The sequence below is a fragment of the Antechinus flavipes genome, chromosome 5 (genome assembly GCF_016432865.1).
Source record: "Antechinus flavipes isolate AdamAnt ecotype Samford, QLD, Australia chromosome 5, AdamAnt_v2, whole genome shotgun sequence".
Lineage (NCBI taxonomy): Eukaryota > Metazoa > Chordata > Mammalia > Dasyuromorphia > Dasyuridae > Antechinus > Antechinus flavipes.
This window is the reverse complement of record NC_067402.1, coordinates 103729878-103986260: the sequence shown is the minus strand read 5'-3', so window position 1 is coordinate 103986260 and position 256383 is coordinate 103729878. Positions and strand designations below refer to the sequence as shown.

Genomic DNA, 256383 nt, shown 5'->3' with positions numbered 1-256383 from the left:
AAACACAGTTCCTGTAGAGAAAAGCAAAATTTGTCCTTTTCCTTAAATTTGTAGTCTAATAGAAGAGATAACATGTCAATAAGTATTTACACAAGATATGTAGAATAGCAGGTAATTTTAGAGATGATTAGGAAAGACCTCTTATAGAAGGAAGCCTTTGAGCTGAGTCTTGAAGGAAGTCAGGGATTTTTATGGAGGATGAAGATTCCAAGCTCATTGTCATTAAGAACAAAGGCAATGAGATGAGAAATGAAGTGTCCAAGGAATAGCAATAACTTTTTAAATATTATGATATAAAATTATAGACAGCTGGACAATTTAGATAAATTAAGAGAGATTATGGGTCCCTGGAAACCACCATACATAGCCTTCAATTAATAACTGTTCCAAGAGTGTGATAATTTGCATTAAGTATCTGTTCTCAGCAAGATATTACTGGAGCAATCTACTTATTCATAACTATTCATAACCTTTCAAGCAATCACTCCCTCACACATGGCCCTAACATTTGGTCCTTACGTGGGAATAAAGAATCTTACCTGATCAAGCTTGCTCTTAGAGGGAGATAGTTTGGATACTATTTATGGCTACATCTTTCTCCCCATGAGTCATTTTTGAGTCATGTCTGACTTTCTGTGACCCTACTTGGAGTTTTCTTGACGGAGATTTTAGAGTAGTTTGCCATTTCCTTCTCTGGCTTATTTTACAAGTGAGAAAACTAAGGCAAACAGGGTAAAGTGATTTACCTAGGATCACACACAGTAAATGTCTGAGACCAGATTTGAATTCAGAAAAATGAGCCTTTCTGACTGTAGGCCTGGTATTCTACTCACTGTGCTGATCTACCTGCCCTCCTTATTAGTATGACCATGGAACTTTGGCTATTTCTGTTTTTGTCCTTTATTTCCAATAAGATATTTCACATCTATTTTTTTCATTGTTTTGATTTTTATTGTATCTTGACATATTTTGCCAAGAAAACCTCAAGTGAAGTCATAAAGAATTAGACACAACTAGAACAATTGAATAAGAAACTTTTTTTGTTTTTTAATTACTTTTTATTTTTTCAAATGCATACAAAGATAGTTTTCAACTTTCACCTTTGCAAAAGCTTGTGTTCAAATTTTTTCCCTCTTCCTCCTCCTTTCTTCCCTCCCTTAGACAGTAAGCAATACAAGTTAAACATGTACAATTCTTCTATATATATTTCCATATTTGTCATGCTGCACAAAAAATTCATATCAAAAAGGAAAAAAGAAAAAACAAGCAAACAACAAAAAAAGATAAAAATACTGTTTAGTCTCTATAGTTTTTTCTCTGGATACGAATGGCTCTTTCCATTACAAGTCTACAAGACGGCTGCCTTGAATGACCCATTATTGGAGTTAAATCCACCACAAGTGATCATCACAGAATCTTGTTGTTGTACCACAAACTTCTTTAAAAGTTCTTTTAATAATAAAATAAAATAAAAATAAATTTAAAAAAAAGTTCTTTGTGCCTTTTTTACCATTTGGTCAATTCTTTTTCTTAAGGTATTTTCTTTAGTACTTTTTTTTTGCTTCTTTTGCCAACCTATTGATTATCTTATAATTTTCTTGTATCACCCTCATTTCTTTCCCCAATTTTTCCTCTACCTTTCTTCTCTGATGTTTAGAATCTTTTTTGATTTTTACCATTCTTGTTGGGTGCATATTTTTTCTCTTTGGAGTTTTGCTTATACCTGCTTTGACATCATTTTCTTTTGGGTTTGTGTCTTGATTTTTCCCATCACCATATGGTCATGGTTCTTTTGTAATTGTTGTTTGCTCATTTTTCCAGGCTATTTCTTAACTATGAACATTATGTTAAAGTTGGACTTTGTTCTCAGACTAGAGGGGGTACATTCTAAGCTATGGGCCTTTCATGTTGTTTAGAACTCTGTATGAGTAATGCAACAGGATTCTGAACACCCCACCAGCAAAGGGTACCCTACAATCTCCTTCAAACAGTTGTTCAATCACCTTGCCTCCCTATCTCCCCATAGACTGAAAACCCCTGATGTTGTTGCTGTCCCTAATGCAGCCACTTCCAAGTCCTGCTGTTAGCTGCCCAGTTTGCACTGTGTTTACAATCCTGACCATCACTCTGGTGAGACAGACCTTTCCTGTCAACCTCCTAAGTTGTCTTGACCTGGAAAATTGTTTTACCCAAACTTTTACAATTTGATTTGAGGTGTTATTTTAGAGTTGTTTGGAGTGGGATTTGGAAGAACTTGGCTGAGTTCTCTACTCTGTCATCTTGGCTCAATTTCTTTTTTATTTCCCTGACCCAGACCTAAATCCCATAAATCCTCTATCTCTTCCCTAAACTCACCCTGTCAATAAGTCACTTGCTAACACATCAATTTAGCAACATCACTTCTCATCTTCCAGGATCCTCTAATCCCTCTGGACTACCTTTGGAACAATATCTATACTCAAAGAGTAGCTTAGCTATTAGTGTTTCAGTGTCAACATAGCAATAGTTCCCAATATAACAACCCCAGCGATCTGTGTTTCACCCTGCACTGTTGGGCATTTTTATCAATATTTGTATGAAAGGATAGACAGCATCTCATTAAATGTACAGATAACATAAACTGAAAATGATAACTCCCAAACTGGGAGTGAGAGAAAATAAGTATGACACATTGGTTGGGAACCTGTTGATGATAATGGTAGCCATCATCCACACTGAGCAGAAGTCATGATCTGCAAAGCCCTTGACAGGCTACAGCATTGAATTGATTCTAATAAGATGAAATTCCATATGGATAGATGTAAGATCTAAGATAATGGAAGCATAGTTAGATAGTTGTTCTAAAAAAGATCTGGGGGCTTTACTGAATGTAAGTGGAAGTTGTTTTATTCTTTGCAATGTGTCCCTAATAGCTAGTACAGTGCCTGATACATAGAAGGTGCTTAGTAATTATCTATTGATTGATAGGTTCCTGCAAAGGGGCAGCCAAGAAAGAGAGAAATAGGATAATCTTGCTGTACTCTGCACTACTAAAATTTATTCTAAATTTTTGTGTTCCATTTTGGGTAAGGTAATTTTAAAAATACAATAATAACTTATGCAGTCCAGATGGTGAATTGACTTGAGTCCATGGCATCTAGTTAACATTAATGTAACTTTAAGTTTGCAAAATGCTTTACAAATATTATCTTATTTGATCCTCATGACAATCCTAAGAGGAAGGCACTATTATTTTCCCTATTTTTTCAAATGAGGAAACCAAGGTAGAATGGCATTTAGTGAATTGCCTTTGGTCACACAGCTAGATTGATTCCAGCCAGGTCCAATGTTCTATTCACTATACCAACTTTTCCATCAAATGAAAATTAGCTGAAGGAATTGGGCATGTTTAGCCTGGAAGAGAGGGAAACATGCTATTTATTTCAAGGGCAATTTTCTGGAAGAGGAATCAAACTTGTTTTGTTTAGTCTCCAAGGGCAGAATTTGGAAACTGCAAAGATATGAATTTAGATATAAAACCAGGAAAAAACTTCCTAACAATTAGAGTTGTCCAAAAGTATAAGGTGATAGAATATTCAAACCACTGGAGATCTTAAAGCAGAGGGTCAATAACACTTGTCTGATAAATGATAGTAGCAATTTTCTCTGGGTAAGAACTGAACTAGATTAGCTACTGAGGTTCCTTCCAATTCTCAAATGTGATTCTATAAATCAAAAGTTGAAAATTTTAAAATGCAATTAATTTTTACAACAGCTATTAATCAATCATGATCTCAAACTAGTGGCTTCAATTTATGATTCTCCAATAGAAAAAAGAGCAAATTTGCTTTTTTAAAAAATATTTTAGCTTCAAAATATATACAGAGATAGTTTTCAACATTCACCTTTGCAAATAAACCTTATGTTCCAAATTTTTCTCTCTCTCTTCCCCCCAACCTTCTTCTAAATAGCAAGTAATCCAATGTTATACATATACAATTCTTCTGTTCATATTTTGACATTTATCATGCTGCACAAGAAAAATCATATTAAAAAGGATAAAAAATAATAAAACAAAAAGCAAGCCAACAAAAAAAAGCTGAAAATATTATATTGTGATCAAGATTCAGTCCCTAGAGTCCTCTTTCTGGATGAGGATGACTCTATCACAAGTCTATTGGAATTGGTTTGAATCACCTCATTATTGAAAAGAGCCACGTTCATCAGAATTGATCATCATATAATCTTGCTGTGTGCAATGTTCCTTTGGTTCTACTCACTTCACTTAGCATCAATTTATGTTAGTCTCTCCAGACATTTCTAAAATCATTCTGGTGTTTCTTTTAGAACACTAATATTCCAGAATATTCTTATACCATAACTTATTCAGCCATTCTCCTATTGATGGGCATCTGCTCAATTTCCAGTTCTTTGTCGTTCTAGACAAAAAATGCTGCTATAAATTATCATCTTGGGGATAACCAAATCTCTGGGTCAAAGTCACTTAATCTGCAAAATTTCAAATTATTTTCTATAATGTTTATATTGATTCCATAGCTCTACCAACAATGCAATCTCCTTTTATTTTTGCTTCTTCCCTTTGAAAGAAAAGTTTCTCACTTGTCAGACCACAAGTTTGGCTATCACACTCCTTGAATAATATGAGGTGATAATGTGTACATCCAGCTATTCTAGATAATTTATGTTTACCCAGAAACAGAAAAAAAGTTATAGAGATTTTATACCAATATTCCTATAAAAGATCAATTTCATAATTTTTAGATCCGGTGGACATAATGTGTTAATGTTGCTATAATCATTTTCCTTCTTTCCCCATTATAGTAAAATAGTCTCATTGAAGAATATATTCAAATACCTTATGAGAAGTTCATTGTCACTATGTAAATCTACAATGATGGGAACATTAACTTTCTTGTAAACATCTTTGGGGTGATCCAGGCCAACCCCACTATAACTTGCATCAGGAGATAAACGTCCTGATCTTTTCTAAGTCTTGGGAAACCTTTGTTTCTTGTACAGTTTTGGCTAGGGGCAGGGACTGGAGGCAAATTGGAGTTAAATAACTTGCCCCGGGTCACACAGCTAGGATGATTAAATGTCTAAGGCGCATTTGAACTCAGGTCCTTTTAACTCCAGGGCTGGTGCTTTAGGTACTATACTATGTAGCTGCTCTAAGTCTGGGGGGCAGCTTTTAAGATTGTCATTATTCTTTAAGATCAGGCTCTGAAAACCATGGAAAGTGCTCAGAGATTGTCAAACTTATCTTTTATACTCCAAAAATCTATGGGTCTCTAAAAATTTTATTCCCTTATCTTGCCTTTGTGAGCCAGTGGAGAATAGAAACAAAAAGTATCAGTTTGCTCCACATTGGTCCCTCGTGGCTGCTGTAACATAGTATACAGATTGATACAAAAGCCAAAATATCATCTTTTGAATGTATACCAGTTGTGTGGAAGCCCATCATGATAAAACAGATTCTGTTACAGTTAGTAAAACTTTTAAAAGAATCTATTCCTAGATTTACTAAGCATCAAGGTGACAGGAATAGAGTAGAGAGAGTGAAAGACATGGAGTTAGGAATATCTGAGTTTAAATCACTTCCTGGCTGTGTGACTCTGGGCAAGTCTCTATTTGCCTCAGTTTCTTCATAAGTAAAATGGGGGTGATATTGCTATATTACTTCCAGGATTGTTGTGAGAATTAATGAGAAAATTATTGTAAAATATTTGGCACATCATCTGGCACACTGGAGGCTCCATATAAATATTAACCATTGTTAATATTATTTTTGATTTTCCTTTGTCAATTGTGACAGGGGCACTCAACTATTTTACCAGAAAAAATTAAAAGGAAAAGAATCTGCGAAGCATGACATATCTAACAATTCACTGTCCACAGAATACTGAACTCAAAGAGAAAATAAAAGTACAAAATGGAACTAAAATTTTTAAAAGTTAAAAATGTGCACTAAAATTGTATTTAAATAACCAGATATTTTGCCCTTGATTTGCAAAAATAAAAAGTCTTTTACGAATAAGAAAACAGATTTGTTCACCATAAACATTAATGGGATGTCAATTCTCTAAACACTATCTGATTGGTGGTACTCTGTAGAATTACTGTAGACATTAATGAAATGTATCAAAACCTTCCAAGAATAAATATTTTCCACTTATCATTCTGGGAGGCTTCCCTATTGCTGCAAGGACTTGTCTGGGCAGCCCTTCTTGGCCCAGATGATTTCCTGAGTTATTCTGGATTTATAACACCTCTTTGGGATCTTGTATTGATAAGGCTCTAGTAATTGCCAGAGATCTAACTGATCAGCTGTTTGGTGTAAAGTCATGGCTTCCTATATAAAGATGGGAAAACACTACTCTACTCTATATCTCTGAATTTTACACAGATAAGACAATATAGATCCTGCTTGGTAAAGGGAGATTCTTATCTTACTAATATAGCAATGCTGAACCAATATATTCCAATTTCAACCAAAAGTTAATATGAACTACAGTTCAATTATAACTGCATAACAACATCCCACAAAAGAGAAGGATCTGTTCAGCTGATTGGGAAACTAGCAAAAATCTCCAAAAGTTTTTTTTTTAATTTTTTGTTTTTCTGAGCTCAATAAACATCAACAGTTATAATTTTATATAAAAAGAACAAAAAAACCCCAGAATATATGATAAAATTACAAATCACCATTACATATACCTTTAAAAAGTATGTCTAATAAACTCAGCATGTTAGTTCCAAAGCAGTCCCTATTGTTCATGCTTTTCTTCCAAACCACTTTGTTCTCTTCTGCATTTTAAAACAAGTGATGCCTAGTACTCCAAATCACCAGTAATAAGAGAAATGAACATCAAAACAACCTTGTAATTTCACATCATGCCCTATAAATGGGCAAAGAAGACAAAAAATTGGAAATGGAGTTAGATTAGGAAAAGATAAGCACACGAGTACATTATCAATGTAGCTGCAAATCAGTGCAACCAATGGGAAAGCAATTGTAATTAAATGAAATTTTTAGTTGTTTTATCAGTATGTCACTGAATAAATTAAATTTGGGTAATATTGTCATCTAATGACATTCGTATGTCATTTATTTTCTCTTAGTCCAACCATGAACAATAAATTTCTACTGTTATACCCTGAATAAAAAAGTTATGTTTCCCCCACCCCACCCCTTCATCATCAGGCCTGAAAAACCTTGGAGCTCTGGCCACCCTTACATACCATTGAGTCATAAACTCCAGGTGCTTAATTTCAATCCTTGCTAGGATAATTCCCCCTCCTTTTGGGTATTGCCCCTCATCTCACTGTCTCCTGTCCATGACCTTCTTATCTTGACCCCCTATCTATGCTTCTTTCCTGAAATTATGGCTTGTCCATTCTCCCAGCATCCTTGTCCCCCATCTGCCTTTGTTAAACCCTAGTTAGCTAAAACCATATATAGGATCCCTGCCTCAGTTTATCTGTGCCAAATGCTTTGGACAAGAGTCCCATCCTGCTGGCTAGATTGGAACTCTCCATATTAGATTAAATACTGATCTCGGTCTTGTCTCAGTTACTCTGATATTACACTACAACAAATGTCTTGAAGTTATTATCATATAATTTTTATGTATGAATTAGTAGGTAGACTAAAATATTTTGTACATTCTGTGATTTTGAATGTAATTTCTTTTTCTGTCTCTACTTTCTCAGTTTTGGCTAGCTATTGAAAAGCAAATAAAGAGATTAAAATGTCTATTCCCTTTGACCCAAAGACTTTACTACTAGGTTTATGCCCCAAGATCACTGATAAGAACAAAGTCTCTATATACACCAAAATATTCATAGCAATATTTTTTTGTGATAACAAAGAATTGGAAACAAAGTAGATACACATTAATTGGGGAATAGCTAAATAAATTTTGGTACATGAATGTAATGGAATATTACCAAGCTACATGAGATGACAAATATGACAAATATAGAAAAACACAAAAAGTTTTATGTGATCTGATGCAAAATGAAGTCAGCAAATTCAAATAATTTACATAATGACTACATCAGTGTAAACAGAAAGATTAATCACAAAACAATCAAAAATAAAACTTGCAAAATTATAAGAACAAGTATGCCTTGAAAAAATGTGATATGTGATTAAACCCCATCCCCACCCCATTCCCTTGCAGAGATTGAAGTCCAAGGGTGTGGTACACTGCACATATTTTCAAACTTTTTTTGATGTATTTATCAGGTGTGCTGATTTTTTTTCCTTTAAAAAATATCATTGTTCTATGGAATGATTCTCTGAGAGGGAGGAGAGTAAGGGATGCTAGGGAAAATCTTGTTGATTAAGAAAAAAGATATCAATAAAATATTTTTAAAACAAAAAGAAAAAATTCATTTTGTTTTTTCTGTTCTTCTCTTTTTTGTATTAGCATCACTATCACTTTCAATGTCTATTTTACCTTCTGTTTCTATGACTTCTGGGCAGTTCTCTTTGATAATTTCCTGGAAGATAGTGTCCAGGCTCTTTTTTTCATCATACTTTTCTGGGAGTCCGATGATTCTCAGATTGTCTCTCCTGGATCTGTTTTCCAGGTCTATTGTCTTCCCCAGAAGGTATTTCACATCCTTTTCCATTGTTTGATTTTTTTGGATTTGCTTGACTGATTCTTCTTGTCTCCTCGAGTCATTCAATTCCAATTGTTCGACCCTGATTTTCAGTGAGGTATTTTCTTCACTTACTTTTTTAAGATCTTTTTCTAATTGTCCAATTGAGTTCTTTTGTTCTGTGGAATTTTTTTCCATTTCGCCAATTTTGTTTTCCAGTTCACCAATCCTATTTTTCAAGGATTTGGTTTCTTTATCCACTCTCTCTTTAATTGACTTCTCCAGGCTCTTTTGCCAAGCCTCCCTCTCCTTTTGCAGAGCCTCCCTCTCCTTTTGCCAAGTCTCCCTCTCCTTTTGCAGAGCCTCCCTCTCCTTTTCCCATTTTTCTTCTAGCTCCCTTGTGAGAGCCTTTTTAATTTCCTCCATGAGATTCATCTGTGCTGAGGGACATATGGTCTCCTCCTTTGGGGATTCACCTGGGGACTGTTTGTTTTTAGTCTCCTCAGGGTTTGGAGTCTGCTCTTTATCTGTATAAAAGCTGTCCAGGGTTAAATTCTTTTTCAGTTTCTTGCTCATTCTGTCTATTTATCAAAGACAAACTATCAAAGAAACAGAAGGAAAAAAAACCCTTGAATGGAGGCTGCTTTCTTTGGGGGAGGGGCAGGGTATTCGTGAGGCACGGGTCCTACTGTGCTATGGCGCCTGCGCGCTGAGATCCGAGCGCTCTGAGATCCGAGCGGGCTAAGACACTGTGGGGGAGGGGTGGCCAGGTCCCGAGAGACTCCAGCTGTTTGGGGTTGTATTCTTCACCCCTGGTGTTTTTAGCTTCTCTGCTGGGCTGCTGACTTGCTCCTGTAGCAAAGCTCTCCCCGCAGAGATGGCTGCGATCGTGCCCCACCCCCTCTCCGCTCTACCCGGTTCTGAGCTGCTATCTGTGCTCTGGGTGCAGCTGCTGCCCGCAGACTGCTTCCAAATACCGTCCCCGCCCTCGCGCAAAAACAGACCTTTCTTGACGAGTCTCAAGGATGGTTTCTCTTGGTAAGTAACTATGTTTTTTTTTTTCAGTCGAGCATTAATTCAGAGGCATGAAATGAAATGAATAGTGAGAGAAAAACACAGAGGTTACACAGAAGTGTATTTCCTCTCCGCCATCTTGGCCGGAAGTCCCCTAGCATCACTATCACTAACCTTCCTTTGATGCAAACAATATCTTAAAACTTAATACCATGAAGATTAGGCTAATTTTTTCCTTAATAAGTTTTAAAATTATTCTCAAGTATTAAATGGATCTGAGATTAAGATTTGAGCTACTGATGATGCTTCCTTAACTTGTGAATTTCAGGCTTTTGAGACAGACCACCAAACAAGAGAGCTTCCTTCAGTTGAATCAAAGTTACATCATCAGCGAATATCCTTTTCTTTCTACTAACTCCTAGTTTTGGAGTGAACTGGACAGCAGCATCACAGGACTGTCATTCAGGAAACATCCTAATTACTTTGAGCAGGGGAATTTAGATTGAAAAGCTTTGAGTCTATTTATAAAGAGTGAAAAAAGCAGGTCCAACATAACAATTTATGAATCCTCAAAACTAATGATGAATTATTGTGCCACAGTTCTCTTTTATTGTCTGCCCTCAGTTTCCCTAAATTGTCCTCTTCAGTTTCCCTAAATTGTTCTGCCTCATTCCCCTTAGTTACAACCCCCTTCTCCCCCTCCCCCTCCCCCCCTCCCCCCCCCTGCCTCAGTTCATTAAGACTGGTATAACTCAGAGGTTATAAATTGTCAATGTGTAAACTCAGAAAGGGGGAATCCAGACATTCTGTCTCTAGCCAGACACTTTCTTACCTCCCAGTTATTAAGAATTTATGGTCCTACCCCCCAACCTGTCAGAACTGAATTCATGGTTGCTGCCTGGAGATTCCCAATCACCAGAGTTTGGACTTCACCCCCCTTGCCTTTGTTTTGCTATTGTGTATAAATATGTCATTGAGAATTCACATTGGCTGCTGGATGCTAGATGCTGGATTCTTGGAGATGATAATCTCATTTAGCCCTGGGACTAAACCATGCATCCATTTGGTCCCAGTAAATCTCTCCTTTTCGATAAAATATTAAAAACTCTTTAATCTCTATCTTGTCTCAGTTTCTCTGGCATTATATTATCATACTTCTCTCCTCTTAACGGAGAGAATTAGAGATACAGGATGAGGCATGCATTTTTGGACAAGACCAGTAGGTAGAATTGTTTTGTTTGAACATGCTCATTTATTACAAGGAGGCATTTTGTTCATAATGGATGGAAATTGGGAGGGAATAGTAGGCTAGAACAGGCTCAAGCCAAGCCAATATATCATATTTGATAGTGGAATAAAACAAGACACTTATAATTCATTTAATAGATAACAAGAGGAAGCTTATTTAGCCAGAGTAAGGAAAGAACATTTAAAGGAGGAATATAATAATATTCCATTACATTCATATGCCTTAATTTATTTAACCATTTCCTTCTTGACAAAATATGACTATGAATATACATGTATATGTACATAGACACATATTTATGTTTGTATGAGTTCTTTCCCTTTTTGATTTGTATACCTTATATTGGATCACCATATCAAAAAGTGTCCACAACTTAGTGACTTTCTGGGCTTGGTTCCAATTTGCTTTCCAGAATGGCTGAAATAATTATAGTTCACAAAACTACCAACAGTGTATCAGTGTCACTGTGTTCTACTATACATACCCTCCAACAATTGTCCTTTTCCTTTTTTTGTTATCTTTTTAATCTGATGAATATAAAGTAGAACCAGAGAGTTGTTTTAGTTTTTATTTCTCTCATTAGTGATTTGAAATGTTTTTCCCTATAAGATTGTTGATAGCTTGGATTTCATTTTTGAAAATAACCTGTTTATATATTTTGACCAGTTATCCTTATTTTTATATAGCTTAATCAATTTCCTATATATCTTGGTTATCCGACCTTTATCAGAAAAACATGTTACAAAGATTTTCTCCCTATTAAATTACTTCCTTTCTTAATTTAGCCACATGAATTTTTTGTTGAAAAATTTTAAACTTTTATGCAACCAAAATTGTTCATTTTTATTTCCTGTGATCCTCATTATCCTAAGTTTGGTCAAGTACTTGCCCTCTATCCCTAGATGTATCTCCTTTCTTATTTGTTTATGCTATGACCTTCTATATATAATATTGAGAAGTGAATTGCAGGTGGCATCTTTACCAGCTTATCTATTTCATTGTCCTAGCACTTGGAGTAATGCTTAGTTGCTATTGTTTCATATATATATTAACTAAGCCACCACCACCTCTAATCTGTTAGAAGAGATCTGATTTGTGGAGTTTTTAATCTCATACTCACTATGAAAAAAGGTCCAAATTTCCAAAATAGCAATGCTTTTATTCTAGAAACATTAAAAAGTCAGGGAGAATGTGTAATTAGGTTCTTGGATTGACTTATTTTTTTTTTTTTAACTCTTTGAGCTTATTGTAGAACTATGAGCAATCTAAATTCCATTTTTCCTGAGGGACTATGGGAACTCTTGCTGTCTCTAGATGGAACAATGAAAGAGAACTTGCTCAATTCACTGTAATTAATTTCCCTGTTAATATGTTACTTTCTCCCCAGAATATTCTAATCTACAATTCTATTGTTAAATCCTGCTATTCAACTTTTTATACTATCTTTTTATTCTAACAGTGTATACCTTCATCAATTTCCTAATTCTATGTACTCCCATTTATCTCCCAAGTTTGTATATCCTTATTTAGCTGTGAACCTTGTCCTATTCTTATTGATCTTTTTGTCTTCTCAAAAGAGCTGTTTCATAATACTACAGGGGGTTTGTGTGTGTGTGTGTGTGTGTGTGTGTGTGTGTGTGTGTGTGTTTGAATGAATATCTCTTCCCTTGCGGGTGTAAATAATAAAGACAGACTGTGATTAAGCAAGAAATCAAAGAATACTGAATTACTTCTTCAAGACCTGGATTTGGAATCATAGGTCACAAGATCATTGATTTACCTTAGCAAACTGTTATGAATCTCTTTAAGCCACAGTTTCGTTATTTAGAAAAGTGGAAAATGACTATAATACCTAACTCAGAGAATTGTTGCTAGGGTCAGATTAGATGATGTATATAAAATGCTAAATAAATGTATACTCATTTATTTTACTTTTTAAACCCTCTGGCTTTATTTCAAAGCAAGAATGTCAACATTGGAGTATTTAATTTCTTTCTATTATGTGTTGATTTGGTCATTGTTGAGTAAACATTTCATGTTAATATCATCAGTTAAATTGACATGAGTAGAGAGTTTAAATACTATATGAAAATCAAAGAAGCAGCAGATCACATTCCTTTTACATTATGGTAGGAAAAAAATATATATATATAAATATATATTTTTAAATTTTTTTTTTTTTTTTTTTTTTGCTGAGGCAATTGGGGTTAAGTGACTTGCCCAGGGTGACACAGCTAGGAAGTGTTGTTAAGTGTCCGAGACCAGATTTGAACTCAGGTCATCCTGACTTCAGGGCTGGTGCTCTATCCACTGTACCATCTAGCTGTCCCAGGAAATATATTCTTAACCAAAAAGAAATAGAAGCAAAAGATAAAATGGATAACTTTGATCACATGAAACTGAAAAGCTTCTGCACAAATAAAATTAATGTAATAAATAAAATTAAGGTAATAAGAGAAGTGACCAATGGGAAAAAATCTTTATAGCAAATTTCTTATAAAAAGATTTGATATGTAAGATATGTAAAGAGTTAACAGATACATACTTGTGCATATAACCAAAAGACAATAGATAAATAGTTTAAAAAACAATTGCAAACTTTAAAAAAAAATCATATAAAATAATACTCTAAATCACAAATAATATGAGAAATGTACATCAAAACAATTCTGAGATTTTACCTTATATCTTTATAAATTGGTGATGATAACAAAAGATGGGAAGAAAATGTTGAAGGGATTGTGGAAAATATGCATTCTGGCACATTATTTGAGGAGTTGTCAATACCACCAAAGATGAGAAGCAATATAGAATGATAAAATAAAGGAATCACCTTACTCCCCCAAGTAAGGCTTAATATAGTGGGGCAAGGTCAAGGCTTATATATGTGAAAAACCAGTGGGCTGGATATAATCATTTTTAGTTCTTGAATAGCACTTCTCAGGTAGGCTCATTGATTGACAATGCAGATATTCCTGAGTCTTGTGGGAAGAGTCTCACAGTAGGGTACAATGTTGTAATGAGAGAAGCAGGAGAACAATATAATTACGTTGTAATGCAAATAACTTCAAAAGATTTAAGAACTCTGATTAATGAAATGACTGACAATGACTTTAGGGGATTAATGAAGAAGCATTCTTTTCACTTCCTCATATAGAAGTGATGAACTCAAGTGATGAACTTTAAAATGAAACAAAAAATTGGACAATATGGTGATTTTGCTTGACTATACTTAGTTGTTATAAGGATTTTTTTCTTTTCAATTGGGTGGAGAAGAATTTGGAAGGAAGGATGAAGCTAGAAGATAGTGATACCCTCAAAAAATAAAGGGTCATTGAAGCATTTAAGAAATGCTTAGAAGAAAATAGAAGGAAATTCAGTAGCAATGGGATAAGCAAGATAAAGTTATGGGTTAAATTTATTATGTGCTTTAAAAAAGGAAGCTATACATAGCAGAGATTCATTACTTCATATGTATCCTCCTTTTCTGTTTAGTAAATATCTCTGAATATATTAATGGAGTTCTTCTTGACGGATTTGTTAAGTGAGAAGCAAGCTTGTAGAGACTGAGGAACTATAGTTTCAATCCACCCAAAAGGATAACTCCCTAGAACCATGAGAATGTTGTGTCAGTCCTGTCCACTTTAGGAACCCCAGATTTTTAATGTCAATAAAGGTCATTTGAGCAAGCCAAACTAGCAAAAGAGAAAAAGAAGTACCAAGTCCATGTTCTCACTACATTTTGTTGTTCAGCTGTTTCAGTCATGTTCAATGTTCTGTGATCTGGGGTTTTCTTGAAAGCTGTATCAGCAGCATGACTACATTCTATGCCACTGAGTCAGAGAAATGAGGAAACAGAGGAATACGTTTGTAGGGAGCTATGTAACACTCAATTAAGCCTGAGAAAGAGAAAGCTCATCATCTAGTGGGGGTCTGTTCTGTTCCCACAGAAGTCACTGAGGCAGAGAAAAAGCAAGAGAAGAGGCTAAGATACTTTGATATCTGGCCTCTAGGGAAACCACCATCAAAGGGGAGGAAGTCAGAAAGTGAGCAACAGGACAACTAAGGAAGAAAACTGAAATTTTCAAAGATCTGAGGAAGAAACCTCAAAGACCTTGAAATAGGAAGACAAAAAAAGAAGCTATTAATAGCAAAGAGGAAATATGGCCTCCAGTTCTAATAAAAAGAGTCCAATTACATATAAATAAATACCTTAAGAAAAAATAAGAAAAATACCTTAAGGAAAATTAATAAATAACTATTGAGACAGAGGACCCTGCAAATTCCCAAGAAAGTATGAAATTACAGTAGAGATGTTCCAATTTAAAATGATTTAAATTTATAATTTAAAAGAGAAATAATAATTCAAAAGCAGAATTTATGACTTGCATAGCAGAAATAATTGGCATAATAAAAATACCTGAATCCACAGTGGCAAGTCTTATCAAAGAAACAAAAGAGAGGATAATCAGGAATGTAAATATATAAAAATGAAGGATAATCTGGAAGAAGAGAAGTAAAGAGCAATGATATTAAAAGAAAATATAATCTCCATATGCAAAACATAATGATGTAGAAGAAAAGATGCACATAGACAACTTAATGATTGTAGATCTCCCAAAAGAACATGATAAGTCAAAAAATCTGAACACATAATGCTCGAAGTAGCACAAAAAAATGCCTAGAACTTTGGAACACATAAAACTATGTCAATAAAAGAATCCACAGATTGCCTCCAAGAAAACAAAGCAAAACAAAATGCATGCTACAACTTCAAGCCACCTAGTGGCTAAATTTAACAATATCCCTGACAAATAAATTTACAAAAAGCCAGAAGAAAGATTTAATATGTAAAGGAAAGGTGATTTAAGTAACACAAGACTATTCTGCACCCACAAAAACCACAAAAGTAAGGCATGTAGAAAAGCAAATGTGTTCAACACGTAGCCAAAATTCATGAACCAGTAAATCTAAGCCTAAAAATAAATAAAAAAGGATGAAAAAAGAAAAATGTTCAATTTTAAAAAGGCATTTGAAACATTCCTAGCAAGAAAACAGAAGAAATTATTTGTTCCTCAAATACTCCAAACAACAGAAATACAAAGAAATAATAAGGATAATGAGGATAACAATAATAAAATAGCAACAGAGACACCATTAAGTTATTTCTTCCTAAATATAAGGAGACAAGGATGAAAGTAGAACTCAAATAGAACAAATTGTGGAGGAACAAACCATAGACTAACCTTCACAACACCCCACCTAAAAGTGAATCAATTTTTTCGTATTCATTACCTGCTCACAATCCTCATCATATCAAGGAAACAAACAAGTGCTTTGAAAGTTAGAGGTAGAATTTGTTACATAACAAATACAATATTTATTATTGTTATATCAAGGAAAATGAAGGTGTAGAATAATAGGGATCTATAGGTTAATAAATAATTCTCTTTTCCCTTTAGTATGAAAATTTTATTTGGTATTTAAGTTAAGAATAATTTTTAAATTAACTGAATAACTACTTTCAGCGAGGATTGAGAGCAGGCAATGGTTATGGGAGATACTGTGGAAGCAAGATGAGCAGGATTTAACAATTCATTGAGTAATAGGGGAAGGAGTCAAGAACTTTGTCCAAAGGTGGGAGCGGAGTGGGGGAACATGCTGACTATGCAGCTGGAGTTAACTCAGAAGTGGTTAGAAAAAAGGGACTAAAGCTAGCAAAGAAATTTGGATATAGAGATATAGATCTAGGAATTACTTGCTCTGAGGAAATAATTGAAGATATTGTGTTTTCCATAAAAGCCATATTATGATGCTTTGTTGTGATATGGCAGAAACCCTGGATTTTCTAAAGCTCTACTCAAAGAGCCTGTTGGAGCTTTAGCATATCCCATTAAGCTGAAAAGTCTTTGAGTAAAAGGTGTAGCATATTTTGATTTTAAGGGCATCTAACAACTTAGCTAAGTGGGGAGAGTCTACTGCCAGATTGGCCAGTAGGTAATCTTTTTTGGTCATAGAGATGGAACACATCAAAAAAAAAAAAAATCCTTGAATTCTCATCTGCTTCTGCAATGACAGTAACAAAATTACAAAACAGAATGCAGAGAATCACCATCAAAACCAACAACTTTTGCACAAGATCTAGTTTCATTGTTGATGTTGGAAATGTGAGTTGTCCAAAAACCAACAGGTTGATACACTTTTGAATATAAGGAGATATATTGATATGAAATTACAGATCATTGATTTGCTCATGATTTGCACATTTGGCAGATATGACAGGAAAAGAAAACGAGTCGACCATGTAGCCAAAACAAAGACTAACACAGGGGCAACCCTTCATCTGCTACAAGATGTGAAAGTTCACAGAAGAAGGTGTTCAATTCTTTGGGCAAAAAATCTCTAAGGAGGATTTACAAAAAGCATTGAACATGAAGATTAAGTCCGGTTGTGATTCATACTGGAGAGAAAGGAGAACTCAATGAGCTCACAAATCCATCTCATGTGAGGGAGCTAAATGCAGGAGGAGAAAGGCCAGAAGTGGGATAACAGGACTTAAATTCAAATACTAGCTCTGCTTCTGTCTCTATTATTATTGATCTCTCTGGGTCTCAGTTTCCTTATCTGTAAAATAGAAGGGAATAGCTTCTGAGATCCTGCCCAGCCCTACATTTATCTGTATATACATTTACTTAATGCAACCTCAGAAGTCGAGATACAACAAAGTATAGATAGATTTTCTATTCCTTGTGCTAACTTTGGACTAACACCTCCAAGAAAATAAAGGAACTCCATCAATTGGCACCACATCATCCATATGTGGAAGCATCAATGATAGCAAATGGAAAACTTTTGAATGCTGTGGATAAGTTCATTTACATTGGCAGTATACTTTCCAGGGCTGTAAAAAGTTTGACATATGAATTGCCAGAACTACCTCAATGTTTGGGAGGATTCTAAGGAAAGTGTGGAAGAAGAGAGGTATTAGATTATCAAACTAAAGGTCTATAGAGGCATAGTGCTGCCTTCATTGTTGTATGCCCGTGAAATCTGGATAATGTACCAGTGCCATGCCAGGAAACTGAATCCCTTCCATTTGAAGGAAGATTCTGAAGATCGCCTGTCAGGGTAATTTAGGTCCTTTTTCAAACAAAACTGCCAAGCATTCCAACTCTGCTATAAAGAGCTAAACTTTGTTGGGTGGACTATGTTGGTCAAATGTCAAATGTACACTTTGCCAAAAAGCGCATGGAGAACTCACACAGGGCAAACGTTCACAAGATGGCCAGAAAAAGTGATACAAGGACAATGTCAAGGTCTCTCTTAAGAACTTTAGAATCTATTGTATGACATAGGAGTAAGAGAACTTTAGAATCTATTTTATGACATAGAACCAAATAGTATAGTGCTCTCTCATCAGAGATGCTGTGGTCTATGAGCAAAGCAGAATTGGATTAGCTCAGAAAAAAACACCAGAACCCCAAAGTGAGAGAATTCACCTCAAATGGACTATTTCTACCTAACCTAAGGCAAAACATTCTGAGTTCATATCGGTCTGATCAGCTACAGTCAGACACACTAATTTAATTCAAACGTAGTAATGCCATTTTGGTCCTTTTTGAGAATGAAGGACAACAACAATAAGTCCGTTAACAAAGTGTCTGCTGCTTTTCTCAACACTTCTATTGGTACCCAGCCCTTGGTCTAAAGTGGCCAACTATCTCCTTGGAGCGGAGTTCCGCGGTTTATTTCATTTTGCCCGGCAAGAGATCACGTGTCAACGCCTGGCAAGTTACTATGGAAACTAAAGAACTGCTATCCCACCGGAAGTAGTTCTCTGAAAATTACAATCCTCCGAAAGGAGGTTATACAGAACTAGAGCTCAAAGACCTTCGTCATTCTCTAGTTAGGACCTCTCGTTTTTCAGGTGAGGAAACTGAGGCTCAGAGAGGGAGACATCGTTTTGTCCAACATCATACACGTCAAGTCAACAGCCTCCTTCCTAAAGTGATACAGAACTGGAATTGAAGTCGCCTCCATAATACGGCGGTCAAGTCCTCCTCTGAGATGCTGCCACATTGGGTGCTGGTGACGTGAACTCCCGAAGGTTAAACCGGCTTGATGTGGAGTTCGTGCAGGATAGCTCAGTAGTTCTACGGTGGCACTTGGTCGTTCGAAGATTCTCGGTTTAAATCCTGCGTCAGACATTTGGTAGCGCATGATCCTGGGCGCCATCACCTAATCTCTCTCAGCCTCAGTTTCCTCATTCTATAAATAACGCTTTTCTGTCTCGGCTTCCTAATTTGTAAAATGGAAAAGATAGTAATAGCACCTAGCAGCGACCAGACCGGCTGGCTTTGTCCAGGACATTCCATCTCGACTCGGCGCATTTTCCCCATTGCTGGTGCCTGACATACTGCCTCTCTTGCCTCCTGGGCTTCCTTCATCTCAGCTAAAGCTTCGTTAGTCGGAGAACAAGGATTGTTGTTTGAACTTTGTATTCTTCAAGCTTGGCATGGTGCAAATGCTAGCTGACTGCCTATCTTACAGAGTTCTTGTAAAGATTAAATAAGAATGACTCCTTGCAGCGCTTGGCAAACCTTAAAGTGCTCTTTTCAAGCCAAGAAGCCTTCAGTAGGGTCCTGAGGATGGGAACCTGTCTGCTTTCTAGCCCGGCCAGGGAGCTGTGAAGAGGCACCTTTCTACGGAGATGGCCTGTAGGTGGTGAATTCTCTCCTCAGGACAACCTAGGATGCAAAGGAAAAAAAATAAAAAAGAACCAAAGCCAGCGAGCCGGCCTCGGGTGTGCTTCTTTCCTTTGGGATTGCCACAAGCAGCATGGAACCAAGAGTCTAGCGGACCGAGTTCTCGGGAGGGCGCTTCTGCCTGGCGCAACGTTCGCTTTCCCTCACGCCCTCTTCCCTCTCCCCCTCCCTCGCGGTTGCCGTGGAAACGGAGGAGGGAGCTCGGATGCAGCGAGTGACCGGAGCCCGGCCCTTGCTTCTTTTCTACAGAGTGGGCTCGATTCAGCCGCCAAGATGGTGAGTGTCCCTGCAGAAAGCTTGGCTGTTGGCTGGACGCAGGAGCCGGGCTGGGACTTGGGGTGGGCTAGGAGGGTGCGACCTATTCTGGGACTCCGGCTTCTGGCCGAGCCAGCAGCTACAATGCCGGGCTGTTTGGGAACCTTCCCTGGCAGGAGGGAATGCAGTGTCGGAACAACCAGCCCCACACATGAACCCATGGACTCTGACTCCTTTCTGTTCTTTTCCAGTTCCCCTCCTTCCCTTCCTCCCTCTTCTCCTCCTTCTCAATTTCTTCACCCCTCCTCCTCTTCCTTCTTTTCTCCCTCTCTTTCCCCCTGAATCTCCTCCTCCTTTTCCTTTTTCCTCTCTCCCCTTTCTTTCCCCCTTTACCTCTTCTCATCATTCCTCCTTCCTCCTTGATCTCCTTCTTCCTCTGTTCCTCCTCCTCTCCCCTCCTTTTCTCTTTATCTCCTCCTCTCTCTTCTTTCTGTTTTCATCTCCATCTGCCGCCTTCTCTTCCCGCTCCACCCTGCTTTGATCTCCTCTTCCCCTTTTCCTTCTCTCCCCCTCTTGCTCCTCATTCTCCCTCTTTATTTTCCCCTTCCTCATTGTTCATCTTCCCTCTTCTTTTCTACCTCTTCTTCCTCCCTCCTTTATCTCCTCCTCCTTTCCCAGATCTCCTCCTTCTTCCCCTCCTCTTCCTCTTCTCTCCTTCCTCTCCCCTTCTTCTTCCTCCTCTTTTTCTCTCCTCTTCCTTCCTCTCCTGATCTTTTCCTCCTCATCCTTCTCCTCCACTTCCTCCTCTTCTTCTTCCTCCTCCTTCTTTTCCTTCTCCTCCTCCTCCGTCACCACGGATACTACCTGCCCTGTAATCACCTCTGCTCGTAGCTAGATTATTAGCCAGGGAACCCAGAGACTTGTGATGAGGAGCCTAGAAAAAGGAGGGTGAGGAAGCAGGGCTGGAGCAGCTGATCCCCTTCTCAGAGGGGAAATTGAGAGCGTGGGAAGAGACAGCTGAGAAGCCGCTGGATTCCCGTGGGCCAGCAGAAAAGAGCAGAAAGCCAGAGCTGCTGTGCCCGCTCCCTGTTCGAGCATTACACGGGGTTTTGCTCCCTCACTGGTGCATTGGAAAGAAGGCAGGATTTGGAACTGGAGGAAGTGGGTTTGACTCCAAGCTGATTCTTATTACCTGTGTGGCTTTGGGCAAATAAATTAATACTTGGTCTCATTTTTCTTCTCTGTGAAATGAAGGGGTTGGACTAGGGATCTTCTAAATCTTATCCTTTGATCCTTTACATAAATATTTCCAGGTATGAGAAAATATTTCTCCACCTTATTTATTTTTTTAATATTTGTCTTGAACCCAAGGAAGGAATTTCAGCTTGCAGTTCTTTTGTAACAGGCTCTGTTGGTGCTAGAATTGTTTGCTTCTGTTTTGTTAAAGTCCAGTTTAGACTACAGCACTATTTTCCTTGCCCTTTTCAGATGCTTTCAAGAGCTAAACCTGCTGTAGGTGGAGACCTACAGCAAATTGACAAGCGGAAGAAGAAAGGGAGAAAGATTCCAAAACTAGAAGAGCTGCTATCACAAAGAGATTTCACTGGAGCCATTACCCTACTGGAGGTAACCTCTAACCTTTTAACTTCTTTGGGGGACCCTCAGTTTCTCAGATGTAAAATTAGGGAGTTAAAGTATATGATGTTTGAGGTCTCTTCTAGCTCCAGCTTTCTGATTCCAGTCCTAGCAGATGAATGTCCTTTCCCCAACAGAGTCTAAAATCCAATTGATTCTGTAAGTAGCTGTCAGTTAACAAGCATTTATTAAGCTCCTACTATATGATCTAAGCCTATTATATACCTTTTGAAGAGGTAAAACCTTTTTTATATCTAGATTCTGTCTGATCTACTATGTGATGGATGAAAAACCTAACTGGTCTCTATGCTGTGGTAAAAAAACGAAACAAAACATTTATTATAATAATTATTCACAAATTAACTGTCTTGTTCAACTCAAATCTTGGCCACTTAATTCTTGGAGTAGTTGTTGCAGCATTTTGTGTAAGTTTAAAGAATCCTGGATTTTGATACATTTATTGTAATAAAAAATAACTGTCTTTTAAAAATGTTTCTGAGTAATCAAAACGGAGCTTATATGAGTTAAAGCAGCATAGACAGAGGAAGGGACACTAAAATAAAAGAAAAAAAGCCTAATCAAGGTTTTCTTGCGGCAGGATGCCAAAATCGTTTCTAAAGCACCATTTCCGAGTCAGTCAACCACATAAGTTGTAAGTATAGCTAAGTATACGTCTAATTGTTATTATGTATTTCTTTTTTTCAGCTTTTATCTCTTTAAGAACATTGATTTTGTTTTATCCTTCCTTTATAATGAAACATCTGACATGCCTAGTCATCCCCTTGTGGTGATAATGATAATGTGGAGTGTATTTGATACTTCCATAGGTTTTTATCTAAGTCAAGAAAATGATTCTCTTTCAAAAATCAGCAAAAATGATTAATGCTATGTATATTTATTTGTATGTATGATTCTTTCCTGTTACTGTAAATATCTCAGTTTCTCCAAAGCAATAAGGTATTTTTACCCCCAAAGTGCTGTAACCTGTAGGAGGTAGGGGCAGGACCTAGAGCTGCTTAAAGATGTCTTTTTTTCCCCCTGAGGCAACTGGGGTTAATGTGTGCCCAGGGTCACACATTTAGGAAGTGTTAAATATCTGAGATCAAATTTGAACTCACACCCTCCTGAATTCAGGGATGATGCTCCATCTATTACACCATCTAGCTGCCCCCAAAAGATATCTTTTTTTAAAAAAAGATATTTGGAAATGTTTAAAATGGAAAATGTTTGTAACTTAAATTGAAAATGAAATGACAGTAGAAAATTTTGCTTGAAGATATCTTAACTAAATTCAGTGACCGCTAAAAGAAGAGTATACATAATTTAAGAGTTCTTAAATTAACTCCTAAGGGTTTCTTAATAGTTTTTCTTGGATTGACTGGGCTAATATTTTTCTTCTTAACATTAATCCTGCAAATCACAAGAGATCCTTTTCTAGAGGATTTTGTGTTTACAGAAAGATTGGTCTGTATTTCAGTTTTTTAAGTAACTTAGGAATTTAAATTTAGGGAAAAAGGACCTTTGGATAAGGTATATATGCCTGCTAAATGGGTAAGCTAGCCTGAAAGATGTGGGTTAGAAGTTCTTTAATGTTTTCTGAGATTTAGATTTTGTGAATCTGTTTCCATTATGTTTCTTATAAACTTGCTATTGAATTCTACTTTCTAATCTATTTTGCTACCCTGTCCTATTTTTACACTCAAAATTATCATTGTTTTGTATATATATTTTTTCTATCTATCCTTTTCTTTTATGCTTTTTCCTCTCCTTGACATCCTTTCTCCACTTTATAAAGAAAAAGGAGGTGTTCAGAGAGGTGTGCATAACATTAGCAAGTTATATTCAATGAAGTCAACTTCCTTTCCACTACTATTCTTCTTTATTCCTTGTCCAATTCCTGAAAATAGGTTATCTTTTCTTTATGAGCTAGGAAAGTGGAATTGGTGTTATGACTAATACCTCCCTGAATCTATAATCCTTAATTCTCCTCTCCATTCCCTTCTAGTATCTGCTTGATTATCTATTGAGTTTAACATAGTTCTACACCATACTCTTACATTTGTGTTCAATTCTTCTTTGTTGAGTTCAGATAGAAGTGTTCTCCCCATTTTTTCTTTCTTGTTTGTATCATCTTCTACAGAAGTTTGTTCTCCCCACTCTTTCTTTGTATCATTTTCTACAGAAGCACCCTGCTTATGAGAGAAAATAAGTTCCATCTTATTATCATAAGATAATAAAAAAATAACAAAATTGGATCCAGATCTTTTTAAAGCTCCTTTTAATTACCATTGGAGACATTAGTGTTTTAAAGGAATCTTTGTTTCTTTGCCCACTTTAGCGTATAAATATTTTATTATTATAAAGATCCTCCTGATTGTTTAAATATGTCTACCTTTCTTTGTTTCAACTGGTTTGCTTGCTTTTCAAAGTATTTATTCCATTCTGGTCTTTTGATTAGAAATACTTGGAAATCCTGTTTTATTATATTAAGCCTTTATTTTTTATCCTCTGGAATATCATTTCCCAAGCTTTCCTTTCTTTTACAGTTGGAACTATTAGGTCTTATATCATTCAGACTGTGGTTTGTTTCTTGGGGACTAGAACGAACACACACACATTTTGAAGTCAACTAATCTAGTCAGTTAGATCCAAAAGAAGACAGGCTCATGATAATGTAACTAGCACTTACAGAAAAGTACCAGCCCCTACCCCTCCTCATCAGTGTGCTAAATGGGGACAAGCTTGTCACTCTAAGACTTTAACATCTCTGCAGCACATGTATGGGCACAGCTACAGACATGGCAGGGAGTCCTATGAAGTAAAGGAGTCAGAAATATAGACATAGACATACATGTACGTTTAGACAGGGAAGACTGAAAGTCTTAGTGCTGTTTTAAGCTTTACTAGTTCTCATGTATTCTTGATAACATTTCACATATATATATGTATATATACTTATACATATATATCTATACATGTCTCCTTTGATAGAGTATAAGCTCCTTAAAGAAAACAACTGTTTGATTTTTGTAATTGTTTCTAAAGCCTAGGATATTAATAATGTGTTTAATGAGTATTTGTAAATTGATGGATTTTAAATATATATATAGTATCTCAAGTTGTGTTAATATACACGGATATTCTGGCCCTATTTTCTCCAGGCTTCAGACTTTAGGATTCCCTAAGAAGGCTGAGAGTATTCTCTTTTGTAATGATGTTGGTTCAAGCCAACACTGACTGACTGTGCTTCCTGCTCCATTTTTAGAGGGCCTGTGACTAGTGCTTTAGTTCCATTTGACCCCTTAACATCAAGTGGCTATTACAAAGAGATATTTCTTTCAGACACAGAAAGGATAAAGCAGAAGTATTTTACCTCCTCTCCTCCCTTTTCCCCTCCTCCTGCCTCCCATACAGTATCTCAGGGATGTCTCTTCTCCCACATCACCTTAGGCTCACCAGCTCCCTTCCGACAAGTGTCATTCCTATCAAGTGTTCCTGTCCAGAGGCAGCATGGATACTGATGAGTTGTTGTCTCAGCTTCTTCTCAATGTTATTCTTTGTTCCTGCATGACTCTACTTGACCCTCTATCACAGCTCCTTCATTGGTCATTGAGCTTCCCCAAGAGAGCTGAGGTGAGATAGAAGAGTCTGAAGCTGTCAGCCATTTTTTAAATGTGTCTGCAGCTAGTCAAAGAGGTTCCTCTTTAATTACTGTAATTACTGACTGGAACCATCTCTTCAGGGTATTTCCTTACATGTCACCACAAAGGAGCGCCTTCTCAGGCACTCTGTGTAGACCATCATTACTGTAATTTTACTTAATGATTTCCTCTGATTGGACATTTTGATTGTTTTCTATATATATATATGCATATATATATATGCATGCTACTACAAAAGTGTAGGTATATTTTTTGTTGTTTTCTTGAATACCTTTTGACATATTCCCTAAGTGAAATTACTAGGTAAAATTGAGCTTATTACATATTTTGTCAGATTGCTATTCAGAATTGTTGAAGTGATAAATACTACTAGCTAGCATCAACATATTTCTGTGCCCTGGTTTCACCACATTCTTGTTAGTATAGGGTTAAAAAAAATTTTAACTTGTTTTTGCTAGTTGAAGTTATGTCCAAGTGCACAATGTTAAAATGCTATAGGAATGGGGGCTATTTAAAATTTTTTCTTTTTATTGCAGTGCCATAGTTTATAAAGCAATTTTTAGTAGACAAAACTCTTCACTTATAAGATCTCATTCACACTTCAAAATAATCCTGCAAGATTTTATTATATGTATTTTGAAGATAAGGAAGCTGAGGCTTAGAGGGATCATAACATTTTCAAGTGGCAGAATTATGACTGAAATTCAAGCCTGATGTCAAGGCACAAGTCCTTTTAATTACATGATACTAGTGCTTATGTAAACTATCTTCCTTGATTGTTTATTAGATAGATTCTGGATATTATATATAGGGTCTTTGTATAATTAGGTAGGAAACTTATTGCTAGTTAAGTTTTTCATTTTCCCTAGTTACTTTTATTTAATATTTATTATATTTAGAGTATGAATTTTCTATTTGATATTTATTTAGTATATAAACAGTTTATATATATTCAAACAAATCAATCTTAGTTCTGATTAATCCTCCATCCTCAAATAATCAGATTTCTCTTTCATGTCTCAGATAATTTTGTTATTTAAAGATTAAAAATGGTATTTAAAAGCTTAGGTTTTTTATTCATGTGAAATTTATTACAGTAGATTGTATTAGGTAGATAGATTAGGTAGATTAGATCCAAGGTAATTCTTTCTCATAATAAATCTGAAACTCTGGAATAAGTGAATATGTGAAAGGAATTTGTAAAAATTATTCAGAGCAAACAGACTTTGCATCCTTTTGTTGCATTCCTCAACATCTTCTCCTATCAGATTCAGACTGTCTAAACTTATTACGCAATACAGACATGCTCTTTCCTTCTTTCCTTTACTATGGAACATAGTGAATGCTTAATAAATTTACTTGTTTGCTGACTAGGTTATCTATCAAGAGTCAGAGTTTACCATACAGGAAAAAAGAATTTTTTAGAGAATAAAAAAGGGAAGGAAAAAAGAAGCAGATGGAGTGAAAACTGGAATTTCAATACCATGTCAATATGAGTACTCCCTTATATGGGTGAGTCAAAAAACATATTTGAAGAGGAACTTACAAGTAATTACAAAAATTACAAAAAATTTTAATAGTAAATCCTTACTTGAAGAATAGTTTACTGTGAGTTAGTGTACTGTTCCTACTCCTGGGACAATTTAATTTAGTTCATGAACAAGAAGAACTACATTTTCAATTAAAGTGATGTATATTATAAAGAAATGAATGAGGTTCAAAAGGGACTTAATAGCTAGAAGAGAAGGAAAATAGATTGACATTAATGCCTTCTGCCAAAGTCATCACAACCATTCATTTAAAGTAGCTACACATCAGATATTATTGCTTTTCATTTCTGTCTTAAATAATCTGTTGTAGAAATTCATATAAGCAATAAAAATAACACAATTGGATTTTGAATATATTTTCTATTTTCTTTTCATATCTTTAGGGGATTTCAAAATGCTAGAGAAATATTAAGAAATGAAACTTTATTTCATATCAAAATAGTGAAAGAGGAAAAAATTGAAATAATGGCACAAAAAAAATGTACAAATGAGAAAAGAAGGAAGTTCAGAAAGAGACATAGCCAAGTGGGCAACTTTGAAGTTGAAGATAATTGCATATTTTTTCTTTTTTTTTTTTTTTTTGGTGAGGAAATTAGGGCTTAGTGACTTGCCCTAGGTCACACAGCTAGTAAAGTTTGTGTTTGAGGCCGTATTTGAACTCAGTTCTTGCTGACTTCAAGGCCAGTACTCTATCCGTTGTGCCCTCTAGTTGTCCTAGATTAATTGGGTATTTTTTAAAACCACCAAGTTGGGTCTAATAGATTTATGCACATGTTTATGTTTATATTAGCATTTTTCAAGCTAAAAATAATAAAAAAGAAAATTATTTTTTAAAAAATGAAAAAACAGAAGGCCTTCATTGATAATTGTAATTGAAATGAAAACTTAGCTATTTAGGAATTAAGATTTGTACCACTCAGAAAAACAGAAGTAGATGCAAGATAAGTGCCTCTCATGTTTTGTCTCCAATTCAATTGTAAATATTCTCACTTTTTTTAGTTATGATATAAATAGTACTTTGGTAACTAGATGGCTGAATGGTCATACTGATGATATACACCATCTAATGTAATAATGAATATTACAGATTGAAACCCCTTCCAGTACTTTCTCATCCTTTGTGTCTCTTGTCCATGTCTTTATATAAATTGTTTATTCTCCATCCATTAAGCTAGTGACTTTCCTGAAGAATAATAAACAGACCTTAAACTTTAGTCTGTGCAGTGAGTGGAACATTACTCTCTGAAATCAGGAAATCTGGATTTGAATCCTGCCCTACACAATTTGCTGGCTGAGTGACCTTGCTTATGTCACCCTCTTCTTGAGCTTCAGGTCTCATCAGTAAAGGGAAATAAAAATAACCCCTACCTCACAAATGAGATAATGTTTTTAAAGTTCTTTGTAAACTTTAAAGTGCCATAAAAATGTAACGTACTAATTCTGAGAGAAAGAAAGGCTTAAGTGATTTGGCCAGTGTCATAGAACTTCAAAGGAAAATAAAAATAGAAAATCAAAATAAAATAGCTGTAATAAAAAGTTAAGTAAGACATAGACTAAATACATCCCTTATTTTCTGTCAATCTTATTTTTATTAAGAAAAATAAAAAAGGAAATTTTATCCCCAACATTTTTAAAATAGGCAGATTGGATACTGTTATTATGTATCAACACATGAGAAATTTTAGACATCCTCAACAATCCCAATATAACTAAATCACAACAGTCTCAAAATACTTGAATGATATTCAGAACAGTTGACCTAAAGGTTATTAGAAATGATTATTGATCTGAAACTATTTCAAAAGACTACAACTGGAGAAAGCTATGGAGTCTGAATGAAAATAGAAGTATACTATTTTTTTATTAAAGCTTTTTATTTTCAAAACATAAGCATGGACAATTCTTCAGCATTAACGCCTGCAAAACTTTGTGTTCCAATTTTCCCTCTTCCATCACTCCTTCCCCTAGGTGGCAAGTAATCCAATATATGTTACACATGGTAAAATATATGTGAAATCCAATATATATATTTATATAATTATCTTGCTGCACAAGCAAAGTCAAATAAAAAAGGAAAGTAAATGAGTAAGAAAACAAAATGCAAGTGAACAACAAAAAGAGTGAAAATGCTATATTATGATCCACACTTAGTCCCACAGTCTCTCTCTGGGTACAAGTGGCTCTCTTCCTCACAAGATCATTGGATCTGGCCTGAATCATCTCATTGTTGAAAAGAGCTACATCCATCAAAATTGATCATCATATAATCTTGTCTACAATGATCTGGTTCTGCTCATTTCACTTAGCATCAATTCATGTAAGTCTCTCCAGGCCTCTCTGAAATCACCCTGCTGATCGTTTTTTATAAAAGAAAAAATATTCCATAAGATTCATATACCATAAAGAAGTATACTATTTTAGTTTTTTTTTTCTTTCTTGTGCTTTTTTTCTTTTTGCTCCAATTCTTCTTTTCCAACAAGACTAATGTGGAAATGTTTTTAATATGATTGTATATGTATAACCTATATCAGATTGCTTGTCATTTTGGGGAGGAGGGAGGAAAGAAGAGGAAGGAGTCCTCTTAAAAAGTTTTCAACATTCATTTTTATAACAATCTTTATATGTAATAGGAAAAAAAAAATACTGTTAAGTAGGAAAAAAGGAAATGACTATTGAGCTGGAGGATTTTGGATTATTACTGAAATTTCTATCTAGATGAAGAGTTTCATACATGAACTCTTTGGTCACTATATGCCTGCTCTATAATAGATGCTTAGTAAATGCTTATTAAATTAAATTGGAATGAATTGAAGGAATATTTGATTTCTTGAACAAAAACTAGGTTAAATGCAGTACGGTGTTGGTACCAGAAAGAAAAAAGGCACGTTTTGCCTTTATTCTTTTGCTTCAGAGTAGGAAAGAATAGAGAATTTAAAGGTATTTTAAAAATTAACATTTATACTACTTCAGCTTTGAAGGAAGGGCAGGAAAGCAACATTTCTGATTCCTGCTTAGGTGGTAGAAGAGCTGATTTAGATCCTATCAGCATCAGATTATGCCCTATAACATTCTTTTCTTTCTCAAGGATAAATCTCCCTTATCCTCCTCTGGGCTTTCCCTTACCTCCCTCTTTTCCAAGGAGTTTATCCCTTTCTCCCTCCCCCAACTTATTTTAGGAGAGGAAAGGAAATCCTCATAGTACTGCTTTTCTTTAAGAGGCCTTTCCGAGGCCCTGAGGAGTTAGGAAGAGCCTGGCATACCAGAGTATTGGTTTGTGTCCAGTGACCTCCAAGATCCCTTCCAACTTGGGAGCCCCGAATACCCTGAGCTCCTGCAGGAACTTTTCTTCTATTCCTTCTACTCTTAAGAATTGAACTTAATTGTATGCATTCTTTCTACATAATGGATTCCAAAAGGGATTTGCATGCTCACGTCATCTTCTTGGTCCCATTTGGTGGCTGCTTTGCCCTTGACTACGGTTGCTCTTGCTCTGAAATTTGCCTTTGGTAATTATGTTTCTAAATTGTAGACTATAAAATCATATTCATTTTGTCAGGGTAGCTTAACCATTTTCAGAGAATATGTTTTGTTGGAGAGCTGTTGCTTGAATGTTGAGTAGTGCCCTATTGTTGGAATAAAATATTAATAAAATAAGTCTAGAGAGAGAGAGATTGAGAAGATAGAGATCAATGTCTTTGAATATGTGTAATCACCATCACTGAGTACCAAAACTAAGAAGAATGAGCTTGAAAATAGTAAACCAACCACAAATAAGATTTAAGTTATACTTTGTGGCATGTAGTAAACTTATGGAAATACAGATACAATCACTCTATCTCTGGCCTTTCTGAAAAATGAAGGAATAAATAACCTAATGATTTCTGAAGCCTCCTTGTAGTTCTGTATTCTAACATCCTGAAATGAAATATGAATAAGCTTAATGTTTTCATAATCCATGTGGGCTAAGATATAGTGGATTCTTGATGGAAAATATAAGATTTAGAATATATATATATTTTAATACTTTTCAATCAACCTTGCTGGGGAAAAAAAAAACCCATTTCTTTGAAATACTGTTTAAAATTGATTACTGGACCAGAGGATATAGGTCTAGTGGGAAAAAGCCATGGGCCTACAGCCAGGAGAACTGGATTTTAATCCCAGTATTAAGCCAACTATATAATCTAAGGCAAGTCATATGATTTCTGTATGGCCTACTTTCTTCGTATCACAGAATTGTAAGGATAGTAGATGCATTTTCTAAGTAAAAATCACTATGTAAATATATTAATAACTTTACCAGAACATAAATTTAACTAAAACCAGACGTTTTACCTTCAGTGTCTATAATCTGTTATTATCTAGTGAAAGTTTAACTTGATATTTTAAAAAAGGATTTAATTTTCATTGTTTATTTCACCATATCATTAAACCTTGAAGTTCAAACGGCATGTGGGAGAGCAAGAAGAGGATGCTGATCTATGGATTGGATATTGTGCTTTTCATCTGGGTGACTACAAGAGAGCTTTAGAGGTTAGTAAAGAAATAATTTCAAGTTGTGGTTTCTTCTTAGAAATTCTTTAGGGTAAAAGAGTAGAGCTTTTTTGGGAAAGTTTCATCTGAAGAAAATCTTTTTTTTTTAATTTTTAATTTGTAAATTTTTAAAAATTTTTAAAATTTTAAATTTGTAAACTGAGCATATATCCTCGGTCTTAAGGTACAGCCTGGGAATATTTGAGAACCCTAATAAGTGATTTAGAGGTTTTTAGGATTAAGTGGTGATTTAATTAGTGGAGACTGAGCTAAAGCACAGAAGGAGCCAGTACAAGCAAGATGATTGTAGATATCAGGAAGACATCTGTTGAACTGAATTGACTGGAACAGGAATATTATTTGTGGAGGTTGGAGAAAAAAGGGAAGCTATGCTTAGAAACATTGGAAAGAAAACAAAAGGAACATTGACATTGGGAAAGAGGTTTAAGAAACTGAAAGGTTAGCTGAATAATGGGCAACATGAATTTCAAAATGTGGCCTTGGTGGAAAATAAAATCCCTTTATGCAAATAAATAAAGCTAATAACTGAAACAAGAGTATGACATAACAGGTAGAGAGCCAACCCAAACCAGGGTAACATGAGTTCAGGCTTCTGCCACATGGTGGCAGTGTAAGCCCAGGTAACTCACTTAATCTCTCAAGTCTCCAGGCAGCTCACCTAAACTATAAATTACAGAGAAGGTACTAACCAGCCTTTGTAGGGACCTTCTCCAAACCAACAAAATCCGTCAGAGATCCAGGCCCTTTCCCTAACTCTAAGAACTTGTGCAAGCAGCATTGTTTGTACTCTCTACCTCTGTTTCTCTTCCTCTCTCTTTTCTTCCCTCTGTCCCTCCCTCTCTTCTTCTTCCTCCCTGTCTCTTCTCTCTCTCTCTCTCTCTCTCTCTCTCTCTCTTTTTCTCTCTCTCTTTCTCTCTTTCTTTAAATAATAGCCTTTTATTTTCAAAATACATGCAAATTTCTTGTCCAGATTTTTCTCCCTTCCTTCCTCTACTCCCCTCCAAACAGCAAGTGATATGTTAAAAATGTACAATTCTTCTATACATATTTTCACATTTATGGTGCTGCACAAGAAAAATCAGATCAAAAAGAAAAAAAAGAGAAAAAAAGCAAGCAAACAACAAAAACAAAAAATGAAAGAACTATGATCCCACATTCAGGCTCCACAATCCTCTCTGGATATAGATGGTCCTCTTCATCACAAGTCTATTGGAACTGGCTTGCCTTATAGTTGAAAAGAGCCATGTCCTGCAGTTGATCATCACATAATCTTCTTGTTGACGTGTATAATGATCTCCTGGTTCTACTCATTTCACTCAGCATCAGTTCATGTAGGTCTCTCCAGGCCTCTTTGAAATCATCTTGCTGATCATTTCTAACAAACAACAATATTCCATAACATTCATAAACCATAAGTTATTCAGCTATTCCCCAATTAATGGGCATCCACTCACATTCCAGTTTCTTGCCACTATAAAAAGGGCTGCCACAAACATTTTTGCATATGTGGGTCCCTTTCCCTTTTTAATGATTTTGATGATTTTTTTGGAATACAGACTCAGTAGAGACACTGCTGGATCAAAGAGTATGCACAGTTTGATAGCCCTTTGGGCACAGTTTCAAAATGCTCTCCAGAATGTTTGGATCAGTTCACGACTCCACCAACAATGTATCAGTGTCCCAGTTTTTCCACATCCTCTCCAACTTTCGTCATTATCTTTTCCTGCCATCTTAGCCAATCTGAGAGGTGTGCAGTGGTATTTAATCCAGTCTTAAAGGATCTGAACTGAGAATAGAGAGGAACTCTGTGTACTAGAAGAGTACTTGATGAAGTTTAATTGTCACCAGGCTGATGCTTGGAATAAGGAAGACCTGTGTACAAATCCTGCTTACATACTAGCTGGGTGATCATCTGCAAGTCTTATCTATCTGAGCCTCAGTTTTCTTGTCTATAAAATGGGAATAATGATGCAAGTAACATCCTCCTCATAGGAGTGTTGTGAGACTCCAAGTAACACTGGATGTGAAGTGATTTGCAAATTTTGAAGTATTATGAAAAAATTAGCCATCATTATTATGCCTACTTCTAGAAAATGAAGATAGTTGAGCAGCCTTCCATTTGTATAGCTTGCTAACCCAGACCAAAAATTTTAGCAACCTGACATCTCTGTAGTTTTTGACCCTAGATTATCTAGGTTAGAAGAGGAAAAAGACTGGGAGGAGTGAGGCAACATTCCTCTTAGAATTATGTAGATTGTCCTCTGGCATACTGCTTAACCTTTCAGGGAAAGAAAAACACAAGGGAATCCATGATTTGCAAGTTGTTTTCTTGCTTAATTACTTAAATATAACATCCTGCATTTCAGGAATATGAATCTGTAACAAAGGAAGAAGGTTGTAATCCTGAAGTTTGGGTGAACTTGGCCTGTACTTACTTCTTCCTTGGCATGTATAAACAAGCAGAAACAGCAGGATTTAAAGGTGAGATGACCCATTCAATTATATCACTCTCTGTAGCAGCCATAGTTATATAGTTTTGAGATTTTAAAAACAGAAGCAGAAAATAAATTGCTTAATAAATTAGTAAGATTATGTATATTTTATATGATACTTAATAAGTATTTATGTTGCTTTATGTTTAAGAAAACTGATTTCCCACACACACACACACACTTTTAAGCATATTGCAGCTACTATTTCAAGTAGCTACCAGAAAACCAACTAACAAAACTTTTCCTATCCTAAAAAACTGTTAAAGAAAGAGAATTTAAGGAAATAGGAATTAGATGCATTAAAACAGAAAAGGGAGAAGGTGACTATGGGGAACAAGAAAGGACAATGCTCTTCTATTCCCAAGTTTGATTTATATTATTGTTAATGCCTTTTATACGACTGCTTTATCCTTTTCTAAAAGGCAAGGTCAGAACAAAAATTGAAAAAAATCTGACTTTTTTCCTTACCTCCCACTTTCCATCCTCATAGTCACAAGAGAAAAATTATATTCAAGACTAGTTAGAGGTGATGTGGGATACATATTTAAGAATGGAAGAAGAGGGAAAGAGTAGGAAAAGAGGTTGTGAAGGGTAATTAGAGAAGAGTCAATATTCCTGGCATTAAGTATTTAACTTAGGGAAGAATGTATTAAAGAAATGAGACGATTTTTTTAGAACTGGAGTTACTATAACTATAATAATTCCAGTTTATGCTAACCTTTCTCTTTCATTTTTTCCATGCATATAATTTAGTATTTCTACATTTGCCTTATATTGTTCTCTAATTGTTTAATGTCAGTCAGTAAACATTAGCTCTATATGCTTAGTACTCTGCTGAGTATTGGAGATACAGAGAAAGGTAAAAACAGTCCCTGCCATCAAAGAGCTCCCATCTATGGAAAGACAACTTATAAGCAATTAATTTACAGTGAAACCACAGAGAGGATAAATTGGAAATAATCAAGAGACACTGGGATTAAGGGAAATGGAAAAAGCTTCCTGTAGAAGATGGCATTTTAGTTGAGCTTTAAGAATGTGAGGAAAATCAGGAGTCAGAGGTGAGGAGGGGAGGGCATTCTAGGCATGGAGTCAGTCTTTAAAAATATCCAGAGATGGAACATCATGTTTGAGGAAACAGCAAGGAGGCCAATATCACAGGACTAAAAAGTATATGGTGGGGTGTATGCTATAAGAAGACTGGAAAGGTAAGGGAGACCAGGTTATGAAGAGTTTTGAAAACTAAATTGATTTTATTTGTTACCAAAGGTAACAGGAAGACCTTCACTGTAAAATCATTTTGAAGTTGAGTGGAAGGTGGATTGGAGACTTGTAGCAAGAAGGCAAATCAGGAGTCTATTACAATGAATTTTTGCTTTTCAAGTAGATTGTAAGCCCCTTTGGAACAGGAATTCTGTTTCATCTTTCTCTGATTTCCTTCCAGTGACTTAGAGATTCCCAGTAAATAATTGATTTTCTTTGGGAGTTTATCTTCAAGCATAAGAAACAGGTTTGCTCCACATAAAGATTGTGAGTCTCCATTGTATCCATCTCAAGGGACTAGGATATTGGAATGAATGAATAAGAGAAAACATTAAATAATGGTGGGATTATACAAGATAAATAAATGGAGGATAGAAAGGACTTCTTTTATGGGATAGTGATGGAAAATTCACTGGCAAAGAAAAGGGAAGCCAGAACACAGAATACAAATGCATGTACTGAGGTGACTGTGGTTGGTTTGGTATGGGCTGAACAACATAAAGCAGAGTGTTGCTGCTTACTGTACTGGACCTGGAGAGTTGTGCTTTGGGCCACAGTAGTGAGATCTGATTAAGTGAGGCTGAGTCCAAGGGCTATCTTGTCTTTGGCTCCCTCTGCTAATGCTACTATAATGACTGGGGAGCATGGACTGAAGGAGAGGATTTTTATTATTGCAGAGATCTTTAAGGTTCAGAGTTAAGAACTGAAGAAGTACAAACGCAGGGGTTTTTCTGTTCCATTGAAGATATGAGTCTGATATGGACCCCTCGCTTTTCTAACAGCCAGCCTATATTTTCTTTCAGCTCCCAAAAGCCGACTCCAAAATCGTCTCCTCTTCCACTTGGCTCACAAGGTATTTTATGTCTACTGACTTTGTGCACTTTGCTGTATTCTTAACTTTTTCCTTTTTTTTTCCTTCCATTATAAACATTTATAGAAAGCCTGATAACTCTTAATAATGGAAGTTCTCACTGCTTTTTCAGAACAAGTAGAATATGAACTACAGCTGTGCAGGATTTTTTCTTCCATTGATTTCCTTACACTTTTAACATACTCATAGATGTTGGAATTTAATTTCTTTGTGATAGTAGTCATTAAGAAGATCAATATGAATCAGCTATACTCTAAATTGCGATCACTTGGAAACCATACAAAGAACACCAGCTCATTTTATAAAACTCTTATGATGATCATTTTGATCCTATTATTATGTAAGAACAATTTCAATTGTCCTTTTTTTCATTTTATGTGCTTTCTGACTACCATAATTTATACATGTAGTAACTAGAGTTATCAGATCTCTTTTCTAAGCTGCAGTTTGAAAAATGGTAGTTGAATTTATCCACTTATCCCATTAAGATAGAATCGAAATAATTCTTATTAAATGTTCAAATTTCACCTCTGAAACTTGCTGTTGATAATCAGTCAAAAAGCATATATTTTTTAAATATATAGAAATGTCTTCTATGGACCAAGCGTTGTGTTAGTGCTAGAGACATAAATAAATTATGTAACAATACCTATCTTCAAGTACCTTAAGTTCTACTGAGGGAGGCAGCAGGTGCATATATGAGTATATACAGAATAAGTAAAATGAAATAAAAGGTACAGAGGGAGAATCCTAGCAGTTGAAAAAAGCCAGGAAAGGCTTTGTTTAGAAGATGGTGCTTAAGTTGTATCTTGAAAGAAATGAAGGATTCACTGAAGGAGAGGAAAGGAGAAAGTGCATTCTAGACACAAGAGATGGCTTATGCAGAGAAGGGAGATATATGAAGGACAACTAGAAGGCCAGCGTAGCCCAATTGTGGAAAGCAGGATGTTGAGCAATGTAGATAAAGCTAGCATGAGAGATTAGAGTTATATTATGAAGGGCTCTCCAAGCCCGAGGAGTTCTTTTATTTGTAAGGAGCCAGCAGGAGTTTAGCGCAGGAGTGACATAGTCAGCAGTTTGGAGCATGGGTTTGCATGAGGAAGGGATTGAAACAGGAATCCCAACTGGACCTCCTCCCAATTAGGAGAAAGGTAATGAACATCTGAATTAGATTGTTTGCTCTGTGAGTAGAGAGAGAGGCTGGCAAGGAGAAATGATGTGGAAACAGAAATAGCAAGATTTGTCACTTTGAGGTTAAGAGTAAAAAGTCAAAGACAATACTGAGATTGTGAGCTAAAGAGAAAGAAAGAATAGGGATACTTTAAACAGAAAAAAAAGGAAAGTTTGCTTTGAATTGTCTCCTGGACATCCAGTTTGAGATGTTCAATAGGCAGTTCATAAGAGACTTTGTTGTGATATAGTGTATAAGGTGCTATATTCTTGGAAAATCTGGATTCAAATCATACCTCAGACATTTTTACTAGTTATATAATCCTGAGAAAAATCCCTCTCTCTAAAATGTGGGCTATGAGTGAAAGGCCTTTAAGGTTCTTCCAGCTCTGAACCCACTATTCTGTGGGACTAAAATTCAAGAGATAGAAAGGAGCTAAATTTAAAGATGGTGAGTTTTCTGAATAATCATGAGCAAGGATCTCTCCTTATCTGTGAAATAAAGCATTTAATGAGATGATGACCTTTAAACTCTGAATCTTATGAGCTTTCATAAGAACACCATATCAATCCCCATTGCCTATCTGGCTTCAGCCTACCTTTTTAAGCTTGCATCTTATTCCCTTTTACATGCTGCCAAATTGGCCTCCCAGCAGTTCTCCAAATAAACTGTTTAATCTACTACCCCCATGCTTTTTCTTACACTGCTCCTAATGGTTAGCAAACATTTCTCCCATACCTCCACTTCTTGAAATCACTTGATTCCTTCATGAACCCGCTCATGGGTCACCTCCTAGCCTGCGGAAATTATCTCCTGATTCCCCTCGTTGTTAGTGCCCTGTTCCTCCTCCTCCTCCAAAAAAAAAAAAAAAAAAGTACATGTGTATATATAGATGCATACATATGTAATATACATACATAATGCCATGTGGGATGTTTATGTGTGTATATATGCACACGTAGATGTATATGTGTATATAGAGCCACTTACATATCTGCTTGTGTGTATTATGGAGTAAATAGAATGGAAACTCCCTAGAACACAGACTGTTTCCCCTTTTCTTTTCGTGTTTAGTATCTCCTACAGTACCTCCACCTGGTAGACATTTAATAAATTCTTGTTGGATAGTAAGTGATAGAACAGGAGCTTCAACCTATAGCTTTTTAGCCAAGTCTACTCTGCTTTCATCTCTAAGGAACTTTCTCTCATTTGAGTCTTTCTAGTTCAATGATTATCGACTCATGTATCACCTTCTCTTTTTCCTCTCACTGTAATGTTCAAGTAAATCTCCTAATACGTGTTATATACTTAAAATATGAGGGAACAAGTTTTTTTTTTTAAAATCTGTCAAGTACCCTGGAGTGTAGAAAACATTTTCTGCTGTTTCTGTGTAAAAGACAAATCATTCTGTTGGCCAAGTAAAGCAGTAGATTTACACAGGACGCTGATTTAATCCTCGGGCAGTTTGAAGTTCTCACAAGCCTCAGGGAGAGGAGGAAGGAGAAGCTGAAGAGGAGGAAACCTGGAATTTTATTTAACAAGATAAACACAATAAGAAGTGTGCCTAATTTTTATATTATGACTAGTTACTTAAGAGAGAACTGTAGAGAGAATGTGAAAATGGAAACAAAGGGAACAAATTGAAAGGGTAACAGAAAAAGAAGAGTACAATGTTAGGGTAAGAATGGAAGGATTGATAAACATATTTTATTCTCATTTTGTAGACTTGTATTTGCAAAATTAACTCTCCAGAGGCTTTTCTTTTTTCTTTTTTTTCCCTGAAAGGAAAGACAAAGAAGGGAGAGACAGAAAAAAATGAGAAAGGGAGAGGGAGATGGAAATAAAAATAGAAGAATGAGAGGGAAAAATAAAACTCCACCCATACAGTAGTTAACTGTAATTGATTTCTAATTTGGTATTATTAACAGTTGAATCTACAAGTGTCCTTTATCACATTGTATCTTAGTTCAATGATGAGAAGAAATTGATGAATTTTCACCAGAATCTTCAGGATATTACTGAAGATCAGCTCAGTTTGGCATCGATTCACTATATGCGCTCTCACTACCAAGAAGCTATTGATATCTACAAGCGAATCCTGCTGGATAACCGGTTTGTGCCTTACCTTTTCATCTTGCTAATTTTGATAAAATACTATTTATAGACATAATTAGTTTTGTTGAAGCCAAAGTGCCCCATGAATATAGTTTCCCACCTTGTATGTCTGCCCAGTTAGGTTTGGTAGTTAGTGCACAATTATCTTGATATGATAAAACTCTGATGTTAACTTTAAGTCTTTGGACCTTATTGTTTGAAATGCAGGCTTGTCCCACCTTCATTTACCCCACCGTGGTAGATGTCATTTCTTGGCTTCTTAATATTGAAATACAAATATATTACATTGTAAAAAAACAATTCTTCATTACTCATTATTTTTCTTCCTCTTTTGAAAGATGCATAAAATACCTTCTGACTTAATTTGCTGCAAGGATCCTTTTACATTTTGTGGTCTGAATTTGTGATTTAATAATTATGTAGGATTCTCTGGTGTGGAATTCAGAGGTATGTTTGAAATTTATAGAGATTTTATAGTTGCTTTGGGCACAGTTAGCATTATGTTTCAGAGGCAGCACTTGAACCCAAATTTTCCTGATTTGAAGGCCAGCTCTCTTTCTGCTCTATTCTGCTATCTTGCTTTTATTCCATGGGACCATAAAAATTATCCTGGTGCTCTAATTATATTTCTCTGTAGTAGTAGAATGTTTTATCCCTGCTCTTACTTCTCTTATTTCTCAGGGAATACCTTGCTCTCAATGTGTATGTGGCCCTTTGTTACTATAAATTGGATTATTATGATGTATCTCAAGAAGTGCTGGCTGTTTACCTTCAGCAAATTCCTGATAGCACCATTGCTCTCAACCTCAAGGCCTGTAACCATTTCCGTCTTTACAACGGCAAAGCAGCTGAGGTATTTTTAGAAATTTGCTTTTAACTTCATTCTTATTGAAAGTACTCTGCAAACATTTCCCAGTTGTTTAAGAACCTCTTTATAAAGAATATGTTCATATTTTTAAGTGACTTGTAATTTTGTCATTATCACAGTTATACTAAACGAAAATGTAATGATGTTTCTGTGTGTCAAGAGTTCCTGAAAGGAATTTTCATTTATGTATTTTTATTACACAAGCTTAGCAACTGTGAGTGGTTAAAGTGTATTTGATTATTGGGTTTTTTTTTTTCAGGACAATAATAATATATTGCATTTGTATAACACTGTGTTTTCAGCTTATGTTTAACAAACATTTATTAAGCATCTATTATGCAAGGTCTTGCTAGGTCTTGAGGATAAAAAGATGAAAAAAAAAAAGATCTACCTCTGAAGGATTAGCAACAATAGCCATTCACATTTCATATCTTATTCTCCCCATTATATAAATGAGGAACCTGAGGCACAAAGAGGTTCAATGACCTGCAAGGTCACACAAGCAACTTACAAGCAAGGTCTAACATGCACATAAGTATGATATACTTTGGAGTGGAGAGGGGTAAAGCAGAGATTAAGACACGGTTCTCTCGAGAAATTTGAGGGATGAGAAAATACTTTTATTTGGGAGCATTAGAGGTTTCCTGGAAGAGCTGAATCTTAAAAGAGAAAAGGACATTTCAAGAGGCTAAGATGAAGAGAATAGGCATGGGAAAGACTTTCTTTGAAGGGCAGTCAGTTCAGTTCAACAAGCATTTGTTCAGCGGCTTACTTTGTGCCCAGCATGAGGGATACAAACACACTATGCATAATGGCCTCGGGCTCCAAGGAGCTTATATTCCATTGGGGTGGGAATTTGGGGTACTGTGTGCTAAAGATTCTCAGAGTTGGAGAGGAACTGGGAACATAGAAGACAGTTTTATAAAGACTTGGAAGCAGAGAATGAATTGCACGATGCAGAGTGAGATCAGGAAACAGTTTGTAATCAGCTTAAGATACGGTGTTTATGGAGATGACTGAGGCTGACAGCTAAGTTTATGTCTTTTTACTTTGGCCATGGAAATCCATTCTGCTCTTGCCAGCTTTGCACCACCATAGTCTTCTTCCCTATTCTTGGAATAGGTTATTGGCTTTTACCTTTTGGGATCTGAAGAGTACAGACTGAGTCACTGCTTTGAGGGGACAGGGTAGAGTGACCATCATACCAGGAGCCCAAGACACAAATCTGACAGTTTATTTATATAGATTGCTTGACTTATGGGAAAACTAGGGATAATAAGGACAAGTAGAAGCTTTAAGGAATTCAGCCATCTTCTGGCTTTTTTTCTTCTCTGAAGGCTTCTTTAACTTGTATATACTCACATAGACCTAGAGAAAACTCTACATAAATAGATAAGCAGAGCACTTGAGAAATCATGGGAAGCTGCCAGAGTAGAAGTACAGTTGCCAGAAGATCTAGCAGACAGATTGTGAAGTCAAAATGGCTTCCCCCCCCTTTCTCTCTCTCTCTCTCTCTTTTTTTTAATATTTTATTTCATTTTATAATAACTTTATATTGACAAAACCCATGCCAGGGTAATTTTTTTTTACAACATTATCCCTTGCACTTGCTTCTGTTCTGATTTTTCCCCTCTCTCCCTTCACCCCCTCCCTTAGATGGCAAGCAGTCCTATACATGTTAGATATATTGCAGTATATCCTAGATACAATATATGTTTGCAGAACCGAACAGTTCTCTTATTGCACAGGGAGAATTGGATTCAGAAGCTAAAAATAACCCGGGAAGAAAAACAAAAATGCAAATAGTTCACATTCATTTCCCAATGTTCTTTCTTTGGATGTAGCTGCTAGTCAAAATGTTTTTACCATAAAGATTGTTACGACTAAAGCCACGAACCATTTAAAACTATTCCCCTACCTTTTTCTCTTTTGTTGCCATAGTTTTATTGCCATCAACATGATGTATTTCTTCTTGATTTGAGATTAGACTAGAGATAAGAATTTCTGTTGAAAACCCTATAATCATATCTTGCTGATCATATACTATTGTAAGAGAATATAGAGAAAAGAGAATGCAGTTTTAGGGATATTCTCAATATGCTCAAATCTATCTAAACTTGCAGGTTTGACATTCATAAGATTTCCATAAAAGGAAAATTGCACGTTCTTTACATTTTGATAATTATTTTGCCATTATCAAATAAACTATTATCTAAAACTTTGTTTGCCAATTTCTTGTAATACAGTGTAGCAGGGGTGGGGTTCTGTGGCGAATAGCTCTGTTCAGCCTCACCTGTCTCATTCCCTTTCCTTCTTCTCCTGCCCACTGATTTATTGCCCAAATTGATCTCCTGGCATAAGAGTCCCTTCTCTGCGATGAAAAGTGCTTTTAAAAGGTCTGTAACTATTGCTCTACTTTTTATTTCAAAACCTCTGAAAGAGATTATGTTCTGCCAATACACTAGAGTGTTACAGTTATATAACTGTTATATAGTGTCTATTATATGCCAAGTATTGTGCTAAGTGCTTTATAATTACTATTTCATTTGATCCTAATAACAACCCTAGAAGGTAGATGCTATTATTATCCCCATTTTATAGATGAGAAAACTTAGGCAAACGGGTTAAGTGACTTGTCCAGAGTCACATAGCTAGTGAAATTGAAGCTGGATTTGAACTCACTCCTGACTCTAGGCCCAAAGCTCTATCTAGTGCCATCTAACTCAATAAGAAAAAGATACAGAAATACTAACTAGGGGTTCTGTAATGGAGAGAGGTTCGTGGCCTTGATCTGTTTTATGATAAAACATTTTGACTTCCAGACCTGATCTGCCAGTTCTGACAACTATACTTTCCCTCTGGCAGCTTCCAATGATTTCTCGAGTTCTCTGCTTATCTATTTCTGTAGAGTCTTCTCTAGGTCTATGTGAGTAACTGGTTTTTCATCCACTCTGACTCCTGCTTTGCTCTCAAATTGACCTCCTTGAGTGGCAGTAATCTCTACCAGCTCTCTCTTCAGATTCAGCTACAATCCTCAGCTGGAATGTTATGGTGCTGTTTTAGAAAGATCTTTTCCTTTAGTCCTAGCAGAAGCTCCTCCAGTCCAATTCCCTTGGGGATTCAGCTGTGGGACCTGATAGCTTGCAGGTAGGAAGTGGGAAAGTAGGTCATCCTTTAGGCTTTAGTGTCTCTTTATGACAACTCTTCCTGTTAAAGGGCTGGGTCCCCATTGTAAGAGCTCGTGTTCATCCTAATTTGTGGTCATTATCCAGTATATTTCCCAAATCTGCATCTCTGTATGTCAGGTGACAACTCCAAACAGCTCTGGGGTTCAGGGTTTTCAGTTAAAAAACAATACAAAACACAACAAAACAAAACTCTCTTAGTTTTCCTAATGTTCTATGTAAATTAACAGAGAAAATATACAGAGAAAAATCTATGCCATGGGTGCAAATTTATGGTTTCTGCTAGTTGCTTAATAGTTTTTCTTGAATTTTCATATACAAACAACTCTAGGTCTCACATCCTTTACCAGGTGCAAGTGAACCAGACAAAGTTGTATATATTCTATAAAGTCCAAACCGATCCACTAGATTGTGAAAAGGTCTGCATTCTTTACAAGGGCCAAATGCATTGTGAGTGTGAGGCCCCCTTAAAATAGTCAGATTTTTATTGTTTTCCTTTACATGCTTCATCTTAGAGAAGGTATCATAGAGACAAAAGAATATCACCCTAATGAGGCTGAGGGTGAAGAGTTTTAAGCAGTAAATGGTTTGTGAAATCGACAGAGATCAGGATAGAAAAAAAGGCCATTGGAGAGGGGAGCCAAGATAGTAGAGTTCAGGCAGCAACCCAGCTGAATGCTATCAAACATTCCCCTCTAAAGAACTTTAAAATAACTTTACATTCATAAATTTATCAAAATCAGATTTTATAGCTGAAAGCCAAAAAAAGGTCAGAGTGAGACATTTTTATGGCCCTAAGGCATCTTCAGAGGTTTCAGAAGAGGTCTGTAACCCTGGATTGAGAACCAAGCTGACACATAGCTGAAGCACTAGCAGTGGACCTGGGAGGTGGCTGTGAGAGCCACAGCAAGCAGTGGCAATTTCGAGAGCTCTCAGTTCAGAGACATCGAGGTTTTGGATAACTGGTTAGAAAGAGATTACACTTTACAACACTGGGTGTAGCTGGCACTGATTGGCATCTCTATTGCCCATACACAATTCTAGGTTGCCATTCCAGTGTGGAAAAGAGTGTCTGTGTGATCATTCTCAAGGGAGCAGGAGCTCTAGTTACAGTTTCAAGATAAAGAACACTAACACTTGTGGCTGCAGGAGAGCAAGGTACCTGATCACAGCTCCAGGGCCAAGAGGAGCCCTAGGTCTTGTAGCTGCAGAGAGGAAGGGGATTTACTAGGTAAAGACCAGGTGCAGTGACCACAGTTTTCCCCAGATCACACCCCCTTGGAGGCACCAAATATCTGTAGCTCTGAAAACTGCAGCATGAAAAAGTCTGAAGCTTGGGACATGCTATCCCAACCTTAAGTGAGCAAAATCCAACTTTTGTATTAAGTTCAAAGTCGAGCAATGAGCTGGAAAAATGAGGAAACAACAAAATTTGAGCACTATAGCAGCAGGGAAGACCAACATATAAAACTCAACGCAACCATGTAAAAACAACTATAAACAAAACCTTAAAGAAAAATGTTCATTGGATCCGACTCCAACAAGAATTCCTGGAAGCATTAAAGAAAGAGATAAGAATGGTAGAGGAAAAATTGGAAAAAGAAATGAGAGTGATACAAGAAAATTAAGAAGAGAGAATTAACAATCTTATAAAAGAGGCACCCTCAAAAAGAGAAAGGTACAAAAGCTCACTTAAAAATTGGATGACTACACACCTCTCAGATTGGCTAGGATGACAGGAAAAGATAATGCTGAATGTTGGAGGGGATGTGGGAAAACTGGGACACTGATGCATTATTGGTGGAATTGTGAATGCATCCAGCCATTCTGGAGAGCAATTTGGAACTATGCTCAAAAAGTGATCAAACTGTGCATACCCTTTGATCCAGCAGTGTTTCTACTGGGCTTATACCCCAAAGAGATATTAAAGAAGGGAAAGGGACCTGTATGTGCCAAACTGTTTGTGGCAGCCCTGTCTGTAGTGGCTAGAAGCTGGAAAATGAATAGATGCCCATCAATGGGAGATTGGCTGAATCAATTATGGTATATGAATGTTATGGAATATTATTGTTCTGTAAGAAATGACCAGCAGGATGAATACAGAGAGGTTTGGAGAGACTTATATGAACTGATGCTGAGTGAAATGAGCAGGGCCAGGAGATCATTATATACTTCAACAACAATACTATATGATGATCAATTCTGATGGACGTGACTTTCTTCAACAAGGAGATGAACCAAAACAGTTCCATTTGTTCAAATGAAAAGAACCAGCTACACCCTGCGAAAGAACTCTGGGGATTGAGTGTGAACCACTACATAGCATTTCCAATCCCTCTGTTTTTGTCCACTTGCATTTTTTATTTTCTTCCCAGGTTAATTTTACCTTATTTCTAAGTCTGATTTTTCTTGTGCAGCAAAACAACTGTATATATATATATATATATATATATATATATATATATATATATATATATATATATATATATATATATACACAATATACAATTTAATATGTATACATATATTGTATTTATCATATACTTTAACATATTTAACATGTATTGGTCTACCTGCCATCTAGGGGAGGGAGTGGGGAGAAGGAGGGGAAAAGTTGGAACAGAAAGTTTTGCAAGGATCAACACTGAAAAATTACCCATTATCTTGTAAATAAAAAGCTATAATAAAAAAATTAAATTGAATAGAAGCTAATGACTCTATGGAACTTCAAGAAACATGAAACAAAGACAAAAGAATGAAAATCAACTAACTTGGAAAACAGATCAAGGGAAGATAAATTAAGAATTATTAGACTAGCGATTGGAGAAAAATAAAGTACTATTTGTCAATTAAAAAATTATTGTATGAGATAACATATATACTCAATAGGGGTATAGAAATCTATCTTCCTCTGTAGAAAAATAGGAGGGGAATGGGATATAGGAAGGGGGAGGGTGATAAAAGAGAGGACATACTGGGGAAAGGAGTGATCAGTAGCAAAACACTTTTGAGGAAGTACAGGATGAAAAAAGAGAATCAATGGGGGGAAATACAAATAGCAATAATTGTAAAAAAAATTTTCAAAGAACATTTCTCTGATGGAATATTGTTCTCTGGGAAGTGATGAGCAGAATGCTCTCAGGAAAAACAAAACAAAACCTGGAAAGTCCTTCGTGAACAAAATAAAATATACTGTATACAAAATAATATCAATGTTCTGGGATGACCAGCTGTGAATGACTTTGTTGTTCTCAGTAGTACAATCATCCACAACTACTCTGAAGGACTTAATGATAAAAGATCTTATCCATAATCAGAGAAGGAACTGAGTATGATTGAATACAGATTGAAGTATTCTCTATTTCTCTCTCTCTCTCTCTCTTTTTAACTTAATTTTTATTGAGAGTTTTAAATTTTCCTTAGGGTGAGAGATCTATGTTTTCTTTCACAACTTGACTTTTATAGAAATGCTTTGCATAACTTTACATGTACTTTTTCAGTTGTGGGTATGGATAAGGGAGAGAACTTAAAACTCCTGTTTTAAAAATAAATGTGAAAAATTTGTTTTGAATATAAAAATATTTAATTAGTTAATTAAAAAAGAATTGTTGGAATTCTTGAAAGTTTTGATAAAAAAAAGTCTAGACATTATATTTTAAAAAATTATCAAGGAAAACTGTCCTGATATCCTAGAACCAAAGGGTAAAATAGAAATTCAAAGAATCTACTGATGCACTTCCTAAAAGAAATCCCAAAATGGAAACTCCCAGGAATATTATTGCCAAATTCCAGATCAAGAAGAAAATATTACAAGCTGCCAGAAATAATTCAGACATCATGGAGTCACAGACCAGATTCACAAAAGATTTAGTGACTTCCACATTAAAAGGAATGGAGGGCTTAGAGCAAAGCTGCTGCTTTTTTTTCCTTTTTAAAGTTCATTTTCAAAACATATGCATAGATATTTTTAAATATTCACCCTTGCAAAATCTTATGTTCCAAATTTTTTTCCTCTTCCCTTTCCCCACGCCCCTCCAGACAGTAAGTAATCCAGTGTATATTAAACATGTACATTTCCTCTATACAAGTTTCCACAATTATCACGCTGCACAAGAAAAATCAAATCAAAAAGGAAAAAAAAAATAAGAAAACAAAAAAGCAATCAAGCAACAACAAAAGAAGTGAAAATGCTATGTTGTTATCCATACTCAGTCTCCACAGTCCTCTCTCTGGGTGCAGATGGCTCTCTCCATCACAAGACCATTGGAATTGGCCTGAATCATCTCATTGTTGAAAAGAGCCACATCATTATATAATCTTGCTTTTTCTCTGTATAATGTTCTCCTGGTTCAACTCATTTCACCCAGCATCAGTTCATATAAGTCTCTTTAGCCCTTTCTGAAATAATCCTAGTGATCATTTCTTACAGAACAAAAATAAGTCCATTATATTCATATATCATAACTTATTCAGCCATTCTCCAACTGATGGGCATCTACTCAATTTCCAGGTCCTTGCCACTACAAAAAAGGCTGCTTTCAACATTTTTGCACATATAGGTCTTTTTCCCCTTTTTATGATCTTTTTTGGAATACAATCTTAGTAGAGACATTGTTGGATAAAAGGGTATGCATAGTTTGGTAGCCCCTTGGGCATAGTTCCAAATTGCTCTCCAGAATGGTTAGATAAGTTTACAACTCCCAGTTTTCCCAAATCCCCTCCAATATGCATCATTATCTTTTTCTGTCATCTTAGACAATCTGAGAAATGTGTAATAGTACCTCAAAGTTTTCTTGATTTGCATTTTTCTGGTCAATAGTGATTTAGAGCATTTTTTCATATGACTAAAAAGGGTCATAATTTTTCCATCTGAAAATTGTTCATATATTTTGACCATTTATCAATTAGAGAATGGCTTGTATTCTTAAAAATTTGAATGAATTCTCTACATATTTTAGAACTGAGGCCTTTATGAGAACTCCTGGATGTAAAAATTTTTTCCCAGTTTACTACTTCCCTTCTAATCTTGTCTGCATTGGTTTTGTTTGTACAGAAATGGTTTAATTTAATATAATCAAAATTATTCATTTTCACATTCCATAATGTACTCTAGTTCTTTGGCCACTAATTCCTCCTCCATAGATCTGAAAGATTGACTATCCTCTTAGAATAAAGCTTTTTAAATTGAGTTATGACCCCATATAGTATACCTTAATTTGGGAGTTGTGAAATATCAAAAAATCAATTTTGAAAAACATTGAAGATGCTCTGCATCCTGCAGTATCCAATATTCTGCCAAGATTTCAATTTTTTGTGTAAGATTAAACAAGCACATCCATCTCATTAGTATGCAGATTTGCTTTAGTCTTGAACAAATGGTAAAATTATATATATATATATGTATATATATATATACACACACATAAAGAATTATTTTAAAACAAATTTCTTTGTAATTTATTATCAATAAATACTTGATTTGTATGTTTCTTTTATATACCTATATACTTGGGGTTGCTTAAGAATTTCTCAGGTGAAAAGGGGTCATGAGTGAAAAAAATTTTAAGAAGCTCTGAATTAAGATACAATCTTCCAAAAGGCAAAAGAGTTAAAATAACAACCAAAAATAACCTATTCAGCAAAATGGAGTATAATCCTTCAGAGGAAAAATTTAATATTAAATGAAATGGAGGATATTCAAGCACTCCTAATGAAAAGATCAGAACTGACAAAAATTTGAATTTAAAATACAAGACTAATGAAAAGGATTAAAAAATAAACATTAAAGAGTATCATAAGGGATTCAATAAGATTGAACTGTTTACATTCCTATATGGGAAACTGATACATGTAATTCCTATGCACTTTATCATTATGATAGGGGATCTACATAGCCAAAAGGTATGAGTGTAAGTTAATTATCATTGAAATGATTTCAAAAAAATTTCCTCCAGAAATGAAGAAGTGAGCAAGATTCACTAGGAGAAGAGGGAAGGGATAAGTAGAATGGAGAAAATTTTCCAACTGAGGAATATAGAGGAAGAGAATTGGAGATATGAGGGGTGAGGTGATAAAAGAAATAGTAAATTAAGGGAGTTAGTGATCAGAAGCAAAACAGAGTTTTGGTAAGGGACAGGATAAAAAAAGACAAAAATAAATAAAAGGAATTAAGATGATGGGACATAGACAGTAATCATAACTATAAATGTGAATGGGATAACCTCATACATAAAATGGAAGCAGATAATGGAATGGATTAGCAATTGTATGTTCTCTACAACAAACACACTTGAAATAGAAAGACAGTTAAAAGGTTGGAGCTGAAGTATATTTATTTTTTATTATAGCTTTATATTTATAAAACCTATGCATGGGTAATTTCTCAACATTGACTCTTGCAAAACCTTTCCAACTTTTCCCCTCTTTCCTCCCACCCTCTCACCCAGATGGCAGGTTGACCAATACATGTTAAATATGTTAAAGTATATGTTAAATCCAGTATATGTATACATATTTATATAGTTATCTTGCTGCATAAGGAAAATCAGATCTAGAAAGAAAAAAAAAACCTGAGAAGGAAAACAAAAAATCAGTTCCTACTGATCTGTAAAAAACAGAACCAGCTACACCCAGTGAAAGAACACTGGGAAATGAGTGTGTATCACAACATAGCATTTATATTCTTTCTATTATTGTTTGCTTACATTTTTGTTTTTCTTCCCAGGTTATTTTTATCATCTTTCTAAATCTGATTTTTCTTGTGTAGAAAGACAATTGTATAAATATTTATACATATATTTCTTAGCCAGGACCAAATAGTTTTGATGATCATTGTTTTATAATATAGTTTTAGATGTGGTACAGCCAGGTCATCTTTATTTGATTTTTTTTCATAAGTTCCCTTGAAATTCTTGACCTTTTGTTCTTTTAGATGAATTTTGTTGTTATTTTTTCTGGTCAGTAAAATAGTTTATTGGGAGTTTGATTGGTATAGCACTGAATAAATAGATTAGTTTAGAGAGTATTATAATCTTTATTATATTTGCTCGACTTATCCAAGAGCACTTAATATTTTCCCAATTGTTTAGATCTGACTATTTGTGTGGAAAGTATTTTATAGTTTTGGAGCTGAAGTTTGTTAAAAAAAAAAAAAAAGAAGAAGAAGAAGAAGAAGAAGCAGAAATAGTAATAATGATCTCAAATGAAACAAAAATAAATCCAATTAAAAGAAATAATTAGGGAAACTACATTTTGCTAAAAAGGTACCATAGATAATGGAGTAATACCAAAAGTTTTTATTGCAAATTTCTCTGATAAAGGCCTCATTTCTCAAATATTTTTGGGACCTGAGTCGGTGAACCAGTCCCCAAATGATAATCAAAGGATTGCAGGCAGTATTCAAAATAATAAATCAAAGCTATTTATGTCATATGAACAAATGCTCTTAAGTCATTATTGATTAGAGAAAGGCAAATTTAAACAACTCTGAAGTAGCACCCCAAACCAATCAGAAATGACAAGTACTGGAAGGAATGAGGGGAAAATAGGCATACTAATAAACTATTGATGATTTGTGAAGTGGTCTAGCCATTCTATAGAATAACTTGAAATTATGTCTAAGGCGCTATAAAGCTGTTTATTCTTTATCTTTGACCAAGCAATACCACTACTAGAGGAGAAATCCATTAGTTGGAGAATAGCTGAACAAGTTGTGGCATATGATTGTGATGGAGTACTATTGTGCTACTGAGAAATGATGTTGGAGAAAGATCTATACGAATTGATGCAAAGTGGGAGATCATCAGATACAATAACAAGAATGTATTATGAAAAATTTGTCTACTCTGATCAGTAACAATGATCTTAAGTCAATTTCAAATGGCTCCTAATGAAAAAATGCTATCCACCTCCAGAGAAAGAACTGATAAATTCTTAGTGCAAACTGAAGTGTAATTTTTTCTTGCTTTCTTTTGAGCAATATAGCTAATATGGAAATGTGTTTTGTATGATTTCACATGTACAATTAATTAATATAATTTTGCTTGTTTTCTTAGTGGGAGGGGAAGAGTCATAAGGAGAGAATTTGGAACTCAAAATTTAGAAAGTAAAGAATGCTAAAGTTTATTAAATAATATTTTAAATGATTAAATAGAAACCTTCATAGGTGATTTTGTAACTTATTCTTTTATGGCAGCCATTGGATTTTATGATTAGGAGTTAGTTGGTTGTTAATTTTAAGCAGTTTCAGTAGAGTTGTAGAGGGAAAAAAAACAGATCATAAGATTTTAGGTAATAAGTGATGAGAAAATGAAACACAAGGATAGATTACTCTTTCAAGAAGTTTGATATTGACATGGAGAGCGAATGAAGATCAAGCTAGAAGCTAGTCTGGTAGATTGGAATCTCAGAAGGTATCAAGGTAATAGATGTAAAGGTTACAACTTCCTTGGTGAGAAGGAAGGATACTTCTCTGAAACAGGTGAGGAGAGAATGCTTGAATCAATAGAAATAATTAAGGTCTGCAGAGATAATAGAAACATTGAAGATGATTGGGGAGTAGCATTATAGGAAATACCTATATTTTGTGGGTAAAACTAAGAAGGCAATGGGTATTAGCAAGTATAACAGAATGGAAATCATTTTAGGCAAATTATTCTAGGAAACATTGTTGATATAGCTGATCACAGGGGTCTAGGTTGATTAATGAGATAGAGAGAGAAGGAAACTGATGGACAAAAGAATAATGAATGGTTGAAGAAATATTGAGATTTTGACTGCATTAATATACAGGTCCAGGTGTGCAATTAAATTAAAAAAGAAGAATTCTATCTAGTTCCAGCTCTGCTACTTACTAAACATATAACCTCAGTTTTCTTACCTATAAAATGGGGACATTTTATACTTCTCAAGGTTACTGTGTTTGTCTACACATAGATAAATATGTGTATATACATACATATACCCACACACATAAATAAGATAATATGCATGAAAGCACATTGTAAAGCATTATGAGGATATAATAAGGGAGTGAGGAAATAAAGTATTGGTTATACATTTTTATGATTTTCTTAATTATGTCTTTTTAAAAAATTTTAGGCAGAACTCAAGAGCCTGATGGATAATGCCTCCTCTTCCTTCGAATTTGCCAAGGAACTTATCAAGCACAATCTGGTAAATAATGGATTCAAATCTTGAATGAATTGGCTTCCATTCTATTGTAGTACATTTTACTCTATAAAAGAATGTGTGCAGAAAATTTCTTTTTTTTTTCAATAAATAAGAATTTATTAAGCTCTGTCATATGCCAAGCACAATGCTAAGTATTTTTGATACATAGACAACAATAAAACAGCACTTCAAATTAAGGAGCTTATATTTTGTCAGGGAAGAGAGAGAGATAGAATATATATATGTATATATAGAATATATATACACTCATGTATACATATATATTTATATACACACATAAATATGTGCAGGAAATTTCATCAGTGAATAGCATTCTACTATAAACCAAGAAACTAATAAATTTGCATTGAATGATTTACTGTGGGGAGGGGGAATATAAAAGAAGTATTAATACATAGTTTACTTACCTTAAGAACCTTTTAGTCTTGTGGTGATTATGTACACAGAAAATAATTAGACAATTTAAGGAAGAGAATAGTAGCAGATGCTAATTATAGAGAGATCAATGTAGGTTGGAGTAATTAAAGAAGGCTTCATCATAGGGATAGAATTTGAAAGGGGTAAGATTTGGAGAGGAATAAAGATGCATTTCAAGAAAAGAAATGGCATAATCAGAGGGACAGAGGAAAGATTAACAATAATATCCTTTATAAGATGATAGTAAGTATATTTGGTTTATATGTGGGAAATAAAACTGAATAATAAATTGGGATCAAATTATGGTATCTTTTTTAAACAATAAGCAATGGGGTTTACAGCAATCCTATAACAGAGGGCCATTATAGATTCTTGAATAGACAATGACAGGAGGTTTATTTAAGAAGGCTAATCCAATAAGGTGTCAGGTAAACTGACTTCATGTGAGCCTGAAACCAGGAACCCCAGTTAGAAAGTCCTAGTGGAAACTCTTGGAAGCAGTAGTGAAGTGAAGGGTCAAATTAGTGTTTTTGCAATATGAATAGAGAGGGATAGATACAAGAATCATTACAATATTATTTGGTAATTGGTTAGATCTGGGAGGTATGGAACTTAAAGAGTTTGGCTGCAGCTGAAACCATCATATTGAAAGTGTACTCTTAAAAGTGATTGGTACCTTTATCCTAAACACAAATGTAAACTTTTCTCAGTCCTCATATTCTTATATATTTGATACTTCAGTGACAATTTCTTTAGAATGGTGAAATTATGAAACTGACATGGAACCTAAAAATGAATTTGTTCAGCCACTTCTTTTTTAGATCAGGAAAGTGAAATGCAGAGAAATTAAGTAAAATTTGTATATCACTAAACTTGTTAGTGGCAGAGAAGATAGTCAAATCCAAGTTTTATGATTCCTACACTAGATTATTGCTCCATGACAAATTAAATAACAACCCCAAAAGGTAGCAAAAAAAGATATGTAGTTATAGATAATTAATTTCCAAATTATTTTCATAAACTGTTCTATAAATTCAGAGGAGAATATAAGAAAGTAACCTCGGGAGGAAGATTTCATTGGCAAGTTGGGACTTGAACAGGGCTTAGAAAGAGGGGTAAAATTTCAGTATGTAGAGAGGAATAGGAAGAACATTCTAGAATAAAGAAATGGTAATATGTAAGGGCACAGAGGTAAGAAAGCATAAACTCTAGATAATTGTAACTTAAGCAGTTTGGTTGATGATAAAAGTAAAAAAAGATGTTGAGGCTAATGATGAACCTAAAACATTGCATTGAGACTATATTGGTGAATAATATGAGATAAATTACCAGAGTCTGAGAGATAGAACATGGACAACTGCAGATTGGATAACAGATTAAGGAATTTATTCTTTAAACTATAGAATTTGGAGTTTCATTGCAAATTTTTGAGTGGTAAAGTGATATGAAATGAGGGCAATGTTTCAGGAAGATTACTCTAACCTAATTTTGTAGATTGGTTCAAAATGTAAAATAATAAGAACAGGAAGACTAGGTAGAAGGCTATTTGTTTCACTGGGCCAGACATGAAATAAGGATTTTTTTTTTAAGTTAAGGATAAAAATAGAAAAGGATAAGTGCAAAAGATATTGGGAAAAATTAATGTTGTATTGAGTATGGAGGAAATACAAGGACTTGTAACTTTGTACTTATGTAACTAAAAAAAATAATGGTATCATTAATATAAGTTGGGAGGGGTAGTAATTTTGAGATCATCATGAGATGGAAATGAGGAAGGTTAGAATTGGAAATACAGATTTGGGAGTCATCCTTCTATAGCTGGTAGTTTTTAAAAAGCAGGAATTTTCATACCAATACTATGGAGTATATTATCAGAAGTCTAGAAGACATATTTTTTATACATGTAATTTTTATTGACAACTTCTGTTTTAGTACAATTGAATAACTTCTCATAAAGTGACAAAAACTAAGAAATACTGGATTACTTAAAGTTTGGCAGCTCGTATCTCCATTTGCAATGAATATAAAACCTTTTAAAAGTAAACTCAATTAGTAAATTTATAATTTTTTCTGAACAAACTACATTTTAAATACAAATTTTATTTTGATTAATACTGATATGTACTTGGTACATTCATCTATTTAGATAGATGAATAGTAGCATAAGATAAAAATTTAAGTTTATTTAAACTGAAACCAACCAATTTATAGGATATTTTGAAAGTAAATTCCACTACTTATTGACAGTCCCACTCCAGAAGATATATATATTGATTTTAAAGAAGCACCCACATAATTTTTAATAAACTAAAATTTTAGAGTAGAGTAAAATTGCCATTCATTTCTTCCCTAACAATGTTAGAGTTCCAGCCTAGAAATCATCTAAAGCAAAAATCTTTAAAGTTTTCCATCTCAAGGTTAAGTGTGGTAGCAGAACTTGATACTAGAACCTACATTTTTTCTCATTTGTCTAAAAGGCTTTTCTTACCAAACATAATCATTCTATGATCAAATCAAGTTTATAGTATTTTTTTCTGTTCCTGAATTACCAAAGTAACTTTAGATATATAAGAGACTTTTTTGTTTAATTTTTTCCCCTTATCCTCACATTTTTATTTATGTTATGCCACAGTTCTCTTTAACTGTCCTGATTAAGTTTCCCTGCACTAGTTTTCCTTGTCTCAGTTTCCTTAACTATTCTGTCTCAATCCCCTAAATTGTAAATCCCTCTCTGGGCCACTAAGACTGAGGACCATTTGCTCTAAGGTTATAAAGTAGCAAGACAAACAAGAGAGTAGACCTCCTGACTCTTCTGTCCTCAAGAATTTACAATATCCCTCTAAAATATTCCAAAATACCTCACTGATATCTTTATTTCTGTGTATTCAGACATCCTGTCTCTGGGTTTTTAGGATTTATGGCCTCCCCTATCCTGACAGAAGTTTTCCCGTGCTTCTTACCCCTTCCTTTGCTTAGAGAAAAAGTATTTAAGAAGTTGGGGTTGCTCCATTCATTGCTGGAAGCTGGTGGCTATATGCTTGATGCTGTTTGCTGGATTCTTTGAGATGACAGTCTCCTCCAGCCCTGGGACCAACATAGATTCCTTGGTCCCAGTATATCTTTATCTCTGTCTGACTGGATAATTTGAGACGAGAGTCCTGTCCAGTCAATTATACTCTCCCATTAATAAAATATTAAAAACTCTCTAATCTCTCTCCTGCCTCAATTTCTCCATCATTACATTTATCTCTTCCAAAAGTCTATCCCTTTCTAGGGCTTTATAATTTCCATATATTTTATATTCCTAATTCTTAAACAGGAGTGAGTCTGGGCCACAGATAATTATTTTACCATCTACTTCAAACCATTTCCAACTGTGGATAGACAGAAAACAGATAATTTTTTTAACTTATTGGATAGTAGGGAGGAATAGATGGAGAAATAAGAAAGAAAATTGTCCTAGGAGTTTTGACTTTATTTTGTTTCTCATATACTTATTTAAATTTTTGTAAATAGTTTCTAAAAGTTTAGGGTGAACTTTAAAAAATGAAACATTTTGACAGGACAAAAAGTTTACAAAAAAAAAGCAACAAAAGCTAAATAATAATCAGTTTAAATAATTCATAAACAATTTCCCCACAAATTTAAGTATCTGAAGTTAATTTAGATACTATTTCTCCAGGAATATGCAGTAATTCTTTCTCCACTCTAGCTATCCCAGCATCCCCTCCTTCCAAGCCTATACTTGCTGCTGGCTTAACATGACTTCTTTCTTTGTAGGTTGTTTTCCGAGGTGGTGAAGGTGCTTTGCAGGTTTTGCCTCCCTTGGTTGATGTTATTCCTGAGGCTAGACTAAACTTAGTCATTTACTATCTTCGCCAGGGTAAGGAAATAATTCGTCTTAATCTTGTTTGAACTTGGGAGGACTTTCAAACTATTTAAAATCTGATCTTAAACAGATCTAATTCTTTAGTTTTTAAAGCCATCCCTAACATTAACCTTGCTTGTAAGGTTTTTTTTTTTTACATATGACTTTTATGATAAACTGTTCATTTCAAGTAATTAATCTATTCCTTTTCCCCCCAATTGACTCCTGAGAATAATATGTCTTTAGCACTTGATAACTTGATTTAAATGCAAATATGACTTGAATTTCTGTTTTGACTGGTATTTGACTGGCTCTTCTTTTTATTTTTTTTTTATTTTTTATTTTTATTTATTTATTTTTAAATAACTTTTTATTGACAGAACCCATGCCAAGGTAATTTTTTACAACATTATCCCTTGCACTCACTTCTGTTCCGATTTTTCCCCTCCCTCCCTCCCTCCACCCCTTCCCCCAGATGGCAGGCAGTCCTTTACATGTTAAATAGGTTACAGTATATCCTAGATACAATATATGTGTGCAGAACCGAACAGTTCTCTTGTTGCACAGGGAGAATTGGATTCAGAAGGTATAAATAACCTGGGAAGAAAAACAAAAATGCAAGCAGTTTATATTCATTTCCCAGTGTCCTTTCTTTGGGTGTAGCTGCTTCTGTCCATCCTTGATCAATTGAAACTGAATTAGATCTCTTTATCAAAGAGATCTGCTTCCATCAGAATACATCCTCAAACAGTATCGTTGTTGAGGCATATAATGATCTCCTGGTTCTGTTCATTTCACTTAGTATCAGTTCATGTAAGTCTCTCCAGTCCTCTCTGTATTCATCCTTCTGGTCATTTCTTACAGAAAAATAATATTCCATAATGTTCATATATCACAATTTACCCAACCATTCTCCAATTGATGGGCATCCATTCATTTTCCAGCTTCTAGCCACTACAAACAGGGCTGCCACAAATATTTTTGGCACATACAGGTCCCTTTCCCTTCTTTAGTATCTCTTTGGGATATAAGCCCAGTAGAAACACTGATGGATCAAAGGGTATGCACAGTTTGATAACTTTTTCTGGCTCTTACTTCTTTGAAGAGAGTTAAGAAAACTTAGATGGATATTGCTTGTCCTTTTCTTTCTGCCCACCTTTATTGTTCTTTTTTTCTTTGTCTTTACCACCCTCCCCCTCTTTTTATTTTTGCCATTTCCTCTCCCATCTCTCTTTTCTCTTCTAAATATAAATAAGAGAGTGTCCAAGGAACTTCTTCAGCCCTAATAGGTTCCTGGCCTTGTACCTATCTATTCATGGGAGGTGTGTGACTAGCAAATTTAACTATCATTATGATGGCAAAGTCACATTTCTGTATTCATCTTATATACCTCAACTTCTCAAATATATCAGAGGAAGAAAATGTCAGATAAAAAGAGGACAAAAAAGGCTTTTGTAAGATGTTAAGATGAAGAGAAGGTCACAGATCGGGTAAATAAAGAAGAGAGAACAAAGTAATAGAAAAACAGAAAGGAAAAAAACAAAGGAAAATTTTGTTCTCCTCTTACTTTATTCTCTCTCTTTCACCAGATTATACAATATCTTTTTTCCACTTATTTTAAGTTTTTTAAACTCTCTAATCCAGTTAGAATTTATTGTAGTGTTTAGTGATCGTTAACATGGCATGCTAGGATGGACTCACACTTAACACCGTACACCAAGATAAGATCAAAATGGGTCCATGGGTCCATGATTTAGGCATAAAGAACGAGATTATAAATAAATTAGAGGAACATAGGATAGTTTAGTTCTCAGACTTGTGGAGGAGGAAGGAATTTGTGACCAAAGATGAACTAGAGATCATTATTGACCACAAAATAGAAAATTTTGATTATATCAAATTAAAAAGCCTTTGTACAAATAAAACTAATGCAAATAAGATTAGAAGGGAAGAAACAAATGGGAAAACATTTTCACATTTAAAGATTCTGATAAAGGCTTCATTTCCAAAATATATAGAGAATTGACTCTAATTTATAAGAAATCAAGCCATTCTCAATTGATAAATGGTCAAAAGATATAAACAGACAATTTTTCAGATGATGAAATTGAAACTATTTCCACTCATATGAAAGAGTGCTCCAAATCAGTATTGATCAGAGAAATGCAAATTAAGACAACTCTGAGATACCACTACACACCTGTCAGATTGGCTAAGATGAAAGGAAAAAATAATGATGAATGTTGGAGGGGATGCGGGAAAACTGGGACACTAATGCATTGTTGGTGGAGTTGTGAATGAATCCAACCATTCTGGAGAGCAATCTGGAATTATGCCCAAAAAGTTAGCAAACTGTTCATACTCTTTGATCCAGCAGTGCTACTACTGGGCTTATACCCCAAAGAGATACTAAAGAAGGGAAAGGGACTTGTATGTGCCAAAAATGTTTGTGGCAGCCCTGTTTGTAGTGGCTAGAAACTGGAAAACAAATGGATGCCCATCAGTTTGAGAATGGTTGGGCAAATTGTGGTATATGAATGTTATGGAATATTATTGTTCTGTAATAAATGACCAGCAGGATGAATACAGAGAGGCCTGGAGAGACTTACATGAACTGATGCTAAGTGAAATGAGCAGAACCAAGAGATCATTATATATCTCAACAACGATACTGTGTGAGGATGTATTCTGATGGAAGTGGATTTCTTCGACAGAGAAGATCTAACTCAGTTTCAATTGATCAATGATGGACAGAAGCAGCTATATCCAAAGAAAGAACACTGGGAAATGAATGTAAACTGTTTGCATTTTTGTCTTTCTTTCCGGGTTATTTTTACCTTCTGAATCCAGTTCTTCCTGTGCAACAAGAGAATTGTTCAGTTCTGCAAACATATATTTTATCTAGGATATACTGTGACATATTTAACATGTATAGGACTGCTTACCATCTGAGGGAGAGGATAGAGGGAGGGAGGGGAAAAGTCAGAACAGAAGTGAGTACAAGGGATAATGTTGTAAAAAATTACCCTGGCATGGGTTCTGTCAATAAAAAGTTATAATTATTTAAAGAAAAATAAATTGTAGGCACAACATGCACATGTGCAGTTATTAGGGGGAAGTAAGTTCTTTTTTTTTCTAATAAAGATTCAATCACTGATTAATTCTTTTTATACCAAGGTAGTCTGTGATATGACTGAGCTTTTGGGTAATAAATGAAACACAGTCTGCTGCTGTCAAAATAGAGAATGTATGAAGTAATAAATAGGTTTTGTAGAGAAAAAAAAAAACCCATGGTATACTGGAGAGAGAATGATTTTAGTGCCACTCCAAATTGATAGCAAGTCTTATATCCAGCATGGATTAGCCACATAACTCTGATGTTATGAGCCAGAACTCTGAAACAAGGATTCTTATAAGGTGTTAAGTCAGTGGAACTGATAAAGACAATGGTTATAGTTTTGCATGGTGCTTAATAGTTTTCTAGTTCAGTACATGTAATTAGTACTTAATACAGTTCCACAAGATTCACACCTATGATAATGGAGTATATAACACCCAGTAAGGACTGGACAAGATTCATTTCCACTTCCAGTCAGGGTCCTGGTGGCTCTCCTGGGGGACTGAGAGGCTCGGATTCAGAGCCAGGGAAGAGAAGCAGACTGGAGGCTGAAGCACAAGCCCTGGAACTCAAGATTCATTCATCCCATCTCACACCCTGTGGTGGCAGACCTGTCATCCTGCATTTTCTCCACTGAGACCAAGACTCTGGAAGGCCTCTAAGAAAGCTAGCTGAAGCCCCAGGCAAGGAGACAAGACTTTGAAGGAGATAAAAAAAGAATTTGGACTTTGGACTTTAACACCTGCCAATTCTTGTGGTGATTACTTTGACTGAAAAAAAGGCTGCCCCAAAGACCTCCAGAAAACCAAAAGAACATTACACTCTGACATAGTAGAAACCCCATTTTTTTTCAAGAAATTCCCAGGTCACCTGGGTTTAGGAATGATGTAGTTGGATCCTCAGATTATCTCACTTTGGGAATGTAGCCATGAGAATGATGTGGCCCAATCTTGGAGAATAAGTTTGAAAGAAAGGGAATTGGGCCTGATATCTTTATTTCACCAAGCATCATGACTCCTTTGAAATCATCTTGGCTCATTGTATGGTTCAGAATGGCTAAGTGATTTACAGGTGATCCCCATACAATATTGTTACTATGTATAATGTTCTCCAAGTTCTGCTCACTTCATTTTGCAACAGTTTGTATTTTTCTAGGCTTTTCTAAAACTGCTCTGCTCATCATTTCTGATAGCACAATAGTATTCTATTACAATCATACACTATAACTTGTTCAGTTGTCCAAATGATGAGCATCCCCTCAATTTTCAATTCTTTGCCACCACAAAAAAGAATTTCTATACATTTTTGTACATGTGGACCTTTCTCCTTTTTTAAAAAAAATTTCTTTGGGATAGGGACTTAATAGTGATATTGCTGGATCAAAGGCTATACACAGTTTTGCAGTCTTTGGGCATAGTTCCAAATTGCTCTCCCAAATGATTGGATCAATTCATAACTTCATCAACAGTGCTTTGGTGTCTCAACTTTCTCACATCCCCTCCAACATTGGCTATTTTCCCTTTATGTCATGTTAGCTAGTAAGACAGGGTTTCTTAACCTAGGATCTATTAACTTGGATGGGAAAAAAATACAGCTTTATTTCTACTAACCTGTAACTAAAATTTAGCATTTCCTTCAGTTCTGAATGACACACTCCACCAGTGTTAGACTACAAGAAGTTATTATTGAGTGGATTCTGCTCTCTTCACTCTGGTGAAGTTTCTACAAGTTTTCCCAGCTGAAAGGGACAAAAGATATGTTTTACCATGTAACTATTATATAGCTATGTTTTATATATATATGTGTATATATATATATATATATGCATATATATATACACACACACATATATATGTAACTATATATATATAAAATATATAACTTTATTACTATATAACAAAAATATGTTTTTCTATATAACTATTTGAAACCAAAACATGAGTTAATGTACTAAATAATTTTTTACATTGGCACTTGCTGAGTTCTCAATAAGAAAGAAAAAAATGAGGAAGCTAAATTTTAAAATATAGAAGTATATTGTTAAATGTGAATGCATAATAGGATAATGTGGGATTTTTTTCACTTAGTGTTCAACAGATACTTGTTGAACTTCTATTGTCTAAGTCATGTGTATTATGGTAGGTCCTAAGAAGATAATCAAAGTTATATAATACTCACACTTAGGTGATACACTACTGTATAATAGATCCACTGGACTAAGTCCATGACAGAACATGTTGAATGCTTGGAAGCAATAAGGCTCAATTATTGTGTTATTAAAAGAAAATAAAAATTTTAATTATTGATTGGCTGATCATGAGGTATAGCTTATTCTTTTAGACATTGTGTCATTCTTAAAAAGTAATTAACAAGTCTTAATAGTAATTCATGAGAAGCCAGATGATATATGTCATATAACATTGCTAGAATTAATCATTTTATAATTATTAACCAAATCCTGGAACAATAAGAAGAAATATTATTGTAAATAAATGGCCAACTAATAACAGGTTTTTCTATAACCAATTAAAAAATGGTTAGCATGTACATAGTAACATGAAGTCTCTCTCCTTTTAATAAGCAATATAATATCAGTTTCTGATTTTGGTTTTCAGTGCTTACCCCATTCTGACTATGACCTTTAAACTTTAGATAGTTTAAACTTTAAGTTACACAGGCATAAATCTGCACTAAGACTTTGAGGACAGCTTGTATTTTAAACTTTTGTATATCCTTTTAGGCAAAGTGGATTATTCTATTCTTGTTCTTACCTCTTTTCTCAGTGCCTTAAATTATGTCTTCCTCTCCTCTTTGCCTGTAATGGAGTATTCATTATTCTCTCACCATCTCTCTGTCTTGGGAAGTCCTTCCCTTCTATGGATCCAATCAAATTGAACCTCCCTGAAGGCTTTTCCTCCATCCTATTCAATAGCTTAAAAGATTCACTCCAGACTTACATTTTAATAACATTTTGGGTTTTCCTTCTCCCACTTTGCCTTATAAGAGAGTTATTTAAATACATCTCTCCCCTTCCCATTAAATTGTAAGCTCCTTCTTTGTATTTCTACTACCTAGTACAACACCTTGCCCAGAGCGGGCACTTCATAAATATTTTTATTGAATTTATTTCTGTTGCTTTGAAATCAGCATATAATCTGAAAAATTTGATGAGATTTTTCAAAACCAGGATGCCAAGTAATCTCTATGAGGTGTTTGTTAGCTTATCTTTACAATAAAAGGACTATATGAGGTGATCTCTTTTTGAGCTTTAGAACCCTGGTTCTGAGTGATTTTACTGCAAATTGTTATGTGGGCTTTGAAGCAGAGCCATTTATTCAGGGTCATTATATTTAATTCTTAATCTCTCAAGAATGTTTTAGTATAAGAGGAACTATCTAGAATTCATTCTGACTAATTTTCTTGGTCTTTCAGATGATGTACAAGAGGCTTATAACTTAATTAAAGATCTAGAACCTACAACTCCTCAGGTAATTGATTGTATTTTCTTTTCTCACTACTTATAGCCTATTGAAAATCAGTGGAACTTAATCCTCGTGACTCAGAGATGTTATGGTCAGAATCAAAGAGATCAAAGACAGGGAGAAAAAAAACAAATGTACTAAAATATTTATAGCTACATCTTTTTGGAGCAAAGAATTGGAAAGAAAGTGAGTGCCCATCATGGTGAATGACAGCAAATTATGGCATATGAATATAGTAGAATATTATTGAGCTGAAAAGAATGACAAAAGGGAAAGAAGAAGAAAAAAGTAAGAGTGCCAATTAGCATTTTTAAATACCCAGAAGAGAGTAGAAGGATTTTTAGAAGAAGTCTTAGGAAGTTCATAAGGAATAAGGCATTTTTGGCACTGTTCTGTTTTATATATTTTTTAAAACAAGAAAGCATATATATGATAGAAGTTCACAGCTTTATATATGATACTGTATTTCTGTTCTTTGCAAGTGTTCATGCTTGCTGATAATTTGTCAGTATCTTATAGTTTTATGTTTTGTTTTATTATATATATATGTGTGTATATATATATTATGTTTTATAATAAAGACAATTTAAAAAAAATCAAGAGAGCTTGAAAAAGGTAAACTGAAAGGCTCATGAAAAGAGATTCTAGGTTGAGAATTGCCAGAAGAGATGTGTATACTAATTTAGAAAACAATTTTCCTGAAATGTAGAAATGTTAAGAGGTGAGTATCCTGGGCTTTTTATTGACCTACTTTGCACCTGCCTGGTTTTTCAAAAGGACAAGGGTATAAAGATTTGTATGTTTATAGCAGTGATGAGCCCAAAAATTATAGTACACAAAGAAATTCACAAATAGAAAATGTGGATTTTTAAACCACATAGAAGCCAGGCCAGTGATATACCAAGTTTGGTAAGTTTCAATATATCCAAATCTATTTTCCTATTTTGAGGCATTTTGAATCAAAATAGCCCATATATCAGCTGGTTAGGACTTTTTAGTGACAGTACTAAAAAGTGTAACCCAAGTGATATTGGAACAGATCCTATTATGTGCACTTTGAACAATAGTTATAAAAAATTAAGTATTAAATGTAATCTAGATACTCTTAAATATGTTCTACTAAAGCTTAGTGTCACTGTTACCTGTACAAATAGTGTATATTAGCATGTAGATACATTGTCTCTTGGGAACTGGACTAAAAACGCCTAAGTATCTCTTGGGTATTTATTGCTAGAACTAGGTAAAAAGAACATACTAGGTTAGAAGGATTATCGAAGATATTAAAATTGAATTTGAAAGATCCTATCTTAACCCAGGGACAGCTATATGGCGCAGTAGATAAAGTGCTTACCCTGCAGTCAGGAGTATGAGTTCAACTCTATCCTCAGATACTTATTAACTGCGTCTCTGGGCAAGTCAATTAACTCTGTTTGCCTCAGTTTCCTCATCTGTAAAATGAATTGGAAAAGGAAATGGCATATTACTCCATTATCTTTGCCAAGAAGACTCCAAATGGAATCACAGAAAGTTGGATGTAATTGAAATGCCTCAAACAATCCCATCATGCCTTTATTATCTTTACTAAAATAATATTCTGTATTTGTAGGAATACATCCTCAAGGGAGTAGTTAATGCAGCTCTTGGACAAGAAATGGGTTTGGTGAGTCTAAATACTCTGGTATTTATGACATTATAGATTTGTAGTAGATAGAAAGGATGACTATAAGGTTCTTTTGCAGTTGAAGGTGGTTTTCAAAATGAGCATATTCTGTAATACCATTCATTCTGTATATCTATCATCAGCCTACATTCAAGGTATTTTGGACTATTTAGCAAACAATTACTGCTTTCCCTTGATACTGAGAATTATCATTTTGCGTTCATGCTATATCCATAATCATTGCTCTTATCAAGCAAGATCATATGATAGTTTTATAGTTCCTCCCCACACCCCAGTTTGTTTTTAATCATGCAGCCACTAAAAATTTTAAAAATTGTTCAAATATCTTAGCAAAACTATGGCATATGTTAGATGATGAGGGTAATATTAACTCTATGTAAAAACCCTTTGCTTTTCTGGTACTTTTCTTATATGTATAAGACTTTATGTATAATAATATTTTAATATATGTAGCAATTAATACTTTTCAAAGCTCTTATGCACTGTAATTTTTTATGTTTTTGTTTATTCATAGAATAATGATGTTGATAATGATAATGTATAGATATAAACACATACTTAGCTTCATTTGGTTGAAAGTACAATCCTTTTTCAAAAACAGGTTACATTATAATTGTACTTCAGAAGTGAAATAAATTTTTATTTTTATTTTAAAGTGAAACTGAAAAAAAAAAAAGCTAAAACATACTTTATGCCAGTAGCTTTCAGTTCCCTATGTATATCAGACATCAAGTACTTAGTTGTTGATTGATTTTTCCCTCTTTGTCTATAAAATACTATGCAAATTTTCTTTGGTTCCAGTTTGCAAATTTCTCATTACTAATAAGATCAATATTTTTTTCAATGACCAAATGAAATTCTATATGTGAAGATACTTTAAACCTTTGAAGAACAGCCAATAATAAGATGATGATATTTTTGGCACGGTTCTGTTTTATATATTCTTTAAAACAAGAAAACATATTTATGATAGAAGTTTACAGCTTTATATATGATACTGTATTTCTGTTCTTTGCAAGTGTTCATGTTTGCTGATAATTTGTCAGTGTCTTATAGTTTTTATGTTTTGTTTTATATTATGTTTTATTATTTTTAATTATGTTTTATATATTGTTTATATATATTGTTTTATTATTATTAGTGTCATTAAAATATGGATACTCTGCTTATTTTTCTAATGAAAGCCTATGAATTTCTCTGAAATTTCTATGAAATGTCTTTCAGAGAGACCATCTGAAAATTGCCCAGCAGTTCTTCCAGTTGGTGGGTGGATCAGCTAGTGAATGTGGTATGTCTGAAATCTATATTATCTTTGATAACATAGATTAACCATAACCAAGGTCAGGGATCTTATAAGTCATTGATAAGTACCTCTCCTCCATCAAGAGCTCTAAGTAAAGGAATGAAATAATGAGTTCTTTTCCTGAGAGATTTGATAAAGATATTTTTCTCTTCTCCTGTATCTCCTTATTCCAGCTGCAATTATTTTGTACAAAAGCTTTAAAATTTCAAATTCTGAAAAGCATCTATTTTGTCTTCTGTGATCTCCTCTAAGACGTATTTGGCTGTTAGTAGTAAAAGGCACCTTCTTCCACTAGGAACCATAATTCATTCAGTACAATAAGATGAAAAGAATGTAAGAGGAAGAAATTTAGCATGAAAGGAAAGTCAATGACTATAGAAAGGATGTTCCAGAAGGCATAATGGAAGAGAGAAAGCAGAGGAGGAAAGGATGTAGAGCCCATCTGAAGTGAATGAGGATGAGGGAGTGAGGAATGGCATTCACCATTGGGCATTCACATCGGGCTCTTTACCTCTCTATTGTGTGTGTGGGGGGGGAACATACATCATCATAAGTTCTCTGGACTTATCATTGACAAAATATTGATCAGCATTTTTAAGTCCTTCAAGGTTGTTTGTCTATATAATGTTGTTATATCAATAATTATAATTCTGATCATTTTGCTCAGCATCATTTGATTTCCTTTGTCTTCAGTAAGATTAAATGAGATACCTTTTGCTCTCAATGCCTTGTCATAGTGGAAGGGGTTGTATAATTCAAGAAAACTATGAGCTATGCCTTACAAGGTTACCCAAGATGGACAGATCTTAGTGGAGAGAATGAAATGGCAAACCATTCCAGTATCTTTGTTAAGAAAACCCCATGGGGAAGTGTTAAGAAGCACACCTAAGTGTGAAAGGGCAGGTCAGTTCTCCAAAAGCCCCCACAGCTGTGACTCATAACACACTTGAAGGAATTGCAAAGCAGCCTTTACTGATGCAGAAGTTGCTTGTGGATTAGGAATGAAATTGGAAGCAAGAGGGAAGGAGAGAGATGTCAGAGAATGCAACCGCCTCTCAGTCTCCTTGTATGTTATCAGCCTCTCACATGAAGGGATCTATTCTGTTGATCAGAATTAGATCCCCAGCAGCCACTAGCAGGAGGCTTCCATAACAAATGGTGCCAGATTGTGGGGCATAAGAAACACAAGAAATAAAGAAGCAGCAGTGTTTGAGAGCTGTTTGTGACTAAGATCAGCTCAGGAGAGTTTCTTTGGTAGGCTGTGGGGAAGGAAAGGAAGAAGAGACCCAGTAAGGCTTTTTCAGTTGGGGTAATTAAAATGGTCCAACTAAAAAAAGCCTTTGTGTGGATTACAACAAAATATGGCAATTCCTCAAAGAGATGGGAATAAGAGATCACCTCAGTGTTTAGCAAAGTATTTGCACATTCTAGGTACCTAAAAATTCTTGTTGGGTTGGATTAAATTTTAGTTGCCTTGGGGAAGCTATTGTGTAAGTAGGTAAGGCTCTAGACCTAGAGTCAGAAAGACTCACATCTTCATGAGTTCAAATCTGGCTCAGACACTTCCTGTGTGACTTGGGGTATTTCCCTGTTTGCCTCTTCTGTAAAGTGAGCTGGAGAAGGAAATGGTACAGCACTCCAATATCTGCCAAGAAAATGCCAAATGGGATCATGAAGAATTGGACATGACTGAATTAGAACAAGCTCTATAGGAGAAAGAAAACTTATCCAAAAATGAGATCTGAGGATTCTATTCTAGTTTCTATTTTACCAATGCGTTGCTGGTCAAAGCTGAATATATAATGCTCCTAGTCCTCTTTCCTAATATACTAAATATAGTAGCAGAGGTATCTGCCAAAGACTTGTGGGTATAGATATCACAGGAAAAGAAGAGGGTCATAAATAGCCAGTTTTGAGACAATTTTAAGTTTGAACATATTTGGTTGGTTGAAAATTATAGGACAATATCTTGCTTGACCTAAACTGTCTTTAAATTTTATTACCACTTAAGTTTCAGCTCAAATGAAATGTTTGCTTCTAAATTTACATGCTGTTGTCTTGTACTACAGACACAATACCAGGGAGACAATGCATGGCTTCCTGCTTCTTCCTGCTTCGACAATTTGATGATGTCTTGATTTACCTCAATTCTGTCAAGGTTAGTATAGCATTTTCAGCATAGACATATGTAGAAAATTGCCTATAGGTAATTCTTGGAGAAGATAAGACATCCTTATGGATTTCTTTTCATTTAAGTAGAAGAAAGGGAATTTGAATTTAAAGAAAAACTGGTTTTATAGAGACTGTTCTTTCATTGAAAGAGCTATGCTTTACATTGATTGACTTCATAAATCCTCAAGGACCTAAAGAAGGTAAGCAGTCCTCACTTTTAATTTTTAGTTTTATAAATCTATTATTAAGTAGAATCCATAACTTCTATAAATTAAAATGAGTCTCTAAAACCATATTGTAAAAGAAGTCATATTTTCTGCATAAGAACTCATTATTATATGAATCCTAGAAATAACTATGTAACAAAAAAGTAAAATATCAACCATGATACAGGGATGGATTAGTAAAGTAAAATTGAACTGTTTCAGGAACATGAACCAAAGCGCTGTTAGTGTTTTGTTACAGAAACTACGAGTAATGTGGATTTAGACATAATGTATAAAGTAATGCACACATTGTAGATAAATATAAAAAATTAAAATTCACCTTAACTATTGGCTTATTTTCAGCCAAACATTAACTTAATAATTAATATAAATCCTTAACTTAATAAATATAATATACTTAATAAATAATATACTTACTATAAAATAATATATATAATACACAAATAATATACTTGATAAACGAAATAATACAATATGCCTTAATACAAAATACTTAATATAAAATTTAACTTAATAACTTAAACATTAAAAATTCAACCATATATGTGTTTGGGACAAAGACACCTACCCAAATTGACTACTCAGAGATCACTCATAAAAAGCAGAATTATTTATTAAAATCTCGAGAAGTGAACCATCCCGTTCTGTGAGCTGAAGTTCACAGCAGAAAGGCCACTCCCTTGAGAGTGGTCACAGTTTTTATACATTTCAGACAAAGAACCCCAAAAATCCCACCCTCTATATGTTGTGATTGGTTATATAAGTCTCTGTTCCCCTATTCGGTCAGTGGAATGCTGTAGATAAGGTGATGTATAGTTTCTTGGCCAGTATCCTCCTTTGGACAATGGAATGTAGTCCAGGCCTTATCTAAAATCATGTAACTCCAGAGAAGCCAAAACTGAGGTCTTTAAGGCTTCAATTAATTTAGCTAACAGTCTCTGATCAATATGTGCTGGATCTGTAAGTTCTTCACCTTTTACACACCTATGTAAGTATAAATATTTACTTTGAACCCTATAAAGTGGATAAGAATATATTATAAACATTACAATATACTTTACTGCCTACATAGAGAATAAAAAGTAAAACTCTGATAAATGTGACCTAGCTAAACTAATAAATTAATAAACATTTTATTAAAAGTAAATTTTCTTTTTCTCATAATTTAGAGGGTCTTTTTAAAAATAATTACAAAACTAGAATGGATACTCTGGGTAGTAAAGAGTTCCACTAGACTCTAGTATTCTCACAGAGCTCAAAATTTTGGAGATACTTTTTAAGGGATTCATATGTAATGGTTGAACTAGTTAGATAAAAGATTATCTTTTTCAGTTCTAAATCCTTTGGTCCTGGAGTTCAATTCTCTTCCAACAAAATTAGTCATTTTCTTATGAAGTTCTCTCTAAGAATTTTAATCACGTGATTAATTAATTTTAATTATTATGAGAGATTCTCAAGAACTTAAGAAGATAACTTCTATCTTTTTTTGGTTCTTCATCTCTTATAGTTTCCTTTTAATTTTTTAAAAATGTTTAAAAGGCAGACTCAAGTATGATTGTGCATTTATAGATATGAATGACGGCCTCAGGACTTTTTTTTTTTTAATATTAGAGAACTAGACTAACATTTCCTATACTATATTCTCCCTACTTTCCCAGTTAGCTACTGGAGCAGAAAATAAAATATAGGTGTTTGTTTATTAGGTAACAAAGAAGTGACTACATTTTGAATATTGTACCACTGGAAAATCTTTTCAATTTTTATATCCAATTATGTGTCTCTTTTATATCCAGTCAGTTACCAGGCCCTTAGTGATTTTATCTTTGCAATATCTTTTGCTTTTGTCTCCTTTTCCTTTCCATTTAAACTACCCCAGTTCAGGTCCTCATCACCATTTGTTGGAACTATTTTAATGAATGATGTTCATATGTGAAATTTATATTTTACAAGGTAAATTTATATAAGGGAAGTGCTAGCCACTTGAGGATAAGGAAAAGTTTCATATAGAAGGAGTCTCTTGAACAGTTTCACGAGACAAAAGCAGACATGCATTCTAGACACTAGGAAGTCTGCAAATGCAGAATTAAGTGTTGGAATGTCATGACTGAGAAACAGTAATATGAGCATTTTGGCAAGGCTGTGGAGAACAGGAAGGGAAAGTATAATATAGGATATGTATGATAAGTTTGGAAAGTGAGGTTGCAGCTACATTGTAAAGGGTTTTAAAAACTAGAAGAGCTAATATTTAATTCTTGAGGCAGTTGTGAACCATTGAAGTGTTATTTTGTGTCCAATTTAAAAAAACATTCACAGAATCTTGAGTTATAAAAAATCTCAGAGTTCATTGTACTCTAAAATATATCATAACAGGAATTTCTCCTACATGTTAGTCAGTCAGCACACATATGTTGTCTGTTCTGTGCTTGGCACTATGCTATGTGCAGATATCAAAGATAGGGAAATCCTTATGCTCATGGAATGGTTGCTGAGCAGTGGCAGCAGAAGCAGAGTGTAGAAGTAGCCTTGCATAGGACCAGTGTGTCACAGGATGGATATGAGACAATTTCTTGCTGGTTCTGGGGAAGATGGTCAGGGATATCAGGTTAACACTGAGGGAAGGAGATGGAAGATGTATGAGAAGGAAGTTCAGAAAGAAGGGAAATTTATCCTCAGGGAAGAAAGGAAGTCCATCCAGCAATTTACAAAAGGAATTTTGCTTTGCTTTGGGGAAGGTATTATGAGGGAATTAGTGAAATTAGGGAAAGGACGTTCATTGAGAATAGAGTATTAATTCATTTGAGCAAAGCTTCCTAATGATATTCTTGTTGCTGATCTCTGGTTGGAAGCTATGGGAGAAACTCTAGTCCTTTAGGCTTAGACGTTTGTATTCAGGAAATTATGCAGGAAATGTCAGTGGCCCCAGCATTAATCCTCTAAACAAACTATATCCTTTGAGTACTTACTTCTTAAGGAAAAAACTCTATAAGAACCAAGATGAGCAATAAGGGGAAACAGCAACAAGGAAACACAAGCCTAACCCAGGCCTAATGGACTTAGGATATGGTGTCCATGGCATCCAGCAAACATATTTCTTTTGATTGTTTTTTGAATCATCTCAAGTTTTCTTTCTTTAGAAATAATGATTTGTAACCATATATTATCACAAAAGATCATAATCATAATCATAAATAAGTTGATTACTAAGTATGATGAACAAGTGTCCAGCAGTAGTACAAAGAGTCTGCTAGATCAGTTCACGATTACCTTTGAACTTTGCTTCTGCAAATCTAATCCTGTCTTTAATTTTTTTGTTATCCTGTCTTGTATCCATGTCGTTTCATCAGTTCTGCTTAATTTATCTGTCCAACCCAAGGAGCCTTCCAAATTGATGATAAATCACTCTTGGAACTGAAAAGAAAAGTGAAAAGGATTAGATTATATTTGAGAAGTTGCACAACATTATAAACATTTCAGAACACAACATATTAACTCACTGGGCTGAGAAATAGAATTGAGTTTACAGGGTACCATCTTGTTAATAGATTTACTTGGGGCATAAAATATAATTTAGATGTATGTGCATAAAAATGTATATTGTAAATATATTTATGTGCCTGCAAATACACAGGATATGACCAAAGTCAAAGATTAATTTTTAGTAAGCTAGAATTTGGATATCTAAATGTATATAAATCTTAACCTAGTCAGTCATTTTGGGAGCTTGTATACTTATTCTAGCAATGCTACAATTGCTCAGAATAGCCTTGGAATGCTTTTTTTTTGAACTGCCCTTAAATTCAATTCATGTGCAAATCATCACCCATAGTCCATTATTTTGCCCCAACATTATGATGTCATTGGTCATTTTTCAAAACAAAGAATGAACATCAACGAAGAAGTAATCTTCAAAACCTATCTGGTATTGGTTTAAAAAAAATAGAAAGGTAGTCACTGGAATAGACTACAGTATAGGGCATACAGAAACAAATATCATAGTACAATGTTTAATAAATGCAAAGACCTCATTTATTGGGATAATAACTCATGATTCAACAAAAACGCCCGGAAAAAAACTGCAGAATCATGAATCATTTTTTATTAGTTGAATCATGAGCAGACTGGCAGAAATTAGGTTTAGGCAAAGATTTCACACCATATGCAATAAAAAGCTCAAATGGATATAGGAACTAAATATAAAAAAGTTATATCATAAATTAGAGGAGTAAAGAAAGAAATATGGTTACTATGGTTTTTGAAAAGGTAAATGTTGCAAACTATCTATGCATATGTTTTGAAAATAAGCTTTAAATAAAAAAAAAAACCATTAAAAAGAAAGCACTAAGAGATAGGAAAGAGCATTGAAAGCAAGAATGAATTAATGAATAGGTCATATTTGCTGGTTTAAAAGGATGATGTAATGGAATTGTAAAAGGATGAAGAATAATGGAGAACTAATTTTTTTCAAATTGTGAAGGACCTCAAATGGTTGAGGGAACTGAAAAGCATTCTAGAGACAATTGAGCCTCTGCATGGCAATGGAGAAATACTAAATATTTTTAGGTAAAGTAGGGCAGTATTAAAAATGATATTTAGGGAACCTAATGTGAAATAATATGTAGAAAGGCTAAATGGGGTGAGGAGAGAACTATAGAAGAGGTTAAGACAAGAAAACCAACTAGGAGCAATCAATCAACAAGCATTTATTAAGCATTTACTACATGCCCAGTCCCTGTGCTAAGTCCTGGGAATATGAAGAAAAACAAAAGCACTGACTGTTCTGCTCTCAAGGAGCTCACATTCTAACATGCATAAAAGTGTTTATGAAAGTTACATTCTTTTGAAATTGGAAGGTAATCTCAAAGAAAAGACACTACTGGTGGGATAGGGAGATGAGAAGTAAGAATCATGGGGTAGGAAAGTTTTCCTGCAGAAAGTGAGATTTGAGCTGAGTCTTAACAGAAACTAGGTAAGATTGTTAGAGTAATACAGGTACAAGGTGGTGAGTAATACAGGTATCTAGTGGTGGCAGTGAGAAAGGAAAAGGAGAGAAGAATAAGGAGGATGTGTAATGGATATTACAAATAAAAATGATAGGAATGAGTTTTGGGAAAAGGGGGCGGGGTTGGATATCAAAAGTAATTCATTTTCCAACCTGCATCATCAGAAAAATGTCCCGGAGGATGCTTCATGAAATCACAAATATGCTCTTTTTCTATTACTCTGTATAACTTGTTCTGAGACTTCATGTAGCATATTAATATTTTGAATTATCTATTTGGACTGTTTTTCAGAGTTATTTCTATAATGATGACACCTTTAATTTTAATTATGCACAAGCCAAAGCTGCCACAGGGAATACTGCTGAGGGTGAGGAGGTAGGTATCTGCTTTTCAAAAGCATTGTTTTAATGGCCAACCACAATTCCAGAGGGCTCATGATGAGACACACCGCCTATTACCCAACAGAGAGGTGATGGGCTTAGTGTAGCTTGAAGTGTATTATTTTCAGTATGACTGATGAAGGAATTTGTTTTGCTTGACTATACACATTTATAATGGATTTTGTTTTTCTTGCTTTCTTGATGAGGGTTTGAAAAGGGAGATAATTCAAAACTGATGATAAAATTGAATTTAAAAAAAGAAAATACATGTTTAAGAAAAAAGCACTGTTTCTATATAATTCTGCATTTCAGTTGGATTAGACTAGTTCTCTTAACTTGTTCTTCATTCTGCCCCCCCCCATTCATTCATTGAGGCATTTTCTAATACTTAGAACATATCTTTCTTGCTTCTAATTGTTAAAATCTCTTCCTTCAAGGCACTGATATCATCTTCTCCATGAAGTCTTTACCAATTCCCCAGCTATAAGTCATCCCTCCCTATTCATATTTTCCTCAAATATCTTGTCTAGATCTTTCTTTAGTTTCACTTCAATCTGAATAGTATATATTTGTGTACATGTGGTAGATTATAAGCCCTTCAGAGAGTAGTAGATCAAAAATGTTGAATTAAACTTAATTCTGAATAAAGCAACCCAAATACCTCTGAATAATTTATAAATGTATTACAAGAGCAGTTTTATCATTACAAGATTTCATAGTGTCAAACAACTTATCAATAGTCAGGTAAGAGTTGATCTTTTAATAATGTATTAAATGATCGTTTGGCATATTCTTTCATAACTTTCAAAATGTGGTTATTTTCATGTGGTTGCTTGGAGAAGCCTTTATATAAAATGAAGTACAATAGGAATGGTCCGGATATATTCTTTGAAGCTGGTAGAGCAATCTAGTTTTCTCTGTGAGAAATAAAATATATTGTTTTCTCAGAAGTAGGACAAAACCTATTCTTGGAGAACTTTAGCATACAAAACACATTCAAACAATCCAACAATACTCCAGGGAAGCAAACATTGAACAATTAACTTGAAAGTCCACTTTTAACATTGTTGGAATCCTTACTAACTGCTAACTAATTAGAGTTGATCTAATCTTACAAGAAGATGTTTTGGGCAGAACCTGAAACAAGGTACTAAGTAGAACTAATTAACACACAAGGCTTGTGTTCACACCTTTACTCATTGGAGTTCAATGAGTTCACACCTCCCTTGAAACTCGTTGGGCCAGAGAGCACTATGGGAGGTGTGAACTCATTGAACTCCAATGAGTAAAGGTGTGAACACAAGCCTTGTATTAATTAGTTCTACTTAGTACCTTGTTTCAATTAGTTCATGTGCCAGGAATCTAATAATTCTTGTAAGCTCTGAAGTACTGCAAAAGGTCTCATCAACAATTTTTCATCTTAAGGAATCCAATGATTCTCGCTGGTTTTTCAAGAACTAAAACAGTTTCATCTTGTGTTAGGAAATCCAATGATTCCTGAAGATTTTAAAAGTCTTTTTAACAGTCTCTTTGTCAGCTATGCTCTTTCAATGGTGAGCACAATCAGCAACAGAACCACCCGATATTTCTTGGGTCTTCTCCTTTGTTTCAAGGGTCTGCTCCATCTCTCTGCGATGGACAAGGCGAATGCGGCTCGTTGCACCCATCTGATTCCTTCTCCACATGTAGAGATGCAAGCAAATTGAAACAAGGTACTAAGTAGAACTAATTAATACAAGGCTTGTGTTCACACCTTTACTCATTGGAGTTCAATGAGTTCACACCTCCCATAGTGCTCTCTGGCCCAACGAGCTTCAAGGGTGGTGTGAACTCATTGAACTCCAATGAGTAAAGGTGTGAACACAAGCCTTGTATTAATTAATTCTACTTAGTACCTTGTTTCAGGTTCTGCCCAAAACATCTTCTTGTAAGATTAGATCAACTCTAATTAGTTAGCAGTTAGTAAGGATTCCAACAGAACATTGTATTCTCAAATTTTAGGAAAGGATTATTAAATAAGTACTAGTCACTTAGCCCTGGGATATTGAAAATATTACCACTTCCTGCTTCAGAAGAAGATGAAAATAGATATCACATCTAAGCCCTGTAGGAGGCTTAGAGCCTATAGACTCTCCTGAACTTATTCAATTATATCTATAATACAATTCTTAATAAGCTAGCTCTCAACATATCTAGAAGGGACAGGATTAAACAGATCAGAGACAAGGCAATAGCTATGAAAAGTGATAGCCTTTGGTGGCTGTTAGGAAAAACACAAAAAAGAATTAAATAACACAACAATATATATATTTTTAATGAAGGTTCATAATTATAATCCCAAGTTACCAAGCAGAAATAATTTTTTCACTTATATTTAAGAAGCTACAGAATGCAGAGAACATTTTAAAGAGATTGTCATAAAAATGGTGAAACTAAACTTTTTTAACTACAAGGATTAAACTTCATTTATCTGGGAAAAGTCACATATGTAAAACATTTTACACTTATTTTGTTGGAATACATGGGAGCCACCTAACAGTGGCTGCTGGAGGTCCAATCCAGAATGGATCTCCTCTTGTAAGAGGATGATACAAGGAGACTGAGAGGCAATTGCTTTTCTCTAACTTCTCTGACTGAGAGGCAGTTGCATTGTCCAACCTTTCTCCTCTTCCCTCTGCCGCCAATTTATCTCATTCCCAATTCACAACATCTGTGTCAACAAAGGCTGCTCCACAACTCCTTCAGATGCTATGATCCACAGTGGTGGAGGCTCTTGGAGAATTGACCTGTCTCTTAACATTATGTCATAGACATGAGTTGTTAGGTATTACTTTTGTCCTCTTAACTTTTGTCTTCCTGGGCAATTTGAAGATATTTCTGATCAATTTCAGTTTCACACTCTAAATCTGGATGATAGGGGTATGCTTTCCCCAGGGAACATGTAAAACTTCTCAAGGGGGATATGGGAAATATTCGGTAAAACTCTATACTATCCTATATTTTTTATTTCTTATGTGCATATGCATGGGAAACTATAGAATTTATTTCCTTTCCTATTGAAGAGGAAGTAGGAAGGTTTCTTGAAAGTCAGCAGGTCCAGGAACCAAAGAAGGTTGCGAATTTCTGCTCTAAACTGTTTAATTCCTCACTTCTCCATCATTTTCACTTAGCAGTAGCAGCTCTTGAATTTTACTGATAGAAAACAGTTGTTGTTTCTCAAACCAAAGCAGGCTGATAGGGATGTATCTGTCTTTATTGAAAATTCATGCTGATTTTCATTCTGGCTTTTCCCCTTCAGGTATTCCTTTTGATTCAGAGTGAGAAGATGAAAAATGACTACATTTACCTCAGTTGGTTAGCACGATGTTGTGAGTTATTTCTTTTTTTCAGTGTTGGAATTTCTCTTACTATAGCTTGCTCATATCATATAAAATCTTTCAGGTGACACTCCTTCTGGCCATCTACTAGTAGTGGGTTTTTTTTTTTTTTTTTGGTGGTTGTTGTTGTTATATAGTTTGAACTGCTTGAAGCAAACAATTGACAAGTGTTGCTTAGAGTTTGAGTTGATTTGAATAGGCAGTCATGTAAAGCAGTCCTCAGCAAAAAACACTGACTAATCTTATACACATTTACTTGTGGGAAGGAGACAAGTCATAGCTTGGGAGTAAGATACTTGCTAATTCCTTTGTTATCCTGGACAACTCACTAAGATTATTTAGATATAAAATAGGAGTAGATGACCTTTCCAGCACTAAAATTCTGCTACCCCAATAGAATGTAAATTCCTTAAGGAATGAAATTGTTTCTCTTTTGCCTCTGTAGCCCCAATCCCTAACATTACACCTAGCAATCTTAATAAATGTTTCTTTTAGTGAAATAAATCAAGTTTTACTGTTGGCTATTGAATCCTTCTGTCCTGCTAAAGGCATAGAATCTCAATTTGTAATATTCCCTTGCCATTTCAGCACTTATGAGATTAACTATTCCTAACCCTTAATTGCTCATTTTTAAATTAATGAATGGATTCCTGAAAATTCTATTGGAAAAGATGAAAGATGTCTCTCAAAAATAGCTGTTATATAGTCTACAGTTGCCTGTGTTTGCCATAAGATGGTGATCCTGCATTGGTAAAATGAAAGAAATGTTTATTAACTATCTCATCAATCTGCTCATTAACCATTCAAAGGCAGAAGTTGACAATTAAACAGGTCATTGCAATGAAAAAAGAAATAAGATACTCTGTTAAGACTACCTGAAGAGGAACTTAGTACAAGTTGGAACTTTAAATAGGGACATTACCTTTTATCAAAGGATCACAAATTCTCTTTATAGTTATCATCCATTTAAAAAACCAATGCTTTTCTCATCCACCTTTAATTAAGAGTTCTCAGGCTTAGCCAAGTGACAGTGGACAGAAGAAGAGACAAGGCATATTAATAGGACCTTGTAAAATTTTTAGAAAACACAATACTTAAAGAAATAAACTTTAGGAAAATTAGGAAACCAGACACTAATATATAGGGGAGGGAGAATTGTTCCTAGGACATGGCATGAGAAAACTACAAAGTCTGGAGAGCTTCATAGAACCACATAATAACTTGCAGAGCCAACACTAGAAATCTTGTGTTTCTTGGGGTCAAGAGTGTACCAAACCAAACCTTCTATCTGGACCATTCTGCTTTCAGTCAGCCTGAATCTTAGTCTTCAAGTAAGCTTTAATGTCAAGCACCTTCTTTGTTGTTTGCTTTAGTTAATCAAAATACAGTGCTTCAGATTTTTTTTTAACTTTTAATTGTGATTTTTTTAGTATGGGCAAGGAAACTGAAGTCAAATAATATGATTTTCTTCTTCATTGTCAAATCACAGAGGTGAGAAAATAAAAGAATTGCTCCAGATTAAGAAAGGGAATGAAAACTACAGCATTTCTTCTATAGGATATTTATTCTCTCTGAGCTGCTGCCCAGAATTATCCCAGGATTAATAGCACACAGAAATTCATATAATGATAGTTAAAATATATTAAAAACTCTGAATATGAACTATGTATTTAGAGAAATCTTAACTAAATGCATTTGTTAAAATTTCTTTTGCCTGATCAGAAATAGCTTCTCAAAGAAAGTGCATGCTGACCTAAGGAAGTGCTATAGTTTGTTTAGGACCAATGGTAATCAAACACACAAAAAAAGATGAGAGCCTATGAAGAATTGCAAATGTTAAGAGAGGAAGGTGTGTGTGTGTGTGTGTGTGTATGTGTGTAGATATATTACACAATAAGAGATAAGTGGCAAGCTGTGAATTCAAAGGAGATTATTTAAGATCTTAACTGAAATGAATTTCTGTTCTCTGAAAGAGAATAGGATACACATATTTAAAGAAAAAAGATTTTATATTCAAGACTGACTTATGAGTATTACAAATAGAGTAGAACAGTGATAAAGCCCTCTGTATTTTAGTGAAAGAGATAAAGTCCACATTACTTGGCCTGCCTGCCTTTCTGTCTGTCTGTCTCTCTTCCTCTGTCTCTCTTGTTCTCTTTGTGTATATACACACATATATACATATACTATATATACACACTTAGCTCAAAAGTATATACAACCTATATGGAAGCTTTAAATAGCTTAAAATCTATACTTAACTTGAACAGCTTTAAAATCCACTAAAACTTTTGGAACTATGTATTTTCATGTGAAGGATGACAAAATTATGAAAAATTGCTTCATGAAGGGATTTATGTACTTTTTAAAGCATAAATTGTGTTTATTTTTACAGATATTATGAATAAGAAACCAAGATTAGCCTGGGAGCTTTATCTGAAGATGGAAACATCCGGGGAATCCTTTAGTCTTTTACAACTCATTGCTAATGACTGCTATAAGGTGAATTCCTTTTCTCTAAAGGAAAAATTAGGGACAAATATTACTGCATTATTCCAAGTATGAGGTATTTTTTTAAGAGAACAACATTTTTAAAATTGGCTTTGTATTCACAAATGTGGAGAGGAAAAAGAATATGATAGCCTGATTTTTGCCTCCTTGGAAGATCACTCACTTCTTCACTGCTAACATTCTGGTTTTTGACCCTGCTAACATTCTGATTTTTGACCCTACTCCTTTACTGAACTGCCCCCCAAAGCTACCAAAAGTCTTTTAACTGCTAAATTGAGTGTTTACTGATTTTTAAAATAAGTTCTCATTTTCTTTGTCCTCTCTGCAGCTTTTGATAATTTTGACTGCTCTCTTTCTGGGTTTCCTCTTCCCTTGACTTCATAACAGGGCTTTCTCCTTCAACCTATATGATTGATTTCTTTTTTTTTTGAGTCTTCTTTGCTGCAGCATAATCTATCTTCAGTTTGTTAAGTATGAGTATCAACCAAGAGTCTGTTCTCTTCTATCCCTTATCAGTTACTAGATTCAATCATCATATCATTATCTTTGCACTGATGATTCCCAAATTTTATGTCCAGATCTTATATTTCTAGGATGCTTTATTGGCATCTTCAACCCTTAATATGTCCAAAATAGAACTTATCTCTCCCCTTCTATCGACTATTCCATATTTACTGGGGGGAAGGAGTTTGTAGGAACCTTAAACTCCCCAGTCAGTCAGGTTTGGAATTTTAGAGTCATCCTTAACTCTTCTCCCTCACAGCTCATGTTCAGTCAGTGGCCAAATTTTTTCATCTCTCTCCTTGAATTTTTATACTCTGTCATTATCCTGGCTTAGGCACTCATCACCTATCTTCAACTATTTTAATAGCCTCCTAATTCAGCTTGCTGCTCTCTCTCTTGTCCAATCCAACCCACAAAGAGCTAGCAGAATACTGTTCCACAGACACAGGTCTGATCTTGTGACTTTATTGTTGAGAAACCTTATAGGACTTTAGGATGAAGGGCTTTGGTCTCAGCAGGATAGACGCCATGAAAATGGATAAGAATAGAGTCCAAAGATTTTATTATTTCCTTCACAGTCTCTGTCTATCATAGTATGACCCAGTATCAGTCTGACCCAGTCTCCTCCAGCAGTCTGACAAACTGAATACCATATATGTGTGAACTAGAGAAGCATTACATCACCATACTAAGTACTAAGTATATATGTGAACTAGAGAACAATCATCTCATCAATTCCACTGAGTTAACACCTTGTTTCAAGTATACTTGTCCAGAGTTCTGGCCCTCTACAAAGAAGTACAGACTCTTTAACCCAGCATTTTAAAGCCCTCCCCAGTCTGACTTACTTTATATTCCTCTCCTTCATGTAGCCCATGTTCCAGCCAGGCTAGTCTATGAGTTGTTCCCTTACTCTTAACATTGTATCTCTGCTCCCGTGTAGTCTGTGCTCCTTGGCAGGAATATGTTTTCTCCTCCTTCTCACTCTCAGAATCCTTAAAGGTTCAGCTCAAATACTGTCTTCTACATAAAGCTTTCCTCAATTCCTCTAGGCAGGGACTATTTTGTTTTTGTCCTTGTATCTCCAGTATCACATGTGCATGCTTATTTATATAAGTGTTTTACTGAATCAATAACTTATCGGGGTATAAAGTTTGGGAGACAGGAGGGAGATTTGTAGGCAGAAGGGGAAAAGACAGTTAAAATACTGAAAGCACAGATATAAGAGAAAGCCAGAATGATTTATGATGCTAGATTTTAGGGGATCAGACAGGAAAGGAAAATGACCAGCCTTGGCAAGTGAGAAGGCTATCCCTTTAGAAGCAGGCGGAATAAAGAATAGGATGGCTAAAGATATAAAAAGAGGTTGAGCTACAGAAGAGAGAACTTAAGAAAGCTTGAAGTAAATGGTCTTAATATTCTTAAGCAAGAGGCAAAGTCATCATTTGGAAGTGAATTTAAATTTCTGTAACTGTGCACTAAGGAGTGGATCCAGAGCTTAAAAAAAAAAAAAGTACTAATTTACCAACCACTTGTGTGAACAGGAGACTTAACAGACTAAATGTCTGTTGGAAATCTGTGATTTCAAAATTGCAACTTCATGCATACAGGGTGGAAAGTGAAATTCTGTCTTAGAAAACTAGTACTTACTGTACCAAAATTATGATTTTTTCTTCTTTTGATAAAATGTATGTAGAAGTGAAGCAATTATCCTTCTAATAGGGATATTAAGTGTCATCACTTGCTTATCTAATTCGTAAAATTCCTCCTTTTCAAAAAAAATCATTCTTTGTATGCAACCTTTTGGCTTTCATGTTATTACTTTAACATTTTTTGTTTGTATTTTGTTCAGATGGGCCAGTTTTACTATTCAGCCAAAGCCTTTGATGTCCTAGAAAGATTGGATCCAAACCCTGAATATTGGGAAGGCAAACGGGGTGCCTGTGTGGGCATTTTTCAAATGATATTAGCTGGCAGAGAACCCAAGTACGTAATCTGTTCACTTTGTTTATAAAGTCATCATTACCCATCATACGAAAAATTGGGCTAAGTCACCAAATAGGCATATTGCTTTTACAGTTATGTTTTTAGAAAGAGAACTGTGTCCATTTGATTAAGAAGACAAATCAAATAGCTTCACATGAGTAGAAATAGCTTCAACATTTCTGTACATTTTACATAACTAGATCTTAGAGATCATAGTGTTTGCAATGCAGAGAGGTTGAGAAGCCCTGGTAAGTATTGCATTTTGCTGTCTGAACTATGACTATCCCAAAAAGGGCAGGACTGATAGCTACTGACTTACCTCTTCAAGCCAGAGCAAGAAGAAAAAAAAAAAGAACTTGTGAATCTAGAGCAGGGCTTCTTAAACTTTTCCCATTCTCAACCCTTTTTCACTGAAAATTTTTACTTGATTCCCAGGTATATAGATATATAAAATAAGTATATAAATCAAACATTTGCTGATAGTAAATCATAAAAGAAATTTATTTTAAAACAATTCTTTGGTATATATATATAATTTTACCATTTATTAAAGACAAAAGCAAATTTACATACTAATGAGATGGATGTGCTTGATTTTTACATAAAGAATTAAATCTTATTGGAATGTTTCATACTGCAGGACATAGAACATGTTCAATGATTTTCAGAATTGATAAATTATTTGATATTTTGAGACATTTAGTTACAGTTTCAGAAGCTTTGATCTAGAGAAAAAGGTTGCACATATGGGAACAGGATGTAGATATTTAAATTTTTTTCCGTTCATATCATTTTCTTAGAGAAACCCTTCGAGAGGTGTTGCATCTACTGAGAAGCACTGGTAATACTCAGGTAGAGTACATAATTCGCATCATGAAGAAGTGGGCCAAAGAAAACAGAGTTCCTGTCTGAGATGGTGCCATCACTATCATCATGGTCAAGTTCAAGAGAACCAAATATCTTGTTGGGAGGAAAAAAAGTTTAGTTTTGATGTGGAGGGCAGGATGGATACTATCTATATCGATATTTTCTTCCTGTGTTCCATTTGCCTTGAAGATCAATGAACCACATATTGAGACTGAGCTTTCTGATGGAGCAGAGTGCCATAGTATGCATTATGGCCCCTGTGAAGTCATAATAGCAATAAAATCTTAAACTTTATTGGTGCCTTTCAAAGAACTCAAATCAATCTGTGTAACAAACTTATTTTAAAGAGAAAGTATGGGCTACTTTCTATCTCTATACCACAATAGAGTTCCATGGTACTGTCTCCTTATTGCAATAACTTCTGGCTTCCAGGTCATTGACTATCACTTGATTATCTGATCTTATGGTCACTCACATTTTATGTCTGCTTGATTTCACATAGAAAGCTTTATAAATGAAACATCTCTGGCATCTTGAAGACCATTGCCTATGAGTGGCTGCATTAAGTTTTGAATGACAATGGCCTCTTTCATTGAGCCCAAACATTATTAAACTAAACTTAGTTCTGTATAAAGAGATTGAATTTAACAGAGGAAAAAGATCAATGTTTTATTTTTAGAGATGTATTTCTAGGAAGCGCTGAGTCTATCACCTCTAAAAATATTCACAATTCCTTACTACCCCCATATACACAACAAAGATATCAAATCATATGGGCATATCTCATAGCCCCTCTCATTGAACTAATATCACATCATAAAAATGCTTTATATAACTATGTCTTTAATATTATTGTAGGAATTTGATTCAAGTCATGGATTGCTGATCGTACAGATCTCTCTCTACTGAGGATATCCTCAGTGTTTTAGGACTTATCATGGCTCATATTTCTATGAGCCAACACCAAGCTGCAATCCTCGGGCTCCTACCCCAGAGCCAAAACCCAGAGGAAATGAGTAGGATGAAGCCAAGAAAATGAGACCTGAAAGGAACTTTTAGTTAGCTCTTTGTGATGACCAGGATAGCCCCCTCCATGAGTGGGGGAATAGGGAAGAAGGACCCATCCACTAAACCCCTATTTTCCTACCCTGGCTCCAACGGGGATGGGAACATGCTAGCAATGAGAACTCCCAGCTGGCAGGGAGATAGCAAGAACATTCCCTTCAGGCTTCTACCCCATGGAGGTATAGCCACAGCTCTTCATAGGGCTTGCATTCATTTTTTAATTTTAGTGTCATTAGGCTTTTGTTATATGAGTCAATTCTGATTACCCATGAAAATTAATAGGCTCTTCTAATTCAACTTAAATTTTAAAAAATCAAGCCACACATCATATATAGAAGCACCTTTTCTCTTCCATCATATTGTATCAGTATCCAGAGCCTGTCTGGACAAAACTTGAATCTTAATGTTTAGTTACTTTTCTAATCTTTACCTCACCTGAATGTAAGGAAATATTTTTTAAAGAGAGATTAAAATGGAATCCTTTTTCATAGCGGCTGGAAATAAGTTTAGCTAATTGCTTTAAGTTTCCAAAATGTAATTCTTGCTAGAATGACTTGTCCATTGAGGGCAACCCACATATTAGATCTACGGGATTAGTTCAGATTTTTTTTTTCAGGAACACGTGTCCCTCCCCCAAAAAGATTTTAAAGTAAAAAAATTTTTGAAAAAATATTAAGGCTTTAAAATCTTAAGAATATAATTCAAAGTGAGATTTGGAGATTTGCATAAGTGGAACCATTCATTGTTGTACCTACTAAGATAACTTGTAAAATGGTTTAAGAAATTCTAGAAAAAGGACTGTGGCAAATTGAGCAATCATTGCTCTTATCTGGGATAGAGGAAAGTAGAGTTGCCTAGGCCCAGGAATAAATTATATTTATATTGTATAGTATCAGAATATTATATATCAGTGTATAGGTATTATGGCATATTCAAATAGAAAAGGAAAATCTTTTAACAATTATTTTTGTACCTTGAGATTATTGCATCCCAGTGTGTATGTCTTAATTAAAGTTCATTATTTGATTTATATTTTAGTACTTTTATTGGGTTTTGTGAGAATGGGAGACTAAGTAAGTGACTAAGTATAAGATCATCAGATGCCTCTGCCTTTTCCCCATAGGCTGCACATTAAAGAATCTGAGCACAGGGCTCTAAAAGCCTTTTTCAGTTAAGAGAGAATCTCTTCTCTGCTAAGAAATACACAATGATTGTGAGGATAGAAGTAGTTTTGTGACTTGGTTAAGTCATAGTCTTAGTAATTATTCTACTTTAAAAGGGAAAAATTTTTTTGAAAAAGCAACTGAAAGGGATTTTATTCACTGGAATTAAAAAATGATGGGTACATGGGGGTGGGATAATAAATGTGTCAAGGAAGCTCCTGGACCTTCAGTAAATTGTAGTCTTGATTTCACTGGAAATTCTACCCCCTGTGGCTTAAATCTTACCCTTCATTCTTCATTTTTTATCCCATTTATCCCAAATCTGGAATTTGGATATTTTGGCTCAAGATCCACAAGTGGACAGAGCTATAGAAGACAATCAAGATGATGTGATTATCTGGAAGAAGTTTGTCAAAATCTTCCCCACCCAACTCTTGCAAACAGATTTGAAAAATATTCCATTCTGAATCCAAAATCACAATAAATCATTTTTCTAGTCCAGGTTAGCATCAGGAGAGAGGTCAGTCTGTGAACTCTAGGGATGATTTCTGGTTAGAAATGTACCTTACAGAGCATGCTAGTGCAAGATAGAAGCCATGTACCCACTTAAGACCAGGTCCCAAATCCATCTTCAACAGGAATAGATGCCAACTGGCAACTTTGTCGTTCAGTATCCAGTTTTGAGTCATAGATTCATGGCAGATTTAGTAACAGAGTAAAGAGTAGTCAGGCCTGTGTTACTTATGAGGAACAAGTTAAGAAATGAGCAGGAATGTTTCAAATCCTAGAAACAGAACAAATTCTCATTTCTAGCTTCTAGCCTAATCTGAAACTTAGAATACAGAAGAATAACTAGTGCAGAAATCCTGTAACAAAGGGGACTCTGCAATACTATCAGAACTAACTTCCCAAACAACTGAATCCAGCAAGTCTTTAATTGCTCAGACCTCTACCCAAGTCAGAAACTTGCAAAGCTCAGATTAGAACAGCGATCAGATTTTGCCTCAGAGCAGAGCACTGTGAGAGCACTGAAAGTTTGCAGTGCCCCAGCCTGTGATGTCTCGGATATTGGAATAACACACACAATGGTCAGTACTTGAAAACTTGGGCAACAGATCCAAACTTTCCCTCCTGAAATGTATAAAGTCTAGCCCTAAAATCAAGTTCAAAGCCAGGAAGCAGGTTAGTAGAACGAGTCAAAGAATGACACTTTCATGGAAATTCTTTCCACTCTTTGGGAGTTATCATTATTCTAGAGAAACATGTTCCTATGATACCCCACTCCTAGAATTAATTGTGGGTGAGGTACTAAAAACACACGCACCCTCAGGCCACAAGTTAGGCAGTTAATTATTTACATATATGACCAATCCATGGACTTAATATTGCTTGTGTTTGTTATAAGATAGGGTTTTATTTTTACTTGGCAAGGAAGGATGTGGAATTTGGAAAGGAGAAAAAGACAAATTATAGTGAAGCCAAAAATTATATTTTTTTAAACAATGCAGAGAGAACAGGACAAAGTTTGAAAGGAGATACAAGCAGGACAGCTTTAAAACTGTTGAACTTATATTTTAAAAATGCAAGATGTGCTTAGAACTTTGTTAGAGATTTGTGGTACAATTGTTTTTTTTTTTTAATATTTGGAAATGTTCATGTTACTTGTAAATTCAGAATTTAAAAAAAATAGTTCTCTGGAGGCATTGAAAGGTTAAGGGATCAGGCATCTTTAATCTCTTCTATAACCTCTCATTGAAACCTTGAATTTTATCCCAGAAACTCAGGGATCTGCTAGATAGGTGGTCATCTTGCCAGGAACCAAGCTTCTTCCTAGCCACCATTTCTATGCCTCTAGGGGCACATACCCTCATGTGGAATCATCCCCCACCCTCAACACACACTTCCAGGTCCCAGATCCCTTTTGTTGTCTTACATTAGAATGGAAGCTCTGAGGACAAGCACTTTCTTGCCTTTTTTGGTCTGTCCCTCATACTTAGCACTGTTCTTGACACATAGTGCTTAATGTTTTATCTTTCATTCCCATAGTATCTGGTAGAGGTCAAATTTGAATCCAAGTCTTCCCAACTGGGAATCTACTCTGTACCCCATTCTTCCATGTAATCTTAGAAAGTCACATGTTGCCTCATTTCACATATCAATTTTGCACCCTGCCAACAAGTTGATTCTTTTAGTGCTGCCACTGCAGACAAAATAAAGGCTTAGCAGTGAAATATCCTAGATATTCACCTGCTTAGTGGCTTCTAGTTACGAATAGTAGCCATTACCATCCATTTAGAAAGGCTATTCTTCACACTTGTGGGAGAAAAACTGAGGAGACTGGGTAAAAGGCTTCAATATATTGCCACCTGGTGAGTCAGTTATGTTATTGCACTCTCATTAGAAATTTTAAAATTAAATTCATTTTAAACGTTCTTTTATCTTAACATTTTGAGTTCCAAATTTTCCTTCTCCCCCCCTTCCCTCTACTCACTGTAAAGGTAAGCAAAACGATATAAATTAGATATATGAAGTCACAGAAAACATTTCCATAGTAGCCACATTGCAAAAATACAAAACAAAAAAGTTACAATTTAGTCTGGACTAAGAGTTTATCAGTTCTCTCTTTAAAGGCAGATAGGTAGCATTTTTATATCACAAGGTCTTTGGAACTGTCTTGGATCACTGAACTGAATGGAGTAGCCAAGTCTTTCACAGTTGATCATCTTTACAATATTGCTGCTGTTGTACACAATGATCTGAATCTTCTCACTTTGCATCTATTCACATAGATTTATGTGTTTTTTTCTGAAACTACTCCCCTCATCAGTTGTTATAGTAACACCCTATCACAACCATTTGCTACAACTTGTTCAGCCATTCCCCCAATCTATGGAAATCTCAACAAATTTTTTTGCCATCACTGAGAGAGCTGTGTGTGTGTGTACATATAGGCTTGCTTCCTTTTTTAAAATGTTTGGGATATAGACCTGATAATGATATTGCTCGGTCAGAAGGTATGAACATGTTTATAATTCTTTGGGCATAGTTCCAAATTGCTCTCTAGAATGATTAGATAAGTTCATAACTTCACCTATTTTTCTTTATCCCCTACAGCATATGTCATTTTTGATAGATGTCTCTTATTAGATCTTAACCTGAATAGGTAGAGAAACTGGTCACTAGATGATTAATACTATTAAACTCTGTCTAAAAAAATAGGCTTCTTTTTGTAGTGGCAAGAAACTGGAAACTGAGTGGATGCCCATCAACTGGAGAATGACTTAAAAAATTATGGTATATGAATGCTGTGGAATACTATTGTTCTGTAAGAAACAACCACCAGGATGATTTCAGAGAGGCCTGGAGAGACTTACATGAACTGATGCTAAGTGAAATGAGCAGAACCAGGAGATCATTGTACACGGCAACAAGATTATACAATGATCAATTTTGATGGGTGTGGCTCTCTTCAGCAATGAGAGGATTCAAACCAGTTCCACTTGTTCAGTTATGGAGAGCCAACTACACCTAGAGAGAGAACCGTGAGAACAGAGTATAGAACACAACATAGCATTCTCACTCTCTCTGTTGTTTGTTTGTATTTTGTTTTCTGTTTTTTTCCTTCTTGATCCGATTTTTCTTGTGCAGCAAGATAACTGTATAAATATGTATACATATACTGAATCTAATGTGTATTTCAACATATTTAGCATGTATTGGACTATCTGCCAGCTAGGGGAGGGTGTAGGAGGAAGGAGGGGAAAATTTGGAACAAAAGATTTTGCAAGAGTCAATATTGAAAAAATTATCCATGCATATACTTTGTAAATAAATGGATTTTTAAAGAAATAGGCTTAAGGTAGGCAGAACTTGAGGTATATGATATAAGGACCTTGATATGAGCTGTGGTATAAGGATTGCATCATTAAAATAGAAATTTGAAAGAGCTGTCAGTTTAGAGGGGCTCATTACATATGTGCTAGGTTTCAGATAACTGAAGATAACAGTGGAAAGACTGAACCTCTGTTCAAATACTTGTCCAATCACTTGAGACTTGAGAGTTACTTTAACTGTGGGCTTCAATTTCTCACCTGTTAAAATGAAGGGGTTGGGCTATGTTCTATTCCTTTGAACTTCACTAAATACATATTTATCAAGATTCTAGTTCTTATCAATTACCTCTAGGGCTCTCCTTTCTTCAGTGAGTTTAGTCTCGGGCTCAGTTTTTCCTTCCTGACTTTTGCCCTCATAGGAGACTTCCACAGCTGTCAGATTGGTTAAGATGACAGGAAAAAATAATGATGAATGTTGGACACTGATGCATTGTTGGTGGATTTGTGAATGAATCCAACCATTCTGAAGAGCAATTTGGAATTATGCCCAAAAAGTTATCAAACTGTGCATTCCCTTTGATCCAGCAATGCTACTACTGGGCTTATACCCCAAAGAGATACTAAAGAAGGGAAAGGGACCTGTATGTGTCAAAGTGTTTGTGGCAGCCCTGTTTGTAGTGGCTAGAAACTGGAAAATGAATGGATGCCCATCAATTGGAGAATGGTTGAGTAAATTGTGGTATATGAATGTTATGGAATATTATTGTTCTGTAAGAAATGACCAGCAGGATGAATACAGAGAGGACTGGCGAGACTTACATGAACTGATGCTGAGTGAAATGAGCAGAACCAGGAGATCATTATATACTTCAACAACAATACTGTATGAAGATGTATTCTGATGGAAATGGATTATCTTCAACAAAGAGAAGATCTAACTCAGTTTCAATTGATCAAGGATGGACAGAAGCAGCTACACCCAAAGAAAGAACACTGGGAAATGAATGTAAACTGTTTCTATTTTTGTTTTTCTTCCCGGGTTATTTTTACCTTCTGAATCCAGTTCTTCCTGTGCAACAAGAGAACTGTTTGGTTCTGCACACATATATTGTATCTCGGATATACTGTGACATATTTAACATGTATAGGACTGCTTCCCATCTAGGGGAGGGGATAGAGGGAGGGGAAAAGCCGGAACAGAAGTGAATGCAAGGGATAATGTTGTAAAAAAATTATCCAGGCATGGGTTCTGTCAATAAATTATTTTAAAATTAAAAAAATAATAATCTGATCACAATCTATTATCCCATCTCTCCCTCTGCCTTGCAACTCCAGACCTTCAAAATGAAGTTCTGAAACCAATTTTTTCACTCCTCAGCTCTTTTTCATCAGTCCTTACTCTTCTACTTGCTATATTCTTATATATATAAACCCCTGAGTGAATCAGCTCAACTCTACATAGTCCTTTTTTCTTGAATCCCTCCCTCCTTTATCTTATCAAGATCTTGCCTTCTTGTGCCTCAGCCATGAATTACTCCCACTTTGTTGCCTTTGTTCTTACTCTCAAGCATCTGAACCAAGGTGGAAAAAAAAAAAAAAAACTATCACAAAGCCACACTGACTTGGCCTCCTATGTTACCTCACCTGCAGACTATCTGAATCAAGGCAATCCTTTTAGATTTTCCTAATATAATCCACTATACCACTCATTACAGTACCTTTTTCTAAATCACTATATCTCCCATCCTTTGCTCTCTTTCACCCTTTCAGCAGAGAATCTTGCCTCATCTTTCACTGGAGAGACAGGTCATTTACCAAGCGTTCTCTCTCATTCCTTCTTCATTTCATTTCACTCAGATGCCTTTCCCCCACTATCTCCTTCACTCATCTCGCTTGTCAAAGCTACATGTCTATCTCATTCCATCCTGTATTCTTCAGTATATTGTCCCTTCTAAAATCAGACTCCGTGTCTGCTGGCTGTTTTCTACTCTCTACAAATACACCCCTATTTCTCATCTTCAAAAAACCTTCTCTTGTCTACGCCTGTAAAGCTCTTGCACACGCCTGTACCATATCTCTCTTCTCTGTTGTGATAGATTTCCTTGAGAAAACCATCTGTGATTGGGCTTCCTCTTTCCTTCTCATTCTCTTAACTGTTCACAGTTTAGTTTCCAACCTCTTCTTTCAACCAAAACTGCTGATTCCAAAGTTACTAGATCTCTTAATCACCAAGGCTATTAGCCTTCCCTCAGTCCTCCTCCTTCTTGACCTCTTTGCAGCCTTTAACCATGTAGATTAACACCTTCTCTTTGACTTTCTCCTCTTTGTTTTCTTGAGAGAAGACTCTCTCCATTAGTCCTTGGCCTACTTGATCATTTTTTCTCCTTTTTGAGATCTTCATCCAGCTCATGACCACTAACCACATCAAGTCAAATGAAATAATATCTATAAAGTCCTTAGCACAGTGCCTGGCTTAGAAGGTACTTAATTGTTCCTTCCTTCCCTAGTCTGTCCTGGGTACTTTTTTTTTCTGTCTAGATTTTAGAGATCTTATCAGTTCTCCACAAATCAGTTATCTCTATGCTAATCCAATCCAATTAACATGTATCTGTACCTGCAATGTGCTAAGCACTAAAAAGACAGTCCCATTTTCAAGTAGTTCACAATTTAAAGGGAGAAAAAACTACAGAAAAAGAGGGAACAGCAAGGGCTATCTTGTTCTGAGGAGTTGAAAAAATCAGGCAGGGCACCAGACACAAAATTACGGGAGTCCCAAAATTCAAAGTTTGCCCTTTATAAAGGCTTATAATTAAAAAAAAAAACTTACTGTTCTATACCATATGACAAGTTACATGACCTCGACACTTCAATTTTTCATCTGCAAATGTGGGGCTAATAAAACATACCACCTATCTCTTCAGGTTCTTGAAAGAATAGTGCTTTATAAACATTAAAGTACTATATAAATGGGAGTTATTGTTAGCTTTAATGACTGTGTAATAATACTGACACCTAGTATCAGAATACCATAAATTGTAGAAGGGGGAAGGTAGTAGAGAGAAGATCAGGAAAAGCTTCTTTTGGACGTCAGGATTTTAATTGGGACTTGAAACTAGGAAGGCTTAGAGATGAAAATGAGGAGACAGGATATTCCAGGGATAGCACACAGCCAAAGAATATGCCTAGAGATAATAAATGGAGTGTCCTGTGAGAGAGACGAGATAGTTTTCGCTAGATTTTGGAGCACATAGAGGAGATTGTTTTTAAAATGGGGAATGTTAAGAAGGCAGAATTGACAGAACATTGAGGAATTGGATTTGGAAGGTAAGAGCTAAGAATGACATCTAGGTTTCAAGTCTGTGTGACTGATGTGAGGATGGTGATACCTCAAAGTAATAGGAAAATTAGAGAAACATCCTGACCTTTATGCAAGGGAGGCTAGGTCCTCTTTTTTCACACCCTTCCCACCCAATATCCTGAAGATACCTGATTTTACTTGAGGTTTTACAGACTCAAGCTCAGGCTTACCTCTAGGCAGGACACGTACTCATGGCCAGTCATTGTTAGTCTTACATGATGCCATTTTCAGAGACAAGAGTGAGCTGGAATCTCTTTTCTTCTACCACAAAATCCAAACCAGAAGGCCAGGTAATGGGAAAAGCCACTACCAGTATGGATGCCTTACCTCTCTGGTCTTATTGTCTTCTTTCCTTGGCTCTGCCACGGAACCCATCTCAGAAGACCAGAAAATGGGACAAGCCACCATTATTGGGATGTACTCTGTTCTCTTCTCCCCAAACCCCCTTGTCTTACTCCCCTGGCTAGGCTGTTCCCACACCATCAGCAATGGCCAGGCATAAGAGTACCCTACTCCTTTATCTTCCTTGTTGCCTAGGCTGATCAACTGATCATGCATTTTGAATGAGATGGAAATCAGCAATTCCATTTCTTTTGATGAGATAGAGGACTGCCAGGCCTTCCTATCTAATGTTTGCTACCACCTAAGATCCTCTAGGACTTGCCATATGCCTCCAGGCCCTACAGATCCCCAGGATTGTCATCTTAACTACTTAATTTATAGACCTATAGGCCTTAGCATTTGTAGTCCAGGTGCATGTTTAGGACTTCTAAATCTTTATATATGTCAAGAAGTTGAACTTTCTTTTATGTGTTGTCTTTCCCAATCAGAGTGTGAGTTCCTTGTGAACAGGAAATTGTCTAATTTTTCTTATATCTCCATACTTATTACAGTCCTTGCCATATAGTAATCCTTGCCATATAGTAATAAATCTTTTTCACATTTAATTCATTCATTTATAATATGGGAGAGGACTAAAAGATTATTCATGTTTTGTTGCTATTATACCAAAACAAAAAATATTTTCATCACTATGTCACCACATGGCCAGTAGCAGGCTCCCCAAATTCCACAAAGTCAATTGGAACTAGCAATGGCAATTACAAGAGGGGTTCTGTATGGTACTTTTCTGGCATTCTAGGGGTACCTTTGAGGGGTTGAGGACTTATTCTCTAATGCTCTTGGTTTGAATCCCCACCAAAATTGTCCAATCCTCCCCAAGATTATCATTTGAAAAACATTTAATCAAGTTAGTCTGAAGTAACTTTAAAACAGGGACATTAACAGGAAATCACTTAGTACAAGTCAAGTCAAGGAGTATTCATTGGGCTCTTACTCGATGTTAGGTAGATGCTGGGTAGTGTGCTAAATCCTAAGGATATGCTTTTTCACTTACTTCGACTCCATGCCACAAAAATTATCCCTATTTTATATAATGGGAAACTAAAATTTGATATAAAGATTAATGATTTGCCTGTAGTGAAACAGCTATTTATCCAAAATACTGTGATATATTTTTTCCACAAGTACATGCATGAGGGGAAAGTGGCCTCAAACTTAGAGAGTACAAAGGGACAACTTAAGAGCTCACATTCATGGCATGTTCAAGAACTTTCCTTTAGTTAATGTATTCTCTTTGCTGGCTCTTTAGTAGAGCTCTGAGTCTAGTTTCTTCTTGGTTTTAGATCAGATATCTGATCTGATGTCGTTTTACTTCATCTTTCAAAGATTTTCACACTTGGTCTACATCAGGGATTCTTAACCTGGGATTTTTGAACTTATTTTTTAAGTAGTGTGTATTTCAATATAATGTTTTCTTCATACTACTTTTATTTTATGCATTTAAAAATATTATTCTAAGAATAGAGTTCCCCAGACTACGGAAGAAGGCCAAAGACTGTCATGACACAAAGATGACTAAGAACCTCTGGTCTAAGTTCTTTTATTGACTGAGCCATTTTCTCACCTAGTTAAGATATCAAGCTAAAACCTGAATGGGACAGTTACAAATTCATTCTTACATAAATATCCTTTTATCAACTGGCCCCTAGAGGCCAATTCAACTTGCTATATTCTTAATACATTCATAGCCTATTTAAACTTTCTAGGCCTTTACCAAGATGGTCCTAAATTTCCCCTACTTTTTTTTCTTTATTATGAAACATTTATTACCTTTTATGTAATTATTTCAATTGTTCTTCATAACAACTTTCTGAGGGTTACCTACAGGTATTTCTATTTTAGACCAAATATGTCATTGGTAGAGGGCAGAGGTGTAAAACATAGGGCAGGTGCATATTAAGGCACACTCAACTATATTAAAATGCAATTGGGAAATAAATTGGAATACAATGGAATATAAATAATACATGATTTTCTAAGTCCTTAAGTAGAGATTAGGGTATGTAAGATTCAATGGACTGCTTTTCTATAGGAGTTTTATACCATTGGTTTAGAAAACTCTTAATGAAGCAAGTCCCTCTGCCAATGTAGTAATAGCTAGTTTTGCAAGAAATAGCTTGTCATACTTCTTTCACTCCTTCAGCCACCTACTTCTTATCACGGAGCATTCATTCCTCTCTGCTCTGCTCTCTTGTTCTGAGACCATTTTCAAGTCTGAGAACTATCATCTCTTAGTTCTGCCACTGTTTCCAGATGGACTCCCCCACACTATCCCTTTTAACTTTCAGTAACAAACTGTAGACCTTCACTACCACTTTCCTTTGTGCAGTAGTTTCATTCATTAGAATGAAAGCTTAGCACATTACCTGACTGCATCATAAGCACTTAATAAATGCCTATTGACTTTACTTGTCTGTATTAGCCCAGTAATTGTCACATAAGTGCTTAACAGTCATGTCAAAAAGTATGCATTGAGCTCCTACTAGATGCTAAGTAGAGCTAAATCCCGAGGATATGCTTTTTCACTTACTTCGACTCCATACCATAAAAATTATTATCCCCATTTTATATAATGGGGAACTAAAGTTCAATGAAGGTTGCTAATTTGCCTATAGTTAAGCAGTCTGGACCCAGGTCACTGATGAATTCCAAGTCCAAGATTCTAACCACTGCAACTCAATGCCTTCTTTAGTTCTAGATGGATGACTATGGGAGAAATCACCTTCAGGCAGTTTCCTCTACCATAGAATAATAAATTGGGTAGGCGTGAGAAGTGGAAAGGGAAGGGAAGTAAGTAATAGGGGGTCATAGAACGAGCAGGAAGGAAGCGGCTACAGAGAATTGCTACAGTGGAGTGGGATGTTGCAGGGAGCCAGAAATGCGGACAGTCTAGCCATTTCCTCTATCTAGACCCCCTAGCTGCTACAGATCATCCTCTTCCCGGGGCAGAGGTATGCAGAGAAGTCCGAAGAAAAGGCGCTTTGCTCCTATCCCAGAGATGTGCTGGAGCCAGCTCGGACTGGTTTTTGAAAGCCGATACGAAGTTAAAATTTCAGTTTGAACTTTTATACCTCAAAATTTGGCAAATGCTAATAAATGTGTTGATAGCAATTTTTTCCTATAGAATTGGTTGTTAAAACATTACCAGGACATTTCCGTATCGCCCCCAGACAAACCTCACCCCGTGCCCAAAGCGCACAAGACAAATGATTGACAGAGGCTGAAGAGCCCCTGCGGAAAAAAAAAAAAAAAAAAACTCCAGCGCCATTGCTGGCTGGTTCTCGGCTTGGTTTATAGGTATTAGAGTATGGCAATCAGCGACAGGTTCCTTCCTTCTTCACGGGATGAGGACAAGAGGAAAAGATCTTCCGGAAACTCGGAACCCTCCCCTTTTAAGGATCTTGCAGCAGAAAGAGCCGGCAGCGTCTCTGTATCCCGGGCAACATACCGGGCCTATACGTCACTTCCGTGGAGCTGTCCTGACTCCTGACCGTTGGGAGGAAAGAGGAACGCTGAGCAATAACAGCCACGACGGTGTACGTGAGCGTCTTTTCTGTGCGCATGCCCACGCAGAGCGGCCTGCTTCTATTTATGTGGGGGATCCAACATGGCGGCCGCAGCGACCCGAGCGATGGCGGTAGAGCCGTTCAGAACATAGTGGGGGGGGGGAGAAGGGGAAGAGTTCTTTTTGGGGGGGCGGCGGCGGCGACGGCGGCGGCTGTGGCTTGGTGCAGGGAAGAGAAGCAACGAAGGTAGGAAAGAAGGGCAGATAGCGAGCCGGAGAGGCGCGCGGCAGGTCGGTCGACTGGGGAGGGCCGGAGCCGTGAGGGGAGACAGTGAGGATGGCGGAGCCGCGCAGGGTGCCGTTCATTAGCCTGTCACCCGTGAGGCGGCGCGAGCTCGACTTCCCGGGGCCGGAGCGTGAACCCGATTATCCGCGGGAGCCCCCGCGCCTCGAGCCGCAGCCATATCGCGAGTCGTCCGGCCCGGAGCCGCCGGTACCTCGAGATGCCCACCCCCGGTCGGAACCTTTGAGACCGCTGCAGGAGAAGCCGCCCGCCCCGCCGCGTGAGGGCAGCCGGGCTGAGCAGCCGCCTCAACCCCGCGAACCCCCTCGGCCCGAGCCGCCGCCGCTGCCGCCCCCCCAGTTGCACCTCCCGCCGCCGCCGCCGCCGCCCCCGGCTAGGGAAGCAGCCGTCCGGGCCGAGCCGCCGAGGCCTCTGGGGGAGACGGTGCGCCTGGAGCTGGTGCTGAAAGATCCCACCGACGAAAGCTGCGTGGAGTTCAGTTATCCGGAGCTGCTGCTGTGCGGAGAACAACGGGTATCGAACAGACTCCCTCATCGCCGTCCTCAGCTTTTCCTCCCTCCCTCCCTTCGTCTCCTTCTCTCTCCTTTGAATCTTTTCTTTTCTCCCTTCAGTTTCCTCCGTCCCTTCATCTCGTTCTCCCTCCTTTGCATCTTTTCCTCCCTCCTTTGCATCTTTTCCTACCTCCTTTGCATCTTTTCCGTCTTTCTTTGCATCTTTTCTTCCTTCCTTTGCATCTTTTCCTCCCTCCTTTGCATCTTTTCCTTCCTCTTTTCCAGCTTTCCCTCCCTTCATCTCTTCCTTCCTCTCTTCATCTCTTCTTCCTTTCATCTCTTCCTTTCTCCCTTCATCTCTTTCTTCCTTCATTTTTTCCTCAGTCTTTGATCTTTTCCTCTCTATTTTCATTATTTCCTTTTCCCCTTAATCATTTTTCTCCCGTCATGTTTTCCTCTCTCCCTCTATCTTTTCCCCTCTCCCTTTCATCTTTTCTTCATTCCCTCCCTTCTCGATTTCCCTCTTAACTCGGGGTGGGAGCAGTCAAGATGCACAATGTGTGGGGCTGGTGAGGCTTCTGTCCATCCCACACCATCCTAGAGTGGGAAAGAGGTGGGCTGGGAGCAGACCACACACCTCGAGGCCAGCCTTGCTTTGCTTCATTTCTCTGAGATCCCCCAAGGTTATAATATCACACCATGACTGTCCTCTCCTATCCTGAAACTTGTATAGTTTGGCCTCTTTCTCCTTTTGACTCACCAGATTCGGAATGGACAGTTGTGCCCTATGTTTTTAGCTGTCCAGCTTTTTCTAAGAGTAAGAAAGGAAAACGTTGAGGAAGGACATTTCCTCCTAACCCTGAAATGAGGCAGAAAGAATGAATAACCTTTTTCCTCACCAATTTGCTTTGTATGTGCTAACTCCCCAAAATTGCATGTATGGGTGTGTAAATGGTTTTTTTTTTTTTTTTTTTTTTTTTTTTTTTTTGGTATTTAAGGAGTTATGCAAGTAATTTAGTCCAAATAATTTGCCAAAGACTAGGAATTCCACTCCAAGGAAATAGTTGGAGGACATTATCTAGTTACCTTCTCTAGTTCCTTTGGGTAAAGCTCAAGTTACCATTATGGGACTTGCTTAGTTGGTAATTGAGGCGTGGGAAGATACTTATCTCCTCTTCCGTTTGACTTGGCACTCATCATCATCATCATCATCATCATCATCATATTTATTTTTGGCTGAATATATATAATTATTAATATAAAGATCAGGATACTGAGGGAACTAATTGACCATCATTTTTTTTGGCAGGTGATTTTAGTTTGAACTTCTTTCATGTTAATTTCATTTTGAAATCTAGTAATCTTATTTTCAATGAAATTGGTGAACAGTATGGTTTTGTGCGGGTCAGATATTTGTGGCTCCGAAATGGTAAAAAGCCACTGTGGTGAGTGTTGAAAATCCCAAGACTACATAAGAAATGCAAACGATATAATGTGAAATAGCCTGTGCCCTTAAAGAGCTTTTATTTTTAAAAGATTGCTATAACATGTGCATAAGTAAGTAAATAAAAAGTGATAGCAATGCTAATAACTGAAGCAGGGGTTCAAGAAAGGCCTTATCGAGGCTATGGAGCACCTGAATTGTGGTTTATAGGAGAATGGGGATTTTAGGCAGCGAGTTCATGAAGACTTACTTGTATAAAGACAAGAGATTGGAGATGAGATATCCTGTGTGCTCTACAGTTTAGAAGGCCAGTTTGACTGAAACTAAGATTATGTAAAGTCAAATAAGACAAAAAAAGGGTAGGGATTTAAATGACAGGTTGAGGATTTTGTATTTTATTCTAGAGGCAATAGATAATGAAGGCTTTTGGATTCTGAGGTATATGTTTAGTAGAGGGGGTAGGGCGGAGAATATATAAACATGGTCAAATTTGTTTATTAAGAGGTATCAGTTTGACAGTTGTGTGGAGGATACATTGGGGATAGAAAAGATGGGAAGCAAGGAGGCCAGTTAGAAGGTTTTCCTACTATTCCTGAGGATGGTAATCAAACAAAGGATTGCATGAACACGAGAATGAAAGGGAGGCAAGTTTGACAGGATTTGGGAACTGATGTAATAGGAGGTGGATGAACGAGTCAGGGATGACTCTAGGATTAGGAATTTGGTCAAACAAAAATATGATGTTCCATCAAAAGAAATGAGAAGGTTTAAGAAGAAAAATAGGAATTCTCATTTGATCATATTAGCCATTAAGATGCTATTTAGAATTTGCACAGTTTATATGGAATTTATGCAATTTAGTGGTTGCCCAGAAACTGGGGTCTAATAACTTACTTCATTATTGGATTTCTTGAGTGTTGTTTGAGTCTACACTTCCCTTAATAGTTAAAGTAAATTTTCATAACTAGGTGATTATTATTGCTAACTAATACCATTAGGCTGTATTTGTTTTATAATCTGATTAATTCTTTTGGCATTATTCATGATTGTAATTTGTTCTTTTACCTAATTGTGTTCAACCAATCTGAATTGTTGAGAGATAGAAGAGTTTGAACTCATAGCATTGAAGAAGAATGTTAGTTGGGAGGGACTTGTAGAGTTTTCATTTTATAGATGAGGAAACTTAGCTTTAGCAAAATATTTAGCAAATACACAAAGTTAGAATTAGAATCTAAATCTCATGGATCCTGTTACAGGGCTCTCCTCCATTTCATGATTTTTAAAATATCATTTCCATGTTTAGATTTACTTAAATTTGACAGATTGTGTTATCTCTTTTCCCCCATTAACTTTGAAACTCTGAGATTGGAAATATTAAAAAGCAAATATAATTTGGACTTTTCAAATTTAATAAATTTTCACTTCTCAATTTCCAGAATTTCCTCCCCTCTCCCCATTTTAAAAGCGCTACTGTGTGTAAATTAATATGGACAATAGCTTCGTAAGACTTCTTTCTACGATATTATAATATGTCATATATAGTTACTTGATCTGGTTTGAATTTTAAAATTTTTCTTAGCTAAAATGCAGTGTAGCTAATTCTCAGTAGAAAGATTCACAGTAGAAAAATAAAGGTAGCTAGATGATACAGTGAATGGATTATCAGGCCTGGAGTCAAGAGGACCTGAGTTCAAATGCGCCTCAGACATTTAAAACTAGCTATGTGACCCTGGGAAAGTTATTTAACTTCAATTGCCTTGCCTCCTGCTCCTCAAAACAAGGAAAAGGAAAAAAAAAGATGAAGTTTCATTATGAGCCATATTTTACTATTATACTTATGACACAAAATTAATAATAGTTGTTTGTTGAATATTCTAAAGTAAATGAGAAGTACAAAGGAAAATATTTTTTATGATAGACTGGCTAGCTCTGCTATCTTGGTAAGTTATATAGTTGCTACTATCATTTAATGAAGGGTAGATGATCCATTTTTTCCCACATTTTTTGGAATTTTTTTCTACACCATCAAAGTAGTTGTTTATTGTGTCTGGAGGAAAAAAAAGCCATTTTTGTTTCCCCTAGTAGATACATATTAGAAACATAATTCTTATATTTTGCTGAGATGACATGTCATTTGTCATGTTATACTTCATCTTAAATACATTTTTAAAAAATACATTACTCGATTGCATAGAAGATAGACTTTGGATGATTTGTTGTGCTCAGAAAATGTCATTATTATAAAAAAAAGAGCATTTTTCATATCCACTAAAGTTGTTGTAATTGTTTAAGAGTAAGTCTCAAGAGGGAGGACAATAAAAATCAAAATGTGAATAACAGAATTTGATTTCTTAGTCAACAAAACAGCATCTCAAGAAATGTCCAGATGTGTTACAACATTTTCAATGTAAAATTCATTTAAATTCACATTAATCTAAAATATATTATCTTGTACTTTTGGGTACAAAGACTTCAGAAACATTAATACAGCATAAAAAAATTATAAAAAAAGAGTGAAGTGCTGAGATGATTTAAACTCCAAACACCTAGGTAGCCTGGGAAAAGGATATGATAATATATATTGCTTGAAAAAGCCATCAATTATTGTGTTTTCACTGTCCTTCAGATACAAAACATATATATGTTAAAAACTTGGCATTCACACATACGATCCCCTGCTCCTATGCTGCTTGTTTTATTTTTATCAAAAGAAAAAAATTTACTAGTATTTGTTCTAGTGTCAGTACACTAATCTACTATATTGTACAATGTTAATTGATACTCATGATAATTTTGATGTAGTTCAAGAGCCTCCATCATTAGTGAAAGAATATTATATTCACAATATTCTACTTTTGTTCAGTCAGTTCATTTGTGTTCAACTGTTAGTGACTCGATAGACAATACTGTCAGTGGCAAAGATTTTCTTGGCAGATAGTGGAGCAGTTTGCTATTTCTACTTAGTTAAGACTAAAAATGTATATATCTTTTAGAAACAATTTAAACAAGGATTGAAACAAAATAGATTTTTCGGTTTAACTCTTAGCCCTGTGGTAATGAAAGCAGTCTATTAAAAAAATACCCCAGTATCCATTCCTAATCATTACAGTTAGTTGAGGTTTTATTATAAAAATGACAATGTAAGAGACTAAAGTGTTAATAAAAAGGAGTATTTTACAAGTTTTTGGAACAAAATTGCTGGCTATTACATGGCATACTACCCTTGTAAGCTAAGTTATTTAACAGATGAACTTGAAAATAATATTGTGTTAAAAGAGCTTTATTTCATAAGTTGTGCCTCTGAGTCCAATATATATTACTTTTATTTCCTGTGTAAAGGAAAACTTGTTTTTTTATTTAAAAAATTTTAATTTGTAAAACTTTTTCTTGTTGAAAGAATTTTAAATCAAATTTGAAGATCATTTGATTCTCTTATCCCCTAAAGGATAAAAGATTGTTTGACAAATTTCTATACAACTCTGTTCTAATTTCTTTTTAAGAATATCTGTCAGTTAAGTAAACATTTAAGTGTGTCATGTCCCAGATAGTATGGGAGATGCTGGAAAATCAAAGACAAAGAAAAAACCTTTCCAAGTCTCAACATTGTTTAATAGAAGGAAGTAACTGAACATAATGTATAGACATATACAGAATAGATGTACAGGATGGTTTTCAAGGGGAGGCACTGGTAGCTAAGAGGTTTAGGAAAGACCTTATTTAGAAAGTGACACTTGAGCTAAATCTTGCAGAAAAAACTAGAGATTTCAAAAAAGTAAAAATAAAATTGATGTGATAAAAGTGCATTTTAAGTATAGGGGTATGAACTTAGGAGATAAAACGTCATTTGTGAGTAACATCAAAAAGAAACTAATTTTATTGGAGCAGTGTACCTATTTAATTAGCCTAGAAAGGTAGTTTGGAATCTTGTGGGGAAGATCTTTAAATGGCAAATATAGTTTATATTTGATCATGGAAATAAGAGGGAGCTACTAGAATTGTTTGAAGAAAACATAGTAAGATCTACTTTAGGAAAATCACTTTGGCAGCTATATAAAAGACAAAATACAAAGAAGCAAGACCTGAAATAAGTAGCTCAGGTGAGTGGTGATAAGGACCAGAACGAGGATAATGACTGGGAATAGATGTGAGAAGTGATTTGGAGATGGAAATTACAATTTTTGGCAAGCAATTGGATGTGTGGTGGAGGTAAGCAAGAGTGAACAGTTAAAGATGACAGTAGTGTTGTAAATAATTGGATGACTGGAGGGATGAAAGTACTCTTGAAAGAAACAGGAAAATTTAGAAGAGAGTTGAGTTTTGGAGGAAAGATAATTAGTTAAATTTAAGTTTGCTACATTGCATTAAAGTTGAAATATCTGATAGGCAGTTTGAGTCTGGAACTCTGAAGAGAAAGCAAGATTAGAAATTCTGGGAGTCATCAACAAAGATACATGAACTCATGAGGTCATGAAGAATAAAGAATCTAGAGCAGGGGTGTTAGTCTTGGATGTTGGTTTTTGTTGTTGTTATGGACTTCTTTCACAGTCGGGTAGATGGCTATGGACTTCTCAGAATACTATTTTTAAATGCACAAAAATGGTATACATAGGATTACATAGGAAATATGTTGAAATATATTTATTAAAAACAACAAACCAAGTTCATGGATCCTATCTTCCTTCTTCAGCGAGAATAGAAGGCTTTTGGGGTACAACCAATGTCAGGCGGTAGTTGTGGATGATGACCAGGTGTTGAGACTGAGGACAGATCCTCTAAGTAGGAGAAACAAGAGGACAGTTATACAGAAAACCCAGAATGGGGAAAAATTCCTTTAGAATAGAGGGATCTTGTAGCAATTAGTTTCTATTTTCTCAGTAAGAAATATGAGAATTGAGAAAAGTTTTAAGATAGCTTCTGTGGAGGGTGGGCTGTAGAATCACTAGGAGAGGCGGAGTGGGGAGTAATAGGAGAAAGCAAGGTAGTTCAGTGAATAGAGTGCTGGGCCTGGAGCCAGGAAGACTTGGATTCTAATGCAGCCTAGGCAGGTCACTTAAACTGTTTGCTTTATTCTACTGGAGAAGGAAATGACAAATTATTCCAGTATCTTTACCAAGAAAACCCCATGGTTTTCAAGAAGCGTCAGATATGACTGAACAACAGGAATAATAATAATGATGATGATAATAACTAATATTTATATAACACTTACTGTGTGCCAGACATTGTGTTAAGCGCTTTGCAATTATTATCTCATTTGATAAAGTAAAGGCTTGCCTTATTGCTTTGAAGGCCTAGTTAAGATTAGATTACAGTTGCAGTGGATCCAGTCATTACAATGTGACTTCTTCATCATTTTAAAGCTGATTTGATTAGAAGTGGAAAAGGCAGATGGTGTCCAAAGTTGGGGTTTACCAAGGCATGAGCTGCAATAATATAAAGGAACAGGGATTTCAATAATGGAAGTTAACATAGAGTTAAGCTGATTAAAGGATTGAAATTGAGAAGGAAAGAAATTGGCATCAGAGTAGGGATGATGGCCTGAGAAAATACAAAGGGATAGAGCGATTGAGACTCATAGAACAAAGAATAGATTTAGGGTTAAGAAGGACACAGGGAAAGATGAAGTGATGGGCTTTTATCATATAAAGGGCTTTCATGTTCTGGAAATATTAGAAAGCAAGAAACAATTTAACTTCTCCTACTGGATCATTGTATTAGAAGAAAAGAGGCATGACAATATTAGGAGATGTGCAACTAACACTGGAAAGGATGACCAGAAATGCATTTGTCATCCAAGGGACCTTAGTCTCTGTCATAATTAGAATGTGGAAGGAACATAAAAAGAAAGCTAAACAAAAGAGAATTTTATTAATATGGGTCTGGAATTCTGGGGGCATGGTGGCACTGATGGAAAGAATTGGACTGTGTTATTAGTTAGGTAGAGTTGAGATCGATAGGTATGAGACAATGGCAGTGGTGCTTGAGAAGAAAGGAGTTATTTACTTTTAGGAAATCTAGGAATTCAGTAATATAGAGATTGGGACGTTAAGAGGGAATGGGCCAGTTTATAGAGGAAGAATTCTGGTAGAGAAAACTTGGCTATGACTTAGTGATTACAGAGCTGAGCTTTTATTGCTGTTGGGTGGATTTGGTTGGGCAGTGATAAACCTCTATTGGGTAGTTACGATTCTGGCTACATCAGACCTATCCTCAGTAGTCTTCTTATATAACTTACAGACTTACTCAATGGCTTCATAGATTATTTGTATTTGAGGGAAATAATTAAAGATACATTCTATCTAGATACTTTATATTTTTATATGATGTCTTAGAATAATGATAAATGATTTGAAAAGTATATTAAATCCTAAGTTAAATTTTTAAAAGTATGTGCTTTGTTGCTTTGCTGTATATCTAATTCAAGCGACAAAATGCTTAGCATGTGCAAGGCTTTCGCCTTAATGTTAGGGATACAAAGACAAAAAACAACAACAATAACAACAACAACACAGTTCTGACCATTAAGGTACTCCCTTATTGGGAAATGTGATCTATTCACAAAAGTAAATAAATGTAAGATAGAGAGAGTATCAACAATTCAGTAAATCTTTAATGTTAATTTTGAGAGTAGAGTTGAGAGAATATATTCTAATTATATTCTAGAGGATGGATTGTGTGTCCAATACACAAAAGTGGAAGATGAAGCATTGAAATTGAAAAGCATTTGATATTATAGTTTGAGTAGAATACAGTTTGCAAAGAGTAATAATACCTATAGAAAGGTTGAGTTAGATATGACTGAAGCATCTGAACAAGAACGAAGTACATAAGAAATAGCTTGTCTAACTCAGGTCTTTGACAGTGGTGTGAAGGGACATGCTGATGCCTCTATTACTTCAAACTTGTAAAGTTAAGATTAGATTTAGAATATTCCTAACTTTCTCTTATCGAGTCATAGTTTTATCATATATTATTTTTAAAAATCAAATTGTTCATCATAGGAGAACAAATTACATTTATATAACAAAATGTGAGAGGAAGTAATAATGTAAAGGCAAAAAGCATGAATAAAACATTTCAAAATAAATTATTAGTCATTCCAATATGATCAATTGAAAAGTATTTGAATGGGATTTATGTGTGTAGTTAGCTCATCTTGTACCTTTCCGTTAGCCTTTCAATTTCTGTTTTCCTTACTTTAAAAAATAATTGATGCCTTGGGTGTTTAACTTTATTTATATCAATTGTTTCCCAGTATACACTCTTCCCCTGTCATTTCCTCCCTTGTATTTTTCCTGGAAACAATAACAGTTAAGCAAAATCAACCATCTACTGACAAAGCAAACAATTCTTTTAGCCTATACAATAGTCTGTACCTAAAGTTCCTATAGAACTTTATTCCCTACTGAAAGGAGTAATGTATATGCCAGTCTCTTTTCTGTCATATACTTTTTTATATTGAAGAAGTTTCTGTTTTTTACCTCTGTTATCTGATTAATGGATTTCATCTGTAGTCTAAAATATATTGTGGCTCTTGTTTTTAATTCATTCTAAAACATCTTCATTCAAGATTGGAGAACGATTTCCTGGTTGCAATTTGGGGATCAAATCTGTACAATCTACATGTAGACTTTCTTATGCCATTGTGCTGATCTGAAGAATCTTAATCTTTTTAGTTTGTTCTCAAATGGAATGCTCTTTACCTTCTGAGTATTTTTTCCAGTTGCTGTTATATCTCTCAAGGTATCATCCAAAATTGTACATAGTAGTGCATATGTAAAATTATCTTGGTGTTTTCTTTTTACCGAAGCAGTTTATTTTGTGTCTGGCTTTTTATTCAAAAGAACAAAATGATTTCTTACATTTTAAAAAATTTCATATGGGGAATTATTCATAGTTAAATGAAAAATACCATCTTCCCACATGAATAGTTCCTTGTTTTGTTTTTTTGTATCCTGTAATGATATAAAGTACATAATACCCCTCTTGTAAGAGCAAACTCAAATCATAGAGACTTTAAGAGAAATAGAAGGTATTTGAGAGAGAATGGTACTTGCTATAAGAAAAAAAACAACCAACTAAAACTGTTGAAATTTATTTTAACTTGACCATTGTCAGTTTGTTTCATTCATAATACAGAAGAAAACAGTTTCACATAATCCAAAGCTACAAATAACCAAAAACTGATTTTCTTTTGGTTTTAAAATATATTATATGAATTTTTGTTCTTGTTTGCAAAAAAAAAAAAAAAAAAGAAAAGAAAGAAAGAGAAAGAAAGAAAGAAATTGCCTTTCTTGTTTTGTTTAACCTTATTAAATTGGTTTGTGTTCTTCTTAGTACCATTGACTGAGGAGACCAGTAGTAAAGTATATAATAGATTTGCTGTTTGATAAGAGGATGAGGCAGTCTGGGATTGAATATTAATTGCAGATAATTTGTGAGGTAGATAATTTATATGTGGGTAATTGAAAAGCTAATTGATTTAATAACCAAGAGATGTTCTTTTAGAAGCACTTTCTTATATAAACTTCTCATCTTTACTTAGTGCAGTAACAAACACATTGTGACTAATTTAAAAAAAAAAATCTCTGCACTGGTAAATCTAAATCAGATTATTGAAGAGATAATTTTGAAATTTTCATTAATTTGAAAACTACTTAGTTATGGAGAAACAGAATATGCAAAACCTAGAAACGCTGAAAATAAAACTATTCAGAATATTGTTTATTATAAGCAAACATGTCTTAAAAGACTTTAAGTTTTGTCAGTCTTCCGAGAACAGCTTTCAGGGTCACTAATGTCTGAGTGTATAACCCCATTGTTTAAATAAAACTAATATTTTTCTTTCTTCTTTTTCATTTGTGCTACAACAGAAGAAACCCAATCACTCAGAAGATCTGTTTAATGATGAGCATCGAGAGAGGCATGAAGTGGAAATGTTGGCTAAGAAGTTGGAAGCAAAATATGTGAGTATCGTCATTTCATGGATGAAGTTGGATATTTTCCTTATTTGCTTGCTTACTTGGTGGGCTTTAGATAAATTTGGAATTACAGCTTATAAAAATGTCTGTTCAACCTTGGTGCCTACACCTTGCTTTTGAATAATTGAGTGATCAGATGAACATTTCGAGATACTGTTTTACTTTCCTGGACTTTGTGGTTACCAAAGGCTATATCAGCTTTGAAAAACTTCTTCAGGAGGTGGCCTAGCTGTACCAGATCTAAAATTATATTATAAAGCAGCAGTTACTAAAACCATCTGGTATTGGCTAAGAAATAGACTAGTTGATCAATGGAATAGGTTAGGTTCAAAGGACAAAACAGCCAATAACTTTAATAATATAGTGTTTGACAAACCCAAAGATACCAGTTTCTGGGATAAGAATGCATTATTTGACAAAAATTGCTGGGAAAATTGGAAATCAGTATGGCAGAAACTAGGCATTGACCTACACTTAACACAGTACACCAAGATAAAATCAAAATGAGTTCATGACTTAGGCATAAAGAATGAGATTATAAATAAATTGGAAGAGCATAGGATAGTTTACCTCGCAGACCTGTGGAAGAGGGAGGAATTTATGACCAAAGAAGAACTAGAGATCACTATTGACCACAAAATAGAAAATTTTGATTACATCAAATTGAAAAGTTTTTGTACAAACAAAACAAATGCAGACAAGATTAGAAGGGAAACAATAAACTAGGAAAACATTTTTACAGTCAAAGGTTCTGATAAAGGCCTCATTTCCAAAATATATAGAGAATTGACTCTAATTTATAAGAAATCAAACCATTCTCCAGTTGATAAATGGTCAAAGGATATGAACAGACAATTCTCAGACGAAGAAATTGAAACTATAGACATATGAAAATATGCTCTAAATCATTATTAATCAGAGAAATGCAAATTAAGACAACTCTGAGATACCACTACACACCTGTCAGATTGGCTAGAGTGACTGGGAAAGATAATGTGGAAGGTTGGAGAGGATGTGGGAAAACAGGGACACTGATACATTGTTGGTGGAATTGTGAACACATCCAGCCGCTCTGGAGAGCAATTTGGAATTATGCTCAAAAAGTTATCAAACTGTGCATACCCTTTGATCCAGCATTGTTTCTACTGGGCTTATACCCCAAAGAGATACTAAAGAAAGGAAAGGGACCTGTATGTGCCAAAATGTTTGTGGCAGCCCTGTTTGTAGTGACTAGAAGCTGGAAAATGAAAGGATGCCCATCAATTGGAGAATGGTTGAGTAAATTGTGGTATATGAATGTTATGGAATATTATTATTCTGTAAGGAATGACCAGCAGGATGAATACAGAGAGGACTGGCGAGACTTACATGAACTGATGCTAAGTGAAACGAGCAGAACCAGGAGATCATTATATACCTCAACAACGATACTGTTTGAGGATATATTCTGATGGATAAAGAGAGTTAATTCAGCTCAAAGATGGACAGAAGCAGCTACATCCAAAGAAAGAACACTGGGAAATGAATATAAACTGCTTGCATTTTTGTTTTTCTTCCCGGGTTATTTCTACCTTCTGAATTCAATTCTCCCTGTGCAACAAGAAAACTGTTCAGTTCTGCACACATATATTGTATCTAGGATATACTGTAACCTATTCAACATGTAAAGGACTGCTTGCCATCTAGGGGAGGGGGTGGAGGGAAGAAGGGGAAAAATCGGAACAGAAGTGAATGCAAGGGATAATGCTTTTAAAAAAAATTACCCTGGCATGGGTTCTATCAATAAAAAGTTATTTAAAAAAAAAAAAAAAAAACTTCTTCAGGAAATTGAATGGATAAAATTGAGTGGATAACCATCAGTTGGGGAATGGCTGAATAAGTTATGTTATGAATGTAATAGAATACTATTGTTCTATAAGAAATGATAGAAAGACTTACATGAATTGATACTGAGTGAAGTGAGCAGAACCAGGAAAACATTGTGTACGTGGCAACAGGAAGATTATATGGTGATCAACTAGACTAAACTTAGCTCTTCTCAGCAGTAGTAATCCAAGACAATTCCAATTGACTTGAGATGGAAAATGTTATCTGCATCCAGAGAAAGAACTATGGAGATTGAATGTAGGTTGAAGCATATTATTTTCATCCTTTTTTTGTTGTTGTTATTTTGTTTTTTTCTTTCTTGTGGTTTTTCTGTTTTATTCTTTCCTAACATACTCTGTCTGGAAGGGGGGGAAATTGGAACTTTAAAATGTTATAAAAATAAATATTGAAAACCATCTTTACTTGTAATTGGAAAAATAATTTGCCATTAAAATAATATTTAAAAAAAAAAAAAAAAGAAAAATCTCTCCAGGAAAGGAAATGTTAGCTCTAACCCCAGTCTTGCCACACGTAGAACGGTAGAATTTAAAACTAGGGGGAAGTTTGGAAGTCCTTTAGTCTAACCATCACATTTTATACGTAGTATTCATATGCTTTTTTAAAAAATAGTATTTTATTTTTCCAAATACAAAGATAGCTTTCAGTATTCACCCTTGTAAAACTTTTTTTCAAATTTTTCTCCCTCTCTCCCCTCTTCTCAAAACAGCAAGCAATCCGATATAGGTTAAACATGTGTAGCACTTATATTCTTGAAAGGATAGTTAATTTAAAAAAAGAAAGAAAGATAGTTAATACTTTGACTAATAATTTTTCCTTCTGATAGTGGCTACGTGGGGATACTCAAAAATATGTAGTTAAGCTGGGATGTTAAATTTTGGGCTGAAGTTTGCTTTTCCTTTTGGAAAAAGGAGACTGCCAGAGATTGTTAGTTATAATTACTTCATGATGTTTAAGTAATAAAGAATCATGTATCCTCCATGATCTCTATTCTTTCCACTATATGATGCACTACCTAGTACTTCTTTTCATCTAGTATCTCTTGCCTGCTAATATTTGTATTTCTGGAATCACTTGTTATTTTTCCCTCATGGTGCACTGTGATAAATGTTGTGTTATGTAGTTCAAAGGGATGCCAGTGAGAGTTGAGAAGGGAATTTGAGAGTGTTAAATAAATAGAACCTATAAAGAGTTTTCACATCAACTGTGGTAATAGCCTCATAAAAGTGGAAAGAAGATATATAGGGGTTTATTCAGTCTGGAAGGTGGTGCTGGTGTAGATCTTCTAGTTAAATCTTTTTTTTTTTTTTTTTTGGTGATGTTGGTATTAAAGCTTCATAGGTTGTCCAAAACATTCAGAAGGCAGTTTTTTTTTGGGGGGGTGGAGAGGTGGAAAAGGGTTTAGGGCAGAGGCTGGCATCCTCAGCAAATACAAAGCTGTTATTTGAACTAGAGAAGAAGTTAGCAAAAGTAGATCATCAAGTAGTCATTTGCAAAAGAATCTCTTCTCCCTTACTGTAAATGCTATGAGAAGAAAGGATATAATCCAACCTTAGATTGTTCATTAGAATCATAGTGTTAGAAGGGATCTCAAAGAAGTTGAGATGTGGTAAAAGTAGTGATAGGGAAATGAGAATTGATTAAAGTGAACACCCTCCTGTCCAGTTTGTGTGTTTTTTCTATGCTGTATTGTTTTATGTCCTATTTCCATTTTGTTGTTGTTAGGATAAGATAATGCTATTGTTAATAAATATTAACAGATGTTACTGTAAATAGAATAATGATTGTATATGCTTAGAGGAGAAAAGAGGCATTATAGCTGTAGGAGACTTAATTCTTATAATATAATAGACATAATTGCTATACATAAAATTAATTGGATATTTTCCATTTCAGAAAATTTTCCGTTAAAAAAAGCTTGTTCCCTAATTAGTCTTTGCAGTATTATAAGAAAGGAATGCGATTCCTCATACCAATCTGATTGTAAAGCTTAAAGTCTTAAGTAGAGCTGCCTTGTATAGCTGCTGCTAAAGAATCATTATCTGTGTTGTTGTCAGGAACTTTTCCCTAAAGTAACAAGTGGGGTACTTCAGTGGTACAAAGGAGAATGTATTCTTCCAGACCTAAAGCTAGAGAAATAGAAGACCTCTTGGCTTTTTTATTCTTTTATCTCATTTACATCTACAGTGCTGAAGACCATAATGTTCTAGTTTGATGTCCTGTTAAAGAAATAACTTCTCTACTGTCACAATTATTTATTAGAACTTATGAAAACCCTCAGCATTGTTATAGTATATGAAGTGTGATAATAAAGTGTCATGACCTGAATTTTGGATTCTTTTTTTGACTTGACTTCAGAGCTTGTGGCACAACATGAATAGATTCTGTGTGATAAATTGTCAACTTTAAGAGAGCATTTGATTTTTCTAGAGCCAAAGGCATTTTGTAGCCAAATCTGGTGAATCAAAAAGATAATCAAATAAAAAAGAGCTATGCAATAATAAATTAATATGATTAATTTTCTTTGGCTCATAAACCATCTCTGAGGGCAGTTCCAAAATTTTTTTAAAATGGCTGTATTGGGGCAGCTAGGTGGCAGATTGTATAGAGCACCAGCCCTGAAGTCAGGAGGACCTGAGTTCAAATGTGGCCTTAGACACTTAACACTTCCTGGCTGTGTGACCCTGGGCAAGTCATTTAACCCCAATTGCCTCAGCCAAGGGGAAAAAAAAAAAAAAAAAAGGCTGTATCACCTAAATATACAATTTTATTATTTTTAGCTGAATGTTCTATTAAAACAGTTTGGATTGTTAAAGTTCATAATTCTTTTAAATAACTTGGGTTGGCATCTTTGTCATTTCTTGGCTGTAACAAGTTATTAAGGACAGGGTGTTTAATCCTCTTTTCTGAAAACTTTGTAAATGTTAGGTGGGATAGTCGCTTGGACTTACTAAATATGTTCTCAAGGATGTGGCTGATTTTCTGGGATGATGACAGGTTACATTGGGCGGGGAGGGGGGAGAAGATAACCCCTTTTTTTTAATATTTTATTTTATTTAATAATAACTTTATATTGACAGAATCCATGTGCCAGGTTAATTTTTTACAAAATTATCCCTTGCACTCGTTTCTGTTCTGATTTTTCCTCTCCCTCCGTCCACCCCCTCCCCTAGATGGCAAGCAGTCCTATATATGTTAGATATGTTGCAGTATATCCTAGATACAATATATGTTTGCAGAACTGAACAGTTTTCTTGTTGCACAGGGAGAATTGGATTCAGCAGGTAAAAATAACCGGGAAAAAAAAACAAAAATGCAGATAGTTCACATTCGTTTCCCAGTGTTCTTTCTTTGGGTGTAGCTGCTTCTGTCCATCATTTATCAATTGAAACTCAGTTAGGTCTCTTTGTCAAAGAAATCCAACTTCCATCAGAATACATCCTCATACAATATCATTGTCGAAGTGTATAATGATCTCCTGGTTCTGCTCATTTCACTTAGCATCAGTCCATGTAGGTCTCTCCAAGCCTCTCTGTATTCATCCTGCTGGTCATTTCTTACAGAACAATAATATTCCATAACATTCATATACCACAATTTACCCAGCCATTCTCCAATTGATGGGCATCCATTCATTTTCCAGTTTCTAGCCACTACAAACAGGGCTGCCACAAACATTTTGGCACATACAGATCCCTTTCCCTTCTTTAGTATTTCTTTGGGATATAAGCCCAATAGAAACACTGCTGGATCAAAGGGTATGCACAATTTGATAACTTTTTGGGCATAATTCCAGATTGCTCTCCAGAATGGTTGGATTCGTTCACAACTCCACCAACAATGCATCAGTGTCCCAGTTTTCCCGCATCCCCTCCAACATTCATCATTATTTTTTCCTGTCATCTTAGCCAATCTGACAGGTGTGTAGTGATATCTCAGAGTTGTCTTAATTTGCCTTTCTCTGATCAATAATGATTTGGAACACTCTTTCATATGAGTGGTAATAGTTTCAATTTCATCATCTGAAAATTGTCTGTTCATATCCTTTGACCATTTAGAAGATAACCCTTTCAATCAGTGGATCCACACAGAGTTTTTAAGTACTTTGCACCTACCAAGCATAGAGAATCTTTCCTCTCAAGGAGTTTATATTATTTTTGTTTAAAATATATTTTTTATTTTTTGTTTTGAATGTGGATCCCAACAATTAAAATCTTTTTCATATACAAAGAACATCAGAAAAAGAGAAATTATATATGAAGCAATGAATCTCTATTATGTAGAATTTTTTCCCCCCTTTAATAAAAAAGATAAATTCAGTACATATGTTCCAAGGCTGCCCCACTTTTCTTTCTTTTCTCTGAACTTTCTTATTCTCTCTTCTATATATTTAAATTTCATGGACACGTCTATTCTCTTTTCTTTTTTGGCATCACTATCACTAGTTTTCTTTTTTTCCCTTTCCTTTCCTTGCAAAAACAAAAATATAAAACCCCCAAACCAGAATCCTTTCTTATAATCAAAAAGAGTAGTCAAGCAGAGCAAGTCCACACATTTGTAACTTAAAGTGTATTTCTCATTCTTTAATTCTAATCTATTACCCTCCCTTCTGTCAGAAGGTGGAAAGCTTGCTTTATTTTTAATCCTCTGAAGTCATGGTTAGCCATTGCATTGATTAGAATTTTTGATTTTTTTTTAAAATTCAAAACTTAAAATGCCTCCCCAAAAGCATATAGGTGTAGTAGAACAGAGAATTTGTTATGAAACTGTGAATGTCCATTTCATACTGTTTGCTTTTTTTAAAGTACTTAATCAATTCTATGTGTTTCTTATAAAACTACTCTGCTTTCTTCTGAACTTATTATGTTTACTTATCTGTATCTTTTTTTGTTGTTGTCATCAGTCATGTCTGACTCTGTGACCTTATATGGAATTTTCTTGGCAAAGATATTGGAGTGGTTTGCCCTTTTTTTCAATTCACTTAGAGATGGAGAAACTGGATCCTGGTGTGTTCTATCCATTGCACCACCTAGTTGCAATGTTTAAATGGCCTTTTTTTTTTTTTTTTTTTTGGTATTACTATTGCTAACCATACCCACCATTAAAAACTGAAGGGAAAAGAACCCCAAAACTTTGTAACAAACAAACATAGGCAGAGTTAAAGGCAGTTGAAATTTGGTCTCAAAATGGAGGTATAACATTTGTCCTCCTAACCTTAATCTGACTGTGGCCATGTAACTGTTGGGGGAGGAGGAGGAGGAAGATCATGATCCAAAGAAACCAGTGCAGTTAAGAAAACTGTTTATTAACAGCTTGAATTGCGAATCTATTGATCAAGTTAAAGCAAAAACTTTGAAAAATGAGACACTCATAGAATGTGGGGTCATGAGGCAAACACAACATTTCAGGGATTTTGACTTTGTGACTTATTTTTATGTAGAGAGATAGGTGCCGCAATATGTACACAGCCACCTAAGGTTGATGGACATGTAACTGAACCAAAAATAACTATTTCTAAACTTCTGGTATACTTGTAACTATGAAAAAAAAGTGTTTGTTGGTGGCATTAAAGAAGACACAGAAGAACATAAGTTAAGAGACTTCATCAAAAAGTATGGTATGATTGAAACCATAGAAGTTAAGAAAGATTGGCTGATTAGAAAGTAAGGATTTGCTTTTGCAATTTTTGATGATCATGATGTGCTTGACAGAGTTTTAATTCAGAAATATAATATTAATGGGTATAGCCGTGAATTGAAAAAGGCTCTTTCAAAGCAAGAAATTTAGTCTGCTAGCTCATAAATTGGTTATGGCAGTAATTTGAGTAATTTTCTGGGTTGTGCAGGGGACTTTGGTCATAGAAACTCTGATGGAAGAAGTGATAATAGTGATGGCAATGGTGGTAGCAGTAGTAGCAGAGACAGTTGTGGTGGTAGAGCTTGATGAATATAATGGGTTTGGTGGAGATAATGGCAATTATGGAAGTATCCTAGAAGTGATAGTAGGAGTTTGGTGGTAGTGGAGAATATGATGATGGAGAAAATTTTAACAATAGTAATTGTGATGTCAGCAGGAATTGTAATGATTTTGAAACTTAAGAGCAGATAATTAAATTATGGACTTATAAAAGAAGACATTTTTAATGGAAAGAGCCCAGGCGGCCCCAAGATAGCAGTTATGGATCTAGTGGTGGGAAATGGGTGGAAATAGAATAAAAGGTTCTAAAAACTGATCAGATGGTGGCTGTAGATTTTAGCAGGAAAATGAGCTGTTGAGAACCGTCAGGTTACTTTGACAATCATCTCAAATGTATTAGAGAAACTTCAAAAATCTTCTGATGAGCCATAGTCAGAAAAATTACTTCTCCTTAGACAGGAAATTGCAAAAAGTACAATTGTTAATATATCAACACCTATGTATGTATATATATTCTTAAAGTCATTTATGTGTTGTAGTTTTGTTTTTTCTTTTCATTGCATCAGATATTTCCCCCTGTAAGTTGTGATAGTAGTACCAGGAAAAAAAAATTAAGGACTTTTTAAACTTAAAAAACAAAGCAAAAAAGCATAGACAAGCAAAATAAATCTATAAAATGATCTATCTAAAAATATATTCATCTTTCTGTATTACTTCTCTATCAGGAGTTGGGTTTAATGTTTCATGATAACTTTTCTGGATTTGATTGATCATTCCAGTAATCATAGTATTTGAGCCTTACATAGTTGTTTTTCTTTACATTGTTTCTAATCTTTAACAGAACTTCTAGTTCTGTTCACTTCACTCTTCTTTTCATAATACTTATGGTTCTTTGAAATTGTCTTCTTTATCATTTTGCATGGTGCAATACTTTGTAAAATTTATATACCTCAATTTGCTCAGCCTTTCCCCATTGTCTTAAAGACGATCCAAGATCCTATTTTTTCCTCTTTTTTTTATTCCTCTATCAATGCTCTCTTCAGTTCAGTTCGGTGTTTGTTGTCCTTTGTTCTTGAAGTGTACCAAAATGACATTATTATGTCAGAGTCAAGATGCAATGTGTCTGACTGGGTATATAAAGTGTGTCAGACACACTATGAGCTCAGAAGGCTCTACCACAGCTCAGACGCAGTGGTCCATATGAATTATAGTAGAGATGTCTCTAAATTTGTGCTGCACTTTTTCTTTAAGCTACTGCAGTTCTGCTTTGCTCATAGAGAATAGCACTTTCTTTGAAGGCACACTATGTGGGAGGTGGTCCTATAGCCCATGTCTTCCATGTTTTATAATTGATTCCAGAGTTCTTCAGAGAGACTTTGAGAATTTCCTTATACCTCTTCTTCTGATCTTTATGTGAATGCTTGCTTTGAGGGAATTCTCTATAAAATATCTTTTAGGCAAACATACTTTTTGGCATTCAAGCAGTGTGGCCACCCCATCAGAGTTACGCTCTCTATAGTAGAGTTTGAATCTTTGGCAATTCAGCTCAAGAAAGGACTTCTGTGTCTGATACTTTATCTTGCCAGGTGATTTTCAGAATCTTGCTAAGTCAATTCAAATAGAAGCAATTACGTTTCCTGTCATGGTACTTATGTACTATTCAGGTTTCACAGGCATACAAAAAATGAGCACAGTTACTAAAGTAACTAAGTTTAGTAGGCAGTCTAATACCTCTTTTCTCCCACACCTTCCTTCAGAACCTCCTAAATACCAAGCTAGCTTTGGCAATGCATGCGTCAACTTCCTCATCTGTGTGTACATCCCTGGAAAGTACACTGGCAAGGTAAATTAAATTATTCACAGCATTCAAAATTTCTCCATTTGCTCTAATTGGTAGTTCTATGTGTGGATGGTTGTACTACTAGGTGGTGGAGAGCCTCTTGTTTTCTTGGTATTAATTTTTAGGCCAAAATTAGCACAGGCAATAGAGAATCGTTCTATGATTTTTTGCATTTCAGCCTTGAGCTGCATCGAGTGTATAATCATCTGCAAACAGAAGGTTGTGCAGCAACTTTGTCCACTTCATTCTTGGCTTGTAACCTTTTCAGGTTAAATAATTTACTGTCATTGCGTAACTGACCTTGATGCTGTTTTTCATCCTCATTGAAGGTTTGCAACAGCATCACTAAAAACATCATAGTAAAAAGCATGGGAATAAGCACACAGTCCTGCTTTACTCCACCTGCTTTACAGGGAAGTGTGAGAGCATCATCCATTACCTATAACTATGTCAAGCATGCCATCATGAAATGGGTATTCTGATGAATTTCTCTGGGCAATCAAATTTTGCCATGATTTTTCTGAAGTCCTAATAACTCAAAGTGCCACAGACCTTTATTAGATTGTTAAGTGTTGTGTATAGACCTCTATTCAGCTCCTGTCATTTCTTCTTGAGTTGTCAAGTGGTAAACCTATCAGCTGATCCTCTGCCTTTCTGAAGCCACACTAGCTCTCCATCCAGGTGAAGGATGAATCTATTAAGGAAGAATTGGTCTCAGGCCATGAAAAATTCAAAAAACATTTTGAAAATTGGGAGAGAGGTAGAAGAAAAAATGGGAATAGAAATGAGAGTGATGTAAGTAAATCCTGAAAAAACAACCAGCAGCTTGGTAAGTGAGACAGACAGACAGACAGACAGACACACACACACACAGTGAAAAAATAATTTAAAAATCAATAGGGCAAATGATGAAAGAAATACAAAAAGCCAGTGAGGAGAAGAATGCCCATAAAAATAAAATTAGCCAAATGTTTCAAAAAGGCACAAAAATTCACTTGAAAGAAAAAATTCCTTAAAAAGTAGAATTGGACAGATGAAAAAGGAGGAGATACGAAAGCTCACTGATGAAAATAATTCCTTAATAATTAGAATTAGCAAATGTAAGCTAATGATTTTATGTGGAATCAAGAAACAATTAAAACAAAACCGAAGGAGTGAAAAAAATAGAAGACAATGTGAAATATCACATTGGAACAATAACTGATCTGGAAGATAGATCTAGGAACGATAATTGAAAAAATATTGGACTACCACAGCGAAAAAAAGAGCCAAGACATCGCCTTTCGAAAAATTATCAAGGAAAACTATCTTGATATTCTAGAACCAGAAGCTAAAAACAAAAATTGAAGGAACCTACTGTGATCACTTCTTGAAAGATATCCCAAAATGAAAAGAGAGACAGACAGACAAAACAGGAATTGAGGGGGGTGAGGGGAAAGAGGATGAAGAGAAATACATTTAGTAATGGTAAATATGAAAAAATTTGTGAAGCAAACTTCTCTGATAATAATAATCTTATTTCTCAAATGAGAATTGAGTCAAAGTTATAAAAATGAGAGGCATTTCCAGTTGTTAATGATCAAAAGATATGAACAGTTTTCAGAGGAAGTCATCAAATCTATAGTCATATGAAAAAATTCTCTAAATCACTATTGATTGGAGAAGTGCCAATTAATTCTGAGGCATTAACTCATACCTATTACATTGGCTAATTATATAAAAATGGGCAATGTTGAAGGGGATATGAGGGAAAGGTGACATTAATGCATTGTTGGACAAGTTGTGAACTGATTCAGCCATTATTTAGAACAATTTGGAACTATGCCAAAAGGTCTATAAAACAATATATACATACCCTTTGGCCTAGTAATGCCATTACAATGCCACTCTGTATCCCAAAAGAGGTAAAAAATAAAAAAGGAAAGAGGCCTAATGTACAAAAATATTTATAGCAACTTTTTTCCGGTGGCAAAGAACTGGAAATTAAGGGGCTGCCTGTCAATTGGAGAATGGCTAAACAAACTGTCCTATGTGGTTGTGATGAAATAGCATTGTGCCATAAGTATGTTCTCCAAAAACCTCAAAAGATTAGTTGATACAAAGTGAAATGTGTTGAATACAAAGTAACAATAATAGTATAAGAGGATAAGGTATGAATGACTTAAGTTGTTTTCAGCAATATAGTGATCCAAGATAACTAGAGGACTTAACTTTGATATATGCTATTCATTCCCAGAAAAAGAACTGATGGTGTCAGAATACAGATTGAAGAATTTTTTTTTAAACTTTATTTTTCTTGAGTGTTTTTTTTTTGGCTCTGTTTTCTTTCACAACATGACTAATGTGGAAATATATTTTGCATGATACATAATAATAACCTATATCAAACTGCTTTTTATGTGTGTAATCATTTAAAATATTTACATATTAATCATTTTATTGAAAGGGAGGGAGGAAGAAAGCAAAGAAAAAATTAGTATGCCTTAGTCTATATTCAGACCCCATCAGTTCTTTCTCTGGAGATAGATAACATTTTTCATCATCGGTCCTTTGGGAATTATTTTGGATTGTTGTGTTGTTTAGAATAGCTAAGTCATTCAGTTCTTCATTGTACAATATTGATGTTATAGTGTACGATGTTGTATTGGTTTTTCTTTACTTCACTCTATATCAGTTCATACAAACCCAGGTTTTTATGGAATCATCTGCTTATCATTTTTTATGGCTTGTTAATATTTCAGTACAGTCATATACTACAACTCTTTCAGCTGTTCCCCCTATTGATGGTCATTACCTTGATTTCCATTTCTTAGTTACCACAAAAAGAGCTGCTATATTTTTGTACAAATAGTACTTAAAAATAGGTTTTTAAAAAACAATAAACTTTTGGGGATGCAGACCTAATTGGCAGATGAAAGGAAATGCACAGTTTAGTAGCCATTTGGACATAGTTCCAAATTGCTTTTCACAATGATTAAATCAATTCAGAACACACACTACCAACAATGGAGTGTCCCAGTTAGTATCCATTAGTGTCTCAGTTTTCCCACGTCTTCTCCAATATTTATTCTTTTCCTCTTCTGTCATGTTAGCCAATCTGATAGATATGAAGTGGTACCTAGATGATTTAGTGAATAGAGCACTAGCCCTGAAGTCAGGAAGATCTGAGTTCAAATCCAGCCTCGGATACTTAACATTTACTTGCTGTGTGACTGTGCAAATCACTTATTCCCAAGTGCCTTGACAGAAAACCCAACAACAATAAGTAAATCAACTACTGGGCTATGGGAGAATGAGAACCAGAATGAAGGAGTAAGGTTATCACACAGGGAAGAAAGCCATGTAGGAGCTTATAGAGGATATTGTTCTATGTTATAAACTTTAGGAAGGTCTGTCTTTTGTGTTTTTGATTAGTGTCCTCTTTCTGTTTATACATCCCTTTATTGCTGCTTTAGGAGCCTTGTTGTTTGCATATACTTGTTTTGTATTATGGCAATGAACATTTATAAGAAAACATCCATCAACTTTCCCAGGTCAAAATGTTTATGGCCCAAATTTCAACCCTCAGTCTGTTATGTAATATAAAGTGAGTGTGCATTACCAAATGCAATCAGTTTTATGATAGATTCATAGATTTATTATAAATTTTTTTTTACTTCATCTTGTCTGCCTCAAAAAAACCCAAAAAACCCAAAACCCAAAAATCCCAAATTGCTTGTGTGGAGAATTGAAACCTTATTGCTGACTTACATTGGACCTCAGATTCTAGTGGTAGCTTTCATTCAGTATTTATGTTTTTAATAAAAATATTTTGCTTATTCATTTCTAAAGCTTTATATTCAAAGTTATATTTTTATACTTTAGTGAATGTATTACTTCATTAATATGGTAAGTTCTATATCAAAGCAGTCTGCAACACATCTATTTTTTGCTTTTAAACACTTGAGGATCCATCCAGAGTGTTGGAGTCTTTTTTTAAGTTGTTAATTTTTCGTGGATGTTATTGTATCATATTCAGTTATATAATCTTAAATGTCTGTGAAATCTCATGATTAAATTGTGATAAAATTCCTGTTGCCTTTAGAATCATATATAAATTCTTTAAGCTTTTTAAAAAATAAGTTTTTATTGGTATTTTCTGTATTGTATATTATCATAGTATTCTATGTACCACTCAACCCCTCCACTCTGTAATGTCCAGGCTGCCAAAATGTAATGTCCAGGCTGCCAAAATGTAATGTCCAGGCTAGCTTTCTGGAGATGCTTGGTCTCAGCAGGACAGACACCACAAGAATGGTCAAGAATAGAGTAGATTCTTTATTCTGGCCCCATCTTGATTTTAGTGCAGGAGGCATGAGAGCCACAACGAGGATGGTCAAAGATAGAATGTCTGTCTTCCAGTCCTTCTTAGCCCTTATATACCTTATTGTAATTACATCATTACAGCATACTGATTATGTGTGAACTTAGAGAACCATTATATCACCATACTAAGTACTAAGTATATATGTAAACTAGAGAATCATCATCTCATTAATTCCACTGAGTTAACACCTTGTTTCAAGTATACTCCAGTTCTGGCTCTCTACATGTGTCCTTTCATATTGTGTATAGTTATCGTGTATAGTTTTCTTGGTTTTGCTTACTTTAACTCTGCATCATTTAATATGGATCTTTTCATACTTCTCTGTATTCATCACATATTTCGTTTCTTACACCATGGCAATATTCCATTATATTCATGTGATACAATTTGTTTAGCTATTCCCCCAAGTGACGGGGCACCTACTTTGTATCCAGTTCTTAACTAGCACAAAAACTGTTACTATAAATTTTTTGGAATATATGGGAACTTTTTCTTCTCAACAGCTTCTTTGGATATAAGCTTATTAATACAATCTCTGATTCAAAGAAAATGGACATTTTAGTCACCTAATTTAATTCCAAATTGGTTTCCAAAATGCTTGTACTATTTCATAGCACCATGAACAAGATATTAGTGTACTTGTTTTTCTGTACCCCTTCCAACATCGACTATTATTTTTATCATATTTGCCAATTTGTAGAATGTGAAGTAAAACCTCAAGGTTTTTTTGTTTGTTTGTTTTTTTGATTTGCATTTTTTTATTAGTGATTTGGACTATTTTCTTCAAGTTGCCATAAATACTTTGCAATTTTTCTTTTAAGAACTAGTTGTTCATGTCCTTTTACATTTATGTACTAAGGAATGACAGCTTTCTCATATATATATACATACACATATTTGTATATTAATTATTTCCCTATCTTGCCTGTCAAACTTTTGTCAGAGACATTTTGTTCCCAATCACTTGCCATTTTATTGTAGGGACATTAATAATGTCTGTGCACAAGTGTTTCAGTTTCAAATACAGTTATGTTTTTTACCTCCTGTAATTTCCTTAAGAATACATTTCTTACTCATAGCTAGAAGTGTATGCTCTGTTTCTCTTTTAATTTTTTATAGTACAATTTTCAATATTGAGATGTCATTTCAATTTAGATTATGACATAGGATGTTGTTCAAGCCCCATTTCTGCCAAACTGCTTTCTGGGTTTCCCAGCAATTTTGGTAAAATAGGGAATATTTCTTTTTTGTTTGTTTGTTTTTTGTTTTTAAATATTTTAATAATTGTATTTCTTTTTTTATTATAATTTTTTATTGACAGTACATATGCATGGGTAAATTTTTACAACATTATTTCTTGCACTCACTTCTGTTGCGAGTTTTCCCTTCCCTCCCTCCACCCCCTCCCCTAGATGGCAGGCAATCTTATACATGTTAGATAGGTTATAGTATGTCCTAGATACAATATATGTGTGCAGAACCGAACAGTTGTCTTGTTGCACGGGAAGAATTGGATTCAGAAGGTAAAAATAACCCGGGAAGAAAAACAAAAATGCAAACAGTTTACACTCATTTTTCAGTGTTTCTTCTCTGGGTGTAGCTGCTTCTGTCCATCATTTATCAATTGGAACTGAATTAGATCTTCTCTTTGTCGAAGACATCCATTTCCATCAGAATAAATCCTCATACAGTATTATTGTTGAAGTGTATAATGATCTCCTGGTTCTGCTCATTTTACTTGGCATCAGTTCATGTAAGTCTCTCCAAGCCTCTCTGAAATCATCTTGCTGGTCATTTCTTACAGAACAATAATATTCCATAACATTCATATACCACAATTTACCCAATCATTCTCCAATTGATGGGCTTCCATTCATTTTCCATTTTCTAGCCACTACAAACAGGCCTGCCACAAACATTTTGGCACATGCTGGTCCCGTTCCCTTTTTTAGTATCTTTTTGGGATATAAGCCCAGTAGTAGCACTGCTGGATCAAAGGGTTTGCACAGTTTGATAACTTTTTGGGCATAATTCCAAATTGCTCTCCAGAATGGTTGGATTCGTTCACAACTCCCCCAACAATGCATCACTATTTCAGTTTTCCGGCATCCCCTCTAACATTCATCATTATTTTTTCCTGTCATCCTAGCCAATCTGACAGGGGTGTAGTGGTATCTCAGAGTTGTCTTAATTTGCATTTCTCTGATCAATAGTGATTTGGAACACTCTTTCATGTGAGTGGAAATAGTTTCAATTTCATTATCTGAAAATTGTTCATATCCTTTGACCATTTATCAATTGGAGAATGGTTTGATTTCTTATAAATTAGAGTCTATTCTCTATATATTTTTGAAATGAGGCTTTTATTAGAACCTTTGACTGTAAAAATGTTTTCCCAAGTTATTGTTTCCCTTCTAATCTTATCTGCATTAGTTTTGTTTGTATAAAAGCTTTTCAATTTGATATAATCAAAATTTTCTATTTTGTGATCAATAATGATTTCTAGTTCTTCTTTGCTCACAAATTCCTTCTTCCTCTACAAGTCTGAGAGGTAAACTATCCTATGTTCCTCTAATTTATTTATGATCTCGTTCTTTTTTTTTTTTTAATAACTTTTTATTGATAGAACCCATGCTAGGGTAATTTTTTATAGCATTATCCCTTGCATTCACTTCTGTTCTGATTTTTCCCCTCTCTCCCTCCACCCCCTCCCCCAGATGGCAAGCAGTTCTTTACATGTTGAATAGGTTACAGTATATCCTAGATACAATATATGTGTGCAGAATAGAACAGTTTTCTTGTTGCACAGGGAGAATTGAATTCAGAAGGTATAAATAACCCGGGAAGAAAAACAAAAATGCAAGCAGTTTATATTCATTTCCCAGTGTTCTTTCTTTGGGTGTAGCTGCTTCTGTCCATCTTTTGATCTCATTCTTTATGCCTAAATCATGGATTCATTTTGACTTATCTTGGTGTATGGTATTAAGTGTGAGTCCATGCCTAATTTCTGTCATACTAATTTCCAGTTTTCCTAGCAGTATTTGTCAAATAATGAATTCTTATCCCAAAAGTTGGGATCTTTGGGTTTGTCAAACACTAGATTGCTATAATTGACTATTTCTGTGAACCTAACCTATTCCATTGATCAATTAATCTATTTCTTAGCCAATACCAAATGGTTTTGGTGACTGCTGCTTTATAATATAGTTTTAGATCAGGTACAACTAGGCCATCTTCATTTGATTTTTTATTTTTCCATTAATTCCCTTGAAATTCTCAACCTTTTGTTCTTCCATATGAATTTTGTTATTTTTTTTCTAGGTCATTAAAATAGTTTCTTGGGAGTCTGATTGGTATAGCACTAAATAAATAGATTAGTTTAGGGCAGCGATCCTCAAACTATAGCCCGTGGGTCAGATGTGGCAGCTGAGGATGTTTATCCCCCTCACCCAGGGCTATGAAGTTTCTTTATTTAAAGGCCCACAAAACAAAGTTTTTGTTTTTACTATAGTCTGGTCCTCCAACAGTCTAAGGGACAGTGAACTGGCCCCCTATTTAAAAAGTTTGAAGGGAGTATTGTCATCTTTATTATATTCACTTGACCTGTCCAGGAGCACTTAATATTTTTCCAGTTATTTAAATCTGACTTTATTTGTGTGGAAAGTGTTTTGTAATTTTGCTCATATAATTCCTGACTTTCCTTTGGTAGATAGATTCCCAAATATTTTATGCTATCAACAGTTATTTTGAATGGAATTTCTCTTTGTATCTCTTGCTCTTGGATTTTGTTGGTGGTGTATAAAAATGCTGAGGATTTATGTGGATTTATTTTGTATTCTGCAACTTTGCTAAAGTTGTGAATTATTTCTGATAACTTTTTAGTAGAATCTCTGGGGTTCTCTAAGTGTACCATCATATCATCTGCAAAGAATGATAATTTGGTTTCCTCATTACCTATTCTGATTCCTTCAATCTCTTTCTCGACTCTTATTGCCAAGGCTAGTGTTTCTAATACAATATTGAATAACAGTGGTGATAGTGGGCAACCTTGTTCCACTCCTGATCTTACTGGGAAAGTTTCCAGTTTATACCCATTACATATGATGCTTACTGATGGTTTTAAGTATATGCTCCTCACTATTTAAAGGAAAAGCCGATTTATTTCATATAGGGAATATTTCAATGGATAACATATTTGCATTTTATCAGATACTGCAAAATGTAGTTTCCCTGGTTATCCCTTTCAATTAGGTCTACTTTTAGTTTTTCTTTTTTAGTGCAAATGAAGTATATTAGATTTTGCTTTAGCCCTTTAATTGTAGATGCATTTTTCTGTTTCAAGTTTATAAATAATATATTGTTAGATTCTGGTTTCTAATTCATCCTGCTATCTGCTTCCATTTTATGGGTGAGTTCATCCTAACCACATTGACAATTATGACCACATTGTATATCTCTCTATCCCATATTCTTCTGTTTCTTGCTGTCTCTCTTTTACTCTCACCCTTCTCGAGTCTATTTTGTTTCTAATTATTGCCTTCCTTAATCTATCCTCCCTTTTATCCTCTCACCCTACCCTTTATTCTCCTTCCCTCCTGTAGAGGGCTAGAACTCTCCTATTTCTCTTTACATTTCTCTATTCAGCTGAACATTTATATACTATCCTCTCTGACCAATTCTGATGTGAGTAAGGTTCAAGCATTGCTTGCCCCTTCCCCCCAGCCTCCATTCTGTCTTCCATTTCACTATAAAAGCTCTTCCTTGTGTGATTTTTTTTTTTTATGTCATTCTACCTCTCCTTTCCCCCTTCTCCCAGTGCATCCTTTATTATCCCATTTTTCTTGGAGTTCATTCAGCATAATTAATTCACATCCATCCCCTATTAACTGCCATAATAATGATAAAGATCTTAGGAGTTACATGCCTCAATTTTCCATACAGGAGTTAGAGACCCCTATGATTATGCTTTCATTTTTACCTTTTTATATTTATCTTGAGTCTTTTGTTTGGATGTCAGATTTTCTATTTAGCTGTTTTTTATTTTCATCAGGAATGTTTAAAAGTCATCTATTTCATTAAATATCCACTTTCCCTGAAAGGTTGCACTTAGGTTTTTTGGATAACCTAGGTCCTTTATTTTCCAGAATATCATCTTTCAAGTCTTCTGTTTCTTTTATTCTAGCAGCTACCAAGCTGCTAGAGCTTGTTTTATCCTGGCAATGATATCTGAATTGTGTCTTTCAGGTTCTTGCAGTATTTTCTCTTTTTCTTAGGAGTTCTGGAATTTGGGTATAATATTATTGGAAGTTTTCATTCCGGAAGTGATTAGTGGATTCTGTCAATTTCTGTTTTATCATTTGGATCTAAGATATTGGAGTAGTTTTCCTTAATAATTTCTTAAAGTTTGATGTGTAAGCTGTTTTTGTTTTGTAATATTTTGATCATGGCACAGGTAGTTCAGTAATTTTTAAATTATCTTTCCTTAACCTATTTTCCATGTTAGTTGTTTTTTCCAGATATTTCACATTTTCTTAATTTTTTTTTCATTTATTTGAATTGATTTTATTGTTTCTTAATGTCTTATGGGTTGTTAGCTTCTACTTGCACAAGTCTAATTTTTAAAGAATTATTTTGTTACTAGGCATTGGCCAATATCTTACACCCTCTACTATGAGGTTGAAATGGATTCATGATTTAGACATAAAGGGTGATACAATAAACAAATTAAGAGAACAAAGGATAGGCTACCTCACAGATCTGTGGGGAAAGAATTTATGGTCAAAGAAGAACTAGAAAACATTATGAAATGCAAAATGGGTAATTTTGATTATATTAAACTAAAAAGGTTCTGTACAAACAAAACTAATGTAGCCAAGATTAGAAGGGAAGCAGAAAACTAGGAAAAATTTTTTTTAAATCCAGGGTTTCTGATAAAGGCCTTATTTCTAAAAGAGAATTGACTCATTTATAAGGATTCAAGCCATTCCCCAAGTGATAAATGATAAAGGGTATAAATAATTTTTAGATGAAATTAAAACCAGTTTAGTCATATGAAAAAAAATGCTCTAAATCACTATTGATTGGAGAAATGCAAATTGAGACAACTTTGAAGTACAAATTAATTCCTCTCAGATTGGCTAAGGTGACAGAGCAAAAAAATGTTGGAAGAGATGTGAGAAAACTAGGACACTAATATGTTGTTGGTGAAGTTGTGAATGGAAACAACTACTCTGGAGAGCATTTTGGAACTATGCCCAAAGGGCTAACAAATTGCATACCCTTTGATCAGACCTACTGGGTCTGTATCCCAAAAAGATCATAAAAAAAAAAAAGGAAAAGAAAATATTTTCTTGGAATTCTTTTCTTCAGTGAATTTTTGTACCTCTTTTTCATTGGTTCTAGTCTGTTGTTTTTTTTTAAGTATCCTTTTCTTCATTTTTTTTCTGCCTCTAAGTTGTTAATTCTCTTTTCATGATTTTTATGTGCCACTCTTAATTTCTTTGTTTAATTTTTTCCTCTACCACTTTTAACTCATTCTAGGAATTCTTGTTGTACTTAGATCCCATGAGCTTTTTCTTTGGAGCTTTGCTTGTAGTTATTTTCACATTGTCTTTTTCTGAATTTATCTAATCCTTCATGGCACTAAAGTAATTCTTTATGGTGAGGTTTTTGTTTTTCTATTTTCTCATTTTTCTAACCTATTTCTTGAGTTTGAACTTTTTAAAATTGGGCTTTGCATTTGCATACCTAGTGGTAGGGAGACTCTTCCAATGTTAGACTTTTTGTGCCGCTATTTTCAGAGCTGGTTCTGGACATCTACAAGTTTTTGGTGCTTCTGAGCTGATATGATTCTGGGAGAGGCATAGAAGCATAGTCACTGCTCTTCAGATCTTTATCCAAGGAGCGCCTCAGCTCAAGCTCTCCTTGCCTTGGGACTGCTAGTAGGGGCCCCTGTTCCCTTGTGACCTACCTCCGGCACTTCTCCCTAGCCTGGAACTGTGATCCAGAACTGTGGAAGGACAAAAGAGTTGCAAATCAGTGTTAGTTCTATCCAGTATCAGCAAAGGGTCTCCTGTAATCTTTCTGACCAGTTATTGACTCTCCCCACCTTCCCATTACCATCTCTGAGCTGATAATCCTTGAAGCTGCTGCTGTTTGTTACTACAACCTTGGTTGCTGCTGTAGCATGTCTAGCCTCCAGAGAAACTTCCTCTTTGGTGACAAAAATTTCTCTTGCTGACCTAAATTTTCTTAACCTGGAAAATTTTCTTAGCCTGACCTTTTGTTGACTCTGCCACTCTAAAATTTGATTTATGGTGTTATTTTTGAAGGGGAATGTTTTAGTAATTTTGATTTTGTTGCCCTAGTCCATCGTCTTGGATCTCTGAATATGTTCTTAAAAAAGGAGATCTTCTCAGAAGTGTATATAAATCTACTACATTTTGAATTCTCAGGTAAAAACATAGAAAAACATGTAAGTATCATATCTATAATGAACTAAGACATTCTTTGGGTAGAGAAAGGATAGATCAGAAAACACTATTCAAAACCAGCCTGAACATAATATTTCAGGACAGTGCAAGAGGAAAATCAGTGTTTTATGTGTTAATCCAGGATAATAAAGCAGGATAAAGACTGCTTGGGTCAAAGGGTATGCATAGTTTTATAGCCCTTTGGGCATAATGGATAACATTTTTCATCAAAAGTCCTTTAGAGTTACCTTGAATCGTATTGTTGAGAATAATGTCATTCACAATTGATTGTCTTACAATATTGTTGTTACTTTGTACATAGTACGTTTTACTTTGAATTAGCTCATGGAAGTCTTTCCAGCATCCTGCTCATTATTAGTATTCCATCATAATAACATGTCACATTTTATTCAGCCATTCTCCAGTTATTGGGCCTTCCTTCAATTTTCATTTCTTTGCCCCAAAAAAGAGCTTCTATACAGAATACATCAGTTTTTGTAATGGTGCTTTGTACAGCTTAGAAATATGTTACACTTCTTTTTATTCTTATTCCTTAATCCACAGAGACCTCATATCTTAATGTTTCTAAATTCAAGACTTTCCCTTATTTTTAATGTTTATTTTTTGATTAGATTTATTTAGATCTGAGAGAAGCATAAATTGAAGTATGCTGTTGTTGTTTTACTGTTTCCTCTTGTAACTTACTTTTAATAATTTCGATGCTCTACCATTTTGGTGCATAAATAGGTGTATACACAGATATTCATTGTCTGTGATACTTTTTAGCAAAATATTTTCTCAATTTATCTATTTTAATTAGGTCTGTGTTTTTGCTGTTGCTTTGCTGAGATCATGATTGCTACCTCTGCCCCCCTTTTTTTTAATTTAAAGTGAAATAAATTATCAAGTGGTTTATTTTAACTCTAATGTTGCAAGTGTTTTTTTTTCTCGTAAACAACTTTTCTTGAATTTTGATTTGTAAATCATTCTGTCCACTTCCATTTAGTGGGTGAGTTACAATTATGAGTTTATATATGACTTGTTAATTGTATTTCCTGCTGTCCTTTTCTATTACATATTTCCTTCTTTTTTCCCTTACTTCCTCTTTAAAAGTTTATTTTGCTTTTGTCCATTCCCTTCCATAATCCATTTTTCCTTTTGCCCCCTCTCCTCTTCACTTTTTTCTCTCCTTGTTTTCTATTGGCGAAGATAAATTTCCATGCTTAATTGGGAGTATATATATTTTCTCGCTTATAACCAGTTCAAATGTGACTGAGGTTTAAATGTCTTTTGAACCTCATTACTGCCCCCTCCACTGTGTAACTTTTTTGTACACTGCATTTAAGTGAGGTAATTTCTCCCATTCTTTCCTCTTCAGGACATTGTTCTTTCCCACTCTTCCATTCTTTTGAGATAATCTAAATACAATTGAATCATACCCAGCCTCTCCCCCCTCTCTCCCCACCCCCTATAATTGATTCCTTTTTAGCCCCTAGTGATGATAAAGTTTTAAGGTGTTACCCGAGTCATTTTTTCATATAGGTTTGTAAAGAATTTAACCTGATTTAGTTCCTCATAATTTCTCACTCATGTTTACTTTTTTGTTTCTTTTGAGTCCTCTTTATATGTTAAATTTTCTACTCATTTCTGCTCTTAAGAAATGCTTCAAAATCCATAAGTATAAAATAATTAAAAATATATTTTCCCTCTGTAGGATTATTATACTTAGTTTTTTAGAAAAGATTATTCTGGATTGCAAAGCTACATACTTTGCCTTCCAAGTTCTCTTTTCATTGATGTTGTGGCTGCTAAATTCTGTTTGATCCTGACTGTGGCTCCTCAGTGCTTGAATTCCACTTTTTTTAATGACTGCTTACAGTAATTTTTTCTTGACCCATAAGCTCTGAAGATTTATTGGCCATAATATTCCCAAGAGTTTTAATTTGGGGGTTTCTTTCAGGAGATTACTAGTAAAATTTTTCAGTTTCTACTTTGCCTTTTGATTCTAAGATATCTAGACAGTTTTCCTTTATAATTTCTTAAAATACCATATCTAGACTGATGTTCATTGACTGTTCATCTCTTTCAGGTAGTCTAATGATTCTTAAATTTTTTTTTTCAATTTGCTTTCCATATCAGTTATTTTTTGTATATGATATTTCATGTTTTCTTTCCTCCCTAACCCCAGGTTTGGTTGTGTTTTTTTGTTTTATTATTCCTTATGCCTCATAGAGTCATTACTTTTTATTTGGCCAAATCTGATTTTTAAGAAGTTATTTTCTTTAGTAAAGTTTTGCACTTCATTTACTAAACAGTTAATTATTTTTAAACTTATTTTCCCATTGTTTCCACTTGATATTTAAAATAATTTTTTTTTTTTTGCTCTTTAATTCTTCTAGGAAGATTTTTTGGGGAGATTGTATGCAATCTGCATTTTAATTTTAATTTGAGGAATACTTGTGGATATTTTCAGGTCCTTTTCTTTGTTTCTCAAGTTTCTTAGACACCTTAGTAGTTCTTTCTGGTTGAATTGTTTCTGTTTGTTTGCTCATTTTCCAGCCTGCTTATTATTGACTTTGGACTTTAGTTAGTAGTGAGCTCTGTGTAGTTTGGAGGGATTGTTTGGCTTCCCACTGTTGCTGCCTTCCATGGTTTGCTCCTGGCTAGTCCCTGTCCCCAGTGTTGGCTAACCTCTCTGAGATTCTAAGCTGCTCTGGGCTGGAAAAATGACTCACTGTGACTTTCATCTTTCTTTTTCAGAATTTGGTTTATCCAGCCATCGGGCTGCTCACAAAATCATTTGCATATGGCAGTGATGATCTAAACGCTAGGTACAACAAACTCCCACTGGTTTAGTTCTATAAGTTGATAATTTTGTATGGCCATTAATGATGTTAGAAATATTCACATGATGACCCATGGCAGAAAAAATGTTCCCCATCCCTGTTCTAGATTATTATGGAGGTGTTGAGTAAAAACTCGGGCAAAAAATGCATTCTTTCATTCTACCATTTTGATCCTATCTCCCTTTTTAGAAGCTTCTCCAGGGGAAAAAAAAAAAAAAAACAAAACCTTGGACCTGAAACGAGAAGAATTAAAAGTATTCTTCTATTTCTAGAGAATTCTCAACTTGGAGGGGTTTTGGACTTTACTTTCAAATGGCTTTTTAATCAAACTTTCTGTAAATTTTTTTCTTTCTGGGCAGAGTCAAAATGATGACACAAAGGCAAGAAGTTGCCTGAACTCTATCCCCAGTTTCCTTTAAAACTCTTAATCAAGCCACAAAATGAATACTAGTATGACAGAATCTACCAAAAGACAGTAACAATTTTATAGCCTCAGATAATTTAGAAGGATTGAAGGGGAAAGATCTCTTACTTGAGTAAAATAAGGGCTTAGCCCAATACAGGTGGTATCCAGGAAAGCTAGCAGAAAGTCTTAATCCCACATATCAGCAACTGAAGCCCAGGGCTTTAGGTCAGGGGGGCCAGTGGCACAGCTAGTCAGTTGTAAGGTCTCCAACTCTAGTACAGCAGGTGAGCCACCAGCCATGGGGCCCCTGAAACAAGTAGGCTCCCAACCTCAAATGCAGGAAATCAATCATCAGGCCACTGGCCCTGAGATCAAGAAACTTGAGATAGTGTTCTGTACCCCAGGAATAGAGCCCAATTTTAAAAGTTATGAAATAGGCGAAAAAAAATTAGCAAAACAAATAAAAACCCTAGCTCTAGAAAAGTACTATGGCAACAGGGAAGATCAAAACATAATTTCAGAAGAGGACAATAGTTTTACAATACCTTTATGAGAAGCTTCAAAGAAAAATATGAATTGGTCTCAGACCCAAAAAGTACTCATAGAAGAGCTCAAAAAGAATTTTAAACATCAAATAAAAAGGGGCAGCTAAATGGCGCAGTGGATAGAGTACCAGTCCTGAGTTCAAATATGGCCTCAGACACTTAACCATTCCTAGCTGTGTGATGCTGGGCAAATCACAACCCCAACTGCCTCAGGGGAAAAAAAAATCAAAAAGATTTAAAAATCAACTTTTACTTTCTGCGACTTTTTGCTCTTTATGAGATGCCATAGAGATAAAATTAGTAGCAATTATTTCTATTTTGGCATCTTGATACTTTTTTTAATCTTTCATTATATACCATTGTAATTTGGATTTCTTTTCTGAGAATTTCCTGTTTTTTTTTTTTTTTTATGGACCATTTATTAATTGGGATGGCTCTTATTTTTAAAAATTTGAAGCAGATCTATATATTTTAGAATATCTTTAATATATCATACTATATATATTTTAGAAATGACTCCTTCATCAAAGAAACTTGCTAAAAAGATTTTTTCCCATTTACTTCTCTTCTAATTTCAGCTGCATTGGTTTTAGTCATGCAAAACTTTTTAAATTTTATATAAACAAGATTGTCCATATTACCTTCTGTAATCCTCTCCATTTCTTATTTGGTCATGAACTCTTTCCATAAATTTGACAAATACTTTTTTTCTTGTCCTCATATATGAAATCATTCTTTGGACTCATTTGTACCCATTTGGAATTTAGGTTAGTATATGGTGTGTGCTGTTGGTCTATATATAGTTTCTGCCAGAGTACTTTACAGTTTTTCTCAGTTTTTGGTAAATAAGATACCTTTTAAAAAAAAATTATAGTTTTTTATTGACAAAACATATGCATGGATAATTTTTCAACATTGACCCTTGCAAAAACTTCTCTTCCAACTTTTCCCCTCTTTTCTTCCACCCCCTTCCCTAGATGACAGGTAGTCCCATACATGTTAAATATGTTAACATACATTCAAATACAATATATGTACACATTTATATAGTTGTCTTGCTACACAAGAAAAATCGGATTTAGAAAGAAGGTAAAAATAACCTATGAAGAAAAACAATGCAAGCACACAATAACAGAGTATAAATGCTATGTTGTGATCCACACTCATTTCCCAGTGTTCTTTCACTGGATGTAGCTGGTTCTGTTCATTACTGATCAATCGGAACTGAATTAGATCCTCTCATTGTTGAAGATAGCCACTTCCTCAGAATTGAGCCTTATATAGTATTGTTGAAGTGTATAATGATCTCCTGGTTCTGCTCATTTCACTTAGCATCTGTTCATGTACGTCTCTCCAGGCCTCTCTGTATTCATTCTGCCGGTCATTTCTTATAGAACAATAATATTCCATAATATTTATATAATCACAATTTAGTCAGCCATTCTCCACTTGATGGACATCCATTCAGTTTCTAGTTTCTAGCCACTACAAAAAGGGCTGCTATATGGGACCCACATTTTTGCACATATAGATCCCTTTCCCTCCTTTAAGATCTCTTTGGGATATAAGCCCAGTAATAACACTGCTGGATCAAAGGATATACACAGTTTGACAACTTTTTGAGCATAGTTCCAAATTACTCTCCAGAATGGTTGGATTCATTCACAACTCCACCAGCAATGCATCAATGTCCCAGTTTCCCCACATCCCCTCCAACATTAGTCACTATCTTTTCCTGTCATCTTAGCCAATCTGAGAGGTGTCTAGTGGTAAGATTCCTTTTTTTAAAATAGTATTTTATTTTTCCAAATACATGTTAAAGAATGTTTTCAACATTCATCTTTGCAAAGCCTTATGTTCCAAATTTTTCTCCCTTTCCTCTCCCCTGTCCCCTTTCTAATATAGCAAACAGTTCAGTGTAGGTTAAACATATGCAATTCTTCTAAACATATTCCCATATTTATCATGCTGAACAAAAATGTCATATCAAAAGGAGGGAAAACACAAAAAAGATGGGAGTAAAGCAAGCAAAAAACAACAACCAAAAAAGATGGAAATACTATCCTTTGAACCACATTTAGTTCCCATAGTCTTCTCTCTGGATGTAAATCTTTTGGAGAGCCAAGTCCATTACAGTTGATCACTTAATCTTATTGCTGTGTACAATGTTTTTAGTTCTACTCATTTCATTTAGCATCAGTTCATGTAGGTCTTTCCAGGCTTTTCTGAAATTAGTTTGCTCATCATTTCTTTTAGAGCAATAATACTCCATTACATTTATATGTCATAACTTATTCAACCATTCCCCAATTGATGTGCATCTATTCAGTTTCCAGTTCGTTGTCACCACCAAAAGGGCTGCCACAGATATTTTTACACACATGGGCTCTTTTCCCTTTTTTATGATCTCTTTGGGATACAGACCTAGGAGAAATAGTGCTGGGGATATGCACAGGATTTGCACAATTTGATAGCTTTTGGGCATAGTTTCAAGTTACTCTCCAGAATGATTGGATCAATTCACAAAGCTAATCACGCTGTATTAGTGTCCCAGTTTTCCCACATCCCTTTCAACATTCATCATTATCTTTTCCTGTCATCTTACCCCAATCTGAGAGAGGTGAAGTTGCACCTCAAAATTGTCTTATTTTTATTTCTCCAATAGTGATTTAGAGTTTTTTTTCTCATATGATTAGAAATGGCTTTTAATTTCTTTGTTTGAAAATTGTTCATATCCTTTGACCATTTATGAACTGGGGAATGGTTTGTACTCTTATAAATATGAATTCGTTCTCTATGTATTTTAGAAATGAGGCCTTTATCAGAAACACAGGATGTAAATTTCCCCCCCAGCTTTCTGCTTCCCTTCTAATCTTGGCTACATTTCTTTTGTTTGTGCAAAATCTTTTTAATTTAATGTAATCAAAATTATCCATTTTGCATTTCATAACTATTCTCTAGTTCTTTGGCCTTAAATTCTTCCCTTCTCTACAGATCTGAGAAGTAAACTATTCCTTATTCTCCTAATTTGCTATAATGTCACTCTTTATGTCTAAATCATGAATCCATTTCAACCTTATCTTGGAATAGATGTTAGTGCCTAGTTTCTGCCATACTGTTTTCCCTTTTTCCCAGCAATTTTTGTCAAAGAGTGAGTTCTTATACCAGAAGCTGGAATCCTTTAGCTTTATCAGACACATTACTATAATAGTCATTGAATATTGTGTTTTGTGAAGCTAACCTATTCCATTGATTCACCACTCTTATTTCTTAGCCAGTACAAAATGGTTTTGATGACTACTACTTTATAATATATTTTTAGATCTGGTACAACTAGACCTTGAATAGAATTTTTAAAAATTTATTTATATTGCAGCTTTTTATTTACAAAACATGCATGGGTAATTTTTCCTTTTTTTCAATCAGAAAAAATTAAATTTTATGTTTTTTCTATAGATTGGGAACACTGGCCTGCACAGCTCAGTATAGATGTATATATACAAATACACACATAAACATACATGCCATATGGGCTCATCTATGTGTATGCATACATGTAGTATACATGTATTATATACTCATACATGCATGCATGTATACATACACATATGCACATATATACTATATATCAGGTGCTTTGATATTAGTTAATTAAGAATTTGCAAAGTGAAAGAGAAATATCATCAAATAACAAAATAGAAACATGAATCAAACAATGGACATATACATTGTTACATAAGAAGTGAAATCAAAATGATCAAATTTAAAAATTTTTCTATTTCCACTTTCCAGAATGGGTAGATTTTATAAGGATCTTCTTGACACTGCCAATAAACAATCCATTGAGAATATTCTCTTTTGGAATATCTTCTGTAGTCTTCAGAAGAGTTGATATGAGCTAAGATTTTCTTTTTTTTTTGTTTGTTTGTTTAAATTAATTATTATTATTATTATTTTAATTTACAAAGCATATGCATGGGAATTTTTCCAACATTGACCCTTGTAAAACCTTTTGTTCCAAAATTTCCCCTTCTTCCCCCCCACCCCCTCCCCTAGTCTGCACATGGTCTAATACATGTTAATATGTTGAAATACATGTTAAATCCAATATATGTATACATATTTATACAGTTGTCTTGCTGCACAAGAAAAATCAAATCAAAAAGGAAGGAAAAGAAAAACTGATAAAGACAAAATGCAAGCAAATAACAACAGAGTGAGAATGCTATGTTATGTTCCATACTCTGTTCATACAGTTCTCTCTTTCTGGGTGTAGATGGCTCTCTTCGTCACTGAACAAGTAGAACTGGTTTGAATCCTCTCATTGTTGAAGAGAGCCATGTCCATCAAAATTGATCATCATATAGTTTTGTTGTCATGTATGATGATCGCCTGGTTCTGCTCATTTCACTTAGCATCAGTTCATGTAAGTCTCTCCAAACCTCTCTGAAATCATCCTGGTGGTTGTTTCTTACAGAACAATAGTATTCCATAATAGTCATATACCATAATTTATTAAGCCATTCTCCAACTGATAGGCATCCACCCAGTTTCTAGTTTCTTACCACTAGAAAGAGGGCTGTCACAAACATTTTTGCACATGTAGGCTCCTTTCCATGGGTAATTTTTCAACATCGACCCTTACTAAACCTTTTGTTCCAATTTTTCCCCTCCTTCCTCCACCTCCTCCCCTAGATGGCAGATAGTCTAATACATGTTAAGTATGTTAAAATATATGCTAAATCCAATATATGTATACATATTTATACTATCTTGCTGTACAAGAAAAATTGGATCTAGAAAGGAAAGAAACCTAAAAAGGAAAACAAAAAATGCAAACAAACAATAACAGAGTGGAAATGTTATGTTGTGGTCCACAATAATTTCCCATAGTCCTCTCTCTGGGTGTAGAAGACTCTCTTCATTACTGAACAGTTGGAACTGGTTTGAATCATCTCATTGTTGAAGAGAGCCATGTCCATTAGAATTGATCATCATATAGTCTTGTTATTGCTGTGTATAATGATCTTCTGGTTCTGCTCATTTCACTTAACATCAGTTCATGTAAGTCTCTCCAGGCCTCTCTGAAATCATCCTGCTGGTCGTTTCTTATAGAACAATAATATTGCATAACATTCATATACCATAATTTATTCAGCCATTCTCCAACTGATGGGCATCCTCTCAGTTTCCAGTTTCTAGCCACTTCAAAAAGGGCTGCCACAAACATTTCTGCACATGTGGGTCCCTTTCCCTCCTTTAAGATCTCTTTGGAATAAGCCCAATAGAAACACTGCTGAGTCAAAGGGTATGTACAATTTGGTAACTTTTTGAGCAGAGTTCCAAATTGCTTTCCAGAATGATTGGATTTGTTTACAGTTCCACTAACAATGTATCAGTGTTCTAGTTTTCTTACATCCCCTCCAACATTAGTCATTATCTTTTCCTGTCATTTTAGCCAATCTGAGAGGTTTGTAGTGGTTTCTTGGAGTGGTCTTAATTTGCATTTGAATAGAATTTTTTATCCCAATAAGCTGGTATCTTTGAATTTATCAAATGCTAGGCCACCATGTGCCTTTGCTTTTGTACATTGTGCATCTAATCTGTTCTACTGATCAATTTTTTAAATTTTGTTTTGTTGTTGTTTCAGTTACGTCCAACTTTTTGTGATTCCATTTTGGGATTTTCTTGGCAAAGATACTAGAGTAGCTTGCCATTTTCTTTTCTAGCTCATTTTACAAAGGAGGAACTGAGGGAGACAAGATTAGGTCATACAAGTTAACCAGGGTCACACAGCTACTATGTGTTTGAAGCCCAGATTTGAACTCAGAAAGATGAGTCTTCTAGATTTCAGGCTTAGCATTCTATCCATTGAGCCACCTTGTTGTTTTAACAATATAATTTTGCTAATTAGTACTTTGAAGTCTAGTTTTAGACCTGGTACTCCTAGACTTCCTTTGTTCCCACTTTAAAAACTCAATTCCCTTAATATTCATAACCTTTTGTGAGAAACTTACATTTTAATGGTAAGGAGGAAAGGGAGGCTGTATATACATGGGTCTGTGGTATATAGATAGCCAGGAAGGGGGGGAGAAAGCCTTGTTCTAGTCAGAATAATAAAGCAAAAACTTAAATATATGAGCTAGGGAACCAGTGGAGTCTAGGCTTGGGAGAGGAATATGGAAGACCAAGAGTTTGCTTAGGGTGAGGTTATGGCTAAGTCTTGAATGAAGTCAACCATGTAGATGCATTAGTCCACCCACCAGAATATAAGCTGATTCAAAGCACAATCTGTTTTTTGTGTTTTTGTGTTTCCCCACATAAAACTTGCAAGTTAGTCAGCTTTTAATATTTAATATTTAATATTCAAGTGAATTGAATGGTAAAATTTTATGATATTTCTATTAACATCATATTTGAGTTTGTTTTCAGCTAAAGTGGATTGGTAGAAGCAAGGAGAGATATAATTTGATGAAATAATTCTCTCCTTTTTTTTTTTTTTAAGCTTTGAAGGAGGCCAATGAGGCTTTGCCCTAAAATTCGCGGCAGTGATTTTAAGTTTTACTTTGTGATGACCTTTTTCTGTACTTTGTACCACCACTTTTCTGCTTGAAATTTTCTTTCCTTTGTTAAGCTTAAGAGACACGAAATTTATCTAGACTGGTTTTTACTTAGGAATAAGATTTATTGTTTTTTTTAAATAATAGCTTTTTATTTTCAGAATGCCTGCAAAGATATTTTTCAACATTCATCCTCTTGAAATGCTTTGAATTCCAGTTTTTTTTCCTCCTCTCTTCCCTTCACTTTCTTGACTTAGACAACAAGTAATCTAATATAGGTTAAATATGGGCAGTTTTATTATCCATATTTCCACATTTATCATGCTGCATAAAGAAAAAAATGAGAAAGAAAACAACAACAAAAAAGGTGAAAATACTATGTTGTGATCCACATTCAGTCCCCATAGTCATTTCTCTGGATACATATGGCTCTCTCCAACACAGTTTTACTGGAATTGGTCTGAATCGTCTCATTGTTGAAAAGAGCCATATCCATCAGAATTGATCATCATATAATCTTGTTGTTGCTGTATATAATGTTCTATTGATTCTACTCACTTCACTTAGCATCAGTTCATATAAGTCTCTCAAGACCTCTCTGAAATTGTCCTGTTGATCATGCTTCTTAGAACAATGATAATTCCATAACTTATTCACCCATTCTCCAACTAATGGGCACCTACTCAGTTATACCTAAAATATCTTCCCCCAGATTCTGCTTTCAAGCTTTTGTACAAATTTGTTTTTATTGAACCAAATTTCAGATTAATCCTGAATTTGCAGAATGTTGATTTTTAGAACAATGTTTCCATAGAATGTAATAGATTTTCTATCTTGTACCAGTAAGCCAGTATTGGAAGACTTTGTAAAATCATTATCTGCAAAATATAATATAGATGTAGGCTCTATTGCTTTTGGGAATTTTTTTTTTAATTCAAGGTAACAAATAGGGATCTTGAACTGTTTATACTTAATTTTTTTTTTTTTTTTTTTGCAGGGTGTGAAATCTAAACACCGGAAAGATCGACCACAAGATTTAATTGATATAGGTTTTGGCTATGATGAGACAGATCCATTCATTGATAATTCAGAGGCCGTGAGTAATTCTTTTCTTTTCCAGATATTTTATTATTTTCATAGGTTTTAAAAGTTTCACTGATGAAATACAGGGGGGAATAATACTACTTTTAAACATTTTGCCATTATAATTCTACTAATGATTTTGGATCTTGGTTGTAAAAATAAATCTGTGATGACCGCATTAGCACCCTGGATACCTTAGAATCAGCCAGAGTCAGGAATAGCAAAAGTCCTTAATCTTTACTCTTGGTCTTTAGAGTAGGATTGAATTGGATGGATGCAGAATTTCCATGACCTCCTTCTTCCTCATCTACCACCAAAGTGACCCTGGCTAGTCTTACTCCACTCCCTAGTCCCTCCTACAATTCTCTGTATATACCAATTATCAAGCCAGCACAGGATAGTGGGAAGGGCTGTTTTCCAAGTATATCCTTATAGAGTATTGTCCAATCAGTAATTAGCCTTAAGTGCTTGGTTGTCCAGACCTCAGTGCATAAACTCAAGAGTTTCAGCCCTCTACATAAATCAGTATACTTCTCTCTAGTTTAAAAGAAAATCATACCTCCCATGATTGAAGGATCTATCTTTAACTTCCAGTTTTAAGACTTAATTTTTATATAGGAAACTGTTCAAGTTGGTTTTAATTCTGAAAGAGTGGCCCTATCAAAGACATATGCATTAGTACCTGAACACTATATTTTCCATAGTGCATAGAAGAAACTACTTTATAGTATAGTAGAAAATCCTGAGATTTAGTATATGTCCCCTTATTTTTTTACTCACACAGCTGTTACTTTGTTATAGGTTTTAATCACTTTAGGCCTGTATGGTAGCAGTATCCTTCTAATTGATTTTCCTGCCTCAAGTTTTTTCCCACCCCAATCTATCATCCACTCAGCTTTCAAGCCAATTTTCTTTAAACATTGGTCTTACCATGTCATTTTCCTACCCCAGAGCTCCAGTGGATCTGATTATCTTTAGGATAAAATATAAAATCCTTTGTTTGGCATTGAAAGTGCTTCAAATTTGAAAAGTGCTTTCTAGTCTTCTTAGACTTTTATTTCCTTCCATGTGTTTCTATAATCCAGTCATGCTGACCTTCTTTAAATTTTTTTTAAAAATTATTTTAAAAATAAGTCTTATTTGCCCGTCTGAGCATTGAAAAGACCAGTAATCTTCTTGTTCACATATAACACTTCTTTTCCTACTGTATATTTTCTAGGACTGTCCCCCATGCCTAAAATGCTCTCCTTTCTTTTATTTGATTCTCATCTTCCCTGGCTTTCTTCAAGACTCAATTAAAATCCTACATTTGGTGAGAGGTCTTTCCCTCCCTTTTCCTTTTGAGATTTCCTTACATTTGCAGTGTATCTTGTATGTTATCTTCATATATTGTCTTCCCCATTAGAATGTGAACTACCTCGGGGAAGGAATATTGTTTTAATCTTTGTATCTCTGATACTTGACATATAATAAGACCTTAATAAATACAGCTTGCTGAATTGCTTCTATGCTGATAGTCATTTGTTTATTCAGGTTCTTTGCTCAGTTGGAAGCAGTTTCTCTTTTTTCCATTGACCTTATTATTTTTTGTTAAATTTTCCCATGGCAGTGTTTTCCTTTAAATAATTTCATTCTTTGTGTATTTTCTTTTCTTGTTTCTATTTTCCCTGTCTTGTATCTATATATCTGTATTTAAATCTACATATTCATATATATATATATATATATACACACACACACACACATACTTAATACATACATACATATGCTATGAAGTTTTTCTGAATTTTTTTGGTTTGTTACTTCTTGTGACATAATAATATTCCATTACCTTTACATATCAGTTTATAATAAAAGTCAGTGACAAAAAGAATAAGTCCTATATACAGTAAAATATTTGTAGCAGCACTTTTAGATGTAGCAGAGATGTAGTAAAGACTTGGAAACAGCATTTCTATCACTTGAAGAATGTCTATGATACATAAATATATTGTACAGTTGCACTGTAAATAACAATACTGAAAAATAGGGAAAGTCATGAGAAAAGTTCATATGAAGTGAAGAAAGCAGAACTGGGGAAGCCAATATACTTATTATTGATTTCAGGTTTGTAACTGAAAAGAAGAGCAACAAAACTAGAATGTGTGGTTTAATGTCCAAAGTTGGCCCAGAAAAATAAATAAGAAAATATACTTCGATTACTCCTTTGCATCTGAGGGAGACTTTACTTATAAATCTAAACAATTCATCTCACTAATTTAAGGGAAAACCTGAATGTTGCTTCTTCCAGTTTCTATAGTTCAGTCTCTGAGCATTTTAAATCAAAGATTAGAGGATCTGAAAGGACCTTTAGTATCAGATTGTTGAAAATCATCCTCCCCACCCCCCTGAGAGGTTTTTTTTTTTAAACTATTAATAGTCTTTCTTTGATGTACCAATCTCATTGCCTTCCTAGGTCACGATTGACCTCTTTTTTGTCAGATTAGAAAATCTGATATTTGAATTCAGTACTAGATAATCTAAGAAGCAAAATACCATTGTAATTATCTATTATGACACATACATTTCCTTTTTTTTTTAAAACAATTTGTTTTAAATTTCTGTCAATCTAAAACATATGATCTTCTAATTGCTTAGAAAAGATAAAGAAATTTGGCATGGTTAGTGTTTTAAAGCATTTACTTGTTGAGATAATGCATAATAAGAGATGAGATGAGGTAGCAGTGTCTTTGGAATTATAGGACCTAGGCATAATAGTATTTGATCATATGTTGTTTTAATTTTTAAGTTTGAATCTCTCATCTTATTCATGCATTGGTAAAAATAATATTAGTATTCCTGACAGCTTTATTAATTAGGGAATTATTAGAGCTGAATTCTTACCATATATTCTGAGAATTTAATATTGATAATTTTAACAATAATTGATAATAAAGAATTTCTATATTAACAGCTGTAGGATGATAATTTTCCTTTCAGTTTTGTGAGTTTTCTTATCTTCTTCCAAATGCAGTGAATTTGTTCTTTTACTTGAGAGAGAGTTTAAAAAAAAAAAAAAGATTAGACTATGAAACAATTAGTGGTTTTTTTCATTTATAACATTTATAGTTAGCATTTGAGGAATAAAGAGAGATAGCATGTTGAATGCGTTTTTAAAATATTTTAATGAAGATTAACACATTATGTTAAATTCTTAAAAATAAATTCTTGTTTTTCTGTGCAGTATGATGAATTGGTGCCTGCTTCTCTGACCACAAAATATGGAGGATTTTATATCAATACGGGTACACTACAGTTCCGCCAAGCATCAGATACTGAAGATGAAGATTTTTCAGAGAATCAAAAGCACAGGTCACCTAAAGTAAGACGTTGTAAATTTAAAGCACTGATGGGGAACCATACAATTAATAGATTAAAATATTGTAAATTTGCTTATAGATTATATGTTATATAAGTGATGCATTTAAGAAAGTAAAATGCTAATCACAGATAGCTTTATCATTTTAAAAATGTATGATTTGTGAAGTAAGTTTTTTTTAACATAATAATAGTTAACTATAGTTTAACTATGAAATGTTTAGGCAGCTTGGTGGTGCAATGTATAGCTTCTAGGCTTGGAATCAGGAAGACCTGAGTTCAAATTCCATCTCAGACGTTTATAAGCTCTGTGACTCTGGACAAATGGCTTAATTTTTATCTGCCTCAGTTTCCTCAAGTATTAAGTAGGGCCATTAATAACACCTATCTCCCAGGGCTATTGTGAGAATCAATTAAAATAATATTTGTAAAAAATGTTTAGTACAATGCCTGGCACACAAGAAGTATCTTGTTTTTATTAGTACTAATGCTTTAAATTTTAAATTAAAACACTTTATATACATTGTCTTATTTGATCTTCACAACAACTCTAATTAAATACTGTTGTTATACCCATTTTAGGATAAAGACACTGAGGAACAGATACTAAGTAATTTTTTCAAAGTCACATAGATAATGTCAGAGGCAGGATTCAAACCTCCCGACTTTAAAATAGACTTCTGTCAACTAAATTCTTATTGTTTTCTTCTTTTCAAATTTTTCTACCAACATGCCTGTTATGTCTTTATTTTCATCAAAATTTATAAAATTAGAATTTCTTGATGTATAGTGATAACTAGTAAGTAACTCTGTTAGTTTCCATAATATCTTTTATTGGAAACAAGGTTTAGAAATTGCTATATTCCAACTGATGCATGATTTTTAATTACGAAATTTGCTTTCGCCAAACAGATGAGAGTTCATTTTTGACCTAGTAGGGAAATCCTGGGAAGTTGCTTGAGGCACATAAGAGATGATGTGACTTGCCTGGATGATAGAGCCACTTCAAGTCTTAGAGGCAGTGTTTGATAACCATTCTTCTGCCTCCATTCCTTGCACTTTATTGACAGTACTAAGCTACCTTGACTACTTGTGGGTCAAGTAAAATTCTTCTCTCTTCACTTGACAGGTTTCTAAAGTAAAAGATGATGATGTTGGAATAAAAAAACGAAAGCGGAAAGAAGAAGGGGAAAAAGAGAAGAAGCCTAGGAAAAAGGTTCCTAAACAACTGGGGTAGGTTTTAAGAAACAAAATAATGGAAACAGTCATAGACTAACTATTTGACTTTATTCTTAAAACAAATGTGGAATCAACTGTTATCTTGAACTGCTCCTAATTTAATGAAATATTTTTAAAAGAATAAAATGTTGTAGGTGATAGAGAGCATTATATTTAAAGTCAAGAGAAATGGATTCTCTTTTTATATTAGCATATAACAATTTTTTTTTAAATTTTGAGATTGTCAGAAACAAAGTTGGTAGCATGTTTCATCATTAGTCCTTTGGAATCATTTTTAGTCCTTATAAGAATTCCTAAGTCTTTTAAAATTTTTTGTCTTTGTCATATTGTCGTCATTGTATTGGTTGTTTTTTTCTTTTCTGTTCACTTTAGTCTACATCAGTTCTAAAAGTTCTCCCAATTTCTCTAAAACCATCATTTCTTATAGCATGATATTATTCCATCCCAATATTATATAGCATAACATTTTCATTCATTACCCCATTTATAGACATTGCCTCAGATTCCCATTTTTTTGCCACCTCAAGAAAAGCTAGAAATATTCCTACATATCTTTAGAATTTATTTTGCTTAAGATTTAATCCCTTTTTTAGTCTGCTCTCCTTCCAATTCTTCATTGTACTCTCGTTTCTATTTCCCTATTGAGTGAAATGTGTTTCTCGATGTGTGTGCGCACACGCACAAGCACAATTGTTTTTTCTTTCCCCGTCCAAAAGGGAGAGATGCCCAAGTATCACTCATTCGCTCCATTCCTTTCTCCTTATTTGTATAGACTTCTGGTGCACCCAGCTGTGTAATAAAATTTTACCCATTCTTTCCCCCACTAGTATAAGTATATCTCTTTCCCTCCCTATATGTTTTTCTTTTAAGAACCCTAGTAGGGGACAGTTCAATAGCACAATGGGTAGAGCACCAGTCCTAAACTCAGGAGTACCTCAGTTCAAATTCTGACCCAGACACTTATTTGTATTAGCTGTGTGATTATGGGCAAGTGACTTAACCCGACAAGCTTCTCAAAAAACAAAATAAAACAAAAAAAGAACTTCTCTAAGCCTTTTATCTAATTAGACTCTCTGACCCCTGTTTACGATAGGATTTATAAAATTTTTTAAAACTTGTAAAAATTCTTTTTTCATTTATTCTAGGGATTTTATTTAAATTTTTCACCAAGCTGTATTTTTCTTTGAGGTTTTGCTTATTTTGGAGTCATTCTGTTTTTCTGAGGTTGTTTCTTAAAAGTCTTGAAAGAAAATTTTACCTTTTTATGATGAGATTCTTTTTTTGTTTGTTCATTCTTCCAGTCTACTTTTTGACTTTGAACTTTATGTTAGGGCAAACCTTTGCACAGTAATAGTACTAGAGAGAAGATATGGTCTGATCCTGCTGCTGCTTTTTTGGGGTATTGACTATTGTATGCTAGGCTTTTGGGAGTGGCTCAAGCTGGGTATCTACAAGCTTTCAGTGCTCCCAGAATAGTCTGATCCAGGTAAAATCCAATTACTGTTCTACTAAATAAAGTTCTGCAAGCTTCTGACATGGTTTTTGGTCTGAGCCAATAGTCAATGCTGATGGATTCAGCCACCATTAGCCAACTGGAAAAAAAGCTCTGTTCTTTCATCATGAAATTGCTTTGTAGTTTTCCCTTTGTTTTGGTATTCTAACCTTGTTTTTTCTTTTGTAAGCTTTGGAAGGGTCTGAATCACATAATTGCTGCTTGCTTCTGAACTTGTTTATTGCTTAGTACACTGGTTAGGGCCTGTGGCTATTCATTATTCCAGAGTATCATCCCTAGACAAAGGTGCCTTCCTCAGTCTATTCTGGATCCATGATGTCAAACTACATAATGGATTGAACAGATGCCATTTGGCACCTATTCTTGTATCTGCATAAAATCAGGTATGACTCTGGAACTCCATCTGGTATTCATGTTCACTCTAGGTCTTTCAGTCCCTGGCCCTTGGAATGTTCTATATGGCACTTTCTTGTGGCACTAGAGTTCAACAAACCTCTCTAGTGTATTTTCTAGATTTAATGGAAAGAGTTGTTTTTGGGGAGAGTTTGTAGTATTTCTTCTTACACTGCATCTTAGCTCTATTCCATATACCCTCATAATGGCCTAAAACTACTGAAATTATGACAGAAGTCCTTAAGAGAAAATTCTTTGTTTTATTTTTGTTTTTTGTTGTTTATATTTTAATTAAGTAGAAAGTTTTATTGGTGCTTTTTGATTTGACATCCTGATAATTTCTGGTTACTACTTCCTCTCACTAACAGTTTCTACTCCAGTGAGCCTTCCTATATCATTCTCTTCTGCCACCCCCTCTCTCCCTATCCCCCCTCAAGCAAATAAATAAATAAATAAAACAACCAATATAGTGACTGGGTCTGCCTTTGTATATCATGGTACCTCATTCTTCTATTGAAAGGAGGCAACTGTTTCCTTAGTTTTCCTCCTCTTGGCCTCCTTTTTTTTTTTTTTTTAACATCATGCTATTGAGTAAATAAAAATGTACAGTTCAGACTTGGCATACATATCTGTATATTACCTATCCTGTTTTTTCTCTAGTTAGAAGATAAAATTATATTATTCTGTTCATATGTATTCTTCTTATATGTAAAGACAGATCAATTGGTTAGTTAACAAGTGTTTATTAATTGACTTTAGCCAGTCACTATGCTAAGCACTAGAGATAATATGAAAAGGGAAAAAATATCATTATTGCCCTCAAGGAATTAGCATTTTAGTGTAGAAAACAGTATACCAACAACTTTGTACATACAAGATTAGACAGTGTAAATGGAAATATGTCTCAGAGGGATAGTAGTGGCTAGTTGAAAGGATGAAGAAGAGAGTGAGAGAGACTATGAAATATCATTTGTAGATGGTGAGATTTTTGTTGAATCTTGAAAGCAGAAGGCAGACATGAGAAGAAAAGAACATTCTAGAATTGAGGGACAGCCAGTGAAAAGCACAGAGTTGGGAGATTGAATTTAGGGAGGAATAAGTAAGTTATGTCATTAGATCATATAGTATATGGAGGAGGTTAAAGTGTAAGAAGACTGGAAAAGTAGGAAAGGACCAGGTTGTTAGCCAAATGGAAGATTTTATGTTTGATCTTGGAGAGAATAGGGAATCCTTGTAATCTGCTAGAAGGAAGATATAATCAGTTCTTTGCTTTTAGAAAGATTGCTTTGGCAACTGAAAAGAGGATGGATCTGGATAGGGAGACTTGAGTCAAAAAGACCAGCCCTGGACTGTTGCAGTAATCTGAGCAAGAGCGACAGTTGTGTAAGTGGAAAGAAAGTGACATATTTGAAAGATGTTATGAAGGTATAAATGACAAGATGAGAATAGATATAATATATCTGGTAAATTCTGTTAAGAGTCAATGATAGCACAATGGGTACAAACCAGCATAATTAGGAAGTTGTTGGTGTTCTTTTTTTTTTTTTAATTTTTATTTAATAATTACTTTATATTGACAGAATCCATGCCAGGGTAATTTTTTTTACAACATTATCCCTTGCACTTGTTTCTGTTCCGATTTTTTTCCCCTCCCTCCCTCCACCCCCTCCCCTAGATGGCAAGCAGTGCTTTATATGTTGGATATGTTGCAGTATATCCTAGATACAATAAATAAATGTTTGCAGAACCGAACAGTTCTCTTGTTGCATAGGGAGAATTGGATTCAGAAGGTATAAATAACCCGGGAAGCAAAACAAAAATGCAGATAGTTCTCATTCGTTTCCCAGTATTCTTTCTTTGGGTGTAGCTGCTTCTGTCCGTCATTTATCAATTGAAACTCAGTTAGGTCTCTTTGTCAAAGAAATCCACTTCCATCAAAATATGTCCTCATACAATATTGTTGTCGAAGTGTATAATGATCTCCTGGTTCTGCTCATTTCACTTAGCATCAGTTCATGTAAGTCTCGTCAGTCCTCTCTGTATTCATCCTGCTGGTCATTTCTTACAGAACAATAATATTCCATAACATTCATATACCACAATTTACCCAGCCATTCTCCAATTGATGGGCATCCATTCATTTTCCAGCTTCTAGCCACTACAAATAGGGCTGCTACAAACATTTTGGCACATACAGGTCCCTTTCCCTTCTTTAGTATTTCTTTGGGATATAAGCCCAATAGAAACACTGCTGGATCAAAGGGTATGCACAATTTGATAATTTTTTGGGCATAATTCCAGATTGCTCTCCAGAATGGTTGGATTCGTTCACAACTCCACCAACAGTGCATTAGTGTCCCAGTTTTCCCGCATCCCCTCCAACATTCATCATTATTTTTTCCTGTCATCTTAGCCAATCTGACAGGTGTGTAGTGGTATCTCAGAGTTGTCTTAATTTGCATTTCTCTGATCAATAATGATTTGGAACACTCTTTCATATGAGTGGTATTAGTTTCAATTTCATCCTCTGAAAATTGTCTGTTCATATTCTTTGACCATTTATCAATTGGAGAATGGCTTGATTTTTTATAAATTTGAGTCACTTCTCTATATATTTTGGAAATGAGGCCTTTATCAGAACCTTTAACTGTGAAGATGTTTTCCCAGTTTGTTGCTTCCCTTCTAATCTTGTTTGCATTAGTTTTGTTTGTACAAAGGCTTTTTAATTTGATGTAATCAAAATTTTCTATTTTGTGATCAGTAATGGTCTCTAGTTCATCTTTGGTCACAAATTTCTTTCTCCTCCACAAATCTGAGAGATAAACTATTCTATGTTCCAGTTGTTGGTGTTCTTGATAATAATAGGGAATATAGATCTAGAAAGGAAAGATAAGGAGTTCTGTCTCAGATATATTGAGTTTGAATTGTCCAGTAGACGGTTGTTAATGTGAGACTGGATGTTGGAAAAGAGATTAGGGCTGGATAAATAAGTCTGAGAATCATCTGTCTAGAAATGATCTTACCAAATGAAATTGTAAAGAGGCAGAATAAGAGAGGTACTAAGATACTGGACACTCACAGTTAATGGAAAGACCAGGAGAAAGCAGTCTCATATTAATCTGAAAAAGGCTAATCACTACTATTCTGTTATGCTGGTTGAAAAATTAATTTTTTTTCCAGATGGGAATAAGAAAAACATACCTACCCTTTTCTCTGAATTGATTCTAATTGAGGTCAGAAATGTGTGGAATTATTCATGCTGACTTAAATGATTGATCATATTGTAAATACCCAAGTCAATTCTAGATAATTTCTCTTTTGTAGATTTTTGTAACATTAGGATTCCATTTAGATCAATCATATTATCTCACTGTGGATAGTTTTCAAGGCTTTATTCTAGACTTTCTTCTCTTTTCTCTTTATCTTATTTGGTGATCTCTTCAGCTCCACAGGATTAGTTTTCATATGTATCAGATGATATCTAGATCTTTATATCCAGTTCTAGTCTTTCTATTAAGTTCTAGTCTTGTATTTCCAAATACCTTTTGAAAAAAATTTGAACTGGATGTCCTGTAAACATCTCAAACTCAGTATGCCTGTCTTTAAATAGAACTCATGTTTCCTCCCAAACTTGTCCCTTTATCTGCCCTTTCTTGTTACTGCAAGAATACTACTGTCTTCCCTAGTACCTAAGTTCACAATTTTGGAGTTATCCTTGATTTGTCTCTCATGCTAACCCCACTCCTGACAAATACTGTCTTTTCTACCATCATAACATCTCTTGTCTATTTTTTTACATAGCTCTCATCTTTTACAAACACTTACTGCCTCATACTTGGACTATTGAAGTGGCCTGCTGGCTGGTTTCTGGCCTCAATTCTTTTCTCACTTCAGTTCATCTTCTGCCCTGCTATCCAAGTGGTATTCCTAAATCATGTGGCTATCCATATAATCCCTTACTTAGGAAACTTTTGACTCTCTTTTACCTCCAACAACCTGACCCCTTATTTTCTTAATGTTCTTACCTTTGTAATTTTCTCCCACTTGACGTGCTCTTTCCCTTCCTGCTATCGAACCCTGTCTACTTATTCTTCCTTAAATGTGATACTTCTTCCTCTTATTTCCATATCTTTACGTAGACTTTTCCTGATGATGCCTTTAATACTCTTTCTTCTCACTTCTGCCTCTTCTCCCCGAGTTCAAGACTCACCTTAAATACTGCCTTCTGCAGGAAATCTTTCCAATCCTTTTTGCCATGCTCCCTACCTCAGTTGTTTGAACCTTCCTCTCTTAAGGTTATTGTCTTCCTACTTTGTGTAAATCTTGTATGTATCTGTTCATTTATAGTTTGTCTTTCCCATTAGTCTCTTCAGAGAGGATTTTTAAATTTTATTTTATATTATATTGCCAGTGCCTACACAGTGCCTAGTGTGTAGTTAAGTACTTAATAAGTGCTTGTTTGATTTGATGGATTTTTTGGCTTTTCCAAAATTTGGGTACATAACAATATAATTGATTCTTTTGTATAGTACTCCATATTTTTGAATGCTTATCATTATTTTTATATGAGCCATATCTTAATAGTAACTATAGAAAAATTTTGCTTTTGAAAATTATACATATTTACCCAACATCCTTCATCTTTATTTTTTCTTATATACTTAAGTGGAAATCAAAGGTGAACAAGAATCTGAAATTGGTGGTGGTGATTTAAAGCTCTTAGACCACAAATAATGGATCAAGAAATACCAAATTAAGAGTTTTAAAATTTACATTCTTTTTCTTCCTGCCTATTTTGGAAGTACAAGCTAAACAGAACATGTTTTTGAATATTATCAAATGTTTGCTCTGTCTCTCTCTCCCTGTTTTTTTTTTTTTTAAGTGACCTAGATTTTGATTCGCTAATTTATAGGTATACTACCTTACATGTGTTCACTTTCTAAAGAGAGTGCTTTCTAATAATACGAAGAATGCTTCATAATTTTAGTTGGTCCATCAACTTACGTTGTTCTTAGTTGTGTTTGTTTCTGTTAATCTTTTCTTTCTGTTCTTTGGACTTAATAGTCAGACAGTTACTTAGCATTGGTGCCTGTTTCTTGTTGAAGAGGAAGAAGGAAATTGATAGGAAAGCATAATTTGATATAAACAAAATTTTAAGGTATATAGTTATTTTAAAATTTTCCTAAGTATCTACATATTCATTGTAAAATATTTCAGCTTTCAAAAATACATATAACTTTTCTTTTTCCACAGAGTTGTGGCTTTAAATTCACATAAGTCTGAAAAAAAGAAGAAGAAATTCTACAAAGATCCCCTTTCTCTAGATGCCATGATAAGAAAATTTCAGAAAGAAAAAGAAGCATTAAAAAAGAAAGAGTCTAATTCCAAAGCTCCAGTTACTATGTTGACTACCACTCTCAGTAAATCTCCTTCATCTGCAGCTACAGCAATGGGAAATGAAGTCTCAGACTTAAATCTTAATAGTGCTGACCCAGTCCTTTCCATTTTTGGTAGCACAAATGAACACGAACTACTTCAGGAGGCTGAAAATGCCCTAGAGATGCTTGGTGATTTAGACTTTGACCGGCTACTGGATGCTACATCCAATGGTAGTCCAGTGTCTGAATCAGGGGGAGAGAATGGAAACACTTCCCAGCCAGCCCACACCTCTCAGGTTCTTTTACCCAAGGTGGTGCCTGCCCTCCCAGAAGGTCTGCCAATTCGTCTTGAAAAACGCATTGAAGACCTCCGCATAGTAAGTGTAATCTTTTGAAAAGAAAGTAATTATTTTTAACTTTATTTGAAGGATGTCTAGGGAAAAGTTAGTTTTGTAGGATTTTTTTTCCCCCTAGACAGTACATTTGGATAGAGCACAGAGTCTGCAGTAAGAAAGACCTGAGTTCAAATTTGACCTCCAATGCTTATTAGTCATGGGACCTGGGCAAAATCACTTAACCTTTGATTTCTTCAATTTCCTCAGATATAAAGTGGGGATAATATTATTTTCTTTGTACAGTTGTTTGTAATGATCAAATGAAATAATATTTTAAGAAATGTATCTTGAAAGGTATTATATAGAAAGAGGAATAGCTAATAGAAATAGCAAAACATGTAGCCAATAGACTAGTAATGGAGAATAGTAATCAATTATTTGGAAATTTTACTCTTTTTTTCCCCCCAAAGTATCAGATAACATAGTATTTTTTCATGTTATCTCAGTCTTATCATAGGAATTTCTTTCTTATTTGTTATTAGTAGATAGATCAGAACCTGAGAGATTCCTTAAGATTTTGGAGTCAAAAAATCAATAAACATATATTAAGCTCCTCCTATGTGCTAGGTACAGTTTTAAGCACTGGGGATACAAAAAAAGGCAAAAGATAGTCCCTTCCCATAAAGGGCTTACAAGCTAATAAAAATAAATATCATAGATAGCTTATAAAGAAAATATTTCTGATAAACATGGAAATATGGATGAATCAGATTTGTTGATCTTAACTAGTTTAAGAACTTAGAAATATTTTCAAGGTGCTAAAACTTTTTAAATGAATCTGCTTCTTTTATAATATAATTGATGAATTCTAATTTTTATTTTATTTTATTTTATTTGCAAAATGTCATGATTTTAATTATATATATTATATAATCTTTAAATCTTTTTTTAAAAAAATTTATTATAGCTTTTTATTTACAAGATATATGCATGGGTAATTTTTCAGCACTGACAATTGCAAAATCTTTTGTTCCAATTTTCCTCCTCCTTTTCCCTACCCCCTTTTCCAGATGACAGGTTGACCAGTGCATGTTAAATATGTTAAAGTATATGTTAAATACAATATACGTATACATGTCCATACAGTTACTTTGCTGTACAAAAAGAATCAGACTTTGAAATAGTGTACAATTAACCTGTGAAGGAAATCAAAAATACAGGCAGACAAACATAGAGGGATTGGGAATTCTATGTAGTGGTTCATACTTATTTCCCAGAGTTCTTTCACTGGGTGTAGCTGGTTCAATTCATTACTGCTCTATTGGAACTGATTTGGTTCATCTCATTGTCTTAATTTTATAATTCTTAATAAATGCAAGTTGGTAAAAGATCTTTTCCATGATAAGATACCCAAATAAGTTTATAAATAAGTATGTTCAGGTAGCAAGATCTGAGACTGGCAGCATTAGGGAGAACTAATATATAGAACTATAACTCAGTATTGGAAAAACAAGAAAAAATACTGGAAAGAACTGAAATAGAATAGAAATTTGATGATAGGTTACACTTGCATCCTTAAGCAGTAGGGTGATCATTTAGTAAATAAACATTTATGTTCAGTTCAGTTAAGCAAACTTTTTTTTAATTGCTTACTTTCTACAGAGCACTGTACTATACTCTGAGGGAAATACAAAATGTATTTGAGATTATGCCTTTTCTCATAAGACCTAGTGCTTCTTAAAATTATGAGAGATAAGCATAATTTCTGATATATAGAAATAACATGAGTTGCACCTTAGAGGTGTAAAATAAAATGACATTTAGGCCCATTAGGGAAAATATCTTTACTGATAAAGCAATCACGGGAGCCTTCAAGGACAGAGATGGAAGTTGATTAGATAGATAGGAATTCAGTCAGTAGAGGAGAGATGACCTTTTCAGCATAAGGAACAGTGTTCTTGGACATTCTAATACAGGAAAGCCTAGAGTATCTTCATGAAATGGTATACTTGTTCAGCCTGGCTCAGAAGACAGTGACCTGAAATAATGCAGATTGACACCATTTTGTAAATTGTCTTCTGTGTCAGGCAGAAGAGTTGAACTTAAGTCCTTAAGCTCTTTAAGCCAGTGAAAGATTCTGGGCAGAAGAGTGACTTGATGATAAATTATAATCTGAAATAGAAAAAGAACATCTCAACATTCTTTCTCAGAAACTTACCATGTTAATTTTTTCCCTACTGAGAGACTGCATTGTTTATTTCACTTATAATTCTCTGAAAAATAGACAGTGAGCACTTGACAAATGCTGAATTCACAGAAAATGAAATAGATAATAGAGTATGGTGACGAGTTTGAGTATCAGGAGATTGGGCCTTACCCATTATTCTTATCACATTCAGCTACCCTATTCAACTTCTTTTGAAGCCCCATGAAATCATGATTGTAGGTTAAAGTATTAAAATAGTTAAAGCTTTCTATCTTCTACTATATTTACTGATGTCATATTAATAATAATCTTTTTAGCCACACTGATTTCTAGAAAGTTTATCAGTAGTGTCTGATGGAAGTAGGTAAATTGAGATCAGATGAAAGGAGCTTATTGCATCCTTGTCACTCTTTAAAAAAATAAGGCAACAGGCATACTTGTGAATTCCTCTCCTTTTTCCATAGCCATAAGTGGAAGATAGTAAATGTCCTGTTAAGAAGTTTGTTCTCCTTTTACTGGAGAGTAGCATAGGGAATCCTTGGAATCACAGCAGAAAGTAATTGGTCAGCAAACATTTATTAAACACTTAATTGTCAGATTTAAAGTCATCCAGTTGTCTTTGCTGCATCATCTGATAGCCTTACCTGATGGATCTTCCTCCATCAGTTTTCTAAACAGTGTACCAGCTATGTTAGAACCAGAATTATAAAGAACTTCAAGGAGATGATAATATGAGGTATGGTGTCCTGGAATAGCAGGGGAAAAGAGGAGACTCAAGGTGAAAGACATTTATTTTCTTAGTAAAGTTTGAGGTTAGGTCCTTCCTGAGAAGGAAGGGAGGCAGGGAGGGAGGAAGAGAGGAAGGAAAGAAGGAAGATTAAAATGCTTCTGGAACAGAAAGGTTATGTGTACTTAGCCAAGATTTTCCAAGCCAAGTTATCCTGGAAAATGGCAACAGTGTCACAGTGAAATCACCAGTTATATCTGTTTATGAATGTAAAGCAGTTGCCAACCAACCAAAAGTTAGGGTTATATATGATAGGACCTGAAAATCTACATTTAAGGATGTTGAATTGGTCAGAATGATGTGGAGAATCTTTACCTAGTGACATAGGCTCTTAAAACATGAGCACTATTCCCAAAACTAAGAAGTGACAAGAAGTGGTATAGAAGAAAGAGAATGACAAACACTAGAGTTAATAGCAGAAGTGGCAGTCATATCTAGAATATATAGTGGTAGTGGAATTTAAAAGCTTTAATGAAGGTAGCAGGAGTCAAATAGTTTTCCATGGAAGAAGAGCAAACCTATTATTTAATGAAGAGTGAATAGTGTTGTGGTCTAGTGGAGAGACAAAGAACCACAGTGGTCCTTATGGGGAATTCATGTATCAGGCTAAACTACATCAGCTTGAGCACAGCTATTCCTTTAATGGAAAGTTGTTGAGGTCATCCTATAAAAATAAAGTTAGTGTCTAATAATATTTTTACTATCTTTCTGTCACCATTAGATACTCATTGACTCATTCTCTGCACCAGGATGTTGTTGCATGAGAAATTTACATCATATAAATTCTCTATGAGACTTCAAAACTCATACCATTCAAAATACCTTTTTAAAATACTACCTAAGCCTGAAATAGTGTTGTCAAACTTTAAGAAAACTTATAAAAAATTGTGGGCTGATATCATATATGTAGAAGTGTTGGGTTTTTCCTCATTATTTATATAAGCTTTGGAGTAATTCATCGCCAAAATATTGTGGCACAGGTTTTTTGAAACTGATGACAGTAACTGTTAGTAAATGAAAGGCATATATTTAAGGTGGATGGTGATGAGAGAATGAGAAATCAGAGATTTCTTACTCTTAGGCAGTCAGCAGTTCATTTTTCACAGATTGGAAGAGAAAGAGGTAGTCTGAGTTTACTAATCATAGAGAATGAATCTGGGCAGACTAGCCTTAAATTGGAACAGCTTCATTAATGATGGCATATGAGTAGAATGTTTTCTGTCTCAGCTGTGCCTCATAGTGTCTTAGAATTGTGCATTAAGCTGTTGAGTGCCGTGTTTCATGTGTACAATCTTGTACCTTCCTTCAAATTTCAAAATTTGATTTAAAGAAATCCTTAACTAAATCAACATGTCAACAAGCATTTATTAAATTATATCTCTTATGTGACAAGCACAGTGCTAAGCCCAGTGACAAAGATAGGCAAAAAGAGTCTCCTATCCTGAAGGAACTCACTGTCTACAATTACAACAACTACTATTAACTAACGCGGTTAGAATTATTCTCAGCAGTTCCCTGAATCCTTAGTTGTATGGCTTTCATACCTTAAACTTTGTTTTCTCTGTGCATGTTTTCTCTGTGTTCTGATTTATGTTTTCTGCCTCAACTCTTGCACTAAATAGTAAGTTGCTTAAGGACACAAGATTGTACCTTTTGGTGTTTTCTGTGCTCTTGTAATAGAATATTTGATTTGGTGCCACATTTATCAAAGCCCAATAAGAAGGGAAGCACAGGTCTGATCACATCACTCCCTTTTTCAAGAAGCTTCAGTGGCTCCTGTTGTCCCTAAGATAATAAATAAATTCCTTGTTTTGAAACTTGATCCTTTATAATTTGACCTATTTTTCTATACTAATTTCAGACTATTCACCATTTTACACCCTACATTCTAATCAAGCAGACCTTTTTGTTTCTATGCAAATAATGTTCAAATTTTCTCTATGTCATTGTACAAGTTTCCCCCCCATTCTCGAAATGACCTCCTTCACCTCTGCCTTTTAGAATCCTTAATTCTTGTCAAGGAATTGCTATAGTGGTACTTCTTTTAGGAAACTTTTCCTGATCTTGCCACTTATTAGCGCTCTCCTTTTAACATTGCTTTGTATCTACACACACACACACACACACACACACACACATTTTTTTGTTGTTGTTTTGTTTTCTTACCTGTATACCAAATGTTGTTTCCCCTTTTAACATTGCTTTGTATCTACACACACACACACACACACACACACACACACATTTTTTGTTGTTGTTTTGTTTTCTTACCTGTATACCAAATGTTGTTTCCCCCAGTAGAATATATACACCAGAAGGGTAGGGACTGTTTTGTTTTTGTATCCTCTGGACTTCACACAATATTTGGCACTCAATAAATATTTGTACAATTGAATTCTTGAGTTAAGTTTTATAAAAGGACACTGGGAAGGAATGGTCAGACAGGTAAAATGAGAAACCATGGTGGGAAAAAAATGAAAAAAGCCAGAGAGGAAAGGGGAAGGATAGCAATAGTGTTATAAAAGTTGCAGAAAAATCTGGTAAAATGAAGAATGAGAAAATAGTATTATATTTAATAGTTATAAAATTGTTGGTAATCTAAAAGAAGGCAATTTTATTAGATTCATGAGACAAAAAAAAAAAACAAAACAAATTTACAAAGAGCTCTGCAATGAATGGATATGTAGTTTGGAATAAATTATTTTTTATACCCCTAGACTGGAAAAGAGGAATCGATCAGGCAGTTCTATTTTGTCTTTATCTGGTTTTGCTCTGATTATATACCTAAGTGATATATAATTTAGTTCCATCAGTGGGTCTAACCACTAGGAAGTAGAAGTTCTGTGTAAATAATTGGTGGAGTATTTGAAATATGTCTTCCCCTATATGCAAATAGATAGATATTTTGGTTTATAAATCAGGCACTTGCTTAGTGTAAATCGTTCCTCAGGGTTTTTCTGTACTTTCTTAAATAGTTTCTAAAACTGGAAAGCTGGAATTAAAGGGAAAAGGTGTAGATTAATTTCATCTTAAACAGATTATCTTCGTGGGAGTATCTTTCTGCAAATAAATAAGTTCTAAAAGGCTGCTATTTGAAGCAATCCTCTGGTGAATTATTTAAAGACAAATCATTAACTTACCATTTTTTCTAATACTATGTATACATTTATGTGTACATTAGATTTTAACTGCTTTTAAAATGGCTGTGCTCTTTTATCTGACTTTTATTTACCAGCCTAAAATTTATTCAAATGCAAATATTTTCAGTATTAATATCATTTTCTTTTGTAAAGTCCCTTGAGATACCATACCACATTGTACCATGGAGATATAACCTGTCAGGTATTTGACAGAACTCTAGCAGAACTTCCATTTTGCCTGATTCTGCCATATTGGAAAAGCTTGGAGCACAGTCCAAGTCAGTTTTGTGAGAATCAGTTTATATAGGTTGAAAGACCCTCATTACCCGTAGACTGGCCCCTGGTTAGAAATTCTTTTGCCATGGCAAACAAAGTCATCTTTCTTGTTGCATGTCTTTCTTGCATTAATGTAGTGATGACAGCAGAACAGCAGAAATTGCTGCTAAAAACCATACTACTTTTAAACTGTCAGAATTAGTAACTTTGCTATTCTTCTTTTGTATTTGCTATTATGACATCTTTGTTCAGGGACCAGCAAGTAAAGTAACTCTTAATAAAGGAACTGAATTGTATCAGTCTTGATATCTTTGTTATAAATGATGTTGAAATTAAATGGAATGCTGGCTCACAGATTTTCCTTACAATAGCAAATGGAAGGAAATAGTAAAGTTGATTTTATTGTTTGTCAAAATCTCAGGAAATAATCTTGTGAAACATTTACTCATCTTGTATTTTAGTGCTCATAAGTTTGTACAAGAAAGACCATCATGAAAATAATAGCAGTTTATATACCAACAAATGTTGTAAATGAAGAACTACTGAAGTTATATAAAGAATTCTTTAAGGCCTTCTAAATAAAATCAATTTAGTTTTTAAAATATACTTAGTGAATTGAACACAAAATAGTGACAGGAAAAAATAGCTAAAAAAAAATCTGCTGGACAATGTAATTTAGAAATAAAAAGTGAAAGAGACTAAAGACTTTGAAGAAGCCTCATAAATTGGCATCATGTGAATACTAGCTTTGGGGTTGGGATGGGGAATAATAAGAAAGCTCTAGACATGGAGAGCACTAACTAGCATCCCCAAAATGAAATTGATTACATTTTAACTGATAAGAGATGACCCATTACTGGTGTAGGGCTCGTTCCTGAGCACTTTGGTGAACTACCAAAAGCAGGCTTTCTGTATATGTTTAAAGAATTCTAAAATGAGGTATCTTCATTGTTGATTTCACTCATTTCACTTTCTATATTTCCCTGTAAAATCTTCTCCAAATGAAGGATTATGTAGTAACTCAGTGTCTGCCCTAGGTAAAGGAAAAAGAGAAAGCTAGCATATTATTTATCTAAATGGCTTATTTGAGGGTATTCTTTAAAGCCATCTGAAGATAGGGACAGAGTGCTGTGATCTCCAAATCTGCATCTACTTTGGAGTAGTAATGTCACAGTTCTCTCGATGGTTTCCCATCTCTGATAAGGAGCTCCCTTCTTTTGGGGGTGTTTCAGGATGTTGATTGGGGAAGAACAAGATGTTAATCTGTTAACTTCCAGATTTTTTACTTTGGGATATTTGAACCCAGAAATTGCTTGAGAGAGATAAGTATATGGGCTTGGAATATTTCTCATTTTATTTGAGATTGATGAACCAAGGGTGAGAGGAACTTATTTAAGATCTTAGGTTTGTATAGGCTGTTTGGGTCTAGGTAGACATTTACCTATAAAGTTAAAATTGGCAAAAGGGCCTCAATTAGATTTGGGGTTGAGAGCAAACTTAAAGAAAAGATTAAAATTAATTAGCTATACAAGTAGCAGATGCGTTTTTGGTATAGTCTATCTTAAAATTGCCTGAACTGGGCTGTGAGTGTAGCTTTGAATTGTCATTTCAGTGAGAATCAAAAATTTTCTGATGTTGTTACTTAGTACATTTTTCCTTGGGCTGCTAAATAAAGATCCAGTCATGGGGAGGAAAACTTTTAGTTATGAATATAACTGTGTAAATGTAAATATTTATACACACACACAAATTTATTAACCATGTGTTTTTTCTTTCCTTCCTTCCTCTCCACTGGGGGGTAAAAAGAAAAAGCTCTTGTCAAAAAATGCATTCATGAAAAACAAAAATGTCTAATTTTGCACATTTAGTCCATTACCACTATGGCAGAAGGTAGATAGCACTCTTTATTTTTGGTCCTGTGAAAACATAATTGATCTTTGCATTGACCAAAGCTCTTAAGTCTTTTGAAGTTGGTTGTTTTTGTGGTTTTTATGTATATATTTTCTAGCATACATTCATTTATATTCTTCAGATGAAGGATGGTACCTGTAATTAGTCAGCAAGCATTTATTAAACACTTACTGTTTTGTGCCAGTCATTTTGGGCATACAAAAAAAAAATCTCTGCTTTCAAGGAGAAAACATTCTAGTGGAATAGAACATACAAATATCCAAGATGCATGAAGAATAAAAGAAGTTAATAGGAAAAGGGGACAGTATTAGTTAGGATGATTGTGGAAGACTAGGAAAGGCCTCCTGCAGAAGATAGGATTTGAAGTGAATCTTGAAAGAAGCCAGGGAAACTAGGAACCAGAGATCAAAGGGCAGAGCATTCCAGGAATAGGGAAGAACCAATGCAAAGACAGGGAGTTTGGAGATAGAATGTCATATTTGCAAAACTGTCAAAAGATCAAGGTAACTAGAGAAGAATTCATCAGAATAAAATGGAAGACCACTAGGAAGTGAGAAAGGGGTAAGATTATGAAAAGCTTTAGATGCTGAATAGGATTTTATATTTGATTTCGGGGTTAATAGGAAGCCATTGGAGCTTTCTTATTAGGGGGAGTGATCAGATTAGAGTGAGTTCATCTGATGCTATTGCCCTTATTTCTTCCTTCATGTTTACATACTCTTCATCTGATGTACTTCATTTATGAGAGAGCTAATTCTGTCCTCCTTGTTCCCTTTTTATACACAAATGTATGCCTTTCATGATCACTTTTCTTTCTTCTCTTCAAACCTTCAGAATAGAACCAATTCACCCTCAGGTCTCTTGTTTGTTTTATTTAATTGCACAGTATACTTTAAAGACTGTGGTCTGAAGGAACACCTTCCTTTCTCTTCCTATTAGAATGTTCATTTTGTCCTTGTACAACCATTTTAATTAAGATCATTTCTTAGAAATTGTTGAGTAAATGAAGACATCAAAAAGAATTTATTAAGCCCTGACCACTATTGTGCATATATACAAATAAAACAGGCAGACACAATCTTCTCTCAAGGAATTCACACTTTAATTGAGAAAGATAACCCATAAAAGTTCAGCCATAGGCCATGTGGAAAGGCCTTGATGTCCTACTGGTACAGTGATAGAATGGATGAAAAGGCTCTGAGAGGTCAAATAACAAGCCAGGGATTATAGGGCTCTGAGGCAGTGCAGGTGTGCCAGCCTTATCATTAGTCCAGCAATTGGGATAGAGGGTGAGGCAAGATAAAGAGGACACCCTTAATGGAAGTGTTTTCCTAGCTGCCCTGGATGGGTTCTGGGATAGTTGGGATAAAGAGGGAGAATGCAGCATGAATAGAGCACTAGTAGTCATAGGGGTGGTTTTTCTTGTTGAGTTTTCATGCATGCTTAGAGAGGATAGCTCTTGTAAGGATTAGGGTTTTCGGTACTGATATCATCCCATATTCTGTGGTAGCAAATCAGACCTTAATCCACAGCCCTTCCTAATTGTTTTTGAATAATATAATGTCATTGCTTTGAAGTAAATTGAAATTTATAATACCATAACCAATGTAGTCTTAATTTGTACACAATAAACTGTTCAAACTCCAAATAAAATAATTTTTAAAAATTTACTGGTGCTTTTATTCCCCACTATTTTGTGTGGTTAATCCTAAATTGACCATACTTTTAAAATGCATTTTCATAATTGATTCTGTTAGTGAATTAACTTGGGGCTTTACACTAAATATTTGATGTTTATATTTTGGAAAAAGAATGGTCTATGTTTCCTATTGATTTTAAGAAGATCTCTGAATAGGATGAAAATTGTATAGGGTTTTGGGTCTCTATTATGTGCTTAATCTTTAACTCAAGATAGTTTGTTTATCATGAAAGTTACAGCAAACATTAGTTTTTACTTTATACTGTGTATGTTCTAGGCTGCCAAGCTTTTTGATGAAGAAGGTAGGAAAAAATTCTTCACACAGGATATGAACAACATTCTACTGGAGTAAGTAACTAATTTCTTTGGTTAAGCACCCGTGAGATAATTGTTACATAGGTTTCTATTTAAAAGAAACAGCGTATTGGGTTAGATTACCAAAAAAAAAAAAAAAAAAAAGAAAAGAAAAGAAAGAAAGATAGAAAGAAAAAGAAAAAACTAAACCCAACAAAACAATGGCTCTACATCATATTTCATGGCGGTACCTTCACTAAATAGAACTTTTTCAGCAAAGGCTAAATGACCAGTTGCTGGGAATATTATAAGGGGAATTATCAGTTAAGTATGGCTTGTGTATAGATAGCTTCTGATCCTTCCTATTTTGAGATCCCATGAAATACTAAGATTCACTACATTGTTTTGCTTTGGAATTTCTCTGGACTTACGAACAATTATTCCCCTGATTATTGGCTTTCAGTGAGAATAAATAGGAATTATGTAAATGTATCAAGTGTCTGTGACCCAATGGAAAATATCTTAACTGAAAGAACTATAGAATTTAAGAGAATTTGTCTCTTCTTATCCTGAACAACCCTCCATACTCCTACTAAAGTTATTTACCGTGTGTGTTGTGTGCAGGCGTGCCTGTGTGCATGCTTGATATCAAATTAATAGTCATTTGGTTCATTTTGCTAGAGTGTAATGTTGATAAGCCTGTGGATTAATGAGTATGGCCAAAAACTGTATCAAATGTTGACTGTTTTCTCAAAGACAATAGGGGATAAAATTGTTAACAGAAACATTTTGATAGACTATTACTGGATTCACAAGATTTTATTTCTCTAACTGAAGAAAAAAAAAATCAAGTGCATGCCCAGTTGTGGGAGTTAGGAGGAACTAACATTTTTGATAGTGATAGTCAGTTGAGAATATAGTCTTATAAAGCAAATATATAAATCAATGTAATTAAGAGGATATTATATTCATAATATATTATGTATAACATTAATATTTTACATATGTATGTGTACATTTATATGTATGCATGTGTGTATATGTATGTGTGTACACACACACACACACACACACACATCTCAAGCAGAAATTTTTTTTTCTTTTTTTTTTTTTTTTTTTTTTTTTTAACTCTTTTCTCCTGGCAAGTACAGAGCCATTCCTCTGCCAGGAAAATGTCAAGCAGGTGCTTACCGACTCCAGGACATGACACCTCAAGTCAGCAGACTTTCATTATTTTAGTATTGTCCTGTTACTTCTTAAAATAGAATTTTCTGTTCAGTTCCTTTTCCATGGTGGAGTTCCTAGCTTGTAATTTTTCTACAGGAAGTGATGTGCTCTAGGAATGAGATACATGTAGATCTCAGTAAAACTCAATAAATTTACTCCACGTCTGTCTGCAACATCTATACATTGTTCTACTCTTCAGCTTAGTAAATGACTCTAGAATTTATATCACCTTGTTCTCTTTTTAGATCAGCAGTGTTGGTCATCTCTCTCTGGTTGTTCATTGGTATTTAAAATGCCCTAAGTCTAAAATAGAGCTTGTAATTTTAATGTTTTTTCCTTCCCTACCAACCCTGAACCCTAAATAGACAACCTATAACTTGCCTAAATTTATAACCTCGGAGTCCTTAACTTTTCCCTCTTCCACATTGCAGCTCTCCACTGCCCTATCCAACCATGTGCCAAGTTTTGTTGAGTCTTCTACAAAATCTTTCACATCTTCCCTTGTAAAATAACCACTACCCTAACACATACTTACAAGTGCTTCCTAATGCCGTTTCTCTTCTTCCTTTCTGAATCTTCTTTGTGTCTGTACTTTACCTTTTGGTAGCTTCATTAGCTCCCATAGGTTTGACTGTGAAGTCTGATCGGATATCTCAGATATGTACATGTCCAACCCTATTCTCTCTTCTGAGTTCTAGTTTTGTTTCACTAATTTGCCTTTTGGACGGTTTATATTGGATATCCTAAAGACATCTTAGTTCAACATATCTAAAACAGAACTCGCTCAACTTTGCTATCATATTCTTTTGTTTCTGTCAGATATGCCACTATTCTACTCTTTCCCAGATTTATAGCATTAGTTACAGACTCTTCTCTATCTTTCATTCTACATATCCAAATCTTGTCTTTTCTTCCTCCCAACATCTCTTACATCTGACCCCTTCTATCTCTGTTCACATAATCAAGATCTTAGTTCATTTGGACCCTTATCATCTCTTGCCTGAAAAGTACCTCCTAATTTTCCCTGATTTAAGTCTCTCCTTATTCTGAACAATCCTTTAATAGTCCTGCTAAAGTTATTTCCTTTAAGCATCTGTCTGATCATGTTATTCTCTTACCTAATAAGCTCTAGTGGTTTCCTATTGCCTCTAAGATAAAATACAAACTGTTGTTTTAACGTGTAAAGCTCTTCAAAATCTGATCTCAACCTATCTTCCCAGCCTCATTATACATTACTCACAGTCCTGCACTCTATAGTCCAAACTGGCCTTAATTTTGTTCCTCATTCATGAAATTCCACCTTCCATCTCTCTTTCTTTGCACTGACTGGTCCTCATAATTGGAAGGCATTTTCTCTTTACCTCCCCTTCATAGAATCTCTCTTTTTGTTCAAGATACAAGGCAAGCACTGCCTTCTACATGAAGCCTTTTTTGATTTATTTCCCCCTCTATTAATGTCCTCCCTCCCTATTTTTCATTTTTTAATTTATTCTGTATTCTGCTATGCTTACATGTTGTTTCTTCTAATTGAATATAAAGTCCTTGAGAGTATGAATTGTTTCTTGTTTTGTTGTGTGTTTGTATCACTGATTCCTAGCACAGGGCCTGGAAAATAAAAGTTCTTGATAATTGTCTGATTTTTGCAGAAGGTCAATGTTATATTTGCATGACTAACTTTTATAACTGGTTGTCTCTGGTTCTTGTGTCTTACTCTTAACTCATATTCACTAAAATCCCCCAGACCTTTTTTTATAGAAACTATTATGGAGCTATATTTTTTATCATCTTAATCTTTTTAAACCGTGGTAGAAATTTTTACATTCATTTTTGTTAAATTTCATCTTATTACATTTGGCCCATCATTCAGCCAATTCCAAATCATCTAAATGTCCTGTCAGTTTGGTGTAGTTGAATTCTGCATTTAGAAAAGGAAGAGGATCTGGTTTTGACGTCCTCTGCTACTTGCTACTACCTTCTTTTCCTTTAGTGTAGTTACTTAACCATTGATCCTTTTTTTGCTTTAGTGTACTTATCCATAAAATGAAAGTATTAACCTCTATCTTTGAAACCTTTTCCAACTCTAAATCTTTGATACTATGATTTTTATGGTCATTTAGCCCACATTAATCTATTTCAAAGCTTAAACTATATTGCAACCCCATATATAGGGTTTCATAACTGAAGGTGGAGGTCACAAAATTATGGTTCATTATTGGTAAATGTTTGATTTGTATACCTATTTTATGTACCAATATACCCAGGATCATGTAAACATTTCTTAAGCAAAAAGGGCTTGTGAGTGGAAAAGATTTTTAGAAGCCCTGCTCTGTCTTATTTATAAGGATAGTATGAGGGACTCTAAATTTTAATGTTTTACTGAAATTTAAGTGTACTTAAGTGTGCATTTCCCTGACTTCTATAACCTATTTAACTGTCAGAAAAGACAATCTTGTTGATTAAAACATGCTGACTTTTAGTTGTTACTGCTTTTCTTTCTGAACGTTCACAAACAATTTCTTTAACAATAGAATTTCAGCAGAAATAGATGTCAAGATCAGTGACTGAAAGTTTTAGACTTTGTTTAGTTCCCTTTATCAAAAATCAAAACATTTGCCCTTTGGCAAATTTCTCCAAGATCTTGAAATGATTACTCAAGTACTCAACAGTTACAACTGCCAGTACTTTTGTTGTACCCAAATTATAATTTACCTGGGCTTATGGAATGTAACTAGAGATGATCCATACATACAATGAGATCAAATTAGATAATATTTATAAGTTTTTAGCACAGTGCCTTGTACATAATATATGCTATATAAATAAGTAAGTCTATTTTTGTGGAGAAATAAATCAGTCAGCAAACATTTCTTAAGTATTGTGGAAGAAAAACTTCTCTGGATTTTGGGTGCACTCTCAACAAAGTTTTGTTAATTTAGATTAATTTCATTCATTAATTTTTCTGCTTAGAGAAAAGTCCAAATTGACAGAATCTCCTCATGCCCTTCTCCTCCCCCTACTCATGCTTTTTAATTTCCCTATTTCTGTTACAATATTGTCAATTACCCAGATTTGTAATCTTACTAAACTATTCATTCTCCCTTATTTCCCCAAATCCATTCTGTGGCCAAGTCTTATCAGTTCTGCCTCTACAATGTCTCCTGCATTCCTTTTCTTCTTCCATGTGCCCATTATCCTAGTTTATCTAGACTACTTCAGTATTTTCCTAATTGGTCTCTGCCTCCAGTGCCAGCAGTGCTAGTACTTTTTTTTTAAATAATTATAATTTTTTATTGACAGAACCCATGCTTGGGTAATTTTTTTACAACATTATTCCTTGCACTCACTTCTATTCTGACTTTTCCCCTCCCTCCCTCCACCCCTTCCCCAGATGGCAAGCAGTCCTTAAATATGTCACAGTATATCCTAGATTCAACATATGTGTGCAGAACCAAACAGTTCTCTTGTTGCACAGGTAGAATTGGATTCAGAAGGTAAAAATAATCCGGGAAGAAAAACAAAAATGCAAACTGTTTACATTTATTTCCCAATGTTCTTTCTTTGGGTATAGCTGCTTCTGACCATCTTTGATTAATTGGAACTGAGTTAGATCTTCTCTTTGTTGAAGAAATCCACTTCCATCAAAATACATCCTCATACAGTATCGTTGTTTAAGTATATAATGATCTCTTGCTCATTTCACTTAGCATCAGTTCATTTCTTACAGAACAATAATATTCCATAACATTCATATACCACAATTTCCCCAACCATTCTCCAACTGATGGGCATCCATTCATTTTCTAGTTTCTAGCCACTACAAACATTTTGGCACATACAGGTCCCCTTCCCTTCTTTAGTATCTCTTTGGGGTATAAATCCAGTAGTTGCACTGCTGGATCAAAGAGTATGCACAGTTTGATAACTCTTTGGGCAGTGATAGTACTTTTAAAACATAGTTTTGATCATGTTCTTCTCTTCTGCTTACAAAGCTACAGTGGTTAGTTGCCTGAATCCTATTGCCTGTAGAATCCAATAACAGACTCTTTTGGGCTTTTAAAGGTCTTCATATGTCACTTTATATATTCTGTAGGCCAACCAAATTGGCCTATTTGCTATTCTTCCTATACCACATTCTTTCCCATTCCTGTATCTTTGTACTAACAAACTTAATGCAGTCTGTCCTTACCTTGGCCTCTTAGAATCCCAAATTTATTTTGTTTTTTGTTTTTTCAAAAAAATCATTCACTAAACTTTAAGTGTCTTGTGTACATGTCATCTTTATCGTTCAATACCTCTGATCATTTTAGGCTTTAGAACCCTTGACAGTATCTTTATAGCACTATGTCTCTCTTCAGTATCCTTACACAGTTTCTTGTATATATTAGGTGCTTAATAAGTTTTTCTTGAATAGAGCTGAATGGAATCCTCATTTTATTATACTCTTCCAAATTTATATATAGAAAATTTCCTCTATAAATGCAAACCAGCACCTTTTCTGCAATTTGCAATTTTAATGAATTGCCTAGAACACTAAAGAAGTTAGCAGACTTGCACAGGGTCATTTTGCCAATAAGTATTGGAGGCAATTCATGAATTCAGGTCTTAAGAATTCAGAGGCTAACTGTCCATTATAGTACATTTTCTCTTCTATACATTCTATAAAAAAATCTGAATTGGTCAGTGCACTTCTTGTCTAGTCATATCAGTCCTTTTACCTTTACCTTTTGAAGCATGAAATTATTATTGAAGTTAGGTCACGAACCTGTTAAAATTATTTTTCTACTGATTAGAATTCTCTATTTTGTAGGCAAGAAAGTCTTTATTTCTGTGGAGAAGTCAGTCAATTAATAAACATTTATTAAATGTTGTATAAAGAAATTATTTTCTTTGTACTTTTAAGAATAAGTCCAACAGAAATAATTTCGTTTATTTGAATTATTTTAATTGAAGCATTTTTCTGCTTAGAGAATATTGCCAGAGTTTTCTCATGCCTTTAAAAATCTATCTTCCATTAGCCATTATGGAGTTAAATTTCATAGTATTTCTGAGCAAGGAATATTTCACAGTATGGTAGAACATAGTTGCAGAGCTCAGATAAAAAATTCATCATTCATCAAATAGTATAATCATGACTTAACATGTGACCTCATTCTACAAATCATTTCTTAAATTATTTTATCAGGGTTAAAAGTGAAGATGGGCAATGATTTTAACTAAGTTAAAGTAGTCCTCACTCTTAAATCTAGTTATTCACTTTAATCCTTTTTTTGTTACTATAGAATATATTCTTAACCTTTTTATAGAGTTTCCTAGCAGAAAGTAGGTAGGCTTTTCAAAGGAAGGAAATGATTGTTATTGTAGAATATTGATTTAGTATTACTAGGATTTCCTTCATTCAAGTGAACCTGGGAAAGACTTAAGATTGGAGAAATATTTCTTTCTTAATATTTTCTTTAAGAAAAGGAATGCCTTAGGACAGCTAGATGGCACAGTGGATAGAGTATTGGCCTGAAGTTAGAAGAACCTGAGTTCAAATATGAGAGACTAGAAAAATTATGGTGCCCTCAATAGAAAGAGAATTTTGGTAGAGGATTGGGTTTTTTCCAAGGAAATAATAGAGAATGCTGTTTTAGAGACATTAAACGTGAAGTTTCTTTGGAACATTCACTTTTAAGTGTCTACTAAGTAGGTAGTTGGTGATGCTAGACTAAGGTTTAGGGAGAGATTGTGTTTGTGAGTCATCTGTATTAAAATGATAAATCCATAGGACCTCAAAGAAATGAATGAGGTTACCAATAAAGAATAGAAAAGAAGGCCCAAGAACAGACTTAGAGAATGTCCACAGATAGTACACATAATAGGAACTATCCATTTTAGCAAAGGAGCCTGAAAGGAGCTCCAGATGAGGGTAATGTCATGAAAAAACATGAGAGATAGAGAATCCTTATTTTCTTTGACATAGCCATCTAGTATCCAAAGAAGCCTTCTCCTTTTAGGCTAATTGAGAGGCACCTTCTTGGTGTAGTGCTGAACCTGGAGTCAGGGAAATCTGAGTTCAAATGTGGTCTCATACAGTTATTATATTTGTAACCCTGAGTCAGGCAAGTCATTTAACATTGCCTCAGTTTCCTCAACTCTATTGAGGAATGATATTTGTAAAAAGTGGTTAGCACAGTGCCTGGCACACAATAGGCACTTATATATAAATTTTTTCCTTTCCCAATCCCTTCTGTACAAGGAAGCTGGATTACATTGCCTTTTCAAAATTACAATTCATTCTGAAGTAGTTGAGCCATGGTATTAATTCTTAAGAGTATTGTCTAAATCTTTACATCATACCCCTATTTTATACATTTGTTGGTAATAGGCTATATCTTAATGTGGTCTTATATTTACAGGTACTGTGCTGAGCCTTTCCAACTTAATACAGTCCAAAGCTGCTACATACAAATTTTTCCATCTTTAAGAAAAAAGCACACTTAATAGAAAGCCCTAGTAACTTCTGAATATTCCTTCATTGCCACTCCCTCACTCTCCTCCCCTCCTCCCCCTTCTTCCCCCCAAGAAAGTCCTAGGTCAAGTACCTTTTAAACATATTTGTTTGCTTAGAATTTATTCCTTGTGTACTTCCAAAGAAAGAACTTGAGGTTCTTTATAAAACTATGGTTGAAACAGTTTAATTGAAAATAAAAACAACCAGTTAAAATAAGCAGACATTAAAAAGAAATAAATATTAACAGACACTTGAGAGAATTTAGTTACTATATTTGAACATTGAACATTATTGAGTTTATTTAGCAGGATTCCCTTGGAAGGTATATTATATAAGGAAACTTGTTTAGTTGTGTAATTCTTAGAACATAATAAAGAGAAATGTTATGAGTATTAGTATTTTTCCTAGGATTGAGTTAAGAAAGAAACTGCCACAATTAGATGTGGCATAATTTTCCCATGGATTTTAGATTGTACCTTTCCTGAGTTTCCAGCAACAGGTCCTTAGGTCAAGATCACTATGTGTTAGATGTAGAAATCAATGCAAAATTTTTCTGGGTGAACAGGTATTTTTAAGTGTCCCCCAATATGCCAAAGTATATGCTAAATATTAGGGAGACAAATACAAAGAATAAAACATTCTCTATTCTAAAAGCACTAATTACATTCTAATGGAGGAAACAGGTTTTTGTTGTGTAGTTTTGCATTGCATGATGTTTTTGAAAATGCATATATTGAAAAATATAGAACTGACTGTAATTGGTATGTGAATGGAGAGAAGGGGCAGCCAAGTGGCAAAGTGGAACAGTGGACTTGGAGTCAAGAAGACTAGAGTTCAGTGTCTTTAGAAACTTACTAATCTTAGTGTGACTGAGCAAATTACTTAGTCTGCCTCAATTTCATCATTTTTTAAATGGGGATACACTTAATTCTTAGGGCTCTTGGATGGATAAAAATGAGATGATATTTGTAAAACACTTTGTACACTTAGAGTTCAAATCCAACTCCAGACATGTATTAGCTATGTGATCCTAAGCAAGTCACTTAATGCTGTTTGCCTCATCTATAAAATGAACTAGAGAAGGAAATGGCAAATATTCCAGTATCTTTGTCATGAAAACTCCAAATGTGGGGTCATAAGGAATGACAAAACAATAGTTTTTTTTTTATGTTTTTGCTGAGGCAGTGGTCAAGTGACTTAGCCAGGGTTACACAGTTAGGCAGTGTTAAGTGTCTGAGACCAGATTTGAACTCAGGTCCTCCTGATTTCAGGGTTGGTGCTCTATCCACTGAGCCACCTAGCTGCCCCCCCTAAACAATAATTATTATGAAGTCAGATGCAAAAGATGTTTTGAAGGTAGAAATAATAAGAAATAAGCATGTGAAATGAAGGAGAGTGAGGGGTTTGTAACTTTAACCAGGAGGTTTGGAACTTTCCAACCAAAGAAGTGAAGATTACAAAGCAGGGAACATAATGTACTTGTGCCATCCATCTCCTAGTTGCTGTTACTAGTTGGGATGCTACTTAACAAATTCTGTAGTAATTTTTTAATTGCTTTTGTTTAGCATTGAATTACAGTTACAGGAACAAAGCCCAGGCATCCGAAGTGGAGTCTATTCTCACCTTGAGGCTTTTGTACCATGTAATAAAGACACACTGGTAAAACGTCTAAAGAAGTTGCACCTCAATGTACAGGTAAGATGTCTAAGTTTAGAGCTTTATTTTGAATATATGAGGTGTGATGTCATGAAGCTTATTTCAGTGAGTGACTTCTGGAAGTTTTTCATTACTTTCAAGCTATATATGTCTAGAACATAGTTGCTTGGTTGAGAAATTTGAAGAGTTGATAAATCTTAGAATAGTGCTGGACTAGAAATCTCATTCCAGCTCCCCTATCGTTAATTGCATTGCTTATTAGGGAACTGATATACTCGAAGATCCCAGTTCAAATCCTGCTACAGATACTTTATTAGCCATTTGACCTAGGAAAATTCACTTAAATCTCTAGGTCTCTGTTTATTTATGTAAAGTAGAGGCTGAACTGATGGCCTCAAAGATCCCTTCTTCTTTTTTTTTTATTTATTTTTTTAATTATAGCTTTTTATTGACAGAACATAGACATGGGTAATTATTCAACATTGTCCTTTGCACTCACTTTTGTTCCAGCTTTTCCCTTCCTTCCCTCCCTCCCTCCCCTAGATGGCAGGCATACATATTAAACATGTTAAAGTATATCTTAAATACAATATATGTGTACAGATCCATACAGTTCTCTTGTTGCACAAAAACGATTCAGAAGGTAAAAATAACCTGGGAAGAAAAACAAAAATGCAAGCAGTCCACATTCATTTCCCAGTGTTCCTTCTCTGGGTGTAGCTGATTCTGTCCATCACTGATCAATTGGAACTGAATTGGATCTTCTCTTTGTCAAAGATATCCACTTCTATAGAATGCATCCTCATGCAGTATTGTTGAAGTGTATAATGATCTCCTGGTTCTGCTCATTTCACTTAGCATCAGTTCATGTAAGTCTCTCCAAGCCTCTCTGTATTCATCCTGCTGGTCATTTCTTACAGAACAATAATATTCCATAACATTCATATACCACAAGTTACTCAACCATTCTCCAATTGATGGGCATCCATTCAATTTCCAGTTTCTAGCCATTACAAAAAGGGCTGCCACAAACATTTTGGCACATATAGGACCCTTTTCCTTCTTTAGTATTTCTTTGGGATATGAGCCCAGAAATAACACTGTTGGATCAAAGGGTATGCACAATTTGATAACTTTTTGAGCATAGTTCCAAATTGTTCTCCACAATGGTTGGATCTGTTCACAACTCCACCAACAATGCATCAGTGTCCCAGTTTTCCCACATCCCCTCCAACATTGTTCATTATCTTTTTCTGTCATCTTAGCCAATTTGACAGGTATATAGTGGTATCTCAGAGTTGTCTTAATTTGTATTTCTCTGATCAATAGTGCAAAGATCCCTTCTTAAATTAAATTAATGATCCTATGTCTTAGGATCTTATGACAAGACTGAATAAATCATAAATCTTTTTAAACCCAATTTTTAAGCTAAGTGTAAATCAGACTTAACACTTTCTTTCTCTCTCTCTCTCTCTCTCTCTCTCTCTCTCTCTCTCTCTCCCTCCCTCCCTCTCCCTCTCTCTCCCTCTCTCTCCCTCTCTCTCTCTCTCTCTCTCTCTCACTCACTCACTCATATATCCAGGTTCACACAGCTAATAGTTTTTTAAGTGTCTGACTTCAGATTTGAACTCAGGTCCTCCCAACTTCAGGGCTGGTGCTCTTATCTACTGCGCCATCTCACTACCCTAAATTAGACATTTTTAGAAAGAAATTATGAAGACCAATGAGTTTTAGACAGTATATGACAACTTTGATGTCTTTCGAAGAAATGCATATAAAAATATGAAATAGAATTCTCATGTAATTTTTAAAGCTTTGATTGCCTAATGTTGACTTTAGGAAAAGTAAATTTGTGGAGAATTAACTTGTAAAGGTAAAATGAAGCTTCCATTTTAAAATTAGGTTTAAAAGATTATTTTTAAGTCATAGATACCTGTAAAAATTTATTTATTATTTTTCACCATTTACTTTTATGAAGTTTTGATTTCTATTTTTTTCTCCCTTCTCTTCCTTCCCTTCTCCCTTCTCCCCTCCCCAAGATGGCAGTCAAACTGATACAGATTATATATTTCATATTGATTATTGAATTATGTTGTCATTAATTTTATTTATTGACAAATACTGGATAGTTAAGAAAGATGAAATGGAGGTGGAAAAACTACTTAACACTGTTTTATGAATTTATTTTAAAGGAATTTTATTATAATATGTTTGTGTATATTATTTTTAGACCATTCCTATTCTGGAGACCTAATTGTAATTTAAAATAATCATCTCCCAAAATCTGAGATGATGAGTTCTCCAGATTCTTTTCCAGCATTCATTTGTATACTTGCTTGAAAAAACTTGGTTGTATTTCTCCTAGGATGATCGTTTAAGAGAACCATTGCAAAAGCTGAAATTGGCTGTCAGCAACGTCATGCCGGAACAACTGTTTAAGTATCAAGAGGATTGTCAGGCTCGAAGTCAAGCTAAGAGTGTTAGGTATGTATAATTTAAGATTGAATAGACCTCCTGTGTTTGATTTGTCCCACAGCCAGAACTTTAGGGTACTAGGGATTGGCTTTCAAGAGGACTGTGCCATACCTGAGTAAAAATCCAAATGTGCCAGTGTTGTAGTCCCTACTCATGCTGAATTTTCATACCTGCCACTCCTATGATATCATCACAATAAAAGGTAGTTCCCTTAAATGAATATGTAGTAATTGAAATCTAATGTGCAGCCACAGCTTATATTGGCTAGATAATACCCACAATGACCAATTTGAATACTGGCCCAAATTAAATATTTTTTGAACTGAGAGGCCAAGTACTATATCTGCTATTACTTGATTAATAATCTGAAGAAGATCTTTACCACATCACTTGGAAATTAATATTAAATTGAGAGTTTTATGTAGGAATGTTGATTTCCCCTCTGCACACTTTATCATGGATTATGGCTTTACCATTCCATGAAATTAAATGGTTCATTTTCAGGTCACAAGCAGATGAAGAACGAGAAAAAAATGGATCTGACGATGATGATGAAGAAAAACCAGGAAAACGGGTCATAGGACCAAGAAAAAAATTCCACTGGGATGATACCATTAGGTATTTTGAAATATATCCTTTGTTTTTTGTCTAATTATTTATGTAATGCAGCAATATGATTTGTAATAAAAGGGCTCCAGTTATATGGAAAACTATATCTGGTGAAGGAAGGACTAATAGGGAGAAAAGATTGATCTTATTTTGCTTTACATCTTTTGTCATTTCTAACTTAGACTACACAGTTAGTTATGTGATATCACAAAATTTTTACTTCCCCAGAATAAATCAAGAAGCAATACATTTTTTTCTTTCATTTTTATAGATTAGATCCAAAAATTAGTAGTAAGGGTAGAGTGTCTCTGTGAAATAAATCAGCTGTCTTTTCCATCTTTTTTTGCTACTATTCCTTAATGGAATATCACTATTTTTTAACCTATGTCAGTCCTTAATAGTTTAATTGAAAAGGTATTAGTTGCATTAGTTGTGAACACTGTGATCGAAACAAAGTATTTTAGATGTAGAGTAAATGCATCACCAGATAGTTTATAAATAATAGTATCTCTTACCCTAATTTCATTTCTTGAACTCTTTAAATAATTGTCTACAGTTTTTATAGTCAGATTTTTTTTCCTGTTTAGGGCTTTGTTATGTAACCTTGTCAAGATTAAGTTGGGATGCTATGAGCTAGAGACAAATAAAAGCCAATCTGCTGAGGATTATCTTAAGACCTTTATGGAGACAGAAGTGAAACCATTGTGGCCTAAGGGCTGGATGCAGGCTAGGTAAGACGTTAAGCATCCTAAGCTGTGTATCATCTTGTTCCTTATGTCACTTAAAAAATTTTTTTAAAAAAACATTTTGATAAGAGCCTACTATGTGCTGGGCACTATACACAGCCAAATAGAAACACTTAGGCCTCCTATCTTATAAAATTTATGTCCTTAGAGAGATAAAATAGTTATAGATACAAAAAATATAGAAATAGAAAAAAATTGATTTTTCACCCGACACATTTTTTGTGTGTTTTTATTTTATTAGAAGTATAGGAAGGTGAAAAACAGGGTAAGGTTCAGAGGAACAATATAAATTTTGGGGGGAAGGAATAGTAGTATTATACTAGAAATTCAGTAATAGCAAAAATAGAAGGATTATTTATGAGTGGCTACATTGAAGTAAAAAACAATCTGTAGTTAGAGTATATAGGAAAAAAGAACATCAGATTCTATAGGAGGTAGACAACTGGAATTTTTCACTGAAAAAAGATTTGTCAAAAGGATTTTCTCAAAGATTCAGGGAAATAGCTTCTAAATACTTGAATGAGACCTGCCTCAGCAAATTGAGAGGTCATCCAGTTTTTGTGTCTTCAAACTGCTTTACAGTGTAGCTATAGTTCATAGAAAAAAATTAGATCTATTATCCCATAGTTAGATAATGCTGATTCTTTAAATGTCAGTGGGATAATTAGAAGCAAAGTCTCCTATTCCAGCCATTTTGGTAAGAACATCTATCCAACATGCGATTATCCATAACTGAGATTTTTTTTTTCCCAACTCAGTGATTAAATTGACTGCTAATTTAAATGCTAAATAATGGTAAGCAATAATTGATTGAAAATCCAGTGGTAATGTTATCTATCTGCCTTTTTTATTTCTAGAATGCTCTTTAAGGAAAGCCGAAGTGTTCACAATCATCTCACTTCTGCTCCGTGAGTAAAAACAGTGTTATTGTTGTTTTTAAGTCTCATTTGCTTTCATTTCACCTTACTTGACAATTATCATGCTACATTAGTCTCTTAAAATTTCTGGAAAATCAGTAATATTCAACCCATTTTAACCAATAATAAGGAATTTTAGGAGATAAAAGGAATCAATTAAAAATGTAATGAGATGATGAACTGAATTTGTTAAGTATCTGAGCTGCACTCAGCATACAAAAATTGCATTACCGAAGTTTACCTATAAGTAGATTGCTAATACTTAGAATACAAATTTCCCTAAAAATAATTTCACTCTAAGAAATGAAACTAGCTGTGTCCCCCTTTTCCCCAGTCTGGACAACTAGCTAAAGACAATATTTAGATGTGGTGTGGTATATTGGAAAGCACATTTTGCTAGGAATCAGAAAACTTACTCTAATCTTAGCTTTTGTGCCCTTAAACACTTAAGTTAATTAATCTCTGATTTGTCTAAGTCTTAATTAAAATCTGTAAAGAGTGCTATTAGCAATCTGATATAACATGTTATAGACTTGTTTTAATGTGGAAACACTTTGTAAATTATAAAATACTGTATATAAATTTCAAGTAGTGTGGAGGGTTTTTTTTTTTTTTTTGGTGAGGCAATTGGGGTTCAGTAACTTGCCCAGGGTCACACAGCTAGTAAGTGTTAAGTGCCTGAGGCCAGATAAGAATTCAAATCCTCCTGACTTCAGGGCTGGTGCTGTATTCACTGTCCCATCTACCTGCCCCAAGCAGTATGTTTTTAATAGTATTACTGGCCTGATTCGTGGGCCTGTAAGGAAGAGTCCATGTAGTGTAAAAAACAAAAACAAAAACAAACAAACAAAAATCAGTTTTATCTTTTCTTAACTTGAAGTTACTATGCAAAATCTTTGAAATAGGCAGGATTTGTTTATATATCTTCCTGCTTCATTTTCTGTACCTCCAGGTTCTCTCGTAGTATCTATTCTCCCAGTTTCTTTATGTTGTGCTAACTTCCAAACAGTAGCCTTCTGACCCATGCTTACCTCATTCTTCAAAATACTACAGAAGTTAGCAATTTTCCATCTTGATAGTCAAAAGCTCATTTTCTCAGGATAATTAATCAATATTCCCTAGCAGACCAATTTATTGTACCAGAGTTGCTATTCATACTATTGTTAACTCTTTAATGTTCAAAATATATAGTTGTCTTTTTATGAGAGAATACTGGTTAACTCAATCTATAATTGGTAGGGTTTTAGTATAACCAAGCGAAAAACTTCAAGCAAAATGCAAGAAAAGAATTTTAGGCAGGGGAAACAACCATATAAATAAAATAATCCCTCCTCGTATCTACTCCCAAATCAGTTTTCTAAAGTTCTTGTTTTTTACCTTTCTTTCTTCACCTCTGAACTCACATATTGTCTGAAGAACTCTGAATTTTCTTCACAGGGCATTTAATGATAGTGATAGAAAAATTACAGGGATTGCAAGGAAGTATGTATGGGCTAGAGGAATGAGTGCTAAGTGGACGTGGTTTTGGAAGCAGTTGTAAATTTTATTTACATGTAAATTGGAGACTTCCAATAAAGTAAAATTTTTGTCTTGTTTTCCTTTTACCTTTTTTTTTCTTTTTCAAAGACAATATTATTTCTTTATTGCTATAGCTCTCAACTTTTCCATAATTGTCATTCACTTAAAAGTAGAAGGCAAACTACAGATCCTGTTTTTCTTAAAATATTTATTGTATGTGTATTTATAAGGAATAGAAGAAATATTATCTTCTTGTGCCTTGAGAATAGGTTTAGTTGGTACATAAAGAAATTAGATTCCAACTTTGTCATATTTCAGCATTTTGTGAACCTATTTACATGCAGAATCTAGATTGTGCTTCCATTTCTGAAACAGGCTTATGGACAGAAGACAGTTTACAGAGACTAAATAATGTTTATTTTTAAATGTACTTTTCTTTTTATATTCTTTTATATTTAACACTAAAAAGACAAGATTTTACTTTTTACTATCTTGCCTATTTTTTTTTTTTACTATTTTTTGTTCCATAAAAAATCTTTAATTCAGAGTCTATCAAAGCATTTTGGCCGGAAAAATAATACACCTTAGTATTATTTATAAAGAAAGACTATTCAATAAGGTACATGAGGTTATAGAAAAAATATTTGATTACTTAAAATAGTAATAAATGCTCTATTCTTTAAATTTGAGTTATATGTATTTCATAGCTTCAGAATAATAGTAGAGACAGGAAAGGTATTTTAGAAAGACTCTGTTTCAACCCTTTCTCTTCCTTTATTAATGAGAAAACAGATCCAGAGAGGCTAGAGCCTTGCTTGGGGTGGTACAGTTGAAACTAGAATCTGTATCTGAAGTACTTATTTTCTTTATATTATACAATAAAGGCATAATTTTAAAAATTTGTTCTTTAATTTTGTTTATAATTTACTGAAAATCTAGTCATTGCACAATTATTTTTTATAAATGCACTATCTAAGATACTGTTGAAATTGTTATAGAAAATTTGGAGATGCATTAAAACAAGGTCTCTCTATTCTTTAGGAACTGTGTGTGTGAGAGAGAGATTTTGTATATTACAAGACCTTGTGTGATAAGTGTCAGATAGTTGGTATAAACTCTATATTATTCAAGTAGTTTTAGTCTTAGTCTCACATTTGACTTTCTTTCTTGAATTAGGGCAAAGAAAAAGGTAATTCTGGCACCTAAACCCAAAGTGAAGGTAAGTATTAAAAGCAGCTCTTTTAAGTGTAAATTATGAATTTAGAAAATTCTTCTACAGCTCAAAAGGATATTTTAGTATACAACATAGACATTGTAAATAGTTAAGATATTTTCAAACTTTAACATTGTAAAATCTTTATATTAAAATTCAAAGAGCTATCAAGTTGTAAAGGTTCAATAATAAAAGCTAATTATAGTGGTGTAAATATTTGTTAGAATATAGCCAGCAGTATGCATTAAAGCAATAATAAATAAATATTTGGGTATAATTGGGGATAGAGGTCATAGTTGTTAAATAAAACGACTTTCCTTTTTATATTAATGTGGGTCATAACAAAACAAATATAATACATATAACAGGAGCAAAAGGCAATATTACTTCTTCCTTTTGGGCATAATATGGCAATTGTCCTCAAACAAATACACTGTTATAGAATGTAGAAGAAAGTATCATTTGTAGATTCAATGCAATTCAACAATACCCATTATGTGCAAGATATTATTCTAGTTATTGGAGGTAAAGAGACAAAAATGGCCTTAAGTTTGCATTATATTGTTCAGTAGTAAAGGGAGAGAATATAATATTTAGACAAATAAATACAGTTATTTGGGGATACTAACGTTGGGGAAATCTAGGGTAGGATATCAAAAAGTCTTATGTAGGATATTTCCTCTACAATGTACCTTGTAAAGAGCTTTGGAGTCTTATCTCCTTTGCTAACTCAGAATCCTATACATTTTGCATTAATATAATCTGCATATTTTTTATAAAGGCATTTCTGTCACTGGCTTTTATGAAGGAAATTTTCATAATCTCATTTTTTAAGTTCTATGTCCTTTTTTTCCCCCCTTCAAATATAATAAGGAAAAAAAATAAGAAAATTACAGCAATGAGAATTCAGACAAGATTGGTGACATCTGTTTTTCATGATTCTATGACTTTTTATAGCCTCATTCTGGTAATTATATAGAAAATGAGATTAACCCAGAATTGGTTTTGGACAGAATTTGAATAGCATTGGGCTGAAGGGGGCAAGTGTTTTCAGTGGTGGTGAATAGCCAGTCAGCATAAATTTAGTAAGGACTTATACATGTCTGTCATTGTACTAAAGCATTGAAGATACCAAAAAAAAGGCAAAAATGGGATATTTTCCCTATTTGATGGTTGATCACAGGCCCAAGTTTGTGAAGAAGAGGCAAATGAAGGGGATGCTGGATTGGGCAAGGAAGAACCATAGAGACTGTAGATTATGATAAGAGTTTAAAAGTTGAGAAGTAATGAAGCATTGGGGAAAATGAGAGTGATAATCCAAACAATTTGAGAATTCAAGTTTATAAAAGGGACTCACTTAAGGATAACAGTGAGATTTGACAGGTGACTACCACACTAGTAAAGTGGTTGGAGTAAAGAAGTAGGTTTTGATTTATGAGGAAGTTAATGAACTGGGAGTTGAGGGTTTTTAAGAGAACATTAATGTGTCTGTTGAAATGCATGAGTTTGAGGACATATATTGACGTGGAGAGGAATATTAACAACTAAATATTTCTTTGAAAAAAAAAAAAGAAGAATCTTAAGGATTCTCATTGTGCAATTGAGACATTTTGGGGTTTGATAATATAGGAGGAAGCATAGATTTTTGCCCTTGCCTCTGAACAGAATCTAACTTCATGCATTTGTTTTTCATTCTTAACTTTATATCTAAGCCCTGTCCTTTACAGCTTAACAATACCTATAATTTTTCATTTTCACCTTTTTGTTTCCTCCTGCCTTCTCTAATCTAGTGTATGTCTTAGAAAACTAACATCTTTATAATGAATTTTTCTTTTTTGCCTTGTCAGTGAATAAGGGGAGAGGGAGAAAGAATGGCAAAAATTCAGAACTGAAAATTCAATTTTATTTTATTTTCAGCTCTGAATTTTCTTCCTTTTTTCTCCTCTTCCCTTATGGAATTGGCCACTTCCATTTAAAGAATATGTCCTTGCTCCTTAGCTTCTTCCTAGGCCTATTTCACTCATAATGTTTAATTTTTTGGCCATTCTTAATAGAATTTTCATTTGTTTTAATTGTATTATATAGGGTTTTAGTATGTTTCAATGCCTTTTATTATATATTTCATGTAGGAAAAATATTCTGGTTAATTTCTGCAGTTAATATATTTAGTGTTAATTATGATCTAAATCCTTCTAAGTGACATTGCAGCAACTCAACTATCTTATTTTTCCTCAAAAAAAAAAAAAATTGAGGACCTTTTTCATTCACTGTACAAAACAAGCATTGATAGTTGTTATCTCCATGCCTTCCTATGGTTGGAAAAGTATGGTTTTAAGAACCTGTTAAAGCTGAGTCAAATGACAATAAAATGGGATTGTTGCTTTATGATTTTCTCACTATGTATGTGTGTCATAATTTCTTTATGCCTGTTACTATATTCATTTGTGACCTTTCACAATTTTTCTCGTTATGTCATCTTTTATGTCCCAGCCTTACTTGCTCTAGATTGTTTTTGTGATGTCTTTGTCTTTTCCTATGTTTCTGGTTCATTTCTCTGCTCTATTCCTTCCTTGACTCTCTTTACCTTAATCAGATTTAATATAAAATTACGATTGATATTGATTAGATAGCAGATAGAGTATACTTGAAAGAAAAATGCTGAATTTTAGGATTGCATCCTAACAAAAGGTTATGCACACATCCTTCTTCCTTCCCATATATTACTATAATATAGATATGATTTATCAGACCAAATATTAGAAATATAATAAACAAAGGAATCATAATAAGGATATTATATGATACTAAAAAAATTAAGAGTAACAAAAATTTATTTTAAAAATACATGGCATAAAGTTATGAAGACTGTTTAAATGAACTATTTAAAATGTTAATTAAGAATGGTCAATAAAAATTACATTCATAGTTATAATAATTTAATTAAGAAATTTAGCCATTATAAATTAATTGCATATAGGAACATTTAAAAACTCCATGAGTAGTCCTTTAGTAAACAGACTTGTAACTTACTTGCCAAATAGAGATGGTTGTCAAAGATAGCATCAGCTTAAATTATAAGCTCATTTGTAAAATCTTAAAATGGATTATGAATGATTATAAATTGTATTGTCTTATAAAGCACAATGAAACAATAGAAGGCAGAGCTGATTTAAAGCAAGTTTGGTAAGATATCCAACTATGCAAAGTCACCCCAAGGACATTCCAGGATGGAAAGAGGATAACAAATATAAGTGGAAAAAATTTGCAAAAGTCATTTCGACAAACCTTTTTTCATCAAGGATAGATAAACTACTACACATTTGGTCAATAACCTCAAAAGTTTCTAAGGTGCTTACAGAAGAGATAGAAATGATATTAAAGAAAACAAAGACAAGAGGAAGTGATACAGATTAAGAGCATTGAAGAACTGAAATGCCAGGCCTAAAGGGAGAGGAAGATATCAAAATATGGAAAAAAATCATAAATCTTAATATGCCCAAAAAGATGACCCAGAGAACATAAATAACTACTGACCTGTGTAACTATCTTCCTCATATCTTTATAAAATCTTTGAGGGTCATTATGCATAGAAATTGAGAAGATATTCAATAGGGCATTAGTAAAAAAGCAATCAAGTTTTTGCAAGCAGTATTTAACAGCAGACTAAATTATTGATACAGTTTATTGAGAAATATAAAGATATAAATTATTGTATTTATATTGATTACAAAAAACCCAAAACAAAATATTAAACTCAAGTAAAATATAGCAGAGTATTTTCTGTCCACCTATAAAGATCATTTAGGCCCCTAAGAAGATATTAACAAGAAATATAAATTTGTTCAGTAATCATCTTATAATAAACATCCAACAGGGACATACAAGCTTGCCAAGAATATTTGCTACTATGAAAGTCTAGCACAGAGTCTAGTTTGAGACTTCCCTGTGGATGATGACCTCCTTCAAATTCAGTTATTTGAGAAAAACATTGTGCTGATTGCATCAAGTTTCAGAACATTTCAGAGCCTCCTAGAAAAGATTGGTGATCACTTTAAGGAGTCCAGTCATTCAGAAAAGACCAAATAAATGACAAATTTCTTTTGCTCAGTTTTCAATTTACATCTAGAACTTGCCCAACAATCTGTGTACCTGGAACAGATAGTACAGATGGATAGTGGACTCGGCTGACAATTGAAAAGGAGCGACGACTGGATTACCTTTGGGAAATTGCATCACAGTTTTGACTTTAAGCTTCCTAGGCCCATCCTTTTAGGATAGCCATTTTATTGGTGGTGGTATATGGCAGAAATGTAGAACATCACTAATTCTTAAGAACAAAAGAGGGCAAAGAAAAGGCTTGTGGTAGATTGAAGCTGGTTGCAAAATATAATCAATGAAAAGAATTTAGAGTAAAGGATGTCATCAGAAAATTGTATGGCAGAAAAAAAAGTTGTGTTGTTTTTGTGGCAAGAACAAGAGATAACCTGTAGCTAGTCAGATTGTTTACTGGTGCTTATGATGTCAAATGAAATTGAGGAAGGCCTCCAGAGCATGTTTGGGGAACAACTCTTGCATTGAACTTTTGAGAGAACATGAATGTGAGTAGTATGGAATAGGTGGCTTTAAATGGACTATTGTTTTAGATATCATCAGAGAGAATTCTCAAATTAATGATATCCTGGTTTCATTTGAGTGATTAATGTACACTGAGGATATATTTATCTAATGTTTTTCCTGAAGTTAATTAGTCCATTCTCCTTTTTTTACTATTATTGATTTTCCACTCCTTCACATCATTTTTATCACTGCCACATTTTTCTATCTCAGCATCCAGTATCATTTTTATTATCTTCACTTTTCTCAGCTTCAAAGCATAGTCTATTCCTGGAATATGATATATGACATTTTTGAAACTTTAGCTATAAGACCTGGGATTATTCAGTGACATAGTATTTTCACATAAATTTCTTATTTTTCTTCTAAGTATAAGAGCTTCATTTCTTGTTAATCATTTGTCTGTCTATATTCTCACAGAGTGGTAGTTTTAAAAATGTGGTCCAGAAAACCCTTGGAGGTCCCTGAGATTCTTTCAAGGAATTTTTGAGGTTGAAACTATTTTCATAATGTCAAAATATTTCATTTCTAATACAGTAAATATTAGTAAAGATAACTCTCCTAAAAACTCTTTGGGAGTCCTTCAATAAATTTTTTTAAGATTGTATAGGAGTCCTTGAGTTTGAGAACTATTGATATAAAGAATTTTCCATACCTAGAATACTCTATCTCCATAGCTTGGTTAAAATCCTTATTTTCCTTTAAGGTCCAGCTTAAATGCTACCATCAAGTATTTCGAATTTCAAATTATGCTGGCTGAAAGTGATCTCTTCTTTCCTCAAATATTCTTATAGCACTCTGAAACGCTATCATATTCTATCTTTTATCATACTTAATTGTGTAGCATCTCTTTTTCTTTCTGGATTCTAAACTTCTTGAGCGCAGAAACTGTGTTATTTTCCATTTTTCTATCCTTATAGCCTAGCAACAGAGTCTCATATGTAATAGTTGCTTATCATGCTTGCTATTGAATTGAATTCTTCATAGTGAAACCACATATTCATATTTATTTCGCTTACAATGGTATTCTTCTGTTAGCTTTCTTATAAATCCTTCTAGGATAAATATTCTTTCTTAACTTGGCCTCTTTACTTTGTTCAATCCTTAATTTGTTTTCATTCCCCAAAAGTATTTTTGATGGTGGATTATCTATCTTCAATATATATTGACTTGGATAGCATGTCAAAATAAACTGATGTTTCATCTGTATTACCCCTTTAGCTTAGTATTATGTAATGCAGTGTGTGATTTTCTTCAAAGAGAAAACTTTTAGTATTGCCAAAGAAGTCAGAAATTTGGTCATTAAAGTGCATTATTAGACTAATTTTAAGAATTTGAGAAGAAGACTACATCTCCATTCTCTCTGCTGCCTCCTCCATTTAATTTCTCTAGTTCTTAACTTCCTGTTTTATGGGGTTTTGAATTTCTCTACATTTCCCTAGACTATTCCTTTGGTCAGTGCTATCAAACTCAAATAGATTTCCTAGTCAGTATATTGACTTTGAAAAGTACAAAATAACATTATGTTTTATTATTTTTATTTATTTTGCTAAATAATTTCCACTTACATTTTAATCTTATTGCCAGGAATGAGTTTGCTACCTCTATCTTAAAGCTATCCCTAAACTTTTTTCTTAGTTTGAAATCTAAGAATCTACTATCCTCAAAATAACAGATGTCCCATAAGCCACTACAGAAATGTTTGCAAAACCCTGCTCATAGATTAAAGTTCTACAATATATCTTAAACTTGGGGAAAATGTCCTCCTTTCAGTACATGTAATATTTATTGAATAGAATTTTAAAATGCCTTTTACATATATAGATTTCTGTTGATTTTTTTTTTTCTTTTCCTCTTCCCCTATGAGCTCTCAGGGTTCTTCTTGCCTTACAGTTTTCTAAAACATGAATTATTTCTTAAAATAGACTTTGTACTTTGAAGAATATCAAGTTCAGTACCTTCTCACTACTATTCTCTTCTCTCTTAATCCATGAATCAGGTTCACAATGTAAATAGTTGTAAAATAAATTATTTTCCTATTTAATGGCACTGAGGCGTCAACATCTTTGTCATCTCCAGGTTATATGTGTGTAGCAAAGTAAAATGTCAAGAACTGGAACTCATCTTTGTTTGGAATATTGTATCACAAATGAAAAATGAAAATCAAAGGGTCAGTTAGTATAGGTACTGAAGGTACTGAAAGATAGGAACAGGTTGTGGACTGTAAACCCAGAATGTGGTCAGACTAAGAGGAATTAGCCCTAAATGCATAGGACAAAAAGTAAACCTGGTTTTACTGTTCTGTTCCAAGATTCAGGCTGCAAAGGGGACCTTTGCCAGAAGCACAATCCAGGTATAGGCCATATTCAAGCTAAGCATAAGGGAACAGAAGGAGAATAAAGGAATAGTTACTCAGGAATTGGAATAGGCAGATGAATCCACACTGAAATGTGACTTTTGATCCTATGATTGTGGAGGGAGTTTTGTCTTTGCCTTTTCAAGTAGTCTTCTTGGTTAAGGCAGACAAAGCCTATTGGTCATATATTGTTCATTAGAACTAGAGTGGACTAGAGATACTGACTGTAGCACAGTCAGAATACTAAGTCCTCTAGCTCCTCTTCATAGTTCTAATGAAAATTTCCTTGGAAAAAAAAATTAAAAATCAGTTGGGAGGGAACTCTAGTTTCTTAGAAATTTTCACAGTGTAACTTTTTCTTTTGGCTTTTACCCAAGGACTGCAGTCCAAAAAAGGACCAGAAAATACCTGCGTCTTTATTATCTTCAGTTGGTGGTCCATCGGTGAGCTCTCTTACTTCTGCTGTTGCTCCAGCCAGCTCTAGCAGTACACCTGCCCAGGAAACTATTTGCCTTGATGATTCACTAGATGAAGACCTTTCTTTTCATCCACCTTCACTGGATTCTGTTTCTGAGGCATTGGCTGTTATCAATAATGGGACCAAGGGCCCTCCAGTTGGCTCTGGAGTTGGCGTACCAACTACAAGACCTCGACCAGGACTTCGGGAAGAAAAATTAGCAAGTATCATGAGCAAGCTGCCATTGGCTACTCCAAAAAAAATAGAGTCAGCTCAGACTGCACATTCATCAAGTCTTATTGCTGGCCACACAGGACCAGTACCAAAGAAACCCCAGGACTTAGCTCATACTGGCATCTCTTCAGGCCTTATTGCTGGTTCCTCAATTCAGAACCCTAAAGTTTCTTTAGAACCTTTGCCAGCCAGGCTTCTTCAGCAAGGACTCCAACGGTCAAGCCAAATCCAAGCATCTTCTTCTTCACAGGCCCATGCCTCTTCTTCCTCTTCCCAAGCCCAAGCTGCTGCCTCCTCTCATGTTTTGGTTACATCTTCAGAGGCCCAAGAATCTTCCTCAGTAACACAAGTGACAAAGGTGCACCAGCATTCAGCTGTACAACAAAACTATGTGTCCCCATTACAAGCCACCATTAGTAAATCACAGACTAACCCAGTGGTAAAATTAAGTAGTAATCCCCAACTTTCTTGTTCCTCCCCACTCATCAAGACTTCAGATAAACCACTTGTATATCGCCTTCCTTTGTCTAACCCTTCCTCTGGAAGTGGCTCTCAAGGGTCCCATCCGTTGGTCTCTCGGACAGCACCTAGCACCTCTACCTCTAGTAACTATTTAGCCAAGGCCATGGTGTCACAAGTTTCCACCCAGGGTTTCAAGTCTCCTTTTTCTATGGCTGCATCCCCTAAACCTGCTGCATCCCCTAAACCCGCTGCATCTCCTAAGCCTGTAACATCCCCTAAACCCTCTGCCTCCCCCAAGCCCTCTGCCTCCCCCAAACCCTCTGCCTCCCCCAAGCCCTCTGCCTCCCCTAAGCCCTCTATATCAACTAAACCGTCTATGTCAACTAAACTTCTTATATCTAAATCCAATCCAACTTCCAAATCTGCTGTATCCCCCAGTTCTTCCAATTCAAGTGCACTAGTAGCCCAGAGTAGCCACTCTACCAGTAACAATCCAATCCATAAACAGCCCAGTGGAGTAAATATCAGCAGACAGTCTCCTACCTTGAATTTACTGCCCTCTAGTCGCACTTCAGGCCTTCAGTCTGCAAAAAATCTTCAGGCCTCTTCAAAGTTAGCTAACCCAGCATCCACTGGAACTGTTGGAAAAAATAGCTTGAGTGGAATTGTAATGAATGTACCTTCCAGCAGAGGTGGCAATCTAAATTCAAGCGGAGCTAATAGGACTAGTCTGTCTGGGGGGACCGGAAGTGGAACACAGGGTGCTACTAAACAGTTGTCTGCTCCACATAGACCATCCACTGCCTCAGGGTCTTCAGTTGTAACAGCCAGTGTGCAGGTAAGTACTTAATCTATATTTGTCTGATGATGTAAAAGATTGTTATCTTTCTTTTTCCTAAGTCCTTTGGATAACATTATGAATGAATCCATTTATGTTGAATCTATAGAATAAATTTTGACAAACTTTTCATTAATGAGATATTTTAAATTCCATCTTCAAATGTATTGGGCTTATCCAATTGCCAGATAGAAGTCAGGAGAAAAAAAAATTAAAATCTTTTAGTAACTTAAAAAAAGTGATATCCATGTTTTCCTCACATATTGGTTTTCTAGGTGTTTATAAACAAAAGTAAGATTTATAGAATTTTTTTCTCATTAGAAAATTTTGATTTTGAAAGAAAATCAAGCTTCCAATAATGTAATTTTAAAGTAAAATCAACATTAAATATATTTAAAATACACTTTTAATTTGAAACCCTCAGAAGGCTGAGTGAGTAGGTCTAGAGTAGAAGTTTTAACTTACCAAACTCATGGACATAATAAGATAGTTGTTTGTTTATACTTTTTACGTGCCATTCAGGTTCAGATTGTATTCTTGCCGCACTTTACCCCTATCCCCTCAGCCTTAGTTTTCAGAGTAAAAAAGGTCATTTCACTGACATATATTCTAGATTTGGTTCATTGTGGAATAATCCGCTAGATCAAATATCATTCTGGAGCCACTTAGAAATATATACTGGTAAGTAAATTATGAAGCTTGGAGTCATGATGTTATATTGACTTTCTATGTTACACAATGCAGCAAACACTTAAAGTGAAAAATAGTCAATAATTATACAGCCTCTTAAAGTATAATAGTCTCTCTTTTCCCCTTTAGTAGCTATAATTTTTTTGTCCCTTCCAATCCCCTTCCTTCTTTGGAAGGGTGATGGCACTTGCAATCAAGAAACAGGGAGGAAATGTCAATATATATATAGTTGATACTTGTTTTATCAAGACTCCATTTCTTTTTCTCACCTTTACTTGATCCTTTTCTAGGTATGGAAATAACAGATTACTGTTGTCAACATTATTTACTATTAGGAGCATGTTAATCCTCCACTCTTTTTCTCTTGACACAATGGTAGAATTATCCTTAAGACATGCATAAGTAAATAAAGTTAAAAAAATTTTTTTGCTATAAAACTTAAGTTAAACACAAAGGACAAACAGTGGCATAAGAAAAAATAAGGAAGACTTTACAGAAAGTAGAAGATTCTTAATTCTCTGAATTCAAATTTAAATTAATATGAAATATGACCTCGGTTGTTTTGGTTGACAGATCTTCAGGCATAGGTAGATTCTCATTCCATTTTAGATTCTACTTCTTTTCCCTAATTCCAAATAAATCTCTGACTCCTGCTTCATGACTTAAATTAACTTATTTACCCTCCCTGAGATTATTTCTTTACATCTTTATCAATTCCCAAATTGCCTCTTTTCCAATTGTAAGACTAATTCCCTTTGACCCAATCACCAGATCTGTTATTCTCTCCTTTAGCTCTTTCCTAATAGGTTTTCTCCTTTGACTCCCAAATTACTTAATAGTTAACTGACAAGGCCTGAGGTACATGAATCATGCCACTTCTCTCCTTGTTCATACCACTGGATCATGTTAACAGCTGCAAATATTTAACTAGATTGTAGCTGGTATGTCATGTCATTTACCCAGGGGAAGGCTATCCATAAATAACTATACTATGTTTATACAATGCCAGCTTTTTTAATATATGGTAAAATTTGATAATACAAAGACTTCTTTTACCCCAAGAAGTAGCTGTAGAATTTTACCAAGAGATAACAACTAGCTATAGGTCACAAAGCTAATTTTGACGGTTATCAGTGCCTTCATGTGAATCCTGAGAGAGACTGAAAAGTCCAGGAGAAAAGATACCATATGCACATATGTGAATGGTAATCTATCAATATTCGCTGAACTTGTACTATATGTTAATGTGAACTAGCAGTCTGACAACTGCATAAAAATGAAACTGCCAACACAGTTATGTTTTACTTTAATAGAAGTCTGTTCTCCTATAAGTGTTAGATCCAAGTCAAAGGCAATAATTCCACTATGCTCTGTGTTAACCAGATCATATCTGAAGTATTATGTCCAATTCTGGAGATGATGTCCAGATAGTATCTGCAGAAAGACAATAAGAATGGCGAGGACTCTTGCAACACTCTCATATGATATATTATTTAAGATAGTGGAGGTGTTTAGTCTGGAAAAGAGAAGTCTTAGAAGGAAAGTGATAATTCTTATATAAGTACCTTGTTTTATATTATTCTAGAGGGTAGAAATAATGTATATGAAAAGAAGTTTTAGCAAAAGAGATTCTAACTTAGCAAAAAGAAGAACAGTTATTATTAATCTATGCAAAAATAGATCAAATTGCCTTGTTCATAAAATGTTCATTCAAGATACATGACTGCCTGACAGGTATCTTATAGATAGGATTTCTGCATTAGAAGGGAAGTTATACTGTTTATCCTCTACTGTTACTTCCAACACTTAAGATTCCATGGATGTATATGGCATAGGATATGTTATGTGTGTATTAAAAAGTGAGAAAAGAAAATCTTTACCCAGCTTCTGGTAAAGTTGAATTGACCAAGATTATTACTAAGGAATGCTAAACTAGGTAGGAGTGACCAGAGACTATTACTTTTGGTTTAAAGATACATAATTAATATAGTGGAGTCATTTGTGGAGAAATATATTATACTACAATTTACACACTGATAAAATCTTAAGGGAAAAGTATCTGCAAAACATATAGACCAGCCTCTCCTTCTACCCTAATACAAATACCCTATTCCTTCTATATCGTCTCCTTCATTTCTGTCACTTATTTTCCTTCATAGAGGCAATAAAATAGAGCCTTGATAGTCTGTCAACACTTGTCAAAGATGCTGTTCACTTTCTTCTTAGTAGATACTATTGGGGGATATACAAAAATGTATGATAAACTTCAGTTGTTCTTGAAGGCATTTAGATTTAAATAGTGAGATAATATGAAACAGCTACAGAAGACACTTTATAAAAAAATCATTGAATGCACATTAAATGTACTACCATAATACAAACTTAATAGTTACATTTTGAGAATCTATGTAGAAGATTATGGGATGACATTGAAGTTTTTTTCATTATTGTTTCTGTGTTTGAAAGCAAGAATAAAGAGCTTGGTTTGATAAACTAAGCTGTTAGAGAACCACTCTCTTTGTTGTAAAGAAGGGAGTGCCATGATGAAATGAGTAAGATAATTGTTTATAAGATAAAATGGAATGGGGAAAGACCAAAGACAAATCAGTCAGAAAAGTAAGTCCCTCTTGGTCCCAGGTATAAGTGGTATTTTTTCTCTCATTCCTCAATCTTAATGTGGCTCGCATAAAACCGAAGTGTTTCCTAGGATCACATTCTTAAGGACACTTTTCTGCATGACAGCGTCAGAAGCTGTAGCAGATAGCTCATCGCCCTTTTGGCACACAAGCTTTAGGAACCTGCCTTACTTTTGGTGTTACAAGATAAGGGAAGCAGATCCTCCTTCTTGTTTGGGCCTGCTTCCCTAGTTCTTAGAACGGTGGACTTCAAAGTCCATCAACAACTGATTTTGCCTCCTTCCTATCACTAGTAATGGAGAAGAGTAGAGGAACTGTGGAGAGCATGGATGGGGTTTTCAGAAATCCCCTTTCCCAAAGAATTTTTTGATTTGGACAGTACTTTTCCTTTGATCCTATTGCTCTGCAACTCAGTATCAGAATAGGGAGTAGGCAAGAAAGGGAGGCAGGCATGGCAAGATACTACAGGAAAGTGTAGTTTCCATATTTTGCAGTTAAGTGAGGGAATTGCTTTAGTAATTCAATGGAGGTAAGAAGATGGCAAGAAAAGTGAATGTGGTTCATCTATGTTAGCCTTCTCCTTAACCCCCAAAGCTCTATTGAAATCCCAGGGTCTGGTGTTCTCTGACTTTCAAATAGGGTGGAAAATATTCTTTTTCCTGCAGTTGACACCCTTGGTGGGGGGTAAGGAGAGGGATGGAGCGGGATGGACAAATGAGGATATCATGCAAAAAAGAGGAAAGAAGACTGCTGTTTTTCTGTCAAAGTCACACTGGAGATACAGAGTAAAGGCACAACAGGTTAAGAGGAGGCCATGAGACTACTATCATGTGCAGAGGCCTTCAAATGTGAGGTAGATCTAACCAGATATTTCATTTCCTAAGCACATCTCCTTGGTATTGAATCTTAATGCAATCTTAATGCAACATGGTGTTTACTCTTGGTTTGAGTGGTATATTCCTAGGGATGGGGATCTCAGGGGATGTGATGGACACAGCCCAAATTTGTGAATCATAGAGCAATGTAAAATTAATAAGACTGATTCTCTAGTTCTCACATGAAAATGTTAGAATCCCAGAGTTGGAAGGGACCTTGTGGGTCATCCACTCCAACTTCCCACCCAATGCAGGAATCACCTCTACAACATCCCTGAATGTTGAACAGAACAGGGCTGAGGACAGAACCCTGTGGCCAGCTCACTCCAGCCAGCTCCCTCCAGGTTGACCTTGGTCCATTAATCATTACTCTTTGGGTATGGTTATTTAACAAGTTACAAATCCATTACTTTACTGTCTATATTTTATAGTCATATATGGTAAACTACTTTCTGGTTGGCCTCAGTGTGAAAGAGAAGCATGAATAATATTACTTTTATGTAGAAACACACCATGCATGCATGGTTCCTGTCTCCCATAGTTCTTTAATGTTTCTTCTGCTCTTGAATTTTGCTCATGTTTAGTTTTTGGTATTAGCAGTTGTGATTAAATATTTTAATACATAAGTATTTTTGAAGCTTTTATTTTCTTATAGCTACTTAATTTTTAAAGTGAAGGACAAAATATATTACCCCTAGGAAAATATATTGGGGAAATTTTAATTTGTAATTTTCCAGAGTTACAAATAAAGTGTACTAATTTTCAGAATTTGGCAATCCTAAAGAAGGTGCCTACTATTTCAGCTCTTGTTATAGAGTTATTTGTGTCTGTGTGACTTGCTACTATTAGAGAAATTGTTAGCTATGCAGTTTTGGTTCTGTCGGGGTGTTAAATATGTCAGCTAAGAATTTAAAGTCATTTTTTTTTTTTGACATATGGTTTCTGCACAGTCCACAGCAGGTGCATCCTTATTGGCTAATGCCTCGCCTCTCACTCTCATGACATCACCACTGTCTGTAACAAATCAAAATGTGGCTCCTTTTGGGATGCTGGGGGGCCTGGTTCCTGTCACCATGCCCTTTCAGTTTCCTTTGGAGCTGCTTAGCTTTGGAACTGACACAGCTGGAGTGACAACCACCTCGGGATCTACCTCAGCCGCTTTCCACCATAGCCTAACTCAGAGTAAGTTTGATTATTCAGTTATTTTGCAATCTAATCTGAGAGAACACTAAACCCCGCTAATTCATATAATTGGATCTAATTAGTGACAGTTATGAAATATTTTAAAAGAAAACCTTCTGTATTTCAATTACATATATAAAGGAGCAGAAGCTTAATGAATTCTATAGTTTTCCTTAACAAAATTTTATAAAACTTATTAATTATTCATTGCATTGATCATAGTTCTTTGTTGTTTCTTTTTACAGTGACTTAGTCATTTTAGAAAGTAGTTCTCTTGGTTTTTCTCACAATTTCATACAAATGGTTCTTCTGCATAAATTTACACAGAAATTCCAGGATTCTCTAAAATAGTGTCGTTTCTTATTCACTATTAATATTTTATTACGTCCATATGATTTTCAGTTCATTAACACCCCAATCAGGATAAGAGGTAGAAGAACCTAATTTCTTGCATTTTTGGAATTTCCTTGAAATAAAGGATTGTGGCCTGTCTAAATTATGAAGTCCTTGATTGCCTTATTATTATTATTATTAGGTACTTAGGTACCTAATATGGCATTCAGTGAGTTTCTTATGCTTCTGTCTTTCCCACATAAATCTAGTTTGTATGTTTTAACTTTTTTAAACAAAAATTTTTAAAAACTAAAGCCTGGACAGACTACCAGTATTGCATATTTTTTTCTTTTAGATATGCTGAAGGGTTTACAGCCAGGAGCTCAGCATTCAACATCACTTTCTCACTCACCTCTGCCTAGTCACCTACAGCAAGCTTACAATGGTAAGATTCAGTATATTTCTTGATCTTGTGTATTTGAAATTTAAAGTACCTATAGCACTCAAGAAACACTTCTTTTCTTACTCAAACCCCTTTTTTTGGTGGTACACCTGCCTCATTATGAATTCTAAGGAAGGCTTAAGTGAGTCTCCGAGGAATGCAAGACTGAACCTACAGTTGGACTTGTCATCTAATTTGTATGTTGCTGTGTCCAAGACTCTATTATCTTCCACCCTTATTATTCATTATTTCTCAGTCCCTTGAAGAAATTTCTAATTATGATTCTTTTGTTCAATCCATTCCTGTCTATCCTTGCCTTCTCATCTTATAGGATCCTTGTCCATATCCTCTATATAGACTATAGAGTCTACCTAATATGTGGGAAACTGGCCTTCTTCTAGATGTCTTTACTTTGTGGTTATCAGAGGAACCTATACACTGTTCATGGCTATGAATTACCTACTATCTTTTTTTTCTTGTCCTTCAGTACACTGATGACATCCTAATTGTTCTCAGGAGTTAGCCACATAAATAAAAAGATCCATAAAGTCAATAATCTATTTAGTTCAGTAGCTTTTAACAGTTTTTTTCCTGCCATGAACCACTGTAGCAATCTGACAAAACTTATCAACCCCTCATTTTTTAAATAACTGAAGGAAATGCTAAATTTCAGTTAGAGATTAATGAAAATAAAGATTTATTTTTTTCTTTTCTTGACCCCTAAAATATATCCATGGACCCAGTTAAAAAACCTTGCTCTACCTACATCAAAACACTAAGGCAAAGAACAAGTATAAAAATGTTAATAGTGGTAGTAGCTTTTGTAGTAGTGGCTGCTGCTGTTTTAAATGTAAGTTTTTGACTTCCCAAACTGTAAGAAGTTCCTTATCCATTAGTTTCTTTGCTCCTCCAGTCCTGACATGGGGGACAGGTTATTTTCCAAAGGACTAGATTTTGGTTCTGTTCTGATCAGTAACTCTCCCTCTTCCATACTCATTTTATAATATTTTTCTATTGCTTTGTGTTTTTGAGGAAATTATATTTTAATTGCTTGTGGACATTGTATCTTATTTTTTTTTGTTTTTTGTGAGGCATTCAGGGTTAAGTGACTTGCTCAGGGTCACAAGCTAGTGAGTGTCAGGTATCTAGGGTTGGTTTTGAACTCAGGTCCTCCTGACTCTAGGACCAGTGCTCTCTGCACCACCTAGTTGCCTTGTATCTACCCATTTTCTGAACCAAGATAAAAAACTCTTCCTTGTAATACATAAGTATTATCAAGTAAACCAAATTTATGTTGTGTTTGGTCATGATTGAAAATATGGCATTCTGTTCCTGTAGTTAATTCATTACCTTTGTACTGAGAGGTGGGAGGCATGTTTCTTCAGTTTTTTGGAGTTCTTATTATTCATTGCACTGATCATAGTTCTTTAGTCTCTGAGTCATTATAAAATGACTTATTCATTTTATAAAATAGTTCTCTTGGTTTTTCTCATAATTTCATACAAATGATTCTTCTGCATAAGTTTACACAGAATTTCCCAGAATTCTCTAAAATAGTGTTATTTCTCATTCACGATAATATTTTATTACATTTGTAAATCATCTGTTGGTGGGCACCCATTTTGTTTACAGTTCTTCGCTAGCTATCGTAAAAAATGCTATTTTTATATAAAGGGGCCCTTTCCTTTTGTCTTGAATTTAATGTATATGTCTACTAGTCGTGTCCAACATTGAATCAAAGAGGATATTTTAGTGACATTTACAGTATAGTTCCAAATTGCTTTCCAAATGATTTGACCAATTCACAGATCCATTAGTAGTGCATTATTATGCATGTTTTCCTACAGCCCCTCCAACAAAGGCCATGTCCTTTTTTTGTCATCTTTGCTAATCTGATGGATATGATATAGAACCTCAGAGTTGCTTTAATTTGCATTTAAATTATTAGTGTTCCAAATACTTTTTCTTGTGATTGTTGAGCGTTTGGATGATTCCTTGCTTTGAGAATTACTTCATGTCCTTTAACCATTTATCTCCTGGGGAATGACTCCTTTAAAATGAGAGGGAGAAGGAGAGGGACAGGAAGAGAGAAAGGGACAGGGAGGGAGGGAGGAAAGGGGGGGAGGGAAATTGGTGAAATAGTAATTTCTCATGAGCAACTAAATTAATATAATAAAAATTACAGTCTAAATTAACTTGGTTCTTTAGTACCATGCCAATCAAATTACCAAAGGATTATTTTATAGAGTGGGGGAAAAGAAAAACTGAATTCATCTGGAGGAACAAGTGATCAAAAATCTCAAAGGAATTAATGAAAAAGTATCAAGAAGAAGGGGACCTAGCAGTACCAGATCTCAAACTACTAAAAAGAGTAATCATAAAAGTAACTGTTTGGTAGCTGATCAGTGGAACAAATAAATTACACAAGATTTAGAAATACAATGAACATAATAGTGTCATATCCACAAATCAGAAGACATAAACAATAATTATAGGTAATCTCTTTTTTCTACTGGGAAAGCTGCAACATAGTTTGAAGTTATGTTTAACCAGCATTTCATACCATATATATATATATTAAATTCAGCTCTAAATAGATAGATGGTTTACATATAATAGATCAGACTTATTATAAAGACATTAGAAAAAAATTAAAAAAGAAACTTTTCACAACTATGGAAAGGAAACTAGTTTATGACCAAAAAAGGGACAGAAAGGATCACAGAAAATAAAATAATTTTAGTTATTTGGCATTGAAAAATGCTTAGGTACTGAAAATCATTGCAATTAGAACTTGAAGGGAAACCATTAACTAGGAAAAAAATCTCCGCAACAAAGTTTCTACCCTAACATTTATAAAGAAATGATTCAAATATATGAGCCCTTCCCAAAGCTAGATGGTCAACAGTTATGACAAAACTAATTCTCAAGAAGAAATCCCAATTATTAATAATTCAATGTTAATTGAATTAATTGAATCCAAAATATCAGTAATTAGAGAAATGCAAATTGTAGCAACTGAGATATTTCATACTCATCAGTTGGCAAACATGACAAAAAGGAAAATTACAGATGTTGGAAGATCTGAAGGAGGACAGGCAAGCTGATGCAATGGTTTCAAATTCAGGGTAGAAATGGGGGCCACTAAACCATGTGAAAAAATTTTGTTTATTGACATAGAAAACTGCATATTAATATTGCCTATTTTATTACATTTTTATTTTTAAATATTTTCCAGTTACATTTTGGTTTTTATGTTTGTTACCTCTACACTAATGCAACAAAGGAGACCAATATATGCAAACTAATTTAGAACAACTCTTTTTGTAGTAGCAAAGAATTGAAAATTTAAGCAGGATGGAGTGGAGTGCTAATCTTAGGAAATGGCTGAACCAGTGGTCTATGAATGTAATGTGGTATTAATGTGCTTTAAAAAATGAAGGAATGAAAGTAAATTAAGAAAAATATTAAAGAAATGAAGGAATGTATAGTTTCAGAGAAGCCAAAGAAGACTTATATAAATTGTTAGAGGGAAAAGTAATCAGAAGTAGGATGACAATTTATACAGTTAAGAAAAATATTAAAGAAATGAAGGAATGTATAGTTTCAGAGAAGCCAAAGAAGACTTATATGAATTGTTAGAGGGAAAAGTAATCAGAAGTAGGATGACAATTTATACAGTTACAACATTCTAAAGAAAAGCTACTTTGAAAACCTTTGCCTAGCAAACCCCAAATAGGGAAGTGAAGAGGCAAATCTAACTGAAACAATTGAACAACAAATGATCAGCCACAGTTCTGGAGGACAGATAATGAGGAATGCTACCCATTTCCTAATAAGAGCAGTGATGGAATTGACATACAAAATCAAACATATATTTTTAAATGTGGACAATTGGGAATTGTCCACTTCATTATGTGTCCAATTTGATTATGTGTGTTATAAGGTCTTTTTTTCTTTTTTTTTTTTTTTTCCAATAAGAGTAGGAGATGGGAATAGGATTAGGATTGTAAAAAAGAAAAGGGAAGAAGGAAGGAAATTTTTAAAGGATCATTGAGGTTTTTGCTTTTGTTAGAGGAAGTAACAACAGGAAGATCAGAATAAAAGCACAAACAGGATAATTTTGAAAACTCCAGGTTCTTAGACTCCAGTTACAGAGTGTATAGCGCAAGGGTCCTCAAACTTTTTAAATAGGGGGCCAGTTCACTGTCCCTCAGACTGTTGGAGAGCCAGACTATAGTAAAAATAAAAACTTTGTTGTGTGGGCCTTTAAATAAAGAAACTTCATAGCCCTGGGTGAGGGGGTAAACGTCCTCAGCTGCTGCATCTGGCCTGCCATCCGTAGTTTGAGGACCCCTGGATAGCCCAAGGAAGTCATTAATAAGTCCAAAATATTTATATCAACATTTTTTGTGATAGCTAGGAATTGAAAACAAAGTAAATACGCTTTTTTCCCCTTCCTTAAAAAAATACAATTTGTCATACAGGTTGTCTCTACGGGGAGGGAGGGACATAGGATATTGTGGTGATATAAGAACCAGAAAATAACAATTAAAAACTAAAAATTGGGGGAAAAAGAAAAGTAGGTTCAAATGATTTTTTACATAAAAAGAAGTAAGCCATACATAATATTTATCTGCTATTTCATGTAGAATCCCTTTTTTTGTTTGTTTTATGTATATTTAATTACCCATTTTTAGTGTTTATATTCAGAATAAATTAATTTTAACAATCAATTTAAAGAAAAAGTATTTTGTATTTATATTCATATTATTCCAAAATATGTCTATATATGTAATATGTGTGTGTGTGTGTGTGTGTATATATATATATATATATATATATATATATATATATATATATATATATATATATATATATATATTCCATGTTAATTTTGAATGACATTTTTATATCTGTTGGATTTGTTGATAATGTATAGAAGTGTTGATAATTTTGTGGATTTATTTTGTATCGTAGTACTTTGCTAAAGTTGTGTCTATTAATTTTTTGGTAAATTTATGATATTTTAAAATCTGAAGTTTAAACTCTAGGCCCAAAACTCTGCTGGAGGATTTGTAATACAACATAGGTAATTTTTGGTTTTCCAGATTAGTATGAAGCCTGTAGGTAGTAATATTTACAACAAAATTAGCATCTATTACTCCACAAAGTTTTGATGAGTTAATAAGGTATTGAAAATAATTTTAAAATAAGTTTATTTGATTTAGATACCATTGGTATCAATCAATATAAATTACCTAGAGAAATAAATAATTCCCTAAATTTCCTTTTCTTGCTGCTGTATCTGACATTTCAAGAACAATATCAAATATTGTGGAGATTTACTCTTTTCCTAAGATCTTATGGAAATCTCTTTATAAATGTTGCCTTGCTATATTAAGGAAAAGTCACTTCTAAATAGTGGATTTTCTAGAGCATTTACTTCTTCCTGCTCTGTCATCTCCCTGAATCCCACAAAGAACAATACCCCAATTCACCCTAGAGTCTTTATCATTTCCTAAATGTTAAATCAAACTAAAGATTAGGGCCCTAGGCCTGATTCCAAGAAGCTTCTTGCCTGAAATTTTTAAGGAAAAAAATTTTACAATAAAAAATCCACAGAAAATAAGAGGGAGGGAAATTATTGAGACATTTTACAGTAATAATGCTTTGAATCCTTTTAAATATTTTTATGTAAGTTGTTATAACAGCTCTTTCATAATGATAATTCTTTGCTTATCTGAACAAGGAAACACATTCAAACAAAGCCACAATTTTAACATGTTTTCTATAATGTCTAAGTTTTTGAAATTTTATACATGTTTTGTACTCAGTTGAATTACAAATGCTTTTTTATTGTGTGTGAACCTTAAAACTTCTTTTAAAATTGTTTTTGAGATCTAATTAATGCATCCAATCTTGTGGATTAGTAAACCTAATTAGAGAGGCAGTGATATAGCTCAGTGAATTGAGCATGAGCCCTGAAGTCAGGGACCAGAGTTAAAATTTGGCCTCAAGACACTTAACACTTCCCTGGGCAAGTCACTTAACCCCAGTTGACTCATCAGGAAAAAAAAAAAGTAAACCTGATAAGCTTCTTCCTGCTAATGTTGTGTAAATATCACTTCTGCTAAATATCATTCTGGAAGATTTGGATCAATTAGTAAGCTAACTGAAAATCAATGTAATTAATTAGTAGTAAAATATATATGTCCTAAAAACATACATTTCTGATGTAATCCACCATTTCAAAATGTAGACATCCTTGAGGTTCACTAGAAGAAATGTTAGACATTCTCATGTGCCTTCCTTCCCCAGACCTATGGGGAAGCCATGGAGCCAGCAAACCTCCTTTTTCCTTCAAGTTAAGATAATATTGCTGTGGAGATAATTCTCTCCCCAGCTTCCTCCCCCACCATCTTCCCCAGCATAATTTAATTATATATTATACATATTTATGCATATGTATTATTTATATTATTATACAATAAACTAACACATTATATATTATGTTGTTATAATATATATTACATGCATAATATATTATAGTGTTAATGTATGTGTAATTTATTGGCATAATACATATAATCTTACAATTTTAAATGGTCATTTTAATGTATGTGAGATATAATATAATGTAATAATATGTAGTATAATCCTGTAGTTTTAAAAGGGTTTGTTTTATTCCTTGTGACCATGTAATATATTTGCATATATTCGAGACAACTAATTTAATTTTAGAAGTTTATAACTTGAGTGACTTCTGTATTCAAAATACCTAGCCCTTAAGTATGTGTTGCTAATTTGTGTAGGAATGGTTAGAAAGCATCTGCATAAGTCATCTTCTCAGATGAACTTTTAATCCCAGGCCCAGAATGAGGTTTCATTATCCTCTCTGACTCTGCATTGAAATCTGCCTTGGAATCAGTGTAACATTAATTTCAATATAGGAATCTGTGATATCAGGATGAAATTGCTCTCCTCTGAAACCCATATTACAAGTAACCCCACTGAAATAAAGATGTAGGCAATCTTTGTCTTATTGTCTGCCCAGATTTAGAATATTAAAGGTTTTTGGGTTTGTATTGAATCATCTTATGTCAAAAGCAGCTTGGGAAAGCTGTATTCACACAAATATAACTTAACTGCCTAGAATAATAGGACATATCAATGTCTCCTGATAAAGGTGACTTTTAATGAATATTAAAAATGACTCTAGGGATGGTCTAAGTCAGGATTACTTATGATTATCTGATTTAGATTCAGAAATTTAGAAATGAGTTATCTTCTCTAAATAACACCGATCTCCTGGGGAAACAATAGGAAAATTGGGGTGGTTGATTTTTTTTAGGGCAGCTAGGTGCTATAGTGGATAATATTAGACTTATGGAATCATGAAAATTTGAGTTCATAGTGTCTCTGCTGGGCCTGTATCTAAAGGAATCATAAAAAAGGGAAAAGGATCCACATGTGCAAAAATGTTTATGGCAGCCCTTTTTGTAGTGGCTAGAAACTGGAAACTGAGTGGATGCCCATCAGTTGGGGGATGGCTGAATAAATTATGGTATATAAATGTTATGGAATATTATTGTTCTGTAAGAAATGATCAGCAGAATAATTTCAGAAAAGTCTAGAAAGACTTACATGAACTAATGCTGAGTGAAGTGAATAGAATCAAGAGAACATTGTATATGGCAACAATAAGATTATGTAGTGATCAACTGTGATGGATGTGGCTCTTTTCAACAATGAGGTGATTCAGGCCAGTTTCCAATAGACTTAGGATGGGGAGAGCCATCTGCATCCAAGGTGAGGATTATGGGAACTGAATAAGAATCACAACAGTATTTTCACCTTATTTTTTATTGTTTGCTTTTTCTTTCTCATGATTTTCCCCTTTTTTCAGATTTTTCTTTTCTAACATGACTAATATGGAAATATATTTAGAAATGAGTAGAACCAGGAGATTATTATATACCTCAACAACGATACTGTATGAGGGTGTATACTGATGGAAGTGGATCTCTTCGATAAAGAGATCTAATTCAGTTTCAATTGATCAAGAATGGACAGAAGCAGCTACACCCAAAGAAAGAACACTGGGAAATGAATATAAACTGCTTGCATTTTGGTTTTTCTTCCCTAGTTATTTATACCTTCTGAATCCAATTCTCCCTGTGCAACAAGAGAACTGTTCGGTTCTGCACACATATATTGGATCTAGGATATACTTGTAATCTATTTAACATGTATAGGACTGCTTGCCATCTGGGGGAGCAGGTGAGGGAGGGAGGGGAAAACTCGCAACAGAAGTGAATGCAAGGGATAATGTTATAAAAAATTACCCTGGCATGGGTTCTGTCAATAAAAAGTTATTTAAAAAAGAAAAAAAAAGGAAATATATTTAAGCTGATTGTACATGTATAATTTATATTGGATTGCTTGTCTTGGGGAGGAAGGGAGATGAGGGAGGAAGAAAAATTTGGAACATCAAATCTTATAAAAATGAATGTTAAAAAATATCTTTGCATGTGTAATTGGAAAAATAAAATACGAGGGGAGGGGAGGAGGGCGAACATGAGTTCAAATCCTGCTTTTAGATACAGTGTGACCCTAGACAAAGTTGCTTGACTTTTTCAACTTTGGTGTTCTCATTTTTTAAAAAGAGAATAAAATGAGATAATCTGTTCAATGTGCTTTGCAAACCTTAAAGTACTACATAAATGCTAGCAATAAGAATAAATATAATAATAAATCTACATTTTGGAGTTTGAAAGTTTTCTTAAAATTTTAATTTTAAAGCCCTTGTAAAAGCCAAAAGTCTCTTACAATCTACTGAGTATTTTGTCTGATGAAACAAAGTTTTTTTATACAACATATTAAAAACTGCCTAAATAAAATACATTTGAAAAGTCCCTTATCATTCTATGATTTTTACACTTAATATATAGGTTAAATACACACACTTTTTATAGTATTGCTTTCTCTTTGTGATTTCAAAAAACATATAGAATAGTGATGTCTTCAGCACTATATTTCACATACAAACTTGATAAGTAATTCTTACTTTGTTATAACTTTTCCCTAGAAATAAAGAAACACTTGATTTTTATACTGTCATAGTAAAACAGTTTGTTTGTTTTTGCTTTTATTTCCAAGGCAGCTAGTGGCACAATGGTTAGAGCGCTTGGGACTAGAGTCAGAAAGACTTAAATTCAAATTTGGCCACAGACACTAATTGTGTGATCTTAGTACAAGTCATTTAACCTCTATATACCTCAGTTTTTTCCTCTGCTATAGAATGGAGGTGAATAACAGTACCTATCTGTCTTCCAGGAGATGAAATGAGATATTGATTAAAAGGGCACAACACAATGCCTGGCACTTAAAAGGCACAATATAAATAAATTCTTATTCCTTTCCCCTTTTACTGTGTCATATACCTGACAATCTTCACTGATATTTTTCCATTAAGGACAATGGTCTGGTCCTTCTTTCTGCCCTCTCTCAAACTTACTTTTTTAGCGTCTTCATTCCCCTTGATATAAAAGTAACCTAATAGAATCTCTGCCTGCTTAATTCTTCTTTCACTTCATCTGATTAGCCCCCATGGTTTTAATTATCATCTCTATGCAGATGACTCTCAAATCTCCCTCTCTGCTGGCCTCCAGTCTTCCATCTCCAGCTTCCTACTTTTCTACATCTTGAATTGAATGTCCAGAAAATAAGCATCTTCAAAACTGAACTCATTATGTTGTCCCCCACCAAGACCTTACCTCTTTTTATCTTTACTCTCTAAGGAACCATCATCTTTCCAGTTAACCCAGACTTACAGCCTAGCTTACAAAGTCCTATTCCTTACTCTCCTCCCCCCAAACCCAACAAGTGGTCAAGTCTTTGCAGCTCTCCCTTCCTAATTATTGGTGTATGCTCCTTCTCTTCTCCAGACTCTCATCCCCTCGTGCCCAAAACTATTTCAATAGTCCACTCTTTGGTCTCCCTGCTTCTCCTCACTCCGATCCATCTTTCTCTTGTCTCTCAAATTGATCTACTAAAATACGTATCTGACCATATCACTCTCTAACTAATTAAGCTTCAGTAGCTCCCTATTACCTCTAGCATCAAATACAAAATCCTTTATCTTTTAAAGCCCTTACATCTTTCTCTCCAAGTGCTTTGAAATCCTGTTGCTATGAAGACCCTTGCTATTCCTCACACATAACCACTGCCTTCTCCTTGCTGTCCTAGTGCTAGGGATGCTTTTCACTCCTCATCTTTACTTCCTGGCTTCCTTGAACTGCCTCCTAAAGTTCCATCCTCTGGAAGACTCCTTTCTTACTCCTCCTTCCCGTTAATGTCTTCTCTTAGAGGAAGCTATCCTCAGTTTATCCTTCATGTGTCTTGTTTACACATAGTTAAATAAAAGACTCATTATGACTTATAAATCCCTACAGTGTCAACATTGTAAAATTAATAGAAATTAAATGTAATCACAAATGAATAAATGAATAGAATCAAATTGCTTGCCCAATATGTGCTTTGTAATTCATTATATTCCTTCATTACCATCTTGGAAAGAGAAGGAAATAAGCATTTATATGGAGCATGTCTATGTGCTACACACTCTGCTAAACATTTTACAGATAGTATCTCATTTGATCCTTACAACAACCTTGAGAGGTGGGTATCATCATCATCATCATCATCATTATTCCCATTTTACAGTTTAGGGAATTGAGGCAAATGGGTTGAATAACTTTCCCAGAATCATATCTGAGCCTAGATTTGACCTCAGGGCCCTCCAGGCCCAGTTATCCACCCATGTGCTACCAACTGCCTCTGTAAGTGGCATGTTTACAATTATTTGAACTTCAAATGTAAATTCATCCATTTGACATTTAAAAAAAAAATCCTTCAGTGTCTTTTTATCTCCATGTTTCAGTTGTTATCTATTTTGATCTTAATTACTTTAAACATTCTATTTTAAGGTATGAGTCACTGATGCAGAAATAAACTGTTACAAATACCTTAGTATATTTGCCTGCAATTTAAAAAAAAAATTTTTTTTTTGGTTTGTCTAAATTCTTTCTTTCTACTCACTGGCCCATTGTTTTTTTCTTTTTCAGATGGAGGCCAAAGTAAAGGGGACACTAAATTACAACGGAAAACTCAGTGACTTTCCAGCTAGCAAAGGAGTTGGAACACTTGATTGGCTGATGGGATCTACCTGATGGGAAAGTACTTATGTGGTCACAGGGCTGCTGTTTCTGTCAATGTTTACATTCTCTAGTCCCAAGCACTGTGGTGAGGAGGAAAAGGAAAAGAAAAACAATACTTGATCAAAGCCAGGTGCAGGAGGAAGAAAGGCTTTTGTGCAAAATTAGAGACCTTGTTCTCTTCTATAGAAAGACATAGTTACAATTCTAACTGGCTTTAAAGTGATTCAGTTGTCAAACCCACAGAGTACAAACTTGATTTTCCCCAGGGGAGGAAGAGGAATTTGAATAGATTGGGGTGAATTTCATCCATCCTGGGGATTGGGGCCAGACCACTCTGGGTGCAGATATAATTTCATAATAAGAGAAAATATTTTAGTCCAATATATCTGAAATTAGATCAGGTTATCAGGAATAATAATTACATCTGCTTGAGTGGCCTATGCAGCAAATAATAAATTTGCCACAGAGAACCCATTAACATGTCCAGTGTCTGATACAGAATAGTAAATTACTACTATATCCTCAAAAATCCTGATCAAACTTGAACCTTCTTTACTGATGCAGGATCTCCAGCATGTAGTAATCCTTCCATGTAGAACAGTATACAAAGTGGACTGAGGATGCTGCAGGAAAGAGGAATAATAATAATCCCTCTCCAGAAACTTATTTTAGCACAGTGATAGGTAGTATTAAATCATCTAGATTTTTAAAAAGATAATAAGAAAATGGAGTCTCTCTTGCTCTTATCAGTTCAAATGTAAAGATTTTCCCCTTTTATCAAAGGGTCACTTTCCCCTTAGACACAGGTACTTAATGAATTTTGGCTGGTATTTTATTTGTCTGCTATTAATTGGTCAATTCTTAATTTCCACTCTTTTTTTAATATAGCTACTGTTATATTTTTCTCTTCCAAAAGGTGGGAAACCCCCAGGGACAATTCCCACTGTGTGGTCTCAGTCTTTGCTAGTCTAATAATATGACTTGTGACTCTCTTTAACCTAAATTCACAATTAGTTTACAGAGTTAACTAATTTTTTTTGTTTGAATAGTGGTACTTCAGATTAACTTTTGATTTAGACAGTAATCAGTGTATTTATAATATAATGGTTCTTCAGCAGCCATTTTGTGTGGCAGTCATATTTTGAGTGTTATAAGTCAGCATTAAAAAATTAATTCATGGTACCTAAGAGAACATCGGGTCTAGTATCATTATGTATAGTAAGGAATTTTTGTGAAGATTTTTACAGCCCATCTCTCCTGCTAAAATTCTAAATGCCTAGTTTATTGTCAAGATCCTAAAGTCTCATAGCTAGAAGTTCTAACAGGAGAGTTAATCTGAAGATTTGAGACTCCTCCACTGGCTCTACTTCCATATGAACACATCACCAGTGGCAGAGGATTTTGAGTGGGCACATGGAGGAAAATATGATTTGTTTGGTTTAATTTGACTTTGGTTTTTGGTTTGAATTTTAAAAAACAAACAACATTGTTCTGTTTTCTTTGCTTGAAGTTTAGTTTTCTTAAAAGCCATGTTTTTCATATTTTTAGCTGTGCTCAGAAGTAAAGGCTTTTGTATTCAATATATTTGTATAATAAATGACAGAGTAACCTAAAATAAAATCATTCATTGAGCTTTAGAATTCTGATAAAAAGATTTCCTATCTCTTATTCATGGGAAATCATGTCACATAGTTCATTTAGGTTTATGAGAGTACATATGCTTACCCAGACCCTGATTTTCCTTTATATAAAAAGTTTCTTGTTGCCTACAAAACTATTAAATTGCCACATTTGTACCTGGATTTTTTATTTTAAAGTCATATTGACTTTACATTGTGACAAAAAACATCTTTTTAAACAAGTAACTGAATATCTGAGATTGATCATAATCTAGGGAAAAGATTAATTTAAATTGACTCACTGATAAAGACTTTGTTTCACTTCTGTAAACCTAAGAATTTAGGTTACCATGATGCATATGGGAGTGTTTTCTCAATCCTAATAGGCATTTTGGAAGAATTTGGAAGAAGTTGCTGACAGAGAGTCTAGGGCTAAATTAATATGAATTAAGTTTTAATTAAATTTATAGTAGAGATATTTTTCTACTATTTCATACATTTTAGTATTGTCAGCATTTTGCTTGTATTCACTAAATTTAGTGGCAAATATGAAATTAATTCAAAGAATTTCTCTATTTGTATCTGTTTGAATGAATATTACAAGATTTTTGTTTTAAGTTTAGCTACCTGTGAAGAAGGTTAGGGCTTTCAGAGTATTAGTAAGCTTGCTACTTCTGTTAATTGTGCCATGACATACTAAAATAACATCACTTCAAATTTCATAGTAGAAACACTTTAATACTCATACTTACTGAATTAACTAATGTTAAATCATGCCATGTTGATTTCTTTGACTTCCCTGTGTCTGACTGACAATAGAATTATGAATTATTTTCCCAGATGTTATTTCATATCCACTAACAAAAGTATTTGAAGGACTGAAGTATCTGAAGAATCCTTATTTTTAGGGTTCAGAAGCATTCAGGGTTCATTGTATTCAGTCTTTAATCTCTTTAAGGTTCTTTTCAGATCTTTGATTAAAAAAAAAAAAAAAAACCATTATAAGTAACCATACCATACTCTGTTCTATTTCCCCACGTTTTAAAATATTGTACAATATGAGTTAGAAGGCCAGTGCACACCTAGATACATATAATTATAAATTTCTGCCCATAGATAAATGCATTTTTATACTTAGATTATAATGTTGAAATCACCCCCTTATTCTTGTCATTGTACATTTGTACAGTGTGTCATACTTGAAAAGATATTCAATTCATATGACTATTTTCAGCACTGGTGTATAAGGACTTGTAGGTCATATTGTACTTTTGTACTTAAACAAGGATCAGATTTTTGTGATTTTTGAATATGTTACATTATTGGAAAGAACATTAGTAGATTCCACATTTCTTTGAAAGGAAGAGTGTTTTTCTGTAAGAAAAAAAGCAGTGCCCTAATGCAAAAGGAGAGTTAGCACATTTAACTGAATCCCACTCAGTAGGGTTCTTGTTTCAGGAAGACTAAACTGTTTATTTTCAACTGTCTTATATTTTTAATGGCCTTCAATGATATATAAGCTGTTATTGTACATAAAAAGGAATCCTCAGTATTCACAAGCAATAATAGCCAGTACAGCTGTTTCTTGACTGAACAGCACTGAGCTTTAGATTGGGGACTGTATGGGAGCAAAGTGTCAAGCTCACTCAGAGCCTCCAAAATAAATGCAAGCAATAATGTCAAAGATAACCCTATAATAATGCCTTCTCATGTACTTGAGAGATCCAGAGAAAATAATTTAAAATTTTTCAGTGAAACCTGGGGGAAAAAAGCCAGGTTAATCTTGAATTACACAATTCCTTTCTCAGGATCAGGAAGTCAGATGATCATGTTTATATACTCTTCCATGCCTACCACCCCTGTGATGGATGTTAGTAGCCCAAATTTATGGGTTTGTTTGTTTGTTTGTTTGTTTGTTTTTTTAATAAGGGAAGTTGGATGGGGTTTATTCTATCATCAAGTAAAGGGAGAAACAGAATCAGTAGTATGAAGAATGCTGTGGGTTTGACATCTGTTTAATAAAAATCTATTAGAAGTGAATTTTAACCCAGGATCTTTTTTTCCCCAAAGCAGATATAAATTGTTTACTACCCAGGGTTTGGGAGGGGCAGATACCTTTAGTCTCTTTCCTATACCCATTATCATATCTCCTTGGACCTCCACTTGGTACAAGACACTTTCTGGAAGTTAAAATAGAGATATCCTATAATTGTCTCAGACTGCCATTTATTAAAAGAACTGTATATTCCTGGGGATCATCTTTTAGGACTCCAACTGTCTATCACATTTGCTGCTACATTTGTAAAATGAACTTTGACTGTATTAGCAAACTTTAATCTAGTTTACAGTTCTTTAATTGGGAGAGGGGATCATAGTAGAATTTTGCTCATGGATAGAAATGGGATATTTTATTTTGAGAGTGTACCATGAAAGCACAGTGGTCCCTCTATTCTATTTTTGATTGTTTGGATTTTGAACTTATTTTAAAAGATGGAAATAGAATTAAATAAAATTTGTAGTCAAACCAAACTTGAGAAATCTTCCTATACTTCAGCTCCCCAATTTCTGCTGAACTGAAGTTGTTAATAGGAACACTTAATCTCAAGGATTTTTTTTTGGTTGTTATTGTTATTTCTGGTTGTTGTTTTTTTTTTTAATAATGAAGCAGAAAACAAATGCAGTAGGTAAATGACTAATATTATGCAATTTTTATTTTATAAAAATTTAAGGAGGAAAAAAGCAAAATGTTGTTGAATTTTAATCAGTCTCTACACTTGCAAAATGCTTATTATTGTCCCCTCTAAGATATGCTCTGTTCAGGCCTTTGTCCTTTGTTAAGTGCCTTTTTTTTCTTTTCTTTTTTTTTCCCTTTTGAAGCTGTTCTCAGAGATCCTAAAGTGCAGGCTGAATAGTCAGGGATTTGGGAAGGAAATCGTAAATTTGCCAAGGTGACATCATGTTGAAATACTTTTCCTTTTCCTAATATGTATGTGGCTATATGTGTAAGATATTATATATATTATGCATATATATGTGTATATATGCATATACATATTATAAAAACTAGGAGCTACTACCATTGCATCCTTTCTGAACACTCTCCTCCAACACTCTTGCTTTTAAGAAATGGGTAATCAATAGAAATAGGTAATTGGGAATCATGTTTCCAGATGGTAATAACTGCTGCTTTGTGTTGATGCTTGTGAATATACTTTGGAAAAGAACATTCATAAGTCTATTTTTGACAATTCTATGTAGGTTCTTGTCACAAATGGAGTAAAAACAATATACTTGCTGTCCACTACTAGATATATTAGGTTATTTAGGCACTTCAGATTTTGCTACGAGTAATGTTCAGTTGTTGAAGTATTGGAACAACAAGGGGTTTATACATTAAAGTGATTGGGTACATTTCAGTATGGAGTAAAGCAAAACTACTATAAATTAGATTTGGTGTTTTATATCTAAACAGTCTCTGAGGGAAGTGAATGTTTTTCTATTATAAGGGGAGGGGGACGCTAAATTTTCTTCTAAAAAATAGAGTTTAAAAAAATCACGTAGCTACATATGTATTAAAAATAATAAAATTACAATTATGAAAGGTTTAGATGCTGAAGATTGCAATTACAATGAAACTCCCCAACTCTATGTTTAGAAGGGATCCTTTTTGGGGATTGGGAGGAGGCAGTCATTATGTTGCTCTTGATTCAGGACAATGTAAAGTTGTCCTTTGATTCAAGAAGCATATATGTTCCCATAGCTAAAATTCTTCTATGTAACTATTAAAAACAAAGAAGTACATTTTACTTTTATAAAGGAATTCATTATTTTGGGTCGAAAGTTTGAGATGAATTAATTTGTGAATCCAGTGTTTTCCTTCTCTAATGTAGTCAGTAAATTCTCTTTTTAAAATTTTTAACTTGGGGTGGGGTAGAAGGGAAGCTAAGGGTGAGGAGAGGAATAAAGGAACAGTTCCTGGTAGCATTATATAGTTAGAACAGATATCAGGTCTCCTGGGTTCAGTCATAAGCATTGTCATTGGTTTTTTGTGTTTAGGAGAAAATCATTTAACCTTCGTGCCTCAGATTACCCATCAGAAAATTGGGTATAATAATCTTCACCTACCTCCCAGGGATATTATGAAACTTTAATATTTCAAAAGAATTTTTAGTTTCTCTAAAATTCCTACATAAATGCAAAGTATTATTACTGTTTTCTTGTAAAGGCTGAATAACTGTTCCTCCATCATGGGGTCAAAAATTGTCATAACATTTTTAGCATTTTGAAAAAATCAATGAAAGTCTAATCTATTCCCGAATTTGATATTTTAATATACTCTCTTTATTCCTGGTGAGAAAGAAATATTTATGTTTGAACTGAAATACATTTATTGATTTATTGCACAGTAAGTGGTATCATATATCTGAAGAGTGTTTTTTGTAAAGTTGTGGAAATAGATATGAATTTGGGAAACCCCAAAATAGTTTAAAAGCTTATATAATCTGATTATTTTCTAAAGATTAAAACTTTCTTTAAAAAAAAAAAAATAGAATGTATAACAGTGGCACCATACTCTACTGCTTCCTGTAACTGAATTGTCAATACAACAAGTTAACATTGCCATCAACAAAATGGCTATAAGATATTGGGCTGAGACGTGGCAAATGAATTAAGTTTATAATTGACTTATTTTGGGGGTTAATAATAGTCTTGAAAGGTAGCTATTTTCTTCTTCTAGAGCTAATTTTGTTAGACCAAACTCCTTTTTTTTTAAGAGATTGGTAGGATTTTAACTTTAAAGATGAGAAGAATTTGGGAGACAATTTATAATGGATCTTTCTAGGAATGAACATAATGAGTCTTCATTTTACACAGGCAAACAGGCTCACCTGTAACACAGTTTTATTTTGGTGGGTAGAGTGCCTAGCCAGCTTTGCACTGAAGTGACAAGCACTTCGATCTTGTAACTTTGTCAGGTGCATAACCAGCTCTATACACTCCCTTCTCCATTGGTGACAAGGTTCTGCTTCTCTGTTCTCAGAAAAGCCCAAAATGTATTGCATTGGCTATGTGGGACACAGGAATATGGAAGAGAGGTAGAATATAGGTATTCTTCTCTTTCATGAATAGGGAATATAAGTATGTTTTTCCCACCTTAAAGGAGAAAATCAAATCATGTTTTTCTTTTTTCTTCATCCTTATTTCTTAAGTAGCAAATATATATATATATTTCTAATCATCATAAAACCTCAGTAGGAAGTACAGATTTGAGTAACAGTAAAAATGCTGAGTAATTGCCATTAGGGTATGTTTGTAGAGTTCAGACTGTAGCCTGTGATCAGGGTCAGTCAAGAGAGTGAAGGAGATGAATATAGGCCATCTAGCCAGAATAAATCAGGAGAGCACCCCGGGCCCAAGTCAAGCAAAACATCTGGTTTAGCTTGCAAAGTTTTCCAAGGACCAATTAGTTTGGCTCTAGCGATTAAAAACTGATCTTTTTTGATTGCTGTTTTGTTGCTTTTTTTTTTCCAGATAAAGCCTTAGTTTTCACTAATATCAACTATGCAGATAAGTGTATTCTTTGTTTCCCAGTATTATATAACTTCTTCCTTTTTTCCCATTCTTCAAATAACATGTTAGACTTCTACCCAAAGATTTAAGGCAAAAGGTTTTGTTGAATGTGTGTTTTTCAAGGAAAAAAGAGAGAAATTCTGCTTTGTTTAACCTTGAAATGTGAACTTTGTATTAAAAAACAAAATGCAAACCCTTTCACTGGTGCCAGAGTGTAGTTAATATCACAGAATGGCTTTGGGTTGTTGAACTAAAATTATTTCAGTAGAATGCTTAATGCTGAGAATGTTTCAAATAATGAGGCATATTTTCTGCAAAACTGAATCAAAAAGCCAGAGTTTTGTTTCTGTATAACATATGAAAATATGGAAACTGAATCCATAATTCTTGTCCTTCCTATTTTCCCATTAATAATATTTTCATATTTTCTAATCTTTGTTGTGATTAAAAAGTCCCATCAATTCAACTGGCGCATTGTCTCTCCAGAATAAAATTTTAACAATATACTCTTTCTATTCGATTCCAAAGCAAAGACTACTGTCCAAAATGTAATCCAGAGAAGTAGTATTCACATCTTAGTTGAGGAATTTGTAAAGATTCTTTGTACCTTGCTAAGGCACTATATTGGGAGACCAGAACTGTTTTTCTTATGAGTTTATTTAAAATGGTTTTAGTAAATCACTAGATTCATATGTCCTACAGTGAAATTATATTCTTTTGCATGTCCTGAAAAACTATTGTTGAAAAGTAAATTTTAGTGATAGAAACATCTACCTTTGTTTTAGCTCATGTCCTACTGCTTTTACCTACTCTACTTTCAATGGATTTCCATTTCATTTATCAGAATTTCTGGCATTTTTCCAGGCTGTTAGCTAAACATATGAAGTATGCCTGTTGAGAAGAGAGGTGTAATTATGTAGGTATCTGTGTCCAGGATTTAAAGAAGTTACTTGGTCTTAGTGATTGACTAAGATTTTTTCTTTTCTACTTTTATAATGCAGAAAAGCAGGTTTCTCAGCTGTTATAAGTAATGATGGTGACATCTATTGTCTGGGAGAAAGCAATTGGCAGATTTGTTCTTTTCTTAGAAGTTGAGGTGCAGTTTTTCCTGGAGGCTCTTATTGCTCTTAAAGTTTTGCCTCTTTCATATCCAGTCCTTGAAATGGATAGAATTGCTCAATCTCTATGTTTTTTGGAGAACTGTTTCCAACAGACCTGTTGAGTTCCCAGAACTACCTTTGGGAATATTGATTTTTTTTCCTTTGTTCTCAGACACCCTAGTTACCTAGTTATAGTGGTGACATAAATGTTGAATTGTACTGTTTTCAGTCAACTTTTTACAAGTTATACTAATTTATTAAAAAAAATTTTTTAGAAAGATAAGATACCATTCATTACTCCAGGGCAGATTGAAAATAATTTTCTTTTTAAAAGCCTATAAATTTATTAAACTGTTATCATCTTCAAAGAATATTTTGAAGTCTGCAACAACATGAAGCAGGCTAGCCATGTCTTTTCTGTATGTTATCTCCATTAGCCCAATCTACTATACTTCAGCTTTGGCATTTAATGTATCCCAACATCTAGAATTCCTAATTTTTTTTTTAATTCTACTGTTTTTTGTCTTGCATAACTACCTAAGACATTGATAACTTCTTCGGTAAAAAGTAGGGATGACATTAGTTGATGGGAACTGCTTCTCTTAGCAATTACTACTTAATGTAATTGACTAGCTGGGTGTTTGATCACTAGCTTTTTGATACATTATTTTTAAGCCTGAATATACCTACATAATTTCAGTAGACCTCAGTGAGCTTCATTGGTTTAGCATATAATCTTTACAACAATATAGCTAACAGACTTTTCAGAATTAGAGAATGTAATTTAGGTCCATTACTCACTGGCCAGTTCCCAGTGAAAGGGTTTAAACTGCAGTATCCTGTGTTTACCACCACTTTCAATTTTTTTTTTCAAAATTTAGCTGTATATTTGAGCAAAAGTAGCAAATTATTCTCTAATAAATGAGAATATGCAAAGCTGGAAGGCTTTCCAAGGGTGTTTGCCTGCTTATAGTTGTCAAGTTTAGCTATAAGGCTGAGGAAATGAAATCTGGCTGCTGAACAGTTTTTTTGTCCCAAATTACAAATATTTCTTAAAACCTTCCTAAGGACCTAAAAAATCATTAACCATCTTACCCCACTCCCAACACACACACAGGACGCATCCATCGCTTCTTCTTATTAGCAAAGGGTAATGCACATTTGTAAAAATTGTAAAAAATACATTATAATTTCTTTGAATTATCCTGCTCAGCTTTTTATTCAGGGTCACCTAACATCTTTACCCCTCAGGCATGTGAATATTGATGTTGGGAAGAAACCTTTGCTTATGAAAGAAAAGCAGGATGTAACTTCATGATGTCTTTTTTTCCACCTCTGATACCCTTTTCCTTCCCTCCCCCAGAGAAACTTATCTTCAGAGTACATTTTCCTCTTTCTCCAGCCACATTTGTATATGATACCAGCATGCTTCAAAAACAACCTTGAAGGAAGGGGCCTGAATAATCTATTGCAGTCGCTCTTGTTGATAGGCACTGATTACTATATTGTGCTTATTTATTAGGGAGATGCATTTTGCTAAGTTGAAGGGATACTGTAATTCTAAAGTGTGTGACTTAATATTTTGTTTTTATTTTTTTCTCTCCTTTAAAAACTGGACCTGAACACAAGCTTTGATTTGATTTTTGTAATAATCTCAGGACCTGAAAGATTGTAGCATTTAGTGTGTCTTAAAAATTATGTACTGTACCAGCCATGGATTTTTGTAAATATACCTGTCTCCCTTTTTTGTATTATTTTAGTAAAAAAAAAAATTAAATAAAGGGGGGTGGTGATGATTTGTGTATTTGTATGGGGGTGTGTGTGGGTGTGTGTGTGTAAGTATGTGCGTGTGAGTGCGTGTGCATAATGTGTGTGTATAAGGCTCTTTTCAAGACAACCTGGTGCTTGCTTAATTTTCCAGCTCTTGTTAGAGTGGGAATATGAACAAACTGCTGCTATTAAAACCCTGCACTGAGCATAGGTATTTCCATTTTATCCTTTCTGATAGTTGATTGGATGCTAGCTACCAGATTACTAGTAGGAAGTTAAACCTCCTCTTCCCACTACCCCACTGCCACCTGCATTCTTAGTTGTGCAGGATAGAATCTAAACCTTGGGAAGCTTAATATTAAAGATCTACTTTAATTAAAGATTCTTCTATTCTCACAAAATAAATCTCCATTTTCAAAGATCTACTTTTAAGAACTCTTCAGAGCTATATAAGAAATGCTTAAAGCAGTTTTATTTTATAAAACATTAGTCATCCTGTAACATTCTAGTGTCTTTTAGTGGGACAAAAGGGCTTGAACATTTCTAAATGCAAATCTGTGAAAGTAGCAAATTAACTCAATGGATATGCCCCAAACAGTGCAGGGATTTTGTTTTTTATTTTGTTTTGTTTTATTTTTTTGCAACAGCCTTGCTCATATTCCAGACATAGCTAGCAGTTCCCTGTTTTAAAACAGGAGCCTTATTTGATTCAGCTGTAGATGTTTCCTGTCCTTCATTTGTGGCAGGGCCCTTTTACATGAGTGTTCCTTTTTTTCTTTTATATGTGTCACGTGTCTGTGTTGTATTAAATAAAAAGGAATGTACATATTATTCCTGTCTGTTGTGCTCTTATTGATTTGGGGCAAGAGGGCATAGTGGATACTCAAAAGGCTTTTATTAAGTTCAAATACTACCTCAAATACTGAATAGTTTAACCTGAACAAATTACTTAAAATATGGGAGAGAAATAACATCAGTTTCTTACTTCATCTGTAAATTGAAGATAGTAATTCTTGAATAAACCATCTCACCTAAGGTTGTTGGGAGGAAATCCTGAAAGCCTTTTACAATCTTTAAAGTATGTTATAAATATAAGTCATTCTCAGTTTTGGAAGCCTTTTTGAGTCATTATTTTAATCGTTGTTCTTTGGATATCTACTAAGTGCTGTATTGATATTGTGGGCGACTTAGAAATACAGCAATAGGCTCTTTGGTTGACAAATTATATATCTCATAATCTCCAAATCCATTGTTCAGATCTGTTGCCATCACAGTAAACTAATCATATAAGTGAGTTTCAACTACTGCAGCAGACCATATCTCTCAAACTTCATAGCTTTTCATTCTAGTCCATTTTATATACATTGATAAATCTACTTTCTTACCATTCATGTTATTCTTATTCAACGACTTTTGGCTTCCCATACCTATTAGTAAAAATTCAAACTATTGGGTCAGCTAGGTGGTGCAGTGGATAGAGCACCAGCCCTGAAGTCAGGGGGCCCTGAGTTCAAATCTGGTCTCAGACACTTAACACGTCCTAACTGTGTGATCCTGGGCAAGTCACTTAACCCCATTTGCTTTTAGCAAAAAAAAGAAAAAGAAAATTCAAACTGCTTAACCGGGCAATTGAATTCCTCCACAGTTTTGTAAAATAAAACTGCTTTAAGCAATTCTTATAGAATTCTGAAGAGTTTTAAAAAAGTAGGTCTTGGAAAATAGAGAATAGTCCATGTGATTATTTTGTGAGACTAAAAGATATAGATATAAAGATCACAACTTTTTTTTTTATATAATCAGAGAGATAAGAAATAACCAAATGGTGTGGTAGAAAAAACTTTGAAATTTGGGGATTGGATTAGATCTCATAAATTCCTTCTATCTCTAATAATCCATGATGGAGAAGTCAATGTCAACTCAACTGGAAGTAGGACTTCCCCCAGATCTTACTGAATAGTATGTGAATAGCTGGGAAGAGTATTTCAAGTAGGGAAAGTGGAATTGGCAAATTCATGGTGGCTGAAATGTTTATGGCCTGTGCAGGGGAGAGTATTTAAATCAATCTGGCTGAATTGTAAAGTAAGTAGTGGGAGAAAAAGTTAAGAAAAGAAGTGGGGCCTAAATTGTTGAGGAATTCAATTGCCTGGTTAAGAAGTTTGAATTTTCACTAATAGATATGGGAAACCAAAGATCTTTGACTAGGAATGTGAAAATGGTAAGAATGTGGATTTATCAGTGTGTACAAAATGGAGTAGAATTAAAAAGCTGCTTTAGGTTGAGAAATATGGCAGACTACAGTAGTTGAAACTCAGTTACATGGTTAATTTACTATGATGACAATGGATCTGGATTTGGTGACAAGAAGATAAAATTGCTATGATGTGGTGAGGGAAAGGAGGGAGAGAGAATGAAGATTTAAAGACTCCTCTCAAAGATTTTGCCTGACTTTCTGAATGATATCTTTTGACAGAAATAGAAAAATCAGGAAGGGAAAGTAGTTTTAGGGAAGATGAGTTTATATTTTATATATGTTTGAGTTTAAGGTGATCAGAAATCTAAGACTAGGGATATGAAACTGGAATTTAAAATCAGCCAAAAATGTAGACATAAGGGTCAATTCATATACAGATGATATTTGGAGTCATGAAATTGGATGAATCTTTAGGAGAGTACATAAAAAGACAAGGGTAGAAAGCTGTGCTGTAAGGAGCATCTATCACCAAATGGAAGAAGGAACAGGATGTGCAATGAGTAGTTGGAGAAATAGAAGCAATGTAGTCCAAGAATCCAGACTGTAGAATTTCAAGGAGGAAGGCTATGACATACAGAGGAGAAAAAAAAGAGATTAAAAATGCTAGACTGAAACTAATCTGATTTTAAAGGTTTGGTATAAGCCAACAGTTTAAAAACCAAAGAGATTACCTGGTTTGGTGAAAATGGTTTACCAGTCAAGAATGATTCAGTGCTTTATATAGTTTACAACATGAATATTCTTATGTAAACCTTTACAATAATCTTGTTCATAAGATAGTATAAATACCATTATTTTCATTTCACAGATGTAGAAATTAAGTCCCAAAGAATTAAGATAATGTAAGAATAAGGAATAGAGGCAAGAAATTTGGTGAAATGAGGTAGAACCAGGTCTTTAAGGTTAAGTGAATCAAAGATTAAGATTCTAAAAGGTTGACATTCAAAGATATGACATATGAGTATGTAAAACACACCTAAGTAAGCCCAAACCTAGGGTTAAAGCTATTTGCATTACTTCCCTCTACAACTTGTTGCCTAGAATATGGCTCTTAAAGGAAGGGGAATATGCTTATAGCTATTCAAAAAAAGGTTCAGAGAGCAACTGCAACTCCTGGGGCCTGATGCCAATAATCCCAAATGTACTGAAGTTGTCCCTACCTCTTCAGCCCTTTATTACCAAAGATGATCAAGAATTATTGACCGTCATTTTTCCTTTCAAGCTTCACATAGGTAGACAGACATGGAACAGTAGTACCCTATCATTTTTTTTTTCCTAGATAAGTACTGCCAAACTTTTCCCCTGGGGCATTAGGACTTTTTAAATATGTATATAATAAAAGCTTTGGACTTGAATTAGAAGACCTGACTTTGAATCATGATAGCTGTATAATACTGGCCAATAAAGGATGTCTTCTTAGCTTTCATTGCTTCATCTGTCACATGGGGAATTAACCCTATACTTCTCCATAATAATAATTATAATAATAAACTAATCCCACTTCAAGAGGTTGTTATAAGAATTAAATTTGTATAATAATGTATGTAAAGAGTTTACTTGATGTAGAAGTGTCTTATTTAAATGTAATACCTATTTGAGATAAGCTTAGGAAACAAGGAAAAGTTCCTTTGATCTATTTTTAATCTATTTTCACACACTCATACTTGCCTTTTATATATATATATATATATATATTCAACCTAACTAGTATCCTTTGAGTAACTCAGGGAATAACTGACTTTTTAATTCCCTTTTTTTATAGAGAAGTCAAAACAGTTAAGGAGGCCTCTTCATCCACTGGAGTTATTAGGAAGAGAGAATACTAATAAACACATCTCATTTCCCCCTTCCATGCAGGCCAGGTGATAACAGGAGCCTACCTCCTATGGAATAGGAGGCAGAGTGGAAATGCTACACTGGGATTTATAGAGAGGTAGGTCAACTTCTCCTTGCCCATGGTAATATAGTAATGTTAACTATTCATCTATGTTCTCAATTAGTTATGTGCCCAAAATAAACTGGAAGGGATGTATACAGAATTAAGTGAAACTTAGTTCTAATTATGTCTAAAGCCTTCAATAGTTCTAGCAATTTCATCTGGTTGGGTTTTGGAAATAGAGTTAAATTTATCATAGATTCTGCTAGTCCCATGAAGTTGAATACTTAATTTTTAACAACTTTTAATTTGTTGGGAGAGAGGAGAAGGGTCTACTTTCTAGCCTATGATATGGATATGTAAATTCAGATGTCAGCCGGCTATAGAAGCTTCTGCAACTAAGTCTAGTGTCATTCAGTAAAATATTTGCATCTTTACAGAATGCTTTCCATAAAGCATTGGAGAGAAAATACAAGAAGAATAAAGGGAAATTTCTGTCTAGAGCAAATAAACAGTGCAGTTTTTGTGAATTATCATCAGGCATATGGAGAATAATTTTCAGGGATTCTGAGGCTTTATTAATAGGAGCTCTTTTTGTAGTAGCAATGAATTAGAAACTAAGGAGATACCCATCAATTGGGAATGATTCATCTAACTGTGATATATGAATGTAATGGAATATTATTATCCTTTTTTGAAAATTATGAAAGTGTTGGTTTCAGTGAAATCTGTGAAGGTGCATGAGCTGTTGGAGTCAAGTAAAACCAGGAGAACAATTTATATAGTAGCAACACTGTAAAAAACACCTTTGAAAAATTCCTGAAAGAAAGAACTCTCTGATCAATACAGTGACTATGAGTCAAAAGAACATTTGGAAGCTTGCTCCTGAAAGATCAGTCCAGAATGAATGCAGAATTTTTCACCTATGTCCAGTGCAGAATTTATTTTGCTTGACAATATAAATTTATTTTTCAAAAAAAGTTTTGTTTTTCTTTCCATGGGGGAGGAGGGAGAGAGAGAGATGGATTTTTGCTTATTAAAATAAAAATTAAAAGGGGAAGGGAACTTATTTAATCTTTTGGCTTTTACAGTTCTCTTTAGTTAATCCCCAGGTAAGAGGTGTAATATCTCCATCCTATGTCTAGCAAGCTCTTACCTCTTTCCCTCTTAATTCCAATGATAAAAATCACTGAAAATCATTCTCCTCCACTTTACTGCTGTCCCTTTTCTCTCTTCTGCATGCACTTCACTCTTGCCCCTCCCCAGTCTCTAATCAGTTTTGTACTTTCCCTCCATCAAACCCTCTAGAATCCCCTTATTGATAACAAACTGGCTTGTCCTAGGCTTTTTCCTTCTGCACTACTTCATCTTTTGACACTAATGAGACTTGGCTTCCCTTTGAAAGCAGTACATTTTGCCCATCCTCTCCAGTACTACATGCATCTGTCCTGTTTCCATAACACACATTGGATCAATAGAAGGTCTTGTACCCCATTTCCTTTTTCAAATCCCTCTGTCACAATGTCTGCTTTTTTTTTGATATTTGGCCCATCTACCTGATTCATCTCCAGTGGTGTTATGTTACTCCTAAATTATCTTCCTTCTCCTCCTCTTAAGGAGTTTGATATCTGGCTAAGACTTCTCCACCCTGAGTCTAGCCCTTATATTTGAAGATTTCAATATACGTGTTGATTTCACATTTTTTCAACTTTCTCATCTCCCAGTGCATACAAAAATACCCTTGATTATATCACCCATTAATGTTCCACCTCTATGACCAAAACCTCTGAAGCTCCTATATCTGACCATAACATTCTCTTCTTCCTCATGCTTCTTCCTAAAACTAGTTTTCATCCTTATTGTGACCTTCAATCCCTCCATTCCTCATTGATGTCTAACTCTCTTTTCTCTGCTGTCATCTCTCAGAATTGCAATTTAGAGTTAAATGAGACATAAACAACCATTTAGTTCAATCCATATCTAAAAACTATACCAAAAACCCAGCATAATACCTCTGACAGCAGTTAGCCAGTATCTGCTCGAACATATATGAAGGATAATTCTTTATAGAGATAGCCTGCCCTAATTGTTTGGGGAAAAAAAATTGTTTGCTCTTGGTTCTATGATCTGGAATCAAAAACAAAACAATTCTAATACTTCTAGGTGGTGTCAAAGAGAGTGCTAGGCCTAGATACAGAAAAACCTGAGTTCATTTTCGGCTTCAGATACTTATTGACTATGTGATCTTCAGCAAGTCACTTAACCTCTTTTTACCTCAGTTTCTTCAAATGTAAATGGGGATAATAACATCATCTGCATTTTAGGGTTTGACATTCAAATGAGATAGTAATTGTCAGTGCTTAATACAGTGTCTGGCACAGAGTAAGTTAAGCACTGTAATTATCTTGATAGCTCAACAGAGCTATATATCTTTTGAATTCTTTTCCAATATCTTCTGGGACAAAAGCCCTTCATCATTCTAAGTGCTCTTCTCTGAATGCTTCCTAGCATGTTATTGTACCTTCCCAAAATGGGACCTCCAAAATTGAATACAAAACTCCAGGTATAATCTAAGTAGGAAAGAATACAAAAATATATGACTTCTTTATTCCTAGAAACTAATAGTTTCTAAGAGAATCTTAGAGACTCTCTTAATACAAACAAGACTACATTAGTTGGTTCGTTGGTATTTTAGGTTTTTGACATCCCTTCATACTTGATGATACATATTTAGCTTGCAATTCACTATATGCTCAGATCTTTTCCAGGCTGTTAATCATGCCTCTCTCATCATTACTTGTGAACATTAAGGCTTCATTTTTATCTCTATTGAACTTCATCTTATAAAATTCAGACCAATATTCTAACCTGTCAAGATCTTTTTACCTTTATTTAATATATATCTTTATTTAAGACATTTATAAAAATGTTTACAAAGGCCCAAGCACAGATCCTGGGGCATTCTACTGGAAATTTCCCAAACTGACATTGAACTATTAACAGTAGGCTTTGCTATTCAACTAGTTATGAATTTATTTCTTTGTATGATTAGCTTGTCCATAATCATTTTCCCCTAAAAGATTGGGAATAGTTACTTAATCAAATGCTTTGCCAAAGTTAAATTTAAGCTTCTAATTTAGTAGTTTTATAAAATAGGGAAAAAGATCAATCTGGCATGATCTGTTCTTGAGGAAGTCAAGTTAGCTACTCCTTAGTCACTTTTGCTGGATCATTAATTGGTGTCCCATCCCTTCTGTGTTGATGTGCCCCAGCAATCTGTCCTGGGGTTTCTTTTCTCAGTATTCATTTTATTTTGGTGAACTAAGAGTTCAACTCATTTGATTTTTACTGATTATTTCCATATCACTATATCTAGCCATAATCTCTCTCCTTAGTACTAGTCTAGAATCAGCAGGTTCTTATTGAATATTACAACTGTATGTTTCCTCAGCACCTCAGGCTCAATGTGTCCAAAACAGGATTCATATTTCCCCACAACCCGCCCTTCTCCCAACTTCCTTATTTCTCTCAAGGGAACCACCATCCATCTTACAGTTTTCTCATTCTAGGAGTCATTCTCAACTCTTCATTTTCCTTCACTCCTTCTAGCAGTCAGTTGCCAAGTCTTATGAAGTTTCTCTACATAGCATCTCTCATATCCCTTTCTCTCCATCTTGCCATTACCTTAAGGTCACCTGAGCTATGAAAAAAATATCCTAATTTTTTCTCTGCTTCTATTCTTATCCCTCTTCAATTCATCCTTCACACAACTGACAACTTGGTATTCCTAAACTACACAGACATCATCTCATTTCCCTGCTCAAAAAAAAGCTCTCAATTCCCTTTTTATTTTAGAAACAAAATGTAAATTATTTACAGCCTTCCATAGTCAGGCTCCTAACTTTTGTGGTTTAATATACATTACTATACAATATATATACTTTATATTACAACCAAACTGGAATCCATGGCTGGAATGCACTCACTTATTAACTCATATAATTCCTTAGCTATCCTTCAGTATTCTGATCAAAGTGCCTCCTTCTATGGGAAGCTTACCCTGATCCCTCTTACTAGCTAGTGGCCTCCCCTTGGAAATAACTATTTACTTTGTGTTTTAAATGTACTTGTTGTTAGTGTGCATGTTTGTTTATTTTTTACTCATGAAATAGGATATAAACTCTGAGGGCAAATAATGTTTAGTTTTTATTTTTTGTGATCCTATCACATAATTCTGTACTTGAAACATAGCAGGTGCTTCAAGAAAATGTTTTAAATGAATAAATCAATTACTTCCAGTCAACTGGGTTTTTTTTTGGTTTTCTGGGTTTTTTTTTTTTTGTTTGTTTGTTTGTTTGGTTGGTTGGTTGGTTGGTTTTTTGGATACCAACTTTTAGAAGAAAGCTGACAATAATTCCTTAATCTAAAGGATTGGACCGTAAACTAAACTATTTGAAATTATGAATGTTAAAGGTTTGCGTTTGACTGCCACCTCCTTATGCCAGTACAGTTCCTTCTAAAGTGTGTGTGTATATGTCAACATATGATGTAAAATACCTGTTTATAAAACCTCCCACAAGCTTCTGTGTCATGGAGCCAGCTCACTGAAGCTAATAAAAAATGAGTATCCCGCCCCTCCCATTACTGTGTTAATCCAAGTGTTGAGAAGAATAATAATAAAGTTCCTGGTTGACAAGTCACAGAAAAGGGACACAAAATAAAGAGATAGTAAGTTGCTCATGATCCTGTTCTGCCTAGAACAGTGATAATTTCTTTGGAATAAGAGTAGAAAATGTTTGGATAACTTTTTATAAAATACTTTGTGTGCATTATATTTTATTCCCACAATAAGGTAGATAATTCAAGTAGAATTCAAGTTAAAATAACCTACTTCAGAAAGTTGTTTTTCAGTTCTTCTGGTCTTACCCAACTTTCTTTCTTGGGAGAACAATTGGAGTGGTTTTCATTTCCTTCTCAGCTTATTTTACAGGTGAGGAAACTGAGGCAACAGGGCTAAGTGACTTGTCCAGAGTCACACAGCTAATAGGCATCGGAGGCCATATTTGAATTCTGGAAGGTGAGTTTTACATATCCACTCTGCTACCTAACTATTTCAGGAAGACTGGAGTTTAAATCTCATCTCAGTTTCGTGATTCAGGGCAAGTCACTTCACTTCTTTTTCAATTTCCTCAACTGTAAAATGGGAATAAAATAGCACTTACTTCCCAGGGTTGCTGTAAGGAATAAATGAGAAAATATTTGTAAAGCACTTAGAAAGTTCCTGGCACATTGTGCTGTTTTTATTGATATAGCACTTAAATGACTTGTCAGTGTTGCCTGGTGACTGAAGTGGGATACAAGTCCAGGTTTTTGCTTTTAAGCCCAGTGCATTGGCCACCCAACCACAAGGTCAACAGGTGTGTCACATAGTTGACCTGCACTGAGGGAATGGAAGTTTTAACAAGCATCAAATGACAGTTATAGTTAGATATGTAGGATTTGGCCTCTTGGGAGAATATCAGGAAACAAAAGCTGACCCTACCCAAAAGTGTTCATGTTCAAAAGTTACCTCTTTTCCCCTTTGTTCGTTCATTTTTATCTACAAAATGCAAAGCAGTAAGCAAATTTATTTGACTCTGGAATTGAGGATTCATGACATGAGATATACACAAAGTGCAATTTAAGGAAAACCAGCTTCTAGAACTTGGTTTCATGTTCAACATAATCTAGAATCATCATGTTCTTTATTCTTCTGTGATTCCCTTTTTACACTTAGAAATCTGAACCAGCTTCTTAATTTCTGCCCAGTGTTCTTGATAATAACAGATAACACTTTAAGGTTTGCAAAGCACTTTATATATGTTACTTTATTTGATTTTCACAATAACTCTAACATATATAGGACTGCTTGCCATCTTGGGGGGGGGGGGAGGAGGGAGGGAGGGGAAAAAATGAAACATAAGTGATTGCAAGGGATAATGCTGTGTAAAAATTATCCTGGCATGGATTCTGTCAATACAAAGTTATTATTAAATAAAATAAAATTTAAAAAAAAAAAAAAAACAATAACCCTCTGAAGTTAGATAAAAGTACTGGGCTTGGAGACGGTAAGATCTGAATTCTAATCCTACCTCTCATACATAAGCTTTGTGAGCCTGGACAAGTCACTTAATTTTTATCCTCATCTCCCAGAATTGTAAAGATCAAATGAGATAAAAACTGTAACTTAGCAAAGTACCTAGCATGTAGTAAACACTATATAAAACTTAGCTGTTATTATTTATTAATTATTATGCTGAATTAAAAAAGTATTGCCATGTGTATCAGTACAGGGATTTGCACTAATGAAACTTGACAATATTTGAAGGACTTGCATAATTGCATTTTAAATAGGAGTCATATTGAATGGGGGAGGGGGGCCAACCTCTAATCATTCCCAAGAGAGAGAAAGAAATCTCAAAGATTGAGCATTTGTGAAGTTGCAAACAAAACAAAACTCAAATATAATAGATTCCCATAGTCAGAGTTGCTCTTTGATGCCTGTCAGGATACACCACCAGTTAAGACTTAACATGGCAGGAAAACTCTTGTTTCCATCTACTAGCGCCAAGAAACATCAGAAATAAGAAAAGTAGGTAGAGCCAATGAAAAAGTCAGTCTAGGAATTCAATTCATCCTGAAGAGGTGACAAAGGACATATTCTTATTCCTCTCCTAATTCTTTTTTTCTACCTTAGAAGATCTACTAATCCCTTTGCTCTATGTACTTCAGGTCAGAGTTTGGTAGTACAGTGTAGGCCTGGGACTTTCCTTGCAGTTATACATCAGCTCAGGCCCACAGGACTGGGAGAACAGGAATTTCAAGAATGTAGAGATGCAGGGAAATTTCCCTCTTCGAGACAATAGTTGTGGAGAACATCTAACAAACTGTATGCTGTATTTGATTGTAGTTCATCTGATCATGGGCAGAGCACAATCAATAGTGATAAACATTTATGCCTGCAGTTGAGAAAAGGCAACATGCAGGAACCTGCTGTGAGAGACTTTTGCCAAAGACTTTTTTTTTTTAAATATCAGATTCTACACATGAGCATATCTGATCTCAATAGGCTTCAGGGGCTAGGCTGTTTTTTTAATTAAGTCTTTGATTTTGGAAAGAAAAAATTCAAAACAATGAAATTAGCCCTTTTTTGCATGATAAAGTCAGAAAACAAATTTGCCTGCAGAAAGTTTCTAAATTTTCTTGTTCTAAGTTACTATGAAACTCATTTGCACTTAAAGAGTTTAGTAATTACAAGGTATAACTTGCTCTGTCAGTGAACAATTGTATTTATCATTAGAATCTCCAAAATAAAAACAATAAGATTCTTCATCCGTTTTCATATTTCTATCTTTTTTCCATATCAGTCTCATATTTCTTTTTTCTAGTACTTAGTGACTTTATATGTTCCCTCCTTTTCTTTTTTCCTTTCCCATTCTTATGCCTCTTTCTCTCCTCCTCTAGGCTTCAGGTGACAAGAGGGGACAAATCCATGGGGTAGGACTCAGGAAGACCTCAGTTCAAATCTGTCCTCAGCCACTTAATAGCCCTGTGAGCCTGGGCATTGAACCTTATCCTTTATACCTCCATTTGCCCCAATTTCCTTGCTTATAAAGTGGAGGTGATCTACCTCACAGAGTTATTGTGAGGATCAAATGATATCAGTACCTGGCACATAATTTTTTCCTCCACCTTCCTCCTTCTTCCCTTTAATTGGTTCTGATAGAGTACTGAAATTGTGATACTTTTATTTCATTTAATAATTTCATGTTTTCTATTCTTAATTTTAAAAAATTTCCTATTTTGAAAGCATTTTTACTCTCAAAATTAAAACAAAAACTTTATAATTAATATACTCTCCATTGGGGATGGCCCCTCAACAGAAAGATTTTTCCTTTCATTAGAGAATCCTACTTTAAATGTTAATTAAATATGATTCCAAGTTAGTGTACCTAAAAACAAATGATAGAAATTACGTTATTTTGTACTTGAACTTAGAGTTCTCATTTTCTGTTATTTAATATGTTATTATGATAGGCAAGAGAAGTGGTGCTATTTTCTTTAGAGATGAGGAAACTGATATTTAATGGGGGGAGGAAGGGTTTGCCCTCTAATCATTCCCAAGAGAGAGAAAGAAATCTCAAAGACTGAGCATTTGTGGGGTTGCAAAAAAAAATCTTAACTATGATAGATCCCATAGGCAGAGTAGCTCTTTGATGCCTGTCAGGATACACCATCAATCAAGACTTAACATGGCAGAAAATCTCTTGTTTCTATCTACTAGCTCCAAGAAACATCAGAAATCAGAAAAGTAGGTAGAGTAGAGCCAATGAAAAAGCTAGTCCAGGAATTCAGTTCATCCTGAAGAGGTGGTAAAGAGATTGAATAATTTTCCTAAAGTCATCTAGCTATCAAGTGGCTAAAATTGGATTGAATCTTTAATATTTGAACCCCCAGTCCAGTGTTCTTTCTACTGTGTTTCATTCTTCTTTCATTTCCCCCCTTTTTGGTCATCTAGTTCTATTTCTCTGAAGAAAGTAGTAAGGTATGAGGGGGATGAGCACCCTTAAAGGTGGGTTCATATACTTAAAAGAGTGGCAAATTCTGAATTCCTAATACTTCTGAATCTATTGATTCAGTATCTGGCATACTACCATACCTTCATTGATATATTTTTGGGAAAATATAATCCTAGAAAAGATAAAACATTCATTTTGGAATGCAATTTGGAATTACAAGAATAAAGAGACTAATGTCTATTCCAGAAATTCCACTAGTAAGCATGTTCCCTGTTCCCTAAGAAGGTCAGTGATATAAGAAGTCTCCATGAACTCTGAAATATTTTTATTGGGTCTTTTTGTATAATAGGAAAAAAAAACTGGAAATAAGGTAGATGTTCATCAATTTGGGAATGGCTAAACATGATGTGAATATAATAGAATAATTTCTTTGTTGTAAGAAATAATAGAAATGGTCAGTGCAGAGATATATGAAAGTATGTAGTGTGAAGTAAGCAGAATTATGAAAATAACAAATGCAATGACTACAGTAATGTAAATGGAAAGAACCATAAACAATGAAAAGTGAATATTGTAAAATTACAACGAACAAACAGGACCCCAACAAAGAGATATGAGAAGATGCTTCTTGCTTCCATTGCAGAGTTGGGAAGTCTACAGGTGTGGAACACTGCATATATTTCACATTTTTTTTATTGTGTTGATTGCTTTTAATGACGTGTTTTTCTTTTCATTTTTCTTTTTAAAAAATCATTTCTTCTATAAGATGACTTCTTGGGAGGAGTACTGGAAGACATTCAATATCAATAAAATATATTTTTAAAAAATCATGGTTATTGAAGTAAATTTGGGGAATTGTCAAGTCCCGAATATGGAATTTTTAAATGTTCTGAGAAGAGGACACACACATATCTACACATCTGTAGATATGTGTATACATATAGATATCTCTATAACACACAGTTATATACACTGTTTCATGTCAGTGAATTGAGCACATTCTTTAAGCTTATTAACCTTGTTGATTCTCTAATTCGATACCTTATTGATTCGAACAACTACATGACTGGAGAATTTAATGAATATTGGTAAATACCAGGAAGTTCCAGAGTCAACAAAGTCCCAGTTCTCGGGTCAGCTACCCATGTCTTCCTCCTTTGAAGCTCCACTGAGTGCATGTGGTAGGAAGGGGAAAGTAGCACATCATTTGGAATCAAAGAAGTGTTTTAACCCTGGTGATATTGCTCAGGTTATTTCATCTCTCTGGGCCTGTTTTCCTTTACAAACATATATATTTATATATGTATATATAATAATTATATATTACATATAATACAATATACATAATAACAATTATATATATAAAATATAGAGAAATATATTAATAGACCTATAAGGTCTTTTTCAGCTCTAAATCTGAGATTTAGATTTCATCTCATTAAGGCAGTTTGCCAGCACACGTTAGGCTCTAATAGGAGAATTTCAAGCCCTTGTCCTGAATTCTGAAGAATCTATCTGGATTGAAAGTTTCTGGCTGGAAAGGACTGTGGGAACTGAGTGGATCACAACATAGCATTTTCACTCTCTGTTGTTTTCATTTTATTTTCTTTTTCTTTTTCTTTTTGCTTTGATTTTTTTCTTGTGTAGCAAGATAATTGTATAAATATGTATGCATATATTTGATTTAACATATTTCTACCATGTTTAACATATTTTGGATTACTTGCCATTTTGAGATGGTGGGGAAAGGGGAAGAATTGGAACACAAGGTTTTGGAAGGGTTAATATAGAAAAATTATCCATGCATATATTGTGAAAATAAAAAGCTTTAATAAAAAAAAAAAAAAAGTACCTGGTTGGTGGTGGGATGTCCCACTGTGGTTAATGGTTCATTATTTTTCTGTTAAAGGTCCTAAATCAGTAAGAAATCATAGGAGATCAATGCTAAAATCACAAAATGAAAAACACAGCCATCAGTGAAGCAGAACTATGGTACCAGCATTTACTCTTCTGATGAAATGGGAGCCACAAATATCCAGCATTCACACTAAAGAAATTATCTGTAGAGAGCGCTTTCCCTGGACACTAGTGGGAATTATAGCAAAGAAACTTGTCTTAAGAAATGAAATGTCTATCAAAGAAATGAAGCTGTCAAAATTTGTTTTTAAGGTGGTTTTCTTAATTCTGCCTTGGAGATGATCAAGGTTTTGTCCATTTCTTGCAAAGACTGGGGAAAACTAGGCTATAATCTCTTTACAGATGACCCCCAAATATGTATATGAAGCTCTTTTATCTCTTCTGAACTTAAGGCATTTATCTCTCAATTAATTGCCTTTTGAACATTTCAACTGGATATAATTCAAACTTGTATAAAACAAATCTTTCTCAAAAAAACCCAAAAAACTAATGAACTTTTTCCTCTCAAAGACATCATCCTTCAAGTTAACCTCTCATTTACCTCCACATATTCATTTGGTTGCCACATTGTCATTTTATCCCTTCTCAAACTCATAAGGCTACCTGCTCAAAGCAATATTTATAGAATTATACTGTAGTATGTTGATTAAAGAAAAAAAATTGCTTTCCAGAAAATAAACATGTACGTGCACACACTTTTATGTTTAATCCACATCATTAAAACTTAAAAATCTAGATAATAAAATAATAAACCAAACCCTTATTTGTAGAGAACTGGCTTTAGCATACCCCTGATTCTGAGCATAATAAGGTAATTGATTTAAAGAAACCCCATGGGGAGTCTTTGTAAATAGAACTATTTTCTCATATGAAGAACATCTCAAGACAATTTTCACGTCAAATTCAAATAGAACATCTATAGTTTTTCGTGGCAAGGTAAATTAGAATTCAGCAAGACGGTTTCCTCAGCCTCCTTCAGTTTTGGTAGGTGATAGGATTCATTGTTTGGAAAGGAAACTTAACTAAAGGAAGCTGAAGATTGAGAATTGGGGAATATTGAGTGACTTTCAAGGAAAGGCAGGAACCTAGGGGAAGGATCTTAGAAGCCAGGAGACACGAACTAGTAAAGGAGGTAAAGATGGTGGTAAAGTGTTAAAAGTAATTCAGGCAGAAAATAGAGGGCCAGGTCTAGGCTGTGAATTGGAGATGTGATCATTATGTGTAGTAGGAATTGGCAAAAACTGATTAGCTATGGAAAATATACTGGAATGCAAGACACTGTCTCAGTTTTGTACTTGTATCCCCGGGCATTCAGAACAATGCTTGGCTTTAACAGATGTCTGCTGATTGATTCAATCAAGCAAAATCTATTCTAAATTTTCAAGAGGCAGCTGTTGATCATAGGCATTTCAACAATTAAACAGGAACTAGTTCACAAAGGAACATACTGTTACTGTGCTCCTTTCAGTGAGTCTCCTAAACTCTTGCCATGGAGGAATCTGAATATTTCCCAGAGGATCCAATTGTCACATTTTGCCCTGATATAGTATTTGTAGGTGAAAATTAGATTTGAGTAATCTTAACTGAAGTGGAAGTGAACACACATTTTTGGGGAAAAGTTTCAACGACTGCAGAGTGCGCTTGGTAGTGGTCCTCAAGATCCCAACACAGAAGGAGAAGCACTAGGATGGAGTGAGAATTCATCCCATGGAAGAGCCAGAAGAGATTTTGGGTAAATCATCCTCTTTCAACCTTGTGCTTCCATGAATGAGGAAACCCAGCAAAGCGGGCCTGACAGAGCACAGATCCCGTCATTGAGAAGTCCTCATTTGATGTCAGCTTCTAAGCAAGTGATTGTACCTCTCGGCTTCAGATTTCCCACCTGTAAAATGGGGATAATAGTCCCAGCCTCTCAAGATTGCTAAGGGAGTCGAGTAAGATACTCATTGGTTATAGCACTAGGCAAGTGATTAATTCGCTCAGTCTCAGTTTCCCACAGGTAAAATAGGATGAGAATAGGATTCCCTCCTCCTCCTCCCCCCTCCCCTTCGCGGTCGCAAGAAGGGTCAAAAGCAGGAATAACGAGCTGCATGTTTGTATCACTCTCACTGCTCAAGGTCACTGCCTTTCAGCAGAAGGTCTGGGATTCGAACCCGCTGTTCGCAGGCTCACGCCCGAGGGGTTCTCTTCACCGCGTCACCCGGGGCAGGCAGGAGAGCGCGAACGGTGCCGGCGGTTCTTGGAGGCCCTGAGCTAGCTGGACTAGGTAAGGAACGGACGCGGGGAGGTGATTATAGTAAAAGGAGGAATCAGGCCGAAGCGGCTCGGGCTTAATAGGCAGATCGCGGGGCGCCAGGGCAGCTTCCGTCCGTAGCCTGGCCCAGAAGCGCAGCTCAGGCTCCCGAGCTAGAGCGCTCGAGGCTCCTCCCGGCCCAGCGGGAGGCCCGGGTCCTGTGCACGTGCGACCGGAGACCTCCGCATGCTCCTTTAGGGCGGAGGAGGTGGGGAAACAGAGCAAACCTGTGAGACATCTTGGGCCAAGCGAGGGAAGGCAAGACACCTTAAAAAAACTTTACAGTATGGACTGGAGTATGTCAGAATTGTAGCTTGTTCCACGTATGAATGTGTGTATACACGCATTCAAGAGTGGAAAGGGTAAATGGCAAATAGGTTGTCTCAGTTGATGTTTAAACTACAACTCCCAGAATTCTACAGGAACCTCCCAGCCAGTCTCTGTGTCTAATGTAGCTGCCAATTGTTAGAATAGATATACGGGATAGGTTAAAAGTAGTGATGGCGTCAGTAATGACGCGCCAATGAAAAAAACCCAATGAATATATCATTGAAGAACGGTTTTACCAGAAGCCCCAGTGGCCTAATGGATAAGGCATTGGCCTCCTAAGCCAGGGATTGTGGGTTCGAGTCCCATCTGGGGTGAGAACAATTTTGGGTTCCTTAGAAAAAACTTAAATCTCGCAAATAACTCGTTTTCTTGCAGGAAAAAACAATGTGGATTCGAACCCAGCAACACCGGCTCGCAGCTTAGCACGTACCATATTCCAATCCTGAAGGGATACGTTCTTGAAGAACTTTCTGGCCTTATAAAAAATTGTCCTTGGGAGTCGTTTCGACCTTTTCCCCCTTAAGCATTATTTCCCTCATGTACTCTTCCAAGCAAGCATTTACCTATTCATCCCACACTGGTCAGTCCACCTTCTGCGTGCGTACCCTTCTTTCCATAACCCAGGACGTTTGTCGTGCTTGCCGTGCCCTCCCTCCTCACTTCGGGGTCTTGGCTTCCTTCAAAGCCCACTTCAATCGCCACCTCGTCTTGCTCTTGTTCACACCCCCACTCCCGTCTCTTTTGTACATCTCCCGCATATACTTATGTAAAATGTGCATGCTTTCTTCTCTGCTAGAACGTAAACTCCTAGAAGGCAAGGACGCTCATTCTTAGCATGTAGCGGAGTGAGCTGATTCCAGACGCAGGTTCTGCATCTACGTTTGCGCCGAAATTTTGCTTAATCGATGATATTATGCAGGCTCCGCCTTCTCAGCGTCTTCTCAGATAAACATTCAGGACATAGGGGAGAAGCGGCTGGGAGAAAGCTCAGACGTGCCTTCTCTCGGAAGCGTAGCTCTACCGGGATCCGGGTGGAGGTCAAAGAAACACTGGAGGCCCGCAAGCACTCAGCTTTCGTTTGCTTTTCCTTTCTGCGCTCGATTGCATAGCCTGAAGTGCCTGGACTCCGAGGTGGGGGGTGGGGGGGGTGGGGGGGTGGAGGGTGGGTCCCATTTCTGCTGCGAGTTGTGGGGCTAGGAAGATTATTCAGGCTTGTCGCCGGTAGAGGGCGCTGACGCCACTCCTCGTCGGCCTCCGTCCTTGGCCTGGGCCTGCTCCGACTTCAGCGCAGATCCTAAGATGGTGTCCCTGGGCCCGCCGGCCCGCACGCTGCGGGGCCTCCTGCAGGAACTGCGGTACTTGAGCGCAGCCACAGGCCGGCCCTACAGGGACACAGCAGCCTATCGGTACCTCGTGGAGGCCTTCCGGGCGCACCGGGTATGGACCCCCGCGATCGCGGGGGGAAAGGGGCGGGACTGCTTGCGGGGAGGTTGGTGGGGGGGAGTGGAGGAGAAGAGCGAGGCGGGTAGGGGAAGCGGCCGGGGAGAGGGCGGACTCCTGGTCAGCGAACGCCGCAGCCGATCCTTGTCGGGATGCTAATTTTGACAATCGCGGCACTGGCAGTGTCGGGATGGGCCCCGATTCGGGATTCCATGAATGGAGCCTTGAAATTTGCCCATCGACGCCACACCCTTCCTAGCACTGTGGGGTCGTGACCTCTGCTAGATGATGTCATGTAACAAGTGAATAAACTGAGGCCACAGTGGGGACCACATGACCTTGCTGGAGCACCTGGGAGAAGCCTTCCAAGACAGGTTCACAGTGTAGCCCTGAAATGCGTGGGATGTTTAGCATGAACCTTCTGTTGAGATGTCATTGCAGAGAGATGGGTCCAAGAAATTTAGGGCTTCTGCATTACATTTACCAGAAGCGGCACAGTCCAGTGCTGGGTGGCCATTATTCCGGAGCACGCAGCCCAGAGATATGGTGAGGGTAGGAATGGGTGCTATTACTGCAGTTTTGTGCTATATGAGGTAATATTTATTGACATTTATGGAAATAGTCTGGGTAGTGATGCAAAATTAAAGATTTCAGGGAGCCAGGGAGCTGGGAATACCAAGAATTTGCAACTCTTGGGCAGCTAAAACGCCCAGCTTATTCAGAGGGAAATAATCTTAGACAAACCTCCAGTTTCTTTGATGTCCTGTATAATGTCAAGAAATCCCAAAGAAGTCCCCCTCCCCTCCCACCTTGTGTAAACCCTGTAATGAACTTAGGAGAGCACCTTAACAGGCATGGGCAGGTGAAAGTGATGATCTGTAATCATGGAAGGAAATCCCCAGCTGACTAAGCTTGAAGTTAGGGGACTGTCTTTTAGTTGGCTTTTCTATCCTCCCTATTGAGAGCAAGCGTCTTGGCCCAAAGAGGAACTGAAAAATGTTTATTGGACTGAACTGGATCGAATTAGAGCAAAATGTAAACAGTTAAAATGCATCTTATATTCCCCTTTTCTCTGTACTACTAAATGTGGTTTAGTTAGGAATTCTTGCCTTTCCTTTAGTTTTTATGAATTTTTTTTTTCTCTTAGGTTCTTTTTGAAAATGTTGAGCCTTATTCCTCTACCCATTACTAATTTCTTCTCTCCTTTCCCCCCTGCAAGATGGCAAGTTTAAAAGTAGGATTTATGCTTTCTTGTTTTACTATAAAATAGGATGCTTGGTACTTTGCCTCCTGTCATTTTATCTTATATTATATTATTGGTTTTTTTGCTGTGCATATTTATACATAAATGTTTATAAATACCGAATCATCAAAATTTAATTGGTTATTGAGTTGAAATTCATACTGTACTCCAAATATTATATTATTCCTTGTTAACCAGAAACTGAAAGCCCTAAAAGCAGTCTTTTGGACACTAAGTTTCTATATTTTAACATATTTGATGTGATTGTAGTGCAAAAAGCTCAGGCTAGCATGGGGGGGGTCTGTTAAATTATTTTGGCAAGTCTTTTATAGTCTTCACCACACTGCCCAAGAGCATCATGACACAAAAAAAGTCTTGGAACTCTTGAGCATCTTTTGACCTGTTTCCAGATTCTGACGTCTAATTCCTTTTTTTTTTTTTTTTTTAACTCAATAGTATTTTATTTTTCCAAATACATGTAAAAGATAATTTTCAACATTCATTTTTGTAAAATTTTGTGTTCCAAATTTTTTTCCTTATCTCCTTCCTCCCCAAAATACCAAGCAATCTGATATAAGTTAAATATGTGCAATTCTTTTAAATATATGTGCATATTTCTCATGTTGTACAAGAAACATTAGCTCAAAAGGGAAGAGAAAGGGGAAAAAAAGCTAGCAAACGAACAACAACCAAAGATGAAAATACTATGCTTTTGTCCACATTCAGTCTCCATAATTTTCTCTGGATGCGGTTGATAGTTTCTATCCTAAATCTGTTACCTTGAATCACCTCATTATTGAAAAGAGCCAAATCCATTACAGTTGATCATCACATAATCTTTCAGCATTCGTTTTTGTAAGACTTTAAGTTCCAAATTTTTTTCCTCCTCCCTCTCTTACATTATCTTTCCCCAAGATAGTAAACAATCTGATATAGGTTATAGATGTATAATCATGTTTAACATATTTCCATATTAGTTATATTGGAAAAGAAAAACCAGAACAAAAGGGGAAAACCATGAGAAAGAAAAAACAAACCAAAAAAGGATGAAAATCATATGCTTCAATCCACATTTAGCCCCCATAGTTCTCTCTGGATGAGGATGATATTTTCTATCCCAATCCTACTGGAATTGTCTTGAATCACTGTATTGCTAAAAAGAGCTATGCCTGTCAGAGTTGATCATCACATAATCACAATATTCTCCTTCTGCTCACTTCTCTCAGTATTAGCTCATGTAAATCTTTCCATGCTTTTCTGTAATCAACCTGCTTATCATTTCTTAAAGAACAATAATATTTCATTACATTTACATATCATAACTTAATTCAGCCGTCCTCCAATTGATAGGCATCCACTCAGTTTCCAATTCTTTGCTACCACAAAAAGCTGTTACAAATATTTTTGTGCTTGTGAGTCCTTTCTCCTCTTTTATGATCTCTTTGGGATATAGATCCAGTATTGAGACTGCTGGATTAAAAGGTATGCACAGTTTGATAGCCCTTTGGGGATAGTTCCATACTATTCTCCAGAACGGTTGGATCAATTCACAACTCCATCTACAATAGTGTTCCAGTTTTCCCACACTTCCCTTCAACATTTATTCCCACAACTTCCCTGTCATCTTAGCCAATTTGATAGGTGTGAAGTGGTACCTCAAAGTTGTTTTAATTCTTTATTTCTCTGATCAATTGTGATTTAGAGCATTTTTTCATATGGCCATAGATGGCTTTAATTTCTTGATCTGAAACATGGCCATATCTTTTGACTATTCATCAATTGAGGAATGACTTGTATTATAAATTTGACTGGGTTCTACATATATTTCAGAAATGAAGCCTTTATCAGAAACATTGGATAAGAAAAATTTTTCCCAGCTTTCTGCTTCCTTTCTAATCTTGACTGCATTGATTTTGTTTGTGTAAAACCTTTTTAATTTAACATAATTAAAATGATTAGTTTTGTATTTCATAATGTTCTCCAGTTCTTCTTTGATCATAAATTCCTCCTTTCAAGCAGAAAATTGAGAAAATTTTTTTATCCAAAGATTTTGATAAAGGCCTCATTTCTAAAATATATAAAGAATTGATTCAAATTTATAGGAATTCAAGCCATTCTCCAATTGATAAATGGTCAAAGGATATAAACAATTTTCAGATGAAAAAATTAAAACCATTTCTAGTCATTTGAAAATATGTTCTAAATCACCCTTGATCAGAGATATGTAAATTAAGCCAACTCTGAAGTACTACTACACACCTCTCAGATTGGCTAAGATGACAGGAAAAGATAATGATGAATGTTGGAGGGGATGTGGGAAAACTGGGACATTGATACATTGTTGGTGGAACTGTGAACAAATCCAACCATTCTGGAGAGCAATTTGGAACTATGTCCAAAGTGTTAACAAACTGTGCATACCCTTTGATCCAATAGTGTCACTACTAGGTTTGTATTCCGAAAAAAATCACTCAAAAGGGGAAGGGACCCACATGTGTAAAAAATGTTTGTGGCAGCCCTTTTTGTAATGATAAGAAACTGGAAAGTGAGTGCGTACCCATCAATTGGAGATTGACTAAATAAGCTATGATATATGAATGTAATGGAATATTATTGTTCTATTAAAAAAAACCAGCAGGATGATTTCAGAGAGGCTTGGAAAAACTTACATGAACTGAGGCTAAGTGAAATGAACAGAACTAGGAGATCATTGTACACGGCAACCACAAGACTATATGATGATCAATTCTGATGGACATGGCTTTTTTCAATAATAAGATGACTCAGACCAATTCCAAGACTTGTGATGGAAAGCATGTCTTTACTCAGAGAGAGGGACTGTGGGACACTGAGTTTGGATGGCATTTTCACTCTTTTTGGTTGTTGTTCATTTGTTTGTTTGTTTTCTCATTTTTTTTTTCTTTTTGATCTGATTTTTCTTGTGCAGCATAGTCAATGTGGAAATACGTATAGAAAAATTGCACATTTTTAACATTGGATCACTTGCTGTCTAAGGGGATGGGAGTGGGAGAAAAGAAGAGAGAAAAATTTGGAACATGGTTTTGCAAGGGTGAATGTTAAAAACTATCTTTGCATATATTTTGAAAACAAAAAGCTATTTTTTTCCTCCTTTCTCCAAAGATCTGAAAGGCAAACTATCCCTACTCTCCTAATTTGCTTAAGTATCATCCTTTATGTTTAAATCATGAAGTTCTTTGACCTTATTTTGGTATAGGGTATAAGATGTTGGTCTCTGCCTAGTTTCTGCCACACTTTTCCAGTTTTCTCAGAAATTTTTGTCAAATAGTGAGTTCTTATCCCAGAAGGTAGAGTCTTTGGGTTTATCAAACACTAAATTAGCATAGTCATTGACTGTTGTGTCTGACTCCTAATTCTTAACTCCAAATAAAATTTTAAACAGTGTCTAATAATAACAGCTAGCATTTATGTAAGAACTTTAATGTGCTTTACTTATATTACCTCATTTTTAGAAAGGAAAAGTTATTAGTGAAAGAGATATTTGACAGCAGTGTCCAAAAACTACCCCTTAAATTGACTGAAAGACATAAAGGGAACAATAATCTTCTTCATTTCTTGTCTTAACCATGTCCTAAAACTTTAGTCACTCAGATGGATGACATGAGTTACATAAAATATAATGAAAACCCAAGCTGTAATCTGTGCTGGTGAATTTTCTTTTCTTTTAATTTTTATTTACATCTTTACTTTTACATTGTTTTGTTTTCATATCCATCTCTTCTCCTACCTCATGAGCCATTTCTTACAAGAATAAAAGAGAGGGAGCCATGAGATGGTGTAGTACTGGCCCTTAAATCAGGAGGGCCTGAGTTCAAATGTAGTCTTAGACATTTAATACTTACTAGTTGTGTGATCCTAGGCAAGTCGTTTAATCCTAATTGTTTTGTGCCCCCCCCCCAAAAAAAAGCCAAAAGAATAAAAGGGGGGGGGGAGTGATTTAGCAACATAGACCAATGAATTTATTGTGTCTGACAGTGTAAGTTGATATTCTTCACTCATACTTCCCTTCTCAAAGAAAGGAAGTTTCGCTGGCAGGTTTTCAAAAGAATTTTCCTAATTTCTGGAAAGCTTGAAGTCAAAATCCTGCTGGTGTATCAGTAAAATCTCAGGGTATCAAAATACAGGATTTGAGAGCACCTTTTTTGGAGCATTTTTTCTCATTGTGTCTTTGGAGAAATAGCCTTCAATTTGTGTTTCCAGGTTAAAAAGATTCCTTTGTTTAACACTGAAAAGGCATAAGGGCATTTATGACATATGTAACACTAAAAATCTATGAAAACAGTCAATTAAGGAAAAGTATTTCCTTTAAAATGGGGATGGATTTTTGTTATTACTACTTTTAATTGGTGTCTTTTAAGAGGCAGCATAGAATAAGAGCAGCAGCTTTGAACTTTCAACCAAGAGAACTTCATTTTGCCCCAAAATTACATTTTTTTGACCTTGGACAAGTTATTTTAAAAAATTTAAGCCTTAGTTTTTACATTTGTAAAAATGACAAATGCAAATTAAATGATTTGATGAGATTCCTTCAAACCTGAAATTCTATGTAACTGGCACCAAAAGTTTGCTTTTATTTCTAGTATATATTGAGTTTTAAAATTAGAAATCAGCCTAATATTATGGTAAACATAATCTTCAGTAAAATTATCTTGAGTATTGATTTGAGTATCCCTCTAGTACCATGTTAGTATCTATGTTAGATTGTATAAAAATGTCTCATTTTGGGGCAGCTAGATGGTGCAGTGGATAGAGTGCCAGCCCTGAAGTCAGGAGGACCTGAGTCAAATCTGGCCTCAGACACTTAACACGTCCTAATTGTGTGACCCTGGGCAAGTCACTTAACCCCAATTGCCTTAGCAAAAAAAAAAAAAAGTCTTATTGTAAGCATGTCAGAAATCATAATGAATTTAAGCATATCTTCAAAATGCTTTTATCTTAGAAATGTGGATATGTATTGTTAACATATTTTTTAAAAACTATGAGTTTTATTTCAGACAGTGAAGATACATGTTATGGATACATTTCATGAGTGTTATATTGAAAATTTGCCTTAAATCCTCTTTGTTTCTGTACAACTCCACAGTTTGTCTTTATTCCCAAATTATAAGTTTATTTACACTAAATTAAGTTGTATTGTTTCCTGTGGAGTTTTCTGATAATTCACTGTGCCATCTTTTCTAGGTCACCAGTGAGAAGCTCTGCAGAGCTCAACATGAGTTACACTTCCAAGCTGCTACGTATCTTTGTCTCCTTCAAAGTACTCGGAACCATGTGGCCCTTCACCAGGAGTTTCACAGCAAGGGTGAGCGTTCCGTGGAAGAGGCTGCTGGTGCAGTGGGTCTCAAGTTGCCTCAACAGCCTGGAGGGAAGGGCTGGGAGTCTTGAGAATGGAAAGATTCACTGGATGCTGCTTTCTTACAAGACCTTAACAATTATCTCTGATTTTCAACTTGTATTGATGATTAAATTTAAAAATAGTTGTTCCCAAAAATTAGTTATATGTAGTTTTATTTTCTGAATGATTCTCAGATCACTGAGAAGTTTTCTTTTCCATTATCAATCAATGAATGTTCTACTCTTGTCCTAATGTATTGCTTCCTGTCTTACTTTGAGTAGCTTTAACAATAATAGGGATACAAATTTACATTCATTTATCATCATCTCACTATACAAAGCTTAATTTTAGTAGTTTTTGAAACTGCTATCTAGAGTAAAAGGTGCAAGCTTATCAGACCACACAGAAATCATTAGCTTGGCTTTAGCAGAATTAAGACAACTTCCAATTAGAAGGCAAAAATAAACCCAGAAAATTCCAGAATTTTTTACATTGGACAGTGTTTAACATTTGATAGTATTAGGCATTTTGCATATGTAAAGTTGGTATTTTTGAGTTCACTGTAAAGAACTGAGGCTTTTCATATTCGATATACTTTGTATAGAGATCTGTATACTTTTCTTAAGTAGTTATCCAGCTAGTGTAACCTGCTATGGTAATTATAGATTCTTGATATCTTGGAAGTAATACACTCTGACTAAGTCCTCATGTATCCTTAACCATTGACATTATTTAGAACAAGTCCTTAATTTGGGATCTTAGAACTTGGTTTAAAAAATGTTTTTTGATGTCTACATTTTAATTTATTTCCCTTGTTATGTATTTAATTTTATACATTTAAAAATATTATCCTTAGGATTCATAGGTTTCACTAGACTTCCACAGTACCAAAAAAATATGTTAAGACTCCTGATTTAGAAACAAAATTATAAAATATGATCTCTGTCTTCCAAATAATTTGAGATGCCAATCACAAAGTGGACATAGAATATTGATCCAGATGCAAAATATAGAAACAAAACATAAGAGAAAATACCTGTTTTAATCTCTTATTTTGATTTTTGGTTTTTTGCCTGGTATTTGGAGTGAATTAGGAATGCTAAAGGGGAAGGTTGAAGAGATTTTCTCCTTTAAAAAATGGAATGTATAAGGTTTTTTTTTTTTAATTGTCTTGAAAGATGTCTAAAATGGGAAAATCATCATTTTTGTCATTACTTTATAAATTCAAATTTGCCTGGTCGTAGAATCCTCTGTAAATCACTTGTTTAGAAGTCTGTTACAGATTTCCATCCTGTTATATATCTTATTGCTTGAAATTCAGGTGTGGGTCCAGCCTGAATTATGAGTCATTAATTTGAAATTACATCAATTGTCAAATACCTCTTCCTACCTCTGTTCTAAGATATTTAAGTTCATTGCACCTTTCCTGAGAGAGGAAAATGTAGGGTACTATTAGGGATGCATTTTACAGAGTGACTCTGAATTTGGAGTCAAAGGAGTGTCATTTTATAGTGCCTCTCCACATAGGCGATCATCAGGAGACTTTTCTTCAGTATAAACTCAGAAAGAAGGAAGAGATAGTTTGAAGAGCATGGTGACTTAAAAAGCAGAATCTTATTTTTACATTTTTCTTTTTTTCTTCATTTATTTGTTATTTTTCTCCCTTTTCAGGTTGAAAAATGAGTGAGTTTTCTAGTTTTACTTTTTTTAAGACCAGGGGAAAACATACAGAGAACTTGCCAAAATTTATGAAAGTTATTTCTTTATTGCTTAAGTAATATTTGTTTTTACTTACCATGTAACTCATATGTTCACACTTTAATATAATCACATAATTAAGAACTGGCTGTGCACTGTGGTAAAAGAAATATTGAGTCTCAGAAGCCTATATCATTATTAAAATGTAAACATAAATCATGCAATTTGGGGATTCCAAAGTTCTAATACTGGATTCTCTCATCACCACCATTTCTAGTAAAGTACATTTTTAGAGCTTTGTATGATGCTTTTCTTTACTGTACACAGATGACCTTTGCAATTATAAAGAGTGACTAGTGGATTGATGATTTGAATAAGTTAAGCTGATTTTATATGAATATTTTACAATTTGAGAGGCACAAAGACCACTGAAATTTAAGTCAAAAGAATTAGATTGATAGAATTGTGATATTCTGAACTAGAAGAGCCCTCAGAGATCAGTTAATCTAGCCTCTTTCATTTTACACATGAAGAAACTGCAGTTTAGGGATGTTAAGTAATTAGCCCAAGTTCATACAAGTAGCAATAAGAATAGATCTGGGAGTAGAACACAGTTCCTTTGACTCAAATTCAATGATTTTTCTAAGCCATGTGAAATCTCAGCTCCTCTTGTAATTCCCATGTAATATTTGATAAGTCACTCACTGCTCTGAGTTTCAGATTTCTCATTTATAAAATGAAAGAATTCCCTACAGAATCAACTTAGCAAAGTTGCAGGATACAGAATACAAAATAAATCCACTTAAAGCATTTTTATACATCACTAACAAAATCCAACAGCAAGAGACACAAAGAGAAATTCCATTTAAAATAACTATCAATAGTATAAAATATTTAGGAATTTATCTGCCAAGGGAAAGTCAGGAACTATATGAGTAAAATGAAAGAATTGGACAAAATTATATCCAAGATCCTTTTCAACTCTGAACCATGTTCATGAAGGGTTCACCATTCCTCTTTTCTGCCCCAATTGTAGGACTCTCTTCTTTAAACCCTTTAAAAGCTTTAAAGGAATCCTTTAAAGAATCTAGGTTCTGCATCTATTGAATTACTTGCTGTCTAGGAGAGGAGGTGGAGGGGAGGGAAGAGAGAAAGAAAAAATTTGTAACACAAGATTTTGCAAGGGTGAATGTTAAAAACTATTTTTGTATATATTTTGAAAATCAAAAGCTATTATTAAAAAAAATCTAGGTTCTGAAGGAGAGAAAGAGAAGCTTCAAAAACCAAGAGTATCTTAGAGAAGTTGACCCCAGTTTGAGCTCTGCTGTATCTCTGATGTCTCTACTACTTCCAAGATGTACTTTTCTCTCCTCACTCCTGTTCTGAACTTTAACTCATGCTGTATCAAGTTCATTTTTCTTTCTTATATTGTCTTGTTTCACTCTTCATTAACCAGCATCCTCTAAAGAATAATAGTAGTGAGCATTTATGGAGTGCTTTAAAGTTTGCAAAAGTTATGAATTTGTCTTCTCATTTGATTTTCATAATGGCTCTGTAAAAGTGACATTAGCCCTGTTTTACAAATGATGAAAACGAGGCTTGAATAAGGTTACTTGTCAAGATTTGAACTTGGAGAGGCGGAGCCCAGATGGTAGAGTAAAGGCAGGAACTCGCCCAACCTCTCTCCCAAATTGTTCCAAATTTCTTTAAATAATGACTAAACAAATTTTAGAGCATCAGAACACCCAAAAAGATGGAGTAAAACATTTTCCAGCTACAGATAACTTAGAAGGATATTAGAAAACATCTGACACCAAATGCAATCCTGATGCAGGCCATACTAGCTCTGGCCTGGCCCCACACCATTAAAGCAGAAGTCCATCTAGGGACCTCTGAATCGGTGATAGTCCTGTTGACTTCTGCACCTCAACTCAGAGACACCAAAGAGAACTTGAAAAGTCAGCAGAAAAAGTCTGGCAGAGGCCCAGCTCCAGAGTCAGCAAAGCAGGACCTCTGAATTAGCAGGAGTACTGGCAGTTTCTAAACCTCTCAGACACCAAAGGAAACTTGGAAGATTGGCAGAAAAGGTTTGCCAGGAAGGTGAGTGCCTTGGGAAACCAGCAAACCAAGAATAAGCATGGGCAGTGGTGTCAGTGACAAAATGATAACTTCCTGAAGCCTTAGCTCACAAAAGGTCTTTTCATTAGCACTAAGGAAGGATTCTGTTACTTTAACACCCTAGTTCTTACAGCTACAGTGAGGCGAGGACACTCTAACATCTCCAGGACAGAAAAGGGCTTGTGATCAGATTACTGGAAGAATCTCTGAAAACAACTGCACAAAACCCCTGAAGTTTGAGATAGTGCACCCTCCACCCTGGAAACAGAGTCTTACTTTAACAAAATTTAAAAGTTGAGTTAAAAGCCAAGTGATAAGCTAGGAAAATGAGCAGAAAACAGAAGTTTCTGACCATAGAAAATTATTATGGTGACAAGGAAGATCAAAACACACAGAAGATAAAGTCAAAGCTCCTATATATCAAAAGCCTCCAAGAAAAATAAAAATTGGGCTCAGGTTATAGAAGAGCTCAAAAGGGATTTTGAAAATCAAGTAAGAGATAAAGGAAAAATTAGAAAAAGAATTGATAATGGTGCAAAAAGAAATGCAAAAAGTTAATGAGGAAAAGAATGCCTTAAACAGAAAAATGGGCCAGTTGAGAAAGGAGGTATGAAAAGCTCACTGAGATATGAATGCTATGAAATATTATTGTTCTGTAACAAACGACCAATAGGATGATTTCAGAGAGGGCTGGAGAGACTTACATGAACTGATGCTAAGTGAAGTGAATAGAGCCAGGAAATCATTGTACACGGTAGCAGCAAGATTATATGATAATCAATTCTGATGGATGTGGCTCTTTTCAACAATGAGATGATTCAAACCAATTCCAATTGTTTAGTGATGAAGAGAGCCATCTATATACACCCAGAGAGGGCTGTGGGAACTGACTGGGGTTCACAACATAGCATTTTTCACTCTTTTTGTTGTTGTTTGCTTGCATTTTATTTTGGTTCTCTTTTTTTTTTCTGGTTTGATTTTATTTTTCTTGTTCAGCAAGATAATTGTATAAATATGTATGCATATATTGGATTTAACATATATTTTTACTATGTTTAATATATGTTGGACTACTTGCCATCTAGGGGAGGGGTTGGGGGAAGGAGAGGACAATTGGAACATAAGGTTTTGCAAGGGCTAATATGGAAGAATTGTCCACATATATGTTTTGAAAAATAAAAAGCTTTAATAAAGAAAGCTCACTGAGGAAATTAATTCCTTAAAAATTAGAATTGAGCAAATGGAAGCTAATGATTTTATGAAAAATCAAGCTACAATAAAGCAAAAAAAAGAAAGAAAGAAAAATAGAAATGTGAAATATCTCATTGGAAAAATAACTAACCTGGAAAATAAATCCAGAAGAGATTAATTTAAAAAATTAATTGGTGTACTTGAAAGTCATGATTTAAAAAAAAAAGTCTGGACATCATCTTTCAAGAAATGATCAAGGAAAATTGCTTTGATATTCTAAAACCAGAGTGCAAAATAGAAATTGAAAAAATCCACCAATAACCTCCTGAAAAAGACCACAAAATGAGAATTCCCAGGAATATTATAGCCAAATTCCAGAACTCCCAAGTCAAAGAGAAAATATTGTAAGCATCCAAAAAGAAATAATTTAAATGTAGTGGAGCCACAGTCAGGATAACAGGAGATTTAGCAGTTTCTACATAAAAGGACTGGAGGGTTTGGAATATATATTCTGGAAGGCAATGGAGCTAGGATTATAACCAAGAATCACCTAACCAGCAAAACTGAGTGTAATCCTTCAGAGAAAAAGGAGGCTATTCAGTGAAAGAGAATTTCAAGCATTTGTGATGAAAAGACCAGAGCTGAATAGAAAATTTGATTTTCCCACACATACACCTATTTAAGCACTTCAAGTTAGTTACAATTTAAGTTTTATTTAGAAATGAAACTAAAAGCCATTGAGGAAAACTTCATTTCACATTTCTCTTTTTTCTATGATTATGCCCAACTCTTGCTCCCAGATCAACTCCTGACTATATCAGATATCTATTAAAAGATGTTTGCTCCAGGATTGTGAACATTAAATGGCTTTTTCTTTTGAGTGGAACAGAACATGTCACAGAAAATAACCAACTATGCTTAACTTAAATTTTTCATCAGACAACTCTATCTTTTCACCTACAACTCACGCTTCTTCAAAACTTAGCTATTTCTTTCAAAACTATCACTGTCCATCTGTTCCCTTAAGTTCATGATTCCTCACTTTTCACTCTCACATCAACCCATGCAGTTCAAACCTTGTCATTTCTACTTCTGATAATTTCTCACATCCCTCCTTTTCATTCCATTTATGCAATATCCATTCTAATTCAGATCACCTCTTTCCTAAAGTGCTAAACTAACTCTAATTGGTCTCCCTATCTCAAGTCTTCTAAAATATATCCTCCAGATATCTATCAAAATGATTTTCTATAAATGAAAATCTGATTATATCACCATCTCCTCAATGAACTTCACTGGTTCACTATTGATTCTGAGATGAACTATGACTTGTCTGTTTAACATTTATGCCATTTCGCAATCTGGGCTCTCTTACCTTTCTATGTTTGGCGTATATGTCACCTTCTTATACTCCATTATCTAACTATATCAGTTTTCTTTCTACTCTCATAAGAATACAACTAATATTTCAAAAATCAAATAGAAAATTGGAGTTTAAAGCAGAACTATATGGAGTAAGAGAAATTACATTGAAAATTTCTTTGGAGTAGAAATCACAAAATTCTTTTTGTTGAATTTTGACGTATATATGGGGAATCTCTATAATCAGGTAAAAGCACAAAACAAATCATGCTGAAAAACTAATGCTTATTCAGTGATTATTATGTTTTATTGTGTCTTTCAAATAAAGGAACATTTTATTTTCAAAACGTATTCATGGACAATTTTTCAACATTGACCCTTGCAAAATCTTGTGTTTCAGTTCCCTTCCCTTCCTTCCCCCGCCCCTCCTAGATGGCAAGTAATCCAATATATGTTAAACATTATAAAAATATATGTTAAATCCAATATATGTATACATATTTATACAATTATCTTTCTGCACAAAAAAAAATCAGATCAAAAAGAAAAAAAATGAGAAAAAATAAAATACAAGCAAACAACAACAAAAAGAGTGAAAATGCCATGTTGTGAACCACACTCAGTTCCCACAGTGCTCTTTGGGTGTAGATGGCTCTCTTCATCACAAGATCATTGGAACTTGTCTGAATCATCTCATTGTTGAAAAGAGCCACGTCCATCAAAATTGATTATCACATCATCTTGTTGTTATGTATAATGTTCTCTTGGTTCTACTCACTTCACTCAGCATAAGTTCATGTAAGTCTCTCCAGACTTCTCTGAAATCATCCTGATGATCATTTCTTATACAACAATAATTTTCCATAACATTCAAATTCTATAACTTATTCAGCCATTCTCCAACTGATGGGCATCCACTCGGTTTCCAGTTCCTTGCCATTACAAAAAGGGCTGCCACAAACATTTTTGCACATGTAGGTCCCTTTTCCCCACTTTAAGATCTCTGGGATATAATCCCAGTAGAAATACTGCTGGGTCAAAGGGTATGCACATCTTGATAGCCCTTTGGACATAGTTTCAAATCACTCTCAAGCATGGTTGGATCAGTTCACAACTTCACTAACAGTGTATCAGTGTTCCAGTTTTCCCACATCCTCTCCAACATTTTTCATTATTTTTTGCTGTCATCTTAGCCAATCTGAGAGGTATATAGCAGTACCTCAGAGATGTTTTAATTTTCATTTCTAATCATTAATAATTTAGAGCACTTTTTCATATGACTAGAAATGGTTTCAATTTCTTCATCTGAAATTTTTTTTTTGACCTTTTATCATTTGGAGCATGCCTTGAATTCTTATAAATTTGAGTCAATTCTCTGTTTTTTAGAAATGAGGCCTTTATCAGAGCCCTTGAATATAATTTTTTTTTCCATTTTATTGCTTCTCTTCTAATTTTGTCTGCATTGGTTTTGTTTATACAAAAACTTTTAATAGGTGTGTATGTGGGAAGACAGTTAGCAATAATAATTGTAAAAAGAATCTTGAAGCAAGTTTCTCTTATAAGGCCTCTTTTCTCATAGAAGGAATTGAATCAAATTTATGAAAAATGAGAGTCATGCCCCAGTTGACAATGATCAAAGGATATGCTTTATGACCAAAGGGCTATAAATTCATGCATATCCTTTAACCTAACAATATCACTACTAGTCATGAATTGCAAAAGAGATTTTTAAAAAGGAAAAGGACCTATATGTACAAAAATATTTATAACATCTTTTCTCAGGGCAAAAAAAATTGAAAATCAAGGGGATGCCCCTTAATTGGGGAATGGCTGAATAAATTGTGGTATGGACTATTATTGTCCTAAGGGAAATGATGAGCAGGATGCTCTTAGAAAAAACCTGGAACATCCTCCATGAAATCAAGCAAAAGTGAAAAGTACTGTACACAAAGTATTAGCAATGTTCTGGTCTGACCAGCTGTAAATGAGTTTGCTACTCTCAGCTGTGCAATGATCCATAACTACTCTGATGGACTTAGGAGGAAAAATCCTATTCATACTGAGAAGGAACTGATTGTGTCTCAATACAGATTTTGAAGTATTTTCTTTTTGTTTTATTTTTTACTTTATTTTTCTTGAGGTTTTTTTTTAGGGTGGAAGATCTATATTTTTTTTTTTTCACATGACTTTTATGGAAGTGTTTCATGTAACTTCACATGTGATTTCTTAATGGAGGCTGGGGATGGGATAAGGGAGAGAATCTGGAACTCAAAAGTTTTAAAAACAAATGTAAAAAAAATTGTTTTAAATGTAACTGGCAAAAATATTAAATAAATAAATGAAAAAAAAAAAAAAAAGATTTGAACTCAGGTTTTCCTGCCACAAACTCCAGGGCTTTTAACCATTGCACTATTTAACTAGAAATTTTTCCAGAAACTATGTTAGTCATGTAGAAGTATGAATTAATCTAATTAAATAACTAACGCTTAACAGAGATCACCCTACTTACTGTATCAAGAGTTTTTATTTCAGGAAGTGGAAGGCAATTTTGGAGTATAAAATAACTTGGGAACATAGACTATGGCATGATGATTAGTGCAGAAGATAACACAGCATAATGGCACTCTTCATCCAGTTAAGAGGTATAGATGCCAAAAGCAAACATCTATTTCAAAATCTTTGCCTTGGTTGGCCCCATCAGGAAACTTCCTTCTTCTATAATTTTCTGTAATATTGCCCCTTCTCTCAAGATCTATATCTCAATGATAATTTTATGCTTTTTTAATTATTAATTTTTTTCAATTAAAAAAAAAATCTGGTTTCTTCTTCCTAACTTCCATTTGGGAAAAAAAAGAAAAGAAAAGAAAGCCCTTCTAATAAATATTCAAAGCATATGTCAGGCAAAACAAAGCCCTGAATAAAATATGTCCAACATACGTTATAAGAAAAAAATTTTTTTACTGCATACGCAATTTCTAATCCCTGCCTGTATGTTGTCTTAATCAACCCTGATGTGATAGGTATCAGCCTTTTCCCCTAATTATGTGGGAAAGAAATTTTGAAAAGTGTTTTCATAGTCAGAAAAAAACAGTTGTTATTAGGTTAGGATGAAAGCTTTGAGGACTTAGACTTCCATTTTTGTCTTTGTGTCTCCAGTTCTTGACCCACAGTGGGCATTTAAAATTTTTCTTTGATGAAGTTAAAGCAAGGGATGACAAAGAAAACTAAAATGAGAAAACAAAGAACTAAGTGCTCAGTATCTGAGGTATTTTAGAAGAGAAAGAAATAGCTTTACATGATGCTTCAGGAGGAGTCAAGGGCATCATCATTAGAACTGAGCACAAAAATTGATGTTCATATTGATGATCTTAAATAATTATAAAATAACTAAATTGTTTAACATGTTATTGAAGGCATAGGAATATGTATTTAAAAGAATTTCTCTGAAATGATTTTTAACACTAAAAGGGTGAGCTGTATCCCTCTGGAAAATGCTGGATGACGTGGTTCTTTGTTTTAATGAGCTACAGTTTAATCAGAGAGAAAATTAATAGATATACTGTCTATCCACTGTTAAATAATTGGAGAAATCCTTAGAGAAGCTAGAATTTTAAACTGGGCCTTAATAGATAAGTATGGTTCATCTAAGTGGAAGAAAGAAGGAAAATGTAAATCATAAATAAAAACAATGGCATAAGGATGCTGTTGAATGTTTTGAAAAATTCACATTGGAAAATATTGACAGATAAAAGTGGATGGATATGGGGGAGGTCATTTTGAGAGTTAAAGGTCAGAATCTTCTAAGGAGTCATAGTAGGTTCTTGAGCAAGATAGAGACAAAAGTAACATGTTTAAGAAAGATCAGTTTCAATGGAGAGGAAGAAGAGCTAGAGGCAAAAAAAACATATGGGAGTAAAGGGAGCTAGGATGGTGGCTATAAGAGCAGAAGAAAAAAATTAACAGAATTTATTGATGTTGGACATAAAGTCCTGATTGAAAGCTTCCTGATTGAAAGCCTGGAGGAAAGATTTTACTGTTCACGGAAATGGAAATAATTAAAATTTGTAGGCAAAAGTAATGAGTTACATTTTGCACATGAGATCATTAAAATAGAATTGAACCATAAATAGATGGAAATATAAGTTTAAAGATATGAAACATAGTTTCAGAAGCCAAATAGAAATGAAAGTTGGAATCATAGAACCAGAGAATCCTGGGAAACTTATAATTAAAAGATAAAAAAGGAAGAGAAATAAGAAAGAACCAGGTGAAGTTCATAGTTATAATCAGAATTTAGGGTGCTATAAACCCAGATAGATTTGGGGGACAAAATCGGAAAATACTGATTTTCTGAAATTCATAAATTTTAACTGAGATTATTATTTTTAACAATGAATTTTATTTAAAATTGTATTTTATTTTTCCAATTGCATCTAAAGAAAAATTTTTATATTCTTTTTTTAAATTTTGAGTTCCAAGTTTTTCTCCCTTCCTCCCTCTTTCCTTCCCTTCTTTTCCTCTCCCTAAAATGGTAAGCAATTTGATATATATTATATTTGTGTAATCATGTAAAATATTTATTTCCATAGTAGTCATGAGGCAAAAGAAGAAACAGACCAAAGGGGAAAAAAAACACATGAAAAAATAGATTGAAAATGGCATGCTTCAATCTTCATCAGTTTAAGTCTTTTCAGGTTTTTCTGAAATCTACTTTTTTTTTTTTAATAGCTTTTTATTTACAAGTTATATGCATGAGTAATTTTACAGCATTGACAATTGCCAAACTTTTTGTTCTAATTTTTCTCTTCCTTCCCCCCATCCCCTCCCCCTGATGGCAGGTTGACCAATATATGTTAAGTATATTAAAATATAAATTAAGTACAATATAAGCATACATGTCCTAACAGTTATTTTGCTGTAAAAAAAAAAAAGAATCGGAGTTTGAAATAATGTACTATTAGCTTGTGAAGGAAATAAAAAATGCAAGTGGACAAAAATATAGGGGTTTGGAATTCTGTGTAGTGGTTCATAGTCATCTCCCAGAGTTCTTTTGCTGGGTGTAGCTGGTTCAATTCATTACTGCTCTATTGGAGCTGCTTTGGTTCATCTCATTGTTGAAGAGGGCTACGTCCATCAGAGTTGATCATCATATAGTATTGTTGTTGAAGTATATAATGATCTCCTGATCCTGCTCATGAAATTTACCTTTCTTGTAGCATAATAGTATTTCATTACATTCATGTACTACAGCCATTCCCAATTGATGGATATCCCTTCAATTTCCAATTTTTTTGCCACCACAAAAAGAGCTGGTATAGATATTTTTTAGTACATGTAGGTTCTTTCCCCCCTTTTTTTGTGATCTCTTTGGGATACAGACTTAGTAATGAGTGGTTTTGCTGGATCAAAGAGTCTTCATAGTTTGATTACCCTTTGGGCATAGTTCCAAATTGCTCTCCAGAGTAGTTGGATCAGTTTACAACTCTACCAACAGTGCATTAGTGTTTCAGTTTCCGCACATCCTCCCCAACATATATCATTTTCCTTTTCTGTCATATTAATCAAACTGATAGATGTGAGGTATGAAGGAAGTAGTCTGCATATTAGATGATTTTTAATGTGTCCCTGAGACTAATGCACTTTTCCCCTTAGGTGTCTTCAGAAAGACATGAATCAGTAATAAACATAAAATGCAATAATATTAATCCACACATAGGTGTTCCCAATGAGTGGGAACACAACTTAGTAAAATTCAAATGATCAATATTTCTAATTGTCAGCTACAACATTGGTGTCTTTTGATTCAAAGAATGCTAAGTTTAAAATTAGGAGGCTTCCTTTTTATCATTTTAGGAGAGCAAGTGAAATACAGTGGAATGACTTAAAGGGTTTTGAAATAAGATAGTGTAGCCTGTGTGAAAGAATAAAATATTTAAGGTTCTTATTGCGATATCTTTTGTTTTTACATCACTTTTACAGTCCTACTCAGCCTTCCCAGAAAGTCAACCCTTTTAACAAAGATTTTTTTCAAAAGGGATGACTTCTAATATCTCTGCTTTTAGGACCAAATTTCTTTGAAATATTCAATTGTTTATTGTTCTTCCTATTTACATTATTGCAGTCATTTTGTATGTTATTTTTGTGCTCTGTTGCTTATTTCAATTTGCATCAGTTTATAGAATTATTTTTAGGATTCTTTGTAACTATCATATTTGTTATTTCTTTAAATACAGTAAAATTACACTGTATTCATGTATCAAATTTGTTTATCCACCCCCCAGCTGATGTACATCTACTTTGTTTTCATTTTTTTGCTACTACAAAAAAAAATTGCTATAAATATTTCCATGTAAAGGAATAGCTTTTTTTTTGAGGGGGGGGGGTCAATTATCTGAAGGAATATGTTTTAAGAAAGCAATATGTAGATCTGTCATTTTTGTCTATCTGTATCAGAAGTACTTATATTCAACCAATAGAAGGATTTTTTAAAAATACTATTATTTTAAGATATGTGTACTTGCTGCTAATTCCTACAGCCCTTCCTTCCTCATCTCCCTCCTCCCCCCCATGCTTCTATATATTTTACAGGGGGAGACTTCCACAGAGGATGAGACTACTATGCTAAAATGATCCTTATCAGTGTCTTATCTCAGGGAGCAATTCCATCAATATTTCATTCTTTTTCTGCCAACTGAATCTAGGATTTCATCACAACTTCCAGATGCCAATATTTGGTGGGCCATAGGAGGAGAGTCCTGGAACCCCAATATTTCTTTATTCTGCACCCCTGTACATCATCAATGGGATATAATAAAATTGAACTACCTATGGTATAGGCAAAAGGGAGCTGGAGAGTCAAAATTTGTCAGTGTTTTAGGGAAAAGAATACCCCAATTATAAAATAGGTGCCAGGTTATGTAGACAGAAATCTGCCTAGAATGAAGAAAAGAAATACCTCTAGTTGTTACTTGACCATCCAATTCCCTTTGTTCTAATTTCATACTTCTCAAACAGTGTTCTGATTGATAATTTGGTTTCCTAAAGAGTGCCCTTTAAAGACTTGTTCTAGTTTTCAGAGTAAATCTCTATTAGTAAATTGTCATTCTGCATTTTTAATCACTCTCTCCTGCATTTAGTTAGGAAGGATTACCTTCCTTGAGCTAATGAGGTTTACCCTGAAGTCCAATTATAAAATTGAGTTTTTCAGCTTACTAAGTTAGATTATACCTGCTAAATTGAAATGGACCCCATTTAATCCTTACTAGAGTTCAATTATCTGAAAAAAAGCACAAATACTTTTTGTTATGAATGCAACAAGATTAAAATGAAATAAGGAAGACAAATTTAAATCCAGCTTCATACACTATTAGTTGTATGACCCTGGACAAGTCACTTAAGTGGTTTGCCTTAGTTTCTCCATCTGTAAATTGAAAATAATAGCATTTGCCTCCTAGTGTTGTGAGGATCAAAAGAAATGTGTAAAGTACTTAGCACAGTGCCTGGCACATAGAAAGCACTCTGTAAACATAGGCTGTTATTAGAGAAAAAAGAAAATGAGGAATGAACAAATTCTGTTGAACTTAATAATAGAAAAGTCTTCCAGGTTTTCAAGAGTACAGTTTCTATATAGTTATGGTAGTAGAATCTGGATTGCAAGAAACTAAGAAATGGGGACAGAACATTTGAGGAATTTAGGAACAAAAAGAGCAATTGGAAAGCATAGAAAAAGTAACTGGCTGTAAGGAAAGGTATTTGTGTATGTGTTTTTTATAAGATGGGGAGATCTGAGTTTGAAGGATGGAAGGAAAGTCTGTGGAAAGGGGAGGATTGATACGAGGATTCTTCAAGAAAGTATTAATTTTGAAAATAAAACTATAGAAATGGTGAAGGATGGACTTCAGAATATAACTGACAAGATTAAGGTTAGTGTTGAGAGAAGAGAGAAAAATGTTTTATTTTTGAAGCTGGTGTAAAGGATCAGAAGAGAAAATAGAGGAAAAAAGTACTGCTAGAATGGAGGATAAGTATGAGAATTACCAAAGTAGGTTGCATTAAGTAATTTTATTTAATTTAGCACTAATAAGTAAGTTAATAAGGGTCCCTTACCTTCAAGGAGCATACACTCAGATGTAAAATAAGAGGGA

General features: G+C 34.7%; 3 protein-coding genes and 1 non-coding gene across 6 annotated transcripts; all 4 read left to right on the top strand.

The window, feature by feature from the left end:
* The first annotated feature begins 18514 nt into the window (after positions 1-18514).
* On the top strand, positions 18515-85436 carry IFT56 (intraflagellar transport 56). 2 transcript variants are annotated; one of them, XM_052001482.1, is made up of 18 exons: positions 18515-19914; positions 21382-21519; positions 31181-31273; positions 33661-33775; positions 35850-35899; positions 39055-39200; positions 39885-40056; positions 52356-52430; positions 56646-56748; positions 63284-63339; positions 64940-64993; positions 66239-66302; positions 68387-68475; positions 74008-74091; positions 77395-77464; positions 79869-79975; positions 82341-82474; positions 83275-85436. In XM_052001482.1, exons 1-18 carry the CDS (start codon positions 19912-19914, stop codon positions 83384-83386), a joined length of 1665 nt encoding a protein of 554 aa, XP_051857442.1. In that variant the 5' UTR covers positions 18515-19911; the 3' UTR covers positions 83387-85436. The 2 variants fall into 2 exon arrangements, with proteins under 2 accessions (XP_051857442.1, XP_051857443.1); XM_052001483.1 differs by lacking the exon at positions 18515-19914 and adding an exon at positions 20642-21054.
* Positions 85437-96828: 11392 nt separating this feature from the next.
* On the top strand, positions 96829-225018 carry UBN2 (ubinuclein 2). Of its 2 annotated transcripts, XM_051963606.1 has the most exons (17): positions 96829-97484; positions 107780-107872; positions 140720-140818; positions 144029-144166; positions 145292-145395; positions 152561-153062; positions 163317-163387; positions 172619-172748; positions 175075-175193; positions 175689-175802; positions 176381-176524; positions 177397-177447; positions 180151-180193; positions 187535-189148; positions 194300-194531; positions 195220-195309; positions 206436-225018. In XM_051963606.1, the coding sequence occupies exons 1-17, from the start codon at positions 97005-97007 to the stop codon at positions 206483-206485; spliced, it is 4074 nt and encodes a 1357-aa protein (XP_051819566.1). In that variant the 5' UTR covers positions 96829-97004; the 3' UTR covers positions 206486-225018. The 2 variants fall into 2 exon arrangements, with proteins under 2 accessions (XP_051819566.1, XP_051819567.1); XM_051963607.1 differs by lacking the exon at positions 176381-176524 and having other exon boundaries at positions 96830-97484.
* Positions 225019-234054: 9036 nt separating this feature from the next.
* Positions 234055-234127, top strand: TRNAR-CCU (transfer RNA arginine (anticodon CCU)). The gene has a single exon. It is a non-coding gene; the product is annotated as a tRNA-Arg (tRNA).
* Positions 234128-234988: 861 nt separating this feature from the next.
* On the top strand, positions 234989-242122 carry FMC1 (formation of mitochondrial complex V assembly factor 1 homolog). The gene is made up of 2 exons (XM_051963613.1): positions 234989-235250; positions 241717-242122. Exons 1-2 carry the CDS (start codon positions 235113-235115, stop codon positions 241918-241920), a joined length of 342 nt encoding a protein of 113 aa, XP_051819573.1. The 5' UTR covers positions 234989-235112; the 3' UTR covers positions 241921-242122.
* The last annotated feature ends 14261 nt before the right edge of the window (positions 242123-256383 follow it).

Bases quoted from the DNA above. Each gene is read 5' to 3' on its own strand.
- IFT56 (XM_052001482.1), top strand. The intron at 21,520-31,180 runs GTAACCTCTAAC...TAAACCTTGAAG, and splicing joins GAGCCATTACCCTACTGGAG to TTCAAACGGCATGTGGGAGA. The intron at 64,994-66,238 runs GTGAGTCTAAAT...AATGTCTTTCAG, and splicing joins TTGGACAAGAAATGGGTTTG to AGAGACCATCTGAAAATTGC.
- UBN2 (XM_051963606.1), top strand. From the start codon at position 97,005: ATGGCGGAGCCGCGCAGGGTGCCGTTCATTAGCCTGTCACCCGTGAGG. The intron at 140,819-144,028 runs GTGAGTAATTCT...TTTTCTGTGCAG, and splicing joins TCATTGATAATTCAGAGGCC to TATGATGAATTGGTGCCTGC. The intron at 194,532-195,219 runs GTAAGTTTGATT...TTTTTCTTTTAG, and splicing joins CCACCATAGCCTAACTCAGA to ATATGCTGAAGGGTTTACAG.
- FMC1 (XM_051963613.1), top strand. From the start codon at position 235,113: ATGGTGTCCCTGGGCCCGCCGGCCCGCACGCTGCGGGGCCTCCTGCAG. The intron at 235,251-241,716 runs GTATGGACCCCC...CATCTTTTCTAG, and splicing joins AGGCCTTCCGGGCGCACCGG to GTCACCAGTGAGAAGCTCTG.